Here is a 245,431-nt window from a genome sequence, read left to right as displayed (position 1 = left end):
TTGTTAGAGACACCACGACAGTTCCATTGCAGAAGATTTAATTGGGAAAGACTAGCCATTTTGTGGGCTGGAAGAGCTAACAAAGAATGGAGGCTAGTCGTAATGTTAGAGAGAGTTTCTAAATTTTGTTTCGTAATTTCTGGTGAAGAGTTGGAAGAAATGTGAGTGATATGTGTTTTTAGTAGTGAGAGGAAAGAATTGAGTGATTCTACGATCTGGGTGTCAGAGTTAGGTGTGTGTGATTGAGTCGGGGTAGGAGAAGGAGAGGTAGATGAAGGATTCGAAAGAGCAAAACCGTTAGGCATGGAGATCTCGGATCTGCCATTGTTCCAGTTTGCAGCGAAGAAGGTTGAAGAAGAAGAGTTTTTTGGTGTTCGGTTTGTGTGAGAGTGTGGTGCTTTGTTTGTTGTCTGTTGAGAATGGTTGTTGTGAACTGTTGTCGCTTGAGAGAATAAACGTTTTTGGAGGTTAGAATTTTGTGTGAAGGTTGAAGAAGGGGCAGGTTGATCTGCCAGATCAGGAAAGTCGGAGAAGTTAAAAGCGTCCATGCGACGAGTGTTTCTTTTTGGTTTGAGGATTTCCTTTGCTTCGTCAAAGGACATTTTATGTTGAGTTGCGTAGTAGCGAACTTCTTTTTGAAACGTGAACTCTGGACATTGTTTTGACGAAGGTTGTGTGGACCGTTACAGTTTGCACACCTTGGGGGGCCTGACGCGTTGGTGCAAGGGTTGGTATCATCATTGTGGGGGGCTGAACCGCCACATTGTTGGCATCGAGTTTTTGACCTACAGTGTTTGGCTATGTGACCAAATCGCAGACAATTCATGCACATGCGTGGGTCTGGAATGTAGGGGCGTACTGGAGATGAACCTTTATAAATTGACACACGCTCTGGAATGGTAGTTCCTTGAAAAGTAAGAAGGACGGTGGTAGAGGGTTCAAACGTAACTGTGTTTTTCTCGTCAATTTTTCTGCGGTTAAACCTCAGGGCATTGATAATTTTACAATCCTTACCGTAGTTACCAATAATTTCCGCGTTCTCTAAAATCTCTTCCGTGGAGATGTCTAGCCCGATATTGTTAATTATTCCCTGACACGTGACGAAACTCGATGGGATTATAGCTATTAGACCTTTTGATTTAAGAGTCGGATCAGAAACAATTTGGTTGGCTGCTCTGCCACCATTCATGATAACTCGGACTTTTCCGCGACCGCTTGGGTAAATTCCAACAACTTTACCGGGATAAAGATTGTGGATGATTTTACCGACTGACACATGATTCAGGTCTTTCGACGCATCGTTTGATTTGGGATCGCGCTGTAAGAAAACCGGGCAATTTCCCTTATTAGAATTTTCGTATTTGACGAGTTTGACTTCTTTTTTACCTGTCTTCTTACCGGATTGATCTGCACGCACTGTGTTAGGGTCAAGAGGCGGTTTGAATGGGTCTGGTTGATTCTCACATTTACGTTTTTTGTCCGAATCTAGGGACGATGTTGAGTTTGTCCGCGATCGAACATTTTTTGACGATTGTTGTTGATAATACAATAAATTTCTTGCAGCTCTCTGCTCCTCCGTCTCATCGGAGAAATCCATTCGGAAGTCTGAATTTTCGCTAGAGGCCATGCCTCTGCGATACGCGCGCTCAGCCACGAGGCTGGCTAACCTAAAAGGAAACGAACTACTAATAAAAGGGTTAGTACACTATGAAATAGGTACAATAAGACACGATGTGTCTTTAAAAGGGATCCCGGTTTTAATCGCGTACAATAATGAGCACCACTGAATTAAATAAAGCCCGTAAATCTATATATATTTCGTAAGCAAAATAACGCGTCCGCTCGGTAACGCATTCCTTACGGAACTCACCTTGGGTAGAAACGCTCAACGCACACTGCGCATGCTCCACAGAATTTTCAAGCGCAGTCAACTAATCTTTCACGTACTTTATAAAACTTAACAAATGACTTTTCGTTAAAATTTAAAAAACACTGTTGCCCATACTAGTACTAGAATAACTCTAGGACTTTTCTATATTTTTTAATAAAAAGTACATGATACAGCCTTGAATTTTGTGTCCTATCCAAAAGTCAAGCACTTTCAAGGAAGGATTCACGTACTTTTTTTTCCGTGTACTAAACAATTAAAAATTCAAGATGGCGGACTAACCAATTTTTTTATTTCGCTCTAAAATTGAGAATATTAATATCTTAAAGTATTTTTTCTTGCCAATAATAAATTTGTACTTTTTTTTATCAAAATACTAAACAATTAAAAATTCAAGATGGCGGACTAACCAATTTTTTTATTTCGCTCTAAAATTGAGAATATTAATATCTTAAAGTTTTTTTTTTGCCAATAATAAATTTGTACTTTTTTTATCAAAATAATAAACAATTAAAAATTCAAGATGGCGGACTAACTAATTTTTTTATTTTTATCATGGCAACAATAAATATATTAATTTTTTTAAAAGTTAAAAATTTCTGATTTAAAATGTCGGATTAATAGATATTTAAAATTTTTCTCTTAATTTATATAAAAATAAATACTTAACTTTTGTTTGATACGTAAAATATCTCTAGATGTAAGTAAACATTCATTGTTTCTTAAGTAGGAATTCTTACATTTTTAGTTATTGAACCAATTTACTTGTTTTATCGATATTCAGTGAAAAAAATTTACTAATTTTTAGAAAATAATAAATTTGTACTTTTTTCATCAAAATGCTAAAAAATTCAAGATGGCGGACTATCTAATTTTTTTAATTTTGCTCTAAAATTATAAAAATTAATATCTTAAAGTATTTTTTCTTGACAATAATAAATTTGTACTTTTTTCATCAACATACTAAAAAATTAAAAATTCAAGATGGCAGACTAACCAATTTTTTTATTTCGCTCTAAAATTGAGAAAATTAATATTTTAAGTTTTTTTTCTTGCCAATAATAAATTTGTACTTTTTTTATCAAAATACTAAAAAATTAAAAATTCAAGATGGCGGACTAACTAATTTTTTTATTTTTGCTCTAAAGTTATGAAAATTAATATCTTAAAGTATTTTTTCTTGCCAATAATAAATTTGTACTTTTTTTATTAAAATACTAAACAATTAAAAATTCAAGATGGCGGACAAACTAATTTTTTTTATTTTTATCATGGCAACAATAAATAAATTAATTTTTTTAAAAGTTAAAAATTTCTGATTTAAAATGTCGAATTAATAGATATTTAAAATTGTTCTCTTCATTTATATAAAAATAAATACTTAACTTTTGTTTAATACGTAAAATATCTCTAGATGTAAGTAAACATTCACTTCAGTAAAACTTCTCAAATTTTTAGTTATTTAACCGATTTAATTGTTTTATCGATATTCAGTGAAAAAAATTTACTAATTCTTAGAAAATAATAAATTTGTACTTTTTTCATCAAAATGCTAAAAAATTCAAGATGGTGTACTATCTAATTTTTTTAATTTTGCTCTAAAATTATGAAAATTAATATCTTAAAGTATTTTTCTTTGACAATAATAAATTTGTACTTTTTTCATGAACATACTAAAAAATTAAAAATTCAAGATGGCAGACTAACAAATTTTTTTAAAGACCCTAAAGTTTTTTTTTATTTCTAAACTTTTCTGCAATAATCTTGTTCAGAGTAGTAAATACAACAAATATCAATCAAAAAATTATCGAAATTTTAATATTGGGGGTAAAAAACAACCCCTTTCCAAATAACTATCTTTTGCAAATTTACATAATATAGATAACATATGTCTTCAAAAATAAATAGCTGTAACCGAAGTACAATAATGTCCCGCGACTACCGACATTAAAAAGCGTCGGTAGTGGCGGGATATTACTTTAAATCGCAAATTTTTCAATTACAATGTCTTTTACGGCTTTCAATTTCAAAGCATTTGGGTTCCTTTGTGTCCCTTTTAAATTGTTTACGTTTTTTACCATCTAAGAAAAGAGTTAAGATTATTATTTTTATTATTACAGATTATTTGAAAATACATTCTCAACTTTAAGATTAGGTTATTGTTATGAAAAATATTGCCGAAAAAACTTAAAAAAAATAATACGGAAGTCATTTAGAAATGTACTATTTTATTAGATGTAAACAAGCAGTGTCCGGACACTGCCGACAATAAGTGTCCCGCCATTGCCGAAACAGTGATTTACGGTAATAACGATCTACAATCCCACACAGCACATGATATTTCCTGAATACTTCCTGAATATTTCACTGAAAGATTGAAATATTTCATTGCAAGATTCAGGAAATATTTCTGCAAACAGGAAAATGTCCGCTTATGTGGGAATATTGACGCGAAAGTTGAGAAAATATTTCATTGAAATATTTTGGAAATATTCAACTGAATGATGCGCACTGGTCGAACTCAGTTTCTATGGCCTGTAGAGTTGCGCAGTAGTTTTTGGCTTACTATATCCTATGGGTTTTAAAATATTTCAGAAAATTCCTATTGATTTGAGGTGTTTAACAAATTTTTCCATTTTTTGAAATATTTTCACAATATTGCAGAATCTTTATGTGTAATATTGCAGGAATATTTCAATGAAATATTTTCTCAATTTTCGCGTCAATATTCCTACATAAGCGGACATTTTCCTGTTTGCAGAAATATTTCCTGAATCTTGCAATGAAATATTTCAATCTTTCAGTGAAATATTCAGGAAATATCATGTGCTGTGTGGGATTGTGTCTATCGCACTATTATACATAATGTTCTAGGAATTTTGAAGGAATCTTACATACTAATAACTTAAAATATTTTCCGTTCATCAAATTTTGAAAAGTTTAATTTTATAAACACTTTTTCTTACGAAGAATAAAATTTTAATACTTGCTTAAAACTATTGACAGCATTATAGTGACAGATTTTACATCCAGAAAGTGTGTATCATATAAAAAAGCTTCAACAGAATAAAACTTTACTTTTACACCAAAAAAGCAACACTGTCAACTCAGCTGTTTGAAATATCGCATAGTGTCTCGCTCACGGAGTAATAATAAGGAGACTGCTCTCCAGCGTATCCCCTAGTCAGACTGGTGCCAGAATTCTGCCTTGGTTCACTGAGTAGTAATGACTTTTCAAAAATAACGCGCATGTGCAGTTTGCAACTATCTTCGTCACTCTTGAAAGAACGATGAGAGAGATCATTATTTTGACGTGCGAGTTGGAAAGTGTGGTTATGTTTTACTGTTGACAATATATATTATACTATTAAATGATATTAATAAATTGTAATATAGGAAATGTGTAAGTAGATATTAATTATATTAACATTATAGCGATTATAGCATTATATTATATTGTATTCATTCACTTTATCATACAAAGAAAAGAATTACTCCGGTTCGACAAAAATAATCTTTTTATTAATATCTACTCACACCTATATTACAATTTATTAATATTATAATATATTGTACTTACTCTTCTCTTTGCAGTTTGTTAATTAATGTTTTTTCTTATTTAAATCTTGATTTTCCCGTATAGTTGCTGTTGTCAACAATAAAACATAACCACACTTTCTAACTCGCACGTCAAAATAATGATCTCTCTCATCGTTCTTTCAAGAGTGACGAAGATAGTTGCAAATTGCGCATGCGCTTTATTTTTGAGAAGTCTTTACTACTCAGTGAACCAAGGCAGACATTTGGCACGGTATCTCACTGGTAGTACAGTCTCCTTATTATTACTCCGTGGTCTCGCTATACCCGCTGTCCCACCACTGCCGACAACGCCCTACGTAATAATGAAATACAACATATCACTATTAGGCGTTCGAATTCATTCCAAAATCAACGCCGAAAATTCTCAAAAAATATACTAAACAATTTCCCATAGTTAAGAACCGGCGGTCGAACCCCTAAAAACCACCCCTAATTGAAAACTGATAAAAATACACTGAAAAAAACTAGTAGATTTGACTACTTTTTAACTACTCTACGTAATTCAATAGGTCCTCAACTGAATTCAAATAGTTGTACTAACTATCATAAAAGCAGTTAAGACAACTAAGAATGTAGTTGGTTGAATGTGATTTAGTAGTTTATTTGACTAACTTTAAAGTAATTATAACAACTAAGATTTTGGTAGTAGATTTTACTACTTAAAGTAATTCGATAGGCTTTAACGACATTTTTGTTGTAGAATTAACTATTATTTTGTTTTTAAATCTACTACTTTAAGTAGTAGATTTTACTACCTAAAGTAATTCGATAGGCTTTAACGACATTTCTGTTGTAGAATTAACTATTAAAAGTAGTTAATGATCTGTTTTATAAAGTAAAAATTAACATCTTTTTGTTTTTGTCAGCAACTACTTAAAAGTAGTAGAATTATTTATTATTATTTATTAATTATTATTATTACTGAAATTCATTTTTTCATCTCCTCTAGCATTCCTATTGGTCACTTATACTTTATAATTTTCAACACTTATGTACATAATGGAGAAAAATCCTCAAACGCCGGGGATTGAACGCACGACCCTAACATTCGCAAACCGATAACCTAACCACCTAACCACGCTCGCACGCTACGATGGTCTGCATGAAACCTGATGACATTCTTGACATAGATCAACCGACAACTGTAGTTCATTTTACAATGTAATGTAGTAGTATTTACTACTTTTACTAGTTCTTTTTATCTTCTTTAAATTCTTATTTCTGAACTTTGCTTTATTTAAAAATGCTGTTCAATCCTTTCTAATTACTTTAAGTAGTACAATCTACTACTCAATGTAGTAAAACTTAAGTTCAAAAAGTTAAAATTATCTATTATTTTCTCACCAAAACTACTGCATTGTGTAGTAGATTTTGCTACTTAGAGTGGTTCGATAGGCTTCAACAATATTATTCATTTATTTTTATTACTCTAATGTTGTAGTCAAATCAACTACTATAACTACATAAAAGTTGTAAAGTCTATTACACAAAAAAGGTTTGACTAATAAAAAAATTAGTTCCCTCTACTACTCACGTGTTGTTTCAAATTCAACCGTATAAATTCTTTAATTCAACAATTTAGTGTGAACTATATTAAAGTAGTAAAATTTACTAGTTAAGAAAGTGTTACGTTACTTACAAAAGTAGTCCCTTTTACTACTTTCTATTTATTACTATAAAATTGTTAAATTTACTACTTATGAAATGTTGAGTAAACTATTATCTTAGTTGTTCTTACTTCAGCACCGTAGTCAATTCTACAACTTACCTGTTGTTAAAATTTAACTACATATATTAGTAGAATCAACTACTATTTATCAACTACATAAAAATAGTTAAATTAACTACGCAAACCGGGTTAGACTAACTAAAAAAGTAGTTGTTTTTACTACTTTTCACTTAACTACCCAAAGGTAGTTGAATTTGTCAGCTTAATTTTTTTCAGTGTAGCATATAAGTGTCCAAAACTGCCAAAAGGCATGCGAATTTCTTTCTCAGAGTATTTTTAAAAATTCCCTAAAAATATACCAAGCATTTTCCAAAAGGTTAGAACACGCGGACCCCCAAAACCCACCCTTAATAAAAAATATTGTATATCAGCCCCAAATCACAAGAATGCGTTCGGCTTTTGTTCTGAAAATATTTTTAAAAATTCCCTAAAATGTACCAATTAATTTCCAAAAGGTAAGAATGCTCGCACGGCCCACCAAAACCCAGCTCTAATTAAAAATATTATATATTAGCACCAAATCTCAAGAATGCGTTCGGCTTTATTTCTAAAAATATTTTTAAAAATTCCCTAAAAATATGCCAACCAATTTCGAAAAGGTTAGAATGCTCGTACGGACCCCCAAATTAAAAATATTATATAATAGCACAAAATTACAAGAATGCGTTCGGCTTTATTTCTGAAAATATTTTTAAAAATTCCCTAAAAATATACCAATCAATTTCCAAAAGGTTAGAATGCTCGCACGGACCCCCAAATCCTACTACTGATTTTTTTTAAAGTGTAGAATATTTTTAAGAAAACACATTATTATTATAATTTATTAAAAATGACTTAGTTTCTTAGTATAAATGGGTATAAACTATTAATAATAAGAAATATTAAATGAAAAATGATTTTAAAGTTCTGCGGGTAAATAACCTTATTTTGCAAATTTCATTCACTACATGTGAGAAAGTGAATTTATTAAATTGAATAAAACCTTATCAAATATAACGTACACGGAGAGAAAAAAAGAGAGCTGTTTGATTTGGCATGAGAACGCTGTTTTCCCTTTATAAAACGCAGCAGTTTAATGCAACTGATCTACCGACAGGTAGAGCAGTTTACTTTTTTTTTCTCCGTGTACCTGTGATTAACTTTTGGTTTTTCTTATACTAGAAAAAATTTTCTTTGGTTCCTAAACTTTTTTCGGAATTAATATGTCAGTGGTAGTCAAACCTTTGAAATCATTCCTGGAAAATATTGTAATATTCTAAAATTAGTCGGCAACGACTTTAGTCGAAATATAATTGAATGACTCAAATATAAATTTAATAATGGGCAGTAATGAATATTACTTTCCAAAAAATATATTTTTTAATAATTCCTAGAATTTTTCATTGTAATTTTTTTAAAATTTAATTAATATGATTAAAAAAGATTTAAATAATTGTCTGAAAATTTATTAAAATATTTGAAAATAATACAGTAGAACCTCGATTATCTGAGGTAATGTGGGGAAGAGGTACCTAGGATAATCAAAAACTCGGATAACACGGAACCAATGAAAATTTCAAAATTTTAAATTATTTTTCATGTGTTTAAAGTGTTAGAATAATATTAAATGACAAAAATGGACGAAATTTTAAATGCAATGATCACAAATAGTGGTTTTGTAAAATTTATTTTTCAAATTTAGTCGCTCGATCCGTTTTATCCGAGTTATTCCGCATTACTATTCCGCATTGTTATTCCGAGCATGTTTAGTGCCTCGGATAATACGGAATCTCGGATAACCGAGGTTCTGCTGTAATTTTAAAAAAATTTAAGAATTTAAAAAACTAATTAAGTTTTTATATAATTTAAAATTTTGAAAATATTTTATTACTACAAATGCTGAAAACAATTTTTATAAAAAATTTTAATTTAAAAAAATTGTAAAGTAAGGGGCCGTCCATAAACCACGTGGACACATTTGGGGGGGGGGGGGAATCAGGGTGGCCAGACGGTCGAAGCACAATTATGTATTCGGCTTTACAAAACTATGGTACATGTACGCACGTGTAATACGCATGTGTAGCGGGAAATTTAAATTTAAACTTGGTAACTACAAAAAGAATAATAGTAATATAGTATGATTTATATGTAACACTAACAAAAATTAATTAAACGTTAATAAATAATAATAATATATTGAACTATGATAAAAATGTAGGTTTTTAAGTAAATTTAAAATAAAATAGTATACTGAATCTAAATGTTCAAATACACCATTGACAGATATTCGTGCCAATTCTCTTGGAGGGAAAATGAGTTTATAACAGAGGGACAAATTAACCATCTTGAGAAATCCCTTCCTTATCCGGCGCGAAATGAATAAATATGGCAACCTAACCCCTAAATTAAATACATAAAATGTCAGAAAAATAATTTCGCGCGCATCAGATCGTACACATTTTCTGCGCAACTTTTAACCCTCAGATATAATGGGAGAGAATATACAAGCAGATTTCCATTACCAATTCAAAATTTATTTTAGAAGGACTATTTAATTCTCTTCATAAGCAAAGGAAACATACACTTTTTGAACCTCCGAATTTGACACTCCAGTTTTCTCAGTGTAGTTACCAAGTTTAAATTTAAATTTCCCGCTACACATGCGTATTACACGTGCGTACAATAGTGTACCATAGTTTTGTAAAGCCGAATACATAATTGTGCTTCGACCGTCTGGCCACCCTGATATCAGTCGGGTGGCAGTGACAGGCCCAGAGGCACTCACTGACACTCGACTGATATTAGCGCGTGCATTCCGAGCGAAGAGCCGGTTATAGAATCCAGCTCCTCAATTGAAAATATTGAATTTTAAAAAATTAGAAGCTAATTTTCATTAATTTTCATTTTTAAATTTACCTTTAAAGACTTTTTATTCTTCAAAAATTGTAACAAAAGACTTGAAATAAATTAATTATTTTCAATTAAATTTTACAAAATTTCAACTATTCAAAAAGATTTGTTTATACATAGTTATTTTTCACATTATAAAAATCAAAATAACTTGTACTTTTTTTTTACTGAAAATTGTGGTATTTTGTCGCAGTTTTTTTAAATGAGTCGAAAAAAGTCACAGTTTTCTTAATTTCCCTGATAAACAATTTTTTCCTGACATTTCCCTGACTTTAATGACATTCTTGCTTTGAAATATGTTCAAAAATAATCTTTTTTATTTTTTAACATAGAGGAGTACAAAAAAAACTTATTTTTTAAATTTGCAATATCCACGTGGACAATTGTATAGGGGAGAAGAGGGTTTGACAAATGTTCACGAGTGTCCACAATGGTTTATGGACGGCCCCTAATTATTCAGTGTATAGATATTTAAATTTTCGGAAGTTTGTTATTAAAAATGTTAAAAATAATTGAATCCTGCATTTCAAAAAGAGCTCATTTCAGATTTTTTCATATTTGCCTTTTATCAAGGGTTGCCACGCTTTTCTTCATTTCAAATTCCCTGACTTTTCCAGGTTAAAAAACGGAAATCCAGGTTTTTAAAACTATACATTTATATTTTATCAAATTTTATTTTTAATTTTAGTTTAAGTTCAATTTTTAATTTTATTTTTAATTTTACCAAACTCCCTGATTTCCAGACAAAACGACTTTTTCCCTGTTCTATTACATTTATTTACGAATTTCTTTAATTGTAGAAAACTCGAAACATCTTCAATAACTTCGTTTTAAAATGAATACTTATATCATCATTATTTTTTACAGAAATTAAGATTTTCAAAAATTTTTAATTCAATAACATATAAGAATATTATCATAAAACAAGAATAAGGTATCGGAGTGATCGCTTTCTTCATGGTTTATAATAATTAGAACTTGATACTATCATTATTTTATACTATAAAAATATTATTACTGTAATTTCTTTAAAATTATTTTCATTTCAATTCAATTATTCATTATTAGAATTTTTAACTCAAATTCTTCTTTAAATCAATTATTTTTAATAATTTTTGAAAAAGTTCTTCTTTGGGAATTTTTAAATCCATTTGTTTAGAATTCAATTTAACCTAAAATTTCGATTATTCTGCGACATTCTTCAATGAAAAAAATAAGAAATTAAAAACTTCAAATAATTAAAAAAAATTCTATTAAACTTTTTGAGAAAAAGTGATACTAAATTTCCTTAAAAATCTTGTTAACAATTTAATTATTTTTATAGATAATAAAATTATTCGCAGGATTTAATTATTCTCAAAAATTTGAATAACATTCTTCGAAATAATTCAATTATTTTTAAAATTGACAAAATTCTTCGCAAGAATTCAATTATTATCAAAATTGATAAAATTCTCAGCAAGAATTCAATTATTTTCAAAAATGATAAAATTCTTCGTAAATATGCAATTATTTTAAATATCAATTTTTACGTAATTTTGATTATTCTGACACTCTTCAATTAAATATATATTAGAAAATAAAAACTTCAAGAATTAAAGAAAAATGTAATTAAACTTTTTTAAAAAAATTAATTCTACAGAATTTTTAGTTAAAAGTATGAAAAGTTCAAATTTTCCAAGATTTTAATTTGAAACCTTTTCAAAATTCAATTATTTCTAAAAATTTACGCAATATTTCTTTCAATATTCAATAATAATCTAAAATTTTAACTGAAATTCATTTTTAAATCAATATTTACTAAAAAAAATCCATGAGAATTCAAATATTTAAATACAAAAATAAATATTTTATTAAATAATTGAATGTTCCTTCAAATTAAATTTTCATAAAGAATTTTATAAACAAATTTTTAAATAATTGAATTCTCTTGACAAATTTTAAGAATAAGTTCATTTTTCGGAAATTTTATTAAAATTTTAATTAAAAATAATTTAATTTCTCCAAAGAATTTTATAAGAGTTTTTGAAAATAATTGAAATTTTGCCAAGAATTTTATTAAAATTTTTAGAAAATAATTAAATTTTGGAGAAAAATTTATAAAGATTGTTGAAATTTTGACTAGAATTTTTGTAAATTGTTGAACACAATTAAATTTCTGCGAAGAATTATATTAATTTTTGAAAATAATTAAACTCTTGAGACGAATTTTATTAAAATGTCTTTTTAAATAATTGAATTCTTTTATGAAATTTTATTGAAATAGTAGACATTGAAAATAATTTAATTTTCACAAATTTTTGAAATTATTAAAATTTCTACGAAGAATTTTATTAAAATTATTTTGAAAAAAAATTGAATTATTACAAAGAATTTCATTAAAATTTTTCAAAGTAATTTAATTTTTTGAATAAATTTAATTAAAACTTTATAGAAAATAATACTTAAATTCTAATAAATAAATTGTAGCAAAGGTTTTAAAAATAACTGAATTTCTTTGAGGAATTTTAATCAAATTTTTAAGAATAATTTCATTTTTCGAGGAATTCTATTAAAATTGTATTAAAAATAATTGAAAGTCTGCGATGAGTTTTCTTATTTAAAAAGATAATGAAATGTTAAGATTAAATTTTATTAAAATTATTTTTAAATAATTAAATTCCTTTAAAAAATTTTATTAAAGTAGTAGATTTGTTAAAAATTATTGAATTGATAAAAGTTTTTGAAAATAATTGAAATTTTGCCATGAATTTTATTAAAAATTTTGAAAATAATTGAATTTCTCAGAAGAATTTCACTATACTTTTGAAAATAATTGAATTTCTGCAATCGAGGGTCCCTATATCAAAGAACCGGTTATAAGTTTTTTAAGCTCGAAATCATTGCCCTGTAAATAAAAAATTAAACTGTTTTTAATCCCAATTTCTTGAGAAACATTTGGGTAATCTTTATACCAATATAAATTGTTTTCAAGAAATTAAAATTTAAAATCCTTTTTTATTTAGAGGTCGAGAATTTTGAGTCTCAAAAACTTATAACCGGTTCTTTGATAGGGACCCTCAATTATTTGTAATTACTTCAAAATTCAATTTTTTTTAGTGTTTTTAATTAAAATTCTTCTATAAATCCATTATTTTTAATAATCAATTAAAAATATATATTAAATAATTTAACTAATTTCAGAAGAATTGGAATAATTTAAATTTTTCAAAAATCCACGTTCTTTAAGACGATTTCTAATTAAATTCATTCAAAATTAAAATTTTACAAAATTTCAAATTAAAATCTTTTAAAAAACATCTGTACTTATGAAAATTGTAAACGCAACTTTTTTAAAATTTAATTAATTTTTAAATACTTATGTAAAAATAGATTTCAAGAATAAACTTTAAAAAATAACAATTTTTCAGGATGTCGATCAAAATTCCCTGACTTTTCCAGGTTTTTTTAAAGTTTATAAAATTCCCTGACATATTCAGGTTTTTTCAGGTTGCGTGGCAACCCTGTAAAGTATTTTATGCATTATTACGTATTTATTGCCGTTCTCTTAACAGGAAATTTAATCTGATTTATTTTTAGTGAAGAAAAATGTATTAAAGTGTGTTTTCCTTTGACAATTATTGTTTTTAAGTTAAAAAAGTTTAATACATTTTAAAATTAAATACATATAAATAAATTGTTTCTCGATAGTAAAACATTTCATTAATATATTTTTATGATCAAAACGATTAAACTTTTTTCAAGAATTTCGATAAGAGCTCAACTCTTGCAACTACACATATTTTCTATTTTTACCGGTTTTTAATTAAGGGTGGTTTTTTTTGGGGGGTGGTCCTCGTGTTCTAACCTTTGGAAAATGCTTGGTATATTTTTGGGGAATTTTTAAAAATACTTTGAGAAAGAAATTCGCACGCCTTTTGGCAGTTTTGGACACTTATATACTATTTTTATCGGTTTTCAATTAGGGGTGGTTTTTGGGGGTTCGACCGCCGGTTCTAAACTATGGGAAATTGTTTGGTATATTTTTTGACAATTTTTGGCGTTGATTTTGGAATGAATTTCGAACGCCTAATAGTGATATGTTGTATTTCATTATTACGTATATATAATATATGTGATATTTGGAAAGGGGTTGTTTTTTACCCCCAATATTAAAATTTCGATAATTTTTTGATTGATATTTGTTGTATTTACTACTCTGAACAAGATTATTGCAGAAAAGTTTTTAAATAAAAAAAAAACTTTAGGGTCCTTAAAAAAATTTGTTAGTCTGCCATCTTGAATTTTTAATTTTTTAGTATGTTGTATGTTAATGAAAAAAGTACAAATTTATTATTGTCAAGGAAAAATACTTTAAGATATTAATTTTCATAATTTTAAAGCAAAATTAAAAAAATTAGATAGTCCGCCATCTTGAATTTTTTAGCATTTTGATGAAAAAAGTATAAATTTATTATTTTCTGAGAATTTGTAAATTATTGTTACCATGATAAAAATAAAAAAATTAGTTAGTCCGCCATCTTAAATTTTAATTGTTTAGTATGTTGATGAAAAAAGTACAAATTTATTATTGGTAAGAAAAAATACTTTAAGATATTAATTTTCATAATTTTAAAGCAAAAATAAAAAAATTAGTTAGTCCGCCATCTTGAATTTTTAATTGTTTAGTATTTTGATAAAAAAGTACAAATTTATTATTGTTAAGAAAAAAACCTTAAAAATATTAATTTTCATAACTTTAGAGCGATATAAAAGAATTAGTAAGTCCGCCATCATGAATAAATAACTTTTTAATTTTTTTTATAAGAAAATAAACAAATTCATTGTGAACGAGTAATGTTTAAAGAATATTGATTTTTTAAATTTGTAATTATGTGAAATTATTTTAGGTTAAAAAATTATTTTATTTATCATTGTTCAACTGAATAATTATGTTATTCAATTGTTTCAAATGCAATTTACTTTTAATTATTTTAGAATTTATAATAAATGCCATGTCATGAATTATTCATAAATAATATTATCATACTTACCTTTTGAATGCAATATTAAAAACTTAAATTAAACACTTTACAGAATAATACAAATTTGTATTTTAGAATTCTTTCATTCCGCCATCTACTGGAGGAAAGAACGTCGAAATTTGTTTTATGGTAACACTTTCATTTTATCGACCGAGCTCTTATGGTAAATGTGCACCACGTATTATCTACAAAGCAAATTACTCATTCTTCGTATGACACCCAAAAGCAAACTTTTTACTTTTTTCATTTATTTTTATTATAATTACAAAGTTAATTAGATATTTTTCGTTTTAAATGTGTTCTATATATCAATGGCTGTTAATTTTATACACTTTTAGGTATGAACAAAGTGAAATTACACGAGTATTTTTCAAATCACCGTGACAGTGTAAAATATCACCGGAGATGACTTCAACTTTAAATATTATTTTCACATTAATAATGAATATTTATTAATAAAGTGCTAATACAAATTTCTTCAATAAATTGTCCTCTTTCAATTTTTCTATTTTACTTTGTCTTTTTTTAATGTTTTACAGTTTTTATTTACTTTTCACCGTAAAATCACCGTTTAGTCGGTGACAATACAGTGATCTCAATCCGCAAGGGATTATGTAATAAATTTGATTCTTATTCACTCAGAGAAAAAGTTTATTTCACTTAACCAAACTGTTTAATTAACCTATTTTATTTGTCACGATAAAACAATTTTGTTGATTTAAATAAAAATTTGGATCAATTTAATAAATACGTAAAATTTGTTTGGTTATTGGAAAGAAATTTTTTATTTGAAGTTGTTTGTTTCATTTAACCAAATTTGTGTTTTGAATAGAGAATATTGTTGAGTTAAATACAATTTGTTCGACACAACACACAAATTTGTTTAGTTCAACCAAATCATTTTATTTGAGTGAAACAAAAATATTTGCTTGTCTCAAAAAGTACATTTGTGAATTTAAAAATGTCGATCTCACTTGTCTACAGTCCGCGTTCGCGTCAAATTCGTTAGTTAAATCGGTAAATCAAAGAAAAAAAATTATAAGTGTCGGTTGGTGTTCATTGTAAGATTTGCTGCATATTTAATTTGTACCAGTGAGAAAAATATTTACAAAAAGATTTTGTGAAGTTTTCAGTTGGTGGTTTCGAATAAACTTTTATCTGAGTGCACGTATAAAAATCATATAATATGTTTAATATAATATTTTAAATGTTTTTTTATAATTAAGTAATTTTATTTACATGAAGAAATATATAATATTTTACTTAGGTAATTGTTATTTATTTTCCTCTAATAATGTTTGAATTTCCTAATTTAATATTTTCTAGACATATTATTGGTTAATTTATGATTTATTATATGTATAATTTTAAAATATCAATAATTATATAATAAATTATAAATTAACCAATAATATGTACTAGAAAATATTAAATTAGGAAATTCAAATATTATTAGAGGAAAATAAATAACAAAATTAAGTAAACAAAAATATTTATTTAAATGAACCAAATACGTTAACTACACTGCAAAAACTGGTATCTCACTCGTGTCTTAAAATGAGTTGCTTTAAGTGTTTAAAGCATTGAGGTACAAAATCTGTTTTATATTGAGACATTTAATTTCATCTCGTGTCTCATTTTAAGACATTAAAGGTGTAATGATCATGATTTTAATTGCCAAAAGAATAGCTCGCCGGATGGAGTCCGGGTACTTGGTTTAGTTAATTTTAGCAAATTAGTCTTTAAATCTTTATCAAAACAGTATTTAAGTTTAGGACCGTATTATACTATCATTTAGAGTAAGGTGTACTCATTAATAAGGCATTAATTAAACCTTCGTAAGAAAGTATATTTTAGTAACAAATAAAAGAATAACAAAATATCATAAACAAAATAAATCGTAGAAATACTAGTAATAAAATATCGTTCGCTAATTTATTACCGAGAATAGTGACTCATATTAGTTTACCGTTTCACTATTGAACGTCTCACTTATTACGTATTTACCGAGTTCTACATACGTTGCGTTATTATATTTTACTAACGAGCTACGCTTTACTAGATTTAATTATTCCCGAAGTTAGTCATGAATTTACTTCCCGATTTTCATATTGAACGATTACATAGGTTGTGCACTCTAGTGGGGACGATTTCACAAAATAAAACTAGGGAGAAATCGTGTCGATTAAAAGCCAGTACGCTCGCTGACCCTCTTATCCAATAGGAAAATATACCGAAATAATTAAATCTCTGTTCAAGCTTCATCTTCCCCCAAGATGTACCTTGGGTTGAAGAATCTACCTAGTGCATCAACTCTGTGGAGGTCGAGTTGTACCTCTTCACCACAGGGTTGGTTCACAATGGCAAGAAAGGTGTGAGAATGGAGCGACGGAGTATCAAGGGGTGTTACTACTGCACAGTTGTACCTGAGTCTCGAGTACAGCTCCCTCTAGGAAGTGGTGCAAACTAGCAGCCCCAGTTGTACCTGAGATACCGCTTGCTCGCTCCAGGTAGAGAGAAAGAATTAGTGCAAGCTAGCAGCCCCAGTTGTACCTGAGATACCGCCTGCTTGCACCAGGTAGAAAGGAAAGAGAGAAAAGAAGGAGAGAGTTGTCGTCGATCTTCCTCGGAGCAAGCCCCGAGTCAGTTCGACGGCGAACTGAGGAAATTGTCCGTGCGAGCAAAGTATATAGAAGTCTAGTCGCTATCCAGGTAAGTTTCGCGGTGGGGAGCGTGACGTTGCCGTGACGCGCGGTATGTGCGCGGTGGCTACTCTCTTCGCGACTAGCAGGCTGAACGTGCTGTAGTATATATAGATATACTGTCTGTACGAAATATAATTTCTCACACTAGATTTTAAACGCTATCGTTACAAAGGTAACTCAATGCATATAAGACACGTAAAACGTCTTCTTAGTGTGAGACGGATACTCGAAACACATTTCGTGTCTCAAAATGCATTGCTAAATGTGTAAGACACTTTGAAACGTCTTAAAATGAGACACATATCTGTTTCAAATATGTGGACTAAGACATCTTATGTGTTTCAAATATGGGACAAAACGTCTCAAAATGAGACACTTGTTTTTGCAGTGTAAGACTATTTATTTGAATCAAACAAATCTTTTCTCTTGAAATAAACAAATTTTTTAGTTATATTAAATAAAATTTTTTGGTTAAGTGTAATAACCATTTGGTTAATACAAATAAACGTATTGGAAGAAATTATTTGGTTGAATCAAACAAACGTTTGGTTGACTGTATAGCAATGCATTTATTTGGTTGATTCAACCAAAATTTGGTTGTTTCGAACAAATTTTTTTCTGAGTGTTTGTTAATAAAATTTGTTTATAACAATTATTTAACTTTCTTTGAACATTACAAAAGTACTGCAAATGTTCAGATGTTTACAGTCTAGTAATTAAAAGCGATAAGCAACATTTTTACACTATTTACAAAATTTTATACACAAGTGTAATTTGTTATTTTTTTAAATTCTTTGTGTTGATTTATCTCCTTCACAAGATACGCACACTGGGGATGCGACACCCGGAGAATTTAAAGTGTGTTCTCCAAGCTGGAATAGGATATTATCTTTTGGAAAAATTATCTTATATATAGCGTACTACATCTATTTTGACAAAATAGTAGAGCTACACGGAGAGAAAAAGAAAGTTTTAACTGCTTTCTTTTGAGTCGTCATGCTAATTTTATGAAGTCAAGTAATGATAACCGGAGAGCCAGGCCGTTTTGACTTGACTCTCCTGTTGAGTCTTTAGTTTTCGTCAGTCAAAAAAAAAATTTACTACTGATATCGATCCAGCCATTGACACTACTTGAGGCAGCCAGGCCAAAACTGCCTGGCTGTCAAATTGTGCTGACTTGGGAATCAGAGGTTATGTTAACGCCTGTGTCGGTCAAGTAGTTTTAACCGGGGTCTCCGGTTGGTATAACTTTCTTTTTCTCTCCGTGTGTGCAAAATAATTCGAACCGAACTGATCGAATTTTTCCGCCTAGTTCGAATGTCGAAAATTCGACATTCGAGTTAGCTTAGTTCGAATGTCGAAAATTCGATATTCGAACTAGCCCAGTTCGGATGTCGAATATTCGACATTCGAGTTACTACAAAATTCGAACCGAACCGAGTTGTGTTCGGTTTTAGTACGCTAAAATGTCGAATTCTAAAATTCGACATTTCAGTCGCCCAGTTCGAATGTCGAATATTCGACATTCGACATTTCGGGGCCCCAAAACCGAACTAAAACTCGGTTCGGTTCGAATTTTGCACAGCTCCACAAAATAGGTTTCATAATGATTTATTGAATCTTAATAATTAAAAATAAGTTTTTTTAAATTACTGAAATTACCTTAAACCGAAAACTGGGCGTCAGCCAAACAGAAATTTTTCGCCGTCAACTTCATAAAGTTACATGTTCAATTTTTACGAATTTCAGATATTAGAGTAAAAAGCTAGAATGTGGGAGTTGCACACCCAGGGTGCGCTTTAAGGGTTAACACCCGAGCAAAACAAAGACAAGGTATAAACCAATAAGACACCATTCCTAGGATTTTCGGGACGAATTTGATGTCAAGTTGACAATTTGAAAGTTGGCAGCTATCAAACCAACTGTCAATTTTTAAAAAAGTAATTTACTTTTGATACACTGAGAAAAATAGAGTTTGAAAAACTGGGAGTCAATATTGAAAAAACTGGACTCAGTCCAGTAAAAGTACATTAATTCATTTCCATCAAGCATCTTAGGGTGTTGCGTATAGTGTATAGAGGGCCTTAGTTCCAAATGTCACTGTAAAGAGCATTGAAACACAGGCGAAGATTATAAGGCGCGCTGCAGTGTGCATAGTAGAGAAACTGGACTCAGTCCCCTACTTCGAAATTTTCACAATGAGGGAACGCAGGCGCGGAACCTGTCAAAATAAATGTCCGACGCGACGCGAAACGAGTGTTTCCTTTTATTCACTTCGTCAATTTTATATGAAAAAAACAATAACCAATCATTAAAAAAAAGAAAAATGTGTTAAATGCACTCTTTATATATTCATATTCCTTAATTCACAAGTTTTATTCTTCCCACATCTTCATACTTACAATTAACAACTAAATGCATCGGAAAATCTTACAATCATACGGGATTGAACACCTACCTAACCATACAACTAAATATACGCATATAATTATAAATCGCACGCTTTTACATTAAGCCTCTCGGCTACGCAATCGATGGGGAAAATTTCCTATTTAAGAAACATCCCTTACCAATGAAATAAATTAGATCATGCGTGAATTTTACTTTGTAATTAATGTGAGTATGGATGTCAACAATATTCATAATATTGAATAAATAATATTGTCAACTAGTTTAAATTTGATACGGTTATTAGAATTTAATAATAAATAAATAAAAAACATTAATTTTTTCGCCTTGAAACCTTTTTTAAGTTTGACCTCATGGTTATGTAACCATGTTACCTCATGGTAATTTAATGAACTTAACTGCACTGCATAATAGTTGAGAGTAGTAAGAGTAAGTGAAACGGTAAGATAAGTGAACGACCATTAGTGTGAGAGAGAGAGAGAGAATAACTTGTGGTTTTCGAGTAGGTATCTACTTTATGTGCACGGCATTCATTTTTCGAAAGAACTGGACTGAGTACTATTTGTTCAATATTCGCTTCTATTATTGACTTGTGTTTTGTACACTGCCGCGTTCTTTTAACAATTACATGAGAAAGTAATTTCTCATTCCAATTTTTTATACTCTTATTCCCTCTTAGACTATATAAACAGTCTTGTTTAAGCTGATGAATGGGATAACTTGTGTTGAGTCCCAAAGTGTTCAGCTATGAAACTTCTAATACTATAGTGTGTACCTGTCACATATTATTCTATAAAGGAGTACTACACTGACTGCATAAATCATTTTTCCATTTTTCTCCGTGTAAAAATGACTCTAAAAGGGATTTCGGCGTCGCTGATTAACTTATATGAACTCAATTTGACAGCTGTCAAAGAAACTGTCAACTTTTATTTAAAGTGATGTTGTGTTTGTCAAAGTGTCCTATAAAAGAGTTTCTACAGTTGCTGATAGCGAATTTGGTGTCCAATTGACAATTTGACAGTTATCAGCTGTCAAACCTACTATCAACACTTGTGAAAGTGATTTATGAAGAAAATGACCAAAAAGGGTTTTAAGGGTCGTAGATTACGAATTTAAACTCAACTGACATAAAGGTGATTTATTTTTATTAAAATGATCGCAAAGGAGATTTTGGGGTTGCTTATAATAAATTTAGTTCAAAATAACAATTTGACAGTTAATAGCTGTCAATCAAACTGCCAACTCTTATAAAAAGTGATTATCTTAAATTAAAAAATCTGTAAAATGGTTATTGTGGTCACTGATTACAAATTTGTCAATTACTCGCTTGATTCACATGGTGGGGGAACGCTTATGCTTATTCCACAAATTCGCGTCTGCGTCTCGCGTTTCTTACTTTTTTTTCTCTGTAGATGCAGCTTCGGACACCACTTTATCGCTAGCGACTTGCATCAACGCAACACGCACACGTTTTGTGTTCAAGAAAAGCACTCATGTGCGCGCTAAGTAATTCTAAAAAGCCTTTTACGGTAATTTTTATTAAGAACAAATAACTTTTATAAAAGTTGACAGATGGTTTGGCAGCTTTAAACTGTCAAATTGTCAATTGGACACGAAATTCGTAATCAGCAACTGTAAAAACTCTGTTATGGACACTTTGGCATAAACAAAGTCACTTTTTATAAAAGTTGACAGATTCTTTGACAGATGTCAACTGTCAATTTGAGTTCATATTTGCAATCAGCGTCCGCGAAAACCTTAAGAAACTTTATATTTCTTTTTCTTAACTTTTTTACTAATCGGGTAATGTAAGATACTTTTTCTTTACTTAGGCGCCATCTTAAAATTTTTGCGAATTTTTCAAAATTAGGACGATAATTGTATTTCTTGGTTAAAAAGACATCAGATGTGCTTCAAAAAATTTTGTTTGGCCCTAGCGTCGTTATGCATGAGCTAACCGAGTTTTTACAACAATTTTTCCTATTTGCATAAACTTTTTATTATTTTTTTATATTAAAAATTTTTGTTATAGTTTACTTTTATTTTTTTTTTGTACCTTGTCCGATTCCGAAGAAATCAAGTCAAACCCGGTAAGCGAATTCGGAACTTGTATATGCTATACAAGCCGAGCCCGTATTGCGCTTGTGAGAGATCTACGTAGGAATTGATTATAATAGATGCGAGAGCTATTGGCCAATACCCACAATATCAAAGCAAAATTTAACACATCATATGTATATGTCGCGACGCAAGAATAATTATTTCGAAGTCATTACAAAAAAAACTGAAACTGAAACTTTTCTAGAAAAAATGTCAAATTTTTTTCCGCATCCTCAATTCTTGAATAAATTTTGGAACAAATATTCTCCGTGTATAAGAAGTCTTGTCAAAGTCAACCACTAGACGGTTGATCGGACTGAAAATATTCGACGGTAGTATCTGTATAATTATACTTCTATTTTGCAAATCGACAGATTAGAAATAGATGCAATATATGCCTAGGACATCCCAGAGATATCTCTAACATCCCAATATCTCAGATATTTTCAGATCATTTCCCTTTGAAAGTTTTATTGAATCTTAACCATTTTAATGTTTAAATATAGGTTCAGCATTTTTTCCTAATAAGTCGTATTATCGCATGGGATTTTTAAGTACAATGATGTTTAGTCTTTTGATGTATAATTATTATTCAGCCAGTATAATTTCCTCACGTTTGAATGAACCTCTTAACAAAATGAATGATTCACTTTATTCACTATCAAAAAGTGATATGAAATTAGCATCGGAACATCAAATTTACCTTGAGTATTTTCTGCAGGTAACAAGTTAAAAGTAGTATTAAGTCACTTATAATTATTTTTATAGATATTTTACAATTAGTACATGATAATTTATAATTTACGACTTATAGGGAACCGATTGGGAGACAAAAACTTTCTATAGAAATAAATGGTTAAAAATTCCTGAACTACAGCGGTATTTATTGCCAAGAGAAGGAATAAATCTAGTACAACAAGGAAAGATAGCTTACCACACAGATCCCATAGTTGGATATCCTCTAATCGGAAAATTATTTGATAATCAAGAAATTTGTGAACTAACCGAAGTGCATCTTGTACCACCAACTGAATTTTGTTTCTTCGTTAGTAGGAATGGGACATTTTTTGAAATTTCAAAAATTGCGTAAGTATTCTCACAAATTTAATAAAGTTTAACAAAAATTAATTTAAAAATGTAAATATCGATTTTTAATAACTTTTTACCTAAATTGTAAAAATTTCATTAAGAGAACTGTTTTGTTAAGAATTGTTAAATAATCGAATTTTTTTTAAAAATATTTTTTAGTATCATAAAATTACTATCCCAAAACATTTCTTAAGAAATATGAATAAATGTTTATTGAAATTTCTAACCCAAAAGAAGCACGTAAATTTACTCACCCAGTAAGAAGCGAGGAATTGAAAAGGATTGAAATAATTCAAACTCTGTATGGTGTAGTAGAAATTATCCAATACTTTTGAATGCCATTTCTGTCCAATACTTTTCTATACCATGATAGGACCACGTTTCGTCTAAAAATGAATGCTATTCAATTTTGTTTGTAATTGTTAACAAAGACAAAATTTTTTTCTGAATGCTTTCCAATCCCATCCGAAATTATTACAGCCTGTCATTACATCACTTTTAAATTTTTCATTGGAACCGCGTTTCTGCATACATTCAAGCAATCTTCTGGATTTTTGTAATTTATAAAATACATACATTGGCAGATTTTGTAAAAAGTGTTTGTGTTCAAAGAAAAACTTGCTGAAAAATTGATTGTTTACCAATTTTACGTCATTTAAACGAGTCAGGGCCGTTATTCTGTTAGACAATAAATCATAACCTAAAAATTTCAGAGACCTTTAAACACTTTTAACCCTCTTAACTGATAATTTAATAATTATTCCTTTTTAAAATAGCAAATAAAGTCATGAGTGCAGTTATTTGAAAGTAATTGAACATTCTATGCAATGTCAACAATATTAGTATTATATTATAATACTATATTTGTATGAGCATTTGAAAGAATTGAAATTGTAAACTTTCAACTACTGTCACGGAATTCAGAAGCATAGAACAGAAATGGAATTCAAAAGGATAGAATTTTTTTAATGCTTCTTAATCTTTGCTTTCTTACTGGGCACCCTCTTAAGAGTGAGCCCTAAACTTGAATCTTGTTTTAAAAATTGTTGTTTGACGTCAATTCAATTGTACATTGTAAGTTCTATTGGTTTTTAGTAAGGAAAACAATAGTTTCATCCATTTTTTGATAAATTAAAAAAATGTTAATTAATTTTTGAATTCACAGATTAGTTAAGATGTTTGAAGTGGGAATACGACAAAGACAGGTAAATAGATGGTCAGCACGGAAACCTCTTTGCAGGAAGGATATTATGTCTATCAACAGCGTTACAATATATGAAGTAGCATTTGCATTAATTTTATTAATAACCGGAATTGCTTTTTCTATGATAATATGTGGTTTTGAATACCTATCATTCATTCGAAGAGAATGAAAACAAGAAATGTAATAAGTGAATTAAAAATACCAACGATAATATATTTTGAACGTAGCGTGCATACTATTATACATACAAATTCATATATACTCTTCCGTCGGAAATTGTCGGTTCCATCAACCGATGTGAATAAAAAACACAGCTCCACTAAAATCACAGTATCTTATACAAAAATTGGAAGAGAAGCAGGCGCAAAACGCCTACATCTAGGGTTTCGTTGCATTTAAAAAGAAAATCCTGTTTTGGTTATCATAAACCATTGTGGTTAAGACTGACTGACTGATTTGGGATCTATAGTGCCCCAAATTTAGGATCTATAGTGCCCCAAATTTGGGATCTATAATGCCCCAAATTTGGGAACTATAGTGCCCCAAATTACGACGGACAGACGGACGGACGGACGCCAAAGTGAAACTATAAGGCTTTCGGCCATGGGCCACGAAACCCTAAAAATGGAGATACCTTCAGGGCACTGAGGCATCCTTATAGGATGTCTGTTCCGTTCGAAAAACACATAGACATCCTGAGCATATCCTAAGGACGTCATAAAAATATTTCATATCTCAGTGCCTACTGAATAGACACTTAAATACTACGGATATGGCAAGCTTATATAATTTTGTGTTACATAAGCTTCGAATCCTTTTAATGTTTCAAAGTCGTAGTTTTTTTTATAATTTATTGAACCGAATACTCAATGATCGTTCGACACACACTGAAAACTCTTAAGAGCGAACGGCTAGTTTTACCCCGCTCTTGGGAGTTTGTCCTTGAACGGCCGGGAGAGGTTAGAATCTATAAACACACAGGGCCGTACGCGTATATTTGTCCCTTTCAATTTTTTCCAAAGCGTGACGCACACAGGGCGCGAACATCACGGATCACTTTAACTGTAGGCTCCTGCTTGTAGATTTCAGTTTCTGAACCCGCCCATTTTTCTCCCTCCGTCTGTTTACCGTGCCTCACCCCTATTTCGCTCTTCGGAATACCGCTCTTCGGTGTTTCCAGTGTACTTAGCTCCTTGCTTAACCCTCCATCCGTCGCATGGTGAGAATTTCCCTCACCCAGTTTCTTTTTTTATTTATAACTTTTAAAATACAAAAAATTATAATTTTATATTCTCATTACCTTTCACAACACTCTTCTTCTTTACATTAAAACAATTTTTGTGTTTTTTTATATTTTAATTTCTTTGTTATTGAATTTGAAAACAGCAAAAAGTTAATTTTACTGCCAATAGGTTGTTTAGAAATTCTAATGAACATTCAAAAAAAAATTTAGCATTTTAGAACAAGTTTGGACTAATTTATGAGGGTGAGAATTTCTCTCACCTTCAACGGATCGCGTTACAAAAAAAGGTGCGACGGATGGAGGGTTAAAGCAGGTTCTACATGGGATGCCCGACACGACAAGACGTGCCCCCTCTGCTCCATCTACCAAATGCTTTTCCCTCATCACGTAGGAAAAGTTGGTATTGGAGAGGGGGCCCGTTTCACGTGTCGGGTATCCCATGTAGAACCTGCTTAAAGTTGAGTCTACATTGGATGAACGCGAACGTTGCCGTGCTGACGTCACCCATTTGAATAGCATGGGTGACGTCAGACGTTCGCGTACACGTTCACGTTCGCGTACCATGGAATGTAGACTCTACTAAAAGTCGGTTCTACAATGAGCACGGTCGTTCGTGTTCGCTGTCGTGAACGTGTACGTGCTCCACGCTAAACTATATGGAGTCGGTTCTACAATGAGCACGGTTGTTCGTGTTCGCTATCGTGAACGTGTACGTGCTCCACGCTAAACTATATGGAACGCGTACACGTTCACGACAGCGAACACGAACGACCGTGCTCATTGTAGAACCGACTTGGAACGCGTACACGTTCACGACAGCGAACACGAACGACCGTGCTCATTGTAGAACCGACTTAAGGGTCTTTACCGAGCGCGCCGGGCCGTTCCGCAACGACTACCTGTGTCTGATGGCTACCTGTTGGTCAGAAACTGCTCAGATGATGATGATACAAATACAGAAGGATGTCTATATGATGCTTTAATTACTGATTAATGGTAAACATTTTTTCATAGGTACCGTCAACAGGGGTAATTATGGAACATCACCCACACAGCACATGATATTTCCTTAATATTTCACTGAAAGATTGAAATATTTCAGTGCAAGGTTCTTGAAATATTGCTGCAAATTAAAAATTTCCGCCTATGTGAAATATTGATGCGAAAGTTTAGAAAATATTCCTGCAATATTACACATGACGATTCTGCAATATTCTGAAAATATTTCACAAAATTAAAAAATTTGTTAAACACCTGAAACCAATAGGAATTTTCTGAAATATTTTAAAACCCATAGGATATAGTAAGCCAAAAACTACTGCACAGCTCTACAGGCCATAGAAACTGAGTTCGACCAGTGCGCATAATTTAAGTTGAAAATTTCCAAAATATTTAAATGAAATATTTTCTAAACTTTCGCGTCAATATTTCATATAGGCGGACATTTTCAATTTGCAGAAATATTTCAAGAACCTTGCACTGAAATATTTCAATCTTTCAGTGAAATATTAAGGAAATATTTAGGAAATATCATGTGCTGTGTGGGGAGGTAAATATGGAACGCGTAATTCTTTTGTATGTAAAATTTATGTGGTAAATTATTTTAATTTGGATCTTCTTGTAAATAATATTTCAATATATTGCCTACAAAGTTACTAGGCCAGTCGGTGAGTGCAAAAACTGCCCAAAAATGCAAACAGCAAAGTCTCAACGGTTTCTGGTAGTTTGGGGGCTCCTTATAAGAGCCCCACAGTTTGCTCTCGATTTCCGGGTGCGAAAAAGAGTGTAAACAATCGCCAAAGTTTGGAAAACATGGTTTTTCGATGCTCGTTGCTTCCGGTTAAGTTTTAGGGGAAAAAGTTGTTATTGAAAGTTATAGAGCTTGGAAATACCTTTCAAATGATGGGTTTTTTTATACGTTAAAAAAGGTTAATTAGTTTAGTTGCAAATGAATTTAAACCATTAAAAATAGCACTTCTTTAATTGTTTAATAACTTTGTTAATAATTATCGAATTTGTTCATAACTTACCAGGAATGTTCTCATTGCGTAGCTGAATAAATCCCAAAAAAAATTAACTAGATCGGAGAAATAGTTTATGCATAATTCCATTTGTTAACTAAAAACATGTAATTTTTCAACGGAATTTCCCCACTTTTGGTACATCGAATTTCGATTTTTTCTTTTGGAAAGTACACTTAAGAAGTCAAACTTTCATCCTATTTAAATGTCCAATTGATTTTTTTTATCTAAGTGCATAATAAAAAGGGTTAAAAAAGGGTGTGTTTTTTTGTCATAAACAAATGGAATTACTCAGCCAATTTTCACTTTATCAATTAGCTATAAACGGCATATAATTCCATTTGTTTCCACAAAACTTTTCAAGAAAAAAATCCGACCTAACTTGAAGGGGAGGGGGAGTTAACTTTTTTTTAAAAAAAATTCCTGACAAGTTAATTATTGATATTTTTTATTGAAACTCGCACGACTTTTAGTTCAAAACATGTATTTTATGAAAAAAAATTGAACTTAACGTTTTGTGCTTTTATTTTTCATTTATATCAAGTGAAAGTACTTGAATATTTTTTTCAACCCTTGGACGGCGGAGTGGGGGAACTCCTGGTAAGTTATGAACAAATTCGATAATTATTAACAAAGTTATTAAACAATTAAAGAAGTGCTATTTTTAATGGTTTAAATTCATTTGCAACTAAACTAATTAACCTTTTTTAACGTATGACCCATCATTTGAAAGGTATTTCCAAGCTCTATAACTTTCAATAACAACTTTTTCCCCTAAAACTTAACCGGAAGCAGCGAGCATCGAAAAACCATGTTTTCCAAACTTTGGCGATTGTTTACACTGTTTTTCGCACCCGGAAATCGAGAGCAAACTGTGGGGCTCTTATAAGGAGCCCCCAAACTACCAGAAACCGTTGAGACTTTGCTGTTTGCATTTATGGGCAGTTTTTGCACTCACCGACTGGCATACTCAGATGTTTTTATTTTTATTGTCATTGGCGACCCTGGAGAAAATAATTCGTCGGCTTAGTGAAAAACTGTACCATTTCAGGTATTCGTTATAAACTGTACCATTTCGGTAAATTGTTTTAAAACATACCATTTCGAGAAAAAAAGTTTTTGCTTTTTTTCCAAGTTTGTCAACACTGCTACTAGACATAAAATAAGGTTATGCTTTTTTAAAAAACGGTATCTTAAATATACTCTTGTTCATCTTTTCGATGTATTAATTCAAAATTTCTAATAATTTAAATTAATTGCTTATTAATCATTACAAATTCTTTAGTGCAACGCTTTTATAGATCTTCATCGAAATGGTATGTTTTATAACAAACTTTTGAAATGGTATAGTTTATAACGAATTCTTGAAATGGTACAGTTTTCCACCAAGTCGACGAATTATTAAACATCGAAAAAGTGGAAAGGTTATTTCACAAAAGTGTAAAAATCTACTAATTTCTTCGAATTAAATTCGCGTTTAGTTTACTATTATTATTTATTATTATTTTACTCTGGAGTACTAAATAAAGTTTTCTTAATATACACTGAGAAAACTGGAGAGTCAAATTCAGAGGTTCAAAAAGTGTATGTTTCCTTTGCTTATGAAGAGAGTTAAATAGTCCTTCTAAAATAAGTTTTGAATTGATAATGGAAATCTACTTGTATATTCTCTCCCATTATATCTGAGGGTTAAAAGTTGCGCAGAAAATGTGTACGATCTGATGCGCGCGAAATTATTTTTCTGACATTTTATGTATTTAATTTAAGGGTTAGGTTGCTATTAAAATTTATTCATTTCGCGCCGGATAAGGAAGGGATTTCTCAAGATGGTTAATTTGTCCCTCTGTTATAAACTCATTTTCCCTCCAAGAGAAATGGCACGAATATCTGTCAATGGTGTATTTGAACATTTAGATTGTTATCCAATAGCTAACTCTCAAATATCAACGATTTGTCCCTCCAGATGTTTAGTCCAATACAATTTAAAAAGAAAGAAAAAAAGCAGAAATTTTTAGAAAAAAGGGCTCTTTATTGGAATTCTATATGAAATGAGGATTTAAGTAAAAATTTGTTTGCAATAATACGATGTTTTTACGAGCGTCAATATTATTTTCGCCATACAAATTTACAGCTTTAACGTCGAAAATAAACTTATTACACTTGTTGCCTATTATAGAAAGGGGTTTTACAATAGTATAATAGGTAATTATTATTTTAGAATAAAAAATTAATTAGCGACATTTTTTTTGTTTAATATCTTATATAATTGAAAAATAAGAAAAAATAATTAAATTTATTATTTTCAAAAAAGTAAATAAAGTAAATAAATTTTTATAGATTAAAAAACATGATTAAAGATAATTAAACCAATATACAGTAGAACCTCGATAAGTCGAAGTTGAAGGGAAACGGTGAAAACTTCGAGTTAAAGAGGTTTCGACTTATAGAGGTTTTCATATATTGTATATTTATTGAACATTAAAAGAAATCTGTAATTTTTGCTTGCCTTAAAGATTCCGAACACTGTTTGATAACAATTGTATTGTATTAGCTTCTAAATATAGAGGTTCCGAAAAACAAAACCTTAGAGTTACAGAGGTTTAAAAGGGCCATATGTACTAACTTCGAGTTATAGAGGTTGCAAAACTGAACTTCGAGTTATAGAGGTTAAAAAACATGGAAAAGTCGTTGAAGGGAAATGAAAATTACTTCGAGTTATAGAGGTTGAAAAGTTCGAGTTACAGAGGTTTTTGGGCTTCTAGGGAAGGGAATGGACATTTTCTTCGACTTACAGAGGTTTTCGACTTATCGAGGTTCTACTGTATAAGGTAAAAATTGATTAATTTTTTTTAAGTTATTGTAATTAATAGATTATTTTTAATTTTATCTAATATTCCAATTACTTATTAACTAATTTTCCCAAACAATAAAAAACATTTAAGGACGCTGCACGGTGGGAAATATTTAAAAGTACGCATAGGCGTAGCGAGCGATTTCTCCTCAACTTCCACTCTTTTCCCCTCTTTTCGTCCCTCTTGGTGAAATTTTTTGACTTTGATAATTAATTTAAAAAAATCCAGATTGAAAATGAAAAAAAGGGCGATTTAGGGAAAAATAATATTTAATAGAGAATATTCAACAAGTTTTCTTATGACGATTAGATGTTTCTATGGGCGTGAATATCAATCCGCGTTTTCCAAAACATAGCAAACTGACAGCTCAATATGGGAGGTTAGCCATGGCCGACTATATCAGGTTGCACCGTTTGCGTAGTACAGTAGAAATGAACGTGAGGAACAAAAATATTAAATGTCAATTATACTCTCATTGTTTACTATTAGATTTATTATTTGTTTATTTATTTATTATTGTTATTATATTTATTATTATTTATTATTTTACTTACTTTTTTAAAATATTATTATGGAAAAGTATTAAAACTATAAAGGAAAATTTTTTATGAAAAAATTATTAAACAAATAAAATTTCTAAACAAAAAAAAGTAAATAATAAAAAATTATGAAATGTATAATTTAAAAAATTTTTTATTGTTATTTTTATTATTGATATTTTTAAGTATAAGAAAAATCTAATTTAAATATTCCACAAAATTAGTTTTAAAGTAATTTTTTATAAGGAATTCAACGGTCATAAAATAAAAGCGGACAGAAAATATTTTGACCCTTTTTCAATTATCATTTTTCTTAAAAATTGGTGGATTTCGAAACACACGCGTAATTTGGTAGAAAATATGTTTTTAAATCCATGAAAAGAATTCCAAATGAAATCGATGATTTTCATAATTACCTATAGAAGTATTGTTTTGAAAAAAATCTTTGTTTTTAAACTGAAAATTCTAAAAATAACATTGTTATTCAATTTTTCTATATGGAAAATTATTTGTTTACTTATTTAGTTTCTGATCAAAATTTAATCTTAATTTTTCTGTATTTCTATTTTTCATCAATAAAAATTATGATATGAAATTATTTAGAAAAATAAATGTCAAAAAATGCCCTTTTTAATACAAAAAAAAAGCTGCAATGTATTGAAAAAAGACGAAAATTTAATAATCTACTTCAAAAATTGTTAGAAAAAAATTGCAAACATCAACGTCGTTTTCTCAAGACAAAAATGGTTTTCATAATTGGAAATAAATTCTGAGTACCTCCGTGTTTCAGAAAAAGGACTTTTTTCATAAAAAAGATCCAATTTTATGACAAAAATTATGTTTAATAATATTTTCATAAAAAATTTACATTACTTTGTTTTATACTTTTCCATTATAATATTTCTAAAAAGTAAGAATAATAATAAATAATAATAGATAAATAAACAAATAAATATAATTATTTATATAATATTAAATAATAAAAGTAATGACTTATTATTTTTGTTGATCATCTACGTCCCTACATTACCATAGCGTAAATACTTTCAACACGAAAATGGTGCAACCTGTTATGGTCGGCAAAGGCCTACATCGAGCTGTTGCTTTGTTTTGTAAAACGCGGATTCATATTTACGCTCCTAGAAACATCTAATCGTCATAAGTAAGTTTGAATTATATTCTCTATTAAATATTATTTTTCCTTAAATCGCCCTTTTTTTCATTTTCTGTCTGAATTTTTCAAAATTAATTATCAAAGTCGAAAACTTCCCCTCTTTTGGTGTAATTTTTTACTTTGATAATTAATTTTTAAAAATTCAGACAGAAAATGAAAAAAGGGCGATTTAGGGAAAAATAATATTTAATAGAGAATATAAAACAAGTTTTCTTATGACGATTAGATGTTTCTATGGGCGTAAATATCAATCCGCGTTTTACGAAACATATCAAACTGATAGCTCTATATGAGAAGTTGGACATGGCCGACCATAACAGGTTGCTCCGTTTGAGACCCCAAGAACCCCTCCTAATCAGTTTCAAGTGAATCCGATGAACTTTTAGAAAAAGTATCCGCCATTTTGAATTAGCCATTTTGAATTTTTGAAAACTACTATCATATTCGTAATAAGAGACCCCAAGAACCCCCGAGTAAACAGTTTTAAGCGAATCCGATGAAGGTTTGGAAAATGTCCGCCATATTGGATTCGCCATTTTGAATTTATGAAAACTATTATCATATTCGTAATCAGCGATCTTAAAAACCCCCGAGTAACCAGTTTCAAGCGAATCCGATGAAATTTTGAAAAAAGTGTCCGCCATATTGGATTCGCCATTTTGAATTTTTAAAAACTATTATCATATATGTAATCAGCGACCCCAAAAATCCCCGAGTAACCAGTTTCAAGCGAATCTGTGAGGTTTTTAAAATAATGTGCACTTGCTGTATATTATTTATTAAAAAGTTAACTTTGAACGCCATTTTTAATCCGCCATTTTGTTTTTTTCTAATTTTTATTTTACAACATTTTAGGTTAGACATTTTTGACGCGATATTTTTACCTTTGAGACGTATTCCTTCGCCATAAATAATAAAAAAAATTTGATTTTCAAAAAAAAATCTTTAAAAAATTGTGTTTTTTTTAAATAACTGTATGTAATTTGTTTATTTATAAATTTTCAATATTTGTTATTGCAGCATTCGAAAGAGCGGTTCCTGAGCTTTAAGAAATGTCTATTGAAAAATTTTTAGCAATCCGTTTTCATAATAAAAATTGCTCCCAAAGTTCGGATAAAATTTTTGTACATTTGGTCCTTAAAGGGTTAAAAGGCTTCTGGAAATCAGGGAAATAATGGAAAAGGCCTGGAACTTTTAAAAGTTTCTAAATTTTTTTTGTTTTCTATTTTTTCTCTTGAATAGAAATTCAAATAATAACAAAGCTAAATGGCATAAAAGAGAAGAAAAAATATTGAATTTTAAGAAATTCGATTTTTCGGATTTTTGATAATTTTATATAATGAATTTTTAAAAATTAATTATCAAAGTACAAAATTACACCAAAAGAGGGGAAGTTTTCGACTTTGATAATTAATTTTGAAAAATTTAGACAGAAAATGAAAAAAAGGGCGATTTAAGGAAAAATAATATTTAATAGAGAATATAATTCAAACTTACTTATGTCGATTAGAGGTTTCTAGGAGCGTAAATATGAATCCGCGTTTTACAAAACAAAGCAACAGCTCGATGTAGGCCTTTGCCGACCATAACAGGTTGCACCATTTTCGTGTTGAAAGTATTTACGCTATGGTAATGTAGGGACGTAGATGATCAACAAAAATAATAAGTCATTACTTTTATTATTTAATATTATATAAATAATTATATTTATTTGTTTATTTATCTATTATTATTTATTATTATTCTTACTTTTTAGAAATATTATAATGGAAAAGTATAAAACAAAGTAATGTAAATTTTTTATGAAAATATTATTAAACATAATTTTTGTCATAAAATTGGATCTTTTTTATGAAAAAAGTCCTTTTTCTAAAACACGGAGGTACTCAGAATTTATTTCCAATTATGAAAACCATTTTTGTCTTGAGAAAACGACGTTGATGTTTGCAATTTTTTTCTAACAATTTTTGAAGTAGATTATTAAATTTTCGTCTTTTTTCAATACATTGCAGCTTTTTTTTTATTAAAAAAGGGCATTTTTTGACATTTATTTTTCTAAATAATTTCATATCATAATTTTTATTGATGAAAAATAGAAATACAGAAAAATTAAGATTAAATTTTGATCAGAAACTAAATAAGTAAACAAATAATTTTCCATATAGAAAAATTGAATAACAATGTTATTTTTAGAATTTTCAGTTTAAAAACAAAGATTTTTTTCAAAACAATACTTCTATAGGTAATTATGAAAATCATCGATTTCATTTGGAATTCTTTTCATGGATTTAAAAACATATTTTCTACCAAATTACGCGTGTGTTTCGAAATCCACCAATTTTTAAGAAAAATGATAATTGAAAAAGGGTCAAAATATTTTCTGTCCGCTTTTATTTTATGACCGTTGAATTCCTTATAAAAAATTACTTTAAAACTAATTTTGTGGAATATTTAAATTAGATTTTTCTTATACTTAAAAATATCAATAATAAAAATAACAATAAAAAATTTTTTAAATTATACATTTCATAATTTTTTATTATTTACTTTTTTTTTGTTTAGAAATTTTATTTGTTTAATAATTTTTTCATAAAAAATTTTCCTTTATAGTTTTAATACTTTTCCATAATAATATTTTAAAAAAGTAAGTAAAATAATAAATAATAATAGATATAATAACAATAATAAATAAATAAACAAATAATAAATGTAATAGTAAACAATGAGAGTATAATTGACATTTAATATTTTTGTTCCTCACGTTCATTTCTACTGTACTACGCAAACGGTGCAACCTGATATAGTCGGCCATGGCTAACCTCCCATATTGAGCTGTCAGTTTGCTATGTTCTGGAAAACGCGGATTGATATTCACGCCCATAGAAACATCTAATCGTCATAAGAAAACTTGTTGAATATTCTCTATTAAATATTATTTTTCCCTAAATCGCCCTTTTTTTCATTTTCAATCTGGATTTTTTTTAATTAATTATCAAAGTCAAAAAATTTCACCAAGAGGGACGAAAAGAGGGGAAAAGAGTGAAAGTTGAGGAGAAATCGCTCGCTACGCCTATGCGTACTTTTAAATATTTCCCACCGTGCAGCGTCCTTAATAAATTTTAGATATAATTTAATTTTTAAAAATTCTATATATTTGTCATTTGTAATATCTTTATCAATTACAATTTAATAAATTGTACCTCTATAAGTACTAATTAGCAATTTATATTTTTATTCTTTGTAAACAATTATGTTAATAAAATATCAAAATTTAAAAAAAAAATTTCATATTTTTATTTTTAATTTTACATATTTTATATTATGTGCATAATTATAAACAAAAATCTCTTTATTTATGTCTTTTGGTTTAATTTTTGTTATTGCAAAATAATAGTTTTACAATTTTTAACAAATTATAAGTTACTGCCCTGTTTTATTATACTGTTATGCCTTTACGTAGGCAACCCGCTTTACTCCACCTTTCTGTTGTGCGGCCATTTTTTCCCTATGCCAAGTCACCTGCAGCTGTAAATTCTTGTGGCGGAAATAAGAATGTGGCTCGTAGAAACATCATATCGAGACAAAATAAATTCTAATAAATTCTTCATTTAATTTCGCTTCCAAGTAAAGGCCCACTTTTTTGATTAAGTGCTTCGTTTTTTTATAAAAAATTCTCAAAGTGAAAATATACAGGAAAGTGTAAGAAAGTGGGTTGGCAACACTGGACAGTTCTCGACCTCCAACACCGTTAAAGGCGCTCGCACAGCTCTACTGCCAGCATGAGAGTAAGAGAGAAAAAACATGAAATTTGAATTTTCTGACTTACTTACTCTCATGTGTTACCATGACAACTATGCATGCATTGGCATGCATGCAGAGCTGTGAGAGCGTCTTAACGATTATACAATCATCAATAACATTATTTTGAATCTAACCAATCACCATTAACTCGGAGTTATCACGAGGCGAGAGCCTTTTAACAGACCTTATTTTTCTCTCAATGAGTTTGATTATTTTACAATTGAGTTTATGTTAAAAATTGAAAGAAGCTTTATCCTTGACATACAATAATTTAATTAATATTCCAAGAATATAAACACAAATTATTTACCAAAAAATGTAAAAATATTTTTTAAAATAAACCCAAATAGCACAGCATTAGAGCATAGGTATAAATAAATAATATTGACAGGTAGTTTTAAATGGTTCAGGAAAATTGTATCTTCGTAGATTAGAAAATCTACATGCAAAGGAAATAAAAGTTTATGGAGAAAACAGTTTACTTTATTTACAATTAAATGAAACATTACTTTCCGTAACCCTAATAAAAAATAAATAAACAATTCTATGAAGAGTAAATGTCTCTTTTTATCCATAGTCATAACAATAATAAATTGTGTAAACGATTGGATACAACATTTTCGTGAAAAAATCATGCATTAACCAAAAGTTTTCATCCCTGCATTTTTTATTTTCTCGCTACAGCTAATTGATTGCCACTGAACTTTCATATATAGTTGCTGCCCCTGAAAATGAACTATCAAGTATAAAAATATGTGTTAGAACTTTTTTGAGTACTAAATATCTTCAAAGCCACAACGGTTATTGTTGGAAATTTCTGTTAATTTATTTATTAATGCTATGATTTTTGCACAGCATTGAGATAATTTGACTGTGAAATTCTTTATTAAAAAAATGTTTCTTACTGCCCAAATATCAAAATATATGTCAGCAATACTGCATTAATATTGCGAATATTGCCTCAATACAGCCGAACCGTATTTGCAGTATTCCATGAGATATTAAAGCAATATTGTTGACAAATGTTGTGTTATTTGAGTATTGCAAGTAGATATTTCCCCGCGCTTGTGATAATTTCTTGTATTCGTGATTAGCACTTTCATTATTTGATTTTTGGTGGAGCTTCAACATAACCACTTTCATCACTATCAACTTCTTCGTCTAAAGCATCTAAAATAAAGAACATATCTTCTCTATCCCGAATCTCTTTATATATACTTTCAGAGAAGTTCTCTGCACCAAGTTTAGGTTTCTGCAAATTTTGTATAGGTCTGGAGCTCTCTCCTCGAGGCCTGTAGTCAACTATCTCATCAAAGTCTTCAACATCTTCAAATTCAAAGACATGAGAATTTTGTCGAGCAATTTCTGTTTCTTCCTCCTCTTCTTCTTCCATTGATTCTTCTCCCTCACTCCTAGAGTAAAAACTTTTTCTATTCTCGGACTCTCTATCAAACGATGGGCTATTCGAACATGTTATAAAATTTGGAGAACCGTCAGAGTTTCTTCTATGTACAGCTGCATTTATTCTAAGAACATCGTTACCCATAAAAACATTTCTTTTATTTTTCAAGTCATTTTCATTATGTATATGGGAGTTTTGTAAACTATAAGCTCTTTCATCACTATTAATTGTACTTGAGGTTTCACATCCGCTCGATATGCTGACGCTTTCATCAGAGGATCCCTTATTCAGAACATCTAAAATTTTAGACAGTCGCCATCTTTCTTGGTCTTGCCAACTTTGCGCTGCAGTATGAAGAGATCTTAGCTCTTCTATTAAACGCTTTTGTTCAATTTCTTCAGCAATTGTATCTTCCTCAATGGAAAACAATTTTGGAGCACTTTTCGATCTTTCCATAGGCGGTCTATAATTTTGACCTCCAGTGCTTAGAAGAATTTTTCTTCGTGGTAAAGAAGGATTTTCGTATGCTGCATTTGCCAGAGATAATCTAAAAATAAATTAATTTATTCTAGTATAAAATTTTGTAATGAGATAAAGGAACTTTTCAAAAAACATACAGAATGAAAAGTTTTTAACGTTCTTTAGCGATCTACAGATCGTCAGTTATTTTATATAAAATGTAAGGGACAGCAGGGATAGCTTTTTTTGACAAAGAATATCCAATTAATATTTAAAATAAGATTGTGTTCATATTATATTTGTTCGGTGTGCCATTTTTGATTAGATAAACGATAAGCCGTTTAAAATAAGTATATGTATTACTTGCATATTCAATTCTTAATGTCAGGTATGTACTTAAAAATGATTAACCTCGCATTTTGTCTGGAGACCTTATCCCTTCGAAATTCCAGCAGAGCCTGTTGTAGTCTGGTATTTAAGGTTGATGCTAACCTTCGAGCAGTTGACACCTTAGAGCATAAAACAGCATGACATCTTAATTCTGGTCTTAGTTTGCGCCCTTCATGACGATATACCCAGACAAAGAGACGAGGATAAAAGTCTGGCGCTATGCAATAAGTAACTCTATGAGCCCAATATTCTGTCAGTCCATGATCTTTGGTTGTGGCTGTCAAACCACCATTTGTTACCGTTAACCTCATTAAAACGTCAGGTCTACTGTTGCTCACATAATTACGCCATAATGTTGAAACAGGCTTCTCGACGCAGCCTTCTCCTAAAAAATAGAACAATGTTTTCAAGTTATTCAAAAACCTACAAAACTGTATAAATTGTGTTCAATTATGCAGAACCCAGATAAAATATAGAATTAAATACCCAGTAAAAAAGAACAACAAGTATTACATTTTGTAGGAAAGTGAAAAAGTTAAATATGTTAATCAACATGCTACTAGGACTTTTGCCGGATCTATAGGTAAATTATCTCAGATAAAAGTAATTACCCAAAATAACAGTGCGTGGTTTGCCTGTCTTCTGACCAAGATAATAAGTTACAATATCGATAAAAAAAGGTTTTAATTAATTAAAGTCGAACTCAATTCATCCAGACATCAATTTATCAAAAATTTAATCTATTTCCTAGTAAGAATAGTTATTATCGTATTTTGCGAACATAATTTTTTGTCCTAACTGCATGAAAAATATGGCATTGAGGGCATGAGCGAAGCGGGCGTAAAAGTACTTTTGCGCCCGCTTCCCCGACCCCGGGCGAGAATCAGTTACTTTGCGCCCACTTTAACCCGTTGCCTGTTTCCGACTCACGGGTGGGTCGTGAAAAAGTTTGGCCATAACTGTTTCCGATCCACCCGTGGGTCGTGTTCATTTTCACTCAAAATAAATATAATTTGTATATAAATTGATAGATATTTTTCTTTATATCAATATTATAAGACATTATAAGGGTCATTAATGATATTACATTCTCATCACATGAGAAAATTGACTTTTGCTAATTTTATAAAATCTTTACGTTTTAGGGTCCCCTGAACCCGAAAAACATGGTCCGGCGAGTCCGTCTGTCTGTGTGTCTGTCTGTATGTATGTATGTCCGTCTGTAGACCAAAATGATGTTGACACAATAACTTTTAAAAATCTTATCTGATCGTTTTTAAATTTAACACGCTTAAAGTTGGTGTAAAAATGAAGGCTAAGTTCGTTAACCAGCCATTTTTGTTGAAAACTACAAAAACTACAGTAGTTTCAAAATTTTGAAAACTCAATTTTTTCAAATTTCAAAATTTTTAACTTTATATTATTTTATATTAGGAAAATACAAACAACTTTTCTCTATAACATTTTTTCATAAATTTTTTTTTTTTCAAGTTTTTGGGCCAGATCACCTAAACTGTTTTATGAAGTTTTATTTATTTTTTGAAATGTTAAAACCTTTCTTAAAATCTGTAGTTTACAACAAAATAAAGAGAACACTTTTAACCGTTTTTTTAAATTATTTTCTTTTGCATCAACAAAATATCACAACATGTTTTGTCAATATTCAGACAATATTGGTTTCTTTATTAGAAAAATGAAATTTTCTTAGGCTGGAGTTTAAGTGTGTCTGACGTGTTTAGTTGTGAAGATGACAAGGTGACGAGCCCGATGCTGAATACTTCCTAAAAATTATTTAAAGATTTACATGCAAACTTCGTAGTATTATTTACTATCAAATTTTAAAATTAATTGTGTAAAGGTTTACATGTCCCACTTTATTGAATGTTTAGCCTGAAACTTTTCTAAAAATTAAAGTTATTTTTTCATGTAAATCTATTATAGACGAAAATTCAGCAAACCACCCAGGCGCGAAGTGACGCCGAGTTCAGGCTTTATAAAGATTGGCCGAGCATTGGTCAACATTGATTGAGCATGAGTGAATCAGCGAGAGCAGGAATGATCGAAGCTTTAATGTAACACCAATTCCAGACTGCAGCGCGAGCCTTGATTCAGCCCGTACTGACGCCGGTATAACTGTACTGGCTCGGAACCGCCTGCCAACCGAATGTGAACGGGCATTCTACCGAATACATATATTAAATAATTGTTTTTCAATATAATAATATTGAACGTAATAATATTAATAATTTTAATTAATATCTCAATAATAATAAATTTATTATTATTAAGATATTATTAATTAATTTTATATATTATTAATTAACATTAATATTATTGAGATTTAATAATAAATTAGGGTAGAGTGGGGTAAAAAAGCCACATTTTTACTTTTGATGCTGTAAAATCTGTATTTAAAATTTTTTTCTCAAATTTCCAATTGTTATTAAAAGTTTAGTTATTAAGCTTGAAAATTCTTGACGGAAATATTTTTTATCTCATGAAAGGACTAAGTTATAAGAGTTTTACGAAAGCACTGCAAGTGGCTTTTTTGCACCACCTGGTGGGGTGAAAAAGCCACCCTACGATTTTAGCAAAACATGTTATCAATTTAGGTATTTTTATAGTTTCCCTTTATTTATATGACAAATAGTCTTATTTGAAAAATATTCTAATAATTATGAAAGAGTTTTTAGCAAGCAAAATTGAAAATTATATTAAGTTTACCTGTTTTCGATTTGCACTGCCAATTTTTCGTACCTTTTTTAGAAGTTCTCTTTAAGTTTCACCACAGATAACATATTTCGTTGCAACCGTTTATTCATTGTTTATTTTTTTAATGCGCACTTTGAACTACTTTTTCGTCGTGTTTAATTTATTTTATTAAATAAACACGAGAAATTTTGTAAAATAAGAAGGTTAGTTTAAATAGAAAACAAGTGAATTTAACAAAATATTCAATGGATTTTTTGCCCTGGCTTTTTTACACCCAAGACCAGTTATTAAAAAAAGCAAAAATAAATTGTTAATTCAGTTCAATTTCCAAAAATTAACATTGTATACGTTTTCGGTATACTTTTCTCCTTATGTACAAACATTTACTTTTATTATTCGTTCACTTAATCAAATTGTAATATGTTTGAAAAGTTCACCAAAATGTTTTCAAAAAAGCAACAAAAAATTAAAATTACAATAAAAACAATATTAATCTAGGTACAACATTCAAACTAGATTCAAAAGTTGCGTATTACCTAATAGTATTTATATTCTAAACAGCTGATAAATCGGCTTAATAGTTTTTAAATAAAACTCAAATGGCTTTTTTACCCCACTCTACCCTATCAATATTAATATTAATTAATAATATATCAATAACAATAAATTTATTATTATTGAGATATTAATTAAAATTATTAATATCATTACCTTCAATATTATTATATTGAGAAACAATTATTCAATTATTATTGAGATATTATTAATTAATAATATATAATATTAATTAATAACGAATTTTTCTAATTATTTAATTTTTAAAAAAGTCTCAATAAATGATTACTTAATATATTGATTAGATTCATTTATTAATAATTATTTTCTAAAATAATGCAATTACTTGTAATAATTATTTAATTTATAATGTGACAATAAATGACGAGATCCGCAGTCGGATCCGCCCCAGTACCGAGCCAGTACAGACTCAACATATCCGTCATTCTTCCGACGCCGCAGAAGAATAAGATCCGCCGGCGGAAGAAATCCAGTACCGAGCCAGTACTGACAATAGTAGGAAGACGGTTCCGACAGTCGGAGCATAATCTGTACCGCGCCGGTTGCTTTTTCAGATCCGAATCGGTACAGACCGTCGGTACTTGCGGTCTGTACGGGCGCGGATCCCAGCCGGCTGTAAACTCCGACGTTCGTCCGACTTTTCCGCCTGGGTCTAACCTTTTTTCAGTGTGAATAAAGTTTTTGAACAAAATTATCCTTTTTTTCTTAAAACTTCATTTCCTTTATAAATTTAGCTTTGTTTTACTTTGAAAATTAATTTCTATTATCTACATTTACTTTAAAATAGTGTTATATTAAGAAAAATGCTTTAAAAGTCACCTCGTATACAAGCATCTATTTTTTTTTACTGGGTAGGACAAAAAATAATTATTATACAGGCGAAAAGAAGAATTGGACAGACAGCTTGACCAATTCGATTTTCTGCATTTGACGAATTAAACCAGTTATTTTCAACTTATTGTTTTAATTCGGTATTAACTTTTTTTCCATTTTCTGCAAGAATTTTCATACTTTTTTATTCTATATTTTGCGAAAATTGGAATTTTTAAGTCGTCGGCCGGAATTTATTTTAGAATGAGAAAAAATTAGCTCTGCACAAGAACAGCACATTTGATTAAATATTAACCCGTGCCACCGAACAGTTAAATATTAAATTGGATATAACATGGGTTAAGTACACTTTTTTAAACTTTATGTTAAAACTTTTCCATTTCTCAACAACTTTCATTGTGACTATGCATTTTTACTGTGTTTTTAATGAGCCGAAAACGAACTTTATGTCAAAAATAACTTTTGACAGCTGCCAGTTGTTAAAAAAGCTGTCATAATCTGTCAAATTTTGAAAATGAGACTTTAACAGATGTTACATTCATTTTTACAATTTTTACATGGGATTTTTTAAAAAGTTTTGTTGAAAACTATCGTTCTTTAGCAAAGACATCGATTGTTACGTAAATCCTGTATCAATAAAATGTTTTAGAAGATTTCAAATTGATAATTCTTTTTTTGATGTTGACATAATAGAAAAGAAGTTTAAAGAAAGTTGTCAGTTCGGCTTAAATTTACTTAAATTTACTTTTCTGAAAAATGCACGAAAAAAGGAATAGTTGTCACAACCGAACCTTTGGTTGCATCAATCCGTATCATATTGAAAAATACGTCCCAACCAAACCTTTGGTTGTGGCAAAGATATTTAATGGCTGCCTTAATATAGATACAATAAAAAAGGTAAATGACAATACAACTGTCCTTATACAGAAACTTTTTCTGAAAAATACTTTTCGAAATTAATTATTAATGATTTCTAAATGATTAAAGAACTCAAAAAACGAGAGCATGGTGGGAAACGAACCCACGATCTCTCTATTGTTGGTAGATTGCTCTGACAACTGAGCTACATGCACAGCAAGATTCTCCGAGTTCCTCGATATATACCTACTTTTTAATTGATGACAATGTAGGAAGTTCAAAGGCTAATTACAATTAAGCCAATTGTAGATTCATAGGCAAATTATAATTAAAGGAAGAAGGAATTTATCATTCGGTAGGAACTTATTAAAGGTGGAAGAAGTAGTTAACAATCTCTCTGAATCAATTTTACTTCAGAAGCTTCTTTTAATTTCATGCATCGACAGTACAACTGTAACAATACTGTCCTCCTACCTTTAATAAATTCCTTCTTCCTTTAATTTGTAATTATTCTTACAACCATTTTACTTTTAATGTGGTGTGTTGACATTTATATTATATTGAGATATCCATTCTCTCATCCATTGTCAATTCTAAATTCCTTTTTTGAAGAATGTGAACCAATTTATAAATCTACCCAATAAAACATCAGAACAAAAGGAACAAATCTTTTTAAATTTTGTGACATGTAGGAACAGGGCCTTTAAATTCGCTAATATTAGCTCCATCAATGTTTTAGGGGAGCGTGGGGTAATGGGAGCTTGGGGGTAATGTGAGCTTTTAAATTTCACGTACTTAAAAGCCTTCAAATTCGCTGCAATGTCTAGAAAATCTTCTACAACCTTTGTTTATATCATTCCAAAACAAACGATCACATTCTTGACAAATTTTTAGTAAAGACAAGGGAAAATGTATTTTTTGCGTTTTCGTTGTAAAATGCCAAATATTTCTAAACATCACCATAAGTAGTTAAAATCGTATTATTTAGTTCTGTTTTTTCATTATATTATAGGTGAATATGTGTGGATATGTATACTTGTATAAAAATCGATATAATAATAAAATTTGTTTACGTTTTTATTTTTTTATTCAAATTTTGTCCTGTAAAAATTCTGTGGGGTAATGGGAGAATTAGTGTCAGACTAAAGAATTTTCGTTACTATGTTGCGAATTTCGTTATTTCTTTGAAAATTGTAAAAGATATCACCTTGTGAAAAAACTTTTAATTAAAAAATAATTTTTGGTGGGAAAAATGAAAAATTTAATTTTTTTTCAAAAATTTTTTATTCAATTATAATTTAGGAAAAAATTTATTCTAAGTCTAAAGTTTTGGCTTCATTGTAAGTATTAACACTTTTTTCTATTAGAAAACAAAAAATATTCCTAAAATATAAAAATTTTTTAAATTTCAAGTGAAAGCTCCCATTACCCCACAAATTGGGTGATTGCAAAAAATGTATTTTTTTTGAAATTTTTTTTTTCCAATTTACTTTCTCTTTTTAAGTTTCTAATTAAACATAATTAAAGATAAATAACGAAATAAGTAGGAAATGACGAAAATAATGTATTATTATAAAGATAAGTTGGTTTTTTTAATAATTTTCCTTAAGGGGCTCCAATTCCCCCACGCTCCCCTAATGGTTGCTACAACTCTATACGATTCTAATTCAACATAAACTATTAGTGCCGTTAGATATAAAATCCTAAACTCGATATAATTTTATACTTTTCTACCATAAAAATTATAGATTTTGTAGGCGCTCGCATGCCAAAAGGTGTGTAATATAGGTACGCAGATGTGAAATAAACTTTTCCAAAAATCATTGTATTTATAGAACATAATGCAAAACTTTTTAGAAAACTCATTTTTTACAAAAGTTAACTGCTTTTTTGAAAGTTGTCAACTGTCAAAATGTTTTTTCAAAAAACTATTAAAATTGTAAAAATAAATGTAAAACTTGTTAAAATTCTCATTTTTCAAAATTTGACAGATTATCATAACTTTTTAACAACTGGCAGCTGTCAAAGTTATTTTTGAAATAATGCACAGTCACAAGTGAAATTGTTGAGAAATGGAAAAATTGTAACATAAAGTTTACAAAAGCGCACGTAACCCATGTTAAATCCCATTTAAAGGTTAAAACCCTTGGGTGGCATGGGTTAATATTTACCAAATGGGATGTTAAAAATGTCGTGAAATTGTATTCAGTTTTAGCCCTTAATATAATTATATTTAATAAGACCAATTCTATAAGTTTCTCACCTTTCGCCCATCCCGTCAAGACATTGCCCAGGTAGGCGACTTTGTAGCATGGATCATACTCTGTAATTAATGCATTTCCACGATGCCTCTTCCATAATTTGCCCAATCCATTTTTAAGAGACTTTAAGGTTCGTTGGCCAAAATCCTTTCCAGACGAACCATTAGGCAACGAACAAGAAATTTCATCCTCGACAGGCTTTGCAGAAACGTCTCCCATTGCATTCATAGCGCCTTAAATGAAAAAAGGGTAAAAATAATGAAATTAGCATCTGTATACAATCTTGAACTAGAGATCAGGTATTGTAAAATTTATGCATAGTTGACCTTCATACTTTTTCACGCAAAATTGTTTACATTTCTTTGTAATTTTCTCTTTTTATTTTGAAATGATATCAAATCAATTTAAACCTTATAAAAATAAAAGACTGAAAAAACTCATCCCTCATAGAACTACGTCACGCTTTTTTCAACTATTTTTAACCCCTCCCCCCTTCGTCACATTTTTTGCACACAACAAATTTTCTTACAGGTTTTCTTATTTATTAATCAAGTAAATTAATACAGTCCCCAGGGTGGTCACAAGTTTCAGTTTATCAATTTCCCTTACAATTTACTGACATTGAAATTATTTTTTCCAACGCCTGCTCTGAAAGGAGTACTTTTCTTGTTAGAAAAGTGTAGCGAAAGTACATAGAACTATTCTCAACTCCTCTGAAGAGCGTGGCGTAAGTAAATTCAGCATGGCGAAAGTATATCATGACCTAATTTTTTTTCTTGTTCTTGTTTTGAAATATATTTTTGTCTAACTTCTTCCCCACTCAAAACATTCGTCTTTTATTATATTAAACATAAGCACACGTTACAATTATAACCCTTTCTGAATTCAATACCTATTATTTTCTACAATCCGCGCTGGACATTTTATTTTTTTTCTCGTAAAGTTATTGTTGTCCCATAATAAAATTTATAGGAAGTATTCTTAACTTTATAGACAATAACTACAAAAAAAAAATTTTCAAATCGAAGAGGTATTTTTTTCAAAATTTTGATTCAAAATTTTTGTTTTGTTTTTTTTTTAAAGTGCTTCTTATTATGAGTATTTTCCAAAAAAAATTATCTTAATCAGTTAACAAGGAAGAAACTTATGTGCCTTTTTTGAAAAACCGAACAAAATTTTAAATAAGCGGTAACTCAAAAAATTTTGAAAAAACTGTTATACATTTTTATTCCATGTATGTGAAGGAACAAATTCAGTAAGTATTATTAATATTGCTAAAATCATCGAAAATTTTTCATATTACTTCCCGTGGAATTGCTCTATGGCTGACTAATTTTCAAATAAAAACTCATTGGTCCGTTGAAATTCGTTAATCACGTTCTATAGCCTAAAAAATGTTTAAAATATTTTAAATGTTGCCAACTTTCAGCACCTGGAGGTAAACGTTTATTTTGTAAAATGTGCAATGCCTATTTTTTCAAACATAATTAAAGGTTAAAAAAGAATTTAAATTTAGTTATTTTTAGTTTTAAATCCAAATATTAAAAATAAAAAAACCGGACAAGTGCGAGTAGAACTCGTACTAAAACCGAGGGTTTCGTATGTACTGAATTTTTCTTGAAATCTGAATATAAAAATATATACGAATATAAATCTGCAGTTCACTATAGGTCAAGAATTGTAACCACCAGGGATGAATACACACTCTTTTGACTAAATTTTCAAAAATATAATTTTTTTCGTTGAGAACCATATGAATTAAATATCAACTCCAAATATTTTTGCTATATTATTCCTAAAATCTACACATGAAAATACATAAATAATGCAAAACGACTGTCCACTATAAGCCAAGAATTATGAGCGCCAGGGGGGTAAAATCTTTTTTTATCCCACATGCACAAAAATGTCGCTTTTTGATAGCTGACGTCAGAGAGTAAAGTCACTCATTTGTTCGACCATATGAAAATGTCGTCCATTTTCTCCCATGTGCAAACATAACCGCTGATCCCATGCATTATTTTTGCCCAAGGAAGAAAACGGCCGACATTTTCATATAAGTCGAACAAGTGACTGACTTTTATTCCCTGTCGTCTGCTATCTGAAATCGTCACTCGTGTCACAAAAATCACCGTAAACAAATGGCTGCCCTTATACCCTTAGTTGCTTAATATACTATTTTTTTTACTCAATCGTAAAAAATTTCTAGTTTTTCGCTAAAAAAAATTTAAAGATCAACTCCAATCCTTTTCTCTGTATTTTTTCTGTAATCTACACGTAAAAATAAATAAAAATGACCAACGACAGTTCACTAGACTAAGAATTGTCAGAACTAGCATACGTATAATTATTATCAAAAATTTTAAAAAAGATTTTAGGTTTTTGCTGAAGACACAATGAAGATCAATTAATACCAAATATGTTCGCTATATTTTTCCTGTAATCCATTTTTGAAAATACATATGCATACCAATTTTCATCTTTCTAGGTAAAAAACTGTGAGCGACATGAAGATCAATTCCAATTACGTTCTCTATATTTTTCCTGTAATCTACGCGTGAAAATACATACGTGTACCAATTTTTAGCTCTCTACATGAAAAACTATGAGCGCTAGGAGGGGGGGGGGGTTCATGGTCATTTTCCGCAACCGTTTTAATAGGGTTCCTACCGGGTACGGAACCCTAAAAAGAAAAAAAATATAAAAGTGAAATAAATACACGGAAAGAAATCTGTTGCGAATAATGCATAGAGTAGAGGTTAGGATTATAGCATAAGCACTTACTAGCGAAAAGTATAAGAGGTCCGCCTAATATTCAGGCGGACTCGAGCAATAAATAGGCTCTCTGTTATAGGATTTTAGCATCAAAGAATCTGTGGAAAAAGTATATATGAAAAATTTCGAGCATTAATCCTAACAGATTTCTCTCCGTGTATAGAATTTAAAAATTAAAAAAAAGACTTTCCAGTACACATTTGCCTCTGCATGGTGAAAGTTGGGCAATATTAAAAATAATTTAAACATTTTAAAGGCTAAAGAACGTGATTAACGAATTTCAACGGACCAATAAGTTTTTTTTTTTAAATTTGTCGGCCATATTGGATGCGCCATTTTGAATTTTAAAAATTGGACATTAGATTCGTAATCAGCGACCCCAAAAACCTACAAGTAACAAGTTTCAAGCGAATCTAATGAGTTTTTTAAAAGGGTATAGCCGGATAAGTATGCAAAAAGTGCCCCCGCATATTCATAATTTATCTATACATTCCTACCCACTTAAAGATAACATTCTGAAATTTTAAACTCAAAATTCGCTTTTTTGGGGGAGTTATGGAGGGGGAAAGAAAAATCCAAAAATGCGTTTTTCTCGAAAACTACTGAACCGATTTTAATGAAATTTAAATATGTTAATACTTATCCGGCTATACCCTTTGTCCGCAATTTGGATCCGCCATCTTGAATTTTGAAAATTAGACTTCAGATTCATAATCAGGGATCCCAAAAGTCTTGTAGCTTATTTATATTTTTGTGACGTTATTTGTAACACTTGGAATTATTTTTCTGCTATTTCGTAGTAGAAAAAATTGAAAATTAAACAAAAATTTGAAAAATATCAGACATTTTTATAAAAAAACATTAATAACTTTTTTGTTTATAAATTTTTGATTTTTTTTTATAACGCCATTCTATAGAACGCATTTGAAAACATAAGAAATGATGATTGATGGATTTTTCTATTGATTTTTAAGTACTGAAATAAGTCTTCAAACTTCATTGCAAAATTTGTACATTTGGGCGTTAAAGGGTTAAGTTATTAAAATATTATATTTTCAAAAAATTGTAATAAAGAAATTCTTACAATAATTTTTTAAAAATATTTTAAAATAATTTTTGAAAGACAGGGTAAACCAGACAGTAGTCGGCCACTTAAGAAAGTCTTTTTAATGAATACTGTTTAAAAATTACAATTAAAATTTCTTTAAAATTTCTTCTATGTGCGATTGTTCCCAATAGTCCTACAAAACTAGTATACCAATCATGTTTACAAAAGAAATTTCTTATTCGTTAGAAAAATTTACAAAAAAAAGTAAGAATCCGACAGTATAGTCGGCCAACTAAAACAATCTTTTTAATTAACACTGTATAAAAAGTGCAATTCATATCTTTTTCAAACTCTTTCATGTGACATTGTTCCTTACCATCTCACAAAACTATTAAACCAATCATGTTTATGAAAAAAATTAGTAAATAAACAAGTAAGAATCCGACAGGAATCAGCCACTTAGAAAAGCTTTCAAAAACCGTACAAAAATTTTTTTTTCCAATTACAAAAGCTTATATTTGTTTATGATAACCTCAGAAATGATTAGTAACAAACAAAATATTTTTATCTCATACGGTTGTATAGCTATTCAAAATTGAATTTTGAACATGATTTTTTTCTCCAAAATGTTAAAAATAATTCTAAAATGTTATTATTTTTGTATGCATTTGAATTTTCGAAAATATGTAGGGGAGAATGGGGATAAATGTTAAATTTTGCATAAATGATTTTTTTAGACAATAAATCAGCTTAGATGCAAATATGTATATAGATCAATATTGTAAGGCAACTTGCCCTCAACAACTTTCAATAAAAAAGTTTCTGATATTTTTACGTAAAATGCATGTTTTGTCTTTTTTTCAAAATTTAGTCTTTTTCAACATTTAGCCCCATACTGAAACTATTTTCTGATATAGGTGTTAAGTAGTAGATAAGTTAAAGTATACGTAAAACAAGTAATTTATTTAATAAAAAATCTGTGTTTATTTAACAATAGCTTTAGAACAGTTAGGTATAAAGTTAATAAATTAGAATTTTAAAATTTTTATTTTTAAATTTACATTTAAAGATTTTTCATTACCATATTTTTGATAATTCAATGATTTTCAAAATTTGCAATTAAAATTCTTCCAAAGTTTATTTTCAAAAATTGTATCAAAATACTTGAAAAAATTAATTATTTTCAATTTCATTTTACAAAATTTCAATTATTTAAAAAGATTTTTATTATAGCTATATTTGAAAAATTTAATTTTCTTAAAAAATGATTAAAAAATAATTTTTGAAAGATTTGTTTATAGTTATTTTTTGCACTATAAAAATCACTAATCGAAAAAGCTGCAATATTTGACAATAAGTCGAAAAAAGTCTCAATTTTCCTAACTTTACTGACATGTGGTCACCCTGGGTCTCTTTTTACGTTCCTGATTGGGTTCGTGCATGTGCTCTAAATGTATTCTATATTGACAAAAAATGTATTTAATTTAAATAACGATTTCTTTGACTATGTATGCATTATCAAAGAAATGAGTTTTGTAAACAATTTAACTCACAAGTTATAAAAAAGACTGATGTAGTTGTTGATTAAAGAAAAATTGTTTACTATTTGGTTATAAAATTCAAAAAGACTTGAATAAATCTTAAATAAATATTATATATTGTCATTTATTAATTGTTATTTAAAAGTAGACTATAATTTTTTCAGTGTGGCAAATATAATAGTTGTATTATTAATTTATTGAAGTCTTTAACTAAAAATTATAATTAAATATTATATTATAAACATATGTGACGCTCCACGAGAAAAGGGACCTTACCTTACCTTAATTATTTAGTGTAGTTTCACTTTGCTATTATTATTCTATACAAAATCAGTTTAATAACGGTGAATTTTAATTGTTTGAAAATAATAATTTAAAAACGATTTCATGTAAAACATTGAAATTAAATTTAATTCTCAATAATTAATAATATGGTTTATTAACATAACATTCGAATATATAAATTTATTTTTTCAATACGAATCCAACGGTATAATTTCATTTAGATAGCATTCTTCTTAAACAGAATGCACTATTGTTATAAAAAAAGTAAAAATTTGTTTTCTGTCAGTGCTAGAATAAATTATACTTTTTATTTAGAGTTACATAAAAAAAACATGAATGATAATAATAAAAAATTATAATGATTAATTAACTATGAAGGTGAAGAATTACATAAATTTTTGTACGTTTGTATGAAAATTATACCTAATTTATAAATCCGACCAATTTATATTTTAAAAATCAATAAGAAAATATGCAAATGTTTGGAATTTTTTATAAAATAAAATAAAATAAAATAAAATATTTAGTGAATTAAATGTTATTAATATCAACGTCCTGGAATCCTAATGTGGAGAATCCATGTGGGTTTCTCTTTGAGGAAAATTACACGTAGCTCTATAATGCAGCGCAATGCATAATTGTGATGTGAAATCAGAAATACATAATATTGTTTTTAATAAGCATTAATTAATATGTATTGTTGCACAAAAAGCATAGCAATAAAATGTTGAATTTTGATTAAAATTAATTTCGTGAAATTGTAAAGAGAATCTAGTAAAAAAGGTACGAAATGCATAGCATTTGTATTATGTGAAACTTTCATTGTAGAAAAGCCCTCAAGACTGCAACGACGAAGTATTACCGTTTCAATATGGCAGGTGCGGTCGTTAAAGAGTTTAAGGATAATTTCTTACTCACCATTCGATCCATTATTGCAGAACGTCTCAGTTATTTTTCCACATTTTCTGTGCATAGATAAAATCTACTTTTCACAATTTGAGCTGAACACAAAACTGTAACAAGCGCCTGCTTGATTAATCCACAACATTAAAATATGAGAAAAATTATCCAGTTTTCTCAAGATGTAAAACATTCTTTCACCAAAGCTTAGACTAAGAAATTACCATCGTTCTTAATAGTTGTTTGCAAATTATTCGATGATAATAATAATAATAATAATAATAATAATAATAATAATAATTTTAATAGTTGGGAGGAAAGGCTTATATAAATTGCAGGACAAAAACAAAATTCAATTCCAATGCGTTTGCTTTGATACAAACAGAGGGAACTATGGAACTAATTTCTAGTTAATTATGCACACAACACTAATTTTCAATTGTGTCACTTCCGGTTTATCAGAGACTCTAACAGTAGATGTTGTACAAAAACGAATTGCATACAAAATGTATGAAACGAAAATTGGTGAAAATAGAAACGCGTCTCAATAACGCAGGTAACGTTCGCCACGATAACATTTCTGAACAGTGTTAGTAGGAGAACTGATCCGGAGAACCATCGGAGAAAGAAAGAATACGAGAAGGGAATACAGTGACAGCTGTAGAAGTAGCAACAGCAATTGAATAGAGAAAAGATAAGTGGCTGTTAATAGTAGAAAGCAAGAGATGGAAGATATCTGTAGGTGGACTCGTGGACCTTTATTATTTTTTATAGAATAGCAAGAAACGTGTAGCTATTTACTATAATTATTTTAGAAGCAATACAATGATACAAATGCAACTAATATAAAAAGCTGCATTTTAATGTTACGCAATTAACCTGTAAGCTAACAGGAAGCTTGCTACAAGCTTGCAGGACATTTTGCTACTTTTTTATTATAGTTATATAATATAATAACTCTACAAAAATATAGACTTTTTACTCCTTGTAATACAATTAATTCACTGCTTTGCGGAATAGCCTTAATAATTATTAAAAGAAATTTCATTACTTTTTTAGTTATTAAGGGTTCATACCACTTTGTCATTTTCAAAAAAGCAAAAATTTTTTTATTACGGATTTCGAAAGTAAAATATGCCAAAAATGTGTTGTAAAATTTTTTAGAAAGATCCCAGTACTCAAAATATATTCTTTTAAGTGCTATTTGAGCGCGTACACGGCTATGTAAGTATATACACCCGTGCAGAAATTTTGACCGGGGCCAGGTCGGGGCCAGATCGGGACAAACCGGGCCCCGATCTGGCAACCCGACCTGGCCCCGGCCTGGTTGAAACACTAAAACCGACCGGGGCCATGGCACTTTGCCCGATCTGGCCGCCCTGTCGGGACCCGGTCGGGGCCATGGGATTTCCCCCGATCTTTTCGCTACCCAGGTAGAATTCCAATACTGACTGCATTTTATTATATTAAAGCTTGTTATTTGATTATTAAAGAATGGGGAGTATTTACTTCAATATTAATGATTATTATTAATATTTTTGTAGTAAATAAACTTTTATGAGTGTCATTAAAAATGTAAATAGTTATTAGAATTGCTTTTATTGGACTAAGTTTTTAAAAAAAATATTTTTCTTATTTTCTTTCATTAATTTAGACAGACTATCTTATTTAAATTAATAATTATTTATAATTATTATTATTGTTAATAATTATTTAAACCTATACTTTATGTAACATTATTAAGAATTATACACAAAACACTTAAAACTAAGACGGAAAAATATCGCACGCACGGGGGACCGAACCCTAGACCTCGAGGACGCAAGTCGAATACACATACCGCATAGCCACGCAAGCTTGGAAGCGACCTCGCTTAAACTTCCTTTTGAATCATGGGACCGTTATATACAGTGTTATCATAATAAATTGACTGTATCATATTTATTTATAGAAAAATTATTAAAAATGTATGTTATATATATATATATATATATATATATATATATATATATATATATATATATATATAAATTAATATGTTTATCATAATAATATGGTAAAAATTGTTAATTTAATTATTTATTCTATATTATTTATAATTTAACTATTTTTTAAAATAATAAAAATTTTTTCATTATTAATAATTCACAATAATACTAAAAATTATTAATTAATAATAATTTATTTTTTTGCCTTAAACATGGAATTTCAATTTAAGTGTGAAAAACAATTAAGAGTTTTTAAGAGTTATAAATGTCAAAAATAATATGTTAATATTATAACCACAAAAAAATTTAACATTTTAGGCAATATTTTTGGTTATCACCATGATAACATCGACAAATGGTTCACCTTCGACAATTGGTGCGTTTGTCCTATTGTTTTAAATTAAAGGAGAATAAATTCTTAAGACATCCCTCGAGGACAATTTTTGAGTTTTTAATTGTTTATAATTTTTATTTTCAAATTTCAATCAAAGTTAACAAATTAACACAATTTTTTAAAAACGGACGTTTATTTTCTTATTCCGTTACTGCACATGCTCTAAATCAGTTCAAATTAATCCAATATTACCAGCAGACAATTAAAAACCCATAAAGTAATATATTTCAATTGTCATAAACAACATTAATTAACAAATAGTTAACTTATGATCCTGTCCAACAGAAAATTTTTGTTGCAAATTTTCTTTTTTACTTAGGTTCTTTTAAAGAATATATGTCTTTTTTGCTTATAATATAACTTATTTAAATATTTAATATTATATATCCGTGGTCTTTTAACATTATCTAAATAAAAAAGTAAACGTGAAAAAAAAATTTTTGGTGGAAAGGAACAAAAATTAACTATTTGTTAATTAATATTATTTGTAACCATTTAAATAAGTTATTTTTTAAACAAAAAGGACACATATTTTTAAAATGAACTTAAATTAAAAAGTAGACGTGAAAAAAAATTTTTTTGGTGGACAGGAGCATAAGTTACATAACTATTTGTTATTTAATATATTGTTTATAACAATTTAAATAAGTTATTTTTTAATCAAAAAGGACAAATATTCTTTAAATAGACTTAAATTAAAAAGAAAATGTGAAAAAAAAATTTTTAGTGGAATAGGAATCAATGTTAACTATTTGTTAATTAATATTGTTTATAACAATTTAAATAAGTTATTTTATAATCAAAAAGGGCAAATATTCTTTAAATGAACTTAAATTAAAAAGAAAAGGTAAAAAAAACATTTTTTAGTGGAAAGAAATCAAAGTTAACTATTTGTTAATTAATATTGTTTATAACAATTGATATAAATTACTTTCTGTTTTATTAATTATATGGTGGTCATATTGTATTAATTTGAACTGATTCAGATCATATGCAGCAACGGAATAAGAAAATAAGCCTCCTTTTTTGAAAAATTGTATTAATTTGTTAACTTTGATTGAAAATAAAAATTATAAACAATTAAGAACTAAAAAATTGACCTTAAGGGATGTCTTAAGAATTTATTCGCCTTTAATTTAAAATAAAGAATACTGAAACCGGTTAAGAATTGTAGGCTGTAGACAGTTTTGAACAGTAAATTGTAAAAAAAATCCCATTGTGCGCTGTTTGTAGATCCTTGGGCAAACCCGGTCTGGTCCTGGTCGGGGCCACGAAGTCGGGGCCAGATCATGAAATCCCGACCGGGGCCAGGGCGGTAATCGGGAACAAAAGTGGCGATTTCTGCACGGGCATATAACACAAACTTTAAACGCGTTTTTCTCAAATCCACATTTTTCCATGCGTGATGTTTTTCTCGGAAACTATACTGGATCGATTCTCAAAATTTTTTTACGAAAATCCTCGTCACATGTGTGGGTATCGCTGGAACTAGAATTATTTAAAAATATTAATTTTTACTATTTTTTTAAACCGAAAAACTGCCAAAAAAACCTTAATTTTCAAATTGCCGCCATTTTGTTATTTTTGCATAAAAATTAAAGATTCTAGTTCGGGCGATAGACACAGTCCTACTGAAGATAAATTAATTCGAATTTTGTGTTTTAGATTTTTCTAACCTGAGAAATCAATCCCGCAGATGGCATCGGTATTTTTAGCAGGTCTAAAATTGTTGTTAAATTTTAAATAAACAAATAATATTTTTTTAATAAAATAATGTTTTTTATAAAGTTAAAGAGTGTATTTATTGAACTAAAAAAAATGCAGATCAATATAATCCATAGGAATAGTAAAAAAATTCTAGAAAATAGCATTTTTTTGTTTCCTGAAACAAATATTATTTCTTTCTGTAAGAAGAAATTTTAAAACGAAATAAAATATTTTATAAAACTTTAAAATTTCGTAAAAATATTTTTAAACAAATGTGTTCCATATGAACGAAAATATTATAATGTTGAAAATGAGCGTAAATTTAGTGTGCACACGTATTTTTAATTTCAAACACCTATTACGAAATTGAAATTAATATATCTTAAATATTATAGAATTTACAAGAATATTGTATGCTAGAAAATTAAAAAATTGTGTTTTCTCGACTTGTGCAAACTCTTTTTAACAAATTACTAGGTTTTTGATAGGAAGCTTGCCTAATAACATTTTTAATTTTAAACTTGCGACAAGTTTGCGTGCTGGGCATTTGTGAAGACAATTTTCTATTCGCAGCAACTTTACACACTGCAAAAAGAAGTATCTTATTTAAGATGTTTTGGTAGTCATTTCTAAGATGTTATTGTAGTCACTTTTTAGTCATTTAAAATATCTTAATTTAAGATACTAAAAGCATCTTCGTACATATTTTCAGCATATTTTTCGGGAAAAAAGTTTTGAGGTTAACTATGGGCTTATATGTAAGACATTTTATGTATCTTAGTTTTTAGTAACTTAAAATTTTTTCGCATCTTACAATTCACAAGTATCTTATCGCTAAACATCTTATTGAGACAGAAACATCTTAATTTAAGATACTTTAAAAAACTTACAGAAGTATCTTACTTTTTTAAGATAGAAGAAATATCTAAGACGTATAAAACATCTTAAAAATCAGTAAGATACTTTAGAAAACATCTTATTTTAAGATGTAAGATACCATTTTTCCATCTTACATCTTAATTTAAGATATCAAATAAGACACTTATTTTTGCACTGCAGTGCATGTTTTATATAAGGTTGCAGATTATTTAGATGTTTATTTATAACTCTTAATAGGAAAAGTTAAATTTTTCTTTACTTAAATGATAATTTATTATTGTCTCAATGCCAAAACTGATCGGCCGCAATGATTAATACCAGCCTGGTAGCAGTGAGGGGACAAAATATGATGAATCTAATGATAATTATCTAGAATGTTTGGAAGATAGAATTTTACGTGTCACAAGTTTTTTTAACCAAAATTTTGTTCCTGCGCATTATTATTCACTATTAATTTCATTTAAACGAATTTTCATATAATACAAAATTTTTATACAATCGAATTTTCAATTAACAGAATTTACATAAGAACTAATTTTAATTTATCGACATTTTCAATTGCTACAATTTTTATTAGACAGAAGTCATTTACACTTAGACGAATTTTTATTTAACACAAATTCCAATTGAACGATTTTTTATATTACGGAAATTTCTATTTAGGGGCCGTACACATAATACGTCACGCGGCTAGGGGGAGGGAGGGGGTCTGAGAATTCCTAGGTGCGAATTTTGGTCGGCCGCCAGAGTTGGAAGGTCGGGCGCAGGTCGGCCCATCTATGGCTGCCAATAGGTCGGCAGCCAAAGTCGGGCCGACTTTGGTTACTGTTTCCACCCAAGTTTGGGCCGACTATGGGTGCCAAAGTTTAGAGAACCTAATTTTAGTTGGTCGGGCCGACTCTGGCCTCAGTCGGGCCGATGGTCGGTAAAACTATGGCAGCCAGAGTTTAGAGAACCTAATTTTAGTTGGTCGGGCCGACTCTGGCCTGAGTCGGGCCGATGGTCGGCTAAAGTATGGCAGCCAGAGTTTAGAGAACCTAATTTTAGTTGGTCGGGCCGACTCTGGCCTGAGTCGGGCCGACGGTCGGTAAAACTATGGCAGCCAGAGTGCAAAAAACCTAATTTCACTTGGTCGGGCCGACTCTGGCCTGAGTCGGGCCGACGGTCGGTAAAACTATGGCAGCCAGAGTGCAAAAAACCTAATTTCACTTGGTCGGGCCGACTCTGGCCTGAGTCGGGCCGATGGTGGGTTAAACTATGGCAGCCAGAGTTTAGAGAACCTAATTTTAGTTGGTCGGGCCGACTCTGGCCTGAGTCGGGCCGATGGTCGGCTAAAGTATGGCAGCCAGAGTTTAGAGAACCTAATTTTAGTTGGTCGGGCCGACTTTGGCCTGAGTCGGGCCGATGGTCGGTAAAACTATGGCAGCCAGAGTTTAAAAAGGTTAATTTCTGTTGGTCGGGCCGACTCTGGCCTGAGTCGGGCCGACGGTCGGTAAAACTATGGCAGCCAGAGTGCAAAAAACCTAATTTCACTTGGTCGGGCCGACTTTGGCCAGAGTCGGGCCGATGGTCAGTTTGAAGTTGCAGCTTATAAAATCATTTTTGTTCTTAGGCTTTCATGTAAGCGTAGCGTAATGGTTAGCGTGTTAGACTTCGGTGCGTTAGGTTGCGAGTTCGATTCCTGCGAGCGTTAGAAATTTTAATTTGTATTTATGTGTAAGATTGCGTTTAGTGTTAAGATGTATACAATAAACAAATAAATAATGAATAATAATAATTAATAATAATAATAAATAATTAATAATTTTTTGCAATCGGTCGGCCGACTTTTGGCTGCCAAGGTCGGCACGACCAAGGTTGCCAAAGTGAATCCGACCTTCTTTCTCATGGTCGGCAAAGCTTTGGCACCCCTGGTCGGCCCGACTTTGGCAACCATAGTCGGCACGACCATGTCAGCCACTGGACGGCGGGTGTTACAATTCGCTAGTTCGGCCGACCTTTGGCTGCCAAGGTCGGCACGACCATGGTTGCCAAAGTCAAGCCGACATTCTTTCACATGGTTGGCAAAACTTTGGCACCCCTGGTCGGTCCGACTTTGGCAGCCATAGTCGGCCCGACCATGTCAGCCACTGGACGGCGGGTGTTACAATTCGCTAGTTCGGCCGACCTTTGGTTGCCAAGGTCGGCACGACTATCCACTTGGTCGGCGCGACCATGGCCCGACCAACTTTTCGCACCTGGGTTGTGACTAAGTGTGACATGGGGGAGGGGGGGGGGTGAACTCATGTGTTAAGTCACAATCTTTTAAATTCAAAGATTATAAGAAATTATATGTGACAATGTCACTTTTTCTAAATAAAACAAGTTAAAAATGATTTAAACTATTTAATATCTATTATGTACCTATTTAACATCTATTGATTTATTATTTATAATATAATATGATAAATAATATATTCTCTTAATTTGAATCAGTTAAAAATCTTGGTTTTAACTGACAATCAGCAGTGACTGACTTTTTGCTTCTGAATCAGTTAAAAAAATAACTGAAAAATTATCCACAAAACACCGAAACTTTTCTAAATATGTATATTAAAGATTTGCTTGCATACTTCAAAAAATTTACTTGCAAAGTTTAGTTAAAATTGTGTAAAGATTTAAATTTTTTACTACAATAAATGTTTATCGTCAAATTTTCTTAAAAATATAGCTTGAAACATTCCTGAACATTTTAATTACATTTTCGACTATAATTTCGTGAATATTTTCAGGAAAGTTTCGCGTTAAACATTTATTGAAGTGGGATATTTAAATCTTTACACAATTTTCACTAAACTTTGCATTTAAATATTTCGAAGCTTGCGAGTAAATCTTTAATAAATTTTTAGGAAAGTTTCGGTGATATGTAGGTAGTTAAACGTGACTAAATGAATCAATCAAAAAAAATTGTATTGAAACATCAGTTATTTTTAACTAATTGTCAGAAAAAAATATTTTTAACTGATTCAATAATTTTGAGTGTAGGATATATAATATATAATGTCAAATGTATAAAATTCACATTAAAATTTACGTGTGTGACGTGACGTTATAGGGGGAGGGGGGGTTCAAGGTTTGTGACGAAGTGTGACATAGGGGGAGGGAGGGGTTAAAAATGGTCAAAAATCGCGTGACGTATTATGTGTACGGCCCCTTAGTAGAATTTCTATTTGTCAAAATATTGTTTATTATACTAGAAGTTTTCTTTGGTAGAATTTTTATCTAACCGATTATATATGCGAATTTCTACTTAACCGACATTCAACTTACGAAAGTTTATGACAAAGATGTTTTATACAAGTACATAACACCAATATAACTGTTTTGGGAGCATCCATAAATAACGTTACACGATTAGGGGGGGGGGTGTGGTTGAAAAATGCAACTGATTGCAACAAGGGGGGAGGTGGGTGATTTTGAAATGTAACGTTGCAAAATGTTTCTTAATATTATTATAAATTATTATTGTTGTGTAAATCATTATCAGAGTTAATTTTAATAAATAATAATAACATGAGAAATAAAAAAATTACTTCATTAATCCAGAAAAATAATATAAATCTTATTTTTGGGGGTATAAGTCATTTTTGCAACGTTATATTTAGGGGGGGGGGTGTTGGTAATTTGCAACCAAATGCAACGAAGGGGGGAGTTTGCTGCAAATTTTCCTCAAGTTTGCTACAAAATTATCTGCAAGTTTGCCACGCAATTTGTCTGCAAATTTGCTCTGCAAACTTGCCTCCAAACGGACATTTTGGTATTTGCCGCAAATTTGCCAGGCAAGTTTTCGAATTTGGCTTTGATAACTTTCCGCAAATTTGCAGAAAATTATTGTGCTATGTGGGCGATTCTGTTCCGCTGCTCCCTACATTATCAACCAAGTGGTGGTTGCATATATGCGAAAAAACATCTTATTTTCACAATTTTTCATTTAAAATTACGACACTTTTGCAAACAAGGACTATCGAAAAAATTGTCAATAATGATTTTGCGAAACGTACTTTTTTCTGAATTTGATGTTTCTACAAGTTATTAGAAAAGGAATTAATTAATGAACTTAACAGGTTGCCTCTGGAGAGGGATAACATTGCAATGCACTCGGGATTATTATCCCTTTCTATAGGCAACCTGTTGCAGTACGCCTATTTTCTTCTTACTTTGATATTAAATACAACTATTTAGCTTCAAGTTACACTGCAAGTTTTATTTATGGGTGATTCTTCACTCAGTGGTAACTTTTGCTTCCCCATTGTTTTATATTTAATAACTTTAACAATTATTTTCTAATCTGCTTCAAACTTTTCCACAATTCATATTTAGCATGTTTTTTATTAATATTATAATCGAAAAACAATTTTTATTTTAAACGAAAGTTATGACTTAATTGGAAATGACCAAAAAATGAAAAAAAAAATGAAAATGACACTTTTCTCGATTCTCCACACAGAAATCATGAAGTTTAATATGGTTTATTTTACACAAAGTCTATTTTAATATTGTTTTTATTTCTTCCATTCGAAAGTTCATCTCAAATAGTAAGTTTTCTTGTGTTGTTTTCCAATTTTCATTAGGGTCATTCCAGTGAAAACCGTCTAGAGCTGGTTGCTCGATGATTTTAAAAAATGATGTGATTAATATATAATATTCTTCAATAAAATTGGATTATATTTTAGTGGTTTATAGCCCCAAATATATTTTACATTCTTTTAAATATTTTTTTTAAATGTCTAACTGGTTATGCAGTCTAACATAACCCATTTTGGGAAAACTCAGTATCCTTTCTTAAAAAAGACATGGAGTGGAAAGGTCGAATGTATCGAAAAGTATCGAAGTAAAGAATGGGCAATGAGAATGTAAAATCTTAATAGAAGGGTGTTTTTAAAATTGTTTATACATGTGAAGGTGGCGCTGCACTCGTATGTTATTTAAAAAGAGCGCGAATATATAAATTTTATTTTTGTTAAGAGAATGTACACATAACAAATCTTATTTTGCATTGTCAAAAAAACGTCAATATTTCAAATATAAATAAGCAAATTATTAACTGAAAAAATTTGAATATTATTATTAATGAAATAATGGACTTGGACAATGGACATATAAAAACTAGCACCGTAGACGGCCGCTTGCGGCCGTCGGAGGAGCTAGTAAATCATTAAAAATAGATTAAAAATACTGATTTTTATTTTAAATAAATATATTTTTGCTAAATTCATTTAAATAAACGAAAATTATTTGAAAATAACTCACCAGAACAGATAAATCAGAATTTTTTTGTACTTGCACAGTATAATAAACATGAAGTTCTTTTTCTTATAACTTCTGTGGAGAAAAAGGAATTTTCACGAAACTTTTTCAAATTGATTTATTTTAAAATTATAAATTTATTTAAATTGGAATTTTTTTGGGACCTGTACTCATTAATTATTTAATAAATATGAAAAGTTATATAAATTTAACCTGATTTTCATTGAATTTTTATTTTCATGTCTGGACTGAAGTTCATCACCTTGTCGTTCGTTTAAAGAAAACAAACTTTAGTCTAGTCATGAAAATAAAAATTTCATCAAAATAAGGTTAAATTTATAAAATTTTTCATATTTATTAAATAATTAATGAGTACAGGTCCCAAAAAAATTCCAATTTAAATAAATTTATAATTTTAAAATAAATCAATTTAAAAATGTTTCGTGAAAATTCCTTTTTCTCCACAGAAGATATAAGAGAAAGAAATTCATGTTTATTATACTGTGCAAGTACAACAAAATTCTGATTTATCTGTTCTGGTGAGATATTTTCAAATAATTTTCGTTTATTTAAATGAATTTAGCAAAAATATATTTATTCAAAATAAAAATCAGTATTTTTAATCTATTTTTAATGATTTATACTGAGTTTTCGCAAAATGGGTTATGTTAGACTGCATAACCAGTTAGACATTTAAAAAAAATATTTAAAAGAATGTAAAATATATTTGGGGCTATAAACCACTAAAATGTAATCCAATTTTATTGAAGAATATTATATATTAATCACATCATTTTTTAAAATCATCGAGCAACCAGCTCTAGACGGTTTTCATTGGAATGACCCATTAGGGTAAGTCCGGGGGAGATGGCCATAGTTTTTTTAAAGTACTGAACAAATTATAAAAAATCGATTTATGTCTAAACTTTTATTGATAATTATAAACATTGAACACTTAACTTTAAAGTAACGAAAAATAAAATAAAATGTTTTCATATGAACAATCTCAAAATTTACATTTTGTAAAAAGTGCATTTTTCCATCTCTCACGGAATGTCCGGAATTTTTCCATTCATTTTTTGTGTATATCGATGAAACGTGGGTTACGCGCTAATACTCAATAAAACTTGAAATTAAAAAGTCCGTTAAAAAATAACAATATAGCAATAAGAAATCTGAAATTCTCAAATTATTTTGGACCCATGCAAAAAAAATTTAGAAGGATTACGCTTACATTTTCATTATTTTTCAACAATTTATTGTTTACAATTATTTAGTAGTCACAAAAGGTTGAAGAATAACTCATAATAATAAGTGATGTTTATTAACAAGTTCTGTAAAATATTTCAACTAGCCATCTCTCCCTTATGGCCATCTCCCCCGGACTTACCCTAATAAATTTGTAATAAATTTATATTATTAAGTTAAAAAGTTGTAATTATGTTAAATTTGCATAAAGAAATAGCTTTTTTAGATTTAAAACTATAAAAATTACTAGTATTTTAGGGCGTATTTTAATCATGTGTAAACTCCAGTTCCGCGAAGATCACTGAATTCTTAACCAATAAAAAATATAAAAATAATAGTGATTTAGAGTAAGCAAATCTCTTTAATATTCTATAAATATTGTTTGATTTCATTCATTTTTATGGCTTTAATAAATTTTTTTCTTTGATTTGTAAACTCCGGTGCCTAATTTCGATTCACGTAACGGAAATGTTTTGTTTTTTATGAAAAAATGTTTTTAAGGAGGTTGTTTACAGGTATGCAGACCTTCAGAAAAAATATTGAATTGACATTAAAGAATTTTTTAAGATTATTGTTATTCGTATCTTCTGGAAGAACAAATATCAATTTCCAAGAAAAAAATTTGAAACTTACAAAAATTGTTTATTTAGTCATTTTGCATATGATTAAAGATTTCTTCATATTAAAAGGTTAAACCGGGGGGTGAACAACTTCGATATTCCTCGTAACACTCGATAGATATCCACATGTATTCTATGGGTATTCCCATGTTTTCCAGCATCATATTCAATATTCTCACTAATTCACTGATATTCTTTAATATTCTCAGTATTCCCGGTAAGAAGCGAGGAATAGAAAAAGATTAAGTTTCCAGAAATATTCTGTTAAACGAGGATTTTTTAATCTTTCTGAATAGGCGAATTTCCAAAAAAAAACCAATTCCTCTGTGAACAGCAAAATATCAGAAAAATTCATTCTTCTCTATTGCTCGTGTCAATGAGATGATGAAAAAAAATTAAGAGTTTCTATTTTTTTGAATGCGCAAAATTTTTCTGGTTCTCAACGTTCCAAAAAAATACAGAATCCTATTCTTTTGAATCGACAAAGTAAATCTTGTAAAACGAATTGAAAAAAATAAGAAATAGCTATTCTTTTCAATCGCGACTTTAAGCGATTCTACGTAGTCAATTCAAACGAATAGAAATTGTTTTTTTTTCAATTGACTGCTTCGAATTTTAGAAACGCATTAAAAGAAATAGAACTTTTGACAAACAATTTGAAGAAGCCTAATCTTTCCAATTATTTGTAAGAGCTCCTCTAGTTATTGTCTTAAAATAAAACGCAGTGACACCTATTTTTAGCGTCGTGTGAATTTCTTTGTGATTTCAGTGCTAAATTATTAAAATGAAATATTAAAACTAGTGAAAGTGTGGTTAAAAACGCACAGTGCTTACGATAAAATAAAAAATTCTCTTATTGAAATAAATGAAAGAAATTTTCAAGTGTTCAATGTTTAACGTCAAGTTTTCAAAACCTAACCTTTTTATCAAGTGAAATATTGAGTGATAGTAAAGCAATTCAGTGGAATAGAAATTTCTACTGATTTGTTGTACTCTCCCTACTAAAAATAAAATCACAAAACGACAGAAATTTAGTCAGAATCTCTGACGTTTTTAGGCTGCATTTGTTACGATTGCAGCCACAGAACGTCAGGCTTGAGTCATGTTTAATCAGAAAGCTTCAAAAGTAGTCAAGTTTTTTATACAAAGTCGACACCCTTTTTTACCTGGAAAAAGGTCAACTGACCGTCATAAAATTGAAGGGAAACCTTTTTATTTGTTTATATTCATATTTATTTAAACATTATACTTGTTTTTCATCGACTTAGAATTCATCTAACAATATGCTCTTATTATGCATGCAGTATATCCTTTAGAACTTAAATTCAAAAATGATATCCTTTTTTATTTAACAATTACGGTTTTCGAAATACGTTACAGTTTTCTTGAAAAAATGTTTTTTATAATAAATTTTAGATATTTGTGATTGTGGAGATTTTTAGATTTTGAATTTATATTCATTTTACTTGAAATTCTTCTGCTTCTTTGTAAAAGCAATAAAAATTAGGTTAGAGACCCGAACCTCGTAACAATAGACCCGCAATTCTATTGTGAAAAAAGGGCTACGCACAAATTTCAAGTTTTAACGGTACTTTACATTTACCGGCTATATTTCGGTGAGGGGCTGTAAATAAAAAAAAAGATTTCAATGCTCAATAATCACAATCCATAAACATCAGGATTCAACAGGAGCATAAAAAATCCTTTAGTCAGAATTAACCAAAAGCTTCAGGAATCGTCAAAGTAGTCACAAAACATCAAAATTTCTGACGTTTTCTCTTTATTTCTGATTTTATTTTTAGCAGGGCTCTCACTCTTTTGAATGCGCGTTTCATATTTTGGTGAAGTCAATTAAGAATAATAGATTTTGCTGCTTTTCCTTGCTCCACCGAGGAATTGGATTATTTTGGAAATTCGCCCATTCAAAAGAAATGAACTTCTGAAATTGTGCTGACTTGGGTATCAGAGGTTATGTTAACGCCTGTGTCGGTCAAGTAGTTTTAACCGGGGTCTCCGGTTGTTATAACCTACTTTTTTTCTCCGTGCAGAAAATGTTTGTTCAAGTATTGTTCCTGAATTTGTCCCAGTATTGAGGATATGAGGAAAAACATAAAAGAGTGGTAAAATCTACTAAAAATTTTTATCAATGTACGGTTTAATTAACTGAATACAGTTGTAATGAAAACACCAGATCTTATCTTATTGTTTACTTTTATTAAAAATAATTAAATTCACGTTTTCTTAACTATGATTTTTATAAACTCTAGACCTTTAGAGAAACCATTGGTTGATATTTGCAATTAACGTTTTACATTATCACTTTATAACATTAGTTGGATGTAAAAGGGAGGTTTAACGTGGGAGCACCAGGATGGATAATTTTCTCCAATTTAGATACACCAAATTTAGCTTCTTGAATAACATTAACATCTGTATCTATTAAAGCCATATTAAATATCTCTGCCGAAAATTGTGTGGGTGGAGGAGTTAATGGATGAAAATTCATTTGCATAACTTCCATGGTTTTTAAAAGTTGTAAACGAAAATTGGCCTTCAATTTTAAGACCTTGGACAATGAGGAATCCAGATATAAATCTTGTAAAACACACACAATTTGGTTTTTAATTAGCTGTAAAAGTAAAAAAATAAATTAACAATAATGGATCATTTTCCTTTAGTAAGAAATATCACTACTTTAACTATTGCGTTTAAATTCTAGTTTTACTACAGGCATACAGTATATACAAAAATGTTGCTCGCCCACAAGAAACTTTTTCATAATTTTATCAAATTGTTCACTTTTACAATTAAGAATTGTATACCTCATAAGAAGAAGAGTTCAACCAACAATTAGCACTTAGAAGAATGTTTTGTAATGACAAAAGAGCTTCTTCGCAAGCATCTGTATTAAATTGCAAAGTATGCAGTCCTTGATTAAAAGCTCGAAAAGAATTGTTTTCATGTTGATTTTGTACCTTTTGAAAATGAATAAAATTATTACATTATTATTATACCGTGTGAAATTGAATAATTAGTTTAACTTACACTTACAGTCAAGTCACTTGTCGATAAACCTTTGATATCTTTTATAATAAGGGGAAGAAAACAGTTCGTGAACGTTTCTATTACTGTCACTGATCCTGTATACGTTAACCATGCATTAAGTGTTTTGTAGGCAAATAATCTGACAGTTTTAAAAGATTCATCTTGATTAGATATTGACTGATTAGTTGTCATCTTCTCGGTCCATTCGAGAGTTTGTTGTATGAGTTTCAAAATTGAGTCAGAAAACGGTATCAACTCTTGTTTAAATCTGAAAGAGTTCAAATGAAATATATTGAATTACGTGTAGATTTTTGAAATCGCTCTCAAACTGCAGAGTTGTTTATCCTTGGCTATTAGATATTTTAGATGAATTTTGCAATTTAAATTATAGTTATATTCTATAAACCCAGCACAGTTTATTGATGAAAGCGTATCTTAAACTTACTTGCTAGATTCAAAACTTTATACAGTAGAACCTCTATAAGTCGAAGAAATTGTCCATTCCCTTCCCTAGAAGCCCAAAAACCTCTGTAACTCGAACTTTGCAACCTCTATAACTCGAAGTAATTTAAATTTCCCTTCAACAACTTTTCCATGTATTTCAACCTTTATAACTCGAAGTTCAGTTTTGCAACCTCTTTATCTCGAAGTTAGTACATATAGCCCTTTTAAACCTACTAGTATAGATACTTCTCTATTGTGTATAAATATACAGTATGTAAAAACCTCTATATGTCGAATTATTTTTTATTGTTTATACTCCTGCCCTATTGGCCTTACGCACTTCGACAAGAGTCCACGAGAAATACTTTTTTTGGATTAAGCATAACCATTCTACTTTTAGAAATTTTCTATATATATTAACCTAATTTTGCGTCTACAGCCGACTTTATTAGGAGTACTCGCATTACGCCTGGACCACCCGTCAATGGGTTTTCTCGCCAGAGAAGAGGGAAACTGTAGAAAACCTCTCCTGAGTACAACCGGTTTATCGACTGCCGAATTCTAATGGTGTGTACCGGACAATAATCGACGGTGCACATCATTATACCTCGACGTCAAACCTCCCGCTCAGATTGTCTCACGTGCCGGAAAAATACCAAGCCAAGTGGGCGCGAACCAAGGGTACTTATACCCTTGGTCCTTAAACGACCACCAACGCCAGGCATCCATCCGACTGAGCCAATCTGTCGAATTATGTGAATTATGTGAATTATATATATATTAACTCGAAGTTTTCAGCGTTTCCCTTCAACTTGGACTAATCGAGGTTCTACTGTATTGTAAACTTGAAATGCTCTCGAAGTGTGCTTCAAATTAGTAAATTTATTAACAATTGTTTTAAAGGAAATTATTCTCAAGCAACTCGTATAATATTATAATATCGTGTATATAAAAATGACAAAAACTATATTTTTCTACTTCAATATATTTTGAAAAGAAACCTGAATGTTGCATAATTATTTGGAAATATAAGTATCCACAAAATCCTTACCCTTGAATGAATGCACAAGTTGTTGTTAGCAAGCTAACATGCAGCCTAGGTAACATAGATAATAGAATCGTTTCCACAGAAGTCTGACTTTTCAAATTAAAGGGAGTAATAGCTAAACCCTTACACAATAGGTGCAAAATATCTGTAGGAGAAACCGAATTCTTCTCTCCGCAACCGCTGAAAAAATAATTTAATCGGTAATAATTATATACGTACTGATTAGCTTGGAGCATGATTAAGTCTTTTTTCATTATGACATTTATTATTTTGACGTTTCTCAATTATACAAGTGCAGAGTAAGAGTCCTGAGCTAATAGAAATGTCTCGTTAAATTATAGCACAAAAAACGGATGAGCAGGAATACTCTGTTTTGCATAACAGCAAGAGACGCCGGTATGCAACGAAACCAAATATTTTTCAGTGTATCTTTTTAGAAAAAAAGTTGATATAATAGAATTTCTATAACTCTGTTAAGTAATAATTTGATGTCTGAATAATCGGCTAAGTAAACAAGTCAATTTATTAAGTAAAAAGGGTCGAATGAAGTTCGAAAATGTAGCTTAATGAATAAACATTTTGGAATAATGATACACCCCTAAAAATCGCAATTGATTTATTTAGCTGTGCACTTTTTCGTTACTAACAAGCAAAATGCAACATTTAATTTAAAAGCAAATTTCTTACCGCAACATAGTTGATAAGTAAATATTTAAATTGACGAATCTTCGCTCTAATCCGTTGTAATATTCTAATATGTTGTCCTCCGATATTTTTGGCAAGTCAAGTAATTCATAATCTTCAAAATCCATTTTATCAATGAAAATAAATTCTGAAACGTCACTAAACAGTTGGTTTATGATAAGATGTAAGCTATTACACAGTAATACTTGGCTATAAACCCAATTATTATAATTGACAAATTTCGTTGGAGGCTTGAAAGAACGTTCCAAAGCTTTCGTTATTAACGCAAAGCAATTAGCACCAGCAGTAGCTAAGTTTACTTCGTTAGAATCAATTTGAGGTAAAATCATTTTCATAATAGTATCCTATAATGAATATTTAAAACAATTAATTAATAATGCTAATAAACTAAGATTGGAGAAAAGTACTGCATAAAGGCGAAAAGTTTCATATACATTTATATTTTAAGGTCAATTAAGAAGTGGAAAGTGACGTACATGATGGAAAAATGTTAACATTGTTAACATAATCTAAAAAGATGTTAACTATAATTTTTTAATACTATGCAATACACATCGAAATAATTTGAATGTATTGATAAATAAATTAAAGGTAAAACTATAGTGACTGTAAGAGATTTTTCCTAAATTGAATCATTTTATTACAGTCCACAAGATCCTCTAATTCCAAAGATAATACCTTGAAGACAATTAAAAGCTTTTATAGGTATAATTACAATACATATGTGGCATTTTCCGGCTCCATTCGCCTCTATGCAATATCAATCATAAATGAAATTCCACCTACTTGATGTCGTTCGCAGACTTCGGCGTAATGAAAGAGAAGAACTGCTATGAGATAATACACGCCGCCGCATCTTTCTTTCTCGCTTAAATTGTTAAGGATAACTAAAATTTGCTTCACATTTTGCATGGATATTTGCTTATGTAATTCAGGTTTGTTCTTACACAAAACTACTAAATCAGCTAGAGTTTGACAAGTAAAAGTCAAGTCGGAAATATTATTTTCAATACTACCCAAAATTTGAATTGACTTTGTAATCCACAGTAATCCATATTTAAGCAAATTTTCATCTGATATTCTTGGCAAAATGTAGTGAATTATTTTTAATCCGTTAACACAAGAATTTTTCTTTTTAAGCTCATTATTAATTTGTGTTATTATTAATTCTTCGTGAGACTTTTCCTGAAACAGAAAAACGTCGATTATGTTCTTGCGTACAATCCAATATAATTTTGTATTTCTATATGTGGCATTTTATACAATAATTTCTTTCAAAAATTAGATTTAATTAGAATAATTTTTTGATTCTGTATCGAAAATGTTTTGATAAAAGATAAATATTATACTTTTCAAGAACGCCGTTCTTCCTCAACATCAAGAGATTGAAAATAATATTTTACATTAAATTGGTTGGAAATTTCATCAATTTTCTAAACATGTAATTAAAAATTATTAACAAAAAATAAACGGAATTAAATTTGAATAATTCAGTTTCTGTAATTTACATCAAATATCGAAATAAAAGTATTCTTTTTTTCGATACAGAATACAAAAAGAAATTATTCTAACCAAATCTAATTTTTGAATGGAAATATTAATTTATTGTAGAGAATGTCTCATATTATGGTAAAAAAACTTAAAATTTTATATAAAACAAAAATAAAATGACAATTGAAGAAAATGTTAGCTCCACCATCTGTAGTGCAAAATGCGAGGCAATAATTTCGCAGTTTATTATACTTACCATGTCACGAACACATACATCGCATTATGAAGCAGCCTTCACTCACTTTAATTGTAGTAACTTAATAAATGTGGAGGTACAAATAAAAAGGATTCATTTTGGCACTACATATTACTCGGAACAATATTGTTGATCAATTTCGATAACAGTTTAAATTCATTATCTTTCGAACGGAAATATTAAGAGCATTGCAATTTTGATTATAGAAGGGCGTTATCACTCTAAATAAATGTCCGAAGTTATGTGACATTCTGTTCATTTTTGTGATGTCCAAATGAAAAGTGTGTTTTGACCCTACATTTGTAAATTCTTACGTACAAGAAAATTTCAACTCTTACGTATATTTTTTGGATTTATTCTCAATGTAAAAAATTGTATTACATATGTATTTATAAAAATAATTGAATCTCTGTAAACATAAATTGAATATTTTTGAAAATAATAGAATTATTGCGAAGAAATTTATAAAAATTTTTTTAAATAATTAATTTCTTTTGGAAAATTTTATTAAAATAGTAGATATTGAAAATCATTGACTGGAGGAGAATTTTTGAAAAACAATTGAATTTGTTAAAAAGGATTTCATTAAAATTTTTGAAAATAATTGAATTTTGGAGAAAAATTTTAATATTTATAAAGATAATTGAAACTTTGACAATAAATTATTTAAACTTTTGACCATAATTAAATTTCTGCGAAGAATTTTATTACTTTTGAAAATAATTGAATTCTTGAGACGAATTTTTTAATAATATTTCATTTTAAATACCTAAGGGGTCGTCCATAAACCACGTAGCCCCATTTTTGGGAATGTTGACCCCACCCCTCCCCCCATGTAGTACGCTATTACATGTATTAGCGCCATTTTCTCCTCTTGTCGTAGTCAATTGCTTGACCCCCCTCCCCCTCAAGAGGCTACGTGGTTTATGGATGGGCCCCTAATTGAATTCTTTTGTGAAATTTTATTGAAATAGTAGATATTGAAAATAATTGAATTTTGATAAATTATAGAAATTAATGAAATTTCTATGAGAATTTTATTAAAATTATTTTGGAAAAAAAAATTGAATTGTTACAAAGAATTTCATTAAAATTTTTGAAAATAATTTAATTCTTTCAAGAAATTAAATTAAAAATGTATTGACAATAATACTTAAATTCTAATTAAGAAATTGGAAGGCTTTTTAAAATAATTGAATTTCTTTGATGAATTTTAATAAAATTTTTAAGAATAATTTTAAATTTTTCGAGAAATTCCATTAAAATTGTATTAAAAATAATTGAAATTTTGCGATGAGTTTTATTATTTATGAAAATAATTGTAAATCTATAAATTTTTTTATTATTTATGAAAATAATTGAATTATTGCGAAGAAAAATTGTAAAGGCAACTCTTTTGAAATTGAATTAAGAAATTTGAATTAAGTAAATTGAATTAAAGAAAAATTAGATTTCAAGAATAAGCAGAATAACTTTAGAAAACAATAATTTTCCAAGATTCCAATAAAAATTCCCTGACTTTTCCAGGTTTTTTCAAGGTTTATAAAATTCCCTGACATTTCCAGGTTGCGTGGCAACCCTGTAAAGCTATTTTTAAATAAACACAGATCTTTTATTAACTAAATTACTTGTTTACGTATACTTTAACTTATCTACTACTTAACACCTATATCAGAATGTAGTTTTAATAAACTAGAAATAGAATTTAACATTTAGTCCCAGCAGTCCCAGCACTGAAAAAACCTAGGTTCGAATTGAGTAGCCTACGCTACTCAATTTGAAGTGCAACAAAAATGAACCTCGTAGGTGGCGCCACGTTATATGGCGTTTAACATGGGCTCATTTTGAGTTGCAACAAAAATGAGTCCAGGTTTTTTGTGTGAGCTAAATGTTAAAAAGGACAAAACATGTATTTTACGCGAAAATATCAGAAACTTTTTTATTGAAAGTTGTTGAGGACAAGTTGTCCTACAATGTTGATCTATACATATTTGCATCTAAGCGGATTTACTGTCTAAAAAATTCATTTCTGTAAAATTTAACATTTAGTCCCAGTTTCCCTTAACTTATTTTTAAAAAATTATAATAAAGAAATTCTTAAAATTAATTTTTTAAATAATTTTTTAAAGTTAACAGGTTTTTAATTTATACAATTGAAAAATTTCCAAATAATTGAAATTTGGCAAAATCTTTTAAAAATAATTGAATTTTTGAAAAATATTAAAAAGAAATAATCAAATTTTTATGAAGAATTTTAATTTTAAAAATGAACATGTTTTCTCCAAAAATTTAATAAGTCTAAAAAAATCAATTTTTAAAAATTATAATGAAACAATTATAAGACTCAGTTTTTTAAAAATATTGCAATATAATTTTAAGAAAATTATTGAATTTCTTTAAAGAATTTTTGTACAATTTAAAAGAAACTAATTTTTTGTTGAATTTTAATAAAAAATTTTCAACATGATTGTTTTTTCCAAAGTGTTAAAAATAATTCTAAAAAATTTTAATGTTATTTTTTGTAGGTAGGTAGGTATTTGAATTTTCGCGAATATGTAATTAAAATTATTGAAAATAATTGAATTTTAAAAAAGTACAAGGGAAAAATTCTATAAGTACCTATTATTTTTTTAAATATTTTAATATAATTTTTAGAAGTTAATTTTCATTACTAATTTTCATATTTATAAGTTTACACTTGAAGATTTTTCAATGAAATTTTTGAGAATTCAATTATTTTTAACATTTGCAATTTAAACTCCTCAAAAGTTGATTTTTAAAAATTGTAATAAAATACTTGTAAAAATTAATTATTTTCAGTTAAATTTTACAAAATTTCAATTATTATCTAACAATTTCTTAATTGTATATTTCAAAAATTTAATTAGAAAAATCATTGAAAAATAGTTTTTCAAAGAATTGCATAGCTATACTTTTTACACTAAAAAAAATCGAAATAAATTGAATTTTATACCAAAAATGTGGTTTTTGTGGCGAAACTTGGAAGAAAAGTCGAAAAAGTCGCATTTTGTGAAAATAGTCGAAAAAGTCGTAATATCCGAAGCCTGAAAGATATATGTGAGACATTTATTAAGGAAAAAATGTTGTATTGCTAAAAAGGGAAAAATACAGGACAAAAAGTGATATGTCAAAGTTGAAATATAATAGAATATGTTAAATGAAAAGGCGGCCGCAGATTGCAGCAGTATCAAAAAAAATGTGCAATTTTCCATTGCAACGAGTGTGTTGATAATTGGTTGTCAAAGGTCTAATTAAAAACTTTTCTAAAAATACTTGAATATTTAAGAAGACATAATCACATGGCGCTAACTGCCTTCGTCATTGAAAATTACGTAGTTTACATACAGTAAAAACAAAAATAATATCCGATTGACGTAGGTACTAAGTACTAACACATGAAAATTATAAATTATTATTGAAATTTTTATTTCACTTCCAAAAACGTATTTTCAAGTTTCAAGTCGTCAAGAGAAAATAAATAAAATAGTTTTTTCTTACTAATCATTTTAAAAATATCGTGAAATGTTTCAATTTTTTGAAATCATATCCATAAAGAAAAAAATGTTTGTTTTTTATACAAAAAATTGAAATAAAGAGTCGAATTTTAATTATTCTTCATTGCAGTACTTTTCGAACTGAGTAGTTGAATGAAGACATTAAACTTATAAAGTAAACAGAAAAATATTTCTTAGACTGAGATATTAAAAGTGTATTCATATAGAAACTATGAATGGGGTAACAATTTTAAGAGAAAAGTTGAAAAATAATACCTTGTCGGTTTCCAATAAAATTAAATTTTGAAATGTAGTGAACTCATGACTAGATCGACGAATAAAATTCAATATTTCTGTTGAGTTTGACATTGCAAAATTGTAGTCACAACTTATCACCCGGCTACTTTTTTAGGTTACAACGTGGACACAACCGACACAACACAATCAGACTTGCAACAGGTAAAATAAAGGCTTTTCTCCAATAGATTACTAAGGGCATGTGTTGAAGGCCAACGCAGAATAGACCTGTAACCGGAACCGCAATCGTAAGCGTAACCGTAAGAATAAGTTAGAGAAGGATAGGTATATTGTTTATCCTTCTCTAACTCATTCTTACGCTTACGGTTACGATTGCGGTTCCAGTTACAGATCTATTCTGCGTTGGCCTTGAGTTGAGTTGGTTGCTATGACAACCAATGCTAACGCAACTTAGCCATGGGATATCGATATCTTCGTCACGATAATCGATATTTTAACATCGATATTCGTTTCGATATATCGTTACCGATATCGATAACATTTTTAATATCGATAATTCTTGGCCAACGACCACACATCACACTTTGAGTTTTTTTAATTCCTTATTAATTATTAATTATTAATAATTGTAATAGACCTTTTCATCTCGAATAATTTTTTCTCAATAATAATAATAACTTCCGGTCGATTATATTCAAATTCCCCATGTTAATATCATGGTAAATTTTTGAATTATGTTTTGGCTATCTGCTTTGCAAAAAGCCATTAAATCAACAACAAAAAAACAAAAACTATTAGAAGTACTAATTAATAAATAAGTGTAAACTCATATATAATAAACTATTTTTAGTGTAAACAAATATTTTAGCCCATTTTTTACACGTATTTTATGTGTTAAAAGCGGTAAAAGTAAAGTAAATTTTGAGGTTATGATTGTTATCTAGATGTTTCTTTGAAAACATCAAAAACATGTAGCTTAGAAAGTTTTATTAAAAGCTGTCATTCTTGAAGTGTTAAAAGCCATTTTGTTTACATAAAAAATTTAAAGTTTGTTTTTGTTTATTTCAGTTGTTATTATTATTATTATTATTATTATTTACATATTTAAATAATTTAAAAATTTATTTATTTATCTTCTTAGCAATAAAGTTTTTTAATTTATTTATGTTCTTTATATTTATTGATAAATAATATTAAATTAATAATTATTAATAATAAATACACGCATTCAAATTTTTTTTTTAGTTTTGCGCATGCGCGATATCGTTTTTACGATATATCGATATTTGTTTTCGATAACGATATATTTTTAAATATCGATATTACTGATGCAATATCGATAAGTGAAATATCAATGTCAAATTTTTTCGATATCCCATCACTAAACGCAACGCATGCTTTATGCTCATTCCACACTTAGGCCGCAGTCCCATGGCAGCGTTTTGCGTTTTGTAACTAGGCCACGAGTGCAAATATAGCGAACATATATCTCCATCTCTCTCACACTCATGGCCTAGTTACAAAACGCAACGCAAAACAGTCCCATGTCAGCGTGAAACGGAAAACGTCCATTGAGGTGAGAACAGAATAACTTGAACGCGAACGTGTGACGTCACCCATTTGAAAGGCTGACATGGGAATGGCGGTAGAAAAGAAAACCAAAAAAACATCAAAATCGCCCTTCAAGCTGTAAAGGTGTTTCCGCAATACCTTAAAATGCATTCGTTTTGTCTAGTTCAAAGTAATTGCACATTCTGCATATAAATTCACTTTTAAATCATTAAATTCAAAACAAATTATCATAAATTTATATGCAAAATATGCAATTAGGTACTTTTAATCAGATAAAACAAATGCATTTTCAAGCTATTGTAAAAACACCTTTACAGCTTGGTGTGAAGGCGGTTTTAACATTTTTTTTTGAGAAGAATAGTATATTAACATATTATTAAGCATCAGAATTGGCCTGATTAATCGAAGCCATAAAATAGAAGAAGAAGAACATATTAAGCATCAAGGGAATAAAGATAGCCATTTCATTACGGTGATGTTTGTGAGAATTTGTGACACGAGTGGAGGTCGAAGGCAGGGCGCCTTCGACCTCCACTCGTGTCACAAAAATCATCGTAAAAAATTGGTCTGCCTTTATTCCCGTGTTATACTTACGATATTTTTTATTTCTAAGGCTGAGTCCAGAATAGCTAAAAATCGTCTCGACTTTCAAGACGATTCGATGCGCGTACATACATTTTTGCTTACTGCGCATCGAAATCCAGACGATTTATTTGATTGTGGACTCAACCTGAGGGTGCAGTCCCATGCTGAGCAGAAAACAGAATGCAAAGCAGAATTTCGTGAGTGCAAGAGAGATAGTCAGATATCACTATCCTTTTCACTCTCACGAAATTCTGCTTTGCATTGTGTTTTCTGTTCAACATGGAACTGTACCCTGATGCACAAAAGTGTCGATTTCAGATAGCAGACTACAAAGAGTAAAAGTCATTCACTTGTTCGACTTGTATGAAAATGGCGTTCATTTTTACCCTAGGGCTAAAATATAATTACCACCAGTACTGTATTATACAAGGCAGACGCTATTTTTTGGGTATATTTTAGAAGAACGATTTTATCCATACTAGGACATTCAGACTATCATATGGAAAAAGTTGTACTACATAATTATAAATTTTCTTTTCTAGAAAATAAGTATTACTTATAGAAAGTATGAATAATAACCAATAAATGCTTAAGTGCAATTAAATAAAAATGTTGAAATGTATTTTAAAAATTAAATACCACCCTGCCGGAAGAATGGACTGAAATTATTGTACTGGGGAATTAGTATTGAGAGCTCAGTGCTATTTCAGTGATTTTCTGCGTTTCAGCACAGAAATTGTACTGGGAAAAATTAACTGCAAAAGGGTCGCTGTAGGTGATGTTTATGGCCTGATCGTCATTAAGTTGAAGGACAAATATTTTTTTGTTAATGTTAAAAATAATTTTTATTTATATTTCAACATTATATTTGTTTTTCATCAACTCAGATTCTTTACAAGTAATTATTATGTATGCTAAATATTCATGTGAATCTAAATTTAAAAATAATATCCGTTTTTGCGTAACAATTAGAGTTTGCGAGATAGTTTATAACTTTTTTAATTAACAATTTTTCATAATGAATTTTAGATACTTTTAATAATAAAACATCACAGATATAAATTTTTCTATTTTGAAAATTGAATTATTTAAATTGTTAAACTTTTTAAGCCATAAAATTATATACAATAGGCTTTCGGGTCTATTGTTAAAGCAGGGGTTGAAATATAAGTTTAAAATTAAACGAGAATTTAACAATGGTTTGTTGACATAACCTACATTTGAAACTACTGTTAAAGGACTTTAAAAATGTCTACCGAAATATTAAAAAAAAGGGACTGAAATTGTACTGAGCGTACTGAGGCTGGTACTATTTATTTCAGTACTTTTTCAGTCCATATTCTTCCGGCAGGGCAAACTTAATTATGTTATTACAATAGTAGGTAGCCTTTTAAGAATATTTTTGACACTTTTCTAACTTTAAAGTAGGGGAAAATAGTAAATAAGAAACTTCATTTTTATTTACAATATTATCGACTTAATTCTAAAAGGTTGAATAAAAGAATGAAGATACGTTTTTTGTAATCTCTTTATTGTGATTTAATTCATAGAATTTTCCTGTCACTTTGTATAACACTATAAAAAATAATTAAGTGAATACACTAAAACAGGGAAAGTATAAATTAAATTAGATTGTATTTGCAGCAGCGTTTAAACGGTGTGGGGAGACTTTAATTAATTTATTATTATTTAATCCATACATCTTAAACATATATATTTTGTTTTCCTTTTATTTCTTTTAATATCCACAAGACGTAGTACAATGTTTGATTCTGTTCCATTACTACGTACTTTTACAACTTTAATTCAAATGATAAATGTGTAAATTTCTAAGAACTAATAAATGATCGACAGAATGGTACATTTACCGTTCAATAAAGAAAAGTCACTTTTCTCTAAGAGCGGAAATAGTTTCGTAACATTATTCAAAAGTTTCAAAAGTTATAAATGATACATGATATTCATTGTTGGGCGAAGAAAGACAAAACAGATTAAGCATTTCATGTTTTTAAAATGTTTTCGCTTCTACCTCACTCCCAGCAGAAATTCTATTATGTCGCCAGTCTAGTTCGCATGACCTCGAATGTATTATATGAATTCGAAAAATTCGAAAAATTCTGATAATTCGGAAAATTCCGAAATTTCTACTTGGGAATTGTTACGTTAAATTAAAATCAAGTAAAGTGGAAATTTCAACTGTTATTCGTATTTGCAAGAATGATTCAAGCTTTCTGACTATATTGTGGTTTGATTTAAAGACAAGCGACATTTATTTAATTCATCTAAACTACTTTCCAATACTGAATCGATAATCTCCTCCTAGTGGAATTGAAAACATTTCATTGTCACTTTCAACGAAAAGTTTTTGACAAATGAAACTGACAATGATATTAGTCCGCCAGTAGGGAATTACGAATTCAAGTATTTGAAAAGCTTTATCAATAGAAGACAGCGTTTCCATGCCATTTTATTTATTTAACCTTTTCTAATTTACGTATTGCAATCCACGTACTTGGTGTGAATACAGAAATTATGGTTTATTATAATATGCTTCATTTTTACTTTCGTCTATTCGCGATCAACGCAGTGACACATTACTATATGTATTTCCATTTCATCATTTTGAAAATTTGGTAAAGACCATGTACTGACTCGCGATTCCCCTTCAATAATAACAATGAAGCTTTTCAATGAAAAAAGAAAGTCACTCGTAAAAACGATGGATGAAGAAATTAGTTTTGTTTGCCTTTTGCAAAATTTAACTTACTATCTACTTTATTCGCTAATTGCGCTGCGCAAATGTCTTTCATGTATTTGCATTTTTAAACTACCCGGAAATCTGTGAAATAATTTGCTTCCTCAGTAATGATTGCAGTCACAGTCAATATCGCCATTCAGTATACTTTACATTATCGGATAAATATTCAAAATCCCTCTTTTGCTAACTGTCATATTTTGTCCAAAACCTCGTTTTGCGATCGCTCGCTCGCTCGCTCGCTCCATACAGTACAGTAATTAATTATTAAGGCTGCTCGTCCGATAACTCTCAGAGGACTAAACGTGACGAAAAATCATTTCAATTACATTGTTTTATTTTTTTATATTTAAAAGACTCTCACAAAACAAAGCGAAATACACATTTTTATAAATAAAAAATTGGTTAAAAATTTCTTTACGTCCCTCTAGTACGTTCATTTAGTTATTAAATACACTTTTTCTCTAAATTAGTTCATATCAGTCTGATGGACAGGAACAACACCCGCTTTACATGTTAACTTGTATTATTATTTATTTTATTTATTTTATTTATTTAAATTGCGCTCCACAATAAATTTGAAATATTCATCTGGTAAAGATAGCATTTAATTGAAATTGTCAAGGAGAAAGCAAAACTTGAACAAGTACGCGTTCATTAATAAGATAAGGTAGGTACGTAAAAATTACTTTAAGAATTTTAAATTGCACAAGACTCTTAATTTTAATTTTAATTTTAATTTTAATTTTAATTTTAAATGGTATTTAAAGAAGCTTTTCTCAGATAATTCATTAAGAGAAAAGCATGAGGTTAGAGACGAAAATCAACTTGAAAACTGTAACTTGGTAAGCTTGGACGAAAATTTCTTGAATTGAATTAAGATGAAAAGCACATTGCACGCTAATTAAAACTAAAAAGAAAAGTAAAAATAATAGAAGATTAAACTTAGATGTATTTAAAGGTAAAAGACTCTCTAGGAAAAGTATTTGAAAAACTGCAAGTTATTTCTCTCTCGGATGTTGATGGCATACCAATGATTAATAAACTGATAAGACTGTCACGTTTCTCATTTTCAGTTTTGTATTTGCAAACATCTCGGAACACTGATCGATGTAATAGTCTCAATCGAAAAGCATTCACACCTTGGTCCACTAGCATACGACACACGACATTCCAAGTATCATACACTCGATGGTACTATATAAATCTAATAATATAATACTTATAAGTTGTGACAAGTCTAAAAATTCTATCAGTTGTCACGCAAATCGAATTTGTACTTTTAATTTTCGCGTAGATTACAGATATAAGAACTCGATGCTTTTATGAACAATCCCATAAAGCATTAGCATTACCGTTGCTTTGTGAAGACGCCATTAACAATTGCGACAATGACGCCTGCGAGCATTGTCGTCCATCATTAATGAGCTTCGTTTCCAATGTAGGTCCAGAACAAGCTACTTTTAAAAACTTTAAAAAAGTCATTCTGGTTGGCATTTAAGTGAAAATAATGCCCGGAAAAATATGATTTTAAGGACTACAACAGCTATTGTTCAGCCCTCCCTTCTCGGACAACAGCCACATTTTGTTCTTGTAGTACACATTGCAACGACTTATATTTCGTGTTCAGCTCCATAGAGAAGTGAGCTAATTCTTCCCGACATTCAAAACCCATAAATAAATTAACTAAATGATTAATTTTATAATTGCAGTTTGAGAATTCTTCGTTTATTAACTCGCGTGGAAATTGAATGTCACAAGATCGTTCAATATCACAGTCGTGTTTTTCTTCTTCTCCTCCTCCTACTTCTTTAAATTACTTTAACGTTATGTATATAACTGATCAGTATTATAATGCACACATATATATTACGGATCAATGATTAGAAAATATCATACAAATATGCATTGGTGCTTGACCGGTTTAAAGGGCTCGAATTGTTAAGAGTTCAAAATCACCGACTGAGTGCATTATTTTCATTTTGTTCTACTCCTTCTGTAACTGCAACCTTGTATATAATTTCTTTTTATTACCCATTCTTTTTTCTTTTTTACCTTTGTTTGTTTCTTTAATTTTGACTATTCTACATGCATCACTGTTGTAAATATTATTAGTAATAACGTTCATATTATTCTTAAAAACGACAATTTCAGTGTTTAGAGCTTGAAAGTCATCAGGACATTTTACATCTTCATTTACTTTTTAAAAATTGGCCTTTTTCAAAAAGGGGTTTAATGAATTTGGAAAAGTAATTGCAATTTTCGCATTGATTCTTGTTACTGCGAGGTCCCTCCATGTGGAGTTACCTGCGCAACCTAATCGGCATCGGTAAACGACAAAAGAACAACGTACCATTCGTCGTTGAATAATAATTTGAAGAAAAAGAAAGATTAACATAAATTACTATTTAGGCGACGTCGGTCTGCGTGTTTTCAATTCAGCTGACACATGTCCGCAATTAAAGTTCAATTTTGTTATTTCCAATCGATTGAAATCATTGATCACCTGAGTTAGAAAAACGCGAAGCCAACGTCCCTAAATGTTACATAGTGAAGTCATAACGAGCCTAAATGTCCCGACGCGACAGGAGTTCTAGACATATTGCTAAATATTCACCTATTGTGTGTTTGTTATTCATGACCGAAATAGCAGCAACGATCAACCAATTTTCACTCATTATTGATAAATTATAATTTACTCTACATGCATTCAATCGGCACAGTTAATCGCAGTATCGAAATTTCGAAACAAGTTGAACAAATTCAAGCGGTACTTAACATTCGGTTTGTTCAAGAGTTTGAGTAACGCAAAAATTTCGCAGCATGAGCTTCAAATGAATTTACGTATCAGCCGAAATTTTCAAGTGTGTGTAGGTGTTAAAAATATTTTCTATTAGAAGACATTGACTACGACCTCCAGCGTAGAATATTTCCACTCATGTGTACCGTTGCATCAACTATTTTGTTTGTCTTTCTCAGTTATAATTAAATTTGCTTGCGAAATAGCAATAATGATAGTAACAGTTGCCGCACGAATTCCAATAAACTCTTTACTTATCCCACCAGTCATGAGAATTATTGCTGCCGTTGTTACTTGAATTGTTATACGATGAATTGTTATAATTACCACCGTAACCGCCTCCATAACCACCTAGGCAACAACAAAAAAGTATTTTTAACATATTTGCTTATTAGACATTTGTTTCACCTGAAAAATAAGGCGATTTTTACCAATACAATAGACATCTTGATTTAATGTGTTTATGGCGTTTGAGTTTGAGTTTGAGCAGCTCTATCTAACGGTGAGGCTGCTGTACGCAGTGCAAGTGGTTTGTGCCACAGTCGAAAAATAATTAATTATGTTGCGATGGCCGATCTTTACACCACGGAGGGAGGGAGCCGAATAGCGAATACACACGATTTTACATGCCAAGTTTTCGCTCCGAACGTCATTCGCGAACGCAAAACATGAGTTGGAAAAGGATAGAAATATATTTGTATCTTTTTCTAACTCATTCTCCACGTTCGCGAACCTATTCTGCGTTGGCCTATACGCGCGTGTATTCTGCTTTCTCCCTCTCTGGTGTAAAGTGTCTCATTAAAAGCAGTGCATGTCAATGAATTTTACTGTATCGAAGGAAGGACTGGACATAAGGAATTCCAGTGCAGTGTTACCACACTAATTCAATGGGCACGCACAGTAAAACAGCGCCACTGCAAACTGTACATCACGATGGAAAGGAATTCAATTCATTTCCAAGAAAACCCGCCAAATGGTCAAAGGGTAAGGGAAGCAGTTCTGACGGGGGGTTTCATTCACGATTCATAAAATAATCATTTAATATTTCCTCGACCTCATTTTTTTTGTCTTTCGTTGTCGTTTGGAAAGTTGAAGCTCCGCGCATACATCTACGTCTGTCGCCAACGACAGTGTGGCATTTTTTTCTACATATGGTCGAAGATAGAATTTTTTCGTTTTTCGAGCCGACTCTAGCTTAAGGGAACTAACTACCAAAGCTTTTATAAACGTCTTTGTTGCTTCCGTTTTTCCATTCAACATTAACTGCATCTCCATCTCTGAAGTATATGCGAATTTTTATATATTCGACCTTTTCTCGCAATGACTTTTTTAAGAAAGTATTTAACCAAAATGTAAACAAAACACTCAATGTACGTGTACCTACTTGCTTCTTAGATAAGAAAACCAAATTTTACAAGAGATTACTAAATACTGAAGAAAAACTCATGAAATTCAGAATCAAAATACTTTGAATTCAAAAACTTGTACAAATCAGAAAATTTTCTAAATAGTCTTAGCCCCAATCGATCCAACTTTCACTTAACTTTAACTTTAACTGATGTGGATAATAGTCACGGTGTACACATTAATTTTTGCATTAGGCTCAAGTTGATATTTACTTATGGGAAAAGAAAATAGATTAAGACAAAACTTTACAAGAAAAAATAAAAGAAAAGGACTTTTGCAGAGGGCAGGCTTCACAGTGCCCCTAAAAAGTATTTTATGGGAAATAGGGGACTGAAAATTAAAAAAATAGGGGACTTTTAGGAGACCATAACAATTAGCTAAATAAAGATAAAAAGTAGAATTTATTTATACACGGTTGCCACAAAAAATTAATTTTATTTTTCCCTGACTTTTCCCTGATTTCCAAACACAACTTTAACTTTTTTCCTGACCCTAAAGAATATTCTGATTCACTCTCAAAATTATTAGATACTCAAAAAAATGTTTTATAAATTTATTTACAAATTTCTTCAAAAGTCAAATTATTCAAAAACATCAACAACTTCTTTTCTAAATAAATATTTAATCATTTTTCTTCATTGGAATTAAGATGTTGAAAAATTTCAAATTCAAACCTTTTCAAATTGAACAACTCATAAGAATATTATTATAAAACATAAGGAAAGGATCACTTCGAGTCGAAGATCCATTTCTTTATGTTTTATAATAATTAAAGATGATCAACTGACAAAATCATTATTCTAATTATGTATTAGAATTTTTAAAAAAATTTTGTCAATAATTTAATTCTTCAGAAGAATTTTTCCTTTCTATTTATAAAAACAATTTAATTCTTGACGAGAATTTTTAAAAATTTTTGAAAATAATTGAATTCTTGGGATGAATATTGTAACTTATGAAAATAATTGAATTTTGTAAAGAATTTTATTAAAATTCCTAAAAATTATTGAATTTCTGTGAATAATTTTGTTATTTATCAAGATAATTGCATTAAAACTTTTGTAATAATGAAATAATATTAAAAAAACAACAAACCTCTAGACATAATTGAGATTTGACTTGACCAAAATACTAAAAAATACTAAAGGGGTCAGACTGTGAAGCCTGATGATTTGAAATGATAATTTTCAGAGCTTATGGAAAAAATAGTGAAGTACAGTTACCTCCATAACCACCAGGCCTACTAGAGGGACCATTACTGCGAGGTGGTCCACTATTACCCCCTTGCTGACGATAATCTCTTGCACCGAACCCGCCACTGAAACGACTACTCTTTGTATTCCCTGGGCGACGAGAATTTCCTCCAGTGTGTCTAGCCTCCGAACACATATCATCAAGCCACTGTGGCAGTTCTTGGTTAGCTTCGATTAAAAGAGATACCAAATCGCGTACAAGATTGTGATTCTTGTTATTGAAGAATGATGTAGCTAAACCTATTGTTGAAAAGAAAGATTAAAGTGTCAGTTATTTGTTTTCTTTGGCAAAGTCTTTCTCTATCTAGCCACCAACCTAAATTCCCCATGCGTCCAGTACGTCCGATTCGATGAACATATTCTTCCACATCTCCAGGTAGATCGAAATTTATAACATGAGTGACGTGTGGAATATCGAGACCACGAGCAGCAACCGCAGTTGCAACCAAGATTGGAGTTTTGCCAGCACGGAAGCGACGAAGGGCGTCCTCTCGCTCCCGCTGAGTCCTGTCACCGTGAATACTAGTCACAGGAAATCCAACTTGAAATAGAAATTCTTCTAGCGTATCTGCGCCTTTCTTGGTCTCCACGAAAACAAGAGTTAAGGCCTCTGAAGCTAGAAAGTATTATTGCAGATTAGATAGATTGAAGACACCAACATATTACTCACTTCTTGTGAGCAATATTAATAAGAGCGAATGTTCACTTACAAGGTGTATGATGATTCTCAGCTTCAAGCAGATCAAGTAAATGGGATCGCTTTTCATGCTCCTCGACCCAGACGATTTTCTGGGTGATATTTTCAGAAGTGGATCCCACTCGTCCAACAGCTAAAAATATGTAGTTACTCAAAAAGTCTCTAGCTAATATTTGAATCTCCTTCGGAAAAGTAGCTGAGAACATGAGAGTCTGTCTGTCTCCGGTAGGAGGCATGTTGTCTTCTTCAACTATGCGCCTAATTTGAGGTTCGAAACCCATGTCAAGCATACGATCTGCTTCATCAAGAACCAGATATCTGCACAGAAAGTTTCCAATGACTATCGAAACAATTTATTAAACAAACCAGAGCAAACACATGCTCATAATGAATAATAATAATAATAATAATATCTTACCGACAATGTTGCAGTCCAATCTTGCCCCGAGTAAGCATATCCACTAAGCGACCAGGAGTCGCCACCAACAGATGACAGCCGCGATCCAACTCACGCATTTGATCGACGATGTTGGCTCCACCATAGACAACAGCAGGGCGCATTCGTGATCTGTAGGCGAATTTACGAGCCTCATCGTGAATTTGTGTAGCTAATTCTCTAGTGGGAGCCAGAACAAGACCCAAAGGATATTGTTTTCGTCGTCCAGAAATTTGAGGGGGAACCGGTGGTTGACCGCTTTCGTAAATTTGATTTAAAATTGGTACCAGGAAGGCCGCTGTTTTACCGGATCCTGTTTGGGCACAGGCCATGACATCGCGCCGTGCAATTATAATTGGAATTGCATACTTCTGAACTGGCGTAGGCTTATCGTAACCAGCTAATTGAATGCTGTTCTTTATTATCTTTGTCAGCTTAACTTCATCAAACTGCAAAAATTACTTTTGTTATATGAAGAACATTTTTTTTATAAAACTAAAACTAAAAGCAAAGCCATGTTACTATGACAACTTACAGATGTAATGTTTGTTGGTATGTTTTCTCCTGTGGCTTCAACAGGAATATCCTCATATTTACTAAAATTGATTCCAGTGTTGCCAGTGCCGAACAGTTCCTCCTCCAAACGCTCATCACGAGCTGTCGGAACTGTCCAGTCGATTTCTGAACGTCCACCTTTGTTGCCGCCCTCTCTCTCGTCCTTCCACCTGCCGCCAGAGCCTCCCATTCGCTGATCGTTCCTGTCTGGCCAGCGATCATTTCGAGGCTGCTCCTGCCAACGGTCATTTCCAGAATTGGCCGGACGCTCGCCTCCGCGATCGTTATTTGGGTAGCGATAGTCCCGTCCGTTCTCCTGAGGTCCTCTTCTATTCCGGCTTCCAAAATTGCCAAAATCAACGTCGCGACCGGGACGCGAATCTCTGAAACTGTTTCCTCCGCTGCCACTTCTGCCGCGATCTCCGCCACGGTCTCGATCTCCGCCGTACGATGGTCTTCCGTTATTAGGAGACGGATTACCACCTAGCTGTGCGTTATCTGTGGGCACGATTAGGAATTGAATTGTACAATTTTGTATTCTTATTGCATGCATGTTTTCAATCAAACTTAGGAAACATAAAACCGAAGGGCGCTTTTTCACCTCACTCAATACTGAAAGCTAACAAGCGTCTTTTCTTGTCTAAATTAATTGTCTAAAATTAAATTGTCTGCATAAATAAGACGGAAGTGAGAATTGAAAGTCGGTGTTGAATGTAAATTCTTAATCGTAATGTTAAAATAAAATAAGAGAGAAGTATTAAATAGACTAACCCATCGCTATGGGGAAAATAAGAGGTAATTGCATAAAGGGAGGTCTGGAGCTGATTAAATAAAAATCTTACTACAATACACTTAGTAAGTATTCCGCCGTATTAAAAAAAACTTATACTAACTTGAAGCAGGTTTATTGCGTAGATGAGGTGGCACGTATCGACCCCCACTGGCTTGGCGGGAGTCCTGCAAGTCCAGACCAGCTAACTGAAAAGAAATAACATCAAATGACCTTAATTTTTCAATGATATTCATGAAATGTTGGGCCCAGTTACAGTTAAAAGTAATTAGTTATGAATATTGGTTTCATATTTTATAGCATTAAAAGAAAAACTGTTTAAGTTATTATGAAGCTGAAACTGGCACGCAGTGATCAGAACCAACTTTATTTTGGAAATTAAATTTTAAAGTTAAATATTTCAACGCCTCTCGTTCATAAAATGCTTTTTCAAAGTCCAATGCAATAGGGTCAAAATAAGTGAAACCGGCCACTTGAAAAATTTTTGTCCCCGAATTTAAAGTTATCTATGGTTTTTGATAGATATATGAGTAAACTTTTACCCGCTAAAATATTTTTCAAAAATTTTATTTATTTTGAAAGTTATCAGGTGTTAAACTTTTAGGTTACTTTTTATTCTTTTCATTATTACTCCGAAACGAATGAAGATAATTTCAATTTTTTTTTTGGAAATTAAAGCTAAAAGTCTGTAGTTTAAAGTGCAACTGAAAAAATTGCTGTATAATAAAAATTTCTAATTGTTATTAACAATTATTTTAAACAATTGCGATTTAAAGTATGTTCTCAATGTCGGAAAAAAATCAAACTATACTCATGTGATGCGCAAAACTCTAACGAGTAAATTAAAAAAAAAAAGTGAGTAACCTCTAAAATTACAGAAGTTATGCATATTTTTCTGACGACGCGCGGGAATTAACTGATTCGCAAACTCTCGAGCGCGCGGGAATACGCCCGCGCCCGCTCCCGCCGCACTGCTCACACTTGTGTTTTCAAACAATTTATGTTTACAGAGAAGGAGAAGTAATTAAAATATTATTTTCTTACTGAATAGTTTATTAATATTTTTACTTTTGGAGTAATTATATACATAAAAACCATTTTGTATGTACTCATAAACTGCTTTGCAGTTTTTATGCTTTGATAAAAAACTTTTTTCGTGGGTCTGATATTCTTGAATCGTACAAAAATCGAAATCGATATTGTTTGTGTAGAATTTCATCAAAAAATTTTTTAAATAATTGGATTTCTAAATAAAATAATTGAATCATTTGTCACTTCTCCAAAATTCAATTTTTATTAGTGTTTTAACTGAAATTTCTTCTATAAATTCGCTATTTTTAATAATTTATTATTTCTTAAAATTGTATTCCCATAAAGAATTTTATTAACAAATTTTTAAATAATTGAATTCTTTGAACGAGTTTTAATAAAATGTTTAAGAATAATTATTATTCTTAAACATTTTATTTATTTATTATTATTATTATTATTATTATTATTTATTATTATTATTTTTTATTTATTATTTTATTTATTTTTTTATTTTTTATTTTTATTTTTTATTTTATTTTTTATTTTATTTTTTTTTTAATAATTATTATTCTTAAACATTTTATTAAAACTCTTTCAAAGAATTCAATTATTTAAAAATTTGTTAATAAAATTCTTTATGGGAATACAATTTTAAGAAATAATAAATTATTAAAAATAGCGAATTTATAGAAGAAATTTCAGTTAAGGTAAAAGTACCAATTATGGGACGCTGTTTAAGCTAAACTAAATTTCTATGATAAATTTCTTGGAATCGGGAGTGTTAATATGAATAATTAGGGTATAGATTGAAAGATTGATATGTTATGAATAATATTTAGACCCTAAAATGGTTATTTTTCATGAAATAAAAATAATATTAATTAAATTATGAAACTCTGCACTGCACTAATTATGGGACTATGATTTCTTTATGTACGGGTGTCCCATAATGAATTTTCCTATTATGAGACATTTATTTAATTCAATAAGTAATTAGAATTCTATTGACTTATCCTAATAATTTGAATATTAATTATAAAGAATAAAATACAATAAACAAATTCTGGTTTAAAAAATAATTATAAAACTAATTTTTCTGGTAGAAAATTAATGCGAAAAAACTGAAAATATTTGAGGTTATGTTTGCTGTATATTTCCTGTGTGTCTCATAATAGGGATAGCAAATAATAAGTGCACCTAATGTGGGACGGTAGTCTGACGAAAAACTTGGCTTACCTTAATTTAAAAGCTAAAATGCAAATAAACATTTCTTATTAAATTAAATGCTATACACAAATAATTATTCTTTTAACGTGTAAAATTTTTTGAAATAAGTAGAAATTTCTTATGACCAATTTTAATTGCATTTATTTTATTTTTTGTAATACTGTCTCATAATAGGGACAAAATTGTAAATTGTCCCATAATTGGGACCTTTACCTTAAAACACTAATAAAAATTGAATTTTGGAGAAGTGACAAATGATTCAATTATTTTATTTAGAAATCCAATTATTTAAAAAATTTTTTGATGAAATTCTACACAAACAATATCGATTTCGATTTTTGTACGATTCAAGAATATCAGACCCACGAAAAAAGTTTTTTATCAAAGCATAAAAACTGCAAAGCAGTTTATGAGTACATACAAAATGGTTTTTATGTATATAATTACTCCAAAAGTAAAAATATTAATAAACTATTCAGTAAGAAAATAATATTTTAATTACTTCTCCTTCTCTGTAAACATAAATTGTTTGAAAACACAAGTGTGAGCAGTGCGGCGGGAGCGGGCGCGGGCGTATTCCCGCGCGCTCGAGAGTTTGCGAATCAGTTAATTCCCGCGCGTCGTCAGAAAAATATGCATAACTTCTGTAATTTTAGAGGTTACTCACTTTTTTTTTTTAATTTACTCGTTAGAGTTTTGCGCATCACATGAGTATAGTTTGATTTTTTTCCGACATTGAGAACATACTTTAAATCGCAATTGTTTAAAATAATTGTTAATAACAATTAGAAATTTTTATTATACAGCAATTTTTTCAGTTGCACTTTAAACTACAGACTTTTAGCTTTAATTTCCAAAAAAAAAATTGAAATTATCTTCATTCGTTTCGGAGTAATAATGAAAAGAATAAAAAGTAACCTAAAAGTTTAACACCTGATAACTTTCAAAATAAATAAAATTTTTGAAAAATATTTTAGCGGGTAAAAGTTTACTCATATATCTATCAAAAACCATAGATAACTTTAAATTCGGGGACAAAAATTTTTCAAGTGGCCGGTTTCACTTATTTTGACCCAATATGTTAGGATTATAATGCTAACTCAAAATGAAAAGCAATAAGAAGCTGCCTAAAAATTCCTGAAATAAAATTCTTATTCAACCTTCAATGCAAGAAAATGCTTATTCCGTACTGCGTATCATAAAAGACAAATTAAGCTAAGTTAATTTTTAATATATGTAATAAATAATGTTTTGCAGACACAGAAGTGACCTGTTGTTTAATGTGAATCATTTCATATACAAAATAACCATTAAGAGAAAATACTTTTTCTACATACAAAAACGAAATGAGCTAAAACATTACCTGTAGTAGGTAAATATTTTTAAACATGTTTACTGTATTTTCAATGTGCTTTTTCTAAAAAAATTATCATCTTCTTAGTTAATTGTTTTTCGATTTGACATTTTGTTTCATCTATTGAAGTAGCATATATGAGGCATTTTACGTGAAATTTCCTAAGTTGGAAAAAACCTCAGTTTTCGTTTGCAATAATTTATTTTCAAATAAAACGGACCGATTTTTGGGAAATTAAAAATTAAATATTAGGGGAGAGTGGGGCAAACCGGCCATACCTACGGTTTTTTTACTCTTGTGACTAAACGAATCAACCGATTTTATTTTTCGATGGCTTGTTTGAAAGATCATTTAATTGCGCAACTTTTTCCCAGAGATACCTATACTTTATCTTTTATTGTTTACGGGATTGAATTTTAATTAAATAAATATTTTTTTAAATAAAAAAATAAAAATGTTTTTCATTATCAGAGAAGTTTTTAGCAGTCATAAAAAAAAAGTTAAATCAGGATATTGATATTCTGATATCCTAAAACTTTAAAAAGAATGAAATGCGTTGTTTTGATTAAACATAACCTCAATTTTTCCACGCTTGTCAAATATATTATATGCCACCCCTGTCCGTCTTTCCCAGAAAGTAGTCAGCTTAGTGGTTTGCACTTTAATGTGCAAAAAAGTTCCTCGAGATGGCGCAGTACTCACTACTCGTCAGCAATATTCGTTACCTCATTCATTATTGTATTTGTTGTGTTGAAATCGGTTAGAAATCTCAACTAAATTTTATAAAAAAATGTGAAAGTAAAAAAAGTATTAACATTAAAAACTATTTTAATGTTGTAAAAAGAGCATATTGTTTAAAAAGTGAAAATGTTTTTAATAAGTAGCCGGCAAAGCTTGCCTTAGTTTAAAAATTTTTAAAAAAGTTTAAAACTTTTAAATTTTTATTTAATATTATATTTTTTATTCATTGTATACGTTCATGTTTGTTTTTGTCTTGAGTAAAATTTCATCTCAAATAATAAATAAAAAAAATGGATTAAAGTTAACCCTCCGTCACACACCTAGGGAGGGATTCCCTCTACGGTTTCAGTATTTTTTAAATAACTTTTGTTTTCCTCATTGCAAAATAAAATCAGTTTCTATACCTTTCGACAATTTACTCCTCAACACATTTCTAAAAAAACATTTAGTTGAAACATAATTAATATTTAATTATGAAGCTTCAAAGCCAGAAGAAACTCGAAAAAGTGAGGTTATGTTAAATAAAAAAATCAAGTTTTAAAAACATTTTTTGTTCCACTGTTGGTTGATGACAAAATTATATTATAAATATAATTAAAATAAATTGTTTAATGATTTTTTTGCTTATTTGTTAATGTTACATTATTTTTACATGTCGAGTGGAATTTCTTTGAAGATCTGCATTCGTGTAATTAATTTTTATTTATGAGACCGAAAATTAATTTGATTAATTTTATAATTTAGAATAATTTACTACATATTTGTAAGTTTGTGTTAAAACTAAATTTTTGTTGATTCCTTTGTTTATGTTGTAATGTTGCTTATTTTACAATGAGGTGAGCGATTCCCTCTGAACGTGTGTAAGGTCGGAATATTTTCTCATGTGTGTGACGGAGGGTTAATGCTATTTATATTATCTAAATTTGTTTTCTTTATTTTAAATATACTATTTATCTATGACTTTCCTTTAACTTTTATTATAAATCAGTTTATCTGATAATTTAAACGATTTAAACGAAAGTCATCAGTTTATTGTACAACACATTTATGTATTTTCATACTAATTATTCAATTGTTCTATCATCTTTTATGAGTTAAAAATACAATATTATTTCTTATCGTGTATTTTTAACATCACTAACAACAAGATTTCATTATAAAAACAAATAATTTATTCGTTTCTATGATATTTTTCTATTGCTTTAGTGAATTTTGAGCGAGTGTTGAGAACAGCGCCATCACGTGTTACTTTTTGGCACATGAAAACGCAAACCACTAAGCTGACATATTTTTCCTTCAAAATACCATGGAGTAGTATAAGGAGACCGAACGCCCGTGATGAATCCGCGTCAAACGTGGCCGCATTTTTCATAACAGTGATTCCTCTAGGCGCTCTAGGCTCACTTACATCGATAGAAGAGCCTCTCGCGGAGGAGAAGATCATTATATTTAAAAACAAAATAAGACATGACATAACCTCTAATTTTGTTTATAAAAGTGATTGTTAGTTCAATGAAGCATGTAAAAAATAAATTGTGAGTGAAAATGCCTGCTGCTGTCTGTGTAGTGAAAAATTGCAATTCTTCTCTCTTTTTAGTAACAATTAAGTTATGTATATAAACAATATTAATCGCAACAATTCTCACCTATACTTACTTATTTATCTCTTTTCACTTCCAACCGATCACTTTCAAAATTAATATTGAATAAATAATAATATATTATAATTATAAGATAATTATTAATGATAATTGTCAACTATTTCCAAACAACACTAACCTATAAGAATACCAACTGCACTGTACAATAACAATTAGCAGACGATTATTAGTGACATTTTTCCCCGTTGGGGGCGCTTCTATCGATGTAAGTGAGCCCAGAGGAAACACGATAATGAAAAGTGCGGCCACTTTGCGTGAGTGGCGTTCGGTCTCCTTATACTACTCCATGCAAAATACATAGGAGTCGGACTGGGGTGTATATGCCGACAGACGGACGTGACGTAGCAGTAGTCGCGCGCATGAGAGAACAGATGATCATTTAGTTGCAAAATAATTGTAAACAAGCGAATCATTGTTTAAATTATAAGTGGTTGAAAAACTCTAACAACTTTTTTTCTTCGGAATATAAAAGTGTGAAAAACAAGGAATTTTTTGGTTCGTAAGTCATTTAATTTCGAATTCTTGCTCAAAAGTTAATTTTATTTATTTAAATAACTTTTTTAATTAACAAAATAAGAAAAAATGTTAATAACATTTTTGAGGCGTCTCGTCTTTATGAATGTTTAGCAAAAAAGAAAACTCAATTATCTTGTACCGTTTTAAAAGATATGGGCATTTAAACAATTTTGAGCAATTGTTGTAACTTTTAAATAAACAATTGATTTCCTGAAACTTTAGACCAACAAATGTAATACTACCAAGTTTGAAAGAAATCGGTGAGGGTGCTCCGAAAAGTAGTAAATATCTCCTGGAATGCCACTTATACATTTTTAAATAGGCACAACAATAATTAATTGATATCACAACTTTTTCGATTTTCTAAATAAGCCAAATTCCAGAAAATGTTGCTTGAAAAAAATTGATTTCTTGCTAGCGACTTGAGCAAAAATTATGCATAAATCGCAGTAAATGCGATTAAGTTCGAAGTTAAAAAAAAATTAAAGTTTTGTTATATTACATTTCAGATAAAATTGATTAAAAAATATTGTTAAAAATGTATAAAACTCGAGATCAGCAACATAACCTATAAAACTGTCAAAATTATTTAAACATATAGGGTAAATGCACTAGTAGTCGGACACTTAAGGATACGATCTCATATTATGCTTTTTTTCTTGAAGTATAACAAAAAGCTACTGTGTTTATAAGCATATTATCAGGGTGGCGAGTTTTTTTTTAATTTGAATTCCCGGTTTTTCCCGGTCAATTTTATAAAATTTCCCGGTCAAATTTTTATCAACAATTAAACACTATTATTGTATAATTTTTTAATGAACAAGAATGAGAACGAAAAAACACGAAGACAAACTATGCCTTTAGTTTACTATGTAATTAGTAATTTCGACGGTTTAGAGTGCAAACCTGCTAACTCCACTTTTTATCAAATTTGAGATTCTTTTTGTATTTGATAGATAAAGAGGTGATACATCAGCCAAGTAAAACAGTTTAACGAAATTATGTCTCTAAATTGCTAAAAAAGTGTTGTGAGTAAAACAGCTAACTCCATACCTGTCAAATTGCACTGCTATATAACTCCACATAATATATTGTATTGTATTGAAATGTGTCTATATTTTGAGTGTAAGAGATATCAATTAAAATATATTTCAAAAGGAAGTACTTATTATTATTAAGTAGCATTGTGTTATTCTATTAATAAAACAAATATACTGAAAGTTTTCTTCCATAAGAATATAACCTAAAAATACGTTTGAAAAGTTTTTTGACTCTCCTGAAAAATTTCATAAATGTGAGTTAGCAGGTTTGCACTCTAAACCGTCGATTTTAAACTACAATTACATTCGCAAAATTAAAAAAAATTTCATTTTTGAATAGTTAACAAATTTTAAGAACAAATAGTAGAAAGAATTAGAACACAAGAAATTCCCGGTTTAAAAAAAATTTCCTGGTCATTTCCCGGTCAATTTTTAAAATCCCGGTCAGCTCTCCACCCTGCATTATCAATTAAAGGAGTTTTTTAGGATTAAAAAACATATAAATTTGTTACAATTACTTGAGTATTTAATAAAATATGATCATTTTAATAACAAATTAGGAAAGCTTCAGTTTAATCAGACACTTTTTTCTATAGTCTGACATCAGTCAGATATTCTGGATTTGTAAAGTAAAAAAGGTAATTTTTTAATTGCTTCCTGCTGGAAAATTGAATTAAAGCTTATTAGAAGTTAATAATATAATATTTAAATCCTAGGGGCCGTCCATAAACCACGTGGACACATTTGGGGGGGGGGGTGAATCAAAAGTCCACGTTTGTCCACGAAGGGGAGCGGGGGGTTAAAGCAAATGTCAACGTGGACATATAATCAAAGATATTTCCAAAAAAGATATCTTAAGCTTAATCAGGATGATCATTAGTTTCAGTTAATCAATTTCCTTGACAATTTACTGACATTAAAATTAATTTCCCTGACAAAATTCTTTTTACAGGAAAATATGAATGTTTACGGAAAATGAGTAAAATTTATGATTTTAATTATTTTTTAAAATGACAATTATAACCCTTCCTGAATTCAATTATTTTCTACAATTTTCACCCAGTTTAAAAAAATGTATTGGAAGAGAGCGAATAGTATTGCCACAAATATTTAATTTTATTTTTCCCTGACTTTTCCCTGATTTCCAGACAAAATTTTCACTTTTTCCCTGACCCTAAAAAATATTCTGATTCACTCTAAAAGTGATTAGATACTCAAAAAAATGTTCCATTACATTTATTTACAAATTTCATTAATTGTAAAATTATTCAAAAACATCAATAATTTATTTTTTAAATAAATATTTAATCATTACCTACTATTTCTCCGTAGAAATTAAAATTCTTCAATACATTCAAATTCAAACCTTTTTGAAATTAAACAATTTATAAGAATATCATAACAAAACATAAAGAAAGTGATTAAATCCGAGTCTTCGACTCGGAGTGATCGCCTTCTTCATGTTTTGTTATAATTTAAATAACCATAAAATTTTTCAAAAAAAATTTAATTTCTTACAAAAATCTTAATAAAATTCTTCGCAAGAATTCAATTATTTTTAAAAGTTACTATACTTTTAAAAATAATTGAATTAAAAATAATCTTCTTCTTGAATTTTCTCAAAAAAATTCAATTATTTAAAAGAATTGTAATAAAATGCGTCGCAATAATTCAATTATTTTCATAAATAATAAATCGATTATTCGGTAATTCATTTGTTAATCAATTTTTATTAGAAAATTCTAGAAGAATTGAATTATTTAAATTAAAAAATAAATAATTTATTGAGTAATTTAATGTTTGTTAAAATTAAATTCTCATAAAGAATTTTATCAACAGATTTTTAAACAATTCAATTATTTTGACAAATTTTAATGAAATTTTTAAAAATAATTAAATTTTTCGAGGAATTTGATTAAAATATTGTATCAAAAATTAATTAAAATCCTGCGATGAGATTTATTATTTATGAAAATAATTAAAAACTTTCCCAAAGATGTTATTAAAATTTTTCTAAACTAATTGAGTTTTGAAAAAGAATTTTATTATTTACACTACCGTCGGGAATTATCGGTACGGCTGCACACGCACGGCCTAAAAACATGCCAATCTTTAAATCTCGATTTCTTTGTAAATGCAAATGTCAGAAAATTAACAAAGATACCATTCGAAAGATTATTAAATTCTGCGATTAATGATAGATAACTGAAAATTTTAATAATTTATACAAAAATTGCAGCAATCGACAAATTTGACAAAAAAATTTTAAAAATAAAATTTTTTTTGGAATTTTTTCAACCCCTGCACATTTTTTAAAAATTGTAGAAAAAATTTGAAACTTACATAAGTGTGATCATTCAAGTGTTATCTTTAATTTAAGACCAAAAGAGTTTAAAAATCTTATTCGGTTCGTGAGATATCATTATAAACGTCGGAGCATGTTTTTTGACAAATGCATTGAGTTAGTCGATTTTGAACGGTTTTTGGCTGAAAATGCTCGGCCGTTTATAATGATATCTCGCTAACCGATTAAGATTTTTGAATTCTTTTGGTCTTAAATTAAAGATGAGACTTGAATGATCACACCTATATAAGTTTCAAATTTTTTCTGCAATTTTTAAAAAATGTGCAGGGGTTCAAAAAATTTCCGAAAAAATTTTATTTTTTAAATTTTTTTTGTCAAATTTGCCGATTGCTGCTAATTTTGTATAAATTATTAAAATTTTCAGTTATGTATCATTAATCGCAGAATTTAATAATCTTTCGAATGGTATATTTGTTAATTTTTTGACATTTGTATTTACAAAAAAATCGTGATTTAAAGATTGGTATGTTTTTGGGCCGTGCGCGTGCAGCCGTACCGATAATTCCCGACGGTAGTGTATAACAATAATTGAAATTTTAACAAGAATTTTTAAAGAATTTTAAAAATAATTGAATATTAAAGAATTTTACTATTTATAAAGATAATTGAAATTTTGACAAGAATTTTTTAAAAAATTTTGAACATAATTGAATTTTTGCGAAGAATTTTATAAAATTCTTTTTAAATAATTGGGATATTTTCGAAAAAAATTTTTGAAATTTTTTATATTAAATAATTTAATTCCTGTGAAAATCTTAATACTTATTAAAATAATTGATTTATTTCAAAGAAATTTATTAAAAATTTTGTAAATTATTGAATTCCTGTGAAATTTTGCCAAGAATTTTATTAAAGTTTTTAAAAATAATTGAATTTCGAAGAAGAATTTTATTATTTTTAACGATAATTGAAATGACAAGAATTTTTTTTAATTTTGGAATATAATTGAATTTCTGCGAAAAATTTTATGACTTTTGAAAATAATTGAATTTTTGGAATTATTTGTAACTTTTCCAGAATTCAATTTTTTTAGTATTTTTAACTAAAATTCTTTTATCAATCTAGTATTCATGAAAATTGTAAAAATGATTCATTAAATAATTTATAAGTCATAATTTTATGATAGTTCTTGTAAAATTCAGTTATTTAAAAAAAATTTTTGTCTGAAATAGAAAAAATTGAAGGTCTTGTATTAAAATTCTTGGTAATTTCATAGTTTACGAGGCAAACAAAAAAACATTAAAATTCAGATTTTTTCATGAATTTTTAAAATTTAATTTTTTCCAGTACTTTTACTAAAAATCCCTGACTTTTCCCTGACTTCCCTGACCTGTGGCAACCCTGCCGAAAAACATGGTCCGTCTGTCTGTGTGTCTGTCTGTATGTATATGTATGTATGTATGTATGTATGTATGTATGTATGTCTGTATGTATGTATGTATGTATGTATGTATGTATGTATGTATGTATGTCTGTATGTATGTATGTATGTATGTATGTATATATGTATGTCCGTCTGTAGACCAAAATGTTGTTGACACAATAACTTTTAAAAATCTTATCTGATCGTTTTTAAATTTAACACACTTAAAGTTAGTGTAAAAATGAAGGTTAAGTTCGTTAACCAGCCATTTTCGTTGAAAACTACAAAAACTACGGTAGTTTCAAAATTTTGAAAACTCAATTTTTTCAAATTTCAGAATTTTTAACTTTATATTATTTTAGATTAGGAAACTACAAACAACTTTTATCTACAACATTTTTTCATGAAAACTCAATTTTCGAAGTTATAGTCTCTTAAATGGTCAAAAAAACTAAAAAATCTTAAAATAACACTGAAAATTAGAGCTGTGCAAAATTCGAACCGAACCGAGTTTAGTTCGGTTTTGGGGCGCCGAAATGTCGAATGTCGAATATTCGACATCCGAACTGGGCTAGTTCGAATGTCGACAAACCGACATTAGAACTAAGCTAACTCGAATGTCGAATTTTCGATATTCGAACTAGGCGAAAAAATTCGAATAGTTCGGTTCGAATTATTTTGCACAGCTCTACTGAAAATTGAATTTTTTGAAAGGAATAAAAGTCCGTTAATTGATTTTGACATATTCTCACCCTAAAATACTCGAAAAACATAATTGTACACAAAAAAGTTGTAATTTTGGGAAAAACCACTCTCTATTTATATTTTTTGTGCGCTTTTTTGAAAAAAATTCAATATTCCGACTCCATTATCTCCGACATTATTGCATATGCGATTTTGCTACCAGAGACTTTTTTTCTCAGTTTTGCATCATCTACAACTTTGCTGTTGACAACTTTTTGCTAAACCCTAAACTTTTCGAGTTATTTCCAAAAAACTAATTTTTATTACATTCTCATCACATGAGAAAGTAAGGGAAGTGTTCCGGTTGTGGGCACCTTTTTGTTTTTGCCTCATAACATTTTTCCATGTGCATATTATACAAATATATGTGTACGAATTTAAAGCTAGAGGTCTAAGGTGACTGTCAGTGAAGGAAGTAAATTGATTCCTTTAAATAAAAAAGTTTTATTAGAAATTTAGTGAAATGGGAATTTTTTGACAAAAAAAATTTTGTACCCGGTTGTGGGCACCCTTGAAAAATCCGCTAAAAATGGAAAAATATTAAAGGAAACCAACACAAATAAAGAAGAAATGAAAGTTTCTTTATTTTAAGAGAATTTGCCGGGATAAAGAACAAAAATGATGACACGTTTTCACACTATGCTCATCGCTAACAAAAGCATAATGCTTGCATGTGAAGTAGCTAGTACTCATAACATAACGCACTTCTAATGCACTGAACGACTATATTCATCGCATTTAATGGAGTTTGCGGCTGTCACTTTCCTTGGCAGAAAGTTTAGATAGATGAGACAGTAGTCCTCATCATTGTCAGATGGTAGAGCTTCCTTAACATAAAGGTGCCCACAACCGGGAATGAAAGTCAATTTTTAAAAAGACCAACACATTTTGTGATGCAGGATTTTGGTTAAACACGAAGGTAAATCACAAAATATAATGACAACACTGCAAAAAAAAAATTAAACCCTTTTTTTCTGAACGTATCTACACCCATATGTTGCTCTTCGAAAACAATACAAAATTACTTTTTTATTTATTTAATGCAAATTTTCTTTATTATGCTCACAGCTATTACACAAATGCATATATTTGTTTCGTTATCAATACGAAAAGTCCGTATTGTCAACGATTACGACTTGCAATACTTAGTTCAGTAAAGTCTGCTTGCCGTCGAAGTTTACGTAGGGGTGCCCACAACCGGAGGGTGCCCACAACCGGCGCACTTCCCCTATTAGTTTTGGTCGAAAATTGACTTTTGATAATTTTATGAAATCTTTACGTTTTGAGGTCCCGCAATGGTGTCCCTACGATAACTCTTGAAAAACTTATTGCATCAACTTGCAACTTTGCATGCACAAAGTTAGTGTTAAAATACAGATCGAGTTCGTTAGCCAGACATTTTCGTCGAAAACTACGCAAACTACAGTAGTTTCAAAATTTTGAAAATTCAATTTTTTCAAATTTCATTATTTTTAACTTTATATTAGTTTAGATTAGACAAATACAAACAACTTTTCTCTACAACATTTTTTCATAGAAAATTATTTTTTTTTAAGTTTTTGGGTCAGGCTAGCTCAACTGGGTTAAAAATTTTTTATTGATTTTCTAAAATGTTATAACTAAAATATATTTATAAAAGTTTTAACATTTTAGAAAATCAATGAAATTTCTTTTATACAGTTTGGCTGGTCTCACCCTTTTTTACATTTTAATTCATGGTCCTATCTTGTTGGAAATGGTTTTTTACATTCTCATCACATATGAGGAGGTATTAGATTTGGTGAAAAATTGACTTTTTATACCTCAGGCACAAAATAGGCGCTTTTAGATAGCAGCCAACAGGAACTAAAAGCTATTTATTTGTCCACTTGAATGAAAATGGCGACCTTTTTTCCCATGGGCAAAAAAAACAGCTAGTCCCATGCGTTATTTTTGCTCATGGAAAAAAAAGGCCGCCATTTTCATACAAGTCGAACAAGTGAATGACTTTTACTCTCTGTCGTCTGCTATCTTAAATCGCCACTTTTGTACCTTTGGAATAAAAAATATCGTAAGTAACACGGGATTTAAAGGCTGCCGTTACGTACCTTGTTGCTTAATATACTATTTGCTAATTTTATGAAATCTTTGCGTTTTGAGGTGCCCTGAATCCAAAAAACATGGTCCGGCGATGGTGTCTGTCTGTTCGTCTGTCTGTCTGTCCGACGATAACTTTTGGAAAACTTTATTTTTTAAAAACTTTTTTCGAATTTTTTTCTCATCTTAGTGGAGGTGATTTATTTTTGCTTGTTAAAACGATGGGTAAATTTTGGAGGATTGTTTTTATTTTCTTAGTTCAAAATTTTTTTTGAAATGCTGTGCTATTTATTATTATTTTGTTCTAATTTGGGTATCCTACCTTTGCTTTGCTTACAATTTCTAAGCAAAGAATACACGTTAATACCTGAAGTAATTCTCATATTGTTGAAAATGACCTTTAAATTAAGAAGAGAAGCTTTAGAAAACGTTTACTATTTTATAAGTTATTCAAATATTTGTATAGCATTAAAAATGGCAATTTTTTCAAAATCTAAGTGAATTTCTTGTTCAATAGCTCAAAATAACATATAATAACAATATTTGTTAATATATTTAATAAATTATGTAAGAGGCGCGTCCTGCCGGAAGGTCCTACCGAAAGTTTAGGCGCTTGGACGTTCTTTTAAAAAAATCATGCAGAAAATTTATCTAATTGTTCATTTTTAAATCTTCAGTAAATTTAAAGTTTTTCTTATAACAATTAAACTATCACATTCACTGTATCCAGATTTACATGTTTTTAATCATACATTTGATATATATTTACAAATCACGTATATACGTATATTTCTACAAAGTTTGATTATTTATTATTCAATCACTATTGTAAGAAATATAGTAGAAAAACTGTATTTCACATATGAAAGTAACTTTTCAAAATTTTCATTTTTTCGTTCTAATTTTTTTAAAATAACTTTAAAAAAGAAACTAAAATCGCGTTTTAAGCTTGAAACATTTTTTGAGGGTCAATTTGAGATTTTTGATTAACACACGGAGAAAATTTGTTCCTTATATTTTACCGAATTTTTCAATAAAGTTGGGATATAGTAGCATAATCGTAATTTTTAATAATTTTTGTATTATTTTTTCGGTAACAATATTTAAAATCTAATGTGATATCTTTATTCCTTAAGAACTAGTACTGTAAAAGTTGAAAAAAAATTGAAACTGAACGTTTAATGTAAATTAAATAAATACCTCCTTGATAGGCACTAACGTTTCAGGAATAGTTCGGTAAAACTTTCTTGACTTGCTTAAAGTGTTAGTTTTCAGGAATAGTTCGGTAAAACTTCCTTGACTTGCCTAAAGTTTTAGTTTTCTGGATTGAAATACTTTATTTCAAGTGTCCCGCAGTCAAATGAAAGACTTTCACACTAATAGTTGATTTTTCCAACTTATTTAGACTTAATTAATAATCATTTTATTATTATTTAAATTAAAATTCAATTAATTAATTATTTTAAACACTTATTAATTGCCAAATATGTAATAAATGCTTTTAAATCATGTAAAAAGAAAATATAAAATGGCAATAACGTACTTATTTTTTTAACATATAATTTATTCATTTTAATTAAATATGAATAATAGTAAGTAAGTAAGTAAGTAAGTAAGCAAGTAAACATAAGTAAGTAAGCAAAAAGGAAATAAATAAGTAAGCAATTAAACATATAAGTAAGTATGTAAGTAAGTAAATAAGTAGGTAAGCAAGTAAGCAAAAAGGAAATACCTTGCTTGCTTACTAGCTTACTTTCTTATTTGCATACTTACTTGCTTATTTCTTTCTTGCATACTTGCTTACCTACTGATTTTCTTACTTCCTAATTTCCTACTTACTTGCTTATTTCCTCCTTGCTTACTTTGCTTACTTTCTTATTTCCTTCTTGATTACTTACTTTCTTATTTGCTTTTTTTCCTTCTTGCTTACTTAATGCCTTATTTGCTTACTTGCTTATTTCCTTTTCGCTTTTTAATTCCTCACAATTATTATTTAATATTTCAGAAAGATTAATTTTCTATTAATTAATTTAATAATTTCCAACTTGCACTTTTAATATGTATATTTTTAATTTTAAACACAAAAATTTAAGAATAATAAGGATTTTTATATATTATTGTTTTATTCCATTAAATACAAATTTAAACATTTTTCTTTATATTAATAAAAACATAATTAAAAAATATTTCATAAATTGACCTTGAATATAGTTAGAAATGATTCATTAATATAAATAATTTTTAATTTTGTACAACGATAGTTTATTAATTTGAATCTTTCTCACAAGCGGTGAAATAAAATTGAGATTAATATATAAGGACAGTTCAAACTTCCTGAAGCATTATAATGTAAAGCGTGCGATGTGTGTATTAGTGTATGCGTTTAGAATGTACTGTAGGCAGGCGTATCAATTAGTATTTGTTCGTAAACAATTGTAGGGGGTTTAGGTAGTGATTAAAGTAGGTAAATTGAGAGTTACGGCAGTATTAATATAGATCTACTGAAGTAACATTATTTTTTATTTTTGTTCTTCAAGTTTTACCGAACTTTCAGTAAATTGCAACTCGTCAGTTTTACCGAAGACTTTATCTTACGTTTTACCGAACTATTCAATAAATTGCAACTCGTCAGTTTTACCGAAGACTTTATCTTACGTTTTACCGAACTATTCAATAAATATGAATGTAGCGAGCACTTGGCTTACGTTTTACCGAACTGTAACTGAAGCGCTAATACATGTATGGTGAGCTTTATGATTTTTACATTATTTTTCAATGCAATTTCTTTTACAGTCTAGTTCTTGAAAAATTACTGTTTTGACACTTCATCCCAGTTTTACCGAACTAAATTCAGTAAAATTTCAGGAATAAATTTTCTCCGTGCACTTACAGTATTGATAAAAATTAAAAAATATTTTCCAAGTACCCCTAGGGCATGTTGGCTAATGCAACAGGCTATGTATAAAGAGCAACCTACGATTCCGACGAACTGTACGTTTATTATAGAAAAAAAGTAAGCGTAATATAGGGACGTTCGTTTTTTTAAAAGAAAGCTAAGATACCAGAGTAACTTTTTAGGAGATAAACACTTAATTAAAACAAAAATGTCCTAGTAAATCGACAAAGAGTGAAAAGTTAGTCATTACGCTCCGGTCTACACGACACAAAAAACTTATAATAATACTAATACTTTAAGAATATTTTAGCTGCTTCTGCAAATCATGTTTCTGCTAAGAGAGTTAGTATAATTAAAAATAACTTCACAATTTAAATCATCAAGACCAAAAATATACATTTAAATCCACTTTATCTCGCAATCATCAGCAAACAAAAACATGTGATGAGAATGTAATCCTTAAAGTCGTAGTAACTTTAAGAAAAAAAATGTTTTATGAAACATATAATAGGAAACAAGAACAAAAACACAAATAATGCACAACAATTGCAGACCGCCGCGAGCAATTTGCGCGCAACAACGCACGGAGCGCGACGATCAATATTCGCGCGCCCCGAGGCGCGCTGAAACTTGCGAGCGAAGCGAGCCCCCGCGCGAAGCGCGGATGAGAATGTGTCCGCGCTTGCGCGGACAGATTTTTTTTGGTATACATTTGAATTTTTGAAAATATGTAATTGAAAATATTGAATTTTAAAAAATTAGAAGCTAATTTTCATTAATTCTCATTTTTAAATTTACCTTTAAAGATTTTTTATTCTTCAAAAATTGTAACAAAAGACTTGAAATAAATTAATTATTTTCAATTAAATTTTACAAAATTTCAACTATTCAAAAAGATTTGTTTATAGTTATTTTCCACATTATAAAAATCAAAATAACTTGTACTTTTTTTTACTAAAAATTGTGGTATTTTGTCGCAATTTTTTTAAATGAGTCGAAAAAAGTCACAATTTTCTTAATTTCCCTGACAAACAATTTTTTCCTGACATTTCCCTGACTTTACTGACATTCTTGCTTTGAAATATGTTCAAAAATAATCTTTTTTATTTTTTAACTGGCAGGGTGTCTAGCGAATTATGATTTTCAAATTCCCGGCAAAATCCCGGATTTCCCGGACCTAAAACTAAATTATTCCCGGATTTATTTTTAAGACATTAATGACTATACTATTATATTTCATAATTTTTTAAATACAGTGGAAACTGAATTATACGAACTAATTCAGGCAGGATCTGGTTCAGATAATCAAAAGTTCAAATAATAGAAATTGCAATTATTTTTTTTATATTTGTGGATAAATGATTATTTCTGAATTATTTTGCAATACCCAATGGCATTTATGTCTTCTTTTAGATATTTACATTAAAAGTCACTGACATTCAACTGCAATAAGTTAAAAATATTAGGATTTATAATTAAACTTTTAATTGAAGTCTTTAAAATGTTAAAAATGTATGCAACAATTATATAAATAATAATAATATACGGTCAATTCTACGTCACAAGTATATTTTATTTATAGTATATGGAGTGTATAACTCCTTTTTCATTTTAAGCCAAGTATAATAAAGTAAAGAAAAGTAAAGATTTCCTTCTTCTTCTTCTTCTTCTTTACTTTATATTTTATTTATTCCTTTTAGAAAAAAGGTATACGTATCCTTTATTTTTCTATTCTATAGGGGGACCAAAATATTTTTTGCAAACTATCCTTATTATATGTAAGTATGTATTAGATAAGTTTTCTAAATTCAATAGTTTTAGAGTTATAGATTTTAGAGTCTACTTTTAAAAATCCAAAAATTTGGTTACCTATAAAAAATGAAAAAATAGATTTACAATAATATATTTTCATCCTAATTGAAAATGTGGACTGAAATTTAACGTGAAATTGCCTATATACTTATAATATATCTTTTTTTCATTTTTGAAAAATATAAGACTGAAGGTAGTTCTCTGGCTTCTACTCTTGTAAAAATTTATTTTCTTCAAATTTTGAGGAAGTGTTTCTTTTGGTGCCCTTTAAATGTGGTAAAAATTTCAAAACCCTTTGCGATGCTAAATTTTGACTTATTCAAGTTCAAACTTTCACTTTTCCATGCGTTTATGTTAAAAATAAAAAATGTCAACCACAATATCTCGTTTTTTGACATGGCAAAAGGTTTTGAAGTTTCTATCACATTTAAAAGGCATCCGAAGAAATATTTCCTCAAAATTTGAAGAAAATCTATCGAAAATCAATTTTTAAAAGAGTAGCAGCAGGAGAACTACCTTAAATTGAAATTTTTTTTATATATTTTAATAAAAAAAAAAAGAAAATTTCCAAAAATTCCCGGCAATTTCCCGGGTTTTTCCTGGTCGAACTAAATTCCCGGCAAATTCCCGGTTTTCCCGTTTTTCCCGGACGCTAGACACCCTGAATAATTTAACATACAGGAGTAAAAAAAAACTTATTTTTTTAATTTTAATTTTACAACAAAATAAAGTTAACGCAATTCTGAAGTTACTACTGTAAAGCATTAGAAAATCCGCATCCAACGAGCCCAATATGAAGTATTCTGGATAAATTGACGTTTTATAAATAAATATTTATAAAAATTAATTAACAAATGAATATCATTTATAAAAATAAAGATAAAGTGTTAGTTTTTTTTACACAAATGTTTATACAATTCTACTTTAAAAAAAATGTATTCCAGTTATTTGCAACGATTGTTTAAATAAAATATTCAACACCTTATGCGTATGTCGCGCTGCATACACACTAAAAAAAAAGTTTTACTTTTAGCCTGTTTTCGAGGCTGAATTTAAGGTGTAAACGGAGTCAGCCCCATTAAACAAGGATAGACTTATGTGAAATACATGGGCTGAATTTAAGGTGTAAACGGAGTCAGACTTTTTTTTCCTGTGTAACTATATTCCCTGCTTAATATTTTTTGACATCTTCTAAAGAACATTTTTTTAATTTTTACGTTTTTGATGTAAGAAGAGATGATTTCTTCTTTACATGAATAATTTTTTATTATTTTAACCCTTTAACGCCTGCGGGACATATATGTCCCACTTACAAAAACCACTGTAACTTCTTTAAATAATAATATTTTTTCACCGGGTTGGACTTGATTTCCTCAGAATCGGTCCAGGTATCCAAAAAAAAATTAAAGTAAACAATAAAAAAAATTTTTTATTATAAAAAAATATTAAAATGTTTATGCAAATCGGAAAAATTGTTTAAAAAAGTCAGTTAGCTCATGTACAGACGCTGAAGTCAAAAAAATTTTTTGAAGCTCACTATGTTAAGTGTTTTGAACCACTGAATACAAATATCGTCGCCATTTTGAAAAATTTGCAAAAATTAAAAAATGGCGTATTCTAGATGGCGCACACTTCGAAGCAAAATTGTCTTACATTATACGAACATTAAAAAATTAATAAAAAGAAAGGAAAAGTTTCTTAAGGTTTTCGGGGTCGCTGATTACGAATTTGATGTCAAATTTACATTTTGACAATTGACAGCTGTCAAACCAACTGTCAACTTTTGTAAAACAGATTTATTTTGTATAAAAAAGACTTCAAAAGAGTTTTCGGTGTCGCTGATTACGAATTTGATGTCAAATTGACATTTTGACAGTTGACAGCTGTCAGAAAAACTGTCAACTTTTACATTACTGTTTTAATTTTTATAAAAAAGACTTCAAAAGAGTTTTCGGGGTCGCTGATTACGAATTTGATGTCAGATTGACATTTTGACAGTTGACAGCTGTCAAAACAACTGTCAACTTTTGTAAAACAGATTTATTTTGTATAAAAAAGATTCCAAAAGAGTTTTCGGGGTCGTTGATAACGAATTTCATGTCAGATTGACAATTTAACAGCTGTTAACTCAACTGTCAGCTTTTATAAGACTGATTTCTTTTTAATAAAAGTGAGGGAAAACTGTTTTTAGGGTCTCAAATTTCGAATTTGAACTCAAATTAATGATTTAACAGTTGGCATTTGATATAATTGTCAATTTTATAAGAAGTAATTTGGTTTATTTAAAAATGTCTGTAAAAGGGTTTTTACATTGCTGATTACGAGTTTGATATCCAATTGACAATACGCAGACAATACTGACATAATAACAAAGAAAAAAATAATAATTTCGTTTGTGAACAGTAATCCACATCACCTTCGAGGTTCCGATAAAGATGCGATAGATTTTTTTGGTAAATCTTCGCCTGTAGCCCTATTTTAACACAACTCTTGTAATAATTATAACTCGTACAATTTTTGCTCATTTTATAGACACTTTTGCATAAACAAAATTACTTCTTCTAAAAATTGACAGTTGGTTTGACAGCTTCCAACTGTCAAATTGTTAATTGAACATCAAATTCGTAATCAGCGACCTCGAAAACAATTTTGGAGTCTTTATTATAAAAAGTAAACCAGTTTTACAAAAGTTGACAGTTGTTTTGACAGCTGTCAACTGTCAAAATGTCAATCTGACATCAAATTCGTAATCAGCGACCCCGAAAACCCTTTACGGAGTCTTTTTTATAAAAAATAAATCAGTAATGCAAAAGTTGACAGTTCTTCTGACAGCTGTCAACTGTCAAAATGTCAATTTGACATCAAATTCGTAATCAGCGACCTCTAAAATCCTTTTAAAGTCTTTTTTATAAAAAATAAATCAGTTTTACAAAAGTTGACAGTTGGTTTGACAGCTGTCAACTGTCAAAATGTCAATTTGACATCAAATTCGTAATCAGCGCCCCCGAAAACCTTAGGAATGGCATCTCATTAGTTTATATCTTTTCTATGTTTTTCTCGGGTGTTAAAGGGTTAATATCAACAAGAATTTTTGGTTAAAATATGATCGTAAAATGCGGATGAACCTCAAATATTTATATTATTATTACTATATTTATTTTATTTTTCTTGATATTCTTGCAAAAAAAAATTTTTGGCAATTTGAGATTCATCCGCATTTTACAATCATATTTTAACAAAAAATTCTTGGGATTTATTTTTAAGACGATTTTTGTGGACTCCAGGGCTCCCCTTGTTTTCTGTCACGACAATGGTAATTAATGAACTCCTTTTTTCGCTTTAAACTTACAAATTTTTCAAATTATATTAATGATCTGTACACCTCCCTCAATAATGACCAATACTTGAAGTTCAGTTAAATACAAACACGTTAATAGCAGAAATGATCATTTTTGTTGCAGTTGATCCTATTAAGAAAAAAGTTATTTTTTATATATAAAAGTGCGAACTTCATTTAATTTGGTCACCGCGCTGAAAATAAGCTTATTTTATTTATGTAACTTTGTTAATTAACGAAATGTCGTAAACATGTTTATTACTTATTTCAAGTGTATCATTTTCTGAGTTGAATGAAAAAAAACATAATTTGTTTAACTTTAATCGTTTCAAAGATATGAGTATTTAAACAATTTTGAGCAATTATTGTATCTTATAGATAAACAATAAAATTGCTTTGACTCCAAAAAGTTGGTTTTCTGAAACTCTGTGAATTTGCTCCAAAAACATTTTAAAGCATCTTTAAAAGAATTGTTGAATGTCATTCATTTAACAGTTTTATTGTGGTGAAGCTGAAGTTACCAACGTCAAATAAAAATGTTGCTTTATGAACATAGAAACGAAAGAATATTTGATGCAATAAAAGTTACTCCATTTACAAAATAATCTATTCAAGATAAAAAAATCTGTTAAATGAAAATTTGAAAACGCTGAATAGAATAGAATTCCTTTTTCTGATTGTAATTTTAATCTCTCTCGTTCACAGGAAATCGATAATTTTTGAAAACTTCATAGCATAACCTATAAAACTGATAAATCACTAAGAATTTCATAAGATTTTGTAATTCACAAGAAATCACGTACTTGTTATTATCTATTATTTTTATCGATGAAAAAAGTGCGAATTATACACATAACCTACTTAATGAGTGTAAATTTTTGTAATTTTTAAAAAGCAGGCTCTTAAGGATTTTTCTCCTTAAAAGATAGTTCATAATTTGACATTTCTTGATACGACTGCATTATTTATTTTTTCACGATGTAAGATTTTATAAGAAAATATTAATTTTACTTAACCCTGTAATTAAAAAAACGAAAAATTTAAAGGCCCCTTAAAATGACTTATATTTCTATACTTGGAAAGTAAGAAAAAACGATGAAGCATTGGGCACTAATAAAAACAGTTATAGGACATCATAGAAAGAAAATACATAAAATTCTCCTGCTCGCGAACAGCTTCATCATGCTCTTGTTTGATAACTTTTGAAATTTGACATTCTCTTTTAATGCTGTTCGTGCAAAGCCAACGCGACGAAATAAAGAGACTCATTGTTGAAACTCGTTTCGGATGAGTTTCCTAACGAACCTCGAGCTGCGTGTGGCATGAAAAGTGCGAAAAGTGAGAAAAGTGAGAATCTTGGACTTACTTGCTGCTCTAGACCTGATCCATTTTGGTTGGCTGCATTACTCATATTACTCCTCCTCAGTGCGTAATTTTCCTGGCCTTGTTAGGGAAACGTTATTTAGCTTTTAACAAACCGAAGGCAGAACTTATTCAAGAAACTCTTCACAAAACGAATAAAATTAGTTAATAGATTTGGAAAAGAATAGCGACAAAAGACTTGGTCGTTACGAACTGACGTCGACGCAACAAAAATGGCCGAAAATATAAATGTCCCTTTTCCCAGTCAAGAGACACGAGAGACACGATATGGTCAAGATGGCTACCCCGCTATATCCGCTGAAACTGTATTTTATGTTACGGGGGACAGAAATTTTAACTTTTTGCACGTTCTGCACTAGCAATGCGTAGAAAACAGGCAAACTTCCTATTATTCACTTTTTCTCCTTTTTCTCGCAAACTTTTTTTACTTTTCCCTTTGATAAAAAGACGATAAGCAAATGAGATGTGTAAATTAGAGGGAGTCACTTAATTAAGTTAAATAAACAGAATTTCAGTTAGTCCTTAAGTCTTTAATGAAATTTTCAAAAATTATTCCACTATGTTCTGCAATAATAGCACAATAATTATACAGGAGAATAAATAAATATCATTCAAGGTCGACTTCGATGGAAACTAACCTCATTTTGAATTTTTTTCTTTGAGAAAAGTTGAAAGTCCCTAGGCCTATATCACATCAGTGGGAGTAGTGGCTTGAAACGGAAGCAGAAACCGTTAGGCCAATAAGAATGCTCCATTAGCATGATTTCCATTGTTAGGAACATTCTATTGGCTGAAGGTCTATTTAACTGTGAGGTTAAAGGTACGGTCACATGACTTTTGGAAAAACCATTCTTGTCTTTCTCACTTCTATGGCAGAGGCATAAGTTTGTCTCACTCTACATTTCCCGTTTTTGAGATATGTAGTAAGAAAATGTAGTGAGACAAACTGCTTCTGTCATAAGAGAGAGAAAGACAAGAATGATTTTTCCAAAAGTCGTGTGACCATAACCTGAGTTCACAATATACAAATACAAATTTTTGCCAAATGACATGTTGGGTGTTTTCGACGTCGTCGGTCATACCGGTCAGTTGCCACATAAAGGTGCTCAAACTGTTTATTTGAGACTATTTAGTTTAACCTAAATAGTCTCAAATAAGCACCTTTTTGTGGCAACTGACCGGTACGACCGACGACGTCGAAAACACCCGTTATGTATCAAGCTATTGTAGAAACACCTTTACCTTTCTTGCTTTTTCAAGTTAGAAAAGGACAGAAATATTTGTCCTTTTCTATCTCATGCTCTCGTTCGGGAACGACTTTCGCGAACCGATGTCCGATTGTGAGGTGGACTTAAATTTAATACAGTACGTGAATTAAAAAAAATAATTTAATTATTTATTGACTTTAAATTTTAATTGCTTCTCGAAGTTGTTGGCGAACGAGACGCATGAGATAGAAAAAGACATAAATATATCTCTGTCCTTTTCTAAGAGAGAATTAAATTTGAAATGATGGTTTCTGTAGAAAGACCCACATGAAATACCTATTTGTATATGTATGTGTTTCCTATCCCTGCGTTGATAACTTGTCTCATGTCCATGTCTGTATGTTATTATTTAATACCACGTGTTTTTTTTGTTCCTTTATGGTTAAGTTTCTCAAGATTTAATAATTCTCTAAAAAAAGGGCAATCTAATAACATTTTATTAGAAATGTTAATGAAATTTTAATAATAATGGAAAAGTTAAATACAAAAAGTGAAAGCAATCAGAAAGTTTCCAAAACACATTTAAAATTAATCGAAGCTGTTTCTGATCTCGATGGAAAGCAAAGGTTTTTATAATTATACCTATATATATAAATTTTAATATTAAAATTGACCTTTTTAATAAAGCAAATCCTGACAAACGTTTCAAAGTAATGTTCTACATTAAGATATTTTCTGGGAATAAGCCATGAATTTTATGCTAAACCGGGAATTTTTTCATCAAATTAAAAAATTTTTTATTATTTTTATTTATTTTTAAAAAATCGCTTTTTATTTCAATTTTTATAGATATTTATACTGTTCTCTAAATTATAATTAGTTAAAAATAAGTAATTTGATAGTAAAAACTCAGTCACCAATTCAAACATATTATGTAAATAAATTTTTAAAAAATTATGGAGTTAATAGAAATATTGTGAAATTCAACTGAAAATAATTAAATTTGTTAAAGAATTTCATTAAAAACTTTTTAACAAATTGAATTTTCAAAGTATTTTAATTTAATAATTGATAAATAATTGAATTTTATAAAGAATCACATTCTATTTAGGTAATGTATATTCAAGTTTCTTTGTGCGAAGATTAACAATTTAAATTTTTATTAGTCAATTTTAAAAAAGATACACTTCAATTTTTTTAATAATATTGAATTTTCCTAAAGTTTTTTTGAAAATTATGAAAAATAAGTTTTTTGGAATTTTTTAATTCTACCTATTGTTTCAAAATAATTGAAAATTTTTGAAACAATTGTGATTTCTTTACATTCTATTAAAAATATAATTGAATTCTTTTAAAGAATTTTATTTAAATTTTTCGAAAATAATCAAGGGAAGTTAGTGATTATAATTTTATTTTTAAAATATAAAGTCGCTCTTAAAGTTTTAAGTCAATTTTTTGCTTCTAAAAATTATAATATACCTTTTATTATTCAATAATTATCAGTATTGAACTTATCTTAAATTTTTATAATTTAAAATTTCTAAATATTCAAATAAATGATATTTATTTATTTCTTGATCAAATGAAGTTTTTATTAGGTACTTATTAAGTAAATAATTATTACTGCTTATTATTTTCAAAATTTTTAATAAAATTCTACGCAAGAATTCAATTATTTTCCAAATTTTCAATTTAAATTATTAAAAAAAAACATTATTTTAGAAAAATTTAAAGAAACTCGTCAAAGAAATTTAATTATTATTCATAAAAACTCTAATAAAAATTTTTTGAAGCAATTTGTATTTTTATTTATGTTCAAAATCAAATAAATTTAAATTTGATGAGAAAAAAACCGGGAAAAATTAGGACAAAGCCGGGAAATAACCGGGAATTTTGTTGAACAAAAGTAGTAGACACCCTGAGTATTATTTTTTTGAGATTTGATGAAAATTACAGAAGTTATGAATCATTGAAACAACGACCGTCTGTCAAAATGTTTTAGAAGATGGACGAAATATGGAAAATAAATTTATTTCCACCGACAAAGAAAAAATCGAGTAGGTGAAAAGCGGACAAATTGTCTTTTCTGCTCAAAAATTGTCAAAAAAATGAATGTTTGAATAGAAAAATATCAATTTATTCATTTTTAGGGTTCCGTACACCATAGGTGTACTGACGGAACCCTTATGAAATCACTCGTGTGTCCGTCCCAGCCACGCAAAATGGGCTGTCCCCCCCCCCCTAACTTCTACAAATCTCAACCTGGTGAGTTGAAATTCGGCAGGGATCTTCAGTTTTAAGTGCAGATTACAGGAAAAATATAGTGAACCCAATTGATCGACATATTTGCGAACTAGGAGGGAAAGAAATTGAATTTTTTCGAAAAAATTGCAAAAAATGACCCTGTCCCCCCTTATTAATTTTTACAAATCTCAACCTGGTGAGTTGAAATTCGGTAAGGATCTTCATATATATTTATATATATTTTTTATTATTATATAATAATATATATATTATATATATATTTTCTGTTATTTGTAAATAAAACATAAGAATCCAATATGGATTTTTGTAGTTTTTTCTTGTAATCTACATGTAAAATATACATATGTATACCGAATTTCAGCTCAATAGGTTTATATATATGTTAATTTTAATCAATCATATTTCTTCTATATGTATATTTTTATAAAAAATGAGTTTTGTTTTGGTGTACGGAACCCTCGATCTTAGTGCGAGTGCAACTCGCACTTGTCCGATTTTTAAAAATTTTAATTTGTGTTCGATTGTCTTCTTTTCTCAAAAAATATCAAACTTTTTATTTAATAAAAAATAATATTTCCAAGTAAATTTTAGACTCAAATGAACTATCGTCTGAAGCTCTGAAGTAAAAGTACATACCTAGATCAAAAATACTCAGTGGGACAGAGCGACTATTCTTGACTCCTTTTAACTTATTTAAACGAATTTATGCAATGATAAGTTCCTGGAAAAAATTATTTTGTTTGTGTTATATTACCTACTTTTATTATATATTTAAAATTGTATGTATCTTTCAGAGTACAATCATCAAAATGCAGTGAACCTAGCCTCGAAATCTCAGAATATCATTTAGTTAAAAGTGGAATCCCCGATAAACATAAAATACAAATCTCAGATTTTGCAAATACTTCATGTCGAAAAGGTCGACAATCAAAAGTTGCTAAAGTTTTTAATAAATCAAAAAATGCTCAAGTTTTGCCAAAACTTTTAGAAAAGCCTGCTATAGAAAAGGTAAATATTTTTAAAAAATTTTCTTATCATAATGAAATAATAAGATTTTCTCAAAATATTTAGTGTTGATGCCAATGTACACCCGAATGTCCAGGAGTCAGTTAAACATCAGCTTCAGAGAATTTTACTAATGTTAATTTTATAACAATTTTCTAATTTACTTTAGGAAAGAAATAAAATAAAAGGATTGTAATAAATCCTTATAACCATATTTCAATTTGCAGATTAAACGTAGCGTTGGGTATGAAAACTTGAAAACCGATCTTAAGAAATGGAATTCTGTGATTACGCAACAACGAACCGCAGAAAATGTTTCCTTTCCATTGAGGCATCCACCTACGAAAGCAGAACCATCAGGTGAATTTGTTAAAAGATTTCGAATTCAATCCGATTTAGAAAAAGAATTGTACCTTATAGAACCAAGTACAGTAGAGGTGCCAAAAGAAAACGTTTTGAAATTATCATTGGAAGAAATACTGCAACGTCGAGCAGAAACTGCAAAGCTTAGAGCTGAACAGGTATTGTAAATTATTTCTATTAATGTTTTTTATTTAAAAAAACATCTTTTAACCCTTAAAGCGCACCCAGGGTGTTTGACACCGATACTCGACTTTTGCACTCTCTTCTTCTTCTTCTTAAACGACTTATACTGTCATCAAGATAACATTGTTTTCTTCATGAAAGTCACTTAAGTTTTTCAAAATGAAAACCTTTTTTGAAATAAGCAATATTATATAGGGTTGCCAATGGTCAGGGAAAAGTCAGGAATTATCTTTAAAAATAATAAAATTCTTCTCCAAATTTCAATTATTTTCAAAAAATTTTTCTTAATTCAATGATTTTCAATATCTACTGTTTTAATAAAATTTTTCAAATTCAATTATTTAAAGAAAAATTTGTGATAAAATTCTAAGCAAACTTTGCAATAATTCAATTATTTAATAAATAATAACATTTTTTTTTACAAAAATTCAATTATTTTCATGAGTAATAAAATTCATCATAGAATTTCAATTATTTTTAATACAATTTTAATTGAATTCCTCGAAAAATTTAATTATTCTTGAAAATGTTATTAAAATTTCTCGAAAAAATTCAAATTTGTTGATAAAATTCTTTATGATAATTTAGTTTCGAGAAACAATCATTTATTCAATAAATTATTTGTTTTTGTATTTAAATAATTGAATTGTCGTAGAATTTTCATATAACAATTGATTTCAAAATGAATATTAGTTAAAATTTTAGATAATAATTGAATATTAAAAGCATTATAGCATGAATAATTTTACGAATTATTATTTATATATATATTTTACGAATAATTTTACAATTTAAGAAATTCGTAAATAAATGTAATAGAATAATAGTCTGGAAATCAGGGAGAAGTCAGGGAAAAATAAAGTTATATTTTTGTGGCAACCCTGTTATACTATCTTTTTCTAAAAATGTTATATCTCAAGAGTACACTGTTAATTTTTCACGCCTAATTATTAAAAATTACGGTAGTTCTGATTTCTTAAGTTAAAAGAACGCAGTTTAAAAGCCCGTGGGTGTTAAATATTTATAAGTGCGGTTTCCTTTACAAGGAAACAAATTTTTTCGCAGATTGTAAAGAGGAAGCAAAATGTTCATGTAATGAAAATCTGGATTTACAACTTTTTGTAGTATTTTTGGTTATATCTTTAAAATGCATCGTAATTTTTTTTTTATTAGAATCCTAAAAGACACAAACACAAAAATGCATCGTACTTAGTAATATACCATTTGTCAGGGATTTTTAAACTTTTTATTAGACACCCAAAATCAAAACAAGTTTAAATATTTTATTTTTTTAATCATAATAATGAAAATAAATTTATCTATTCTATTTGTAGTCGTACAAAATATCAAAGGCACATCGTCAAAAGAAAATTAAAAGTAAGAAATACCATCGTATTGAAAGGAAGAAGAAATTGAAGGACCAGTTAAAAGAATTTGAAAAGTTGGAAAAAACTGATTCAGTTGCGGCTCTAGAAAAACTAAAATATTTGGAAAAAGTTAGATCAGAAGAGCGGATGACATTAAGACATAAGAGCACTGGACACTGGGCAAAAAACAAATTGATACGTGCAAAATATGATAAAGAGGTAAGACCAATAAATTTCATTTATAACTATTTTATATATCTTTTAGCGTTGATTTTCCTCTAGTATTTATTTTTCAGTTAGTGATGTGCATACTACTCCTTAATCTGAAGTTTTAATGAATTTTTTTTATTCTTATATATTTTACTTTAACAGACTTGTACATAAATAATATAATTATTAAAATTAGCGGTAGAGAAGGCTAGAGCAGGCTAGAGCAGGCTTCACATTCTGGCCCCTATTTTCCTAAAAGTGCCCTTTTTAATTTTGGCCCCTAAACGTACCCTATTTTCAAAATTTCTCCTAAATTTCCTCTATTTTTTTCTTTTATCTTTTAATGATGAGTTCACACAAAGTTTAGCAAAGTGCCGTTGAAACTTTCAATTGGAAACTTTTGTTTTCAAAGTTTCAAATCTTTAAATTTATGATCGATGAAATTTTTCATGAAATTTATAAAATTTGTAAGATTAGTATTTCGGTGAAGCCTAGTCTCAATTATGTTTAGAAGTTGGTTGTTTTTTAATACCTATTATTTAATTATTACAAAAGTTTTAATTAATATAAATCTTGATAAATAACAAAATTCTTCACAGAAATTCAATAATTTTTAGGAATTTTAATAAAATTTTTTACAAAATTCAATTATTTTCATAAATTACAATATTCATACCAAGAATTCAATTATTTTCAAAAGTAATAAAATTCTTCAAAGAAATTCAATTATTTTTAAAAATTTTCACGAATATTTCGTCAAGAATTCAATTGTCTTTACAAATAGCAAAATTTTTCGGCAAAAATTCAATTATTTTCAAAAATTTATAAAAATCTTTGCAAAAGTTCAATTATTTTCAAAAGTTTCTTGCAATTCAATAATTTTTCAATATTTACTATTTTCATAAAATTTATCAACAGATTTAATTATAGAAAAAACTTTTTGATACAATTCTACGAAAACATTCAATTATTTTCATAAATAATAAAATTTCATTTACGAATTCAATTATTTTCATCGCAGAATTTCGAATATTTTTAATACAATTTTAAATAAATTCCTTGAAAAATGCAATTATTATTTAAAATTTTATTGAAACATGAGGAAAGAATTCAATTTTAAGAAACATTCAATTATTCAATAAAACAATAAAATTCGTTGCAATAATTCAAATATTTTTAAAAATAACATTTCATTCGTCGCAAAAAATCAATTTTCAAAAATTTTTAAGTAATTTTGCAAAAGAATTCACTATTAGCTTGATAAACAACAAAATCGCATAAATTCTTCCCATAAAATCAATTATTCTGAAGAATTTTAATAAAATTCTTTTCCAAAATTCAATTATTTTGATAAATATCAAAATTCATCACAAGAATTCAATTCTTTTGAAAATTAATAAAATACTTTGCAGAAATCAAATTATTTTCAAAATTTTTTAAAAATTTTCGTCAGCAATTAAATTATCTAATTATAAATAGATAGGGAAATTCTTCTCAAATAATAAATTTCATTAAAATTTTAATTAAATTCCTTAAAAGAAATTAAATATTTTCAAAAATTGTTAATACAATTCTTCGTAAAAATTAAATTTTAAGAAACATTCAATATTATTTATTTTTGTATTTAAATAATTGATTTCTGGTAGAATTAAATTATTATTTTTCGTTTCTTTAACTAAAAATTCTGTAGAATTAATTTTTTTGAAAAAGTTGAATTGAATAATAACACTGGGTAACAAAAAAATGACCATGTCGTGTTTATTTCAAAATTTTTGTGTTTATTGAAAGTTTGGGTGTCAGTGAACAAGAAAATACCAAAAAAAATTTTTTTAATTTATTCAGACCCCTAAAAAGGGGGGTTCAATTATTAAAAAACGGTGTTTTTTGCATTTTTTGAAGTCCTGTAAAAAGAAAATGGAAAAACATTAAAAGCTCTAATATGGCTTAAAAGAAAGCTCAAACCTTTATCTTTAAGAACCGAAACTGAAAAGTTATGTAAAAATTGCAGGGAACCTGTATTTACCGAGTACCCCCCTAATGTATCATACATTCTGGTAAAAATGACTGGGAATCTAAGCATATCAATTTTTCACAATCGGATTGGCTTCAAATTTGTTACTCAGGGGTTTTTGGGATCACTGATTACGAATCCGAAGTCAGATTTCAAAAATTCGAAATGGTGGCTTCAACATAGCGAATAAAATGTTAAAAGTCGTTCGGATTCGCTCGAGACTTGGTTGAATCCGCCATGTTAAAGTCTCCATTTTGGATTTTTGAAGTCTGACTTCGGATTCGTAATCAGCGACCCCAAAAACCCCTGAGTAACAAATTTGAAGCCAATCCGATTGTGAAAAATTGATATGCTTAGATTCCCAGTCATTTTTACCAGAATGTATGATACATTAGGGGGGTACTCGGTAAATACAGGTTCCCTGCAATTTTTACATAACTTTTCAGTTTCGGTTCTTAAAGATAAAGGTTTGAGCTTTCTTTTAAGCCATATTAGAGCTTTTAATGTTTTTCCATTTTCTTTTTACAGGACTTCAAAAAATGCAAAAAACACCGTTTTTACATTCTCATCATATGAGAAAGTATTAGTTTTGGTCGAAAATTGACTTTCGCTAATTTCATGAAATCTCGACGTTTTGGGGTCCCCTGAGTCCGAAAAACATGGTCTAAAAAAAGTGTCTGTCCGTATGTCTGTCTTCGTGTCTGTCTGTAGACACAATGGTGTCGCCACGATAACTTTTGAAAAACTTATTGTATCAACTTGCAACTTTGCATGCACAAAGTTAGTGTTAAAATACAGATCGAGTTCGTTAGCCAGCAATTTTCGTCGAAAACTACGCAAACTACAGTAGTTTCAAAATTTTGAAAATTCAATTTTTTCAAATTTCAATGTTTTTAACTTTATATTACTTTAGATTAGAAAAATACAAACAACTTTCCTCTACAACATTTTTTCATAGAAAGTCAAATTTCGGAGTTATAGGCTCTTAAATAACAAAAAAATACTCAAAAATCCGAAAATAACGCTAAAAATCAAAATTTCTCAAAGAGAAAAAAATTATTACATTAATTTCCACATATTCTCACCCCATTGTACTCAAAAAATGCTCACATTAACCAAAAACTAGTAATTTCCGGAAAAACCACCGTATATATATATTTTTTATCATTTTTTTAACAAAAAATCCATATTCCGACTCAATTATCTCCAAAACTATTGCCTATGGGAGCTTGCTACCAGAGACTTTTTTTCTCGTCTTACCATCAGCTACAACTTTGCTGTTGACAACTTTTCACTAAACTTAAAACTTTTCGACTTATTTGCAAAAAACTAATTTTTTATTACATTCTCATCATATGAGAAAGTATTAGTTTTGGTCGAAAATTGACTTTCGCTAATTTCATGAAATCTCGACGTTTTGGGGTCCCCTGAGTCCGAAAAACATGGTCTAAAAAAAGTGTCTGTCCGTATGTCTGTCTTCGTGTCTGTCTGTAGACACAATGGTGTCCCTACGATAACTCTTGAAAAACTTATTGCATCAACTTGCAACTTTGTATGCACAAAGTTAGTGTTAAAATACAGATCGAGTTCGTTAGCCAGCAATTTTCGTCGAAAACTACGCAAACTACAGTAGTTTCAAAATTTTGAAAATTCAATTTTTTTAAATTTCATTATTTTTAACTTTATATTACTTTAGATTAGACAAATACAAACAACTTTCCTCTACAACATTTTTTCATAGAAAATTAATTTTTTTTTTTTAAGTTTTTGGGTCAGGCTAGCTTAACTGGGTTAAAAAAATTTTACTGAATTTTTAAATTTTTATAACTATTATAAAAACATTTAGTTTACAATAAAACCAACGAACATTTAAGAAAAAAAATTTTTTTTTAACTTTTTTTTAAATTGTTATTGAAAATATTGAATTTTTAAATCTACAATCATGCAAATGTTTTTTTTTAAAGAATGGACAATTTTATGTAATCATTGTAAATGACATTAATTTATTGTAAACTGCTTTTGAACTAAAAATTTTTTTTATAAATGTTTTAATATTTTATTTATGCAAAAAAATAACAAAAGTTTAAAATTTTTAAAAACGGTTAAAATTTTTTTTGTTTTGTTGTAAACTACAGATTTTTATAAAAGTTTTAACTATTTAGAAAATTAGTGAAATTTTTTTAATGCAGTTGGGCTGGTCTGGCCCTGTTTTACATTTCAATTTTTGGTCCTATCCTTTAATATCATAATCTACAGATAAAATCAAATTCGAACTTTTAAAAAGTTAATTGTCTAATGACGGACAGTTCATCTCAAAATTGACAAATCTGAAGCAAAAAATTCAAACTGTTTTTCTAAAAAAGGAAAGTGTCTTGCATATAAATCCACCACCTTTACTGAAAAATCGATTAAAATAAAAAATTGAATATGTTTCAATATTTTGTTTTAAAATATACCATCTTTTTTTATTATATTTCTAGTCTACAAAAATGTTTTTTTTAATTTTTTGACTATTTTTTGGTGAATTCACATACAGGACAAGCTAAAAAATCAAACGACCTAGCATTTAATAAAATCAATTCAATAGATTCAGAGATAAAGTGTCCTCCATTTCAGAAAACGTTATTCTGAGAAAAACGCGTTCAAACCTTTATGTATCGTTAGAGGCCATCCATAAATTACCTAAAAATTTTTTGGAAGTTGAAATCCCTTCATTTCTCATTTTATTAACATTCACTAAATTGTCCGCACTAATTCCAGATGATAAAAACCTGAGAATAAATGGCAATGTTGCGGATAAATTCCGGAATCACTAGTTTAAATTAACTGATTAGTTTCGGACTTCATCGGACCAACTCCGGATTCACTAGTTATTCACAAACCGTATAGAGTTCGTATTTATCCGGATTAATTTCGGGTGACAAAATCCTGACCATATTAATAATGATACTACAAATGTTTAGTAACAAACAAATTTTTTATATCTTATTTGGTTTTGTAGTTATTCAAAGTTTAAAGGTGTCTCTGCAACTATTAAAATATTTTAATAAAAATACTCTTAAATCTGTCCATTTAGCTCCGATTGACTTTTAATTTTAACACAATATTCTGGAGATATAATGCATTTACTTAAAATAATTGAGAAAAAAATACAAAAAAGAATTTTTAATACATGGGTTCCCGAATCGATCTTTTAGACCTTCTTAAATTCTTAAAACTAAGGGTTTTTAAGGATGTAATATTTTTTTTAAATTTGCTATTTATTGTTTTTTTGGACTTTTTGTCAGCCTTCTCTGCAGTAGAAAATTTGTCCTATTGGGGCCGTGTTAATAAAAATTAGTTCATATTATGCTAATACACCTTTCTTAACATTAGAATCGACAATTGCATCTCTTACACAAATTTAAAAAAAAATTTTCCAAAAAAGTACAAAAAATTGAGATTTATAGTGAGTGAAGCATTAGCCGAAACATAAGAAAACATTAAAAACATATCGAAACCTTCCTTTTTTTCTTTTAGATGCCAAATTTAGGTAAAAATACAAAATTGGGAACAAAAAAGAACTCAAAATTTTCAAAAATTCTGCCTTTTCTTGATTTTTTCCATAAAATTTGTTTTTACATTCTCATCAAAAATGAGAAAGTCTTGGATTTGTGCGATTTTGAGCAATGTCTAATTTTGCTAAATCTTTACGTTTCATCGCCCCCTGATTCCAAAAAAATGGTTTTTAGAAAAGTGTCTGTCCGTCTGTCTGTCCCTCTGTCTGTCTGTCTGTCTGTCTGTCTGTCGTCTGTCTGTAGAAAAATTTGTCGCCACGATAACTCGAATAAATTTTTATGAATCGTCTTGCAATTTGGCACACTTTTTTAGTCCAGAAAAATGAAGCCTGAGTTCGTTGGGCAGCCCATTTCGTCAAAAAACAACAAAAATACAAAATTTTGAAATTTTCAAAATTTTGTATTTTTTACAATTTTCAAAAAAATATTTTTTTTTAATTTTTTCCTTAAATTTGGTGCAAAAACAAACAACTTTTCCCTTAGACACTTTTCAGTACAACAAAAAACAAAAAAGTTGTGAATTTTTTTTTTTTTTTTTTTTTTTTTTAAGTTCTTGGGCCAGGTATATTTTTTAAGTTTTTGGGCCAGATTTAGCCAAACGGTTTATCTAGAACTAAAAAATTTTATTTTCATATCAAAATATTTTTTTTTGTCTCTCAACATTGTTTAGAAATATTGCTTTACATATTACTCAGAAATTTTTTTTTAAAGCTATTAAAAATTTAATTTTTTAGTATTTCTAAATTAAACAAATTTTTTTTTGAGTTCTGGTTAACCGATATAAAATTCGAAATATGATTTTTTCATTTTCAATTGCACTATTTGAATATATTTTTTGTTTTTAATCATTTTTACATTATTATCACATGAGAAAGTATTAGTTTTGGTCGAAAATTGACTTTCGCTAATTTCTTGAAATCTCGACGTTTTGGAGTCCCCTGAGTCTGTTAAACATGGTCTAGAAAAAGTGTCTGTCTGTATGCATGTCTTCGTGTCTGTCTGTAGACACAATGGTGTCCCTACGATAACTCTTGAAAAACTTATTGCATCAACTTGCAACTTTGCATGCACAAAGTTACTGTTAAAATACAGATCGAGTTCGTTAGCCAGCCATTTTCGTCGAAAACTACACAAACTACAGTAGTTTCAAAATTTTGAAAATTCAATTTTTTCAAATTTCAATATTTTTAATTTTATATTACTTTCGATTAGAAAAATACAAACAACTTTTCTCTACAACATTTTTTCATAGAAACTTAATTTTTTTTAAGTTTTTGGGTCAGGCGAGGTCAACTGGGTTAAAAAAATTTTATTGGTTTTCTAAAATGTTATAACTAAAATATATTCATAAAAGATATAACATTTTAGAAAATCAATGAAATTTTTTTAATACAGTTGTGCTGGTGTGACCCCTTTTTACATTTCAATTTTTGGTCCTATCTTGTTGGAAATGGTTTTTTTCATTCTCATCACATGAGAAAGTAATATACCAGAGTAACTTTTCTAGGAGATAAACACTTAATTAAAACAAAAATGTCTGAGTAAATAAACAAAGAGTGAAAAGTTAGTCATTACGCTCCGGTCTACACTACACAAAAAATTTGATACTAATTCTTTAAAAATATTTTAGCTGCTTCTGCAAATCATGTTTTTACTAAGAGAGTTAGTATAATTAAAAATAACTTTACAATTTTAATCATCAAGACCAAAAATATACATTTAAATTCACTTAATATCGCAATCATCAGCAAACTAAAACATGTGATGAGAATGTAATCCTTAAAGTCGTAGTAACTTTAAGAAAAAAAAACTGTTTTATGAAACATATAATAGGAAATAAGAACATAAATAATGCACAACAATTGCAGACCCCGGCGAGCGAAGCGAGCCATTTGCGCGCGAAGCGCGCAACAACACACGAAGCGCGACGTGCGAAATAATCGCCGGAGCGCGAAGCGCGACGATCAATAATCGCGCGCCCCGAGGCGCGCTGAAACTTGCGAGCGAAGCGAGCCCCCGCGCGAAGCGCGGATGAGAATGTGTCCGCGCTTGCGCGGACAGATTTTTTAATAATTCAACCCCCCTTTTTAGGGGTCTGAATAAATTAAAAAAATTTTTTTTGGTATTTTCTTGTTCATTGACACCCAAACTTTCAATAAACACAAAAATTTTTAAATAAACACGACATGGGGGCCGCATGATTATTCCCCAAATGTCATTTTTCCGAAATGTCATTTTACCGAATAGTAATTTTTGCGAAAAGCCATTTTTGCGAATAGTAATTTTTGCGAATTGTCATTTTTGCGAATCGCCATTTTTACGAATTGTCACTTTTGCGAATTGACATTTTTACGAATCGCCATTTTTACGAATTGTCACTTTTGCGAATCGACATTTTTACGAATTGTCATTTTTGCGAAAAATACAATAGTGAATCTATATATACCTACAAGTTTACTATTGTATTTTTCGCAAAAATGACAATTCGCAAAAATGACTTTTCGGAAAAGTGACAATTCGTAAAAATGGCGATTCGCAAAAGTGACAATTCGCATAAATGACATTTCTCAAAAATGAAATTTCGCAAAAATGACAATTCGCAAAAATAGCTTTTCGCAAAAATGACAATTCGCAAAAACGACAATTCGTAAAAATTACTTTTCGCAAAAATGGCTATTCGCAAAAATGACATTTCGTAAAAATGTCAATTCGCAAAAGTGACAATTCGTAAAAATGGCGATTCTCAAAAATGACAATTCGCAAAAATTACTATTCGCAAAAATGGCTTTTCGCAAAAATTACTATTCGTAAAAATGACATTTCGCAAAAATGGCTTTTCGCAAAAATGACTATTCGCAAAAGTGCAGTTCGGTAAAATGACATTTCGGAAAAATGACATTTGGGGAATAATCATGCGTCTCGTTTTATACCTAATAATATTCTTATGAGTTTTTCAATTTGAAAAGGTTTGAATTTGAAATTTTTGAACATCTTAATTCCAATGAAAAAAGAAAAAAATGATTAAATATTTATTTTAAATAAAACTACTAGCAACAATTCGCGCGCTAAAGCGCGCGGCTAACTTCTTACTGCCTTTTTTTAAATAAAATTTGCAATTTTAAAAATAATAGAATTTGAAAACTTTCTAATTCAAATTTTTGTTGAAAACACTAAAAAAATTCAATTTTGGAGAAATTACAAATAATTGAAGAAATTCAACTATTTTCAAAAATAAATAAAATTCTTCTTATAAAATTCAACTATATACAAAATTTAAAAAAAAAATTTGTAAAAATCCAAATTATCTTTATAAGTAACAAAATTCTTCTCCAAAGTTTAATTATTTTCCTAAATGTCAAAAAAATTCTTGTCTATTATTTTCAAAAATAAAATGCATTTTTCTAATTTCAATTCAATATCTACTATTTTAACAAAATTTCCCAAAAAATTCAATTATTTAAAAAAAAATTTAATAAAATTGTATGCAAACATTTAATTATTTTCATAAATAATAAAAATTTCACAGGAATTCAATTATTATTTTTATAAATAATAAATTTTTTTAAGGAATTCAATTATTTTCATAAAAAATAATTTAAAATTCTAGAAAATAATAATTGAATTAAAATGATGAAAATAATTTTAATGAAGTTACAGTAACAATATTCTTATAATAATATAAAATAATGATTTTATTACTTGGTCATCTTTAATTATTATAAAAAATGAAGAAATCGATCACTCCGGGAGCAATCGACATTTTCATATTTTATAACAAATACTTTTATAAGTTGTTTAATTTAAAAAAGGTTTGAATTCGAAATTTTTGAGTGTCTTAATTCCTGTGGAAAATCCTGTTCCAAAAATAAGATTCAAAGAATAGGAATTTTGCAAATATTTTTCTTCTTTTTCTAAAACAAAATAATAATTTTGTTAAAAAAATTGTAATTCACAAACAAAAATAATGCAAAATAAATTGCATTATTATTAACTTTTTTATAATTTTTCTTTTCAAATATTTTCAATTTTAAAATTAATATATTGAAAATCATCGAATTGTTGCAAAGAATTTTATCAAAAAATTTGATGATAATAGAATTCCTTCAAAGAATTTTATTATTTAGGAAAATAACTGAATTCTCACAAAGAATTTTATTAAAAATTTTTAAAATCCTAATTAAATTCTTTTGAAGAATTTCTTTGAATTTTTTTTTAACTAATGGAGTTTCTTTAATAATTTTAATTGAAAATTTTGAAAGCATTTGAATTTTATTAAAAGTGGATTGAAAATAATTGAATTCTTGCGGAGAATTTTACTAATATTTATAAAAATTGTTTCAAAGAATTTATTAAAATTTTTGGACATAATTGAAATTTATGGAAATATTAAAAAATATTTGAATTCATCCGAGGAATTCAATTAAAATTGTTTTAAAAATCATTGGATTTTTGTAAAGATTTTACTATTCAAAAAAATAATTGAATATTGTTTAGAAAGATTTTGCTATTTATAAAAAATAATTAAAATGTTTCGCGAGAATTTTTAAAAATGTTAAGAAATAATTAAATTGTTATGAAGAATTTTATAGAAATATTTTAAAATAATAAAATTTTTTCGAGAAATTCAATTAAAGTTTTTTCGAAAATAATGGAATTTCTTTAAAGAATTTTATTAAAATTAAGTATAATCAAAATAATTGAATTCATCACAAGAATTTTATTATTTTTTGAAAATAATTGAATTCTTTCAATTTTTTTGACGAATATATTTAAAAATTGCATTGAATGTAATTTAATTTTTATAAAAAATTTTTTTAAAATATTTTGAGAATAATTGAATTATTTTTAGAGAATTTAAAATTCTTGTTGAAATTGCATTTTATGGAAATTTTTGAAAATAATTAAATTCTTTCATGTGATTTTATTTAAATTTAATTAAAAATAATTTAATTGTTGGGAAGAATTTTACTATTTATAAAAATAATTGAATTTTTTCGAAGGATTTATTAAAATTTTATAAAATATGAACAGTAATAATTAATTTTGTACTTAATAAGAGAATTTTTTAAATTTTGATTATGAAATTATTTTAAAAATTTATATTTGAAGATTAAAAATATTTGTAATTTGCATAACAATAATAAATTGAATATCACGTTCCGCGCGTAAAATTTTCTAGTAATAATATAATATACAATTTATCTAAAGATAACAAAAACAAAAATATAAATAGAAGACAACTTCAGAGTGTGAGGGACAGAAAAAGTGAATGAATGAAAGAATGAAAGAACATTCAAATTAATATAGATAGTTAATTAATAATTAATTGATGTTTTCGAATAATTTTACTTGTGAAGGAATTTGTAATTAAATTTAATAGAACATTTTTTTAAGTATCTATTAATTTTTAGAGTGAATCAGAATATTCTTTAGAGTCAGGGAAAAAGTGTCTTATGGTCCCCTAAAAGTCCCCTATTTTTAAATTTCCAGTCCCCTATTTCTCCTAAAATACTTTTTAAGAGCACTGTGAAGCCTGCTAGAGACTTTTTTCACATGAAATTAAATAGCTCGAGTACCAATTTTTCAAAGAAATTGATTTGACGAAATTTTTAGGGAAATGAATGAATGAATGAATTAATTACTTTCCAATCTGATATCAGTTTTTAGTTTAATAAGGCGAATCCAATACGAGTAATTCCTTTATATTGTAGAAAAATGTAAAAAATCCAATGCGACTATATATTTACCGTGTCTATTAATAATTTATAGTTTAAAATATATAATGAACAATTTCTTAAAATTTGTCCTCTCTTATTTTCTAAATGTTTCTTTTCTTCAGAGTCGACAAGAATTATCTAAACAGTTGTCAATTGGTCGAGATATAACTCAAAAGACAATGATTACTGAAGACGACGACGATGATGTCAGTAAAGAGACGCTTTCTACGTCAATTCCGCTAAATTTCTCGGAGAATCCTTGGATTAATAATGTGAAAACAGAGTCGGAAGTAAATGATTTTGTAAGTCAATATCGTAAATTCTACGATAGTAAAATGAAGAATAAACCAGAAAGAAATGAAGAAGTCATTCCTTGTGAATCAGGTGGAAAGGAATTTGAAAATAGTAAGTTTTACTAATTTTACAGATGTATGTAATGTGTATTTTTTTTTTTTTTTTTTTTTTGTCATTGTATTAGGAAGTAGGATAAGCGACACACTATAATCAAACGTATTTAAAAATATTGATATTATGAAAAGTTGCATTATATAATTTAAAAAATGTAATCAATTTAAGTTGTAAATGCTTTTATGCTTAAATGAGACTATAACAATGTGAATTATGTAATTTTTATTTTGCAGCTTCTAAAAATAAAATCAGGAATAAGGATGATATTCCTAATGAATTGCTCCAACGGTCAAGTGTTAGTGGTGAAATTAGTACTTCGTTAAATACGAACTTTAATTCACAAGAAAATAATGTAATCGGAACGTCTAAATGGACAGTTACCAACTGTGATCTTCCAGAGACTAAGAAGAAGAAAAGTAGTTCTGAAAGAATAGATGTCGGCAGCGAGATTAATTCCAAAAATAATAAAAGAAGAGTTGAGGACAATAAAATGAAAAGTGCAAAACGAATACGTCCTACGGATTCAGTTCGAGATGAAGTTAGTATTCGCAGCAAAGAAGACAAGATTTTGGTCAATAATGACGATGTACCTAAAGTAACTGCAACAAAATATTTAAAGTCACACTTACCTGACGAGAATTCAGCAGAATGTGATTTATTATGTGAAAACGATGACGATAAACAGGAAAATGGATACCAATTATTACACGAGGCATTTTCTGACGAGGATCTAGTAGAAGACTTTAAGAAAGAAAAGGAAGAAGAGGTAACACTAAATCTTTTAACCATTTAATTATTGCTTTCACAGGATTATTGCTAAAGATTTTCGAATTCAATTTTTTGACTTAACTTTTTTGACCTTAGCAATCCAAAAATCACATTTCAGAAAATTTTATTCCACGGGACTGGCCCTTTAATGTTTGATTATAATTTATCAAGGCTCATTACATTTTTTGCATATTGAATTTAAAGGAAAGTTGTTGGCAGGACCTGGTACGGATAATAGAAATTGCAAATATTTTCGTTCATAATTATGGATTAATCATTGTTTTGTAGTTATTTTACACTATTAATGGATATTTATTGACATTTTCAAAAATTAGAAATCTTAAAAGAAAAGCAACTTTTAGCCAGTGTTCTACGGGACCCTATTGGTGTCCCCCCTAGCGGCGAAACTATTTGACCTAGAGAGCTAAAATTTGGTACAGATACGTATTTTCGCACGTAGGTTACATATAGCGTTAAATATAGCGAATGTGATTGGAGATGACGGTCAAAGCGTTGTCAAGGGATTTAACATGAAATTTGGCATACTGGTGTATTTTTACGGGAATATTACTGGAAAAATATAGAGAACATATGTGCTAATGGTCATAGCGTTGTTAAGGAAACACTAAAAAAAAATTTTTGAAAAACATTTTTTCCCATACACTGAAAAAACTATATTTATGATACTGCCATAAATATGGCAAATACTCACATATTATATTAATGGATATGGGACAGCCATACAGTATTGCTGTTTCAGCTATACGTCCTAACTATACGAGTATGACAAAATCGACAATATCATTCTTTTCAGTTTAAGTTATATATTATTTGACCTAGCTAGGTAAAAATTGGTAGAGAACAAGTTGCCCTACAATATTGATATATAAATATTTGCATCTAAGCGAATTATATTGTCTAAAAAAATCATTTATGCAAAATTTAACTTTCCGCCCCAGTCTCCCCTACTCTAAATCAATCCAAAAATGTAGAAAGTATTTATGAAATTAGAAAATTATTAGAGGTGTGCATTTAATCGAGTCGAACCGAACATTAATCAACTCGACAACACAAAATTCGAATCGGAGATAATTCGATTCGAATTAGTCAATTCGAAATTCGAATTGCTCAACTCGACTCGGTTAACTTTCGATTCGAATTTTGCACACCTCTAAAAATTATTAATGTTTTATAACTAATTGAAAGTAACATTTAAAAAAAATTGAAAAATGTGTTTATAAATTTAACTGACAGCATTGAGGTTATATTATTATTATTATATATATATATAGGGGAGAGTGGGGCAAACCGGACACCCTAACGGTTTTTTAACTCTTATGACTAAACGAATCAACCGATTTCATTTTTCGATGGCTTGTTTGAAAGATCATTTAATTGCGCAACTTTTTCCCAGTGACACCTATACTTTATCTTTCATTGTTTAGTTGCTGTGTTAACTTTAAAAAATTTTGCAAAAGGTCCGGTTTGCCCCACCCCCTGGGGTAAATCGGCCACTCCCATGGGGCAAACAGGACCGTTTGGTTTTTTATCTACAATATTGCATTTTTATAATTTACAATAACAACAAACATAAAGAATCATGCGAACAATGCTTGTAATAATGTAAATAATAATACAGGATTGAATTTTAATTAAATAAATAATTTTTTTAAATAACAAAAAAAAATGTTTGAAATTATCAGAGAAACAATATTAAAGGGTCTAATTCTCATTGAAAGATAATTATTTTTCATTGAAAGTAAATATTTTAATGAAAAAAACATTGTAATTAATAATAATTTTCTTGAAACTCTAATACAATGAAAATATCCTATGGCCGGTTCGCCCCACCGAAAACTGGCCGCTTTGCCCTACAGGCTCATTTTGAGAATAAATATTTTTTTAAAAGAAACGCTTTGCAAATTCATCAAAGTTTTTGGTGGTAAATATTCCTGAGGTGTGTATCTTAAAAACCTAAGACCTAATATTTGGAAACATTACACGATTTCCTCAGAATTTCCTTAAGAAAAAATTTGTAAAAGTGTAGAAAAAAACTAAAAAAAACTTTTGCTCCCTTCGTCGCACAAACGCAAGCTAAAACTGTCAGATTGAAAAAATAAGGTATACTAAACATGGTTGTCTTAAATTTGTAAACAACACTTTTTCCAATTTCGCCATTTCGGAGATATTGACACCTGGCCGGTTTACCCACCGAGCCGGTTTGCCCCACTCTACCCTATTAATAAATTTTATCCTTATTTACAATAGCATATATTCTAAGTATCAAAATGCATCATTTATAATTATTATAAAATAATTTGATGACTTAATTCACATTTAAATTACTTGTTTTTAGCTTATGCTAATTTATTTTTGTGTTTAAAATTTGTATTCAAGTAGTGGACGATAACTAAGACAGTGGTGATTTACACTGTCCTAGTGGGGGTCTTAGTAGTTATTGTCTACCTAATTAAATCATCAAATCAATTTTTAATTAAACAAATAATTTAATACCTAATTTAACTATAAATATACTTTTAATTGTATTTTAAACTTATACGATCGAAATTCGGTGGAAAATCTGACAGCTGTTTGTCTGTGAGCAGTCAGATCTTTTTGCCTCGAGAAGACGCTCAATAGCACTGTCAGATTTTTCGATCTTTTTGTAGGATTTTTACGTTAAAATTAAAATTATAATTATGTAAAGAGAGCTTAAGTTGATATAAATTATGATAACAATATTGAAACGCAGTAAAAAAATTATTCACATTCAAATACCCCAAATTGTTCAAAAGTGGACGGAAACTCGGACAACCACTTGACTGTATTTGACCTGAAATGCTAAAATTTGGTATACACAAATAGTTTTTGAAAACATTTTTGAGTAAGAAGATTTGATTGATGATTATACATTTCTTTTTCAAATGAGTGGGTTGGTAAAAAACCATTTTAAAAAGAGCTTTACTGGCTAGCCGGATTGTGTCAAGGCTCATAACCGCGACTTTTAAGAAAATTTACATAACTGAACTTGTGTCGGGCCCAAATGGTTTTCATAATACATAATTACAAACCTTTATAGGTTTGGAAAAAATCTCACCTATTCAAAATATAATGTTACAAAGTTAAGAAAATAATTGAAAGTTTTCCTGAATTTCTTACTGAGACTGTGATTCCTGTGGAATTCCAGAAAAATTGAAGAAAGTAATTAACATTCAACATAGTCATTCCGATGATCCGAAGATCAATAAAAGAGGTAAGCAGGTTTTCGAATAACTGACTTTTTACTTGCAGGTGAATGCAAATAAACCTGAGGATGTGAGTCTGTTATTACCTGGCTGGGGTAGATGGGGTGGTAAAAACATTAAACAGCCAAGTAAACTGAAAAGAAAATTTGTCATTCAATTCTCCAAGGACACTATTCGTAAAGATGAAAATAAGGGAAATGTTGTAATTAATGAAGAAAATAGTAGTACTATTAGAAAGCATCAAGTTTCTGAATTACCATTTCCTTTCACGAATGTCAAGGATTATGAAGCCAGTATGCGTGCTCCCGTCGGAAGAAACTTTGTGCCTGAGAAAACCCACAGCAAGTTAATAGTACCCTCATTCAGAACAAAAATGGGTAAAATTATCGAGCCAATGGACGAAGATTCTCTACAAAATTTTAAAGCGAATCAAATGGAAGGTAATATCGAACTTCCTAAATAAGAAGATTGTAATTTAATCATTGTTTCGTTTCATATTAATCGTGAGGATTATAATAAATTTAATTTTAAAGTTTCTAAAATTCTAAAGTGTAGTAGTACCTTAAGAAATTCATGACACTCCCTAACTCCTATTTTAAGTTTGCAAAATTATTTTCGGTTTGGTTTGGTGGTCATTTTCGCCTTCAGCAACCTCAAATTAGTCTAAATCATGCATTTTCAAAATGGCAGGTACCAACATAAAAAAAAGTTTGTTGATATTCTTTTAAATGAAACACTATTTCATTAGATGTGCAACGTTTCGGTGTCTTGGTTTGGCACCATCATCAGGCCACTTTATTAAACAATGAACATTTTTTATAAACAATTATTAATTTACAAATAAAATAAAATTAACATTTTTACACAAACAAAACAAATTAAACAAAATTAACATCTATCTGATCATTTAAAAAAAATATGAATTACTTAAATAAATAATTTGTTACGTTTGTAATGTGTCTCGAATAAAATAAAAACGTCCAAAAATTAAAACAAATAAGTTAAGACAGAACACTGACATCTCGTACGGATGACAAAACAAGACTAAAATCTAAAGGAGACAATTTTGCAATTCATATAAAAGCAAGTGTGGAGTCAATGAACTCAAATCAAAATAATCGAAATAAAATCATTCTTTCAGTTTTCTTAAGGAGGTCACCCCATGTGATGGGTTCAAAAAATCGAAAAAAAAAATTTCATAAATCATATCTACAATATGAGGCATTTTATGTGAAATGTCCTAAGTTGAAATTTCAACTTGTTGAAAAAAATTGAAACTCGGGGAATTTCTTGTTCTATCAAGTAGAAATGTAACCCAAAAAACATTTTTGACTTTTTCGAAAATTTGGAGGGGGTAAAGGGGGGTTAATTATTTCAATTTTGCTTAACACCGTCTATTTTTTCCATTTTTTCTGTACATACTTGTAATGGAAAAAATTTTGTAGAATATGTTTCTAAAAGGTTTTTTCATGCTCTTTCCAATGGTGAATTTTATTTTTTAATATTTTAAAAATTGATCCTAATTTTTTATAATTATTATTTAATTTTCAATTTCCCAAAAATCGGTGTCCGTTTTATTTGAAAATAAATTATTGCAAACGAAAGCTGAGGTTTTTTCCTATCGGCTGCATGTAAATTTGCAGAACGCCCTTTTTTGTTTTTGAGTTATTAATTTTCAAAGAATAAATTGCGTCGCGATCGCCTCGCCTCACGCGAGGATGTTAATTTTGTTTTATTTGTTTTTTGTTTGTGTAAAAATCTTAATTTTATTTTATTTGTAAATTAATAATTGTTTATAAAAAAATTTTCATTGTTTAATAAAGTGGACTGATAATGGTGTCAAACCAAGACACCGAAACGTTGCACATCTAATGAAATAGTGTTTCATTTATTACTCTTCTTTTTTTATCGATTAAAAGAATATCAACAAAACTAAACTAGTGTTATTTCATATTAAAGATATGTTTTGAGTTCTTTTCGAATACGGTGCTTCATATTTTTTTATGCATTTTCTTATTTTTTTTTTGCTTAGAAAACACATTTTTTAAAAGATTTTTTATTATCGCCACAATTAGATATAAAAAATAAATTGAAATAAATTAAAGTTTAAGCATCGGGCTTGATAAATCGATAAGAAATTTAGTCACTTAAATTAAAAAAAGTTATTTAATTTTCTTAAAATTTATGATTTGTGCAGTGAAATGGGAAAAATAGTGTTAACATAAGTTAAGGATTGAACATTTTATAGCATATTTAATATGTAGTGCGATATTTTTAGCTGATAGAATTTAAAGAAGTGAAATCAATGTAATTTATCAAAATTAATGATTTAAGTAGGTACTTAAATTATTAAAAATTCGAATGTAATATATAGTAACGCGATATTGTAATGGATGATTATTGAACCAGTATTTGGAACTGAAAATTTGAAGCAAGTAATACGTATTTAATAGTGTTGCAATATTTGTGTAAAAACTTAAATTGTATTTAAGATATAATTTTTTGAACAAGGTCGATATTCATCAGGATTTTATTTATTCGTCTTTTAGTAAGGTAGGTCTTGAGCACCTATAAGAGCAGAACGACTAAACTCGAAAAGCGAAGGATCTGTGTAAATCGGTTCACTGGGATCGACATTACTTCGTTGACTTGATTGAGTTTCTTCCGAAGTTCTTCTTTGGGACATTATGTTGCTAATGGCTCTGAAAAAGAAACGTCTTCATGAGCCTAAGAAAAACAGGTTTCCATGTGGGGTATTTTTTTAACTTTTTGTACTTGGCGTGGACCGCTCCATACATTTCTTTAGAAAAGAGACTTAAAAGTAATTGAAAATTACTTTTTATCTAATGTATAAAATCAAGTTCTACAGGAGGTTAAAGTTTTGAACGTTCAAATGAACGAAATTGATTTATTTCTTCTTCAAATTAAATTTGTATTACTATAATTTTGCGTCACTATTAAGCAAATTAATTATAATGTTTCTAAATGTAAAATTTGAGTTTTTAATTTGAATTGTAATCAATAATCTATGAAAATATTTTTAACAAAAAATATTTCGTTCATTTGAACGTTCAAAACTTTTTGTTCATAGTTCTACTTTAAAGGAAGTGGGTATTATCACATTACTTACATGGAGCGTGCTGCTTTTTGAAAACTTGATCTTAGAAAAGAGTAGTTTATAGATCCTTTGTTAGAAAAATTATCATGTATTTGGTTGTGGTTATTCGACCTTTTCATGTTTTTGTGCTGTAAAGCTTTTAAATGACTGTACTTTCTGTAATAGAAAATATTGCGTTAGTTAATTAGATTTAAATGCAAGATAATATTGACTCAATATTATATTGGAGATATTCACACAATATTGGGCTCAAATGTTGAGTTATTTGAGATGTTACTCGTAATACGTAATTATTCATTTTATAAAATTTTTATCATACCTACAAATCAATATCTGCAAAATTAATACAGCAAATAAAACAGCAACGAGAGTTATAATAGCAGCAATAAGAGCAAAATATTCATTCGATGATAGGCAAATTTTTTCTAAAGCATTAATTTGTTGCTCAATTAGAATAGTTTCTTTCTCTTCATCTAAATCATTTCTTGAAGCAAATACCTGCAAGTTTAGAAATCATATTAACCTTATTTTTTTCTATACTATAATTAAACATAAAAACAAAAAAATTAATGTCATGCCAATAAAACATGTCATTTGAACAGTATAAACCCAGGAATAAGCGGGGAATTCAGAAGAATTGAAAATTTTTAACTTTCCACAGAAAATGTTAAATTATCAATTCTTTTGAGTTTCATTTTTGGCCGATTCCTATGTATTTTTTTGACGCTAAGATTTCTTGAAAGCCAATTCCAATCAATTCAGTTTTAATGTTTATCTAATGTTTCGACCAACAAATTCTTTCCGCGTAAAATATTAAGATGGTATTGAATTTTTTTCGTTCTTCAAATGAACACGAAAAAAGAATTGGTCAATAACGAAATTCAGAAGATGAACTATTTCGGTCGATAGGTTTCTTTTAATTGTCACGTATAATAATTTGTTCGTACCTCTATCATTTCTCTCACATACTCTTCCTCGCCTTCTTCAATCGACTCGTATGACATATTCTGATTATTTATATCATTCTCTGCTATAGTTAATATTGCAACATTTTCTTCGGTATCATTTCTGCTGATAATATTTTCGGATTCTAAATCTCTTCGTTTTCTTCCAAAAGATGGTTCGTTTCTTCCAGCTCCACTTCCAGAAGAACAATAGGCCGGTTGGCAGCCATTAGGACAAGTACGAACTGTGGCTTCGAAGACCAAAAAATTTGATTCAGGTATTTTAAATGCATTAAATCGAGCTTCTAAACTGTCTCCATCTCTTAAACGATCCAGACCAGGGAACACGAAGTTATCAACAGGACATCTACAAAATAAAAATAATAATATTCAATTACTCTGTCACAAGTAATAGTGGAGATTTCAAACAATTGTGGCAGTAAGGTAAGGTTAATTCCTATAAATTAATATTATATTCGGTTCAGAAGGGGATTTGTGTGTGAGTGCAATTCAAATTTTATTTTAAGCAGTGTTAGTTTAATATTATAAGTATAATTTATGACGCGCATTTTTTAGATACATTCTATAATTAATTATCTAAGCAAATATATTTCTTACCCATATCTGTCTATTAACTGGACACTCCTTCCAGAATATGGATCTCTGGCTACGACGTTTGTAGCAAAAATATCAGCAGGATAAACAGATCTATTTAATGAAAGAATATGATTGAATTAGTACTATTCTTTTTGCTTCTAATTAATATAAAGACAATTTTTTAATATTAACTCTTAACCACATTGGCGAGTAGTGAGAAGTTTTATTCAAAATTAAAACTACGATCAAATAAGAGACTAACTCAGTTGGGTATCGAAACGCAGGTCCCATAAATTTTTTCGTAATTTTAATTTGGAAAATTAAAATAATAATATTATTTATAGACATAGGTTTGCGGTTTCACTAATTATTCGCAGGTCGGTCCAACACATTCACTTTAAGATAATAAATCTAATGTTATAGAATCCGAAAGTATTACCCGTCTTGCGCTTCCAATCTAAAAGTCAGTGGATCACCAACAGCAATTGTTGTGGTCGGTCTGCCTTGATAAAGAATCAGTAAACGAACACGATTATTCAGTGTGTTTTCAGCTGGAAGATATTCGATTGGTATTGGTGCTCCTGATCTCCTAAAAAAATTATTGTTACTAATTTGGCAAAATATATTCAGCATTCAATTATTTTTTAAACATGCAGCCCTCTGGGCAAAAAACAAAAAGTATGTTCTAAAAGATTATTTGGTGGACATGAAACGTTCTAAAAACGTTTTAAGAACGTTATTAGACCGAACATGCTTTTTTGACCAGAGGGAGATTACTAAGTAATCCTAGTTATTATTATTATTATGTATTAAAATTACAAAGAAAATTGATATGTACCCTGCTCCGATGTAATCAGATGTAACTACAGTTTCGTCTGGGCCTCGGAAGAGACAAGTGAGATTAAATCGTTTGTCTTTTGCTGTTTGCACATAGTCAGAAAATTGTACAACCACGATATTGGTCATTGCGTCTCCATACTAGTATTAAATGTATTTTTATTAAATAAATTAGAAATTATTTTTAAAGCTATTATCTTCTTACCCGCTGAGTTCCACAATCAGGATATCCTTGAGTTCCACTTATTCGTAAGACATTTATTGTCCCTCCACTACCTCGAAAAAAACATCTATCGTAATATCCATAAGTATAAATTCTACCAGTAAAACCTTCAGGTGTTCTAAGCGTAAATTCCATTCCATCTTCACTGCAAGTTTGAGTCACTGCAAATAAAAAAGAATTATTTTTAGCATATAATATATTCCTGAATAACTTCGTATGGCTTACCATCAAGACAATCGTTATCGGATCCTTGTCTACCATTATTTCTCTCGTAAAAATCAAAATCCGTTCCAGAATCATAGTACAGAGGATTATTCATATCCATGTCCCTTGAATCCCTGTCGCTTAGTTCACAATTATCTTGATCACTACCTTGCTCATTGGCCAGCGGCTTAAAATTGAAAGATCTGCATACAAAATGTCTCGTGTCTGCACACTCTCGATCACAGTTCTGTATAGATGGAGCCGAAGTTGAGCCACGAATGAAAGGTTTCCGCACGCGCATCCTGTGCGCTACTCGTCGAAAGTTGGTTTGCTCGTCACACCGTGCGAGTAAGGGAGGTCTGTCGCTTATAGGCCCATTTATGACAAAGGGTTTAGTCTGATAAATACCACCTTCCCCTATATAGCCACCACCGACTACTCCACCTACTCCACCTTCTCCATAAGCTTCGTTAGATAAGGGCCGTACTGGATTGTAGGCCATGCTTTCGATGTAAGGTGGACGATCAAAGTGCTCTTTCCCATTCACTCCTGGATGTCTGTTAATCAGGAGTCTTCATAAAGATTGTATATCATTATGCAGATTCATAATATATAATGATTTTATGAGCCATACAGAGAACATTATCTAGTAGTGTTAGTGAATTTAAGAGATAATTAAATAAATTAACAAAAATTTGACCGCTTTTTTTGTTTGTTCTTAGTGGCATGTTAATGTTTAACTTGGAAACTCACCTTCCTCTTTTAAAGAACAAGTCTCTATTTGGTAAATCTTCTATAGGATAGCGTCTGTTATTTTTTATATATCCAGGCGAATAACGTAAATTCTCTTGATTAGGAAAGTGATCCTGCAGATGTTGAATTTGTGAAGGTGGTAAAGTATTCAAAAATCGACGTCTATATACTGGATATCTACTTACACTTTCAGGGTCATAAGCAGGATAATTGCCAGTGTTGTCTGAATAATAAGTCCCACGCATGGGAATTTTATTTTCATTTATCAACGGTCTATCTGATGGATATCTTTCACGGGGAAAATTGTCTAAATTAGGTGGATAACGATGTTTATAAATTCTATTATATTTATCATCAGATAAGTAGTGATCTTTAGCTGGGTATAATTTAAATTCACCAGGATGACGATGACCTTCTGGAAAAGGATACCGTCCTAGAGGTAGTGAATTTGATTCCGGATATCTTTCTGAGAAACGAATATCCTTTTCGATTCCATGAGAAGGTTTGTAATAGTCGTCGACATACCCTAAAATTAATGATAAATACTTTAAAACGATTTTCAAATATAACACAGTAAGATGAGGTATTAAAGAATAGTAACATATTCTTTCACAAAATTTAAGTTTCTATTTTAAATTTCCATTGTTATGTTCCAAGTAACCCACGTTTTTAATTTGGCTCTGTCCATAGAACCTCTATTTAATCACAAGAAGAGAAAAGTGTTCGGGGCGAGAGAAAAGTATTAGAGTAAACCCCCCAATGCGCTTCGGTGTTAGTGACACATTAGGAGTTCGCTTTATCCCAATACAAAAAACTGGAATGATTGTTATTAGGTATCTTTAGATAAATTAATTCATGTATTTTCCCTCAAAATATCTCTTCTCTTCAAAGATTAATCTTTGTAAAATGACTTAATAAAAATAAATTGATGAATTATTTTACCTGGGCGTCCGAGAGAATGTCTGTCGTAGTTGGTATCTTGACCTAATGGATCAGGACGATGTGAAGATACATCGGTCTCACCAGCTAGATATTGATCTACAAACATTTTGCAAGATATGAAATTAACAAGTATTAGAATATTAATTGATTCTCGATTCTTCAAAATTTTAAAACAGCATTTTAATGAAAAATCTGATTTAGAGCTACATGGTCATTTTGAACTTAATGAAATGAATATGAGACAAAATTTACTAATAGACACAAGGACGATGTTTAACATTTAGACTTTCCGAGTTAAGATGCAGTTTGTGTTAAAGTACTTACGCATAAGATTTTCATAATAATCATAGTCCGCGTCGAATATTATCCGATGTCTGTCTCTTTGATTAAACATGCTTAGCCGACAAGTATGGAAATGTTCAGAGTAAACTGCGCTTTTACATGGGAAACTTGATTGCCTTAGACATTCTTCCAAGCATTCGCTGAGACTTCTTCCTGTGATTTCTGAATGGAATTCTCCACTCAATCGGGCATTTCTGTACCTTTCGAAAGCAGTGTCTGGACGACGTTCATCATTAAATGACGTTGCTGTTACGCCCTTATCTGGATACTCAGAACCACGTGCTATTTAAAAAGTTGTCATTTCATTATTTTCTACTTATAGATTTGTCTGCACAACTTTGCTTATAATATACGAAGGTGTAGGTACATGTGACACCAGTAAACCTCTTAACAGATGATAATTAATAATGATAATACTTACGATTGTCTAAGCAAACAAGTTCGTAAAAATGTTGGGTCGGACTATTGTTTCCGCCTATATCGTCTCTCTGAGAAATTGAGTCTTCTTCGAAAATAGCACATTGATGAGTTTGTTCATCGTACTCAACACTTCGACAAAAGTATTTTTCTGCTCTTGAACAAAGAGCTTGGCATTCGTCCAAAGTTAAATTTGCATAAACGTCAAGTTCAAATGGTCCCTTTAAACGCATCTTAACTTCTTTTACAAAAACCATTAAACCATCACAGCGACGATCAGCTGTAAGAAAAATGAATTCATTGGTTCTTAAATTATGGCCGCTTATTAATGGCATTTATCATGGCCTATTGGGATTCGGTCCATACTCTACTGTGTATATACTCCTTAAGTGAAGAAAAAACCCCTGTCTCAAATATTCTTTGAAAAAAATAAAAAATGTCGGAGATGCAAGACTTTGAATTTTTCTGTACCATTTTTTTAAAAAATCTGTAACTTTTGTTCTAATAATCCAATTTAAATTTTCAATATGTACAGAAATTTGACACAAAGTAACATAATTAAGAAAAAGAATTTTCGCATTATTTTTTACTTTGAGAATTAAAAATTAACATTTTAAAAATGTGGGGTTTTAATTGTTTTTGTGAATTTGACTTGCAATTCACCAACTTTTATATTTGTATTTTAACAACCAAAATTGGTTCTCACCAGTAAGACAAGTATTTTCGAGATAATCTGAATTAGGGTCATCTTCCAAATAGTCAGGATAAGAACGTCTTGTGAAGCGACTTAAGGCACAACTTCTTTCTACGGTGTTATATGTTGCTGACCGACAAATAAAGCTGAATTCATTCAGACATCTGAAAATATAAAAAATATTGCATCCTGATTGCAATGAACAAAATCTCATTTTTTACATTACAGTTTTGTAGAAGAATTATAAACGTAGATGTTTATAATAAAAAGCCAGATGATAAAAGTGATAGGCAAAACCTTTAAAACTAAGAAAGGAAAACATAAATTTTATGCACAAACCTGTCCTCACATTCTGTTCGATTAGCAGCTGGAACTTCTTTTATTTCCGTAAGCTGTAACTTTAATTTTTTTCGGGGATGCCTTTCAAATATGTAGCGTCGATTCGGACAATCTCTTTCTATTCGATTTGCTAAAACAATCACATAATTTATTCCATTTCAGAAAATATATTATTTAAAAATATTAGTTACAGCCCAGTAAGCAAACAACCATGACGGTTCCAAAATCGTGCTTAAAACTGTTTTTTGGAACGAACATGGTTTTTTTGCCCACTGGGAGTATAATAAATTTAAAAATTAAGTTTCAATCTCTACAAATTTATTTTCAAAATTTTCTCCACAATGTTAAATTTAAAAAAAGGAGGACAGAACTAATAACTATGAACATTCGAAAAGTCGTTAAAATGCAATAGATATCTTTTTTTAATTTTTTAAAGTAAGCACGTAGCAATTTTTTATGAAATGCCAAACTTACAAAAACCTTTCATGACATGAGCTTGTAATAACTTAAGAATATTATTACTTTTCTGAAGTTTATTATAATGCTCACGCATGGCAGCACACACTTGAACGCGTCTCGTGTACGAAAATCAGTATCTCATTAGCCGGTTCAGATGATTTATCACTCAACTTCGTTAAACAAAATGTTATTTCTCAGACTTCTTACTAAAATTAGTACTCATAAATTCTCAAATTTAGTGTTTCAAACTTTCTCACATTCTCATCCGGCTTATTCTCATGTTTTTACATAAATTCTTGAATCCGTCCCAATAATAATTTTTGTAATTCACAAATAAATGCATATGGAAGATTCTTTTTCAGTTAAATGCTCAAAGTTATTGAATTGGCAAACAACTCTAAACACACTGCTTCTGTTCCTAATCTATTCTTGACTAATTTAAAATTTGTATACATATTCATTGTTTTAAATTAATCTTCATACATAGAAAATTATTTATTCTTGAGTTATAAGAACTGAATTTAAAAGTTATAAATACCTACTAATAATTTTTATTTTATTCACATTAATATTGATTTAAAAACTTGATGGCAACTTATTATGGTTGGCATCCAGCCTGAGGCCAACCTGAACTTATTCCTTAAACCTTTCACGTGCTACAAGGCACTGTTTAACTTATATGACATATTTCCAGAAAAAGCTTACATGTCAAACACACTTCTGTGAAATGCACGCTGTTTGGTACCAGCATCAAATTGCCAATCCCGTCAGGCTGCGCTTGCTCTCTAGTGAGATAACAACTGCTGTCTTCGTATTCAGGTGTTCCTCTAAACGACGCTATTCTACTTCCTGGTTGGAAATCAAAACTTGTACAAGCACGCACCAAATTGTTCGTTGCCGTTCTATCTCTTAAGCATAACTCTTGACACTTTTCGAATACTCTAAATGGAGGAGAAGAATCTCGCACCTGTAAAAAAAGCTTTAGTCATTTTATCTTGGAAAATTATATACCTAACATTGTAGAATCTTCAATTTTACTAATTACAAATTTATTTTATCATTCTCACTTTCCAATGATTCCACGATTTCCGAAATAAGACACAATTAAAATTATGAGGCGCATGATTATTCCCCAAATGTCATTTGACCGAACTGTCATTTTACCGAATTGTATTTATTCGAACTGTTATTTTCGCGAAATGTCACTTTTAGGAATCGCTATTTTTACGAATTGCCACTTTTGCGAAAAGTCATTTTTGCAAAATATCATTTTTTCGAATTATCATTTTTGCGAATTGTCATTTTTATAGGAACTGCCATTTTTTCGAATTGTCATTTTAACGAAATGGCACTGTTGCGAATTGTCATTTTTGTGAAAATTGCTATAGTAAACTTGTATGCATATAATTCACTAAAGCAATTTTCGCAACGCAGTGACATTTCGTAAAAATGACAATTTGAAAAAATGAATTTTCGCAAAAGTGACAATTCGTAAAAATGACAATTCGCAAAAATGAATTTTCGCAACAGTGACATTTCGTAAAAATGACAATTTGAAAAAATGAATTTTCGCAAAAGTGACAATTCGTAAAAATGACAATTCGCAAAAATGAATTTTCGCAACAGTGACATTTCGTAAAAATGACAATTCGCAAAAATGAATTTACGCAAAAGTGACAATTCGCAAAAATGACAATTTGAAAAAATAACTTTTCGTAAAAATGTCGATTCACAAAAGTGACATTATAACACATTATAACTAAGAAACTTTGAGATTGGAATAATTGTGATTTGAATATAATTTTGGAATTTCTTGATTGGATTTTAGATTTCGGTGCAACCCATCATCTTTAAAAAAAATAATTTTGGTAACAATTTTGTTTGAATTACTAATATCTAAACGACTGTTTCTCATTTGATTCAAAATCTAATGTTGTTAATTTGAATTTGTAATATATAGACGATTTTTTTCTTCCGTTGTTGAAGTTTGTAAATCCTTTTTTATTCGATTATCGGAAGAGTGATAAATGAAACAATGTTACATTAGTTGTGCAACGTTTCGGTGTCTTGGTTTGACACCATCATCAGGCCACTTTATTAAACAATAAAAATTATTTTTTAAAAAATTAAAATTTTACAAATAAAAGTTTTTTACAAAAAAACTAAAATAAATTAAGTTAATACAAAAATTAATATCTACCTAGTCATTTTACAAAATTATTTTTAAAAAATTATTCAAATAAATAATTTGTTATATTTGTTACATTAGTAACAAATATTTTGTCTTATGTGTCTTATTTCGGATTGACGAACGCTAAATTTAATTTATAATCTCAGATTTCGAAAATGTCAAATAAATATTAATTTCACTAAATTATCTGGTTTTCTGTCTCACTTGAAAGTTTTGAATCATCTCAAAAAAATAAGGTTATAATTAATAAGGGAAAGTATACTTTAGAGTTCATTGACAACTACATAATTGTTTATAACTTTGAAAATAATGCAGGATAACAGAAATTTCTTTTCAGAAGTGTAATACTTCACAGCAAAAATTTTTCTTAAAGAAAAAACATTATTTTTGAATGATTAATTTACTAACTTACCATGTCATCATCAAAGTCTTGCAACTGATGATCCGGTAACCTTTCATAAACTACTCTTCCTAAGCCGCTGTTGCAGGTGGTTTGAGCTATAATAAAATACTATATTAATTATTATTGTTTGCACAATATACCATTATACATAGATGTTAATTTCGTTAATTGACAATAAAATGTGTACAATATTTGTATTTGAACAGCATATTAATATTTATTTAAATACTTAATTAAGGGCCCTTGAGCTTAAAATTAGAAATTAGACAAAATAATATCTCATTTTTAAACAAAATGTGCTTGTTTAGTCCTACTCCTTCCTAACTCCAAACTTTTTAATCGATTCTCATCTCTTTGTGTTTTATTCTTGCAATTTTTAAAACATCGATAGAATTATATGAAAAAAATTTAAAAATAAAAAAATCAGTATCGATTTTTAAAAGAAAAATGTCAGTAGATCTGCTGATAATATCTGCAGTTGAGGAAACACTGCCGACTGGTATTAGAGCGTGCTTCCGCGCGCCTGACCTTTTATTGCATTGACAGCGGTTCCACATGTAGGCGAAATCGTCAGTCACACACCCCACCATCGCACTTAACTAACGCAATGCTTTCCCCTTCTCATGTGGAAGTATGGGAAATTTCCGGAAGTAATTTTTTTTGACGGAAATTCTTAGAAAATAAGTCTAAAATATTCTGTATATAGTGTTACTTGAAAATAGAAAAATGCATGGTTTACAAAATATTAACCTTTTTTCAGTTACTTATGGTACACTATGTCATGGAAGGTCAATCAAAAAAATAATAAATATTCCATTTTATATTTAAAAAATACTGTTTTAAAAAAAATTTAATTTATATATGGTAAAACTGAAATGTGTCGTGTATCCGGCTTTATTAAAAGGTTTGTTTAAGTAAAAATTCAAATTTATCTAAATTTTATAAAATTTAGTAAAAAATTTTGACAAATTTAAAATAAATGCTAAGAATCGCATGCTTTTCTAGAATAATAATATCCAGAATATTTCAAAGTATTTCCGGAAATTGCTTTCGGAAGTTTTCCAACAATCCTTCTATATGAGTTATGTCGACATACTAGGGAAGCTAAATAGGTGTGCGACTGCGACACATGACACGACTCACGATTTCGCCTACATGTGGAACCGCTGTGAATGTGATACGCTCAATTATAAGATATATTTATCCTTTCTGTTTTTGTTAAGGATAAATAAAATTTAAATATCTTCATATATAATTAATTGATCGGAAACTTTAAAAGAATTCGAAATTTAGGTTAAAAAATCATACGAAAATTTTGAAAAATATCCAATTTTCACGCACTGATTTGTAAATATATATTGAATATACAGATTTCTTGAATTGGCCATTATTTTAATGTATGGTCTTTCAATTATTATTTCTATAAGAACTAAATCAAAAAAAGGCGCTTTTCAGTTATAGATTTTTTTTTTTTTAAAAAAAGCTGTTTTAAATCTACTGAGGACCAATTTACAGAGTTCATTAATATAAAATTGAATCAAAGGTATCCAAAACTGATTTTTTGGAGGTCATCAAAATCAATAACTGTAAAAAATTGCACTCATCTAATTGTAATCGGTTGCATTCAAACTTGGTATGTAGGTATTTTTGGTAATTTTAATTTTAATTTTATAATAAAAATAGTAGAAAATTAATAATTTAAAATATAAAATTAGAAAGCTTAAAAATGTTTAAACCATTAAAAAATGGAAATTTTGATAATTATTGATTTTATATTCATAAATAAGATATTCTTTAAGTTAAAAAATGAAACGTTATTAACACTTTTAAAAAATTACTAAAAAAAAATTGAAAACAAATTAATATACACTCTTAATTGATATTAATGCATAATTTTTATTTAAAAATAATTTTTTAAATTAATATTTATTTTTCTTTATCTATATTAATAAAATCAGTCTTTTGTTTTCCTCAAAATTAATTTTTTCTTGCATAATTTATCATTTAAGGTCATTTGAACCATTATGGCATCACAGTTTGCGCAAAGCATGTGTTCTAAAACTGTGACGTCATAATGGTTCAAATGCCCTTAAGTAGTACAGATTCCAAAAATACATGTCATAAATAAAAAGTATGTCTGCTATCAGCGATATTTCGTACGAGCATCACTTAAAAACGGCTAGACCGATCAAATTGAAACTTGGCGAACTGTTCGTTAAGTATATTAGCGTAACTTGGAATCTTTGCCGCATTTCCGATTACAAAAAATCAACTTGAACGAAGGTTATAACACTTTTTTGAAAAAATTCGAAAGTTAAAAAAATGCATTGGTATTTTTTAATTTTTGGCTTTTTGATGCAACACCGTCTGTAGCTAGGCGATTTAAAAAATTTATAAAATAAATACTTTATAGTATTTTTATGAATTTAAAAAGTAGTTTACCTTTGAACTTACAAGAATATGTCAAATTACCTATATCTTAGATAATTAATAATTTTACTTTTGAAGAAAGTAAATATATAAATTTAATAGAACACTAGACGACAATTGCGCGCGCCAACAGTGTTTCGAGTTTGACGATGAAAAATTAATTTTCAAAACATAATTAAAAAATCAAATAATTAAACATAATTTATAAAAAATAGACATATTTATATAAAATAAATGATCATATTTTGTTTATTATAAAAAACATTTATTACATGAAGTAATACGAACAAAATCATCAAAAATTAGGCCTAATTTTATTGAAATTTACTCTCTAAATCAGAATCAGTGAAATTCCTACTTTTAAGATTAGTGAAATTTGACTAAGAATCAGTGACTTTATTCTCGCGATTTGAATCAGTGGAATTAAACTGAAAATCAGTTAAAAATGACGGAAACTAAAAATCAGGAACTAAAACGAAACTAAAATTTCGAAACGGTTCTTGGTATTTATTCAAAAATAAATTTTATTTACTTATAAAATACATATACATTTATTTTATAATTAATTCAGGGTGTCCTGCAAGTACTAAGAAAAAAATTTCCTGACTTTCCCTTAACTCTTCCCTTTCCTTTTTTATAACAAATCTTTAACAAAAAAAATTATGTGAGCTGGTAAATATTAACGTAATTTTATGATAGTGAACTTAAACACTTTATTTATCATCATTATAAACCTTCTTTTGTTGTAAACAAAGTATTACACACATAAAATCTAAAAAAAACAAAGATAAAATAATTTAATTATTTGTTTATTGAAAAACCACGATCTAAAGCCGCGTTCCCATGAGATAAAATTAAAGTCATTTTCACAAAGTTTTCCAAATTAGAAAAGCCTTTTGATGATGATTTCAAAAATGAAAGAGAACCAATAAACGAAAGTGATTCACTCATTCAAGTATCTGGTCGGCTGAAAATTTAAAAAATAAAAAAAATCTATTTCTTATGAAATTTAAAAAAAAATTCCTGATTTTGATTAAAATTCCCTGACTTCCCTGACCGCTGGACACCCTTATTAATATATTAATTATTTATATATTATTTATTATTAAACTTTTTTATAATATAAATATAATTTTATTTATAACAAAAAATTGTAGGATAATAAAAAAATTAATAATAAATAAATTTTAAAATACAATATACCGTTAGAAATTGTCAGTACGAACGACTGGCGAGCTAAGAAAAATTGCTGCTGAAATTAAATTCACATAGTTTATTATTGGAAAATGATAGCTACTTCACTAAGAAAACATTATACTTAATTCAAATACAAAAATAATTTTAGATGATTTTGTAATTGAAATTAGTTTATAAGTTTAATCCCAATATACAGAAAATATCTACTGCTTTCATTTAAAAGTATTATTTATTTGAATAATTATATTTAATTATAATGTATTTTCTGTTTTGGTTTAAACAAAAAATATGTTTAAAAATATTATGTTTGAAAGCCTATTAAATTCTGCGTCGACTGATATGTAAATAAATATTATTTTATATTTTTGAGAGATTTATCTCCTAAGACATTTTGAAAAAAATTGATTAATTTTTCTAATTTCGTGCACCCTAAAAAGAGAAATCTCATAGTTAAAGAAAAAATCCTCTTCTAATATCCTCTAAAGTTTTCTTCTCCAAAGGAAAATATTCCAATTTAATGTATATTATTTTTATTCTTTGGTGGTTAATAATAGAACAAAACAATTTTTTGATGTTCAAATGTCAGAAAAATTGAATTCAAATGAAATAAATAAAGGAATAAATATTTTAATAATTGTAAGTAATTAACTATTAGTTTTTAATTATATTTATTTAATTAAAAACATTTAATTCAGTGCATCAAATTAACTTTCCTTCATAAGTTCATAATCGTAATTAGTAAATAATATGCGTGAGAAAAATCCTCTAAAGTGAAGAGTATTAATTTTTATACCATATATAAGAGGAAAATATGCATTCAGTTTAGAGGATTCGGAATCAAATCAAATTTTAGAAAAACATACTTGGACATTTTTTAGATATTTCAAAAACTGTTGAATAAATTTTAAATTTCAAAGACTTAAATAAAAGCTGAGACTATAATGATTATGTTATATTATAAGAGTTTTTAATTTTGATCCCCATTTTTCTAGACTGTGCAGCCATACAAACATATTACACGAAAATTGAAAAATTAATCAATTTTTTTTTTAAATATCTTAAGTGATAAAATCTCTGACAAGTATAAAATAATTTTTATTTATATATCAGTCGAAGGAATTTAATAGGCTTTCAAACAATCTAAGAACCAAGTTTCTATCATTTTGTAACAACAAACTATGTTAATTTAATTTCAGCAGCAATTTTTCTTAGCTCGCCCGTCGTTCGTACCGACAATTTCTGACTGTAGTGTATATTTTATTTTAAATCAATAATATAATTATTATTAATTTCAAAACGTTATATAATAATAAAATTCTTTTAATAACCAAACACTTTTATTTATTATTAATGTTGTCAGTTTCTTCTGACCTTCTTTTCTCTGTTGGTTTATGTATTTCTTTAATAATTTCTTTTAGAATTAATCTTTTTAAATTTATAGATAATACACACTTCTCAGATGAAGCAGATAAATATACGTTTTATTATCTGCAATGAAAGACATTAGTAAAATTAATTATTTTATTAGTTATTAAAATATGTATAAATTTTTTATATTGAATTTAATCTTTCATAACATTTTCTAACATTTAATTTTAACAATTTTAAATATTTTATATTAGAATAAATTAATTATATTAATATTATTTACACAAATTAAATATATAAAACTTAATCATTTAAAAATTAATTCAATTAAATTTATTTAACAATTATATTTATCTAAATAATTTCTTATCAATAATAATCAATGAAATATAAATAAGTTTCCTTAAAAAGCACATATTTATTAATTTATAATTTATTTAATTGGATTAAATCACTTTATTACGTCAATAATTATATCTAAAGGAATCGCGTTAATTAAGATTACGATTTTCACGAACATATTTCCAAAATAGATTGAGATTTTTAAGTACTTGAAAGACGAAGATGATGAAAAAGATTTGGATAAAGGGAATATAGCCCTCTTAAGGCCTGAGCACAATAGGTTCGCGAAAGTCGTTCGCGAACGCAAAGCATGAGTTAGAAAAGGACAGAGATATATTTGTGTCCTTTTCTATCTCATGCGTCTCTTTCGCGAACGACTTTCACGAACCTATTGTGCGTTGGACTTTACGCACACTACTTTTACTTTAATGTGTAAGTATATGTTCGTATAGTGAGTGAATGAACCTCTCTATTTCAAGTGTTTAAAAGACAAAGATAGAAAATATGAATTCAGCCAATTGAGTATAGCTCACGAGTGAAAGCAACCAATGGGATAGGCGTTACTATACTTCGAGATATTTCGAGAGATTTTCGTTTAGAGATTTCTTATAATAGGATTTTTTTGAGTAGGATCTAATAATTTTTATAGTGAATGAGAATATTCTTTAGGGTCAGGGAAAAAGTGAAAGTTGTGTTTGGAAATCAGGGAAAACTCAGGGAAAAATAAAGTTAAATTTTTGTGGCAACCCTGTATAAATAAATTATATTTTTATCTTTATTTAACTAATTTCTATGGTCCACTGAAAGTCCCCTATTTTCCCTAAAATACTTTTTAGAGGCACTGTGAAGCCTGGATAATAATAACAAAAGGCGATACCCAAAAGAATTCACGGATAGAACCATTATATTCTTATAAATTTTTCATTGTTGAATACAAATCTGACCTTAAAAAGTGCCCATCACGTTGAGATTTTGAAAGTGGACTCAAAGTCCCAAAAAACACTGTTTTAACGTGCTTTTAATCAAATGAAAAAAGTAATTCTGAGTTAGAAGTATCTTCTTATGCTTAAATTATAAAGTTAATGAACCTTCATTTAAATGTATCAAATGGAAAAAACCCTAGCTGAATCAAGTAAACATTTTCATGTAAAATCACTGTTTAATCACTCTATTTGCGCACTTATAGAACGGTATTTATTTAAAAGTTATAATTTTACAATTTTTTTTATTTGATTTTGTTAACTGAATGTTGAAGCTTTACTTTAACACGGAAAAACGGTGGTGTATCAGAAGTTCCTACCCATTGCCCCAATATCTTTCATCTGAGCAGGAAAACCATGTTCGTTCCAAAAGCGATCTTAAAATGTTTTTCGAACGTTTTATGTCCGCCAAAATGTGTTCTAGAACATTATTTAAACATCCCTGTTCTTAAAATGTTTTGGAACATTATTTGGCGGACATGCAACATTCTAAAAATGTTTTAAGAACGTTTTTGAAAAAATTATGGCTTTTTGCCCATAGGGTTGGAACAGCAGACGGAGCGATTTTAGGACTAAATGGCTTTCAAGTACCAACATTTTTTTAGAGGTAGAGAGACTCAGGGCCAGTTTCACCAACACCGATTAAAAGTTAATCAATGATTAAATCCTTAAGGGGCACACCTAGTGTGAGTGACTGAAAAAAAACGGTGATTTTTAGGAATTTTTTTCAGGGAAATTATTGCTTCTAATTTTTTTTAAAGTTTTGTACATGTATATTTGTATAAATAGTGAACATTTTGTAGTTTTTTTAAAGAAAAATATCTTTTTTTTAAAAAGTTATTCGCTATCTCCTGAGTATCCGAAAAAAAAGTTCTCCCACTGCTGCAGTGGTTGCGGCCTTCTCAGTGACCTAAATCAAAAAAACCAAAAAGATTATTAAACTAGATGATATTTGCCGTACAATGACCCTCGGATGTCAAAAAATATTGAATTGCAACAAAATGGCGGAGTTTTGAAAAAAGCTTTTAAATTTCGCCAAAAAAATCCGATGGTTTTTGGCATCCCAAAATTTTATTTTTCATCCAATCAAAAAACTGGAGCCTCATTGTACGGCAAATATCTTCTAGTTTAATAATCTTTTTGGTTTTTTTTAATTTCAGTCACTCAGAAGGCCGCAATAACTGCAGCAGTGGGAAAACTGGTTTTTTTTGGATATAGCGAATAACTCTTTAAAAAAAAGATATTTTTCTTTGAAAAAATTACAAAATGTTCACTATTTATACAAATATACATGTACAAAACTTTAAAAAAAATTAGATGCAATAATTTCCCTGAAAAAAATTCCTAAAAATCGACCGTCGACGTTTTTTTCAATCACTCACACTAGGTGTGCCCATTAACAGACCAATCATTTTTATCAAAATCTCGACTTGATGAATCCTCCTCGAAGTTATAGGTTCGTATTCAGCGATATGATGAAGAATCTATAGGAATATTATGATCCTATCATTGAAAAAAAGCATTTTTAATCGATTTGTATTGTTTATTATACATGTAAACTCCGGTCTCACTTAAAATGGCAGATTTTCAAAAATTAGTATTGTTTTTTGTTAGGTGAGAATGATGTGTTTCTAATTCTGTTGCAGAGGGTTAGTATGGACCATAAAAAGATATTTTTAAATTATTTACTTACCATTAGCAAGCATTTTTAAAATTGTTAGAATGGTGATTGCATGAACCATGTTGAATAGAAAAAACTTATATTTCATCTTGTCATTTGGATTCACAATAAGCTAACAAGTGGTTAGAACACTTAGGAAATTTCAAAATAAGCAATGTAAATACTTAATCCTTTTATACAAACATTTATAATTTTTAAGTATTATAAAGTAAAATTTTATTTAATTAATTTTTAAAATTATTTTCAATTATTAATAATAATAAATTAATTAACTATTTAATTAGTAATATCATTATCCATAAGATTTTCTCAACAAATAAATCTCGATTGCACGTAGAAAAATGTTTTATATCTAAATATTAATTGTACGGTACGTTATAATTTTATGATATTGTTTATAAATTGAAAACCACACTCTGTTTGAACACCTTAAGAAAAAATATTTACTGCATAATGAATTTGAAAGGACATTTTTGAAAATATTTGCAGTGGGTGAGAACTAAAAATAAATCACATAAAACATATACACTGTAACGTCCACTATGCGAATCACTGACTAACAGAATAATGTAAACTATAACTGAAATTAAAAACAGTTGGGACTGAATGGTACGGTGCAATGCAATGGTGTATTAAATTATGGTGTAGTGTGTGTACTCTTTGTATATTCTATCAACACATCCCTTTGAATTTAGTAACACGACATACAGCGTTAAAATTCACGCTTCAGTAATCTTAATTCATTGGACGTTTGGGATGGGTGAATATTTTTACATGTGCTACATACTATTTCTATGTAGATAGGACATTTTTTGATCATGCTTTATACAGTTTATCAGATTCCTACTGTAACCAGGTAAACTTTTTGTTTGACCCTGAAATTCATAGAACTTCATATCAACTAATCAATAATAAATATACGTTTATGTCCTAAACATTAAAACTAATATGCAGTGTCCACTATAAAGAAGCAATATGCTTTTTAAATAATTAATAATAGAAAAGTAGCAGTTGCAAATGTAATAAGAGAAAGAAGAAAAATGAAGTTTCCAAATATTTCACACGCGCAGCACCTAAAAGCGCATCTAAAAATTTATTAAAGATTTATAGGAAAGTTTCGATGCTGTGTGGGTTTATGTATGCAACAACAATTTCATCAAGTTTCTTGCCTTATTTAATGTTTTACAAGAAAAGAAATATTTATTCTTTTAAATGGACAAAACTTTTTCTTACTTGCATGAATAACAAAAGCATGATTAACACCATTTATTTTATGTTTAAAAATGATTCCACGTGAATTTCACCTATATTGGTTAATGCATCTTTATAATGCAATCATTTTTATTTGTTACATATATCTCGTGCCGTAAAGCTCCTTGGCTTGTGATAATCGAAATTGGATGAATAAATCAGTTTTAGATTGCCTACTATCAATTACTTTTTGGTAGAAGAAATTCATAAGAACGAATTTAAAAAGTTTTCTGAATAAATTTTAATGGATACTCCTAATAATTTTATTATTACTTTTTTAATGAAAACAATCATGTGATAATAAAATAGTTTTGTTATATGAACTGTATAATAATTTTTGCTTTGTTGGATTGGATGAATTAGAAAATAATTTATTAATCTGTTCAAACTATTTGTTTGACATAAATCAATTCTGTTTCTTTTTATTACCAAATGGAGAAACGCAATTACAATTTAATTACCTAATCCTATTTACAAGTAAACTTAAATCCATAATATGAAGGGAATTAAAAATGATAAAAAATAATCCATGTGGAAAGATTTCCGGAAGTGACTTCCGGAATATTTTCGGAACTTTTCCGGAAGTCGTGTGCTTATTTTCAAACGTACATATACTCGGTAATAAGGCTAGAATAGAAAAGAATTGAAATTTTTTCATAATCTCTGAAATTTGACATTTTTTTAATTCTATGAATAGGTATATGAGTAAAAATTGCGTCATATTATCAAAATTGAAAACTATAATAATTTAATAGATATATAAATAAATAACAAAGAAAGAATTTTAATTTTTGTGTTTTATTTTTTCTTAGATATAAAAGAAATCGATATACATAGTCGAAATAAATTCGATATATTTTAATATACTATTTTATAATTTAGAAAAAAGTGTTTTTTTAAAGCACTTTAAAAACTATACTAATTTTTGTAGTGTAGTTATACCTGCCGTGCATTTATCGAATTGCAGGAATAATATAAGGTACTAGAGGAACTGATGAGGGGAATGGAAGAATTCACATATACACGTAGGTACATCTATACCCACTGAATATGCATTAACGAATATGCATGTCATGTAGCTTATACATACATAAAAAAGGCCATATAGCAAAAGTAACTGCATATCCCAAGCTATAGGTTTTCAAAATGAATGTTCTTTTATTTTCAAACCCATTTTGGGCAGAGGAGGGTGTCTGTTTTACAGAGAATGTCCCGCATATCCTAATTGAATATAGGTATATAAATACATAATATTATAATTAAAATATATTTAATAATTATTATAATTAGAATATAGGGGAGACTGGGGCGAAAGGTTAAACTGTGAAAACAGTTAAAATTCATTATCTTTCGAACGGAAATAGTTAGAGCATTGCAATTTTAATTATAGAAGGGTGTTATCACTCTAAATAAATATGTCCGGAGTTATGTAACATTCTGTTCATTTTTATGGTGTCCATATTTAAATTTTTTTTCACCCTACTTTTAAAAATTTTTTCATAAAAGAAAATATCAACTTTTAAGTATATTTTTTGAATTTATTCTCATCGCGATTTTTTTAGGTCCTTATTGGGGTCCCCTGAAGAGATACCTAAAGGTATTTGCTAAATATCTTTAGTCAGATTTTTTATGTTTGTTCTTAAAGCCAAAAACGCACCCTGGGGCGAAATGTTAAATGTATTTTTACATGTTGTTAAAAATTTTTTTTGGGTTTATTTGTTTAAAAATTATTTATTTGACATTAGGCAAGTACTCTGTCAAAAAACAAGACCGTTCACGTGAAGTAAACCAAAAAATTTTTTTTTTACATTTCAATTTATTAACTAAATTACTTGTTTACGTAATGCTTTAACTTATCTACTACTTAACACCTATCAGAAAATAGTTTTAGTAGGTTTATAAATAGAATTTAACATTTAGCCCCAGTAAAAAAACAAAATTTTCAAAAAAGGACAAAACATGTATTTATGCGAAAATTTTAAAATAACTTACACGCATGAAAACTTGTTTAGTTGAAATAGGGACACATAGCTTACAAGTTTGCCTTGCTGTGATATCAAAAAGGGTCACTATATGACAACGAACTCACTCAAATTTTTATTAAAGTTGGTTGTCAGTGAAGTAGACCCCTGCCATCGTAAACTTCTTAGTTGTAATATAATTTTTTAAATTATTTTTCGCTCGGACACTAAATACATGATTTTGTGAAAGCTTTTTGCGCCTTGAAATTTTAAGGGGGGAGGGGGTTGATTGCGGGAGTCAAAAAAATTGATTTCTTTTTTATTATAGAGTCTTGAACTCACCGGCGTCCCGAGCACTGAGTAACAAATGTCAGGCAAATCAAATCGATTTTTAAAAATTTTGCAAATCTGACCTCAGAATCGTAAACAGCGACCCTTAAAACCTATAGATAGGGGAGAGTGGGGCAAAATGGGGTACCTTTTTGAAATTGTCTGTTTACAGAGAACCAAACGAATAAACCGATTCAGCTAAACTTCAAAATTGTTCTTTGTACACTTAGCTTTGAGGAAATTATGATAATAGCGGAGAAAAAAATTTTTGAAAGAACTTATATCGTATTTTCTGAGAAAGTGCTAAAATCCCAAATGGTGGCATCAAATAAGTATACAAAACATGAAATATTTTTTCAAAATTCATTAAATTCTTGTTGTATGAGATTATAAACACAAACAAAAAGTAGGATTCTATATTACTATGAAAAAAAAAGTAATATTTATTAGAATTTAACAAAAAAACATCGGTATTGCAAAATATCAATATATCGATAGTGAAACATCGATAGTATAAATGTCTCGAAACAAAAATATCGCTTCTTCTGCAGGAAACCTTTAAATATATACATAATATAATGTTTTTAAATAGTTTTAATGAAACGGCGTAGCTTCCGGCATGCCCCACACTTAGGTACCCCATTCTGCCCCACACTGCATATTAAAACAAAATGCAATGTTTACAAGTTATTGTAAACAATTAAACAATCTATTCTATTGGAAATTACTCTAGAATAAGTACTGAAAAAGATACCACACTTGCCAAATTAAATGCATTATCCCAAAAAGTTTTGTAAGCACGTTAATTTCAAGAAACATTCATATTTTTTTTGCTTTAAACTTAACTTAAAAGTTGTATAACTTTCAAAAAAAAATTTTTTGTTGAGTGTCTTCATAATTAATAACAGTTTCTTATCAACATGAATTATATATGTCGAGGATAAAATAATTAAAAGTACCTATCATGGAAAAACAGAGGTACCCCATTTGACCCGCCTACCCCATTTTGCCCCACTCTCCCCTATTTATCATATACGCAAATTGAACAAAGAATTGCAAAGAATACAATTATTACACAAAAATGTTTCTTAAACTTTAAACGCGTTTTTCTCGAAACCGCTGATTTTTCAAACTCGTGGGCATCGTAGAGTCTAAACTATTTAATCAATCAACTTCGGGTTTGCGGCTAATTAAAGGTAACTAAATTCTACTGGGGTTATACCTATAATATGATGCAATGTTTAAAAATAGAGATTTTTTACAAGAGGTCAAACATGAAAAATTAATGCAAAAACGCAGTTTTTTTTATAAAGTGTCCGGCATTTTGTCATTTGTTTAACTTTTTAACTATTTTATAAGTATAACCTATTCTTTATAATGCCATCTTTAAAAAAATTTTGAGTTTTTGTTTTAAACTAAAAATTGCGCAGTGTAGAATGCCCACCTTTTCCCTATTTAAAAAAAACATCGTTTTCTAGATGCGCCATATTGGCCGCCATTTCGCATTTTTTTGAAAATAAAATATACCCAGGTGCGATTTTTTGGTCGGCCCATAGTTGGGCCAACTTTTACAAAGTCGGTCCAAATTCTCGTGCCAGGGGTTGGGCCAACCATACAGATGATAACGGTTCACCGTCTAATGGCGACGATGGTTGGCCCGACTACTTTTAACGAAGTTGGCCCAACTTAAAATGCATATGTTGTGCCAACTATACATTTCAATGATTGGTCCAAAAACTGACGCCAAAGTTGGCACAACTTTAGAGGCGTAAGTTGGGCCAACCACAATTTTAAAAGTTTGGCCAACTTCAACTGCCAAAGGTAAAAAATTATTAAAAAAACTAAATTATTTAAACAATTAACAGGTTATTATTAGCGGGAACATCAGATATAACCTTTACCTATTATTATTAAACACAATCTCATACATACATTTTCGAAAATATCTAACGCTCGCTTGGCCCAGAGTTCGGCCGACCAAGAAAGTTTAAGTCATTTAAACTGCATTTGACAAAGTTTTGCCAACCGTCGGGCCAACCGTGGCCCAGAGTTCGGCCAACCGAAACTGAAAGTCTTTTGAACGACATTCTGATGAGTTGTGCCAACCTTTGTCGCCAAAGTTGGCCCGACGGTTGGCTAAACTCTGTATTTAATGGTTGGCTTGCAAAGTCGGGCCAACTGTGGGCACTAGTACTTGCCAAAGTTGGGCAAACTCTGGCAACCAAAACTTCGCTTGCCAAAGTTAGGCCAACCTTGGGCCAACCTTCAAACTCTGGCGGCCAACCTAAATTCGCACCTGGGTATGTTTTAAAAGTTTAAGGATGTATCTTTATTTAAAAAAAACTACATCGCTAAGTCATAGCCGTTCCCCGCAAAAAATTGTCAAAGTTTGTGGTGATTTTGGCCTCCGCAATGAGAACCTCCCCTCAAGTGTTTAGAAATTTAAGTAGTTCGCTTAATTAATATAAAAAATATACTTTACTCAATATTTTAATGTTGCTAAATTTTTAAAAAACCCTTTCCTTACAAGGGGCCCCCACCAGGATTGCCTAGAGCCTCCTGTCAAGTAAATCCGGCCTTGAGGTCCTCAACTTAATTTATTTAAAAAGTTATATTGACTACCGAAAAGTAGTAAAAAGAACTAATAATGTAATTGGTGTGATCAGATTTTGTAGTTGTTCTTGTAATTTAACTACTTTTTTTAGTCATCTGAACTATTATTCTTTAACTACATCAAAAGTAGTAAAACCAATTACACAGAAATTGTTAGCAAAACTAAACAACTTTTTGTAAACCCTGTAAGTGAAAAATGTAATAAAAGTTTATAACATAAAAATTATAAAGACTTTAAATTGGTTTCAAAAATATTGCGTAGTCACATATAAAAGAAGAGAGAAGGTGACAAAAAGAGGAAGGATGTTGGATTTTGTGTTACGTCACAATTGTATAAACAGTTCCTTAGCCAACCATAGAGGTGTAAGAATAGAGATCAGAGAAGAATATAAGTAGATTCCATGACGTTTCTATGCAGTCAACTCCAGCGATGGCAGATTGCTCAAAATTCAAATATTATTTCTATATATTTTAACAGTAACTCGTTTTAAATGATCGTGCGTTATGTAAAATAACGTATTTTTTAATAAATATTTCACAACCTCGAATTTTATTAAATACCGATTTTAATAGTATTTTTTATTTATAAATAATATAATGGTAAGAGAATCCAGAAAACGTGGCCTCATTTTTTTCAAAAAGAGACTTCAAAACAGAAAACGCGAATTGCAAATAAAGTAAATAGCATATAATAGACAAATGTTTTATCGAAAATGTGAACATATGTTATTCTTGCAATTCTCTTATCAATTTTTTAAAAATAATATCAAACGCAAGTTCCTATGCGAATGAAAAAATAAATCAATAACAAAAGTTTACAAATGTTTGCGAAATTGATTTTCGTTACTGTTCTCAGCAGCTTTTTAATTAATTTCTATGCGCGAATAAATAAAAATGTGCTTCTCAAAGAGTTATTAATTAGAAATTAGATATTTTTATCTTCATCTGAATTGAAAACCTAAATTAAGTGGATGTTTCTGTGCGCCCGCGCAAAGACTCACCGTTGCTTTTATACAGGCTCTTATCGACATTCAAACAATCGCATGCCTCTTTACACTAGTTCTTTGCGAGTAGTTGACAGAAACAGTTCCTTTTCAAAATTTTTCAATTCTTTAAATGCATTAGAGAGGGCATTCAATAATTAAATGGACTCAATTATAATGATGGAAATTTAATAAATTCAACAATTAAATGGAACTTTCATTATTCTCAATAATTTTAAAAATTAGAGTAATCATGTAGTTTATAACGTCTTCGAGTATTGTTTTAAAGTTACGAATTAATATCAACAACTTAAAAACGTTACTATTAAAATTAAACGTTTGCAAAGTGATGACTTTAAAATAATTAGAGTACTAATTTTAATCAATGGAGTTTAAATTAGCGGTGTTTATAGAGAATAATAATTATTAAAATGTATACAAAAATGAAAATAATAGCAATGAGTAGAAACAAATTTGGTATTCTTATTTTACTGTTCAGTATTGTAATGCAATTATGTTGTCAAGAAATGAAGCATTTACCCTGTCCCACGGCACTAACAAAACGTCTCTCCAATTACACCATATTAACCAACAAAACTCTGATCGATGGACACGCATCTTACTTACCAGATTTTTATTGGGTTGACCATGAAAGTAACAATACTTATGGATGTATGTGCGATTATTTATCGAAAGCCTGCATCAGAAAATGTTGTCAAGTTGGAAAAGTGTTGCATGGAAGTTCATGTGTTGATTTTAAAACTATTAATGGTTCGTTACCTTCGTTGAGACTTGATAATCAAAAGTTAGTTCCTGACTTGTGGGAGACTGGTAGTTTCGAAGAAGCTTTTCACATAGTAGAAAGTATGGTTGTGTGTCCAAGTGGATTGACGAGAATAATCCTCAATCCAGAGTATCCTGAAGATATGTTTCTCCTCTTCAAGAATGGTACACTTGAAAGGGGGTCGGGAGAGTATTATTTACCTTCTGATTACTGCTTGGACTGGACGGATTATATATACAACTTCTCAGCCGTACTTTGTGAAGACGACTATAAAACTGTTGCCGAAAATACTCATCCAATTGGCATGATTATTTCTGTCTTGTTTCTGCTAATTACTTTCATGGTGTATGCAATAGTGCCAGAGCTTCATAATTTACATGGAAAGACATTAATGTGTCATATGGCTAGTCTCATTGCAGCGTATACTGGCTTAGTTATTCACAAGTTTGACTTTGAGTATCTATCGCATCACAGTGTCTGCCTTTTCCTAGGTGAGTACCTACTTTTTCTTCATTTTTTATTTTACGAAAGGAATTCTCAGTATAAAACTTTGTTTTTCGTATCAGTTTTTGGAGGCAAAGATTTGTAAAAAGATATGGTGTTCATATCTTGTAAAAACCACTAACCAGCATAGGTTCATATCAATATTCCTCTTTATTTACCTGTTGGTCTAATATAAGAAAAAAACACACGTGCACCTCAAAAATCTGAATCCAAGTAAAATAAACGCTAAAGAATTCTTTTAAATTAATTTAAAGCGCAAAAATATCGTTACAATCTATATGCGTTTTTGCATTAGTTGATTTCATGCTGCAATGGTACTGTGGAATGAAAATAAAATTTTTAAATTCAAATAAAATAAAGAAAAACTTTTGCCATACTTAACATAAGTTTTAAAAATATATGATTGTTGAAAAAAATGGGAATTATGAAAATTTTATAATCACATTTAATAAATATAGCATATTAGTAATGTTTGGTGCTGCATACATAAACTTCGACCTTTTACAGGATTCTTGTACTATGGATGACCGTCTGCGTCTGTAGCGTAGTATAGTTAATGCTTTAGATTAAAGTGCATAGTTAATCGGTTCGATCCTCTTTGCGTTAGAATTTATTTCTCATCCAATGTATATTATATGTTTTAAATGTGATTGTACGCCCAAAAAAATATTTCTTTAAAATAAAGAAATTCTTTCATTTCTTCACATTTTTCGCCACCGCTGAAGTTTCTGCGATTACGCGTAGACTGATTCAAATATTGAAGATTTTTTTAAACTAAATAAGAAATATTTTTTAGCCCTCATTGATTTAGTTTTCGGTTAACTTTAACTGACAGATAGCCATAAGAAATGACATGCGATAAATTTATCAGACAGACATTTATCTATAGAGGTGGATCAAGTGGGATTTAGTCAACGAAACAAGAATAATGAATAATTTCTTTAAATCAAAGAAATTTTTCTTTGACCCGAAATAATACAGAAAATGTCTAAATCGGTAGGAAATTTTCTTACGAATAAGAAAAACACAATTTCAATGACACAAATTTCTTTAAAAATATTTAAGAATTAACAATGAAATAACAAATCTTTTTCAAAATATCAATATTTTTATAAAAAAAATTATATTTTCAAATTTTATAGGTTTTTGAAAAACTAAAAGGTGAATTTTAAAATAATAGTAATAAAATAAAAAATATATAAATAAATAATAATAAAAAACCGCTGCCAAGTTGTATTTTTTTTATAATTTTGGTGCTCATTTCATGAACACTTTACTTCCTCATAGAGATAAAAATAATAGAAATATATGAATAACTTTTCATAAATATAGTAAAAGTGATTGAATTTTGAGTCAATCAATGTATTTTTAAATACCCTACAAGATAGTTACAATAATTTAATAGTTAAACAAAAATTTTCAAACAAAAAAGTTGAGAAAATGTCATTTTTCACAATTTTTGGTTTTTAAAATACCAATAATTTCGAAATTTATTATCGAAGTAGGTTCAAAAATAGGTCAATCGAAGCGTTTTTTAATGCTCTACAAGTCGGTAACGATAATTTTAAGATTACTTCTACATTTTTCAACAAAATTTTCAAAAAAGTCTTATTTTCCAAAATTTTGAATTTTTAAAAGTTTAATATCTCTGGTTAATATGGACGAAAAATGTTCAATTAGGGCTCAAAAGATGCGTCTAAAAAAACTCTACAAAATCATGGAAAAACATTTATAGGTGTCCTAACATTTTTTTAGTTATGGGCAAAAAACGTTTTTTTGCAAAATTAAAAATCCAAAAAAAATTTAGTTAAACTTTATTAATCTATCTCAAAGTACTCTCATTTTATGTCCGCAGGTGAGATCTACAATTTAAAAAAAAATCCAGCCCAAAAGCTCTTTATGATTTCGAGATATTTATGAAAATGTGATGTTATTTATACACACACACACAAACACACATACGGAATGACATTTTATAAAAATGTCATTTTTGAACTCCTGAGGTCAAATAACATAAAGATATGTCAAAAAATCGAACTCGAAAAATTTCGGTATTACAATACTTCCTCTATGAGGAAGTAATAATACAAATAATTATAAATAAAATTCCCCTTTTTAATCCATTCCAGAAAAAAGTTTTTTGCCAATTGAATACAGCAGCTTTTTTAACAGAATAAGACTTGAATTAAAATAAAAAATTCCTAATTTTATCTTCAAATCATTATTAATCTTCTAAAATAAAACTTATAACACTTATTTTAATATTTCTTTAAATAATATTGTAAGACAAATTATGCACAATCGATTTTAAAAAATTTAATCTGAAGGGGTTTTTCTGCCGTTCGATGCAAACTGATTGTGAGTGATTTGTACCCGAGCGCGATTTTTGTTTATTTATTGCTCCTCTCCTAATAAACCACTGCAACCGACACAAAGTGGCGTCACAAGAGTCACTCCAATAATGCTGCATTCAATATGAAAATTGTATCTAACAAAATTCTGGCTAATATAAATATTCTAACTAAAAATTTTAATGGGAGATTAAATATCTGTTACTCTATTAGTACTGCACGCGGACAATCCAAAAATGTACGAGTTTTTAAATCGCGATTTTTTAAAAAAAGCAAGTGCCAGAAAATAAAAAATATCTATATAGTAACAAAAATAATTGCGAGTAACATAAGCTGAATTTGGATTCGCGTTTAAATCGAATTGAGACGTTACCGTGAATTATTTTTCCTTCTGGTGAATTCTTTTCTTCTGAATTTTTTGAAATCACGTTTATTGACCCAAGTTGGCATTAAAAATAAAACGAGTGATTGTTTTACAGAGTGAAAATGCCGATTGCGAACAGGAAATTAAAATGTCCCCTGTTTATTGGTTTTCATTTCTATTTCACGTTGACTTATTTTTAAAAAATTATCTCACTTCAAGAAGTAAAATTACATGTAACATTACGTAAATATATTACAATTAATATTTAGGTATAATGTTACTATATAATATTACCACGCTGCAGAAATTTTGATATCCCAGTAAGTTCACTGTGATATTACAGGTAATACTAAGAATCCAATGTAATATTACAATAATGTCAACGCAATATTACATGCGCCTTGGGCAAGATAAACAATTTTTTTATCCATATGGTCGGATTAACATTTTTTTTTAATTTGGTCTTCGACAGTTAAATTCAAAAGGAATAACTTTTGTGTATTTTATATATGTATTTCCATAAATGGTTTTATTAAATTATGTTTTCAATAAATGATTTTATTAATAAGTTTGTAAACTCTGGTTCCTAGTTTCTCTGCTCTAATACGTTTAATGTAAAGGTCAAGTAAAAAGATAAATTTAAGCTTGGAAACTTATTGATTAATTTATTTTAAAGCTAATTATGTAATGAAATTGCTATGACAAAATTTGATTTTAAAAAAAATCTTTTTAATTTACCAAAAATTATAGTTTTTTATAAATGAAATATTTGGAAATAAATTCATTTTTTAAGAAATAATATGAAATACAAATATATCTTGTTTACAATTATATAGTTGATTAATTATTTTTGAATAATTAAACTAGTGAACATATAAAAATAATAGATAAAATATGTTTTTAAAGTAGGTCCATTAAAGAAACTAATTTTGCAAATTACGCAAAAATTCAACTAATTTTAAACAAGAATCAATAATTCCTTTTGCACTTTTAAGAATTTTGCTATGCTTTTTTACACATATTTTCTAATTGCTAAAAAGTGTCATTTTTCAGCACCTTCTCCACTTTACACTAATATTTAAAGAAAAGTAATAAATATTTTAACATAATTCTTTTTATTTCATTCTCCAGAGCCCCAGAGGTCGTACAGATTCATTTCTATATAAATCAATTTTTTAAAAAATTAGGCCGCAACGACTTTATTCGAAATATAATGGTTTGACCCATAAACAATAAAGGTTTATGGACATTTTTATTGCAATTCAAAGAGACTTTATCTCTTTATGTGCCCACAAAATTATATTAAATTTTATAAACTAGCCAGAAAGTCGAAATGAAAAAATAAAAAAATATCTTCTTTAATTTATGTGTTTACAGTTACTTCTTCAAAAAAACCACATTAAATAAATCGACAAAATTATTTTTAGCTACAAAGTAATCGCAAATTTAGTAAAACAGGAAAAAAAATTAAATTGTTAAATAAATTAATAAAAAATTAACTTTTTTGTCAACGCATTTCAGGAATATTTTTATATTGACATGCTGTAAAATATTTTGCAAAATAAGAAACCTACTTCAGAAATTTTTACTCTTAATGTTTGTTGAGATCAAAAATATTTGAGATGCTTTACGTTAAACTTCTTAAATATCGTCAATATAAATATAAATAACATATAACAATAGATGAAATTAAACGCACAAAATTTTAGTGTACGTTTGTAATTTTTTGAATAATAGTACACAAAGAAGATCAAGTCTAAATATGAACCGCTGATGTTCAATTCTTTATTACATCTAAAATAATGAATAAGAACTGATTTTATATTAACACAATTAAATAATTATAAACTTTTAATTATGATAGAAATAACACAAGCATTAACTTGAAATGATTTTCATCTTAGGTACCTTCGATTGGAGCGCGTCACATACTGTTGCATATTTTAACCCTTTCGCGACAAGTAAATGAATCAGGCAGTAAGCTTACTGACATGACGGCACATCGAGGAATGCATGAAAGAATCGTCTATTTGCGTTGCGGATTCGGCATTCACATTTATCACATCAGGATGCAATAATTAAAAAAATTAATTTTGTATAATCATTTTTATTAATGTAGATAGCAAAATAAATTAAATTTGATTTATTATTTTCTACGTGGTAGACTTTAGTATAATTATATTTAAAAGATAATATTTTTAATTTTATGTCATTTATAATTATATGATTATTTATAATTTATTTTATATTATTTATAAATTGATATCTTAAATTTTTGAGACTTTAATTTTAAATAATGGGAGTGTTTGAAAAAATATTTAAAGAGAAATTAGATTCGCAGATATGTGCGACAGAAAGCAATTTAAGAAAGTGAAATCAATTCTAACTAATGAGCCATAAAAGCACAGCTTATTAATGGGGTTGTTTAAATACCACGTGGAGTTTTGGGGGAAGGGGATGCTCGTCAAAAATCAACGATTGTCCACGATGGGGGAAGGGGGATCAAACAAATGTCCATAATACCATAAATTTTGAATTTTCACACGAAACATTGCGTTTTATGTATTTCAAGTTTTTTAATAATTTTAAGAAAATGTTTATGTAGATTTTTTGAAATATTTCTAACTAAACATTCATTAATGTTGACTTTAAGAGTTTTATTTCGTTTCAGTCTATATTTAAATACATATGCAAATAAATACCTAAAATTATAAATCGAAAATTCGTTTATTTTGTACTTTTTTCGATTATTCGGATAGGTGCCTGCATTCATTAGTCCGGGTAATGGGGTCTCTACTGTATATTAAATTACGCTTGACTTTTGCAATGTTTTTTGTTCATGCCGTAATTGCATTCTGATGTGATATGATTAATCTAAATGCTGAATTTACATCGGGCACTCCACTTAATACCTAGGCAAATTGATGATTCTTTGATGCATTCGTATATATTTGGTGGCGAAGACTTACTGCCTAAAAACGTGAAGTGAATACACGCAAAGCCATTTTCAGTTAAATAAACAGACGCATTAGTCCAAAACTTTTTACTCGATGGTTTTTGAGGTTGATGACTATGAAGCTGATATCAGATCTCCAAAATTCAAAATGGTGAACATTTTTTTAAAAAGTTTTTTCCCCATGCATTATGCACGGGAAACCTTTGACATCTTAATATTAAAAAGAAAGAATAAGAAAAATAAAGGTATTTTTCGATATAAAAAATTTGTTGGGGGTGAGAGCATAACATTTCCAACTTTTTATTATTCGCATGTATTTTTGGGCACTTAATATGCACACTTTAATCCTTTAAACAAATGTTTTTTGTTCCAGCTTACATCATGTACTTCTCATTTATTGCTAGTTTCTTCTGGCTAAACGTAATGTGTTTTGACATATGGTGGACTTTTAGGTAAGTAAATTAAATGAAATGACAAATGACAAAACCTACTATTATTTAAATCCCCTATATAATCAAGTAGGCTATCTCATGTTTTTGGAGTCGCTAACTGTCCAATCCATTCGTTTGAATAATAAAGAAAAGATTTTTATGGAAAAAATGAAATTTTTAGCTTTAACTGTGATTAAATCTCTTAATTTCCAATACAATATAAATATACTTTATATAGACTAATCGAGTCGTATAAAGAAACTAATATAAAGAACAAGATTTTTTATTTGTTTTCATACAGAGAATAAGATTTTATTGCAAAATTTGCTAATAATAAAACGAGTTAATAAATCGCAACTAACTTATATGTATAAAGTTTTATAGTGCTATAATAAGAGTTAGCATTTTCTAAATTAAAGAAATTATGATACACGGACTGGTACACAAACACGTACATGAACTAGTAAATAATATCTTAAATGGAAAAATGTTTGTGCGTGACCCTGTATGACTTCATGTATATTTTTACTGTTTCAATCCCAGTTTCAGAAACTTTTGTAAGAAAATTGACGTGAACTTTTATATTTAAACTTAGACAAGAATTTTCAACGTAGATTATTTATTTTATGCAAGTCAGACGTATTATGATCACTTTATCTACCTATACAGGCGCATACTAAGTTCCCCCTTATAATCCAGCGACTTATTTTTATGTTCTAGTGGTTTTAGAATTTCACAAGGAAGTTATAAGCAACGAGAAAGCAGAAAATTTATCTTGTATTCAATTTACGCATGGGGATGTTCTTCACTATTAACGCTCGGTTGTTGTTTGATGGAATCGCTTCCAAACATTCCAGATAATTTTATAAAGCCCGACTTTAACAAAGATAAGTGTTGGTTTCAGGGTAAGTCTTAAACAAATTTTAACAATTTGATGCGTTTTTTAAAACACTTTATTTTGTATAAACCTTTTTTTTATTTTCAAGGAGCTATGATTGTTCTGTAATGATTACAGAACTTTTATGTAACTCCTTAGACGAAAAGTCACAAAGAATAAAGTTTAGTAAAATTGCATTTAAAATTGTATTTAAAAATAAACAATTGAATTCGTAGGAAAATTAGAAAAACTGATATAGGTGTTTGATATTTTCAATTTACAATTGTTTAAACAAAAACTATTTCATCCCTCTGACCTTTTCAAAGCTTCTTTAATGGAGCTTGCCTCGGTTTAGACTCTATTATTTATGATAACTAATGTCTGATTACTTTTTCTGTAAGAAATAAATTCAATTTTCTGTTGGCGTCTTTCTCAAACGACAGAATTTTTGGGAGCACGATACACATAATTACGATGCTCGGATCACAATTCTGCAAGTTCGCACCGACAGAGAGAGCAATATACGTACGAAAAATGACAATGCCCTATATTTGCACTATTTTGTTTTTTTATGTCGTGCACTGTATTTAAGAGTAAAAACTTCTTTCCATGAAGCATCATCACAACACCCTTCTAATCAACCTGCAACTTCCGTATGCATGAATCGTGGTTTTAGAATCATCTGGTGCAGCTAATATACCAGTTTGACTTTTAACTGACGTATCCTATCGTCCTTCTGTAGGCTAAGAAAGTATAGTACAGAACCTACTGCATTGATATATAAAATCTTTCTTCTAGATTCTTCTTCTACTGTCATTTCGTACTAGGCCCTTTTGATTGAATTGATTGATTTGAAACAGTAGTACAGAACCTGCTGTATTGATATATAAAATATTTATTTTATAATAATTTTTATAATGTTTTTATAATATTTCTTTTATGATAAACAATATCAATACAGCAGGTTCTGTACCACTTTTTCAAATTGATTTCCTTTTCTGATTATGATTCCCCTTTGTATTCTCGATCTGGACGAAGTTCTCTCGAGTGCTAAGTATAACACTGTAAAACTAGACTTCCCAATGATTGCATCATTGCAATCGATTCTTTGAAAATAACTCCAAAAGGAGTATATGAATGACCACCCTTTTTTATAAGATATTAGAAGAAACTTAATGTACATAATTTTTTTTATCCTATAGAGGAGCTAGCAAAAGGATTTTACTTTTACTGTCCAATGGGTGTTACTGTGATAATTAATATGTTCTTATTCATTTCAACTTCTATAAAAATCTCAAAACATAAAAAGGATACAATATGTCACTTAAGAAGTAGCGAAAGCAGACGTCACGATGACAGCAAACAATGGTAAATTTTTTAAATATATTAAGCTTGTAGTGCTTAAATGTATGCAAAGTAAATTAATAACTTCGTTAAGAGAATAATTCATAAAATTTCATGTCCCTTAAATATTTTACAGGTTTAATCTATATCTGAAACTTTTTATTGTAATGGGTATTAACTGGTCAATGGAAATAATATCATGGCTTCTTGGAGATGAACCAAGTTGGATTTTTTATATTACGGACATTGTGAACTCACTTCAGGGATTCACGATTTTCATCATTTTTGTTTGCAAGGAAAAAATTAAGCAATTACTTTTAAGACGTCTAAGGAACAGAGAAAAAATTAGGAAGGGCAATTTTCAAATCCATTATCAAAGTTCTACTAAAACATGCACTACTATAATGCCGTTGAATGATAAACTCGTGAATGATTAGGGAAAAAATTCGTTAAAACAAAGAGGTGGTGAACCTTTTTGCTTTAACGAAATTTTTTCCTAATAATACAAACTTCTGTGCTATACATATGGAGCATTATTTCTGAATTTTTTTAAGCAAAAAATGTTTTATATTTAACTATTCAGTTTAGGCTATAAATATTAGCTGACGTACAAACTTATCGACTCTATCCTTTCGAGGATGTGGAGTATAAAATAGAGAAGGCCAGCAATTTTTGTTTATCCTTTTCTGTTTTATGCTTTGCGTTCGCGAACAAATTTGCCAAGTCTATTATCCGTTAATTCACAAGCTAGCATTAGGCGTATGTACTTAATTTCAACAAGACAACCCAAAAATTAGATGATTCTGACACCTAAGTGGTTATTCTAAATTTTCTTTTTACATACATCTTACGTTATCTCATTGATGTAGAGATGATCGTACCATCTTGCATGGGGGATCTCACTTATAGCTCAAACTTTTAAATATAATTTAATGGAAATTTGTAGCTTCTATTTAAGTAATTCGATTAAGATGGTTCATAAATAAATATTTTTAAAAGAACTTAACTTTATATGGGAATTCTACTTCCCAATTCTCAAGACAATTAACGGAGAATTCATACTAAGCATATCAGAATAAAGAGATCGTTACGGTGAGTGTGAAGATTCTTAATCTGATTACTTTTAAGTGAGCTTCAAGTATTTGCAAATGTACGTTCCAGGACATTTTTTCACTTGGAACAGTTTAGGAATAATGCTTCTTTTGGCTATTTTCCAAAAAAAATTCTTTTGCGACATTGAAGAAAATACATTAAGAGAGAAAAAAAGATTGCTAAAAGTATAAATAGGTACATAATTAATTAAAATAACTTATAAATAAACATAATGATTAAAACTAATATAATATTATTGCTCTCTGCCCAAAGTCTAGGCAAATTAACATATCGTCGGGTTAGTGCAATATTATACTTATGCGGAAAACAAAACAAGGACATATCTGTTCAGAATGTAAGGGAAAAACCAACCAATTCTGAAATTAACCTTTTCTGTCCAATTCTAATTGTACTTTTATTTAAATTTTATAAATAGTTACTTAACTTTTCCTGATATTTTATTTTTCTAATAGAAGAAGTATTATTGATATGAAATTATAATTTAAAATCTAACTAAAAAAGCTAATTTTCTAATTGGAACGTTTTTGCTTTATATTTTGAATAAGCATCTTCTTGCCTCTTTTTTTGAATAATTATGTTCTTCTTTCTTTTCCTAACAAGTGTGATATCAAAATATTGCACTAATCCGACGATATTTTCAATATCATTCAATTTGGAATATCATGATTGAACTCTTACTCGAAGAATATATTAAGATTGATTTAAAGAATATAAAGCTGTAAAAAGTATTTCAAGAAAGAGAATATAGGAACAAATGCTAATTTTTAATAAAATGAACAAGAAGATATCTTTTATCATAAAGTATCTATTTTTATATGCAATGTAGTTTGATATTTCTTAGAGGTTGCTAATATAGACAGAATTGGAATTGATGTTATTAAAATTTCCCAAAATTATGATAATTTATTATTGTTTAACAATTCATTCACAACAGTTAGTTACAATTTTTTAACTTGTGTGTTTTGCAACCTCAAATGAAGAAATCAATTTTTCAAAACTTTCAAAATGTACCTGAAACTTTCTTCTATATAGAAACAACTTTGTCATAGTGATAGACCTGCTGAAAAATAAGTAATTTAACTTTTTTCATTACCAAAATGCTTTTACTGCTTTCGTCGATTGCTATTCATGTTACGCTTACGTATATTGTATATACATATACATATACATATATATATATATATATATTTATTTACAATTTAATATATTTTAAATAATTTAATTATGAGACGCTCCACGGTGAAAGAGACCCACCCCCCAAAAAATTGTGGGTTATGAATGTTAATTTTGAAGTGATAATACATATAAAGAGGATCAACTCTCAGTACACACTAATGATATTTAAATTCTGATTACATTCAAAATATTAAATAAAATTTTTTTATTTTATGAACTTAAAAAAAGCTCTACTAATAAAGGTAAACCGATCATAAACACAATCTATAATTTTTTTGGCTGGTAGATCTTTTTCACCGTCGAGCGGCAAATAAGTTTTTATATAATTTGTATAATCTTACAAGCAAAATAAAAAAGTTTAATACAAAACGCAGTAAATGTAGTTATTAGAAATTAATCAAAGTTAATATTGCAGGCTTAAATTTTTAAGTATAAACAATCCGTCCATCATGGAGAAACATTAATGAAATGATATTTTGACTAAAAAACAGTAAAATGTCTGTTGTTCCTAACTACTAAATTACTGTGTAAATATTGAATGACTATCATATCTAAAAAGTTTTTAACGTCTATCCGCAAGTTAATAGTATGGAAATAATAATTATTGCTACTACTATAAAATTTGCTCTTTTAAAAAATATGAATCTCTACAGACATGACGAGTAAATTTTTTATTTAACTTTAATAAATTAAATAGTAAGAATTTGATGTAATCGATCACACTGAGTCAAGGAAGTTAAAAATTAAAAAACTCTCTTTTTACGTTTCGACAGCGCTGCCATCCTCATCAGAAACTACAATTTATTAAAAAAGTTAAAAATTATTACAAAATTTTGTACATTATTAATTAATTTAAATCTATAGTAATAGAAAATTACCAGAAAAAAGAATATATTTACGCGTTCACATTATTGAAATAACGTCCTACACGCTATAAGCGAAATGTGACACTGAGCAAACAAAATATTAAGAAGTAGACATATACAAGAAAAGAATCGACGATGAAGGGTCAACGACATTTCAGTAAACAGAGAAATTAGGTAATAAGAGAAATGTCAGAGCATCAAAATATGACAAGATTACGAGTATTTATTTTCATTGAGAAAGTGTGTATAATAATTATTAAGATTTTGTATGTCATCCCTTTTATTAATCGGGTTAATTTGTAAATTAATATAAATCATTTCTGATATTAAACGTTTTTTGTAATTATCCTCTCTGTCAAGAATTGCAAAATTAACAAAATCAAATCTGTGTTTTAAAGAATCACAATGATGTGCAACTATATTATCTTTAGAATTTTTATGTTCATTAATTCGGACGCCAACCATTCTTTTTGACTGTCCAACATATGAGGCAGAGCAATCATGACAATTAATCTTATAAACAGTATTAGTATTTTCAGTTTTTTTATTTTTGTCTTTATATTTAACGATAAGATTGTGACTCATATTAATATTACTAATAGGAATAGTTAAAATGTTGTAATTCTTTAATAAGAATGAAACATTCTCAAAAAGATTAGGAACATAAGGTAAAAAGACCTTGGGTAACATATTGTATATTGTCCTATTATTATTATAATTATTCCCATTAGAGTCATTGTGTTTATTTAAATTAATGAAGGAAATACGTTTTTTAGTATATTTACGGATAAATTCTATTGGATAATTATTATTCAATAGTAACTGTTCAACAAATTGAATGTTTTTTGAATGAAATTGCTTATCTGACAACTTAACAGCTCTGTCAATAAGATTGTATACAATAGCAACTTTTTGTGAAAATGGATGTTTTGATTTGTAATTGATAGTTCGTCCAGAAAATGTAGGTTTTAAGAACCAGTCAGTAATGAGCTTTTTATTGTCAATAATAATAAGAACATCTAAAAAGTTTATACTATTGTTATTTAACATTTCAAATGTAAATTGTAATCTTTCATCATAGCCGTTAAATTAATTAGTTTAATTAATAGTTTAATTAATAGTATAAACTTTTTAGATGTTCTTATTATTATTGACAATAAAAAGCTCATTACTGACTGGTTCTTAAAACCTACATTTTCTGGACGAACTATCAATTACAAATCAAAACATCCATTTTCACAAAAAGTTGCTATTGTATACAATCTTATTGACAGAGCTGTTAAGTTGTCAGATAAGCAATTTCATTCAAAAAACATTCAATTTGTTGAACAGTTACTATTGAATAATAATTATCCAATAGAATTTATCCGTAAATATACTAAAAAACGTATTTCCTTCATTAATTTAAATAAACACAATGACTCTAATGGGAATAATTATAATAATAATAGGACAATATACAATATGTTACCCAAGGTCTTTTTACCTTATGTTCCTAATCTTTTTGAGAATGTTTCATTCTTATTAAAGAATTACAACATTTTAACTATTCCTATTAGTAATATTAATATGAGTCACAATCTTATCGTTAAATATAAAGACAAAAATAAAAAAACTGAAAATACTAATACTGTTTATAAGATTAATTGTCATGATTGCTCTGCCTCATATGTTGGACAGTCAAAAAGAATGGTTGGCGTCCGAATTAATGAACATAAAAATTCTAAAGATAATATAGTTGCACATCATTGTGATTCTTTAAAACACAGATTTGATTTTGTTAATTTTGCAATTCTTGACAGAGAGGATAATTACAAAAAACGTTTAATATCAGAAATGATTTATATTAATTTACAAATTAACCCGATTAATAAAAGGGATGACATACAAAATCTTAATAATTATTATACACACTTTCTCAATGAAAATAAATACTCGTAATCTTGTCATATTTTGATGCTCTGACATTTCTCTTATTACCTAATTTCTCTGTTTACTGAAATGTCGTTGACCCTTCATCGTCGATTCTTTTCTTGTATATGTCTACTTCTTAATATTTTGTTTGCTCAGTGTCACATTTCGCTTATAGCGTGTAGGACGTTATTTCAATAATGTGAACGCGTAAATATATTCTTTTTTCTGGTAATTTTCTATTACTATAGATTTAAATTAATTAATAATGTACAAAATTTTGTAATAATTTTTAACTTTTTTAATAAATTGTAGTTTCTGATGAGGACGGCAGCGCTGTCGAAACGTAAAAAGAGAGTTTTTTTTTTTAATTTTTAACTTCCTTGACTCAGTGTGATCGATTACATCAAATTCTTACTATTTAATACGACTGAGTGATAGAATAAATCCATTATTTTTAATAAATTAAATTATAAATTAGTATCAAAGCAAAAATTCAATAAAGAAGACTTTATATTATTAGATATTATACATACGTAGGAAAACATTAATTAAGGTTTTTCTCTCAAAATCAATTTTAATAAAATATTTTTGATACTTTGAAGACAAGTTGAAAAAGACATTATTTTTTATTAGAAAAAGGTCAACTCAAACATCCGTCTAGTAATAAAGTTTATTAATAAATTCAAGTTTAATAATTTGACATTGAAAATGCAAGATATAGATTAGTTCATTCTACATTTTAAAAGTGTAATTAAAAATTACTCATAAAAAATAATATATTGTGCATAAATATTGTAAGAATTACGTTTCCAAAAATTTAAGTAACTAGTTCAACTGTCTTACTCTACAACGAATATAAATGAAATAATATATTTTCATTTTTCTCAATACACAAAACTTTTAAGCGTGACAGTAAATGGGAGAAAATCATTTAATATATAACAAGTGTTATGTTAAGGTTATTGTAATCGAGGAACGCAACAGATTTTAAAAAAGAATTATCGTAGATTGACTATGAGGATAAAGAATACTTTAAATGAATATAACCATAAAAATATAATAAATTACATAATTAATATTTCTCTCTCTCTCTCTCTGGCTTTTTTTATTAAAATATTGTTACTATAAAGTTAAATGTAACTTAATCACCACTTTGAACGTAATTTTTTTTTTTATTATTTTATTTTTATTTTTATTCTTTATAAATGAATCTTTAATTTAAATAAATTTGATTTTATAATTATTGTAAATGATGATTTGAAAACAAGCTTTTCAACGCACTAAAGAACTTTGGCCTTACAGAAGGCAGCCGGTTTGGAGTTATATCATTAAAGAAATAAACAAAAACCGATATCAAATTCGAATTGTGAAATACCGAAGAGTTCTCACTCAGTCTTTTCCACTTTTTTAAAAAGATTACATTCACACTGATTTCTGCCTGAAAATGAGAATTTTCGTTCGAAATTCGAAAAAAAATTTCGTTCATAAACTTTATATCAAAGCACGAATTTTGGGTTGAAAAAAGATTTTAATACATTATACGAATTAATAATGAAATGCAAGCTGTAAGTAAAGAAACAAAAGGGACCTACGGATTTAAAAAATAAACTTTTACTTTTTTGCTTTTTTGATATTCTTATAATAGATTCTGCACTCTTTTCAATGCTACAATATTAAAGTATATTGAAATCGACATATTAAATTTTGGAAATCTGATCTGATAACAGTTTTATAAATAGCGGGTCGAAAACTTCCAAGTAATAAGTTTCAAGCTATAAAAACTTTCAGGCGCATCAAAATTCACTTTTGAACTTCAACTTCACTTGTTGCTTTTCTCGAAAACTTATATATTCGAACCGTATGTCAATTTAAACATTTTTTGTGACAAATACGTTTAAAACTGTACCTACTTATATTAAGATGCGTTATGAAATTTGAGGTGACATTGTAATTACATAAAAAAAGAAATATTAAGAAAGATAAATTAAATGTACATAAAATAAAGATGTAAGATTAATAAAGTCAAGTTTGATTCTTCTCAATATGTAATAAACCTTTTTTCTTTTCAAATACACGAAAGTCATTGACAATTAAAGAGTACAGTATTCACAATGCTCTTATTTTTCTAATTTTTCATTTTTATAAAACATTTATTTCTATCGCAAGTGTATAAATATAGCAGTAAAAAACTATTTAATTAATAAATAAATATTGTCCGTGGACAGACCACAATTTTGTTCTAACAATAACATTTAAAAAATTAATTGAAACGATTTGGCATTTGGTACATTTGCAGTTGTTAGTGTAAAAATAAATGCTAAGTTTGTTAGCCAGATATTTTAATTAAAAAATACAAAAATGACATAAATTTTTAATCCCTTAAAATTTTAACTTTTTCAAAAATAAAAATTTCTATTTGCACATTATTGTAAATCAGGAAATTATAACCTAATTTAGGTATACTTTTTTGTTCCTTTTCTGAAACATTTATGCCTTTTCCTAAATGTTGATAATTGAAAATATAAAAAATTCGGCACATAAATGTCTAGACATATCTGGTGAAAAGATTACGATCCTCATAATAGAAATATGCAATTAAATTTGTAATTATTTATTTATGAATTTCTATTTCGTAAAAAGAGTAGTTATTGATATGGGGTGAGTGGAGAAAACTTTTTCTTTCACCTTAAGTAGTGTTATCTATCTAAGTGTTATTACTGATAGTTTTCGAGGATTATAATTTTTTATTCAAAGTGAATTTTTCCTCTTCTCTTTCCAGAGGAATGCTTATTTAACAAATGATCGAATTATTTAATAAATTAAAAATTTATTAATCTTAATTTTAAGTTGGATTACTATCTTATTTGAGTCCCTTTCTTTAATAATTTTCATTATTTTCGAATATTAAGTAAATTAGTTGGGAATACGAATTTGCATAAAATATTAAGTATAGTACTTTTTTATTTCTTTTAGAAGTAGTTTCTCTGTATTTTCGTTTACTTCTATAAATCTTTTGTTAGCCCTACTAAAATAATAAATATCACCGGTATAAATATCAAACCAAAGAGCGTGAATATGTAGATCGTGCCTTTCTAATCGTTTCTTCAGAAATCCATAGGAAGCTACATTTTGCAACTGTTGTAATGTATTAATCTGAAATTAAATTATTTGTTAAAAGCATACTACCAAACAATAAGAAATCGTTTCTTTTCTATGATAGTAAATATTGATTTTTCAACACTTCTTTAAAATTACAACTTTTAAAGTTAAATAAAGTTTCCAGTGAAAACAAGTGTTTTGCATTTAAAGAATGTACGTCTTTAAAATAATTTCGAGATTACCAATCAGATGCTCATTTCTTTGGACTAAATATAATAATGATGCTTCTATCACTCCGTCGTCAAATAATTGAAAATTCAAGTTAACAATCACTCCGAGTCAATGTTTCTAAAGTAATTCTTTCGTTTAAGAATTTAATATAATAGTTACTGAGATTTTGAGTGTCATCTTTTTTTACTTTGCAATGACATTAGATTTAGAGTTTTTATGTTGTTTTATGCGGACTCCCACCATTCATAAAGGTCTGGGATATAAGGCAAAAAAGTTTGGGAAGCATTCTATATAGTGTAGCATGTTTTTATTGTTATTCTTAATCGAGTTGTACTCTATAGAACAAATACGATTTTTGATATGCTTATTAACGATTCCCAGAAGATAATTATTTTTGATTAAAGTTTCTTTAACAAATTCTATATTTTTTGAGTGGAATTTCTTATAGGAAAGTTTTATAGCTCTATCAATGAAGTTATAAACTATGGCAACTTTTTGAGCAAAAGGATGTTTTGAGTAGCAAGTAATGGTGCGTCCAGAAGAAGAGTTTTTTATACCAATCAGTAATAAGTTCGCTATACTCGTTAATAAGAAGACTATCAAGAAAGTTAATAGAATTATTTTTTGTATCTCAAAGGTAAACTGCAGCTTGTAGTCATAACTATTAAAGACGTACGTTTTAACCATTTCATTGATTTTATCTTTTGAGATGCAAGTGATTGTATCATCAACGTATTGATAATAAAATATAGGTATAAAAGAAAGTTTTGTTTCACATGAAATTCCTAAGTCATCCAAGTCCGCAAATAATTCAGAGACGCATGAACCCACTGGGGTACCATAATTTGTCAATGTATTATTGAACTTGGAAAAAATATTGTTAAAAATGAATTGGAAAGATTCAAGTAAATCGTCTAAGAAACAGCATTCAAGCTAATTATAATATGGTCGTCAGGAATAGAAAATCGTTTAATCTTGTTTATAAAATCATAGATCATGATAAATCATAGTTTGCTTATAGAATCATTGAGTAACGTAAAAAATTATTTGAGATAAGAAATGTGTTAGGGGATTGTTATTTTTATGGATTTTGGGTAAGCTTAAAAAATTTAAAGAGGTTTGTACAAGTTTGCGTAAGTTCTACGATATTATTATTTTCTCTCAAAAAAATTTAAATTTGTTCATTAATTTTGATTAATACAAATTAATTTATAACATTCTTAATAAAGTGAAAATATAAATTGAAACCAATTTAAGCATTTAAAAAGGAAATTATAAGAGGTCAATCCATACTATATTTCACCTAAAGTCGTTACAGCCTATTTTAAAAAACATTTTGATACTTCGTATTAATGACTTAATCGTGAAATTCATGTTTGCATAATAATTTATTTATACAAGTAAATTTGCTCATTTTTAAGTTTTAACACATATCAATCAAAAAATGTATGTTGCCTAAATTATTTTTATGCTTTTTATTAAATTTTCACAACAATTGAACTAACCTTTTTCCGTGCAACTCAACTTAAAAATTAAAATTCCAAGTTAAATTCAACAAAATGTTTTGGAAATATTTGTAAGACAATGAATTTGATCCATGGATATTAAGGGGTTACGCCTAATTGTTTTGGTCAAAAAAATCGATTTTTGGGTTTTTGCATTTCCTGAAGGAATAATACCTCAAAATTACGAAACTGAAGTCAGTTTTCGAAAATTCAAAACGGCGGATCCAATATGGCGGACAAAAATTTTAAAAACTTTTTGATTCGCTTGAAACTTGTTACTTGGGGGTTTTTGGGGTCGCTGATTACGAATCTGAAATCAGTTTTTTAAAATTCAAAATGGCGGATCCAATATGGCGGACGAAAATTTTAAAATCTTTTTGATTTGCTTGAAGCTTGTTACTCGGGGGTTTTCGGGGTCGCTGATTACGAATCTGATGTCAGTTTTTCAAAATTCAAAATGGCGGATCCAATATGGTGGATCACGTTTTAAAAAAACTTCTTGATTCGCTTGAAACTTGTTACTCGGGGGTTTTTGGGGTTATTTTTTTAAAATTCGAAATGGTGGGTCCAATATTTCGGACAAAATTAAAAAAAAACTTTTTGATTCTCTTGAAACTTTTTACTTGGGGGTTTTTGCGGACGCTTATTACAAATAGGAACTCATATTAAAGATGCTATTATGAAGCGTAGACCATAAGTGCTTAATGTTTGAAATTTCACGTCATTGTCGTATTTTTTGTATTTAATAATTGCTGATATAATCGAAAATACTGTCACAAAATTTAAAACTATAAATGCAAGTGATTTCTCTACTGTTGTCTCGTCGTCTTGTAAGCCAATCTTCTTTTTTGAAGATCTAAAAATTTAATGCCCACTTCTTTCCACTTTTAGATCAAAACACTATTTTCCCTTTTTAGTCTACATTCCTTTTATTTTTTTTGTTCTGTTAGTCTTCGTAAGAATTTTCTATAACTGTTCTTGATGCATCAAAAGGCAAAATGTTAAAACGAAAAAAAGTAGTGCGCAGCAGAATTTCCGTATAAATTGAAAAAAAATTACAAAAAATTAAAGTTACAGATTATTACTAATTTCTATTCTACAATACAGGTGTGTCAAATGTAATGTTACATTTTCGTGGAAAAACTGATTTCAGATTCGTAATCAGCGACCCCAAAAACCCCCGAGTAACAAGTTTCAAGCGAATCAAGAAGTTTTTTTAAAACGTGATCCACCATATTGGATCCGCCATTTTGAATTTTGAAAAACTGACATCAGATTCGTAATCAGCGACCCCGAAAACCCCCGAGTAACAAGCTTCAAGCAAATCAAAAAGATTTTAAAAATTTCGTCCGCCATATTGGATCCGCCATTTTGAATTTTGAAAAACTGATTTCAGATTCGTAATCAGCGACCCCAAAAACCCCCAAGTAACAAGTTTCAAGCGAATCAAGAAGTTTTTTTAAAATGTGATCCGCCATATTCGATCCGCCATTTTGAATTTTCAAAAACTGACTTCAGATTCGTAATTAGCGACCCCAAAAACCCCCGAGTAGGAAGTTTCAAGCGAATCTGATTTATTTTTTATAACAATTTTGGTCACTCTGTTCTAAAAACTTCAAATGCGTTTTTCTCTAAATTTCATTTTTCAAGAAGTATCCATGCGGTGGACAAGATTTCTTGAAAACTACTCAACCGATCGGCTTCAAATTTATAGGGCTTATTTTACACACAAATTACTACCCAGTAAACGAAAACTAATTGAAATGAATTAAAAAGAATTCACAAAGAGCTTTCGTGAATCCCGCTTTGTGACAAATACGAATTGGAGCCATGATGCAATTTTCCTGAATTCGTGAAACTGTATTGAACTTCCGAACCTTCTATCCGTACCAATTCACTGGACAAGTTTTGAGCCTTTAATTTTTTTCAATTCGTTAGCACGAATTCAATGCATTCCTTGGCCATTTCTTTCGAATGCGAATTCGTTTGGACAAATTGGTACATATTGAATTAAATTCAATTGAATATACAAAGAGCTTGAGTGAATCCCGCTTTGTGACAAATACGAATTGGAGCCTACCAAAAATGTTAATTCGTTTCAATTCATTTGAATTAGTTTTTTTTTACTGGATAGTTCGTGAACGAAGGATTTCTTATTTGAATAAAAACTTTCATTTTTATTAATGAAAATCCAAAATTTTTTTCTTAAAATATCATATTTTTCAAAAAAATTGCCGCCATTTTGTCAAAAATTAAAATTTTTCAAAACCCTTCGTTCACGAACTGCGTACAGCATCGCACTTACAGAAAATTTTTGAATTTTTAATTTTAGGTGAACTGTTTTCGAAAAAAGATGTCCACCGCAAAACAAGTTTTAAAAAGAGCATTTTTTCAAAACCAATTGGAAGACAAGTAATTTAAAATATTTTTTGGTTGTTAAATTATATTTAAGCGTTTAATTATATGTACTTTTAAATAAATTATTCCTTTTTTAAAAAAAGTTTCATGAAAAAGAAAAAAAAATTGCTAAAAATTACTTTTATTTTGCCTATAACAACTAGGCGTAACCCCTTAAACAGCATTTCTACAAATTATGAGATTTTTCTAAAAATAGTACGCAACGACTTTAGATGAAATATAATGGATTGACCCAATACTTATTTTTGAACTTTCATTACATAATTTAATAATAAAAGATTAAGAAAGATTTTGAATTGATCGAAAATCAAGAATAATATCCGAATAAACGTTTGACGCTTACGTAAAAAATATTGAAAGTCGTAGATATTCAACATGCTTGAAATTAATAAAAAATTTTTAAAAATTCAACTTTTAGTATTATATTTGGGATTAACGAATCCAAAATCATATTTATAAATCATTATAATTTATTAGCCTGATTGAATAAGATCTTTTTCTATCTCTTTCCGTGGCAACGTGTAAATGATTAGGTAATGATTTTGGCAATACAAACCATTGTTGGCGAAGTATTGACACGGCGAATTAAGAAAAAATGTTGGAAAATAGAAAAACTTAAGGTAAACTATAAAAATGAGAACAAATATTTGTTTACTGTTTTATTGCTTCTTGTTAACAAAAAAAAGTTACTGAGTTAAAAAAACGGAGACGCATGAATATTTCCCAAATGACAAGTAACCGATCTGTCATTTAACCGAAATGCATGTAACCGACCCGCCATGTAACAGAATTGTCATTTGACCGACCCGTCATGTAACAGAACTGTTTCGTAACAACCTATTTCTTGGAAATTTACAGTAATTCAAAGAAATTCATACAAATTTCTATGAAAAGGGTTGTTACAAGACAGTTCAGTTAAATGACGGGTCGGTCATATGACAGGTCGGTTAAATGACGGGTCGATCAAATGACAATTCTGTTAAATGGCGTGTCGGTCAAATGACAATTCTGTTACATGAAAGGTCGGTTACATGCATTTCGGTTAAATGACAATTCGGTTACTTATCATTTGGAAAATATTCATGCGTCTCAAAAAAACGCCATAAATGTGATCTTTTAATCAATTTTTCGCGAAATTTATTAAAAAAAACCCAAGTTTCCGACTTGCAAAGTTAATATCCTCATAACTTTTTGAAACATTTTTTTCAGGAAAACCAAAAAATGCAATGTCGTCTAAAATTGTTTAAAAAACAATGTTTTGTGAATGAAATTGATTTTCAGACCTGACCTAGTCAAGCCTGCCTGATTTCAAATGAATTCGGTCATTTAAAGGTTGATCCAACCCCAATTTATAAATTTCTTCTGAGTGTAGAAATTCTATAATGTCACATTTAAGACCACAAAAATTTTATTTGCAAGTAAATAAACAAGTCCAAATTAAAAAGTAATATCTGGACAGCTTTTTGAGTATTTATGACAAGTTTAAAGCCAACTTTTAAAACCTTTTAGAGTTTAAAAACAAAGTAAAAAGTACAAACCTGAGATAATTTATCCTGTATGACAAACTTATTTTCTGGATCAATATAAGCTATAAATTTTCTTAAAGGTGTTTCAGCTTGGAAAACAATTGGCTCTCTAAATCCGGTGACTTCCAGTTGCTGATACTTTGCCAAACTGCTACTTCCATGAGCACACAGCCACGCTCGTAAAGGAGAGATTCTTCTGTTATTCTGCAAAGCATTATCATTAAAAAACAATAAGTATTCGTTTAACGTCAAATATCGTGAATCTGTAGGTTCTTATGTTAAAAATAAATTGAAGCGATAAATTTTATAACTTTTTACAGAAAAATTAATTATCTGCAGCCTTTTAATCGCAATATAATCAAACACCGAAATACTTTAAACAATATATAAATAACTTGACCATTTATTTGACAGATGATATAATTTATTTTATGAAAATAAACAAATTGTTAGTTAATTAACAAAAAATATGGATTTAAAAATTTTTTTTTATTATTAACCTTTTTTAGACAACTTACATTTTTCAAATATCGCGTCAAAAATTTCTAAGCTTTCATAATGAAATTTTATAAAACAAAATAAAAGATAAAATTTTAACTTATTCATCCGGCATTTTGAATTTTAGAGAAACGACTTCGGATTCGTAATCAAAGACCCCGAAAACTTCCGAGTAAAAATTTTTGAGTGAATTCGTAAAGTTTTTCAATTTTTTGAAACTAGGTGCATATTTGTTTTCAAAAATTCAACTTCAATTAACATTTTGGTGTCGCCATTTTGTTTTTTAATTAAATCTATGTTGCGATATTTGAGAGATGTAAGTTATCTAAAAAAATGTTAATTAAAAAAACTTTAAAAATCCATATTTTTTGATAATTACAGGCATCACAGTACCTTTTCTCCTCGAAAAAGGTGAAAAGGGGAATTTTTTTTCCTCAAAAAAGAGATAAAAATTTATTTGTTTATACAACTTGCATATATAATTCAAATTTTTTACCATATAGCTTCCATAAATTTTTTAAAAAATGATTCGATTTTAATTAGAGTTGCCACAAAAATTTAATTTTGTTTTTCCCCGACTTTTCTCTGATTACCAGACAAAATTTTGACTTTTTACCTAAAGAATATTCTGCGATTCACTCTTAAAATGATTAGATACTCAAAAAAATATTCTATTACATTTATTTACGAATTTCTTTAGGGTCATTTGGGGTAAATGTAAACAAAGGGGAAAAGGTAAAAAGTAGATGTTTCAGCTAAATTTACAAATAAAAAAATAATTACGACGTCAATACTTTTACCTCAGCTCACCTACAAGATGTTCTGAGTATTGCCAATATTTTATTTTGACAATTGGCAATGCCATAGTGTAAGTTGTTTTTTAATGCAAAAAAGATTGAAAATCAAACTTTTACTGTTTCAATATTTTGTCTCGCATTTGCATAAAAACAAATTTAAAAATCAAACAAAAATATGTAATTCTTCCTTATTAATGCCCTAACAAACATTGACTTTGATTTTTGATTTTCGTCAATTTACTTAATAAATAATTAAGTGTTTACATTTACCCCGAGAATTCGAAAACTCGGGGTAAATGTAAACAGAACTTGAACTACATTTCAAAAGAAAATAATTGAATAAATTTGCTTCTATTTCACAATTTTATTAATTTGGCAATGTAAAATTACATAGAAAAGGAAATTAGGTCCTCTTTGAAAAAAAAAATTGATAAAATTTTTTTTGAAAATTTGATCAATTTTTAAAAATATTTTTAGGTTCGTCCGCCATTTTGAAAATTTAAAATTTGACTTGAAATTCGTATTCAGCGACCTCAAAAACCCCCTAGTAGCCAGATTCAAGCAAATTTGATCAATTTTTAAAAATATTATTTTTAGGTTCATCCGCCATATTGGATCCACCATTTTGAAATTTAAAAATTCGATTTTAGATTCTCATTCAGCAACCTTGAAAACTTCTTTTTACCAAGTTGAATGAAAATCTATTAAAATTTGTTCAAGTTATTCAAGTTTTTACATTACTAATTTTGTAATAATGGTTGATTGTTTATTTTATATGATACATTATCAGTCAACTGGTTGATTTACTATACATCTACAAAGAATTTTTTTTTAGTTTTTTCATCCCTTAAAACAGTAGTATACTTGAAATAACTTGTTTCTTAAACCTCGCTTAACTACAGTGGTGTTTACATTTACCCCGAATTTTAGGAAAATTTCAGAATCTCGGGGTAAATGTAAACAGTCAGTTTTAGGCGATTCAGGTGCATCAATATTTTTTTATACCTCATAAAATTTTTCTAGGGAACACTAGCAACAAGTTCATGCAAAAGAAATCCGTCCGTTTTACCTTTTAACAAAAAAACTAATGTTTTTCGTGAAAAATAGATATTCCGTTTACATTTACCCCAATTGACCCTAACTGTAAAATTATTCGAAAACAGCAATAACTTCTTTTTTAAAAAAAATATTTAATCATTATTATTTTTCCATAGGAATTAAGATTTTCAAAACATTCAAATTCAAATCTATTTAAAATTCAACAATTTATGAGAATATTATTATAAAACATGAAGAAAGTGATCACTCCGAGTCGAAACTCGGAGTTAATTTTAAATAATTAAAGATAACCGAGTGATAAGATCATTCTTTTCTACTATCAAAAATATTTTTACTGTAACTTCTTCAAAATTATTTTAATCATTTCAATTCAATTATAATTTTCTAGAATTTTTAACTGAAATTCTTCTTTAAATCAATTATTTACAATAATTTAAAAAAAAATTCTGAGAATTTTCAAATGTACCTATTTGTTTACAATTCAATTTTACGAAATTTCATCGATTTTTCGGAAATTCTTCAATTAAATATATATATTTTAAAATAAAAACTTGGAATTATTTCAATTAAACTTTTTGAAGAAAAGAAAACAGCAGTTAAAGTTTAACTTAGAAAAACCCTTGTAACTTTTTAAAATATTAATATTTTTTAATCAATTTAGGCTTATTTTCTTCACCGTGAATCACAGTATCAAAATAAAAAACATACAAGTAATGAAAACTTTTTTTAAATAATTGTTTATATAAATTAATAACAAACTCCCCAAACATAGAAAAAATAATCTCAGTTTTCTAACTAGCAACAATAAGTATAAATAAGTGACATTGAGGACCACTGACATTTTTGAAAGATTTCACTGATAATTTTTTTTGAATAGTGAGAATAAAATCAGCTTATAAATTCTAATCCAGTATCAAATCTTCATTAACTGCATATAAGGAGTAAATTTAACACAAATTTATTAAAAATAAAATAATAAGCTGCAAGAAACAGAATTTTGAGGGGACACCACTGACAATTTGCTTCATTTCTCATTTTCGAAAAAGAAAGACTTTATTTTTAAGTTAAAGTCGTTGCGGTTTTTAAAGTACGTGTAATAACTAAAAATGAGATACAATAATATTTAAAAAATATTAATATTATAAACAATTTTTCGATGGGGACACCACTGACATGGTGTGCTCGACAAAGTGATACTTGCTTTCTGCCACCAACCGTACAAGTTATAGATGTGATAGAATGTTGTAATGTTTTTTCTTTAAGAAGCTATACATATCACCAATACTATTAACGCTTAATAAGGCAATTATCTGCACTAGGTTATTTAAATATCAGACATGATATTCAAAATTTGCGATAATTACTTAAAAATATGAAACTTACGGACAGGCGATTTTGATTTTTTTTCGAGCACTGGATCAAAATTATTCTGCTAGCACAATTACTATATAAAAATATAGACTCTTAGCTGTACAAAATAATTTTTCTGGTACTAAAAATGTGAGAATCAACAATTTTTATTATTAGGTAAAGTTCTGATTTGTTAAGTGCGGACAAGGGACACCACTGACATTTTGCTTCTAATTCTTCTGCCAATTTTTTTCAGAGAATTTCTAGCGTCTAAGAATTATTAATTTAAGTAGAAGGAGTGATTAAGAAAATTAATTGACTTGAAAAACTTTTATATATGAACAAGTTTTCCAGATTTTTGGGCAGGACATGAAAATGACATTTTAAATTTAATCACCCATTTATATTATGTTGTGGTGTTAATAATCTAAATAAGATATTGAGTCTAAATTTTATGATTACACTTTGAAAAAGATTTGAAAGAAAGAAAAACTTGTTTATTTTTGATTAGAAAAAGGTGAAAAGGGGACAAATCGTCTAAAAAAGGGGGAAAAGGTGAAAAAGGGGATAAAATTGAAATAAGGGGACAAAAGGGGAAAGGGGGACCAACTGTGATGTTTGTTATTAACAAACAATTTGTTTATTTTTAAATTTACAGTGTTCTTTGATGCACCATTTGAAAGAGGGTTTCCTGCACTATAAAAAATGTCAAATTTATGTCCTTAAGCATATACATATAGGAGTATGCAGCAACCGGAGCATAAACGTTCTTCGATTGCAAGGCTATTTGGAAATTCTTTCAAGTTTTCAAACTTCTGAACTTCTGCGAATTATCATTTTAACAAAAATTTATATATAAAAGTTTTTGATTGAGCTTCTCTGTCTTTCATGTTATTTAAATAAAAAAAGTAGGTAGAGATATAAATACCTTCCCTTACTACCTATATGAAGTACCTATATATAAAAAGCCTTAGTTTTAACGAATTTTTCATATTCCTGGTCAAAGATATACTTCGGCCTAAGTGCTATCTTCAAATTAGCAAACAAGTTACACCCTGGTACATATTTTACATTTTCAAAATAAAAGACAAATTGTCATTTTAATACCTATTTTTTCACGCAACGTTCACTCGTTTCGCAAGAATGTGAGGATTTATTATATAGAAAGCATTTCGTGATGATGGACATTAAAGTTACACGAAGATGCCACACCTACAATAGCATCACAAAACTGTAAATTAATCACGTTGAATTCTTAAATTTTTTAAACTGACGTGAAAAAATAAATAACAGAAGAACATTCAATGAATCTTACAAGTAGAGGAGTGTTGCCTAGATCGGAAGACTTTTACTATCATTATGTTTGCGACAAATATGGATGATGTGATGAAAACTTGAGTTTTGAGTAATCATAACCATCCCGTTAACATCCAATCGAAATTGTTACATGTTACGTAACACATTCCCCGCAGTCCTTAGGGACCATGAATGGGTGTAAATAAATTACTAATTAAATTATAGAATAATACTGATGGTACAATGCGAATGAAAATAATTAAATGGAAATATTTATATTTGTATTTGATCTTCGCGTAACGAAAATAACTGAGAAATCGTAATTAAGATGCAGTAAATAAGTCTAGGTTGAGAATCATGGTTGTAAATATTTGATTAACATGGAAACATGATGGGTGCGCAGAAGTCACTTGTCGTGTTAGCAATTGGTAATTGAAAGTTTTCTAACAGTAGAAATTAACTTGACTAAAACCATCGAAATCTTTAGCTGCTAAGCTCTTGAAACTTGAAGTAATTCTTTAAAAAATGTCGACTGTTTTCCAGTGTTTGTTGAGGCGAAAGCTGACTGAACATTGCATGAAAGTTTAATATTTCTTAAACTCATGCAATGTTCAGTTAATTTGTACGTCAAGCATTGAAAAACAGAGGACACTTAAAGAACAAGTGAAAGTTTCATGAGCTCCACAACTGAAGATTCCGAAAGTTGCAGTCAAGTGAATTTCAACTTTTAGGAAACTTTCGATGCTATATGGGAATGACCCTGCTGGAAGTAAATAGATAGAAACCTTTTCTCTTTTAATCCCTTTCTATTGCTAATATAGAAAGAGATATGAATATTGTATAACTTTTAATCTCTTACCTATACTTCTTTATGCCTTTCTATTCCTACCTTTATCAACTTGTTCGCTATTTCTTTTAATCACCTTTTTTGAATAACTTTTAATAGCCTTTTTAAACCCTTCTATCTCTTTTTATATACAATCTTATTGCAACTTTTTGTTATCCCTTTCAATCACCTTTTCTCTATTACTTTTAAAATCCTGTCTATTTCCTTGTATCTCTTTCAATGTTAGACCTTATAGACACTATTCTTTATACCTATTAAGGCCAACGCAGAATAGATCTGTAACCGGAACCGCAATCGTAACCGTAAGCGTAAGAATGAGTTAAAGAAGAATAGGTATATTGTTTATCCTTCTCTAACTCATTCTTACGCTTACGGTTACGATTGCGGTTCCGGTTACAGATCTATTCTGCGTTGGCCTTTAATAACCTATTCTCAATACCTTTTAATAACCTGTCTATAAACTTCTATCTCTTTTTATGACAGAAGTTCTTGATAATCTTCTTTGTCCACATTTATAACCTTTTCTTAATAACTATTGATATCATATTTATACCCTTCCATCGCTTTTTATGTAGGACCTTATTAACACTTATTTATTCCCATTATTAAGATAGAAATGCGAGACTGCAAAACTTTAAACTTTTTCTATTCCTTTTTATCATTCTTCTTTTCCGAATGGTATTCTTTTTATCTTTTTTCAATCCCATATTTAGAAGAGATATATAGGGATAGACAAGAATATGGGGATTTGAGGAGATATAATAAAATTATCTCTTTTAATCTACTATAGTATATCCCTTTCTATATACATACTGATAAAGATATACGCGCATGCGTCGATTTTCCCAGCTGTTATGTGTCATGGCGTCGAGTCAGTAGATCCGTAGATCAGAAAGCGTGTGTTATGCACTGTGCGATTTTACGTTTTTGTTTGAGTTTAACTTTCATATTTTTGTAGTTTATTGTAAATATATTTAACCAATAAATGCTTATCAGTAATAGACAACCAAAATTAGTTTTAAACTCACACAGCACCGAAACTTTTCTAAAAATATATTAAAGATTTACTTGCAAATTTTTTATAGTTAATAGTAATGAATTAGAACAACACGATTAAGAAACTCAATTAACAACAATAGAGAAAGTTTTTAATTAAAATAAATCAATTTCTTCTATAAGGGATATCTCTGTTTTTACTTTCCTGTGGATTAGAAAGGATGTGAAAATGGATAGAGAAAGATAGCAATGTGTGAATAGAAAGAGATAGAAAAGTTCTATCTTCTTTAATTCACCACTTTGCATCCCCAATTTTTTATCTCTTTTTATATATTTTTTTCTATATATTTCTATATCTGAAACTGTATATAAAGAGATTAGAAGGGATAAAAAGATATATAAATATAAGGTTATAGAAAGAGATAAAAAATTTGTATCTCTTTTAAGTATCCATTTTGCATCTCCAAACTATTATACCTTTTAATCTTTTTTTATCCCCTTTTTTTAATCTCTTTGTATCTCTTTACTTCCAGCAGGGGAGATAAAGTCAAAACGTTGCAATGACACAGCTTTATGTAATCACTAGATAAGGAATTAAGGATAAATCCCATTCTCTGTAAAAACTAAATGTTTAAGAAGAGTTTTATGAACGGATTCAATTTACTATGAAAACTTTTCAAAAAATGGATTCCGTATTTAAGTCGCGCACGACAGCGAACCATCGCATTAAATAATAGTTTAAATGTTTTTCGTCTTTTTTTGCTAAAGGATCCAAACATGAAATATGATATGCGATAAACCTTGAATACATATGAAATATAATTAAAAACTATGGATAACATAAGTTTACAGAAAGGAAAATTAAAAAATAATTACTTGTGATGAGAATTCTTCGTCCCTTAAGGCATATAATAAATTCATAGCCTTGCAGTCACTATGGCCACAGACAATAACATGTCTAATATCATTCACAACACAACCTAATTCCAGTGCAGCAGGTTCACACATTGTTAATTCGTCTAAAAAGTGTTGTGAATGTGGTACAATATTTCCAGCGTTTCTCACTGAAATGAAGAACACAATTTATGATTAATAATATCTTCTCGTATAGACGACCTGAAATGTGCAAAAAAATGATATTGAAAATATTGTCGGGTTCATACTTATTCGGAAAATAAAGCAACACCATACCTATTCAGAAAAAGGGGCAAGAACTTCATTATTCAGAATATAAAGCAAAAACGTACCAATTCGGACATTAACCTTTATAATCAGGTGTTACATTATTAACAGTATTATAAGTTCAGGGTGTCCAGCGATTCTTTAAAAAAAAATTCAAGGACTTTTCAAGGTTTTTAAGGCCCAAAATAATTTTTTTCAAGGTCCATTTTTAGGGTACTAATTTTCAAAATATTTGTTATTTATAATCGAATTTAAATTAGTAAAAATGATTACTAATTTGATTTAGTGACTGACTTTTTGTTTTTGAATTAGAAAATTTTACTAGTTAATAGTAATTTCCACTAATTTATCAGTAAAAATAAACTAATTCAAAAGCAAAAAATCAGTAACTAATGCAAATTAGTAAATATTTTTACTAATTAAAATTTAGAGAGTATTTATAAAGAATTTTATAATTTCTACCTACAACAGTTACTCATAAATAAAATTGAATAAATATATTTAAATAAAAAATAAATAAATACAATTTATTGATAAAATATTAGAAATATAAAGAACATCGATTTAAGAAACATCAATCAAAATTATTTTTAAATAATTGAATTCTTTTGGAAATTTCTATTAAAAATAATAGATATACAAATTATTGAATTAACAAAAATTTTTTTAAATAATTGAAATTTTGCAATGAAGTTTATTAAAATGTTTTAAAATAATTGAATTTTATTACTTTTGAAAATAATTGAATTACTGCGAAGAATTTAATGACAAATTTTAAAACACATTTTATTAAATGAATATTTTGAAAATTTTTGAAAATAATTGAAAATTACTGCAAAGAAAATTAATGCCAAATTTTGAAACAATTGATTTTTGCGAAAAAAAATTATGCAAATTCTATTTTAAATAATTGAACTAATGTAACAAATTTTTTTTTAAATAATTGAAAGTTTGTGTAGAGTTTTTTAAAAACTTTTGTTTAATAATTAAATTCTTTCGTGAAATTTTATTAAAATAATAGAATATTGAAAACCATCGAAGCAAACAAAAATTTGTTAAATAATTTGAAATTTTGCCACGATTTTTATTAAAATTTTTAAAAATATTTCATTTCTTGTGATGAATACTATTATTTATATTAAAATAATTGAATTTTGCAATGAATTTTATTAAAATTCCACAAAATAATTTAGCTTTGTCGAAGAATATTATTATTTATTTATAAAGATAATTGGAATTTTGACCACAATGTTCTTTTTGATTTTTTGAAAATAATTGAATTTCTGAGAAGAAATTAATTAATTTTTAATATAATTGAATTCTTGTGATGAATATTGTTATTTATGAAAATAATTGTATTTTGTAATGAATTTTATTAAAGTACCTGAATATAATTGAATTTCAGCGAAGAATTTTTATATTTATGAAGATAATTGAAATATTGACGAGAATTCAACTTAAAACATCAAGGAAATAAATCTCACTTTTAAGAATTTTAATTTTTCAAGGTTTTGTCATAAAATTCAAGTACTTTTCAAGGTTTTCAAGGAGCAAAAAAAATTCAAGTACTTTTCAAGGTTTTTAAGGTTTTCAAGGTAGCTGGACACCCTGAAGTTCATATCATTAACACTTCTTATAAAGAATAAGCATGTTTTTACTTCTTTTTCTGAATACGCATGTTCTTGCTTCGCTTTTCTAAAAAGAATGATATTGCGCTAACCCGGCGCGGCGACCAGATTTCAATAAAGAAGGATTTGTTAGAGATTCGGTAGTGCTTCGGAGGTTTTTGATTACGTTTCGTTAATACAACATAAATTGTCTGCCTTATTTAATATGTATTCACATTCTTTCCGTTTATTGCAAATATGTCTTCCCCTTTTTCGGATAAGGCATTAATTGATTGCATTAATTGCTTGCCGAAGTAAAACGCACACTGAATTCACATTCTATTCCTATAAAAATGCAGTAGCCGGGTAATCATGGTCCCCGTCCCCAGCTTCGATTTTCTTCATATTTGTAGGGTTGATTCAGGTTGATTAGTCCCAAAAGTATGAAACGTTCTTCTTTAAAAAAGTTGTGACACTCTTTTTGCAAATAATTAAAATTGCTTTTTCTCTTAACTAACTAAAGCATTTTAATTAGTAAAAAAATGTTGTGCAGAAGCAAAAATATATTTAAAAAAAAATTGATAACCAATTTTGTTCAGTAGAAGGGATAAAAAGTTAAAAAAATTGTTTTTACATTTTACAATTTTTTTTCATACACGGAGAAAATTTATTCCTTATATTTTACCGAATTTTTCAATAAAGTTAGGATATAGTGGCATAACCGTAATTTTTAATAAATTGTTGTTTTAGTAAAATGGTTAAAAAATTAAAATTCTTTAATCAGTTAAGAGAAAATATAATTTTAATTATTTTCAAAATAAGTGTCACAACTTTTTTAAAGATAATTTTCACAAGTTCATACTTCGTGAAAAAAACCAAAGTAAATTAATAAAAAATTTAATTATTTAAACAATTAGCACATTATTATTATCGGGGACATTACATATACTTCTGTCTATTATTAAACGCAGTCATCTACATACATTTTAGAAAATATCTTTAGGCCTAAAGTTAGCCCAATGGTCTCAGTAACCCTTCATATAAAACTGATTTAAATCTACGGTGGAAAAAATATTTTTACAGATCTCTTGCAAACCTACTTCTATTCAAATTTATCTCTTACATGCTTAATTTAAAAATAAAGAATATAGCATAATTCCAAACAAGGTCCCCTTCAAATCCCCCGGAACTTAATCAAAAATTATTTCTGGAAAATTGAATTGAAAACATAAAAAGTAGGTACCTATAATACTTAAAAATTTGTTAATTACAGTTAGACATTAACTGTGTTTAGACATTAAAATTGTGTTGAAAATTGACACTAGACTACATATATGATAATGCGTACGATGATTTAAGCCAACCTTAATGCAGATGTGATGAATTTGAAAAATGTTATTTTGAAAAACCATTGCGATGTGGGTCTTATGATGATAGAAATAATTAAATCCGAAGTCGTACCCACAAACATGTCTCCAACATTTGTTTCTGTAAATCTGGTAGGAATCATTCTTGAATCCATGCATGTAAAAAATATGGCCTTTGGCTGCAAAAATAAAATAGTTGAAATTGATTTCTAATAAATTTCTAATACATAGAATTGTTTTGAGATGTGATAAAAAACCTACTAGGTATTTAAAGACGTATTTAAAAAAATTACTAAAACAATAGATACCGCGCTAACATTACTATGGTAATAAAAAAAAATTTTTTCAATCTTAAGTACAAAAAAAATTTCTAAATAAATGATTATTTATTTATTTTTTTGTCATTTGAGGCCACGAAACCCATACATCATAATAATATATAGGCGCATTGCGCCTGCTTTTCCAACTGATTTTTATTTCTTTAAATCGGACAAGTAATTACAATTAATATTATTTATTATTATTATAGTGATTAATATTTATTTTTAAGAAAATAAATTACAATTTTTTGTGTGATCGGTACATAAAAATACATCAGAACGCAAAATTGCAAACCATTAAGTAAAAAATTTAATCTCTAGAATGAGGAGTAAACATACTTTCAAGAATTTATAAAAAATTTCGATTTTTTCGCTGAAAACACAATAAAGATCAACTCCAATTATTTTCTATATATTTCTCCAATTTTTAGCTCTCTAGTTTAAAAATTCTACTTTTGCCAGACCATAGTGTATACACTGAGTATGGTGTATAATTTCTGACTTGGATTGTATTCGGAAAATGTTCCAATTGTTTATTTTCATTCTTTAAAGATTGAGACAGTATTATTTATAGAAATATATAAAAATACTCTTATTAAAAATTTTTAATTGTCAAAAAGCGAGTCTTAAGAAAAAAGAATGTTAATATGTCCTCTATTTCGCATCATAATTTCTTACTATTCTTAAAAATATCAAAATTAAGTATATGACTTCTAAGATAAGTATTATTATTACCTACATCACGGTGGTCTTGAAAAATTTGAAATCCTTTTGACACATGCCATTTCCAATGTTTGCATAAAACCTTTCCACACCACCTATAGAATTGATTTTAATTTAAATCAAAATCGCGTATTGGGCCGATTTTTTTAAACTTCCTTTAGGAGTTATGGAGGGGGGAAGAAAAATAAAAAAAACTCATTTTTTTCGGAAAGTACTTAACCGATTTTAATAATGGCATTTAAATATGTTATTAATATAGATAAGACAATTTAAAAAAAAATTTCACTCATTTTTTCGGAAACTACTTAACCGATTTAAATGAAATTTAAATGTGTTATAAACATAAATAAGACAGTTTAAAAAAATATTTTAAAATTTTTAAAAATAATTCTAAATTAATTATTTTTAAATTTTGAGTTTTTTTTTTTAAAGTATTTTCCGAAAAAAATGAGTTTTTAAAGTTTTTTCTTCAAAAAACTCGTTTTTTGAAAAAACTACATTTTTTAAAAATCTGGAAAAAATATTAAATATAATAAAGAGAAAAACTCTAAGGTATTTTTTAAAAGAAAAATGAAAAGTGTACCATTAAAGAAAAGTCAAAAATTTTTTTTTGAAAATTTCAAAATTAATTTCTTTGAAATCTTTTTTGGAAAAAAATTTTGAAATTTTTTTAAAAATTGTTTTATCTATATTTATAACATTTAAATTCCATTCAAATCGGTTAAGTACTTTCTGAAAAAATTAGTTTTTTTATATTTCTTTGCCCCTCCATGACTCCTACAGGAAGTTTAAAAAAAATCGGCCCAATGCGCGATTTTGATTTAAGTTAAAATCAATTCTGTAGGTGGTCTGGAAAGGTTTCATGCAAAAATTGGAAAGGGCATGTGTCAAAAGTATTTAAAATGTTTCAAGACTACCGTGTATATTTAAATACTCAATGAAGACTTACCTCCGGGTTATCTCGAACTTGTTCGAATTGCTTCACCATTCCTTCTCTGTGGCATTGTCTATATTTCATTATACCTCTTAATATTCTATCCATTTTTAAACATGTATGAGTTGTTCAAGTTGTAGAATACCTGGGCATTAAACAAATTTATATTAAAAAATGAAAGAATACCCTCTTTTATTCATATTCATTCATTGAAGAACTTTATAAATAATTTTACTATATAAAATCTCACATGGACCCACGTAAAATTTATCTTATGAGACTCTATAAATAAGAAATTCCATGTAGGACCTCATTTATGAGAAACCATTTGTGGAATCCCTTATGAAAATTTATAGTATTGTATTACCTACTGCAGATTGTTACTTCAATGGACAAAAGGTTACGGCAAGCTTGCCATTTGTCCATTTTTATTAATTATACTTTGTTTCATTTTGAAAATTTTCGAATTTAGTTCAACAATTACTTATATGTAGCATTTATACCCAGACTTACAGAAGTATGTACATTTTCGTAACTTTGACGTTTTTATCATGTTAAATGTAAAATGTTGTTCAAAAAATTAATTTTTAAAAAATTTTATGACAAGAAAATTGTTATAAACAATTTAAAGTCGATTTTTAGTTAAAAAATTTTTTAAAAATGTTAAAACTGATGCCGATTTCTGAATTTTTTATAAAAATAAATAATCGTGGGTACTTCTCTAGCAAAAGTAATGTAGATTAACGACAAATTTTGTTTTTTTCTCTTGGTGTTGTTCGGAGAATGTTATGTTGTACGCAGATTCGCTTCTCGAAGAAAACATCATCAGTTAAGGCCGTATTTTGTATCAAATGTTATAAATAAAAATTTTTTTTCTATAACTCAAAACGTGTATAATAAAGCCTCAAAATTTTATTTTGATCCATCGAATAGTTTCCAAGAAAAAAATTCCCAAAAAAACGTTCATTTTTTAGTGCGCCTGGGTAGTGTTATAACCCCTTAAGAGGACATTCTGGTGCAGAATTTGTAAAAAACCACTTTTTTTAACTCTTATTGTAAAAAATGAATTATAGGTGTTGCAAAAATTTTATTACAGTGAGTTAAGAAAAGGTCATAAAAATTGCTATAACTTTTTTCTTTTGCATATTTTTTCAAAAATTGTTTGGGACAGTAATTTTGCTTCCCCTCTCAAAAATTTTTCTTTTCTCTTATTGTCAAATTTATTCAAACAAGTGCGAAAATTTCTAATGAAATTCAAGTACGGACCCTTAAATGTTATAAATGTTTCCAAAACCCGAATGATAATAAATTACAACATGAAAGTGAACGACCCTATTTTTTAGCTAAATAATTTTACAGAGCCTAAATTCGTTTAGAGAAATTTTTCTATCAAAAAAGAATTGAGTAAGCTTTCTCAGAAAGAATCGTTAAATATAGAATAATATGATCGCTATTATAAAGTTTTTTTTAGATGCTATTATAGCGGAGGTGATGTATAAATGGCACTAACTTTTATTATCTCATTTAAAGAATGTGTCGCAGTGAAGAAGTGAAAAAAATAGGTGGTGAACCGTAAATGAGCGTGTTTAGTTGTGACTCACACCCATTCACGAACGGTCTAATGATTTTCCTTACTCACGGAACTCACAGTAACCCGACAGGTCCTGAGGGAATTACGTCACGCGTCCATCTCTACGTCAAACTATAAATTTTCACCCTCGTTGGCATAAGATATTTTTAGTGACACAGGCGTATTGATGTCACTTTATTTACACAGGTGAATCCTATGTTCCTCCGTTAATAAACTACCAGTTATTTCCCTAGGATAATAATGGGTACTTTATTCACATACGAGGAGGTCAATAAAGTACTCATTATTACTCTAGGGTCATTTTTCTTTGTGAAAATCATTTCTATAGTATTTTTAAATTTATTGCAATTAATTGTGTCTATTCCTGAATAATTATGAAGATATTTTAATAATTTAATATTTGCGACATTATACGATTCGAGAATAGTAACCTCAGATAAGAGAAAGAAACAAAAGAATAATAGTCTTTCTTAATATTGCTCATCTATTTTCTATATCAATGAAATCAGACCTTTGTCTCTAAACTACTCAAAATTAATTTTTCTCAGTTGTTAATATCTAACTAAAATGGAACAAAATTTAATTAATTTTCTAGAACTCTAGAAGCATCTAGAAAATTCTTGAGTTTCCCTTCTTCTCTTAAAATTAACATAATTCCTAAAATAATTTACATGTTCTAATATTCTTTGAATGAAGTTATTAAAACTGGCACCCAGTTAATTTATCAAAGTTTCAAAGAAATTTTGTAAGAATTGATACAGCAGTTTTCGAGAAAATCACTACACAGTATGAAAAAAAATGGTTTACAGAAAACGCGTTTCAAGTACTCGAATACCCCTCAGATTTTTTTAAAAATTTTTACACTTTTAACTTTATTTTTCCCAGACTTTTCCCTCATTTCCAAACACAACATTAACTTAAAACAAACAAATATTTACTTAGATCAAACAAATTTTTCGAATTTTTGTCAATTCGACGTTTTGACGATTCGACGAACTGACAATTCGATGTTCTGAGCATTCGATGATTTGACAATTCGAATAAAAGAACAATATGTCACATAAAGATAAAGTAGAAATAGATTTATGTTAAACAATTAATATAACAATTTAAAATTAGGTGAAATAAAGTTTCGGCAAAACGAAAATTATGTTAAATAATCTTTCTGACAAATAAACATTCGGCTGAATGCTACTTCGAGGTAAGTGAATTTCTGTTAAATAAACATTAGAGCAAATAGGATATAGTTTATATGACAATTCTGTAAACAGTAAATACTGGTAAATAATTATTCGAGACAATGGTAATTATAACGAATGACATTTCGATTAAATGAAATTTATAACTCATTACATTTATATCAATTGATATTTAGGTTAAAAAACATTTCGAATAAAAAATAAAAAACAAATTTTAATTAATGATTTTAAAAAATAGGAATTATAACAGACAAAATATCGGAAAATCGAAAATTAGTCCAAACAATTAATTGGACAAATGAAAATAATGTCAAATGTTTCTTCGGGCTAACGAAATCTCTATTAAATAATATATGTGCAAAATAAAAATTAGAGCTAATGAATCATCGGGAAAATGAAAATTAGATTAAATAATAATTCTAATAAATATAGCTTATGGCAACTGGTGATTCGGCGAAGTGAATTTCGGTTACTTGTTATTATGTCAAATGGAATTTGTGGAAGATTGATGCGTCCCGAGTTTTCTGGTCAAAGACCAAATCCGTCCGGTTTAGCCCCGGTCTCCCCTATACAAGTTATTTTAAAGATTTTTTTTTACTTATTTTCTCTTAATTAAAGCTTTTTAAAATCAGACTTTTTATTAAATTTTTTTTTTAATTATTGATATTTTTTTTATCTTTCTTCGTAATCTGTAATTATTTAAAATTTATCATTATAAATTTGTGTTTCTATAAAATTATAATTTTTATAAATTAAAATAAACTAGAAAAATTTACTCTAAAAACAAGAATTTTTAAAAGCAAATTGTAAGTATTATGTTGGGGGAAAATTTAAATAATTTTTATACAAAAATTAACACTGAAATAGTAAATTGTGCTATTAAAAATAGTTATTTCCAAAGTAAATTCTATAATATCCCTAGTAAATTTCATTAAAAATCAATAAAATATACTTTTGAATTCAGTAAAATTTATTCTGAAAACAGTACAGTTGAATAGAAATTGTATACATTTTAGTTTTTAAATAAAAACTTGGTTTATAATTTTCAAATTCAAGAAAATTATGTTTTTACAAAGTTTGCAAAAAATTTTTTCTGTTAATCATAACTAAACATTTTTTTAACTTACAACAAATGACAATTTTCATAAGTTCTTCTTTAAAAAAAAGTGTAATTTTGTAGAAAATATGTTTTTGTATTTACAAAAAAATTACCCCTACAATTTTTGAACCATTTTTTTGAAAAATACAATTGTTCAATTTTTTTATATGAAAATTCACTTGTTTATTATTTTAATTATTAATTTCAAATCATAATTTTTAAAATAAAAAATATAAAATATAAAAAAATTATGATAAAATTATGATTTTGAAATTTGTTAGGAAAATAAACAAGTAAATTTTCATTTAAAAAATTGTATAATAGAATGTTATTTTTAAAAATAATGTTCTTTTAATAAGAAAATCCTTCAAAAATTGCAAAAATCAATTTTATCATTCGGCATTTGTATATACAAAAACATATTTTCTACAAAATCACGGATAGATTTTAAAATCTATTAATTTTTTAAAAAAGTAAAAATCCAAAAAAGGTCAGAATATTTTCTGATTTCCTCACAAAAAATTACTATAAAAATGATTTTATCGCAAATTTAAATTATTTTCTTGATATGGGTGATTCTCCACAAAGTGGTAACTTTTGAATATGTTTAATTTTTTTTTTTTTAATTAATTTTTTTGAAAATTTTTTATGTAGGGGAGACTGGGGTGGAAGGATAAACTGTGAAAACAGTTCAAATTCATTATCTTTCGAACGGAAATAGTTAAAGCATTGCAATTTTATTTATAGAATGGTGTTATCACCCTAAATAAATGTCCGGAGTTATGTGACATTCTGTTCATTTTTATGGTGTCCATATTTAAATTTTTTTTCACCCTACTTTTGAAAATTTTTTCGTCAAAGAAAATATCAACTTTTAAGTATATTCTTAAATAAAATTTTATTATTTATGAAAATAATTGAATATTTTAGAAGAATTAAATCAAAAATTGTTTTCAATAATTAAATTATTTGATACATTCTATGAAAATAGTAAATACCTATTTAAAATCATTGAATTGCGATAAACTTTTGAAAATAATTGAAATTTTGCAAAGAATTTTATTTAAATTTTTGACAATAATTTAATTCTTGAGAAGACTGATGCTATCTATTTATAAAAATAATTTAATTCTTGACAAGAATTTAAAAAAAATTTTGAAAATAATTTAATTTCTGCAAAGTATTTTTATTACCTACTTTTCAAAAGAATTGAACTCTTGTGTTGAATTTTGAAATTTATCCAAATAGGTAGTTGAATTTTGGAAAAGAATTTTATTAAAATTCCTTAAAATAAATGATTTTTTGCGATGAATTAAAAATTATTTATGACAATATTTGAATTATTATACGAATTTAATTATTTTATTCAATAAAATTGAATGGTTCTTAAAATTGAATTCTTACGTCAAGTTTTAATAAAATTTTCAATCCAAATCAAAATAATAGAAATTTTGCAAAGAGTTTTATTTAAATTTTTAAAAGTAATTGAATTTTTGGCGTAAAATTTTGCTATTTGTAAAGATAATTGAATTCTTGACGAGATATTTGTTAAAATTTTTAAAAATAATTGAATTTTTTTGAAGAATTTTGTTATGTATCAAGATAATTGCGTTAACACTTTTGAATTAATTAAATAATATTAAAAAATTCATTCTTGTCAGAATTAGAAAAAATTAGAATTCGTATAGGGTAAGTGCGGGTATAGTCGGACAGTACTAGTAGTCGGACACTTTCGTGTTTTTTGGCAAATAAATAATAATGCATTGTGATAATTACTTTAAAAAGTATACTAGACGAATGTGTGAAGTTTATATTTTATTAAAATAGTGTTATTTTCGAAAATAATTAAACAAGAAATATTTTATTTAATGTTTTAAAAATCATGGTGTCCGACTATAGATACAACCATTTTCGAGTAGCGCGATGAGTGGCACAAAGTTTTGTTGATAATTAATCATAAATATTAAAACGTATAGGGTCTAAATATTATATTAATAACTTCTAATATGCTTTAATTCCATTTTCCAGCAGATAGCAATTAAAAAATTATCTTTTTCACTTTATAAATTCAAAATATCTGACAGATGTCCGACTATAGAAACAAGGGGAAAAAGTGTCCGACTACTAAAGCATTCGTAATTTTTTATTAAAATGTTTATATTTTATTAAATACTGAACTATTTGTAACAAATTTATATTATTTTTAATCCTGAAGAACTCCTTTAATTAATAATGTGCTTATAAACACAGTAGATATTTGCTATTTCAAGAAATAAAACATAATTTAAGATTGTATCCTTAAGTGTCCGACTACTAGTGCATTTACCCTAGTAATTTCATAATAGTTTCTAAGGCAAACAAAAAGACACAAAAATTCCGAATTTTCTTATGTATTCTAAAAATGTAATTTTTTCTAGTACTTTTAATAAAAATCCCTGATTTCCCTGACCTGTGGCAACCCTGATGAAGTCTAAGGAACGAAATTAAAATATCAATTACCTTTCCTAAAATATGCACATGTAAAGTGGAGAATGTGAGAAAAAGTTTTATTTTAGCAATTAGAAAATATGTAAAAATGCAAAAAGAATTATTGATTCTTGTTTAAAATTAGTTGATTAATTATCTTTTAATAATTAAACTATTAAAAAAATTAAAACAGTAGATAAAATACGGGTTTTAAGTTGGTTTGTCAAATAACCTCATTTTTATGTTTTTATCAATTAATTACATTACAAAGAAGTGGAATTCTTGAATTCAATAAAATCTCACCGAATATAAAAAATTTTTGTTCAACTTTCAGGTTTTCTTAGTATTTTCCTATAATTTTTTCCTTAAATACAAGAAATAGTGAGTTGAAAGTACGCTATTTTTGAATTGTTGCGTACTTTGCAACTTAATATCACCTTATCACTTTCACAACTTCTAAATCACATTAAAATTTTCGTTTTTGTCTCTATATTTGGTGAGGTTTTATTTAATGATTGCACCTATTTTGAAATTAATTGATAAAAACAAGTAGCAAGTAGGTAAGAAAATTTGCTAACTTGCTGCCACTCTGCACAGAGATTCACTGGAAAAATTGCATCAACTTGGGCATGACCTTAAGATCCATTCGACATTCAAGTCAGGTCAAAGTTGTTTACAAGTGAAAAAATTATTAGCAACAATATACTATTTTTATAATTATCAAATGATTGTAGAATATTCAAGTATACTTTCTAATTAGTTTTTCTTTAAAAGGATATAGTTAATTAATAGAGAATAAATAAAATATTTATTGAGATTATATTTTTGTGTTCAACTACACCCGGTTTACCCAATTCCGGGTTCAGTAAAACGGCAACGGCATTTTTTAATTAATTTTCATGAATAAATAATAGTCCACGTACATAGAGTGAAATGCATAATTGCTGTGACATCAGTTTAGTGAGGGTTTACAAATCATTAAAGCATTTCACTGTACGTACATACCTCATAAATAATCAGCAATCTTTCTTTCTTTCTTTCTTTCTATATCGCAAATTAGCCTCTAAAACATTTATTTATGTTATGACAGTATCTCTCTTCTATACAATGTAGAAGTCAGCACTGAGTGTATCTGTATGTATAATATAAATATTAAGGGAGCTGTCACATCTCAACTGACTCTGTAGGCAGGTTGCCATAGTAACGTACACGAGTGAGAGGAGAGCCAGTGGCTATGAAATTTTAAGGCCTTTCTCCAATAAGGATCTAAAGTGCATGCGTTACGAATGCGTTGTTGCGGCGTTGAGTGGAACCGTAGCGTTTAATCGAATGCAAAATTTTATGAGTTAAAGAGAGATAATCGATATCACTATCCTTTTCCTATTTTGAATCATAAATGCATTTACCAGCTATTGTAAAAACACCTTTAAAACCATAAAGACATAAAGAACCCATTGTGAACGAACTTGGCCAAATATTGTTTATAGGGTGCCGTTGGAGACGCACCTTTAGCGATAATCAGAAATCATATGAGTGAAAGAGATAGTAAAGTTTATTCGTGTCTGTCGTTTCTGTTTAGATAATTCAGTTATCCTAATGATGTTCAAAACCAAAACATTTAATCATGAAAACATCGATGTATGCTCTGGTTAGAAATACAAAGTGTTTATGATGTACCTCTTAAATTTCAGGAGTTTTTACTAAATATCCTGTATATAATCGGGATTTTACATTACTACAGACATTGAAGATGGATTTTTTACAAGTTTAGGAAAATAAGACCATTTTAAAAATACGCTGTAAGAGGTTAAAGTAAAAGTTTTCCACAAGCAAATTTCCAACTCCTGCAAGATGTGTAAATAACAAAGCTTATTACAATCATCGTGTAATTTGTCATGATGCACGACATTCACAACTTTGCAGAATATCTTAGGGATGGTTTATAGATATCCTTCTTTGCTCTTCACAGTTTTAAGGTAAGAGGAAATTTTTTCTTTTTCTGTTAACCTTTTGCTCAACATATTTTTCAATTACTTTACGTAAGGTTGTAAATTTCAATATTAAATTGATTGATTGATTGATTTGTAAAATTACACAATTAAAAACAACGTAATTACTAATCAAATCTATAAGTCTACAGAAATTCTTTTTACAGTACGAATTTGAATATTAAAATGAAGGACAAGTACTTTGATTTCTTAACACCACTGACATTTTGCCACTAATCTTTCTGTCAAATGTTTTCAGAGAGTTTTTAACGAGTTAAAATGATTAATACAAGCAGAACGAATGATTAAGAAAATTAATTGACTTGAAAGCTTTTATACATGAACTAGTACTCCAGATTTTCGGGTAAAACATGAAAATGTCATTTTAATTTTAATCACACGAAGTTGAAGTCCACAACGTTTGTCAACGAAATAAATTTATTTAATGTATTCAAGTATTATTTTTAATTTAATATTTAATTGCAAAATAATTATTATCAAAATATAAACATCAATCTTTTATTTCGAAATATTTTTGTGACAATATTGCAGCGTCATTTTTAATTAATTTACTAAGTTTAAAATTTTTTTTCGTTGATCAACGTTGTGGACTTCAACATGGTTTAATCACCCATACACTTAAAAAGATGAGTTGAAATTGCACACTTCAAATTATATGCAGAAAGTAGAATAAGCTCCAGTCATTTCAAATTTTATATTATATAATTAAATTTTTAAATTATTCTTAAATGAAAAAAATTTCACTAATTTTAAATTCACAAAAACAAACTTGGACAATTGTTTATTAATTTTAATGTTAACTTTTTATTAATTTTTTTTAAATGTAATTTAATTTTTGTAAAAATAAAATATGACGTTAAAAATGAATGAAAATTTCGAGGCGCATGAATATTCTTCAAATGTCATTTTAATACATCATTCAACCGAACGTCTTTATAGCGAAATAACATTTAACCGAATTTCTATTTTAACAAAAAATTGTCATTTTCACGAATCGTAATCTCACGAAATGGGGGCTTTTTGTTGTAAAAAAATTTATGTTTCAAATTAGCGGCACATTTTTTTTACCATAAATTATCATTCTTCGACCAAATAGAAGTATATTTTAATCGGTGTAATTCATATTTATTAATTGCTACTTTATTTAAACTATTGTTTTCATATTTATGGTTATGAGTGCAGGTAAAACGTATTTATCTTCAAGAATTTATAATATTTTACAACCCTTTAAAAACATTTTCTTTTATCTACCTGAACTTACATTTATCAAAAATCTAGGCGCGATATATAGTTGAAATATATTTTTTCCTAAAATGGCATTATAATTGACTAAGTAACATTATCATATCTCGTACAAAAATTATTCAATATCAACTCAAATATTATTTTTAGGGGTGAGCATTTTGCACACATATTTATTAACACTAAACCAAGATATTACACGAAGGTGAATACTTTTTTTTAAGTGTGATTTCTTGTGCTCGTCATAAAACCATTTTTTGACAACGAGTTACGCACTCATTGCGCGTTTTCGCAGAACGATTTCGTAGATGTTTTAAGTGGCACAATGTTCTACCACCCATAATTCTTTTTCTGAATACCTAAAAATATAAATAATATATAAGCGAATGTTAAATAATGATCGCTCAACAAGTATTATAAGAAAATTAATGATTTTCAAAAAAAGGTGAAAATGCAATTGAGCCATTATCGCTTAATGAAAATTCGATTTTATGCGAGTTGCGTCAAGAATTTCTCAATTTCTACAATTTTAATGAAGAAATCAGGTGCATACTTTTTTTAATTTTTACTAACAAGAATTTTTTTATATCTCATAGTCGCGATATAGTATTAGCAAATGTATAAAAACGTGTGTTAGCAATATGGAAGCTTTTTGTGGCACATATATTTCAGTACCCAATTTTTCTCCTTTTCGTAAGATTTCCCCATATTCGCTATAGTAGCAATTCGTAAAAATTAACTTTTTTTTAAAATAACGGTTCACCGAATTTGATAAACATCAAATTCGTAATCAGCTACCCCAAGAACCCCCGACTAACAAAATTTCCCTTCATATTTAACGCCATATTTGATCCGCTATCTTGAAACTATGAATTCTTATTTACGTTTCTTAAAAGTATACAATTTTTGTGCACCTATGGTTGTAAATTGAATATTATTCACACACGTTTTATGGCTAAAAAATTATCAAACTTGAAAAAATGAAATTTTTTTATGTTTTTTGCAATTAAAACCGCCATATTTAATTTTGGGTTGAACAAAATTTCTTTTTTACACCGTAATCAAAAAGAGCACACTCTTTGAAATTGCCTAAAGAATTTTCTTATTTCAGGCGTTAATGGGTTAAGAAAGCAGTAAATTTTTAATACTTCCCTGTGTTAATATTCTTTTTTGTATTTAATGCGCTCTTTAACATAGAATACAGAGACCAAAGTGTCGACGGTTTTTTTGTTTCTACAACCTTTGTGTAACTGACGTTTCGATTAACTTCTTCTTTGTGAATTTTACCCACAACGTTAGCATGTGTTTGTCGTTGAGCGACTCGAATCACCATAGTCTACCGAACATATCCATAATGTCAGTCATGTCTGGCAGTTGACAAACGTCCACCGAAATCCCATCACATCAAAGACATCGATGATGTTCGGCAGTGGACAACAATTCCAATGAAAGGAATTCTTGCAGTACAAGTCATTTTTAAATTTCTAAACAAAAATCTATTAACCAAGATAAGTGGTTAATAGATACATACATACACAATTAATTAAAAGAATTATAGAATAAGGTACAATAAAGTAATAGGTAAAATCGGTATTTGAGATTCAAATTAGTGTTAAAAGAAAGTAAAAATAAGTTCAGTCAATAATATTATAAACAATCATTTCTCGTTCTCAAATTGGCGTTGACCCGGGTGAAGCGTGATACTGATTGGAGTCAGAGAGAAGATCCTACCTGCGAGCCCCCTGAGCTCCACACTAAATAACAATTATAATAAAAATTGATATATTTAAAATATGTTTGAAAAATAACGAGACTTATAAAATTTCTAAACAATATGGAATATGGTGCGAGTACTTTCTTTTATGAAAAATTTTAACGAGCGAATGAGGCAGAGAATAGAGGAACAACCGATTTTATGAATTGCAAGCTGCATCCTCCCTTCCCCATCATCAGTCCACGATTTCCCAAATTACTCTTCGTTTTCCCCCGAATGTTATATATTCTCTTTATATTTCAAATGAATGTACAGTTAATAACAAATCCAAGAAAATATAAAGAAAAGCAATAGTTTAATAAATATAATGAAAATAAGAGATATATACGACGAATGCGAAAACAACCTTCTGTAGTTGTGTACGATTCGTGAATATCAGAGTAATGAGGTAATTTTATATAAAAAGGATAAGTAGTACATCGTCTAGTATCAAGTTGATTAACTGGCTAATACATTTGATAGGCTTTCTACCAACCGGGAAATAGCCGGGAATTAAATTTTACTGGGAAAAACTAATAATTAGTTACCATTAGCTATTTCTTTAGGAAAATATTACTATTTGAATCAGTGACAGATTTTTTTCTATCAAATTTGTTTTCAGGAACAGTATTTGTCAACTTGTAGTACTTTATACGTTTGTCTGCAATTAATGTATTGAAAATTATTCCTAAATTTACACCAGCTTTTGAAGTCAAAGTAGAGTCTAATTCGAAATAATTGTGTCGCAATTAAACCCTACGTTACGACTGCAAAAAACCTAAATAAAACCTATAATTATGTTTAAGCTGAAAAGTAGGGCCTAAATTTTGACTCGGGTCTGTATACATAAATATTACATCAATAAAAATTAATGTAAAAAGCAGTTTTTTAAAATAAATTAATAGAATAAAACTTTTTTAATTTGGTAAGAAAAGTCTCGGTTTTTCCTGGTCAAATTAAGTTCCCGGCTATTTCTCGGTTTACCCGCGCAATTGGTAGAAACAAGTTTAAAAACAATTCATTAAAAAATGTAAACTTTAAAAATTTGCAATTTTTAAAATTTTTTGAAAACATTTTTATACTTAAATCTTACTTATAGGACACTATTTTTTACAAAATTGTGCTAAAATGTGACTAAATAACATGTAATACTTAATTATAGATAGTTTAACCCTTTAACGCCCAGTGGTACATACGCTGTACCAAAAATGCATTAAAGTCATCATAATTTTGAAACTAATACATATTACTAAAAATGTTAAATTCTTAGCTCTAGTAAAACTCTTCCAGCAGATAATTAAAAAAAACAAAAGTAAAAAAATAATAATAAATAAATAAAATAATAATAAATAAAAAAAATGTCAAGATACATTTTCTCCTATGACGGACAAAAAAATTTTAAAAAATTAATCAGATTCGTTTAAAACTTGTTACTCGGGGGTTTTTGGGGTCGCTGATTACGAATATGAAGTCAAAATTGCAAAATTCAAAATGGCGGATCCAATATGGCGGACGAAAAAATAAAAAATAATGGGATTTATATGAAACTTGTCACTCGGGGGTTTTCGGGGTCGCTGATTACGAATATGAAGTTAAAATTGCAAAATTCAAAATGGCGGATCCAATATGGCGGACGAAAAAAATAAAAATTAATGGGATTTATATGAAACTTGTCACTCGGGGGTTCTTGGAGTCGCTGATTACGAATATGAAGTTAAAATTGCAAAATTCAAGATGACGGATACAATATGAAATTGAAATGAAATTGGTGGAAATAATTCGGGCTTTAAAGGGTTAAAAGCAATTCATTAAAAAAATGTAAAATTTGAAAATTTTTGGTTTTTGAATTTTTCGAAAAAATTGAATATTTCTCGTTCTAATTAATATTTTTCAAATCTGTAAATTTATAAACCTTCCTTGGCCCAAGGTCTAACATTCTGCCAAATTTGGTTTCAAACGCTTCAGCCGTTTCTAAGTGATGCGCGAACAAAGATTCTGTACCATACATACACACATACATACATACACGAAATTTTTTATTGGTATATTTGGAATCCTTGATGCTCAAAACGAATAATTATGTGCAAAATTTAGAATTCTGAGCAATGTACAGACAAAAGTCTGATTTTATATATATATGGTGGATATCACGTCAAAACTCCACCCAAAAAAAAATGTTGTACAATTATTCCCAAATTTTTTTTATGATATGCCCTATAGGTTAGTAATTTATCATATAAATTTTTTTGAATTTTATAAAAAATTGTCCAAGGGGGAGGGGGTAGAAGTTCTGAACTTTTGCGTGACGCGCTCCACTTTGATTATTTCTTATAATTAGAGGAAAAAATTTTAAAAAAAATTAGAATATGGGTTTTTTAGATTTTTTCATGGGCTTTCGAATGGCAAAGTCTATTTTCAAAAATTTTTTTATTTTGACATAAATTTTGAAAAAATAAAAATAAATTTTCACTTTTCGCATCTTTGGGTTCATTTTTTCTTTTTTCTTTTATTTTTAAATGAAAGCTGAGCTTTTTTCTGATGAAATACTTGTTTTCCAAAAAACCGTTTTTTTTTGTTTTCGAGAAATGAATTTTTGAATATAGCGCATCACGTCGTCGCGCCACAATTTAATTTATAAAACGTTACAATGAACTATTTTCTGCATTTTTTAGGGTTGAGACTGACATTAGAACAATATAATGCCTGCATTATAGTTTTTTTTTAATTTTTTTAAATTAAAAAAAATATTTATTTTTTTAAATTTTTAACAAAATTTTTTTGCAATTTTATTTTTAATTTAATGCCTGTATTTTATTTTTCTGTTCGCTTTGTTTTACTTTAGAAATGAAAATAAATAAATTGTAGGCATTAAATTAAAAATAAAAGTCTAAAAAAAATTTTTTTTAAATTTTGTTAAAAATTTAAAAAAATAAATATTTTTTTTAATTTAAAAAAATAAAAAAAAACTATAATGCAGGCATTATATTGTTCTAATGTCAGTCTCAACCCTGTAAAATGCAGAAAATAGTTCATTGTAACGTTTTATAAATTAAATTGCGGCGCGACGACGTGATGCGCTATATTCAAAAATTCATTTCTCGAAAACAAAAAAAAACGGTTTTTTGGAAAACAAGTATTTTTTAAGAAAAAAGCTCAGCTTTCATTTAAAAATAAAAGGAAAAAGAAAAAATGAACCCAAAGATGCGAAAAGTGAAAATTTATTTTTATTTTTTCAAAATTTATGTCAAAATAAAAAAATTTTTGAAAATAGACTTTGCCATTCGAAAGCCCATGAAAAAATCTAAAAAACCCATATTCTAATTTTTTTTTAAATTTTTTCCTCTAATTAAAAGAAATAATCAAAGTGGAGCGCGTCACGCAAAAGTTCAGAACTTCTACCCCCTCCCCCTTGGACAATTTTTTATAAAATTCAAAAAAATTTATATGATAAATTACTAACCTATAGGGCATATCATAAAAAAAAATTTGGGAATAATTGGACAACATTTTTTTTTTGGGTGGAGTTTTGACGTGATATCCACCATATAGATAGATGTATGTAAATTATGAAAATTTTAAATCTGTTGTAGGATTTGGTAGCTATGACTACTAGACTAAGCAGTAAATTACAAATTTTGTGGGAATTTTTTATTCATGCTGAACCAGGAAGTGACGAGGTATGAATAAATATAAATTATTTTTCATTATTAAACATAATCATTATTTAACTGTTGTTAGTGAGAATTTTAAATACATCAATTTTTCCTTGTATAAACCATTTTTAAATCTACTGATAGTGTTAGAAAAAAGTTTATGATACTTGTAAATTTTATTCTAATGACGCGTGGGATAGAGTGATGTTTAAAAAATTATTACTATTTATTCATTTTACAGAAACTAAAGTAAACATTATTTTTTGTGATATAGAAATCATCTTGGTTGAATGTTTTTCTTGCTGAACTGCTGATTGAAGTGGAAAATGGAACTGATATTAAGTACTTAATATCAGGCTTGTAAGTATAAATTCACAAATATATTATGTGTCTTAGCATAGATCAAACATTTCTTTTATTAAAAGATATCTATAAACATTTTTAATACCGTAAACTGGGGCTATTAGGAACAGATTTCAACTTTAAAGGCTTGTAATTTTCTTGTGTATTGAAATATTGCCTTAATTTTTGTTTCTTTTCTTGATCTTGGCGAGCACATTGAAGGGTTAAAGGATTTTTTTGATTAAAGCTGGAATTTTAATCAAAAAAGACGCATTTTTTCGAAATTACAAAAACCATTGTAAAACGTATTTTTAAAGTTAAAAAAGTTATTGTTTATTGCTCGAAAGTACACACACAATTTAAAACAAAGGTAAAAACGAAACTAAAAGAGCGAATGTGTGTTTTTAAAAGTTGTTGGTATCATCAGTTGAGGTCGACGATGGAGTCACTGGTCGTTTATTGCGAGTTGTCGGTTCCAACATACACTCTTTTACAATTTCGAACCATCTATGAACACTAGAAACCAAATTAGGCGATTAAAAACAAAAGAAATTACGAAAAACTTACGTCTTGACAACGCACACTTTAACAATTCGGAAGAAATTATTGTGTTCCTTATATACCCGCCGTTTGTGAATTTTGGTTTTTGTTTCTAAAATCTTACTGTAAATACAAAATAAACATATTTATTACTTAGTGAACTCAATAAGGTTTCCCATAAGAAATCCCTTTAATAACAAACAATCACTTTGAGAAGTTAAAACAGGAACAATTTACCCCGGCAATCAAATGTTTTCCACGTTTGAAATTTCTCTAAAACACACTAAGACACTTACAAGCTACTACTGTTCACAAAATAATTAATAGTCACAATTATTGCATTGGAAAGTGTTGCCAGTTACCGCAGCAACAATTTTTCAAAAGCAAGTAACACAATTCATCGATACACGGCGCCGATAGCATCAACTCCACCCGAAAACAGAATTTTATTCCTAATAGAGTTAAGTTTACGGTACCCTTTACCCTTTATCCAATAGAATAATACAATAATTAATTTTACTGCAATTTATCACGTCGTTTTCGAAACATAAAAAAACAAGTGTCTCTTTATTTTTCAGATGTAAATTATCAGATTCAGATGTGAATATTTTAATAAAAAACTTTCTTTACTTGCAGTTCTATTGGAATAAATGGAGTTTCTACGCTAATTGCTTGTGAGTTACTGTCAGATGTACATTCCATATGTACATCTAGAGGAAATGAAAATGAAATAGTAGCACTACGAGAATATCTAGTGCACAATCGTGGCTGGAAATGTCTCACAGTCCTCAAGTTGCTTGGGGTCCAAGGCATATCGTGTGGTCAAGAGTTAATGACCTTACTTCTTGCACTCTACCCAGTTACTTTTCAGAACACGACCGATTTTGTTTCCCCTAATCCGTATGTAAAGTTTTCTTCCGACAGTGAAATTGATTCGATTAACTTTATCTGTCATGTTATGAAGCAGAATACCAAAATTAAACACAGTTCGAACAGTAATGCCTCGCGACGAAAACGAATTAGGAAATACAATGTTGACAGTGTGAAGCAGAGTCAATTGAGGAAGTGCCCCTACGACACAAAAGATTCTCGTAGAAAGGTCAACAGCGAATCAGAGGAGTTCTCCGATGGCAATAGTGAAACAAATTCCTCAGCTCTGAATGTCCAACTGAAGTCACTGGAACTTGGTAATTTAACAACTATGTTTTTTGGAAAAAATGATGAAAAGTGCAAAGCAAACTTTACTTCAGATACTGAACTATTTAAAACTTCTGGGAAAGAAACTTATCAAGATTTTATCAACGAGGAAGTAAAAGCAGTCTTTGATTCTGAAATCGGCCATTTCGAAACAAGCCTTTTGATTCTTCAGCTTCTGGAAGACCTTCGGGAGTACGAATTTCCTTCGGAAACTACAGCTGTGGTACAGATAATTGAATTCTCTCTAGACATACTCTGGAGTCTGCAATTTAAGACTGATATGAATTTGACAAATCTAGAGTGCGCTAGACTCAAAGCTGCAGCGTCAAGGCTTATGCTGATGTTTCTACAACGAATTCTGAAATCTGAAGTGCCGATGGCTGCTATGATTAAGAGTGGTTTCATACCCATGAATCTAAGAATTATTGAGGACGCTTGTGGAATTTCAATTTCAGATGTCACGTCCGAAGAAAGATTATATTTACAAGAGTTTATTTTTGCAACAATTTATGGAGCTACATCTATTCTATATGATACGCTGCATCAGGCAAAATTAATGAAAAACTTTAAGCATTTTTCAGAATTTTTTCATTTATTTGCGGGAATCCAAAACGGAAAATTGATGCAAAGGGCAATAATGTTATTACTAGACTGCAATCAAATTACATCTGTCACCAGAGTTGGAAAAATAATTGATATGATGGGAGCTTTAATTAGTACTTTAAAAACAGTGAGAAAAGAATTAAATTATGCTGATAAGGGAAATGAAATGACTGAAAATGCTAATACTCATCATCATTATTGTGATATTTTTGGACTTCCATTTCGGAATGAGCCTTCGTTAAACTCAGATTCATCTCAAGTAGGTCTATTTTCTATAAAGTAATTTTCTATAAATCTGTAACATTACCATTGTCATTAATAAAGAATATTAAATAAATTTTCCAGGTTTGTTACGTTTCATTTCTGTTGACGACTTTAATCTCTCTGTTGGCTGAGGCTCATACATTTGAAAAAAATCTTCAAATTAAACTCTTGAGGGTAATGACAACTGCTGGAATCTGTTGCTGTTTCCCACCAATAACGTTTCTTCACAATGTCATAGGATTCCTGAAGAAGTCAAACAGCCAAACTTACAATCTTGCCGCAGCACTTTTAGAACATGTTCTTTTTAAGGAACTTGGAGATAATTCCATTTCATTGGAAAATTGTGACGTGTGTAACAAATTAAAGCGTCATCAATGGAAGTTTTTGGAACTTTATAATGATATTTTATTGCCCGATGATCCAAAATTATGTTCAGTCATTATTGTACATCTATTAAAAGTTACTCCTGCTTCTGGTTTTCAAGTGAAGGAAACCTTGCTTTTTAAAGTATTTTACTCAACTTTTTCAAGAGCAATAGAATATTTGGAACAAGATGAAAGCAATGCAATGGTTAAATTTCTTATACACGCTTGTTTATTCATAATTGCAAGTCTAATTACAAGCTCATCATTATTCGAGAAGTTTATGGAAATCGATGGTTTAAAGGTAAAATTTCTACATTTCTTTAAAGTTCTATAATTCTTTCTTATAACTTAAATTAATGTAGACCTACCGAATGATAAATGCTTTTCCTTTAAACACAATTTATATTGTAACTTATTTCGCTAGAATAACTTTCGCTGACAATGAAGAATCAATTGAAGAATTTTTTACGTTTTAACATTTTAGGGTCCCATGAAACTTCTTCGAAATCCTAATTTCACTAAAAGTGCTTATAATCTGTTGGAAGTTGCTGTTATAATGGAAAATTGTAGAATGCCTGGTAGTAGTTCGAAAAATATTGAAAATATGAGCTCTGAAGCACCAGCTCTCGCAGTTTTATTAAAATCTCTTGACAGAGAAAGTAGAGGCCTTATAGCAACTTTGAAAACTGATGTTAAAGAGGAAACTGTGCAAGAAAAAAAAGAGTCTGATTTAATGTACTGTGATGGTTTGCAGGAAATTGTAAACAACATGTTTTCCACAAATTTGACACGAACGAATAATGCGCCTGATTTTGAAAGTATTTTCGTGGAAGGGCTATCAGAAAAAGAATTAAATGTATTAGAAACGAGAGATACGCATAGAAACGTTAAATTCGACCAAGTTAATGTTGCATGGCGAACTGCTGCTAATATTACTTTGTCTTGCTCAAGATTTCAGGCAGAACTCTTGAATCATCCAGTTGCCAAGACGATGGAAGAATTATTTAAATTATTGTCAGTTCTCGTTGCAACGAACAAAATTACAGGTACGTTTTTTTATATAATAATACACTCAAAAACACTTTTATCTTGCATTTATTGTACATGGGTAATATGAATTAGTTGAATCATTCACATTGGGACTTGAAGAATTTTTTATTAGGGGTTTTATTCGTAATTAATAAAAAAATACACCTGCAATAATTAAAAGCAAAAATGAAGAAAATTTAATCATCTATTAATGAGAGTATTGAAACAAAAACTGCAATAACTCACAATCAAATTAAATACTCTTTAAAGACATAATCAGCAAAAAATATTTCAACTAAAATTTGGACAGATAATTAGATTTCAGGGTTGCTATGCAATCTGGAATCCTAGAATCCTGAAAAATTGTTGTATTCTAAAGTTATTGTGTTTATTCTTGAAATATAATTTCACTTAAATATTTCAAAATTAATTCAATTTTAAAAGAATTACGTTTAGATTTAACTTAGATTTAAAAAAAAAATTTTTAACTAAAATTCATCTGAAATTAGTTAAATTTTTTAATAAATATATTTAATTGAATATTAAAAATAATAGATTTTATAGAAGAATTTTAGTTAAAAGCACTAAATCAAATTTAATTTTCATACAATTAAAAATGATTGCAGAAATTCAATTATTTTTAAAAGTAGTAAAATTCTTCTCAAAAATTTAATTATTTTCAAAAATTTTAATAAAATTCTTGGCAATATTTATATTATTTTGAAAAACTTTCTTCAATTCAATGATTTTTAATATCTACTACTTTAATAAAAATTCCAAAAAGAATTCAATTAGGTAGTTAAACAAAATTTTAATAAAATAATTCTACGCAAACAATTCATTATTTTCATAAATAATAAAAATTCCACAGGAATTCAATTATTTACAAATTATTTTCATAAATAATAACATTTTTTACAGGGATTCAATTATTTTCATCAATAATAAGACTCAATATTGAATTTAAATTATTTTTAATACAATTTTAATTGAATTCCTTGAAGAAAGTTATTAAATAATTATTTTATTAATCAAAGAAATTCAATAATTTATTTTAAAAACCTTTGCTACAATTCATTTATTAGAATTTAAGTATTGTTTTCAATACAGTTTTAATAAAATTTCTTTAAAGAATCAAATTATTTTTAAAAATGTTAATGAAATTCTTTGCGTAACAATTCAATTTTTTTCAAAATAATTTTAATAAAATTCTTCGCAGAAATCTAATTCTGTTTAACCCGTTGCCTGTTTCCGACCCACGGGTGGGTCGTGAAAAAGTATGGCCATAACTGTTTCCGACCCACCCGTGGGTCGTGTTCACTATCACTTAAAATAAATATAATTTGTATATAAATTGATAGATATTTTTCTTTATATCAATATTATAAGAAATTATAAGGGTCATTAATGATATTTTAGAAAATAATTGAATAATTAGTTATAATTTAAATATATTATACTATTTGAAAAAGTATCAGATTCCGCTGGGCAGTTTGGGACAATCATGTTGTATTTTCCTCAAACAGTTAAGGGGTTAAAAATTTACAAAAATTCTCGTCAAAATTTCAATTATCTTTATAAATAATAACATTTTTCTCCGAAATTCAATCACTTTTAGGAATTTTAATAAAATTCTTTACAAATAGCAAAATTTTTCGCCAAAACTTCAATTATTTTCAAAAATTTATAAAAATCTTTGCAAAAGTTCAATTATTTTCAAAAGTTTTTTGCAATTCAATAATTTTCAATATTTACTATTTTCATAAAATTTATCAACAGATTTAATTATAGAAAAAACTTTTTGATAGAATTCTTCGAAAAGATTCAATTATTTTCATAAATAATAAAATTTCATTTACGAATTCAATTATTTTCATCGCAGAATTTCAAATATTTTTAATACAATTTTAAATAAATTCCTTGAAAAATGCAATTATTATTAAAAATTTTATTGAAACTTGAGGAAAGAATTCAATTTTAAGAAACATTCAATTATTCAATAAAACAATAAAATTCGTTGCAATAATTCTGATATTTTCATAAATATAACATTTAATTCGACGCAGAAAATCAATTATTTTCAAGAATTTTTAAGTAATTTTGCAAAAAAAGTCAATTAGCTTGATAAACAACAAAATCGCATAAATTCTTTCGATAAAATCAATTCTTCTACGGAATTTTAATAACATTCTTTTCCTAAATTCAATTATTTTGATAAATATCAAAATTCATCACAAAAATTCAATTCTTTTGAAAAATAATAAAATACTTTGCAGAAATTAAATTATTTTCAAAATTTTTTAAAAATTCTCGTCAAGAATTAAATTAAATAAATTTTTTATAAATTCTTCAAAAAGTTTTTAATTATTTTCAAAAATTGTTATAAAATTCTTTAATATAATAAATTTCATTAAAATTTTAATTAAATTCTTTAAAAGAAATTAAATATTTTCAAAAGTTGTTAATACAATTCTTCGTAAAAATTAAATTTTAACAAACATTCAATATTATTTATTTTTGTATTTAAATAATTTTAAATTATTATTTTTCGTACTTTTAACTAACAATTCTGTAGAATTAATTTTTCTGAAAAAGTTTAATTGAATAATAATTGATGTTATTGATTTAAAGTAGAATTTTAGTTAAAAATTCTAGAAAATGTTAATTGAATTGATATGATACAAATAATTGTGAAGAAATTGCAGTAACAATATTCTTATAATAATAAAATAATGATTTTGTCAGTCGGTCATCTTTATGTTTTATAATACCTAATATTCTTAAAAGTTGTTCAATTTGAAAATGTTTCAATTTGAAATTTTTAAACATCGTAATTATCCAATGAAAAAGGAAAAAAATGATTAAATATTTATTTGAAAAAGAAGTTGTTGATGTTTTGGAATAATTTTACTTTTGAAGAAATTTGTAAATAAATTGAATAGAACATTTTTTTTCGTATCTAATAATTTTGAGAGTGAATCAGAATATTCTTTAGTTTACAGTGAGGGAAAAAGTGAAAGTTGTGTTTGAAAATGAGGGAAAAGTGAGGGAAAAATAAAGTTAAATTTTTGTGGCAACCGTGTATAAATAAATTCTACTTTTTATCTTTATTTAGCTAATTGTTATGGTCCCCTAAAAGTCCCCTATTTCCCCTAAAATACTTTTTAGGGGCACTGTGAAGCTTGGAAATATAGTAGAAATAGAATTTTAAAGGTATCTTTTAATAAAAAAAAATTAGAAGTGATACGAAGGAAAGTTTAGTAATAAAATTGTTTAAGAAAAATATTAAAAATTAAATTAGATTGGTGCAAAAACTGAGAAGTTATATTGAAAAATTCGTATTGCTTTGCTACCCCGGGTAGCTCCTAATAGCGCGAAGGTTAAAAATCTTAAAAAGCAGGTCACAGTGTCTTTCGATAAATACAATTGACTGACCTTACATTACTTTTCTAATGAATATGTAAAACAAATATTTGATTAATTAGAATAATTATTTATTACTAATTTGAAGATTATTTTTGTAGATAACAAAAATTCGGTGCAGAGGTTGTTGGAAGCCCTAATTACTTGTAATTCAATATCTGTGTTGTGTAAGTGCTTCTTCCTTAATATTACCATTCTTATTCATTCTTATTCATAGTCTGTGAAGCAGTATATTTTGTATGACTGATCATGTAAATTATTAATAACTCACATCTGCGGATTAGAGAATCGGAGAATGCAATATCGTTTGAATGCTGAACAGTACTCAGTAAATTATAAGCAACGTATGACACACTTTTACCATTTCACAATATCGTGTTTATAATAATACACATATAATATATTTGATTAAACGACTTTTTGCAACAGGTAGTAGTAGCAGTACTGCCAAGGAGATTGAACTCAGAAAGGCTCTCATGGATCCAAGGATTAAGTTGGGAGGAGGACTTGTGTTATTGGTTGAGTCTCTTCTTCGAGTATCTGTACTGAAGCGCAATCAGGATAAAGAAGTTTCACAACTGAAACGACCAATAGTAAGTCTCAAAAATAAGCAGGGGTTCTTCTCAACTGTCAGTTAGCCGAACTGCTATGTCGTAAACTTAACGCAAAACAATTGCCTTGAAAGTAGGTTAAAGGGAAATGCAGTTTTATGAGTGATTAAAATTAAAAGGGCATTCATTAAAAATTTCGTTAGTCAGAGAACCTTCACTGTCAATAAAAATTGTTGTTTCTTATATTTCCAGTATAAGAAAAATTATTTTGTAAATCTGACAGTCTATGTTTTTATATAACGGTTGTGCTAACAGAATAATTTTGATTCAGTGCTTGAAAAAAAATCAAAATCGCTTGTCCGTAAGTTTAAAATTTTCAAGTATTGCACTTGATATTTACAGTACCGATCAAAATTGAGAGACCATCCATTTTCAGGGGAATGACAAAAATTTTTAAACATAAAATTTATGAAAAATAAAATTTGTTTCGGTATTTGTTTTGAAAGATGATAAAATTTTGAAAAGAATAAGACCTTACTGAATTCATTTGGCCAGTATTTAGCTTATTTTAAAGGTCATTTGCTACAGAATAAGAATTACTTCTAGGCATTAACGTGTAATTTTTTTCTTACTTGATGGACTAAAATAATATTTAAAAAATTTGAAACAATTTTATTAACAGAAAAATAATTTAAAAAATTCGAACTAACTTTTTTTTATTAAATTCTTTTGAAAAATCTACACCATAATATGTTTTATAATATTTTCTAGAATAATTTTTAGTACAAAAAAATTATTTCAAATTTCTTGAATTTTTTTTGTCTAACTTTGACGACCTGCATTTTCTAAGAAAAAATTACACGTTAATGCCAATAAATAATTCTCATACTGTAGAAAATCACCTTTGAAATAAGATGAAGATTATTAAAAAGCATTTATTATTTTAGAAGTTATTCTTTTTTTAAAACATTGAAAATAAAATTCTAGTTTCCATAAATTCTATTTATTTCTATGTTTTAAAATGTTTTTCATTCACCTGAAAATGGGTGGTCTCTCAATTTTGACCGGTAGTGTAAATAATCTGTTCTAGATAAATCATTGCTTTACTGACCGACAATATTAAGGGAAAAATCAACATTTGTAAGAGCAAAAATTCCATTGTAATCTTAATCACCTACATACATTTTTGTTAAACGACAGTTGAACAATTTTTTTGTTTCGCTAAAAACTCATTTTGCGAGGAAAAAATTGAAGCCTTATAAATGCAATTTTTTTCAGTGTATTACATTAGATATTTGTAATATTACTTTGTTACCGTAATATTACTTCTTGTAATATTCTTTATTCTTTATTTCTTCTTTAATATTTCTTTTTCGTAATATTACTTGCAAGTAATGGAAATAGAAATGGAAACTTATCGAAATTTTTTTTTTTTTTTTTTTGAAAAAATACAAAGTAGGGTGGTTGTACCAGTTGTCCAAAACTTTAAAATTTTTTTGGTGGCCATTTTGACTTTTTTAATTTTGATCAAAGATTTGGATTCAGCGACCCAAAAACACACAAAATATAAGAATAGCATTTAAAAAAAAAGAAAAAATATTTAACACATTTGACACGAAAGCTTTATTTTGACAACACTGTTAAGAGGTTAACCACCACCTGAAAAACATAATAACATTTTTTATTGTAATGTTTTTAATGCTTTTACCTGAAGGAAACTTTGCTTGAAACCAAAAATATTCATGAAGTGACTCAGGCTTCAGCTGCGTAGGAGACTTGCGCGTTAGTGAAGCTGCGGTTTTTCGATTTTAATCCTAAATGAAGCGTTCTTATTTAACCCTCGAAGCACACATCTCTTTTTTCGAACAAGAAGCATACAATTACTTTTAGGTCACAGGACCTCTAACTGTTACAGTTTTTAAAAGAAATTTTAGTTTAAATTAAAAGATAGGGTCACACAGACCCCGTATGTGCTCCGAGGGTTAAAAGGGAATTTTTATCTAAAAATTTATTTTCCACAATGTCTTTACATTAAGGGAACGTTCATAAACTACGTAGACCAATTTTTTGGAAATTTTAACCCCCCCCTCCCCCCACGTAGACGCAATTACATGTATTAGCGCCACTTTTTCCTCTTATGGTAGACAATTGCTTGACTCCCCCCCCCCTCCCCCTTGAAGTGCTACGTAGTTTATGAACGTTCCCTAAAAGATTTAAACAAAATAAAACTAATACTTGAATCCTATTTTAGTTACCCACTTTCATTTCTGATGTAACAACAGATTGTGGAACCGATGATAGTAGTAATGATGAATACATAACAGGGGATGATGGTTACGAGGCAGACGTCGAAATTCTTGTAAATAATTCGCATGAAAACTCACACAAAGGAATGTCTGATCCAGTGACTTCTCTACGAGAACACATAGAGACTCATCCTGCACTGTGTTCTCTTGCTCTTGATCTTCTCATTCATTTTAGTAAGCAGTAAGTATTTAATATGAATATAAAGTATGACATCAATTTGGAAAAAGTTTAGACCAATACGATTTATCTTTAAACGGTTTAACATGGCATTACACGGACCTGAAACTTATTAAACATACTTCAACATATTTCATTGACAGAAGAATTCATTTTTGGGGTATCATCATTTTTATGATTTCAACGGGAATTCCATGTCTTGTATAATAATTAATTATACGTTTACGCCCGCATGAAAAAGATCCACTTTGTCGATTTTATTTTACGACATAATCCCAATTTTCTTAAAGTTTTACTTTAAATTACGTTTTTGAACACTTCTAACTTTGAATCTCTACAACTGAGACAGCGCAAAGAGTTCGAAACTCAATCAAGAATACGCTCGTATAGATAAGTCCAATAGTGGTCACTTTTCATGCGTGCGTACTCATGTTAATAAGCTACAAAGATTAAAGAAAGGAATTTAAAAATTATTAACAGATAATTACTATTATAAGGGGCACAGATGCTGAAAGAGAACATATTGTAACCATCGGTTTAAGAAGAATAGCTTCTACCTGCAGGGAAAGTGTCTCAATATGTGCTGCTCTCTCTAACAACGGAGCGATTTCGAGACTGCTTGATGGATTCAATCATGTCTTGGAAAGTACAGAACCTCAACGAAAAGGTAAGAATAATTAGTATAATGATGATATTCCCTTCCGAAATTTTTTTATATTAAAACTTGCAATGATGAAAAAAAGGTTCAACAAAGATTCAGAACTGTCTGTTTTACTCTTTTAAAAGAACCTTCTTAATACATATGAGGCATTCCATGTCAAGTGATCCAGGTGTCTTACGGTGTAATGCTTATTTCGATAATTTTTTACTCTTAAACTATTAAACATAAAAATTTGGCAAGGTACATTTTGGAAAGGTTTTTTCATGCTCTTTCGATTGAAAATAAGCATTTAAAAAAAAAATTTTTTGACCCAAAAAAATCAAAATTAAAAATAAATTTTAATTTTTTGGAAAAAAGGTCCCATTTTTTTTTTTTTTTTTTTTTTTTAAACGAAAGCTGAGGTTTTTTCCTAAAAGGACATATAAATGAAAAAGTGGGACAAGAATGTTTAAACATTGAAAAACAGAGGTTTCTACTCTCTAAACCCGGTTTTTAGCTCTGTTTACGAGAAAATTCATTTTTTCAATGTTTAAACATTCTTGTCCCACTTTTTCATTTATATGTCCTTTTAGGAAAAAACCTCAGCTTTCGTTTAAAAAAGAAAAAAAAAAAAATGGGACCTTTTTTCCAAAAAATTAAAATTTTTTTTTAATTTTGATTTTTTTGGGTCAAAATTTTTTTTTTTTTAAATGCTTATTTTCAATCGAAAGAGCATGAAAAAACCTTTCCAAAATGTACCTTGCCAAATTTTTACGTTTAATAGTTTAAGAGTAAAAAATTATCGAAATAAGCATTGTACTGAAAAACCCAAAAATTTAACCCCCTCCCCCTCGGAAAATATTGGACTATGTAAAAAAATATTTTCACGAAAAATTACTATCTATTAGTACTACAAAAGCCCCAAGTTTTGCTACGATTGGAGAAAAATTTTTCTCCACCCGGATCACTTGACATGAAATGCCTCATATGTTCAATTTACAGTATTTTTTCACAGTAATACAATAGATTAAAATAGAAGTTATTGAGTCATATTTTCATTTATTTGCTTTTACAAAAATTAATAGATGAATATACTTTTATTTTTCAGACCTTCAACATGCTGTTCTGGAAGTGTTTACTCTACTTGCAATTCAATCCATTTCTCCATCAGAATTAATTAGCTACTTGGCATTTTTCAAAATTCCTGAACCACCTCTTTTGTCCCTTCTGGAGCCTCTTTACCGGCTTGTTATGTTAACTAAACCTCAACCCAACTACATTCTTTCCTTTCCAATTCCAATGCAGTCAGAAATACCTACTAAAAATAACAATGGAGACAACGTAAAAGCCAACAAAGATGTAAGCACTTTCAGTGACTTTCGAAAAAGACATCACTTATCAGAGATGTGCAGTTTGTCATCAACTCATGCGGTATGTTTGACAGTGGTACCAGAACTTTCTTGGACAGTGTGGTTACATGGAGGATCAGCTTCAATGTGGTTGAGAGTCGAAAGGAGCCATTCATCTAATTACAGAAGTTACAGCCCAAACTCTAATTCAGTGATTAGCCACGACAGTGAAAACTTGCACAACTGGGGAGTCGTGATCGACAATTGGAGTCAAGAGGTCGTGAAAAGTAATTCATATTTTCCAACATCGAAATCAATTGTGCATTTAATGTCTGTTTGTCTAAAATCTCTCGCTCTTGAATTGTGGACAGACCTTAAAGCTGACAAACTCATTCTACGACTTACCCGACCAGAGGGTAAAACGAATCGTACCCTTTCTGAGACGTCGCTTAGTGGACTTCTACCGTCCGGCAAATGGCACCATTTAGCTTTGAATTTTAAATACACCGTGCTGAGTAAACATGACGCAATAGTAGAGGTAGTGTTATGGGTGGACGGTTGGAAAGAGGCTACAGCTCAGTTGCCTTTCGATGGTCTTCTCCTGAGGAAACCCGAAACAACTTGCATATTTCTTGGACAAGTTGGACACAACGAATATGGCGCCTGGTATCTCGGAAATTTATTCATGTTTCGAAGTCCAATTTTCACTCGAAAGAAAGCTCTATATCTTGCCAGTCTCGGTCCTAACTATACAAATTTGTCCGAGTGCACTTTAAGCAAGGAGAGACCAAACTTCTCACCTCTCATAACATCTGTAGCACTAAATGGCGTTCAAGAACTCAAATTCGAAAGTGGAAAATTTGATACAAGTCGTAGAAAATCATACGGAGGAACGTATTTACGACAAACACTAGAAACAAAGAGTATTGATAAGACGATTGATTGGGACTTTGTAACTCACGCTACAAATACTCAGCTGAGAGATTTACAGGATAATTTGCTCCTCAGTTACGAAGCTCAAAATCCATTAGTTGTCCATTTGTATCCTCAAGCTCTCACCAGTCCGGAAGCAATAGTGCGAAATATTTTACCAGGACAATCTGCTTTCCGAGTTAATATAGCGCCAGAGCATCGTGTTTCTCAACAACCGCCCCTTTCAATATCTTCAAATGTCTTTACTCACTTGGAAAGCAAACAATGCAAGGGCTTGATTCCTGCGGTTCAGCAAATCGGCGGAGTTTCCATCTTTCTCTTCTTATTTGCTCGGGTCATAGAACTTCGCTCCAGTGAAGTTGATCAGGCTTTGGCACTTTCGATTGTTTTAAATCTTGCGCACAGCGATTCGGTTTTACTGAATCAGTATCGGTCTGATGGAATACCATCGCTTCTTCTTCAAGTTCTCGAATCGAAGCGTTGTTGCGTTGGAAGGCATATATTGAAAGCCATTCTGGACTCCGCCTGTGATAGTTCTTTATTTGTCAAAGACATAAGAAACGAAATACATCTGATTTGTCACGATTGCAGTACACTAATTACAGATCCAGAACTGATTAAATATGCTTTAGAAGCTTGGAGAATTTGGTTAAAGCATGATACTCTCAATTTACTTTTGCAGTCTCTGCTTCTCTTACTAAGAGATCAGCATTCTCTAAGGGAGTTCAATGCTTTCCAACTTAATAGAATTCACTTTGTTGATACGATTTTAACTTTATGCAAAGAATACTTTTTGTATGAAAACATTGAGTTATTGGATCCTACCGCTGGGAATACTATTGTAGAATTAATTCGCTCATTAATGGGCTCTCCGCCAAAGTTTTCTCATCTTGTCGCCATCACAGACTATTTGCTCCTTGTCCACACGGCATCAAATACTTATGTTACACATTCAAAATACAATATGTATTTCTTATTGCCTGCGTTTGAAAAAATTACAACTCATATGACAAAGTCTCTGACTTCCTCGAACGAGCTAGTGTCGACAAAGAGCAGTAAACTTGATAAAGCTGACACGAACAACCAAATAAAGAAGGGGAAGACAAGAAAAAAAGAAAAGCAAAGGGAACCACCGCACGAAACGAATACGGGGGAAGATTCTGGCATTGCGGCCAGTGATTGTTCAAATCAAAATGAGGATGAAAAAGTCTATACGGACAAACGAAAAGCGTGCATGGGATTAGTCTGCGAAGGTTTACTCTTGTTGCTCAGAGATGCCTTGAGAGTTTTGCCTGACAGTCAGGTTGAGTCAGTACTCAAACACGTGCTGCGTGCTGAGCTGATTCTTGTTTTGTCGAACAACGATAATGCGCGAATCCGGACTGCATTAATTAAAGTGATACAGACTTATGTGGAGCGAGCAAGTGATGAGGATATTAATAAGTTAATTAAACAAAGGTACTTTATGCACCTTGCTAATCAAATTTCTCTTTATCCTGGAAGCGAACCGTTAATAGTCGCTCTCGCAAATCTAGCACTGAAGGGTCCCAGTTTTTGTGCTACACCACCTTTACTGGCGATGATTTCGAAGACAGCAGCGAAGGACCCGAATCTTGCGCAACCTATAATTAGCTTCTTGACAGACATTATCGCCAAGAATCCTCATTCCCTAAAAATAATGTTAGAACAGGGTTTAAAGGAGTCACTAGTTCGATCGCTGATACACTCTGCCCATAAGGGGAATTCATCAACTCTTTCGCGAGACATTAATGTATTATTTGTAACGATTGCAAAGCAATTTCTAGAATCTCCAGGATATCATAATATGCAGGCACTTTTGGATTTACATTTAGTTCTGAGTTACGGAGAGTTGCAAGAAAAAATGAATTGTGGAAAGGAAAAATTGTGTGTTTCTGTTATCAGGAGCGCTCAGGTTGCTCTCTTTGATGGAGAACTGGACGCTTTAACTTTAAAAGTTTTAAGCGAATCAGGTTTCAGATTGAAAAACACAGCATCATATTTAGCGTCTACTTCTTATTTAACATCAGTTCTGACAACTTCTGGTGAGCAGCTTGACAAGGGTCTGCAATCTTCTAGCAACGAAAGCCTAACGGAAACATTTACTTCAGTTTCGCGGGAACTTGCGAAGGGAGAACTAAATGAAAGATTTCGCATGGTTTTGAATAAAGCTGTTGATTTCGTTACATCAGCTGATGGTGAAACATCTGAAGAAGAATTGCAATTATCAAAAAGGCTGTTTTCAACTCTCCTTCACGGTTTATCTGATCCGTTAGGGAAAAAAAGTCTGTGGGGTGGAACCTGGTCGTCGAGGCCCACTTTACGCAAAATCTCGTCAGAAATATTGATTTGGTTATTAGCGCCGCATCAGAACATTTGTACTAGAATTTATGCTGTCAGAATTCTGATGGATGAACCGAGAGTGAAGGAAGTTTTAACTTCTCTCCTGGATATTCATCCTCAAGTTGAGCAGAAGTTTATTATCTTTTTGTGGGATTTATGTCGAAGAGAGATGTCAAGTGCAGATGCTTTAATTTGTACTGAGCTGCGAAACGCTCTGAACGTTTGGGGCTTGATAAAATGTTTAGATATGGATGGGTCGGCTCTTTGGTTGGAGGAATTAAATCTTTTGAGGCAAGAATTAGTTAAAGACCGGAACATTTGGATGGAGAATAATTTTCCAAAGATGAAGAAAATCAGTCAACAATTTGATGTGATTGCAAAACAACTGATAGAAAGTGCCATGTCTATAACCGTATCAATTGTGGAAGAACAGAACCGAGAAAGAAAAATATTAATAGAAAATTTGAAAAACTCAAAGGCTATGAAGGCGCAGACATTGTCTAGATGGAGGAAACTGATAAAACTGTTAACCCACGAACGAGCGCCTTGGTATTTCAAAGATGGTTACCCCATGCACTGGGAACTTGATCCTACGGAAGGGCCTTCCAGAGTACGGACGAGACTTCAAAGATGTCATTTAGGTATAGATGGCAAATTCTTCATGTTTGATCGACAAAAGAATTCAAATGCAGAGAGGTTAGATGGTCCACTATCTTATTTATTCGATTCAAATCAACAAGACGCGACTATTACTGCTTTGATTGAGAGACTCCATACTAATGAAAGAATTAACAAAATGTCTCCGGTGAGTATTGTCATGCCGCACGCAGAACTGGCAGGAGAAATTCTGATCGCTGAAACTCGTTTATATTTCATTCCCGATACGTCCGACGCGACAATACAAATAGACATAACTTTGGGAGGAACAGATCTCACAACAGGGGGAGCCACAGCGTGGAGACTGGACAGCATACTTGAATTTCATCGGAGGCGATATCAGTTGCAAGAGAGGGCCATAGAGATATTTCTTGTGACGGGAAGAACTTATCTGCTGGCTTTCAATTCTTCAAAAGACAGGGAAGAGTTTATCGCAGAGTTATCCACGTGCAATCTCTCCAAGCGAATACCAGGAGACAATTTGGAGGAAAATTTAGCTCTCTGGCGAAGTGGGAGCCTAACAAACTGGGATTACATAACGTGTTTAAATAAATTGGCTGGAAGATCTTATAACGATTTGATGCAATATCCCGTTTTTCCTTTCGTGTTGTCAGACTACACCAGTGAGAATATCGATCTGAGTAACTGGAAAATCTATCGGAACTTTAGGAAACCAATGGCTGTGCAGGATTCAAAAAATGAGCAGCATTATATTAATAATTACAATTATTTGAAGCAAGCCGCGAATGAAGGTTTAAATCTCATCGCACTGAATCAAGAACCTTTCCACTACGGTTCTCATTATAGCAATTCGGGGACTGTTTTACACTTTCTTGTACGACTTCCACCCTACACCAGCATGTTCCTTTCATACCAAGATGATAATTTCGACATTCCCGATCGTACGTTTCACGCCCTCGCTACAACATGGAGACTGACGAGTTGCGATTCAACGACGGACGTTAAAGAATTGATTCCCGAATTTTTCTATCTTCCGGAGTTTCTGCTTAATTCGGAGGGTTTCAATTTTGGAGTGAGACAGAATGGAATTAGAGTCACTGATGTGGAATTACCACCGTGGGCTAGAGGCGACGCCAGACTCTTTATTCTCGTTCACAGAGCTGCTTTAGAGTCTGATATTGTGAGGAAAAATTTGCCATTTTGGATCGACTTGGTTTTCGGCTTTAGACAAACTGGAAAGCCAGCGGTAGAGGCGATTAACGTCTTTCATCCTGCAACTTACTATGGATTCAATGTCGAAGAAATTACCGATCCTTTAGAGCGTCAAGCTTGGGAAACTATGGTTAGGACTTATGGTCAAACACCTGCTCAATTATTTAGAACTGCTCATCCTCAACAGACCTCACACATTTCGACTTCTCTGCAACTAAACAGTCTTCCTCCCGTTGTAGATGGCATCAGTGGAATTAAATGGGGTAATTACGTGGGTGCACCTGGAAATGACCCTGTACTGTGCTGGAAACACAAACATAGGCTCTTATTGGCTTCACTAATTCCATTGTTAACGGGTGACGTTTTTGGATTACCTCATCATACTACTCTCCTATTGGGATACAACAAGGAAAAAGGTAAATTTTTATGATCAATTACGAGGTACTTTTGCACCACTTAGTTTAACATTTTACGGAGAAACCTTTGGGTCGTCTGATCACACAGGGACTAAAATTTTTGCTTTCCTCTTCAACGAAGGTCATAATAATACTGTAGTAATTTCTAATTTCTGCCCATGCCCTTGCAGCAGAGCTTAATGAACAACTAACAGTCTCTAAAATCGCAATCCATTTTACTATACTGGAACTAAAACTTCCTGCAGACTTAATACTCCCTTAAAACCACATCTTCGGAAATAGCCAAAGTTTTTAAAGCTGTTTTATTGTACAGTAAACTTTCCAGACAAAAAAAAGTTAATCCTCATCTTGTTTTTCCGGGTAATTTTAGTGACATGATTTTCTGCTGTTTGCCTTTTTTGAAATAAAACTTGTTTATAATAAAAAATGTAATGTTTTCAGGAGCAAATACTTCAGCAAACATTTTGGCGTTGGGAGCAGGCTTGGTTTCCTGGAAAGGCAATGATGGTATTGCGAGACTGAAGTTTAAGAAGGACCAAGCGCCAAAGCCCTTAATTAAATATTCTGGTCTTGATCCTGTATGTATATAAAAACTGTTTTTCATTTAAAAAATATGAAACATAAGACAACTACGGTCGGGTCTCTGTATTGCAAAATTTTCCTTGCATAAAGGTATCGATATTCAATAATAGTCAGGAAATTTTTATCAGAATCCTGGAAAACTATTGTGTTTGTTCTTGAAATCTAATTTTACTTAAATATTTCAAAATGAATTGAATTTTAAAAGAGTTGCGTTTACAATCTTCATAAATAGATAGATGAACTTCAAAAGATTTTAATTTGAAATTTTAGAAAATTTCATTTTATAATTAGAAATTTCACAGCAATTCTATTATTTACAATTTTTTTTATAAATTTCTTCCCAATAATTCAATTATTTTCATAAATGATAAAATTTTTACAAGGATTCAATTATTTTCATGAATAATACAATTCTTTATAGGTTTTCAATTATTTTCATAAATAATAAAACTCATAGCAGAATTTCAATTATTTTTAATACAATTTTAATGGAATTTCTCGAAAAATGTAATTATTCTTGAAAATTTCATTAAAATTCATTAATGAAATTCAATCATTTTAAAAAGCCTTTCTATAATTTATTTATTAGAATTTAAGTATTATTGCCAATACATTTTTAATTAAATTTCTTAAAAGAATTAAATTATTTTCAAAAATTTTAATGAAATTCTTTTTGACAATTCAATTTTTTTCAAAATAATTTTAATAAAATTCTTCGTAGAAATTAAATTAATTTCAATAATATATCAAAATTCAACTATTTTAAATATCTACTATTTCAATAAAATTTCACAAAAGAATTCAATTATTTAAAGAGAAATATATTATTAAAATTCGGCTCAAGATTATTCAATTATTTTCAAAAGTAATAAAATTCTTCGCAAAAATTCAATAAATTATAGTCAAAAGTTTAAAAAAATTCTCGTGAGCATTTCAATTATCTTTATAAATAATAAAATTCTTCTTCAAAAAATTTAATAATATTTCAAAAACTGTTTTCAATTCAATCAAATTTTTTACTGAGATTCAATTATTTTTAATACAATTTTAATCTAATTTCTCGAAAAATGAAATTATTATTCTAAAAAATTTTATTAAAATTCCAATTTTAATTATTTAAAAATTTATTGATAAAATTTTTTATGAGAGTTCAATTATTTTAAGAAACATTCAATTATTCGATAAATTTTTTAGTTGTACTTAAATAATGGAATTCTCGTAGAATTTCCTTATAAAAATTGATTTAAATATGAATTTCAGTTAAAATTTTACATAATAATTGAATATTAAACTCTCTAAATTTGAATAAGTAAAAATTGTTTGTAATTTGAATTAGTGACTGACTTTTTGCTTTTGAATTAGCATACTTATTACTAATAAATATTCGTTTTTACTAATTTAATAGTAAAATTTACTAATTCAAAATAAAAAATTCAGTCACCAATTCCAATTAGTAAACAATTTTATTAATTCTAATTAAAAGAGAGTATTATAGCGTGAATTTTCAGAAATAATTGAATTTTGAAAAGGTTTCAAATCATAGTTTTTGAAAGTTTGAATTTTTTAAACTGAAAATTGTGTAGATTTAATTTTTTTAAAAAAGTTTAATGGAACTTTTTTGAAATTATTTCAAGTTTTTATTTTCTAATATACTTATATTTAATTGAAGAAATTGCTTAAAATTGAATTGTAAACAAAAAAACTTGAAAATTTTCAAAGAAATTTTTCAAAAATTATTAAGAAGAATTAATTTAAAGAAGAATTTTAGTTAAAAAATTTTGGACAACAATACTGAATGAAAATGATGAAAGTAATTTTGAATAAGTTGCAGTAACAATATTCTTATAATTTAAAATAATGATTTTATCAGTCGGTCATTTTTAATTATTTATAAAATATGAAGATATCGATTGCTCCGAGTCGAAGACTCAGAGTGATCGATTTCTTTATGTTTTATAACAATTTTTTTTTAAATTGTTTAATTTTAAAAAGCTTTGAATTTGAAATTTTTGAAAATCTTAATTCTTATGGAAAAATAATAGTCATTAAATATTATATATTTATTTAAAAAAGAAGAAGAAAAATATTCATTTTTCTGAGTAATAATTTTGAAACTGAATCATAATATTCTTCAGAGGGAAGGAAAAGTAAGAATTTTGTCTGAAATTCAAGGGAATCTCAGGGAAAAACAAAATTAAATTTTTCTAGGCAACAAATGTAGTTTTAAAAACCTGGAAATCCTAGAAAAGACAGGGAATTTGAAATGAGCAAAAGCGTGGCAATCCTGTGATTCAGAGTTTAATTATTTACAATTATTATAACAGAATAAATTTGCTTAGGGTTTGCTATCCGATTAAGAGTTGAGAACACATAACTATTCTGAATTTAACACTGCAGAGACCTGATTGTACATAGTATGTAATTAGATATAATTTTAGAAATGGAATTAAAAATTGAAGTTAACGATATGAATGAATGGTTCTTAAATACAGTAACTAATTTATCTTAAATATTTTAATATTTAGATCACAGTCATGAAATCTATACCTGATTCCGGACAACTTTGGACTGGTTATTATTCCGGAAGAATCGAGATATACTCTTTCATCTTTACTTCTAACGGAAATATAAATTTTAAAGACGTCGTACCTGAGATTTTATTAGCACACAGAAATTCCGTTACAGTTATTTCTCTAAACAGAGCTTTCAACATAGGAATATCAGGCGACGCTGACGGGATTATCGTTACTTGGGATTTGAATAGGCAAGCAAAATTCCAAATTTCAAAGTTTTCTACAGTCTAATATCCTTGTATAATATGTTTTGGGTCAACAAGATGATTAAGTTAATGAGCAAGTTGGATAAATTAGAATTTGTTAAATTGGTGCATATTGTTTGTAGCTTTACATACATCCGATCAATTACATGCAGTGCAGGACACCCCATTTCCTTGATTTCGATAAGCGAAACGCTTGGTGACTTTGCAGTTTCTTATAATATATCCAGAGACACAGAGAAGGACTCCTCAAATAAATCAGTGTTGAAAGTATATACCATTAACGCTCGAAATGTGGGAACTATAAAGTCTCAGGTTAAAATAAGTGCATTGTCTTATAGTAATGCACCTGAAGGTATCTCTGTTAATGTTATAGCTACAGGATTGGAGAATGGGATTATCAGGTAAGAGAAATTTATTTTACAAAATTAATTATAAGTTTGCACAGTAGAACAAAAATTCTAAACAACTATTCGGAAAATGGCACAACTTTATCCTTTTTTCGAAAGTTCAATATAAATATTAGGAAGGAAAAATACAGTTATAAAAATTCTCATCTGTGCACATTTTGCAAATCCTTACCAATCAAAATAATGTCTGATAGTTTTCCATTCGCATTTTCTCTTGGTTTTCTTCGATGTCGAGATGTTCAACAGTTGTAGCGAGGAATATTATTTCTTCTTCCTTAATCGCGTCCAGAATGTCAATACTATTTGTCTTACAATTACAGCAAACTAATTCAAAACATAGTTTACATAGTTTAGTTTTGTAAGCTTAGCTAAAATTTTCAACATTTTTCGTGGGTCACGTTGGATCGCCTATTTTGAATCTTGTGAAACTAACATCGCATCGGATTCGTAGTCAGCGATCCAAAAAACTCCTAGAAACAATCTAATCAAAATGAAAGTGTATGCAATTAATTTGGTAGTGTAATCTTTGTTGTCTTTTTTATTTCGGTGACAAAAAGTGTGTGAAAAATAGAAAACAGTGAAAATAAATAATGTTTACCCCGGGAAGAATTATTTTGTTAAACTACCGTCACTACTGTTATTACATATTTAACTCATATAAGTAGATACTCATATAGGTAAGCACCTGTACACTTTACACATTAATAATCATCATTTTTATTTGTTGATTAATTTGCCGAAAATTATTTGATACATAAACTCTTGGGTTATCTGTTTATTATTTTTAATATTGTTTTTACGAATTTCATTTTCCACCTTAAACTGCATGTCAACCAGATTCAGTCGACACATTCGGATCATTAAATTCGCCAGGGATATCAAGAATATTATGTTTTGTAAGGTACTTAAACATTTTAAACAGTTGGACGTAATTAGCAATAATTAATATTTATACATATTTCTGGCATCACAGTTGGTCCCCTTTTGTTCCCCTTTTTCACCTTTCTTGACGATTTGTCACCTTTTTCCCCTTTTTTCGCTGATTTGTCCCCTTTTTCACCTTTTTCTATAATCAAAAATAAACAAGTTTTTCTTTTTTTCAAATCTTTTTCAAAGTGTAATAAAAAAATGTAGACTCAATGTTATAAAATTCAGTGCGTTTTATACGTTTTATTTTTGATTTAGATTATTTAGATTATTTAGATTACATGTTTTTTTATGTTAATGATTTAAGTAATATAGATATTGTAAAGAATTTTATAAATTATAAGGTGGTTCATTCAACAGAATGGAGACCTCTAGAAAAATAATTAATAAACATTCAAATAATTCAAATATTATTATTAATAGTTTTTTTCTAAAAAAATCAAAAATTCTAATACAAAACCTTCAATTTTTTCCATTTCTGACAATAACTTTGTTTTAAATAACTTAATTCTTGAAGAACTATCATAAAATTATAACTTAGAAATTATTTAATATATAATTTTATTTAAAAACATTTCAAAATTAATTGAATTTTAAAATAGTTGCGTTTACAATTTTCATAAATAGATGAACTTGAAAAGATTTTAATTTTAAATTTTGTAAAATTTCAATTTTGAATGAATTTTATTAGAAGTTCATTTTTATATATATATATTTTTAATTAATTATTAAAAATTATGAATTTATCCAAGAATTTTAGTTAAAAACACTAAAAAAAATCTGAATTTTTCCAAAAGAATTTAATTATTTGAAAAATTTTTTATTAAAATTCTACGCAAACGTTTAATTTAAATGTTTGTTGATCAAATTCTTTATGAGAATTCAATATTAAGAAACATTCAATTATTCAATGTAAATTATTTATTTTTTTATTTAAATAAAAATTTCAATTTTGGATGAATTTAATTAGAAATTTTAAAGAAAAGATTTATGAAAAATTTTAATAAATCAAATTCTTCATGAATTAGTCACATTTTTTAATACAAACTTAATTAATTATTAAAAATAATGGATTTATAGAAGAATTTTAGTTAAAAACACTAAAGAAAAAATTGAATTTTGGAGAAGTTACAAATGATTGCAGAAATTCAAATATTTTCAAAACTAATATAATTCTTCGCAAAAATTCAATTAAGTTCAAAAATTAAGAAAATTCTGATCGACTATTTGAATAAAATTTGACAAACGAATTCAATTATTTAAAAAAAATTATACTTAAACATTCAATTATTTACATAAATAATAAAAATTTCACAAGAATTCAATTATTTACCAATTTTTTATAAATTTCTTCCCAACAATTCAATTATTTTCATAAATAAAATATTCATACTCTTAACTAATAATTCTGTGGAATTAACTTTTGTAAAACAGTTTAATTCTAATTTTTTTAAAAGAATTTGTTGAATTTTTAATTATTAAAAAAAATTTGTTTAGAAAAGAATTTTATATACAAATCAAAAAAAAAAAATAATTGGATTTTGGTGAAGTTATAAAATTACAGAAATTCAATTATTTTCAAAAGTACACTACCGTCCGTGAGTATCAGGACGCCCCTTTTTTCATGAGTGGAAAAATGCTTAAAACGTAGAAAATAAGATTGACAAAAATTTTTCGTATTTTTTTCCTGAAAGCTAATGAAATTATGAAAAGACTGACACCTGATCGAAGAATTTTCGTTGACTATTCTGTCAGCTACAGAAAAAATACTGGATTTTGCATGCTTTTCGTAATTTTTTAATTTCTCGAAAACTAATTAACTTTTATTAGCGCTCTTGGTCTGGTTTTAATCTCTATTTAATTTAGAATCTAAGTTATTAACTGGTATTGTGAAATAAATTTTTCCAAAAAAATTTGAAACCGTAAAAGTATCACTGAAAAAAAAATTTATTTGAATCAAATAAAAATTATTTGATTCAAATAAATCATTTATTTGGTTATAATCCAATAAATGTGTATTTGAACCAAATACATATTTATTTGACCTAAATATTTTATTTTATCGCATCAAATAACTATTTATTTGAATCAAATACAACTTATTCAAATCAAATAAATGGAATATTTCAAACTAATAAACAATTATTTGAATCAATTATATAAATTATTCAACTCAAATAAATATTTACTAAACCTAAGTATTTTGTTTTATTGTATCAAATAAATAGTTATTTGTATCAAATACAAATTATTGAAATCAAATAAATGTAATATTTCAAGCTAGTAAATAATTATTTGAATCAATTATAAAAATTATTTCATTCTATATTTAATAAAAAAAAATTTTTTTAAGTATTTAGTTTTTTTTTTAATTTATTAATTTATTATTATATTATATTTATATATTATATTTATTAACTGATATTTTAACAGACTTTTAATATTATTTACAAACAAGTTCACACAGTTTTTATTCACAACACAACACACAATTTTATTATTTTATATAACGCTTAAAACGAAGAATGAAAAATATTCGCTCGCATGTGGGATCGAACTCACGTCCCCCGCCCCTAACGCACCTATTTAAACCGCACGGCCACTGAGACTTGGTGAGAACTCGGGCTAATCTACTATATCAATGCCAGTGCCGTATATTCTGTATCCAAATAACACATTTATTTGTCGAAAATTTTTTTATTTGTATTAAATAAATGAAATATTTAAGTGAAATAAATAAATGAACAGTTTCAAGTAATTCATTATTTTCGTTTCAAATAATTATTTAATTGATTGAAATATTTTTTTATTTGTCTTGATAAAATAGTGTATTAGCTTTGAATAACGAATTATTTGGATTAAATAATTAAGTTTATTAGAATCAATAAAATAAATTTATTGTGTCAAATAATTTTTATTTGCATCAAATATACGAAGTATTTGAGTGAAATAAATAAAAGAATAGTTTCAACTAACTCATTATTTGTATTAAACAAATTCATTTATTTAATTCAATTTATTATTTAATTGAATCAAATACGATTTATTTGGTTCAAATAAGTGTGATTCAAATAATTCAAGTTATTTGAATCAAATACATATTTTTTTGATCCAACTAAAAAGTATTTGAATCAATTAAATATTTTTCAAATAATTTGAATTATTTGAATCAAATAAATTTTTTTTTCAGTGTATGATTAAAAAAATTCAAAAAATTATCATGAATATTAAAGTGTCAAAAAGGTTAATGTAAAATATGTTCATTTAATAGATATACTAAAATTCAAAAAAACTTTTTAATTACTTAATTATTTAATTAAAAAAAATTTTTTTTTGTTAAAAAAGTGTCAATCTGTTTTTCAAAATTTTTTTATCCGACTTTCACAGTTTCAAATTTTTTTGGAAAAATTTATATCACAATACCATTAATTAATTTAGATTCTACATTGAATAGAGATTAAAACAAGACCAAGAACGCTAAAAAAGTTAATTAGTTTTCGAGAAATTAAAAAATTACGAAAAGCATGCAAAATCCAGTATTTTTTCTGTATCTGACAAAACAGTCAATGAAAATTCTTTGATCAGGTGTCAGTCTTTTCATAATTTCATTAGCTTTCAGGAAAAAAATACGAAAAATTTTTGTCAAATCTTATTTTCTACGTTTTAAGCATTTTCCCACTTATGGAAAAAGGGGCGTCCTGATACTCACGGACGGTAGTGTAAATAAAATTCTTCGCAGAATATCAATTTATTATTTTTAAAAATTTTGAAAACATTCTTTGAAAGAATTCAATTATTGTCATAAATAACAAAATATTTTCAAAAATTCAATTATTTTTAAATATTTTTAATGAAATCGGTTACGGGAATTAAATTATTTTTATAAATAACAAAATTCTTTGCAGGAATTCAATTATTTTTAAAAAATTTCAATAAAATTCTTTGAAAAAATTCAATTATTTTCATAAATAAATAAATAATATTATAAATTTAATTGAATGCCGTATATTAAGTACTTATGTACGATAGGGCACTGCCCGTAAATTTGTAAAAATAAATAAATAAATAGAATTCTTTTCAGGAATTCAATTATTTAAAAAAATTTAAATAATATTCTTCTAAAAAATTCAATTACTTTGATAAATAACATAATTCTTTGGAGGAATTCAATTATTTAAAAAAAATGTTAATAGTTTTCTTCCCAATAATTCAAGTATTTTCATAAATAATAAAATTTTTTACAAGGATTCTATTATTTTCATAAAAAATAAAACTCATCCCAGAATTTTAATTATTTTTAATACAATTTTAATCAAATTCCTCGAAAAATGTAATTATTCTTAAATTTTTTATTAAAATTCGTCAAAAGAATTCAATTATTTAAAAATTTGTTGATAAAATTCTTTATGAAAATTCAGTTTTGAGAAACGTTCAATTATTCAATAGATTATTTACTTTTGTATTTAAATATTTGAATTCTCGTAGAATTTTCTAGTAAAAATAGTAAATTTTTTTACTATTTTTACTAAAAATGGATTTTAGTTAAGATTTTAGATAATAAAATTGAATTTTAAAAGCATTATAGCGTGGATTTTTAGAAATAATTAAATTTTGAAAAGGTTTCAAATTAAAATCTTTGAGAACTTGAATTTTTAATTCCTTTAACTATAACATTTCTGTAGAATTATTTTTTTCGAAAAAGTTTAATTTAAATTCTTTTAAAATTTTAGTTGAAGTTTTAAATATATATTTAATTATTTAACTATGGAAAACAATTTATTTGAATATTAAATATTTAATATTTAATTGAATATTAAAAGTAAATTTTTAGAATTAATTGAATTTTGAAAAAATTTCAAATTGAAATCTTTGATAATCTGAATTTTTCATATTTTTAACTAACAATTCTGTAGAATTATTTTTTTTCAAAAAGTTTTTATTGAAATTATTCGAAGCTTTTATTTTAAAATATATAATAATTGAAGAATTTCCGAATAATCGATGAAATTTCGTAAAATTGAGTTGTAAACAAATACATTTGAAAATTTTCAGAATTTTTTTAAAAATTATTGTAAATAATTGATTTAAAGAAAAATTTTAGTTATAAATTCTAGAAAATAATAATTGAATTGAAATAAAAATAATTTTGAAGATATTAGAGTAAAAATATTTTTTATAGTCCGAGTCGAAGACTCGGAATGATCACTTTCTTTATGTTTTATAATAATATTCTTATGAGTTGTTCAATTTGAAAAGGTTTGAATTTGAAATTTTTGAAATCTTAATTCCAATGAAAAATGAAAAAAATGATAAAATATTTTTTTTAAAAAGAAGTTATTGCTGTTTTCGAATAATTTGACAGTTGAAGAAATTCGTAAATAAATGTAATAGAACATTTTTTTGTGGTACTGTGATGCCTGATATTTTCTTAGTTACTTCATATTTTTCAAATGTAACAGATTGTTATTCGTTGTTAGCCTTTAATTATTAAAAGTAAAAAAAATTAGCTACTTGATAAGGGAAAAACTAACGACACACTTGCGTATTGTAATTTAATTTAAATTGATTATGATTATTGAATATGATTTATTTATTTATGCTTTTCCTAATTTTTGATGTTTAGATTCTGGAGCAGTTGGGACTTGAAACTGGTCCGAGAAATAATTAATGATTCAAAATATTGTGGAGCAATTGTGGCAATCGTGTGGGCTTTGGAACAACAACATTTATATGCCGTCACAGATAATTCGACAATATTAATTTGGGAAGGAACAAGAAAGATAAACAGTGGAACGTCGAAATTTGTAAATTTTAAGTCATTATAAATTAAGGAAAGCGTTTTGTAAATAATAATTTATCATTTAAGAGTTTTGCAGAATTATAGCCAGTGAACAATTAATTATTATCTGAAATAGTAGGGCAGGACAGGGCAAAGTGGCGAAATGCAAAGCGAAATGCACTGTTTTCAGAAACGATAACATTTCATTAAAGTTAACCGTTATATGTAGTTTTATAACAATTATTAAGACTTTATTAACTCAGGCGCTTCAGAATAAGTATTGTCTTTTCGACCATTGAGCATTTAGTTTTTTGTGCTCGCAAAAAATTAAATTTTTCTGCATATTTTTTATTTCTTTCAATTAAAGGTAAGTTCCTCGTTTAAATAATGTACAGTATTTTTGTGAACAATAAATATGTTTCAACTTTTTAGTCTAAGAATAAAGATGTAATATTTTCAACTAAGAAATATATCTCTGTTAAAATTTTTAGAAACTGATAATTCAAAAACTTTTTATACTTTTTTCAAAAAATCGACTATTTAATAAGTTATAAAAATCGTTAGCTTTTTATAATTTTTACTAAGTAGCTCTAACGTGACAGTAAAATATCTGGGTGATTCTCCGCGTAGTGCACAATTCAATGTCCCTCGTATTTTTTAAGAAATTAGTTGCACATATTGCAAATGAATTCAAGCAGAAAAACTAATTTCTGTGTTTACAAACAAAAGCCAATAGTCGTTTACATTTAAAAATTTATAATTTAGCTTTAACCCCTTGGCTGTCAACGAGATTTCCACTGTTTGGGCCAAAAGTGTGTTGAAAAAATTTTTAATGGATTTTTATGAAACTTGGTACCCTAAGGTTTCTGGGGTCGCTGATTACGAATCTAACATTAGTTTTCCAAAATTCAAAATGGCGGATCCAATATGGCGGACAACGAAATAAAAAATTGATCAGATTGGCTTGAAACTGAATACTTGGGGATTTTCAGGGTCGCTGATTACGAATCTGAAATCAGTTTTTCAAAATTCAAAATATCTGGTTCAATATGGCGGAAAATTTTTTTAAATCTATTGAATTTGTTTGAAACTGGTTAATCTGACATCAGTTTGATAATTTTTAGTGAAATCAAACTTCGATAAATATTCTGAAAAAATAATGACAGATTCGTAATCAGCGACCCTTAAAACCCCCGAGTAACAAATTTCAAGCAAATTCGACGAATTTTGAAAAAATCTCCGCCATCTTGGATTCGACATTTTGAATTTCGAAAAACTGATGTCAGATTCGTAATCAGCGACCCCAAAAACCCCCGAGTACTACGTTTCAAGTCAATCTGATCAATTTTTTTATTTTGTTGTCCGCCATATTGGATCCGCCATTTTGAATTTTGGAAAACGAATGTCATATTCGTAATCAGCGACCTCGAAAACCCCCAAGTAACCGGTTTCAGGAACATTTAAGAAGTTTTTAATCACCTTTTTTAAGTTGCGCATATATGCGTCATGAACCACTTTTGGCCAGTTTTGTTTTGCGTATATATGCGTCAGCGACAGTCAACGGGTTAAAAGCTGTTTTAAGGTGCCAAAACGTCATGGTAAGGCCTGTCCCCAGTACGATGTATATAAAAAAAAATTGTTATTTTTAATAAAATACAGTAATTAATCATAGTTTCGGTTTTTTTTTGTTCGTAGAATTGTGAAAAACAAAGAACTTGCGAAAAAAATTTATTTAGAAAAATTTTTTTTTATGTTAATTCTTGTCCCTCGTTTTTGCGTCATGGTCTGGCCTTTTTATAAAATTGTATTATTTACACAAAAATCAAATCGAAACTTTACTCAATATTAGTAAAACGCAACGACAAACTCTCCTAAGTAAATTAATAAGAGAGAAACTAACTTGAGAATTAATTGTTTTGTTTTTTACACATTAAAAGCACTAAACTTGCATAGGGAATCACAGAATCGTCATGGTCTGGCCTTCACATACTTCCCAATAAAATTAATAATTATTTATATTTTACGTCAATTAGAGTGTAGTAGTATTAGATCAGTGAATATAAATGACGTAAATATGAAACAGAATGAAAATCGCTAATAAATTGTTTAAAAAATCATTTTTTCTTGAGCGTCATGGTCTGGACTTCTTGTCATGGTTCGGCTTTTCTGTATTGAACAGCGTGTAACAACAGAGTGAAGCAATAATTGTTAAACAGTTGCAATTTGAAAAATAACATACAGATAATTATTATTTCATTTGCCTGTAAATATAACAGGTGCTTTCATTTTACCATGGCTGGATATAGCCGCAAAGTATATACAGATATATAAAAATTATTTGTTTAAAAAATAGAAAAATTATAAATATTTTGTCCGACCCACCACTGATATTTCATTCATAAACACTAAATTTGAAGATTCTATATCGACTTTTACTCAATTTGAAAAAAAATAGTAATAGTAATAACTAAATCGTGCGCTACGTGGAGAATCACCCATCTGTAGTTTTTTGAGTCTGTCATTGGAAATCCTACGTAATAATTGAAATTTATACAGCAATTAATCTTTACTTCGAAATTATTACAAATGATGCCTCGTGCATAGAGATTTTTTACAATAATGTTATTAGCAATAAACTTTATTTATTGATTTTTTAAATATTATTTATATATATATATATATATATATATATATATATATATATATATATATATATATATATATATATATATATAATTTATAGCTTTTTCATAATTAGACTTAAGTTTGTTAAAGATTTTAGAAAGTATTATAGTAGAATTTTATTTTTTAATCAGGCTTTCACAATTTTTTATTTTTCAATGTATTTGTACTGTTTATGGAAATATTTACACAGTACAAAATATATTAAATTACTTTGTATTTGGAATCTAATGATTTTTATTGTTGCTTTTTATTTTTCAGGATTTTCGGTTATTCCAACAATACCTACATAATAAAATTTTATAAAAACCCTTGTTTCATTTTTGTTTGACTTTATAATGAATATTAAAAACTTGAATTTTAAATAATTATAATTTTATGTGTTCACCCAAAAAAATTTATATACATAGTTAACCTTAACCTAGCAAAATTAGTAAGGATTCCTAATTATATCAATTATGATCTCTGGGTTAATTAAACAAGTCCAAGCTTTGTAAAAACAACTCTGTAAATCCTAATCAAATTAACTTTAAAAAATTTGGTCATTAATTTTACAAATTTCCTTAACTGCGCATGCGTCTGATTCTGTTTTGACAGTGTTTACCGGTTTCCATCTACATCTTTCGCGGGATCGCGGGATCTATCCTCTATCGTGGTTTCGTAAAACCGCGTAAAACGCAGTAAAACGATTGTTTATTATTATTCGAGTCTATACATTTGGTTAATAAAATGGCTTTTCTGTGTATTTAAAGTTTGCTGCTTTCTTGGAACCTTTCGAAACAGATAGTCCAGGTTTTAAAAACTACGCTATATTTAATTTAATACTTTCATACTTTTTAGGTTAAGTTTCAATATAAGCCGTCTAAATTTTTACGCGCGTGGTGATAAAGTTTTCTAGTACTTTAATCGCTTTAATCACTGTATTTGAACGTTTATCATATTGAAATAATATGTGAATTTCCATACATTTTCATTTAAATTTTTATTTAAACAATTAATTTTAATT

General features: G+C 28.6%; 8 protein-coding genes and 1 long non-coding RNA gene across 26 annotated transcripts; 5 read left to right on the top strand and 4 right to left on the bottom strand.

The window, feature by feature from the left end:
- Window positions 1-208: 208 nt before the first annotated feature.
- LOC122499991 lies at window positions 209-1,627 on the bottom strand. Its single transcript, XM_043608619.1, has one exon. It carries the CDS (start codon window positions 1,625-1,627, stop codon window positions 209-211), a length of 1,419 nt encoding a protein of 472 aa, XP_043464554.1.
- A 21,256-nt stretch (window positions 1,628-22,883) lies between these two features.
- On the top strand, window positions 22,884-24,809 carry LOC122499990. Its single transcript, XM_043608618.1, has 3 exons — window positions 22,884-23,068; window positions 23,162-23,433; window positions 24,602-24,809. The coding sequence occupies exons 1-3, from the start codon at window positions 22,889-22,891 to the stop codon at window positions 24,807-24,809; spliced, it is 660 nt and encodes a 219-aa protein (XP_043464553.1). The 5' UTR covers window positions 22,884-22,888.
- Window positions 24,810-36,731: 11,922 nt separating this feature from the next.
- LOC122499992 (proline-, glutamic acid- and leucine-rich protein 1) lies at window positions 36,732-75,414 on the bottom strand. Of its 4 annotated transcripts, none has more exons than XM_043608620.1 (7): window positions 75,211-75,414; window positions 70,459-70,857; window positions 69,655-70,016; window positions 68,971-69,147; window positions 67,476-67,743; window positions 67,253-67,405; window positions 66,625-67,059 (listed from the first exon to the last, which is right to left on the bottom strand). In XM_043608620.1, exons 1-7 carry the CDS (start codon window positions 75,301-75,303, stop codon window positions 66,760-66,762), a joined length of 1,752 nt encoding a protein of 583 aa, XP_043464555.1. In that variant the 5' UTR covers window positions 75,304-75,414; the 3' UTR covers window positions 66,625-66,759. The 4 variants fall into 4 exon arrangements, with proteins under 4 accessions (XP_043464558.1, XP_043464557.1, XP_043464555.1 ...); XM_043608621.1 differs by having other exon boundaries at window positions 67,482-67,743; window positions 75,211-75,411; XM_043608623.1 differs by lacking the exons at window positions 66,625-67,059; window positions 67,253-67,405; window positions 67,476-67,743; ... (1 more) ...; window positions 69,655-70,016; window positions 70,459-70,857 and adding exons at window positions 36,732-38,219; window positions 38,543-38,906; window positions 45,762-45,992 and having other exon boundaries at window positions 75,211-75,363.
- Window positions 75,415-78,859: 3,445 nt separating this feature from the next.
- On the bottom strand, window positions 78,860-112,242 carry LOC122499977 (ATP-dependent RNA helicase bel). Its single transcript, XM_043608600.1, has 8 exons — window positions 111,573-112,242; window positions 88,146-88,230; window positions 87,233-87,750; window positions 86,680-87,146; window positions 86,275-86,579; window positions 85,881-86,180; window positions 85,535-85,804; window positions 78,860-83,255 (listed from the first exon to the last, which is right to left on the bottom strand). The coding sequence occupies exons 1-8, from the start codon at window positions 111,615-111,617 to the stop codon at window positions 83,155-83,157; spliced, it is 2,091 nt and encodes a 696-aa protein (XP_043464535.1). The 5' UTR covers window positions 111,618-112,242; the 3' UTR covers window positions 78,860-83,154.
- A 926-nt stretch (window positions 112,243-113,168) lies between these two features.
- LOC122500022 (U3 small nucleolar RNA-associated protein 14 homolog A) lies at window positions 113,169-134,438 on the top strand. Its single transcript, XM_043608699.1, has 7 exons — window positions 113,169-113,423; window positions 115,857-116,070; window positions 116,295-116,588; window positions 117,948-118,199; window positions 129,598-129,880; window positions 130,117-130,649; window positions 133,943-134,438. Exons 1-7 carry the CDS (start codon window positions 113,326-113,328, stop codon window positions 134,357-134,359), a joined length of 2,091 nt encoding a protein of 696 aa, XP_043464634.1. The 5' UTR covers window positions 113,169-113,325; the 3' UTR covers window positions 134,360-134,438.
- A 1,888-nt stretch (window positions 134,439-136,326) lies between these two features.
- On the bottom strand, window positions 136,327-205,418 carry LOC122499974 (beta carbonic anhydrase 1-like). Of its 14 annotated transcripts, none has more exons than XM_043608590.1 (19): window positions 162,276-162,338; window positions 162,123-162,192; window positions 146,369-146,454; window positions 144,471-144,732; window positions 143,307-143,436; window positions 142,980-143,131; window positions 142,278-142,553; window positions 141,839-142,138; window positions 141,515-141,610; window positions 140,573-141,098; window positions 139,841-140,376; window positions 139,598-139,776; window positions 139,394-139,533; window positions 138,995-139,144; window positions 138,577-138,666; window positions 137,962-138,325; window positions 137,334-137,512; window positions 137,027-137,170; window positions 136,327-136,598 (listed from the first exon to the last, which is right to left on the bottom strand). In XM_043608590.1, the coding sequence occupies exons 3-19, from the start codon at window positions 146,369-146,371 to the stop codon at window positions 136,442-136,444; spliced, it is 3,684 nt and encodes a 1,227-aa protein (XP_043464525.1). In that variant the 5' UTR covers window positions 146,372-146,454; window positions 162,123-162,192; window positions 162,276-162,338; the 3' UTR covers window positions 136,327-136,441. The 14 variants fall into 14 exon arrangements, 10 of the variants coding, with proteins under 10 accessions (XP_043464525.1, XP_043464524.1, XP_043464526.1 ...); XM_043608589.1 differs by lacking the exons at window positions 162,123-162,192; window positions 162,276-162,338 and adding an exon at window positions 154,370-154,542 and having other exon boundaries at window positions 140,573-140,685; window positions 140,758-141,098; XM_043608591.1 differs by lacking the exons at window positions 162,123-162,192; window positions 162,276-162,338 and adding an exon at window positions 184,967-185,016.
- Window positions 161,574-173,764, top strand: LOC122499975 (G-protein coupled receptor Mth2-like). The gene is made up of 5 exons (XM_043608599.1): window positions 161,574-162,770; window positions 168,828-168,906; window positions 169,606-169,790; window positions 170,965-171,130; window positions 171,243-173,764. Exons 1-5 carry the CDS (start codon window positions 161,927-161,929, stop codon window positions 171,541-171,543), a joined length of 1,575 nt encoding a protein of 524 aa, XP_043464534.1. The 5' UTR covers window positions 161,574-161,926; the 3' UTR covers window positions 171,544-173,764.
- Window positions 174,198-178,143, top strand: LOC122499976. Its single transcript, XR_006301420.1, has 2 exons — window positions 174,198-176,403; window positions 176,488-178,143. It is a non-coding gene; the product is annotated as an uncharacterized LOC122499976 (long non-coding RNA).
- Window positions 205,419-205,819: 401 nt separating the features above from the next.
- LOC122500045 (lysosomal-trafficking regulator) lies at window positions 205,820-242,252 on the top strand. Of its 2 annotated transcripts, XM_043608745.1 has the most exons (15): window positions 205,820-206,261; window positions 212,880-212,966; window positions 213,217-213,302; window positions 214,461-215,883; window positions 215,970-216,554; window positions 216,738-217,299; window positions 220,807-220,872; window positions 221,135-221,298; window positions 223,508-223,743; window positions 224,238-224,407; window positions 225,489-231,269; window positions 231,711-231,847; window positions 234,377-234,615; window positions 234,753-235,031; window positions 241,588-242,252. In XM_043608745.1, exons 2-15 carry the CDS (start codon window positions 212,892-212,894, stop codon window positions 241,787-241,789), a joined length of 10,005 nt encoding a protein of 3,334 aa, XP_043464680.1. In that variant the 5' UTR covers window positions 205,820-206,261; window positions 212,880-212,891; the 3' UTR covers window positions 241,790-242,252. The 2 variants fall into 2 exon arrangements, 1 of the variants encoding a protein (XP_043464680.1); XR_006301433.1 differs by lacking the exons at window positions 234,377-234,615; window positions 234,753-235,031; window positions 241,588-242,252 and having other exon boundaries at window positions 225,489-230,983; window positions 231,093-231,269.
- The last annotated feature ends 3,179 nt before the right edge of the window (window positions 242,253-245,431 follow it).

The sequence above is a fragment of the Leptopilina heterotoma genome, unplaced genomic scaffold (assembly GCF_015476425.1).
Source record: "Leptopilina heterotoma isolate Lh14 unplaced genomic scaffold, ASM1547642v1 Lhet_180, whole genome shotgun sequence".
Classification (NCBI taxonomy): domain Eukaryota; kingdom Metazoa; phylum Arthropoda; class Insecta; order Hymenoptera; family Figitidae; genus Leptopilina; species Leptopilina heterotoma.
The sequence above is the reverse complement of the archived record's forward strand: the minus strand, read 5'-3'. Positions and strand labels throughout refer to the sequence as shown.

Coding starts and splice junctions, on each gene's coding strand:
- LOC122499991 (XM_043608619.1), bottom strand. CDS start 1,627: ATGGCCTCTAGCGAAAATTCAGACTTCCGAATGGATTTCTCCGATGAG.
- LOC122499992 (XM_043608620.1), bottom strand. CDS start 75,303: ATGTCAAACTCAACAGAAATATTGAATTTTATTCGTCGATCTAGTCAT. Junction 70,858..75,210: donor TTTTATTGGAAACCGACAAG/GTATTATTTTTC, acceptor TTTCTGTTTCAG/GAAAAGTCTCACGAAGAATT. Junction 69,148..69,654: donor TACTTATCAACTATGTTGCG/GTAAGAAATTTG, acceptor TTATTTTTTCAG/CGGTTGCGGAGAGAAGAATT.
- LOC122499990 (XM_043608618.1), top strand. CDS start 22,889: ATGGGATTTTTAAGTACAATGATGTTTAGTCTTTTGATGTATAATTAT. Junction 23,069..23,161: donor ACCTTGAGTATTTTCTGCAG/GTAACAAGTTAA, acceptor TACGACTTATAG/GGAACCGATTGGGAGACAAA. Junction 23,434..24,601: donor TTTGAAATTTCAAAAATTGC/GTAAGTATTCTC, acceptor TTGAATTCACAG/ATTAGTTAAGATGTTTGAAG.
- LOC122500022 (XM_043608699.1), top strand. CDS start 113,326: ATGGAAAAGTTAAATACAAAAAGTGAAAGCAATCAGAAAGTTTCCAAA. Junction 116,589..117,947: donor CAAAGCTTAGAGCTGAACAG/GTATTGTAAATT, acceptor TTCTATTTGTAG/TCGTACAAAATATCAAAGGC. Junction 129,881..130,116: donor TGGAAAGGAATTTGAAAATA/GTAAGTTTTACT, acceptor TTTATTTTGCAG/CTTCTAAAAATAAAATCAGG.
- LOC122500045 (XM_043608745.1), top strand. CDS start 212,892: ATGACTACTAGACTAAGCAGTAAATTACAAATTTTGTGGGAATTTTTT. Junction 224,408..225,488: donor TACAGAACCTCAACGAAAAG/GTAAGAATAATT, acceptor TTTATTTTTCAG/ACCTTCAACATGCTGTTCTG. Junction 231,270..231,710: donor GGGATACAACAAGGAAAAAG/GTAAATTTTTAT, acceptor TAATGTTTTCAG/GAGCAAATACTTCAGCAAAC.
- LOC122499975 (XM_043608599.1), top strand. CDS start 161,927: ATGTATACAAAAATGAAAATAATAGCAATGAGTAGAAACAAATTTGGT. Junction 162,771..168,827: donor CAGTGTCTGCCTTTTCCTAG/GTGAGTACCTAC, acceptor TTTTTGTTCCAG/CTTACATCATGTACTTCTCA. Junction 171,131..171,242: donor CACGATGACAGCAAACAATG/GTAAATTTTTTA, acceptor AATATTTTACAG/GTTTAATCTATATCTGAAAC.
- LOC122499977 (XM_043608600.1), bottom strand. CDS start 111,617: ATGAGTAATGCAGCCAACCAAAATGGATCAGGTCTAGAGCAGCAA. Junction 88,231..111,572: donor GATCAGGTCTAGAGCAGCAA/GTAAGTCCAAGA, acceptor ATTTCTTTTCAG/TTAGCTGGTCTGGACTTGCA. Junction 86,580..86,679: donor ATTGGACTGCAACATTGTCG/GTAAGATATTAT, acceptor CTTTCTGTGCAG/ATATCTGGTTCTTGATGAAG.
- LOC122499974 (XM_043608588.1), bottom strand. CDS start 154,445: ATGAAATATAAGTTTTTTCTATTCAACATGGTTCATGCAATCACCATT. Junction 144,733..146,368: donor AAGACTTTGATGATGACATG/GTAAGTTAGTAA, acceptor CTTTTTTTACAG/GTGCGAGATTCTTCTCCTCC. Junction 140,377..140,572: donor TTGTTCTTTAAAAGAGGAAG/GTGAGTTTCCAA, acceptor CCTGATTAACAG/ACATCCAGGAGTGAATGGGA.